General features: G+C 40.1%; 4 protein-coding genes across 4 annotated transcripts; 2 read left to right on the top strand and 2 right to left on the bottom strand.

Moving 5' to 3' along the window:
• The first annotated feature begins 48,220 nt into the window (after nt 1–48,220).
• Nucleotides 48,221–227,418, top strand: LOC137912760 (CUB and sushi domain-containing protein 3-like). Its single transcript, XM_068756901.1, has 70 exons — nt 48,221–48,398; nt 60,970–61,192; nt 72,320–72,432; nt 80,343–80,537; nt 86,703–86,931; nt 94,831–94,943; nt 96,146–96,223; nt 97,700–97,787; nt 98,669–98,793; nt 99,753–99,874; nt 101,814–101,917; nt 102,678–102,790; nt 103,073–103,255; nt 103,829–104,155; nt 104,721–104,915; nt 105,168–105,306; nt 106,116–106,303; nt 108,652–108,840; nt 111,079–111,195; nt 113,715–113,930; nt 115,245–115,433; nt 116,485–116,654; nt 117,835–117,991; nt 119,638–119,829; nt 120,942–121,068; nt 122,069–122,271; nt 123,424–123,615; nt 124,726–124,864; nt 126,183–126,370; nt 126,622–126,816; nt 128,614–128,730; nt 142,417–142,530; nt 142,810–142,905; nt 143,281–143,484; nt 148,158–148,282; nt 149,687–149,783; nt 151,656–151,760; nt 166,750–166,868; nt 168,251–168,320; nt 170,460–170,576; nt 170,808–171,017; nt 171,610–171,798; nt 172,612–172,789; nt 176,119–176,264; nt 176,805–176,885; nt 177,546–177,659; nt 181,650–181,838; nt 182,241–182,387; nt 183,589–183,777; nt 186,537–186,722; nt 187,530–187,724; nt 188,411–188,584; nt 189,788–189,961; nt 191,433–191,606; nt 193,614–193,799; nt 194,743–194,916; nt 198,984–199,166; nt 201,430–201,606; nt 204,432–204,614; nt 208,900–209,073; nt 214,283–214,456; nt 215,064–215,137; nt 216,536–216,647; nt 222,024–222,203; nt 222,524–222,589; nt 223,642–223,800; nt 224,186–224,298; nt 225,443–225,530; nt 226,454–226,595; nt 227,259–227,418. Exons 1-70 carry the CDS (start codon nt 48,221–48,223, stop codon nt 227,416–227,418), a joined length of 10,842 nt encoding a protein of 3,613 aa, XP_068613002.1.
• A 15,278-nt stretch (nt 227,419–242,696) lies between these two features.
• Nucleotides 242,697–249,480, top strand: zgc:110410 (uncharacterized protein LOC553618 homolog). The gene is made up of 10 exons (XM_068758733.1): nt 242,697–242,873; nt 243,080–243,224; nt 244,733–244,811; nt 245,225–245,278; nt 245,604–245,694; nt 245,812–245,849; nt 246,421–246,508; nt 248,135–248,224; nt 248,765–248,812; nt 249,328–249,480. The coding sequence occupies exons 1-10, from the start codon at nt 242,697–242,699 to the stop codon at nt 249,478–249,480; spliced, it is 963 nt and encodes a 320-aa protein (XP_068614834.1).
• A 351-nt stretch (nt 249,481–249,831) lies between these two features.
• Nucleotides 249,832–275,436, bottom strand: LOC137912189 (ankyrin repeat and IBR domain-containing protein 1-like). Its single transcript, XM_068756543.1, has 19 exons — nt 275,249–275,436; nt 273,907–274,207; nt 272,875–273,057; nt 271,272–271,389; nt 269,508–269,716; nt 268,117–268,205; nt 267,850–267,994; nt 267,365–267,531; nt 265,380–265,468; nt 264,523–264,653; nt 261,098–261,232; nt 260,312–260,398; nt 259,357–259,423; nt 258,623–258,768; nt 258,107–258,285; nt 257,895–257,946; nt 255,199–255,310; nt 253,615–253,658; nt 249,832–252,565 (listed from the first exon to the last, which is right to left on the bottom strand). Exons 1-19 carry the CDS (start codon nt 275,434–275,436, stop codon nt 251,660–251,662), a joined length of 3,348 nt encoding a protein of 1,115 aa, XP_068612644.1. The 3' UTR covers nt 249,832–251,659.
• Nucleotides 275,437–279,970: 4,534 nt separating this feature from the next.
• On the bottom strand, nt 279,971–282,937 carry eomesb (eomesodermin homolog b). The gene is made up of 6 exons (XM_068757982.1): nt 282,435–282,937; nt 282,195–282,349; nt 281,825–281,946; nt 281,229–281,393; nt 280,921–280,982; nt 279,971–280,754 (listed from the first exon to the last, which is right to left on the bottom strand). The coding sequence occupies exons 1-6, from the start codon at nt 282,935–282,937 to the stop codon at nt 279,971–279,973; spliced, it is 1,791 nt and encodes a 596-aa protein (XP_068614083.1).
• Nucleotides 282,938–288,358: the final 5,421 nt, after the last annotated feature.

Raw genomic sequence — 288,358 nt, 5'->3', positions numbered from 1 at the left:
TGGAACCACCTTCCATTCTTGGTCTGGGAGGCAGACACCTTCTCTACATTTAGAAGTTAAGGATTAAAACTTTCTTTTTGCTAAAGCTCAAGGCTGCTTTAGAATACCCTCTACCCATTCTGCTTTAACATACTGGAGTCATTTTACACTTCCTATTAAATAAACATTTACCAAAACCAGCTACAATTCAGGGAAGCTCACATCGTAGTTCTTAATAAATGGAAGTGAAAATAATGAGTGTTAAAACTATATAAAAACTTTTATAAGTATTTTGTTCTGTGCAAATATTGTATTGATTGTATTGAAAGAAAAGTTAAGTGCTTTTATATTTCTTACAGGGAATACTTTTTTTTGCCTACAGGCTGCTAGCATTCTGCTAATGTATGCTTATTGGTCATTTACATTACGTTACATTACATTTTTGGACCGCAGCTTCTTAGAGCTCTCTTCCTTGTGAACTATTTAATAATAATAATAATAATATGCTTACTTGCGGAGTAATGTGTCTCTGTAATGAGTACAATGTAGATGTGCTCTTTTAAAAAAGTGCCATCACAATGCAATAAAATTGACTTGAGCATTGCATCGCGATAAAAAAAGGACTTATTTTTTAGTTTAGTTTGTCAATGGCAGCTTCAGTGCTGTTGTTTTCCATTTCTGGAGTTTTGCCAGCTAGTGTGATTACTAACCTTCCACTGATAGTCTGATTCAACCTTGAGTTTAGTCTGTCAACCAATGAAAATCCCCCTTTTATGCAGAGCCACACAAAAGAACAAGAGAATGATGGTGTAACTCCCCTCTAGCGCTTGCTTTTAAATGGCATGCTGCCATTCCACAAGAAGAGATGCAAGCAAATAGCACGGCAATAACAATCATTTATCCTCCCGGTGACATACTGGTGGATTGGACCCTTTACATATGGGGTAAAGGGCTCCAGGACTTTTGCTGTCTCCCTGTCACGACCAGGCCCACACAAAGGTTAAAAAAAAAAAGGAGTATTTTGTCACACTGCATGTTTATTTCACTCCCAAACATTAAACAGTTTTTTCTTCACTTTTGACATATTTATTAATTTCTTTTAAACTTATGCTGTTTATATGGAACGCAGTTGCTGTTGTCTTTAGTATAGTTACACTTTGCAGAGCTATTTTGCAGGCCTGCCCTACACTACTGTGCATCTAATATTAGACAGAGACTTCTAACAAGCGTCCTCTTATAGCTGTCAATTCCTCATCAGAGCATGTCAACAGATTTTGTAACAGCATGAGCCATGATCAGTATTTTTCCATTCACTAACCACTCTTGTCTTCCCAGATGCTCCTCCTCCTGTAATCAGCTAATCCGCATCACCTTTGCTGCTCAACCACCTGCTGCTCATCACTCATCAGCTCCGACACTATCTACGCTCTCGAACGACTCGGTAGTTGAGCAACTTGGTTTTTCAAACTAAAAAAATGGAGTTTAAAGTGCCTCGGAGGTTCAACAGATTTTTGGAGTTCGAACACAGTCACTTCCACGGTCGCTTCTTGTTTGTGTTTTTCCCCGGATTAATTATTTTGAGCTTTTTGCAATGATCCAAATAAAGGTAGAAGTTAATACTAATTGAAAAGAAAAGAGGAAAGTAGTGAGAACAACTGTTGAATTAAAGAAGGGAATGATCACCAAATATGAAAATGGCATCCGTGTCTGGGATCTTGCTGTGCAGCACGGTATGGAGAAATCAACGATTTTGACTTTTCTTAGTGAAACTGAGCGAAAGAGAAGGAAAAACCCCAGAAGGACATGTACACAGTCGTTTTATGGAGGGGGACTCCCTTTCAAAGGAATGGCCCTCCCCCCTTCCTTCTGTCCCTCCACCTCCCTCCACCACAGCCAAAACGGTATGTAAATGATACAGAATTGTGTTAAATTAAATTTGATTCTGCTTTTGTTTTTTGTACTAGTTACACTTTCATGTTATCTTTGTTTAGATACACGTATTAATATAACTGTAGGCTTGGAAATGGGCATTAATCAGGCGCGTAGGAACGGATTCATCTAGTTTCATTATTTCTTTGGGAAATATAGTTTTGGTTTTCAAACGGTATTATTATGTTTGAGAACCGAGGTTCCACAGTACTCTGTTCAGCCATATCGTTCCTGCCAGGTTGTTAGCGACTTGCTCCAACCTGCCCTGCTTGTTTATGGACTTCGTCTGTTTGCCTGCCACTGTTTGGATTGATTGCCTAGTTTGTGAACTCTGCCTGTCTCCTGGAACTCGCCTATTGCCTGCCCCATTGTGATTTGTCTGCTGGTTCACTAAAGTAACTTTTCTGGTCTCCCTTCTTCTGTCGTGCTTCTGGGTTCCACCTGTCTGCCTGCGCCGTGACAGGATTTGTTCTATTTCTACCTCTCGATACCTGAGGAAACGGATTGAAATCGGGGCAAATCTTTGTTTTTGGACACTTTCAAACGAGGTTCTGTTTTTGCTGGCCTTTACCAAGACACTGTGGAATTATTATTGGACAAATGGATTTGTTGTATCTTCAAAAGCTATGGATCTATAGATCCAGAAGAATCTGCCATTACTGAAAGTGTGCTTTTTGTGAATAACTTCTAAACTAATAATATTAATGTAAATCAAATTGCTAAAGGTATGTGTTCATGGTTAAGGAATATAAAACTAATAAATGTAGGGACACTATTTTTGGTGTAAATCAGAATATAGGGGGACTGCTTCAAACGATGATTCCATGAGCTCGAGCTCACTATCATGGTCCGCCTTCAATCCATCCCTCTAAAGAACAGACTGCGCACACAGAAATAAAACATGATGTTTTTTTTCAGAATGGAATTGATGAGATTTCATTTATCAATATAATTTTCTTTCTATGTAATAATAAAATAAGGAATCATTCTGTCAAATTAATGCATAAATTCTTAACATGTCTTTTCCTTTAGCATGAACTCAACCATTTAAACAGGGACTGGATATAAACTCTTCACTAATGCAAGTTGTAGTTCACTGGCGATGCAATAAATAATCATTGTCAGTATAAATTTGAAAACTGTACCATTTAAAATTTGTTTATCGCTGTGCAATACTTTCATATAGCAGATTTCACATTTTGAACAGTTTCTTGCAAACCGTTTAGTATCATGGATTCTCGACATTTGGATGAGAGATCCAACTGCATCTGGCCCCATGTTGACCCCCCCCCCCCTTAAGTTACATGCCTGCCAACAGTCGACAAAGAAATACCATCTTCAGCGTGAAGGTCTCATTATTGTGCAGTAGAAAATGTGTAGGCTAAACGTAGGTGAAAACCTATAGACGAGTGTTTACTGACTGATATGAGTGATGCGCATCTGGGAGCGGTTATCTCTCCACCGGTCATTTAACTGGCTCAGTGAGTCCAACTTGGGCTCTAGCCTATTATTACTCTGCCAGAATGCTGGGTGATTAGAGCTGTGGTATTCTGCGCTCCACCGCTCAGTGCCATCACTATAGATAAAGGGGCAAGTCTCAGCTGCACGCCCACAGCCAACCTAACTGCCACTTAGGAGTCCACTTCTTATCGGCCTGGTCGCAGGTCATTGCCACAAAACCTCCTCCTCCGAAACCTGACGCTCTATGAAGCAGATAACTTTTGACCACTGCTGCACGGCATCTCTAAACCAGAGTAGGAGCATCCACTGATTAATCTCAGTCAACAAAATGGAATGAAAGCCAACAACGCAGGCCAGATCCGCTTCGTTTACTGCAGAAGGGTAGGAAAGCACAGAGGGCAATAGTTAGTTAACTGGATATTATATTGAACTGAGGTAGTTCAGAGCTGCAGGAGGAAGCAACTTTTGTTGACAATGGTGCAATTGCAGCAGCATGGGGAGATAAAATGGATGTGACTCTGCCATCAGAGAGTGGGTTTATTGTGTCTAGAATGCTCCTCTACAAAGGGTTGAGATTGGAAAAAGAGATGGGGATTTTCATCTTTTCACGAAGTGATTTATGGCACTGATGCAGTTTCTAATCAGATTTCACTGGTGTTTTAGAAAGTTTTAGCCTCACATCACTGATAAAAAAAAAAATTGAAATTGAAATTCTCAGGCTCTTTTTAAGCGCCAGATCCAACAGGATTGCTATCTTGAAAATTCTACGTTTCTTGTTCCCAGTAGTATTTTTTTGCATGGGGAATACATTTATGGAAATGCACAATAAAGGAATCAGCCTTAAAATGTTTACAACATTTCAGTACAAATCATTCACTCGGAGCTAGAAGTAGCAGAGATGAAGATGCTGAGGTTCTCCTTGGAGCCTCAGCATCTTCATCTCTGCTACTTCTAGCTCCGCCTCCTGTCTTTTCCTCAGTGTTTCATTAAAAATCCACTACATTCAAAGAGATTTATTAAAATAGATTGACAAAAATGAACACTTACATGTGCTATCTTTATGCATAACGTTTTGTATCACCTTATGTCCTCTCCATGCATATCAGAGTCCCTACACACTGTATGTGTGTGGATTATTAAAGGGACCCAATAGTAGTAGGGTGTAAATTACATTTTTTGTGTGTGTGCACTGATGTGTGATATACATAACAATAAAGATTACTTAAAGTCATCTTAAAAATCACCACATTTGAATTTTGGAGCTTCTGGTAAAGATTAAAATACATTTCCAGAGTCAATTTGTAACGGGTCACAGTACTGTAAGAGAGGGCTCAGATGAGTCACTGCTGCTGAGGTAATGCAGCCTTTCATATGGATTGCATGTAAATACAGTATCTGACGGGTTAGCAGTAATAATCTAGATTATCTAACATTATTGCAAATAAAATATTTGTTGAGAACTCAACTGCTACTGACAAATATTTGATTCCAGATCTAAGAGCCACCTCTAACCAAAATGTCATTAAAATCCATTGGCAGCTTTTCAAGAAATCTTGCGGACAAACCAAAGTAAACATAATGTACGTCATGACATAACTTCGTCCAACTGATGTTGGTGGATGCACGAAGGGCAAACCAGCTCATGATCTATTGATCGAGTCGTTTTTAAAAGTGAATAATGCTTACTGTGTGTGTATTTCATATCAGTTTTGACTGGAAAAAAACAGGATTCATAACTTAACCGCCAGGAATTCCTTCCTAAAGGCAACATCTTTAGTCTGACCTAACTCATTATTATGTGCAGGAGTACTTCTACACACTGTAGCATTTAGAAAATGAGCAGTTACTGCCTCCACAGAGAATATGCAGAAGTCATCGCATCTCACCTTCAGGGCTCCTGGAGGGTCAGGAGTAGGTTGCTTTTAATGTGTTAGTCTTTGCATCTTCCATGCTTGCAGACACACCATGAATTTCATTACATGCCTCCTTCCTCTGACGTGACATTGACAGTTGAACTGTTAGTACTCTTAAGAAGTTTTCTTGAGGCATTGCTTGAAGCCCTGAAATCCATCAAGTTACAGGCCCATTTTCCAGGATAGAAATAATACTTTCAGTTCTGCTTTGAGATTCAAGGCTCAGTCAGACGCATCTCTGTTCTATATTCATTTTATTGTTTCAGTTTCAATCACACGCACACAGATACACAAAAGCACCCCAGCTCAGTTCCATTAGTTTGGCACTTCTCAGACTGCACTGCTAAGCATTATCTGAGACTGCCTCATGGTTGTTGCTAATTGATGCTGCAGTCGGTTCATTATTTTAGCCTCCCATGGCTGCTCAGTTATCTGATTTATACATACACCCAGCATTTAATCAGTGTGATCACACAGCCATGGAACCAATCATAAGAGGCTTTCACGAGGGTCTAAAACCACCAAATCACACATGTGTAGTCTGTCGGTAGCATGTAAAATTAATATTTTTTATCCATTAAAATCAAATTCTATATTGTTTCCTGACTTGCTGTTTGCCAGTTAAAATTCATTACTTTATGATTAAGGTGAACTTCGGTATTAATAACTGAAAGTCACATTTTTATTTTGCAAACCTAACATGTTGCAATGTTTCATTTCTCAAGAGCCAAAGAAACTGTATTTTTCATAGATGCATGAATTATGAATAATCCATAATTTCCCCATCGTGATAAATTTACAGTTGGGCCTCATATCAATACTCATTTTGCTGCTGTAAGGGAGAAATTAAAATATCTGATGTGAAATACTGAGTGAGCCACATAACCTTAACTGAGACGGCAGAGCCAGATCAAGGAGCCATAATAATGCGTCCGGCCTGCTCAATAGCCAGATACTATTTTATTAGAGCTTTTACTAGCCGATGTAAAAATGGAGTACCAGGGTGATTACTCAGAATTATGATGGTACTAGTGATAAAAATTGGCCCTGTCCACTAAAGAGGAGCAGTGAGCACCAGAAATAGCAGCTATTACAGAACTATAAATGAGGGAAATCCCTGTTAGTGCAATGACGCCACGCCCAGCCAAAACAAGCATTTATTAATTCTTGTGCTGATAGATCACACAGAGCATCAGCTATATAATGTATATGCAAGCCTAGCTTTCAAGCACAAACACACTGGAACAATCTAATTTGAATACATTCCGTGCAAAAGTCCCACAAATGATGATCGGCTTGTAATGGACCTTACGCCATTGGCAAGAATTCTCTCAAGCAACTGAGACTGTATGGCCCTGATAAAAAGCGGACAAAAAGAAAGGAGAATTAGGATGGGTAAAAATAAATTACCAGCCTCATGGATGAACCTGAATACAGTCCCAGAAGAGGAGGAAGAAGGAATGTCTCACAAGAGTAGCATTAACATGGATCCCTTGATTTCTTTCCGTATAATGACCCTTCTCCTCCCTCCCCAAAATGAAATTCCTTCAGGCATATTACTAATACTGCCTTTTAGACAGACGGATACAAATGACAAAACTTAAATGGTGAAATATGTACTTCTGTGTTGGCATTTAAATAGTAGCAATCAGCTATTGATCATAAATCGACTGACCCGATATTGTAAACCTTATATTCCCGTCGCGTCCATGCATTTTCTTGTAGAAGCCGAGCATCCGTTTAACTCAGTGGGACTGCATGGAACTATTTTTTTTATTTTTTATTTTTTTATTTTTTATTGCCTCGATTCCCGAACACTCAAGCCTCTGGGCGTGAAGGGAGCAGTGGGCCGACCTTGGCTGCCGCGGACGCTGGTCTTCCATGTGATGATTGGAGGATAAATCGAAAGGCTGTATTTCTTTTTGATTGACAGTTAATTTGAGAAATACGCCGTCACTTGAGATTTGAGAGCTCAGTCCCGTCGAGTATTTTTCAAGTGAAGTAGAAAGACAAACTACAACATATTTCTTAGTGTTTGCTTTTCCATTGTTCATTTCTTACACTCTAAATAAAACACACTCATAGTATTTACTTATTTCAGTTTAACATGATTTCAACACTTCCTTGTTCGAGTTTAATATTGTTTTGTTAGTCAATTCAATCATTCATACTGCTAGGTGACAAGCCGAAAGTACAGTAGTAGTAGTAGTACTCAAGGGAACCTTTCGTACTAATGCAGCTGTGTACATTTGCATGAAATGGTTGAACAGGTTTAATGTCTGATTTTCTCATTTTAATTCCCACACCTTTATTTCATCCTTCCTGCGATGCTCTGTTTAAGTGGCTGGTGTTGGGGAGGAGGATGCGAAGGACAGCTTGAAGTGGAAAAGGTTGAGTTGCTGTGGCGACCCCTGCCGGGACAAGCCAAAAGAAGAAGAAGGCCGACGCTGAGCTTCATCTCTTTGAAAGACCAGCAGCTGCCACTGGTATGGAGACATTTCTCTTTCTAGCGGTGAACCTTACTGTGCGGGAGTATAAAAAGATCTAGCGCTAATAAATTGGTTTGACACTTACAGATGTGCTCATGGTAGCAATTTATTCCTGAATAGGCGGCAAAATCTATGATGTTAAAATTATTCTTAAAGCGTTACTTTCTCATGTTGCTAGAAGCTGCAGCTCAAGCCCTTCATTTTGCTTTTGGCTGCAATTGCCCTTCAGCGCTGGAGACGACATGGGAGTTGAGGCAACAATTAACACGCCATGAACCATATTGATCACCTTGAAGGCAAATATTAGGGAGACATGAGGCAAGGTTTCTCATTACAGTGCTCGGTTCATTGAGTGTAATTACCACTGACACGTGAAAAGTTATGCAGCAATTAAGACAAGTCACATAATATAGGCTCAATTATCACACCGCTCGCATAAGTAGTGATACAGTGAAAATGATTACGTTGCTGTATCTGCTCTTAAAGTTGGTCACGATCAGAGCTCAAGCCCTGCCAGTGAGTAATTAGTGAAAGCGTAAGCTTAGCGAGCAGAGGTGAACACTTCAAATGCAAATCATGCCTTCACATACTAATGATGTAGATGCTGATTGCAGTGAAAAAGAGATGGGTGTTCTCGAATCATGTTCCAGTTACAGAGGAGGAGAATAAAAATCTGAATAGCTGAAACAGGATGGCGTGAAAACCAATCAAATAATTAACTCATTCTATACCGAAACGTGTGTGTTTATATATATATATATACGTCAAACTAAATCCATACCTTGGGGACCATGACGTGTGTATACGTCCTGATATTGGTGAAAACTGCCTCTGTTCAAGAGCCAATAACCCCAGTAGGGATGTCTATACTTTCTGATGAAAGAAAAGACTTGACTCTCTTATTTGGTGGGTTCGGTGTGTTCATGGTGATGGAACACAATATCCTGTGTGGGGAAATGAGGGAAACGGCTGTCCCTTATACATAGAATAACCGGCCTTTTGATAAGTCTACCATTCTGAATTCTTTGTCCCTTTTTGGTTTAAGACAGCATATCTGGTTGCATTGCATCTGTCTCATAATGCTGTTGGACTAAGCTGAATGGTTTATGCATAATAGCTCATTGATGATACTTAGAATTTGTTTGACTACCGTAAAAGGATCTTTCTTTCCTGGAGGAGATTCTTGCTGTTGTCAATAACAACATTACATGTGTCACAATAAAATCAATCATATCGATTTAAGCTTTTACATGCTTGTCAGTTCTGAACAGAGCATGAGTTCAATGCTTCTTTACTGGGAATGTTAAAACTGAGTTTGCTCATCTTGTATCTCAGAGACTGTGCTCTCCTTATTTAAGACTAAACCCCAATGTTAGATCGAGTGTATGGAGAGAGAGAGAGAGAGAGAGAGAAATAAATGAACAGAGAGCGAGGTAGAGCAGTGGAGTACCTCCATAGTCCCAGACACAGATGGACAAGATGAGGGGGAAACACAAGCACAGCTGAGCCCCAGCAGCTTGGAGCATTCTCAGAGCAGGAATCCATGATCTCCGCTCTGCACTGATGGCACTGGCTTTGCTGCCCCTCGGTCAATCACTGCTCTCACCGGGGGGCGGCTCTGGGGACGCGACTCACTGAGCACATTTGCCTCAAGATTAAAGCTACATTTTCCCTTTTTAAAATCAAAAGTTTGATGGGCTGTGCCAAAAGTTTCTCGACTGAATTCAATCCTATAATGACGCAAAGGCCCGAAGCCATTAGCAATGGGGAGGTTAAGCTCAAAGCAAGTCAAAATGATGTATGTGTTGCGTATCAGATGATTTTATGAAGTCTTCCATCTGTTTTGGCTGCACTGAACACACGTTTGAATGCACAACTCTGATATTTTGTCTGCTCCAAATGACCCTAATCATTTCAAGCTTACCATCACGGCTCTCCTAGTTTATGACAGAGAGCTATGAGGTGTCTGCCATCCTTTGTGGAATTCCAAAGCCTTGTCTGAGCCTTAGAAATGTGCCAATGAATATATGGTAATCATTTAATGGGAAAAGGAAGAATAAAGTATCCATTCAGGCGTGACCACTTGTTTGTCCGACTTGCAGTACAGCTTATGTGCTTTGTTGGGCGTACGTATCCTCTACAAGTCTTGAAAATTGTTAAAAGTTATCGCCCAGACTTCACACTTCCTTTTATAGGAAGTACAAAGACTGCTGTACTTGAACTGTGGTGCACAGAAAGGGCAATGCTCCTTCACCAGCTGCTTCAGCATGGGAGACAAAGAGAGCACACAATTGCATCATTCACTTTTGATCCATTTTACGAGGGAAGTAGAATGTGAAAAAAGCACATCGCCTCAGCAAATGCAAGGAATGGAAATAAGAAGTGGAGAGACTCGACAATTGAGTTTATCACCCATTGCAGTCTACTTGCTGGAAAATATGAGATTATGTAATGATCGATGGGGTTTTATTCATTGTTATTGCAGTGAATTGACATAATTTGAACATGCAGCACTAATCCGTCTGGCCTTCACCTCACTGCCTTCCTCTCCTGTCATAGAGGGAGCCTGGGGGTTGGCAACACAAAACAAAGTACCTCCAGCGACAAGAGCCGGTTTCCAAGGCAACAGCGAATGGGCCATCTTTTGGCTCGAATGGCTAATTTGCACACCTGTACCCTCACCTTCACTGCAGAGTCACAAATTCACAATATGTATAAATCGGCATGCTTCAGGACTGCTAGCCTAAATTGATCAAGTAACAAATAGATGGACAGACATGAACAGAACTTTCAGGCTGAGATGTCTGAACAGCTCAACCATACTTCACTAATTGTATCGCATTGATATTGATGCTGGCTTTTCTTTTCCTGGCTCGGCCATCACTGCCACCTCCCTGTTAGTTGTACCACTGTGTTCTTGCTTTTCCTTTCTCTTTCTCACCATTATCCTCAGTGCAGCTGTTATTTTTTTTTAGTGTACCCCTCTCCTCCCCCTTGCCCCGATTCAATGGCTTCTTTCATTTTTGTCAGTTTATCAAGTCTGAGTGCCTTTCCAATCACTCTGCTTATACATTGTCTTGAGAATGAGAGGCGTTATCTGACACAAACTGTTTTTTTTTCTGTTTTAAAGTTTGCCAAATTTAAGATGGGGAGCCAATTGATTAAATTGGATGCTTGAACTTAATTGATCCAGAAAATGCAAATGATTAAAAACTCCTGTAAACTTTAGCACAGTTCACCATATTAAATATTCAATATAAGCAGTTTTTAAATTTTTACAAATGTTTCAGGTAAATTCAAAGGGCATGGTCATGCTTATGCCAAGATATTGCTTTTGTTATTCCCTAATATTTTTGGTATACTACTCCCTCCTGCATATCAGTTTTTTAAAAAGCTTTACCTCTTCTGCATTTTATGAATTTCCTTAAACTTTCTGTAAAAGCTGATCAAGGTGGAGTCTTATGAATATGCTGTTCTTTACACACAACTGAGGTACCTATCATCATAATATGGGTATAAAACCTTGTAAACAAATATAATTGTTTTCATCAACATGATGAAAGGTTGTCTTTGTTTATGTTATTTAAAAGAAAATATCTGACCTGGTTTAGTATGAGATATACAGAAAAATTCAGTAGAAGCAATCATGAAAGGATCAAACTGTTTTTTACAGAACCTATAAATTGATTTTAAATGACTTTCTTTTTTTTCTTTTTTACTTTCATCAGGGTAAATGTCCCTGTCCTTTTAGGGCCAGTAGATAAACAGTGTAATGGCATCACAGACATTGTAATTTGTGTGCATCCTAGTAGCCGTTGCTTCAAGCTATTTGCAGTTTCCCAGAGAGTCCTGTGAAGGTCAGGATGGCATCACAGCAGACGATAAAGACAGACTCAATTGCTCTATCAATTAACAGATGATACGCACGCACACACACAGCCAGCTAAATGTGTGTGCTACATGCATATTTAGAAATGCATGACGACACAGATTCTCATGGAAATTGCACAACTGTCTTTTTGTTGATATAATGTATCATCAGGCAAAAGGAAACGGCTGTTATGACCTGATGTGTTAGTAACAAGCTTTAATCAGTGTGAAGCATGTTTTTTATTTTGTTAGGTTTTAGCAGCATAGCTGAGACGCTGTGAATCAGCTTTTATCTCCACTAGTAAAGAGAGGCAATCAAAGTTATGCAAACATCTGATACATAACCCTACTACAGATTGTCATGTTTAAAACCGATGCATTTGTGGTTGGACATTCCAAGTGTCATGAACGTGCTCTTCAGAATGAGGCTGCTAACAGCTCTTCATTCTAGCTTACATATGTCTTTGTTCTTAACGAAACAAAGGTGATACAAAAAAATCAAATCTTAGATTAAAGAGGAATCTTTCCGGCTTCATAGACGTGTGATGTAATCTTGATGTTCTGCGTAAAATCTAGGTCATCTGAATAAAAAAGATTAAATATTAGGTTGGTCTTTTTTGATTTTTAACCCAAAATAAGCTTTAAGACACAAGCTCCCGTCAAACGTTTGCTCAAATACAATGTGCTTCTGTACTACATTCATTTGCTTTTGTGACAGAAACCCGAATTTTTACGTACATAATTTAAGACAAAATTATTTGCGAAATACAATGGAACCTCGTTTCTCAAAGTGTCAGTGTGCATTGGATCATGACGTCAGAAAAAAACAACAAACGCCAAAATAATAATCAATAAATAAATTAAGAAATAATACAGTTTAACATCAAATCTATAGTTAAAAAAAGTAAAATAAAGGATGAAGGGAAAGTTGGAATATAAAAGTGTGTTAAGGAAACACTTAATAAAAAAGATCATATAGCCATTCTAATTTAAGGTTGTTCTGAAGTCTCTGCAGTCTGCTGGCAAGTGCTCTGTCAACTTTGTATTTTAATCTTGATTCAGCAACCACCAGGAGAGCAGCGTTTTAGGACTTCTGGGCCCGTGACAGGGGAGTTAGCTTTAGACCAAGCTGCTCTTGGCTTTAAGAATGATATATAAAAATTTAAACCAGGCAGCCAGTACAAAGATGAAAGGATATCTGCAATTTGCCCTAATTTTCTTGTACCCTTGAGATTGCATATCGGATTAATTGTTAAGGAGAGAGACTTTATCCATCAGACAGAGAGAAGGGAGTAAACATTGTATAGCCACAATGAAACAAATGCATGAATAACTTCATGTGGGATTTTAGTGGACAGAAATAGTTTCCATTCAGTTTTTTAAGTGGAAATGATCTAACTAAATTTGGAGACCGTGTTTTCCATACTTTAGAGAAATAAGGTGGGAGTTTGTTTGCCTTTTTCATGGTGTCTTATTATTATAGATATTTTGTTCTAGAATGCTTCATGATTATGATCTACACTGAGAAAATACATTTTAAGGCCTTCTGGGTTTCATTTGACCTTTTGTAGGTGTTATTATATAAATTAATTGAAATGAATTACTCTAAAATGAAATTAAGAAACAAGAAAAGCACTCAGAGCGCAGACCTCCACCAAGCAGCTCATTCCCCTCATAATTAGATTTACACCATCCGCCTGAGCAGAACCCCGAGCTTTGGTTCAGTCCTGCTGACAGAATTATAAAAGTCTGTTGAATCCAGTATTCCAATAACTCATCTTCTTTCATGATTAAATTCTACTAATTAGAGACAGAATTCATCACTTCCAGTCCAACTGGTGTCGGGTACACCCAATGTGTATCTATGCTGCTTCCATTCAGCTGACCTCCACTCTTTGTTCACATAAACCAACAAACTGTCTCCTGAACACCATCCCAACTAAGCTGCACAAAGATGTTTTACCTTTAGTCAGCATTTCTATGTGTCTGTGGACCCTGCTGATGACTCGTCGATCTGTCTGCTGCTTCTGACATTATTGAGCATCCATCAAACACTATAAGAGAAACTTAAATATTAAATTGCAGGAAGTGAGTTAAGATTTGGGAGGTTTATTTCATATTTATCTGGTCACTCTCTTTTTGTACATGCTACCAAATATCCTCTCTGTGTGGTAAAGCATTTTTTTAAGTCATGGAGATGAATGTAGACTCATAGCAAGAAAGAGCCAATAATAAAGCAAATCTAGTATGCATTGCATATCAAGTGCCACAGTAGAAGTCAAATAAATGGACACACTCTTTCACTGCAGGCATGTACAAGAAGCTTGATGATTTTCTAAGCGTTGCTGTAAGTCAGCACATGAATTATAAATATTGTTGGGGATTCTCTTACTGTATGATTTCCTTAAAAGTTTGAAGGGAAGTTCTCATGTCGGCATGGGCTCAATCCTCACTTCTTCCACCCCAGCTTAAGTGCTTAAAGATTTTGAGCTTTTAATTAATAGCAAACGTGTCACAAATAAGCTAACAATTTTAGAGTTGTTTACTGCAAACTTTGCAAACTTTTGCCATGAAAGTGCTATATATATATATATATATATGTATCATTAATGCAGACAAGTATGACATTAGATGAACCTGACTTCTGTTTCAGGATTAATCATAAATTCCATATCCGTTGTGAATATTTGCATTCAGATTGCATTCAGAAAATGTGAGTATCTAACATTATTCAGCAATGGAAAACGTACCCCAGCCTCAGATCAATGGTGATCTAGCTTTCCAACCACTGGCAATGAGCCATCATTCATTGTTTCATCATTGTATAGAATTAGATTGTTTGGGAACTTAATCTTCTTTAGTCTATGAACTCACCTTGGAAATGCTCATATCCCATGCTGGCCATTCCCTCAAGTTAAAGACAGTATACTGGTCAGAGAGTCAGTTGTTAACTTCACATTAAAACCAAGATGCCAGCAATGCATGTATTTGTTGTTCAACTGTAGTATGGAATCTTTAACTATTTTTTGTTTACTTCCTGCAGTGTTTTTCTGAGATAAGGACTTATTAACTGAGGGTTTTGTAGTGAATACTGACTCCCTCCTTAGTGGACGTCTGAAAGCTATTTTCATTTTTAAATATCTTGCTTAGTTATCATTATGGATTTTGAATATTTTTAGCAGACTATTCATACTGATGGTGTTAGCAAATAAAAATATAATAAAACTTCTGACTCCCACACTGTCTGCTTAGACTAATTCTAACCCATAGACAAATTAAGTTGATGACCCCTGTATAGGGTAGTAAATCTGACAACTAAAATGTTGACTGTGAAGTCAAAGTAGCTTGCTTGCCTCTAATGTGCGATATTCTTTCACACAGAATTAAGTAACCAATAGTAGGTAATCACTGCTTTAACATACAAAAAACTAAATTTGTTGGGATGAGAACCATGTAGAAAAAGCATCTGGGAAAAGGGTGTATTTGATACAGGGTGCTTATTACGCATGGCTGTGTACCAGGTGCATTAACTTATGCAGTGATTGTAATTGCAATGGGTTTTGGAACTAAGGTAGGGAATCCGACAATCTAGGCAGGTAAATTGGCAGCACTGCCAGTTCTGTGCTGAGTAGACTGCTAAATAAGGTTTTCTGTTGTCCAGAGGAAAAGCTGTGGCCATTTAAAGGGGGGGGGGGAGAGATCATGAGAGACAAGGAAACAAGAGGGATGCTGAGAAGTAAAGGCAACAACAGAAAGGAAGGAGTGAGGGAGGTAGAGAGATGGAAGGAAGACGAGCACAGGGAAGTGAGGAAGGGAGAGAGTGCTCAACGAGAACCTTGGACAATCAGTCAGCCTAGTTCCCATGAGAGGCGGCCAGACTGGCTGTGGCTGACTGATCCAGTGCTGTACTGCACTGTTTGAAAGGCGGCAATAACGGTTTGAGAAATGGGATTGTGCTACTGCACATTGTGTGTCAACAGGTTGGGGACTTGGGAGTGCCCCCCATCAGGTTAGTGCTGAACTGATCTGACTGGACTTAATGAAAGGCAAGCTCATCATTTTAGCTGTGAAGAATAAGGGTTAAGGGTATTTGACGTAAGAAAATAAAATTCAACGAGGATCAACATTACCTTGATCATAACGTGGTAATGAGCAATGTGAAGCTAAAGCTTGGCATACCATGTTGCTCTTAGCCACACAGCACCGCTGTTATAAAGTACAATGGCACTCCGTAGAGCACCTCTACCTGAGTCCCATTTAATTTAGATAAGAATGATCCAAAATCAAACTCACAAACCTGCAGTCATGAGCCAAGGTTACCGTACTACATTTGTGACCACCAGTGTTAAATCGGGTTGATCTTATATTTTTATTTGGGTGTGTACCAAAATGCACATACACCCCTTATGCCCGACTTTTTTCAATCAAGCTCTCATCATAAAAGTGAAAGGAGAAAGCTTAGAACTGCCTTGTTCCCAGAGCCATAATAAAACTTTACATGGTCTATTTTAGCTTCCCATCAGGTTTCATGGAAATCTGTTCCATAGTTTTTGTGTAATTCTGCTGACAATCCAGTCAACCAGGCAAGAAAGAGAAAAGCACTGGCAAAAACATTACCCTCCGGAAAGGGTAACAATCAAGTTTGTGTAAAACAGAAGTTATTCTTGCAAATTAATTCAAATTCAACACAAGTAGCATGCAATCCAAATCGTAATAGATTAGCTCCATCTACATATGGCTGAGCCTTTCTGTAGTTCATCATTGTTGTTAATCTATCACACCAATTTTTTCCATGTCTGTTTGTTCTGTCACCACCCTGGTAAATACCTGAATGTGTTGTATGATAAATATGCCTTCGGTGACCGTGTTGGCGATGGGTTTGTTGTCGGTGCACAACTGCATTACGTTACTTCCACCTGTGATTTCGTGTCACGTTTGACTATTGTGTACGGTTTTTAGTTTCCTCGATTACCATGTGTGGATTTTCAATTTGAATAATTCGTTAGGCAGACCTTTTTTCTCCGAAATTATGCTACTCTGCATGAGATTAAATTAAATTATTAAAAACTTGGCTTACAGGTCTCATCTGTCACACATCAACCAGACTTCGTGGACAAGAGCATCTTCTAAATCAATTCAGAAGGGCTCTGACTGCTTTAGTTACTATAGTTCGCACAATGTCAGTCTGGATTAAAACCTCCAGGGTGTTCGACTCCCCAAACCTTGCTTTGAAGCTCTCTTGTTCCACATGCTGCTCGTACTTTAGCACACATTTAACACTTCCCCTTTCATCAGGCTCACTCGATCTCTCACCCTGCGTCTTGGCTCAAGCTGATGCTGTGAGCCATTTCTATTTCCTCATTCCTTTTCTACTTTTGTCCATCACATTATTCACCATTCATTCCTTTGTAAGCATTTCAGTTCACATGCGATCTTGCTAAACCTGCAGTAGCACATACAGCTACAGCTCTAGGTGCTAGACTACAAAATTATTATTAAATCCTCTCTGTAAGGATTTAGTTGGGCTGGAGTGTGTTTAAAAACACGTTTAGCTGTCTGCCCTTTCTACAAGAACACAACATGCATTTTCTGGTCCAGATGATGAGTTGGGAGGCTTATTTATGCTTATTCAAATAAAGTTTTCATCTCACTGCACATGTTTGCAAGACATACATAATACTTATTAATCAGGGCTTTGTTGATTTACCAATGAGTTAAAGCAACAAAGCCTTGATTAATAGGTATACCTCACTTTTATATCAGTGTGACCATCATTCTATAAATTCTCTAACGAGTTTTGCTAGAAATTAGAGGAATTTCTCTGTAAATCCTTCAAAACATCGCTACATTGCCGCATCTAACATCTAATTACTTGGATTAGCTAGTCGTAAGTGACACCTCTGACAGCACTGACGGAGCTCCAGATGATGGCTTCAGGGTTTATTCTTACCCTGTAGCAGTGTGGAATCGAAACTTACCAAGATGCCAAATATTTACCAAATGAAGAAGACCTGACGTGACAAGAACTACTGCAATCCTGATATCGACTAAACCTTTAACATCTCATTTGGAGAGAGTGTTTTTATTCCCTTAGATTTTTTTTTCAGTTTGCATTTAGCAGCATTGTCAGTTGAAGAGTCAGTAAAACAACATATTTAATTCTGCCAAAAAGTAGTTTGCCAATGAAGTAGTGTGAGCACAAATGGGAGTTAAGTGCAATTTTGTTGAGCACAGAACAAAGTGGAGACACAGATTAAGTCAAAGTTATTGAGCAGTATAATGATTGAATTAGTGTAAGAAACGCATGAATTGGCAACACCCAGACACAGACACACGCCCATAGGCAGGGAGCATAGATGATACAAAAGCACTGATATTTCTCTTTGAGACTTTCTAGAGTAAAAGGTATGTTTTTGGTCAGAATCATGATCAGAGACGAATTTGCCAGGGAAGCTCAGCTTCCCTAAAGTGCCACAAATTAAATGGCCATATATGTACCGTTGTGTAAACGTTTCATTTGCCTGCAAATGCATTAGAACATGTTCACCTCAAATACGCATTAGTTCAGTTTTTTCATTGCCTTAAAACTTGACAGTCATGAGATCCTTTTGCTGCAATGCCCATTATGACCCAGGCTGATCTGCTAAACTAAAAGTCATCACTTCCAGCCTTATTGGACCAGGTGATCCAGGAGCCCCAGGCTTTCTGACACCAACCCTGTCTCTAGTGACTGAAGTCACATTAGCACAGAGCTGAAGTTTCCTCCTCACAGGTTCAATACAGCTGGAGGGAGTGCCGCTTAGTTCCCCCTGCTTAAAGATAAGATAAGGCTAACGACTGTAATAGCTCCGCAGGGAAATGGATACTCAGGATAATAAAGATCCACTGTTCCTATCAGTCCAGGTAAAGTTTTCACCTGGAGAAAGAAAGTTTATATGATCACTGATTTACATATATATCAAGAGGTATTCAATACTCTATGGGAAAAAAAAACACTCAACATTTTTGTTTCACTCATGACTCTGTTCATTTAAGTCTTTTCATAAAACCCCCCCACACACATTTCAAGACAGGTGATACAAATCTGAGTAATTTTAAATTGTGTTAAAGTGCTTCAGGCTTCTTTTGTTATGTCCTCACCAGCAAACTTTTACCAACCCTTTTGCGTAGATATTTGAGGACGCCAGTGAATACAAAGGACTCTGAGTGCAGCATACCCCAGCTAGAGCTTGGTTCAGGTGACTTTTCCACTGACGATCACTGATTATCCACCCTCCGACATGCATCAAGAACACCACGAGAGCTCTTGAGTCAGCTGAGGATCTTGTGATTATGTTTTTGTTTTAGTGTTAAAAAGCAGACTGCTGAACAGCACTAAACAAGGGCTTTAGAAGTCATCAGTCACAGCCTGCTTGTGCTGCTATCCTAAAGGGCACCCACACCCAAAACAATATCCAGTCAGAGGAAATAAATTGAAAGAACGCAGAACAGTGTGGAAAGTGAGAGGGCTATCGCTATTCTTCTCAGTTGCTAACAAAATGCACGAATCGCTAGTAAATTCAAAATCATTACTAGCATTACTTCAGTCAATGACATTGCAGGACGTGATACGGTGTGTGTGTTTTAAAGAGTCTTGACCTGAGCCCGCACGTAAAAAATAATTTACAATCACGGCACCACCTAGTGGCAGCAGGAAATTGCTTATATTTTTTGTTTGACATTCTCCGATTAGCCCGTTGACCTTATTAACCTCGAACTGGGTCAGAAAAGCCTTTCGATGAAGCGTTCGGCGACCGATTCTATTCCAGCTTGTGATCCTTTGCCACATATCAACCTCTCTCTCCCATTTCCTGTCACACATTTTTGTCACAGATGCAGTTGTACAATGCTTTTATGTGTTATATGTATTTATTTTAATGGTGGATGCAAATATTGTAACTCAAATATTTTCCATCCATCCATCCACCAGTGCACCCAACGCAGAGCACAATCTGATTTTGGATTTAGTTTAAGGTGTGAGACATATTTGACCATAAATTTTGGGGTATTTCTCTCTGCCCTCTTTGCTCACTCTTGTTCTGCCTTCCTCTCTTAATCTCTGGATAATTGTTGCTGTTTTGCACATTTCGTTCTGATTTTGGGATGGAGCAGTATGTGCTATGACTTGATGCCTGGTGGCTCTGGGAAAGATATTAAACACTTGCTCCATCTTTTTCATAGCATCTTCAACTGTATTTCTGTGTAACGTGTTCTTCCTCCTCTTTTTTTCCATATTTATAAAGTGAGGTTTGATCTCTCGGAACAATTCTTGAAAAGAAGTGTCCTTTCAGAGAATTCCTCCTGCAGCAACAAGTAGCACCATGGGATGCACTCTGTGTCATTCTTTATGACTAGTTTTGTGCATCCAGCCATCCACTGTTCTCTCATGAGACTGCGCTGTGAGGATTAAGTGTTCTGCTTTGCTACCTCAGCATCTTTATAAATTAGGAGATCTCTCATAAGAGAAGCTGCGCCAAGTTACAAGCAGAGGTGCTGCTTCCCTGCCCTGCTGGATAAACAAAATACATGAACATCCACTTTCTGTTTCAGACATTGAATAAAAAAAAAGTTGCATAATATAAAAGGTTACGATTTGGGTGTGCTTGTTGATGACACTTAGATGAAAGTGCTGTGCAGCTTTACAACAACTCTGGTCACTGATCACTGCACTCCCAACCTAAAAATTCAGCCTCCTCACTTTGGAGTGAGTGACATGTGTTTTTACTGCACTCATAGAGGCATTCAATGTCATTGTGAAATGTCCCAAATAACGCCAGGGCAGTGAATTCAATATGAGTGAATCATAATATTGTGCATCCATAATATTAAAGTTCCTCAGACATGGCACTCGGCACCTTCTGAAGGAGCCTCTTAGCTTGTACTAAGAAAAAGGTTAACTCGGGTGAAGTGTACCGCTGTTTGGCTGCTCTCCTTTCTTCCCCACTCTAAATTGTTTTCGGCAGCGTGTAGCAGTGCGCCACCAGTGATGCTGCAATACAAGGTTGAATTGGAAATTAAGAGCAAAAAACCAGGACTGAGCCCAATTTCAAGTGGAGGAGGCAGCAGTATAAAGGCCAAGGTATGGCAGTATGGCAGTGTGGGCCATGACTTGAAATTCCGTGTTGCTGTCTCTCTTCTCCTTCAAATCAATCATTCGGTTCGCCATAGTCCTTTTATTTCAGACATTTCTGCATTCATGTCGCATTCTTTGTGATGAGCACCGGCATTGGAGGAGGAAATGTTTATTTAATTATTTCAATATATTGAATAAAAAACACAATGCAAACTACTCTATCGCTCAATCTCTCTCTTTCTCTCTCTCTTTCTATCTATCGATCATGCAAAATTTGTATGTTCTCTCCGTGTCTGCGTAGGTTGTCTCCGGGTTCCTCCCACCTCCACAAACAAGTGATTTAAGTGAACTGATCACACAAAATTGTTTGTCTTTCATGTGGCCCTGCGGTGACCTGGAGTCTTATCCGAGTTGTAGCCAGCTGGGATAGGCTCCAGCAACACCCATGACCTGCAAGGTGAACAAAGTGGCTGTAGACTTGAAGATTGAGGTCATCTCATCTACAGGGGGTTGTTGAATTACGACAACAATTGGTTCCGAGGGTTTTGTTATATGCTGACTTGGTTGTATGTTTCCCCGTGTTAAATTACTGCAAGTATAATATGCTGCGTCATACTATAAATGAGGAGTAAAAATAAGAGACTATTTCCTCTTGGTAGACATCGTGGGTGAGCTGCAGAGACTGTTGTACTCTCGTATCACTCTCTTTCGGATTTGTCGTAAACAGACAACAAACTAACCGACGAGTGTGATCGTAAAGTTGAACCGTCGTATAGCTCGTAAGTCGACAACCCCCTGTACAAGAAAATGGGTGGCTGGATGGTTGAAGTACCCATATAACAGAAAGAGCACTCAATAAATATTTATCTTTAGGAGATTACATTTATTCCAATTAAAAATTGTGTAAATACACATAAGGAAACCACACAAGCAACAAAATGGTCTGAGACATAAAAGTCACACGACTACAGAGAGATGACAGAGAAATTCCCAGCAGCAGCCAGTGCTTCTCTGTGATTGACCAAACTGGTCCATCCATAAAGCATTAAGGTTTTAACACACGCGTCTCAAACCTTCTGTTTAATGCTGACTGCTCCACTGAGACATTGATGGGCTTCTTGACACCTCTGTTAACCCGCCGATCACCTGTCTAGGATGCTTCTCATGAACCTGAAAACAGTTACCTGTTGTCAGTGTGAAGACTGCAGAGCCCCATCCCCAGGGTTTTGTTCATCTGTGCTGGAACGTGCATCGATTAAGCAGCTGTTTAGTCCCCCCAGGTATTCGCACTCTTCACTGCACTTGACAACATTTACAACATTGCTCTTGAGACACGGTGCTCTGGATGTGTCATATTCTGTCTTGTGTGTGACCAGATAAACCAAGTGTCAGGACGTCGTGCCCACCACTCATACTTCAGCAACAAAAACTGTATCTACATCAATGTCTGCACCCTCAGCTTTTGTTTTTACGTTCAATTGTTTTAATCTGCATGATTCGTGATTTTTGCATTGCTGATTGTTTTCACAGTTCCATCCATCCATTTTCTTGTATTGTCTCTCATCTAAAGCTGTTTTTCACTTTGCGCGTCACAGGGGGTTGCTGGAGCCTATCCCAGCTTTCTATGGGTGAGAGGCAGGGTACACCTCGTATGCGTCGCCAGCGCATCGTGGGTGTTTTCACACTTGTCCTTTCAAATTCAATACCATTTGGTATCCCCACTAAAAATGTGAATAAATAACAATATTGCTCGAACCTTGTCAATCTATAGCACTATAGCCTGCAATCAGCTTGAGTAAATTTCAAATGTAAAATGTATGAATGAAAACTTGCTTTTTGCTAATGTGGAGCCAATAGTCAATAGTCTTCCTATTGATTTGTCATTATAAGGGCCAGGACATCCGATTCTTGGCCTGGGTATGCAGATGATTCTTCCATCATTGCTTGATAAAAGGCCCCATCTCAAACTGGCTTGGACTGATTACATATGCACAACCAGTAATGGTGAATTTACTTGGCCCACAGGGAATTGCTGCTCCATCTCTGCAAAGCGCTTCGATCACTAGGAGACACCAAGCAGCACCGGTCTTGCTCGCTATCTTTCTCTCTCCTCATGACACAAGAATACATTTACAGTCTGCTTTACAAAACAGCCGCTGTCTGTAATTTTGTGCTATGGGGTTAACAACATCTGTAAACAAGTTTGTTTTCCTCTGGTTGTGTGGAAACATGGAGCACTGGGTGCGAGATCTGTCAGCTGATGTTTCTGCACTTATTACTGTAGCAACTTACTGTCACCAAAGCATTGTCAAGAAATAACACAGCACACAAGAGCTTAGTGGAAACACTGAGATTTTCTGTCATTTGGCAGATCTTTTGTTGCTTTTTATAAAACATCTCACAGCTACATACGCTGTGCTGTAATTTGCATGTGAAAGGTTGTGATGCGCATGGCGTTGATCTCATATCCTCAAACTTGTCATCCATGGAAAAATATCAATCCCCATGCTGTTAAATATGACTATTTTGTAGCATAAAAAATCTCCTCTGAATGCACCACCTAATGTTTGAAAGGCTTTTGTTTTGACTGTGGAGGTGTCAGGTCAGCATACACAGAATATACATTATCACAAAGCATTTTATTATTCCTCAGGCTTTGTTTGTTTGCACAAGTCTGGTCTTGTGTACTTGAGATGTTTGAGTTTGGAAAAATGTTAAGTTGTGCCCACATTGTGGGTGCATCAGGCAGCAGTTGAGATCTTCTTGAATCACATAAATAAGTAAAAGAAAATACAAATGTTAACGTCAGTTAAAAGACGCTGCCCTAAACTCCTCACGGATGTTGACTCTATGGCATTTTCATGTACTTTATGGAATATGCTGGCCGGTAATGAATTGATAGATTTCATCATATCTTCACAATTTATATATTTGTGGTCATTTGTTAGATATTTCACAATGTACCTCATCTTTACCAGTCAGCTGGTGTAATTTTATTCTCAGATGTGCCCTCTCTGTTAACATGGCAATAGTTCAAGAGCTTTAAGTTAGAGCAGGCAGTAATAAATTGGAATAATTCTGTTTAATCAAATGCTTCTGTGATGATGCCACCCCTGTTGTGAGCTCATCGTGCTCACACGGAGAAAACTACAAACAAATTTCATTACCACACAGATTTCTATATTTAGACTGGAGGACATTGTGCAATTATCATTTGGAGCTGAATGTCAATACCTGCTTCCTACTTGGCATGGTTAAGGTCAGACCTGTGATCATGTGTGTCAATGCACAGCAGTCCATTGACACAATGATGAGACTTCACAGACAGCCAGGAAGGAGTGAGATAGGTGCTGATTACTACTTATTGAAAGATAGACTGATGCTGTCATGAATGATGCTGTCACACAGATGGAGATATGCACCAGTGGTCGCATGTTGGCCCAGGTCAGCGTCACACACACCCTGTCAGCAGGGTTTGCTTTGGTGGGGTGGATGTGTGAGGCTCTACCGATGGCTAGGACAAATTAACCCTGCAGTGATTTAATGGTGGTTTAAGATTACCAGGGTAACTCTGAGTGATGACTATAATTTCCATAAACAAACAGTTATATTGAGATATTGGCAGTCTCTATTGATGGGCTGGAGCTTGAAATAGTCACACTCTGAATATTAAAGAAATCCTTTCAGTTTATTCTCTGATCCAACACTGAATTATCATTTGCATGCTGTGTGATGGAAATTTCCCCAGGAACAGTACCAGACTTTGAAGCCCGTCAGACTCGCACAGAGGAGACTAAAAGAATATTCATTGCCACGCAGCTTGCTGCATTTGCAATTGAGGACATTGCTGAATCATGCAATTATGGATTGGATGTGGAATGTGGATAACTGCCTCGTACTTGGCTGAAGATGGCTAAGGTCACACCTTTAATCATACAGGAGCAGCACAGTCCATTGACACAATGATGAGACTCCACAGTCAGTCTGGTGAGACTGAGATAGGGGCCGATTGTACCTTGTTGGAAGATGGAGTTGGGTTGTCATGAATGGTGCTGTGATACAGAGAGACATGCGTCAGTAGTCGTGCGCTTGTGCAGGTCACAAGCGATCAGCAGGACTGATCAGTTGTGACCTATCAGACCAGCAGGACAGGTCAGCGTGAATCAATAGTTTGAGGGACTGTTGGAGTAGCTTCATCCATAAATTATATATTAATTTTTTCCTCCTTTGAAAACATGTGGCTTATTTTGTAAAGTTTTGCAATGAGTTGCAAGTCATTAATAAGAAAAGCATTTAGATTGTGTTTGGAAAAAAAAAATCATTTTGAAAGGGTGAATGTTTTTCCTAGTTATCATTCAAAAAGTATGTTGAGTAATTTGTTTGCCTTCAGTTAATCTCCTCAATTAATTTGACCTGCAGCATATATATTCATTAAACTTTTAAACAACTAATAAAAAGCTGCAATGGGTGGCATCTGTATGCGTGACTTAAACATCAAAAACAGGAATGTCAAGTCCAGGACTACGGTGTGGACCCCCGGATGCCCTGATTTGAGAACGCCTGTCTGAGTTTATCGGTCTGAACATGTCACATTCAATGTATTTTTGTTGTAGCCTCTTGTGTAGGTTATTCATCTGCCGGAACCCTGTAGATTTTCACAAAGCGTCTCTGAATAAGTCATTGCAGTTATTCTATGAATGGTCACATAGCAGTCATGATGACCCCACCTCGCAGATCCACTGTATGAACAAACCATGTCCTTTCAAAGTCCTGAGAGGGAGGTGATGAGTGGAAACCATGTGACTGTTTTCCTGCATCTTTTTCTTTACATTGTAGTTTAAGCAAAAGTTATAAAAGGCTGAGTCTGATTTTATATTGTTAATGGTTCTTTTACTAATAACACAAAGGTAAATTAAAGTAAAGTCTCCAGTACATCTATTATATGTCTCCAATATTTCAAGGGTAAGTCAAATTGAAACCTCTAGTCAGGTAAGGGTAAGTCTCTAGTCTGTGAGGGGAAAGTCTACATTAAGTCTTTAGCATTTGAAGGGTAAATCAAAGTAAATCTCCAGTCTTTGAGCGGTAAGTCACATTACAGAAGCCCATGTGTCCCCTAGCTGTACAGCACAGTAGAACATATTATTTATGTGCACTAAACGCAAATAAACAAGCAAGAAAAAAAAGTAATATCGAATAAGGTAAAATTTTACAGGTGTCAAATCTGAAGGTAGAGTGACGTTGATGTATGTGTGGGACGAGTTTTAGATAGACTTGACTCTGGTGTCTGTTCATTCATGTGTTCCTCCATCCTACAATCACTGCTAATGAGTTGACAGAACTTTCAGATTGTGCTTTGTTATACAAGCTAGTTTATGGTGATTTCAATACAGACTTTATTAGTTTACGCCCATGTAAATTTAAGTGATCCACAGTAGACAATTTTTTTTACTGCCTTTGATATAAAATAAATACAAATGTAGAGAGAACAGGGCCACAGCTCGTTTTAACTAATAGTGCTCTGTCTTTTTTCAGGATGAGATAAATAGTTTCACTCCTAGGTATACCAACAGAAGCTTTTATGAAAAACAAAACAAAAACAGAATCTCCACATGGATTCCTCAACATGATTCTGTCTGTTCTACACAAAAACGAAATAAGAGTTTTGTCAATGATTTGCGTGCAAGAGACTTTTCAGCTTTGGTGTAAAAGACTACTGATCCAGAAAGGCTTAGCTTGATTGGTTATTTCTTTGCTTACAACCTTCTGCTCTTTGTCCTCTTTGAGAAATGAAGGTCATGTTGAATGAAATTGTTTGATTGTCAGACACAGGGCTCATTAGCAGTTATTGGATAATCAATCTGACCATTAAATGAATCTTTCCTGTTTAAATCAGGTTATGCCCCTGTCAAACAAGGAAAAGTAGCTTATGATGCTGGCCAGTCCGGTTAACATATTTGTCGGCCCATTATATAGTGCCAAACTATTTAAATGCTTTACATTTAAAATAGCATCAAGTGGTTGCCAATTTACCAGACAAACTTCAGCCATGTTCTATGTTTGTTCAACATCTGTACAAAGTCTTTATCTATTGTAAACTAAACAGCGCAAAATATATTCTCAACCGGCTGAGCGTATTTGAGGTGCCGTTGTTTCACGCAGAAGATGGTTGTCTTTTGATGAGAGCAATAATCTGTCTCTCAGACTCAGAGAGCTATTTACAGAGGAGATTTATTTCACTGATTCTCTCTGTACAATGAAGCATCGGATCCTGTCAGCTCAGGTAGGGAAGGGCCGTTTCAGACAGTGGTTCACTGAATAGATTTGAGTTATTTTCACAAAGAGGGAAAAACCTTATTAATAGTCTGGTGAATGTCCTCTGTGTGCTGCTAGATGTGTGTGATGCTGCTTTCAATAACTCAAAGTGGGAGTACAATGCCCTTTGTGCATATCCATCTAACATTATTGTCAACGCTGCAGTAAAAAATACAACAGGAAGTCTGTGCATTCTGTCCCGTCAACTACGGACACAACTACGTTCATCTGCTCCAGTGTGACTACAAATGAAATAAGGGTTTTCCTTTGGATTTGTCTTGCTTTCTACGTCTCAGCGCCAAAGTGAGTTACAGCAGCACTAAGCAGTGTCTGGCAGGCCTTCAGATATTCCCAGGCAGGAAGAGAACAGGTCAAGGTGTAAGAGCAATGCCATACGCATGACTTGAAATTCTACTGGCACTTCTTCTCCCAAAGGCTGGATCTCATCTCCTCACTTTCTGCAATGGTGCTTCTGTCCATTTCTCACTTGTTCTTCCATCTCCTCTTCTGTCTGCCTGTCTATCTATTTTTTGCTTTCATTTCTTTAAAAAAAAGAATTTCTGTGTGATTTGTTACAATTTAAATAAGTCACAAAAGCTCACTGTGTGAATTTTTATCCTGCAATTATATGTTTGAACCAAAATAAATTGCAGAATTCACAGAAACAGTGCCGAGGAAGCCGTGGTCCTGTTTAAAATCTGACACTCGCAGAAGAATTCCCTTAAGGTGCATCATCTATATTTCAGGGAGGAGCTAAGAGCTCTTGTGAGTTGCTGCTTGCTGAAAACGTTACAAATCTGACATTTTCCATAGCTTCTATAACATTACATTGTTTTCAGTACATTGATTTATATTTTGAATCAGTTTGGTTTGGCTTCTAAAGGCCAAAATGAATCCCCATTATTCCAGCAACTTCATATTAATAATGTCACAATCTAAATAAATCTTCAAATCCGGTGGCATTGTCATGTTTTGTATAATGGCAACTTGAAAATAATAAAGGATCACTCTGAAAAATACAATATTCTGTGAGAATAACACATTCTGTGGGTGTTTAGTTGCTTGTGTTCATATGTGTGTGTGTGTGAGTGTGTATTTGCTTGCAAACAGTCTTGCCGTTAATCTGTCATGAGACTTCCGCTGAGTAGCACAAGACAGGAAAAGTGCTACCGCTGGAAAATTCTTCCTGTATGCAGTGAGAATCCCTCTGTGCATGAGCGCCATGGACTGAGCAAATTGCTTCTTGGAGGTCTAAGTCGATATGAATTTTTAATGGCTGTGGAAAAAAGAGAGAGAAACAAACAGATTTATATGCCACAAAGATCTCTCTGATGCTACTACAGTCTGTACTACTCTTAATGTCTCAAAGTGGGCAGGTAATTTCTGAACTGTATGTTACACAGTATATTAGAGTAAAATGCCACCTTCCTGCATGGCTAGACTCAAAGGTTTGGATCAGAAGTAATTGGACTTCTGTTCACAGTCAGAAGACATTATGCCTCATCAGGAGGCTTATTCAATTCTAACTTACTAATGGGGAGTTAAAGATGTTTGCTTTGAGGTTATCAACACATTGAAAGCCTTTACGGTCTCACGGTTAAGGTTGATTCACATCACTATTTCCTGTCGTTGAAGAAACGCAGGGGTGAGACAGGCTTCCATAAGACTGGCATACAACGGCTATAGGGTGATCAGGGAGACGGGAAGGAAAGGAGATAAGGAGACCTGGCGGTGGAACCAGGAAGTGTATACAGGAAAAGGGGTTAACTAAGAAGTGGGTCACAGATCTAGCCTTCAGCCAGAACAGATAGTAATAATTTACTATGTTCAGACCTTGCCCTACATTCAGCATATCCTATATACTGCCTTTTAAATTCTAAACTTGTGTTGCATTAAATTACACCACAGTTTGCCCAACAACTGCCATGGATTCAAAATGAATGATCAGACCTTCACAAGCCAGACAGCATTGTGTATTGCATATACAGTATTTAATAATGGAGAATATAGCAACGCTGATACTTGGGTATTCAAATATTTATAATGGTTTCATTGTGTTGACCCTGTCAAAAATGTGAGCCAGCATGAAATAATATGAATGCCATTGTTCCAGTTTGAAAGATACTGCAAGGGTTAAAAAAGGCAAACAGTGGCAACAATAATTACTGCATTTCAATGTACACAGAACTGCCTGCGGTTGTTTTAAGGTGTGACGATCTTGTCATCTACAAGAAAATGGATGGTTTATCAAGGGCATAGATTTACATTTCTGGAAGATTCAAGTCTGTCTATTAAATATTTATGTTCCTGACATAGTCTTAAATTCCTTTATCAAACTTGGTTTTATAATTCATTTGTCAAAATAACTTTTATTCTTTGGGTGTTATTCTCAATGTCCCAGTACTGTTATTGCAAAATTAATGTATGAAGAACAAAGGAAAATGTAAGAATGTTGAAAGGAAATGTTTCAAGAAAGTAAACAATGATTTAATACTACTATTACTAATAATAATAATCAAAAGTATTGCATGAAGAAATCATCCAGCGTGACCTCAAGAAAGCTTCCACAAGAGCTCGATCACTACTGGCATAAACAAGTCGGCACAGGAATGGCTGGTGAGCACAAGAAAGCAAAATACCTCGATGGAAGTATTGGGCAGATACTGTCTCAATACATCCCAGAAAAACATCTCTAGATTAATCATACACAAGTATACGTGCAAATCTGATTTCAATCAGGAGATACTTGTTAATTGCAGCAGATGATGTGTGATAACTTGTATGTCCGGAAGTTTTTTTGCTCTTAGAGAATTATTAGGGAAATTGTGAAGGAAGGGCGTCTGTCCTGAGCTGAAGCAAGATGAATCCCCCTGTGGATTTCAGACACTGGTGGTGGTGGCCGAGATTGAAAAAGCTGGTGAATTTGCAAAGACAGGGCAGCGACAGGGAGGTGGAGGTAGTGCATAACAGCAGCATGAATAATCTGGAAGTATAGAGGGAGTAGTACGGTGAAGGGGTTTCACTGGTCGATGGCAGCTGTGACCAGCTCATGAAAAGCTTATATCTCACTTCACAGACAATGATGACAGAAAATTAACACAGAGCATGTGTGAGAGGAAATTACAGGATGGTAAGAAAAAACAAACAAACCTATAGTCCAAGTGCATAAATAGGTGTCCTGACTAGATCTTCATTTCAGGCGCACCAGGGGATTTCATGCAAGACTCAGAGCTGCAATGAAATATGAATCACACAATAAGATCCAAGCGTGGCAGGTCGGTGCTTAAGCATCTCAAATAAACAGTCTGTACCTGCTGGTTTTGTCAAGGTCACCCTGCATCTTCGAAGGTACATGCATATGGAATTCAATTTGTACTCTTGCATGAATATTAAAATATTAATGCATGTGCTAGCCTGATTGTACTGACGCAACAACTGATACGTTTTTTTCACCTCTGCGTCTTGTCAATAAGCATGTACCTGACTATCAGCTATCTAAACAACTTGAGGGTAAATTGCTTTTTGTTTTCCACTCTTTTTGTTGCTCCATAGCTTGACCTAATTAAATGCCATTCAAACGGACTCTGAGTTTGGGTTTGAACTGATTTAATTCTACAATATAGTAGTTAACTGGGAATGATCTGAGAGGGAATCTGTACAAATGTGTTGAGTAGTCTAAACTGTTTTAAATTTGTGAGAATTTGTTTGACAATCATGATGAGAGAGTGCAGAAACTGGCTTGCTGTTCCTAACAGGCCCAGAATGTGGGTGACTCAGTAGTGGGCATTGGATTTTCTCTGCAGAACCTGCGGATGAATAACATATTTAGCTACAGATTATCTCTCTCGTTTAGTCGCAGGAAAACTTTCCACAAAAATCTTTAGATAAATGTATCACGATACTCATATAATGAGATCTGAACTACACTTTTCTACATGTAAGGTTATAAATCATTACAAAGGGATCATGAGATGTTGTGTTTGCTCTTTAAATTGTCTCACCTTTCAGCAAAGAATACGGGAACAAATAATCCTCGCCTCAAGTAGGTTTGGAATCCCCCCCCCCCCCCCCCCCCCACAGTCAAAACAGACAAAGACATAAACATAGTGAGGTCACTGAGATTAGATGACTAATAAAATTCATCGCCCATTGATCCAAAGCAAGACGATTTAGTGACACCCACAGCCACAATACTAGAGGGAGCTCAAACAACAACCTGATCACACCCTCCTATAAGACTAACATGGCTAAATCATCTTTTCACAACACTGCCACCCAAGGGTTGGAACTGTTTGACTCCTGCCCTCAAAACATGCACCTCTTTGGCCTTCAAAACGGCCCTAAAAATACACCTTTCAGAATGGCAGAAACGGAGATAGTCATCACGACTCTCTCCGGATGTATCCCCCGCCCCACCCTCTTTTTGTCCACCTACGTTGTACATATTATGTGTCTTTTTAATTTGAATTTATTGTTATTTTGCATCTGTGGAGTGATTTATTTTTATTGGTATTCTTAAATGTCGATGATTTGTGTAATAAGGACGTTCAACGGAAATAAGACCGCAAGGGCTTTTTTGAAATGCTCCTCTTAGACAGGATGTTTGACTGTACTTGTACTCTAACATTCTATCAAATAAATATATTCATCATCTTCTTCACAATCATAAAATGTGGTATTTTGATCTGTAGAAAAGATGCATCGATGTTGTCAAGATAATCGGTCAATCCTATAGTCAACAACAAACGTTCAAGTAAACGTTGTATGATGCACATCCCCACAGCAAAATGCCATCTCTCATAGTCACTTTACCCATTTATGATTGTCGTGGACCCTTACAGGAAGGCAAGGACGATTTAAACTTTCCAATGCTTTCATTACTTCAAACTGCAGTGCTGTCAGCAGGTTCAAAGTAAAGCTAAACTTGAAACGTTGCTGAAGGCAGTGGGATTATACTACTGTATGTTATCTTTTTTCTTAAGCCTACCACAAATGGCATTGTGCACATTAACAGTCAAAACAACACTTTCAACAATGGTGTGTGCTTAAATCCTTCTTGCAGCACAAATATCAGTTCTATGCATGAATTACTCGGACTGCTCGTCTACACAATATTCAAACTCTGACACCCGGTACAGAAAGATATATACAGTTTACATCAAGTAAGAAATGCAACATCAAGCCCTCCAAAGGTTGCACCACAACACGTGCCTTTGCTGAAGTGACATTGCATTCAGCAAATGGTTCTGTAAATCCTTCCGTGTGTACTCAGAACGCCGTGCCGTGGTGGTCAACAAAGGAACCCGAAGGCCCACCCACCATTTCATTAATGTACCACCTCATCTATCTTTATTAGACACCAACAGCTCATGTTCCCAGTAATTCCAATGCCATCCCAGGCATATTTTGTTTCGTTTCTCATTTGGCTCTTCTGAATTTCTTGCTGAGGTTTCCTCAGCTGGTCTGATTTACTGCCTCAACGCTTCCCTTCAAGCCTCTCTGGCACGCCTGCATTTCAAACATGTCTTGTTTCTCTGAGGACACCATGGGGCTTTTCTTAAAGCAAATTTAAAGCTTATGCCCTCTTTTACATCATAGTCTGTCCACTGCTTGATCCTTTTGAGACCTTTGCAAATGACTTGTTACTCCAGACTCGTCAAGAGCATGGCATCGACAGATCCTGATTTATTTCTAAATCCAAGGTGCCTTATCAATTTCTTCTTTGCCTGGCCTTTCTGCTGTTCCTTACTGCACACATTCCCTTTGGATTGGATGAGCAACCTCAACACTCAATCTGAAAACACCTCCACTCATACTAGAATGCAATTGCTTCATTCAGATTCTTAAGATCTTACTTGAGGCAGTTAAGAACTAACTAAAATAAAGATGTAAGTGGAGGTTTTGCCTTTACAGAATATTCCTACTACACAGACAGCAAGCGAAAGACCCACTGTGTTTATGGAAAGGCAAGGTAGAATGACTGGCACTGGAGAGAAAGGGAATAACCACTTAGTTTAGTGTCCGACTGTGTGTATGTGTGTCTGCAATCTGTCACCAACAGGAAGTGTGTGAAAGAGATCAAATATATTTGATTATTAGCAGATCTTTCAGGACGGTTGAGCATTACCTTACGTCGAGGCTGGTGATGGATGATGAAAATGCTTGTACCGCTGACATTTAGAGCTAAAAAATCAATAATGTGAAGGTACAGCTAAAGTCAAACCAAAGTTAGTAGTTATCACTATGGAATTCTGTCAGATTGGGAACATGTTTTTAGTGTTAGTACTCCTTGAGATTTGGTACAGACATTACTCAGTATAATTTGATTATATCATAAAAATACTTAAATGGCAGACACTTTTTGCAATGTCTCTGAATTCTGTAAATTTACACCTTTATTTCACTTTCATCATACAAAAAAATGATAGGACATATTACTAGGTCATTTTTACAATTGAATATTAAAAATGTATTTCTCTTAAGTCAAAGTAAATGAACCATAGGAGTAATAGATTTTTATTTAAACTCTCCATACACAAGTAGTCTATCATAACCAAGCAAAGGTATTATTATCACATACAAAGATAGGTAAATTGTTCAAAGATAGATATGAACAGTAATTTAAGGCTGAATTGAATCCAGCTTTTCACTCTCTGGATATGTTAAAAAAAATGAAATTCCAATGTGTAAGTTTAGTGTTGCTGGTGTTCCTTGTCTAATTCAAAGTATCTAAGCATATAATAAACTTCTTAGTCCGGTTGTTAATTATTCCATCATGAGTGTCAAACAGCCCACCCGATTTTTGCTGACTCAACCTCAATCAACTCAGATTGAGTACAAAAACATATACCCCTGTGGGAAGAAAAGAAAAAATAAACCCAACAACTACTGTTATAAAGCCTAATTTGAAGAGATAAAAACAGACTTTTAATCTAACACTAGCATGCAGGGATTTGTTAATTCAGCTTTGGACAAGATGTAGCCCGTGTTTATGTTTTTGCATGCTTTGTGTTTCTTTCTCTCCACTACAAAGTTCCTCATCAAAAGTAGAGTAATGGATATCAGTGCTTTTATATAGGCACCATGCACAAAGCATCACAGCTGCTGTGTCCTCCAGACTGATCCAGAGCATCTGTGATCCGGGGATGAATCGTTGTATATATGTAATATAAAGCTATGTAGAGAGTCTCAGCACTCAGACACTTAGATAATAGCAGTTATAACAAACCTGTAGTCCTTAACTTGATGCTCTTTTGTATCTCCTTACTGAATAAGTTCATAAAGACAGTGGCTAACTCGTACAGAGAAAAAGTACTACTACTTTTTGCATAACATAATGCATTCTACAGAGATGTTTATGTGAAACAGTTGCCACAGTTCTGTGAAATTAATCACTGGAAATCATTCAACGCTCAAGATAACAGCTATTAAGTGTGCTCGTCACCTTAATGAGTGTGGACCGATACCTGGCCATTGTCCACGCTGTTGCCGCCATACAAGGCCGGACGCTTTGCTATGGGATCAAAGCCAGCATCACTATCTGATCTGTCATTGTGGCAATCCCCCACCGGATTGCCACAATGATGCGGATGATAACAGCTCCCAGTACCAGCCACTGTATCCAGAGGAGACGCAGCAGATTTGGAAGGTTCTCTCTGGGATCTCCTCCTTCCTCCCACCACCAAAAACATGCAAATTAGGTGAATTGGTTACACTAAATTGTCCATAGGTGTGAGCGTGTGTGTGTGAATGATTCTGTCTGTACGTGGCCCTGCGATGAACTGGCGGCTGTTCCAGGGTGTACCCCGCCTCTCGCCCGTTGACTGCTGGGACAGACTCCAGCATGACCAGGGCTGATATTTAGCAGATGATGAGTAGATTGAGGCCAGGTATGGATCACAGCCAGAAGTCCCTGAGGGAAACAGAAAAGACAGAAAAAACCCAGATAAACTCTCAGGGATCAGCGTAATGAACAAACCATGACAATTGGTGAAGAATGAATATTGAATTATTCTTTCTGCTATAATTAAAATGTGTATTTTTTTTAAGGATTAGGTGGAGTTGTGTCAAATACACATTTTACATGAGACGGTATACTTGGGTAGATTTCAGTCTTTTTTCGACAGCTTGTAATTATTTGAGGTGTTTTCAAAGCAGAATCCGTTTATCATAAACATCATCCAACCTGTCAATGTTCCTGCTGTTCAGCTACTTGCTGATTGAAAATCACACATTTTTTTGCTAAACAGGGAAAGTGACATGCTTCAATATGTGAGCTGTTTTTGAATTGGCAGTCAATATTCCTGCGCTAGTAGCAGCATCAAAGCTCAAGCCTGCATGCAGAGCTCAGCAAGCATCGAGCTGTGATGTCCCTCATAGTCTTCTTATTTTGACATTCTTAACCTGCGAGATAATTGTCACAGTTTATCCAGCCCGTCGTGGTCAGAACTGTTCGGCGTAACAACCATGATAGTAAGCAAGTAAATCTTAACAAAATGAAGAGGAGTGGAGTGGAGTGTAAACTCAGGCGTAACTCCTGCCTGACCCGTTTCCCATGTCCGTTATCCAATATAAAGAGAATGTGTCAAGTAAAATCTTTTACTTTAGTGAATCAATGGTTGAACATCAGCATAAGATTCATTATGGTTCTTCAAAATGGAAATGACTAAATAAAACTGTTACCGCTAGATTCTTAATAGGAGACTGCATAACGATGAGCTCCAGCAAGCTGATGTCTCCTTAAGAATTCTTTCCAGCTATGAATTGCATCATAACTCTGTTCAGTAACTCTGACTGGTGAGACGCCACACAGTTAGACATCTTGTCAGAGGAAATGCCACATATTTTATTTTAATTCCAGTTTGTTTTATAATATATTATATTGAAGTTTACATTCTTCCTGGACTGAACTGGTGCTCTACTCAGACATAATATTTAGAATATCTCGTCTGCCTTTGTGCTATTGATTTTGTGTCACATTCAAAAGGAACAATGGTGGTTAAGAAAAATCGTTTTTTCTCCTCCTTACTGTTACCTTCCTTTAGTACATTAGTCTATGTACAAAAGAGAGGTGATAGCCTGAAATCCCCCCATTTCAGGCTATCTATTTAACACCTACTTGACGGAATAGCTTTGGGAAACCAATGCCATTTTATTGTCTCAGGCTTCCAGGTTCATACCATATTCTGCTCTAAGATGTTATATCCAATTTCCACCCAGGTGGTTATTATGCAGTATACACTAATAGAATAATTGTGGAAGAGTATGATAGTGAAGAGGTAATTAGGAAGCAGTGGGTCATCCTGGTTGCCCAGAGGAGGATGCGGAGGGAATTACCTGGACCACAGTTGACAGAAAAAAGAAAGAAGAAAGAGAAAGCAAATAGAGAGAATATGATATAAATGTGGGGGAGATGAAAGATAGGAATAAATAGAGAGATGAATGGAGAGAGCGAGAGTTCCGAATTGAAGTAGAAGGGCGAGGGAATGACGGACAAAAGCGACAAGAGAGAGGGAAGAGAATAATGAGACTAGTTTCATTTAGAAATGATGGAATGTATTTCCGCCTCAGAGCTCTGTTCAATAGGCTGCATGCCTTCTGTTGGCGGGAGAGGAGGAGAGAGAAAGAAAAAGAAGGCAAAATGGAAAGACGCGTGTGTGTGTGTGTGTGTGTGTGCGCGTGCGCATTCTAGGCATAATTCCATAAAGAGCATTAGTCCGCCTACTCTGCTGCCTAAATGCTTTTCATTCTTTCCACTGCATGACTAATTATGATCAAAGAAAGATTACCACATACATGGAAAAAGACTTATATGCTGATGATGTGCTCTTTTTCAAGCCAATAGTTCCTGTTTTTGTTCAGTATAAATTAAAAACAATTTTGGTTTATTTTCTGAATTGAAAAATTTGAATGGACAGATATTCATGTTAACTTTATGAAATGATGAATAACATATTCTACAATAAGAATTGCAGATCAAACAGCATTATTCATATTATCTTCATGATCTTCATTTTTCTCACTTGCAAATGAAAACTTAAGTATGTGTACGTACGGTGAATGCAAGTCAATGCCATCAGTGGACAAGCAGAAAACAGAGTCCAGAGCAGCATTTCTATTATAAGATTAAGATCCATTTAGTGCTACAAAGCATGTAAAAGTAGAGTGTTGTTGTTCCATTCTGTCTAATCACCTAAAGCAGAGCTGTATGTCAATTATTCACAGGAGATATTTTGGTATGTCACATTAGGAAAAATACAAATGAAAATAATGAATGTTCCAATCACATTGAGCTGCTTCAGGGTCCTGTTATTGTATGAGCTGATCCACTGTAACGTTGTCGTGCCTTACTGGGACACATCAATAGAACAGAGGCATTAGCAACACCTGCGTTTTTCTTTGTGTCTGTTTAATGTGTCCATATTTTCTGCAGTCAATCTAATTGTAGACTGTAGAAGGATGTCGATGATGGAGGAAGCAGGGCTAGAGGTCGACCCAGGAGAAGATACATGGTGTCGGGGAGAACGAGGCAAAGGCCAGGGTGAAGTGGAGAAGGTTGATTTGCTGTGGCGACCCCTCACGGGACAAGCCGATAGTATAGTAGCAGTAATCTTATTGTGAAGACAGAATTAGTGCTAGCATTGTAACGTCATGAACGTGTAATGCAAGAGTTAGTGATACACATCCCTGGGAGTGATGTCCACTACTTCCTACATCTCAGAAGGAAACAGACCCTGATTGACCCTGGTGATTTAAGATTCCCAGCAAACAGTTTTGCATTATGCATTGTAACATTTAAGTAATCAGATGTTCCAGCTATAAATGGCAGCCCCAGCTGCTGGTTCAACCATTCACAGCTTGGCTCTACATGCCCTCATACCTAATTCTAACTTTGTCAATTCAGCCAAGTACCGCGCACCTCTCTTTAAACCCTGTTCCCACGTCTTGTCTCAGTTCATCACCGCATGCATCAACAAACCTTTTCACACCAAAGTGGTGCTCACTGCCTTAAAAATAGCAGCTAATTTCGGCCCTGGGGGGAATCTAACCTCAATCAAGGTACTTGCTCAAACTAAAGAGACCCATCTCCCACCCGCTGTTTCCCCACCAAAATGTCACAAAGCACAGCCAGTTATATATAGATATGTATACAGTGTATATATATTGGCGCAGTCAGAGGTAGACTGAGCCCTCTCCAGCCACCAGTCCACACTCCTTATTTTGTCTGGGTATGGGGACTTAACTGGCATTAGATATTATTTGTCCAAGTACAGTTTGTGCAAATGTGGTTGTCATGCAGTGCACATTGTGCTTTATTTGTATGAATTTCTCAGCTTGGTGGATGCAGCATATGAATTGAGATGCAGAGGTGAGGTATGTAAGGTGTAAATCATTCAGTTGGTTTTCAATGAGCCTCTCCTCTCAGATTAGATTTATTGTTTGTTTATTATTTTGAGTGCACATACAAGACTTTATTCTGCCCCATTGTAGATTTTTGTTTGTTTTGTGACAGAACAGCACTGATGATATAAATGCAAAGGGATTTTAAACATACAATGACAGCTGAGATGATTCAGAGGTTTAATTATTTCAGATGTATAAAAATGAAGAATGGCATATCAAAATTTATATAATCCACAGATGTGTTATAAGACAATCACACAGCCAAGACTGTCTAGCTATGCACAATAATGTATTGCATCTGCCTCAGTTCAAAGTCAATAAAAAAATATGGCACACCAACCGAATTTATATTGGAGAGATTATTTCTCAAAAACCTCTTATGTTCTGCTCTTCTTCTGAAAATATCCAACCTTGGAAGTTTTCACTTAGGAAAACAAATGTTCCTTCAAATGTTTGTTGACATTCAAATCACTGTGTCATTGACATCATGCGATCACAAGTTCGAGAATAAATTTAAAATGTTGGTTGGCCATCAGTGAGCTTGAGCGACACGCAAACAATACAGAAAGCCGTGTAGTTCACTGTGTTTTCACATTTCTCTGTCAAATATGCTATTATCCAACTCAGTGATGATTCCCTTTTTTTCATTTGCAGACATTTCATTGTTTGTGTGAATGAAGGGGGGGGGGGGGGGGGTGTTTCATTTTCTTTTACAAACAAGATTTTTTCACAGGAATGGCACAATGACGAGGAAAATCAAAAGGGAAAAAAAATCGGGCCATTGATATTCAGGCACTACAATAGAACTAGACAGAAACATGATGAAAAATAACAACACCAGTCAGCGAAAGCACAGAAAAAGACAGCGAGACAGGAGGGGGAAATAAATGAAAAGGTATAAAGAAGACTTCCTTCTTTCTGTGAGAGTTGATGGAATTTCAGAGGAAAGGCAATAGAAGCAAAAAGCACTGAAACAAGGCAGCCGCGAGCGAACATAAGCTCAGCAATGGAGGGCTGTGTGGATGGGAATGACACCCACAGTGATGGTGTGAGTGGGGATTTTCCCATTATTACTATAGGGATGCATTTTTCTAGTTAAGGAGAGTTCTCTCTCTCTCTCTCTCTCTCATTTCAGTCGGTGGGCACCGCAGGCTGCAACATAAGTCTGAAATTTCAAATTCAGCAAATTCTTCTGTTAAGCCGCCTCCATTTGCTGCGTCACGCCGTTCACTTAACCAGTCAAGCACAAACAATCTCACTTGCCCTCAAATTCACATCGGTGAATGCACTGCTCGGGTTCTTTTCAGACGCATTTCACAGGATGCGTTTGCAGGGAAGCTTGTTTCACTTTCTGTAATTATCTATACTTAACCATCAAAGCAGCCTCTGATATGTGCCCTCTCAAAGGTGAAATTTGACCGCCTTTGCTGCGCATAATGTTGATTTTCCATGTCTTCCCTGATTTGTTTTTGATTTGGAGTGGTGTGGGTGGAACAAAAGTATTGGACTCAAATAATTCCGACAGCTGCACACAGGAATTTATTTATCAAACAAAACAATATGTTATTTAAAGGGCTATCACAGTGGGGATATGGGAATCCAGTTTTGATTGGTACAATGTGATATCTGGACGAAAACCAGAGGAAAATGCACATGATGAAAAATGTTACTCCATCGAGATAGAATGTAATCACATTCATCCATCAATCGTCACTTTATTTCAACACAATCCCAGCTGCATTATGGTTGTTCATTTGATTAATTCTGATTGAGATGCTGTACAATATTAGATCCAGGAGGCCCATATTAATGTACTTAAACAAAGGATAACTCTACAACTTTCCCGTCTGGGTGGAAAAGAGATAAAGTACAGTATGTCTTCCATAACATCATCTTCCTTCGTGAACCATATCCTGTCTCCTCTCCTCACTGTAATTGCGCTCTTAAAATATCCCCTCTGTCTCTCTGTCCGGCACATTCTATTTCTTTTCCCACCATTTTGTGGCAACAGGATCATTCCATGCTCCCGCGGGAATTGCAATAACCAAAATGGCCCAACCTTTGCACTCTTCAAGTTTTGTTTACTTGTACTTGTAAATGTGGGAATTGAGTGAAAGGTTACGCCTGGTAAAAATTAGCATCAAAAATACTAACATGTAAAATGCAAATGTGATGCTCATGACTTTGAATCATAAAACAAATACAAATTGTTCTTTTTGTTCAACGACATTTGAAGAGGATGTGGTGCATAGCTCAGCATCACCCATTGTAAGCCAGTACAGCCAATAAATGCACATGCATCTGAGACTAATTGGTGTGTAATTAAGTTTGCTGGGCATTCATGAAGCTAAAACAAAAAGCATGAATTTAAAGCAGATTGAAAGGTATGACCCATTTTTGCTGCTTGCCCCAGGGTAGCAGTAAAATATGAGACAAAATATATCCTATGACTCTACTAAAGAGAAACTAGGTGTTTGAGGAGCATCAAAACTACAATTTCTTTTTGAGATATTGGCACAATTTGTTCTGCTGCTACCTGTGGGATTTTAGGTGCACATGATTTGTATTTTAACAACATGTCCTCATTGTAGCCTCATAATCTTAACCTACATCAACATAAGATGCTGGAAAACAAGACGAGCAACAGCTTTGTTCTTTGCACAATATGTAGCAATATAATGTAGATATAAGATGTGAGTCACCGAACCAAACATCTCATCCTACCCTTTTTCTGCTCTGTTCTTATTTTAGGATAGCTTTTGCAAGGGCATCATGCTCAATACAACAACTGAATTGTTGCTCTGGATAATTTTTTTAGTCTTGAATTTTGGCCATTTATAATTATTTACACATGTCTTCAACCATGAAAATGAAACATGACTTGCAAATTGCTCATGCAAAGATTCGATGTGTTTTGTTTTCATTACTTCTTTATCATAAAAGTCCCATATTGCCTGACTGGCATATTAACTTGCCTTTTGACCACAACTTCATTTCACGGTACATAAATTGGTAAACCACGGACAAGCACTCATTCAAATGGAAGTGTCTTGTTATTTTTATGGCATGGTCTAATTGTACTGTTGTTTCTGTTTCTTCCCGTTTAAAAATGCACACTGAATAAGTCACAATGAAGGTGACTAAGATACAGATGATAGGTGAGGAATTGAATGAGGTCAAGGGCAATATAGCGAGGATGGTAAGGAGCAGCGCCATCAGTATACCCTTAAACCATCATTTGAGACAGGAAGTGCCTGGAGCGTGAGCATCGGGTATGTCATTGACCTTCAGGGAATGTGGCAATCTGCTCTGAAAGACATGCATTTGAACTTAGGAGCAGCACTCTGTGTTACAGGAATTGCTAAGCTGCTTAGTAGGATACTCAATTTGCCTCTACCTTACAGCATACTCCGTAAGAAGTAATGCAAGCTCTCAGAAAATAAATCCAGTAATCTGCCTCTTTTTACACATGCAGCCAGTGAGCTTCAGCACAAAGCACATCATGGTCTACATTTTAGATTTTTCCGGTTAGGCTTTGAGACACCAGCCCCATTTCAAAACTGTGCTGCTCTTTCTCTTTCAGTCACGGTGAAAGAAGTAAAGGTAGAGAAGAAATACTAATTTACCAGAATTCAAATTCTTGATTTGGCGATCTCGTCAGAATTTGGTAATATGAATAGCAATGAATGAATGGGTTAATAAAAATTCTAGAACTACTTACAGTGAGTCATAAACTGTCCATCCTCAATTCCCCATGAGGCTGCATGCACGGAACTTCTTCAAAGGCGCTATTTAAACCTAGCTATGCTTCATTCGGTCTAGTTAAGTATTTTCACAGTGTGATTAGTCATAGCTGTTATGAATGACAGATTATGTTGTTGAGTGTCAGAAAACCTTGCTCTCAATAACCGCAGCACCTATTTAATGCCACCAGCTCATTCACAAGTCTCCCTTCCACATTTAGAATCAAACACAACATTTTACCTCTCAAAAAAAGGTGTTAACTATTTTTTCCCCTCTTGGCAGTGAATCAAAAAGCTAGCGTTCGCTTATTCTCTCCTCCTCTCTCTCAATCAGCAATTTTTCCTTTTGATCTCCTATTCATGCGATTAAGTCTGTGTCTCTAGTCTGCTCATTCTACATTTCAATATATGATGAGAGTGTCTTTGAAGTTCTGCATGCTGCAGCAGACTCACTGGGCCGGCCAGCAGTGTTTATTTTTATTTTTATTCAAGCCGCAGCTTTACCAATTATTGCTGTAATGGAAAACAATAAAATATTTCCATCTCCTTAATTACATTAAGACAGTTTAACCTTAACCCTTTAAAGCCCGCCCCATGAAGTAATTGTCAGAACACTCTAATTTTTGGAAAATAAGGTCTTAATGGAACCTTCTGACAAATTTGTAAAAAAAATAATTTTTGATATAAGTGCTCTAATTTATGTAATATTTTGCAAAATCTGGAATCTTTTTCATGGACGATGCAGATGCATTTTTGAAAAAAAAAAAAAAAGAGGAGAAAAATCACACTTCTGAAGTAGAAGTCTCAAAATCCAGGAAGGCCATGTGTATCAAATATGATACATTTGGCAATAAAGGTTTAAATGTGAACATACACAAATCATTGACTGCGTTTATTGTGGAGCAATTACTTTCCAGTCTATCTAGCTGTCTTTCTTTACGTTGCTCTTGTTGCTCTGGCTGCTCTGGCTTGTGTGCCACAAATCTATTTCTGCCATCTTATTATAATGCTTTATTCGTTTTCTTTTATCAGCACCAAGAACCTCAATTCTTCCTCACTCTGCTCTTTGCTTCCTTGTCCTTCCCTGTCTTTCCTCACTCATTCTAATTCAGATCTGTTTCTATCCCTCACCCAATCAATACCTTTAACCCATGTTATGTTTAGCCGCTTGTTATTTCTCCTCCTTTCCCCTCATCTGTGCTCGCTCTACATTTTCAGACATAAGATGTTTCCGAATATTTCGCTCCGCATGTGTGAACAAAGCACACGAACAGGCTCCTGCAGCAGAGACCAGTGTAGAACCTAATGAGAAAAAGGTTGCAGTGTGGTGATCTCACATATAGTAATAAGTTAGAGGTTGTGAGATTCAGCTGGGAATAAGTGAAACAGAATATATATATATGCCTATATTATTTCCACATACAGAACAGGTTACTGTATTTTTTGAAGCCTTTCTAAATCAAATGACTTTCACAATGTCGAGATTGCTGGATCAAAAGTGGTTTTGATGTTATTTTATATCCAGACAGCAGCATTTCCTGTGACTCACGGCTCACCGTGTTGCCCTAAGCTAAAGTGCTAGCATCAGGTTGACGATGATCTTGCTCGGCATGCTAGCAAAACTGCCAATGTGTATTTTTGTCAGTAGACCACAATGATACCAGCAAAAGAATGAAGTGTGACAATATGCTTTTTTGGTGTACATGTAAGATCCATGTTACATTACAGCACCGCATTGATTCTGGATGCGGGGAGAAGCATGGCACCAACTTGCTCTCTGTGTTTTCCTCTTCTTCACTCATTATTCCCAGTTGATCCATCATCCGCAAGCACTGGAAGGGTGCGAAGATGAGCCACATTATGGTGTCTGAATATATCAGAATATAAAGTAGTGCACTCTGCTGAAGAAAAATATAACATTGAGTTGACATTTGTTTAGACTGTATAGACTCAAATGTTTGTTTTTGTCATTGCATTTTATGTGCAAAATACCCTTCATCAGAATGCAGTCCATGTCTATGCCCCCACTACCGTTTTACTCACATGCTCATTTCCCTGTCTTGCCAGTAAACATCTTCCCCCTCGGGGTCTGTAGGTAGCAGGCCCGGAGCAATGGAGTAGCAGAACCCTGCAGTGGATCAGCAGCAGTGTGTGTGAGAGGAGCAGAAACAAATGTCTGTCTTCCTCTAGGGGAGTCAAACCAGCTAATCCAACCTCAGTACTTATTCTGTCAACCACCCCCACCAGTTGCACTTTGCCCCTGCTCACACAATCAAATCATAACCCAACCATGGAGAGTTCATCTTTGATGCACATAAAGTCACATTGCATCATGGCATGTGCACATGCACACAACAGGTATATACACATTGTAGTACACACACCTGAAGGGCACACATTGTTACAAACAGGCAGAGCAATAGTCTGACAGTTTTAATCGCACATGTACATGCCTGCATATCATATGACCGTAGCTTGCAGACACACATTCACAAACACCCATCTAAACACCCTGCGAGGCCCCTTCAGGGTAGGCTGGTAAACTTTGCTTTCATCCAACATGACCACTTTCCCAGGCATCAGTCCTCATACATGGCCATTGCTAATCGGAACATGCTTTTCAGCTTCACAAGTACAATAACCTGAGTCCCAGAGAGCAAAGCAGTTAGTGCAGTGAGTGCAAAGCTCTGTCTTACCACCGGCCAGTTGGATGGCTGACTATCTGGCTCATTAGCTGACTGATTGTGTTGCTCATCATGCATGGCCCACACATGAAAGCAAATTCAACACGCGTCCTTTTATTCTGGGCGAGAGCATACATATCTTTGCACAAAAAACATGTCTCCATAACAGCGACTGACTTTACCTCAATCAGATTTCCACATTTATGAACCCTACAGAACAGTTTATTCACTGTTTTGTTCGCAGCAGTTAATAGTTATTTTTTTAAAAGCATTCTTTACACATACGAACTGTAGCACACAAAAAAGCACATTTAATTAATGAAACGGTATTATGGTCTTTCCTCTACTTATAAATGAAGTCCATGTGCCACGCTTTTTGAAAAAAATCATCGATAACTTGTTTAAAGTCTTCTTTATCATCCTTCTGCTTTAACAGTCAGAGTAAGTTATTGCTCGCTGGAACGTACTCTGTTTTCGACGAGTCGCAAATAGAAGCCTTGCGATCACAGCAGCCCATGCCACGAGGCACAAAAACTGCGTGCCTCACCGAGTGCCTCTTTTCCAGCCGTTTGATGATCACTCAGCACATGAAACACGTTACAAATATACAATTGTTGAAAATAAATAAATACACCACATTATATACATTAGCTGAACTCTGGTCATTTAGATCACATAACTATAACGGAATACAGGGAGATAGCATTATGGTCTGACTCTAACTGCATAGAATGTTAGCACAGTGATTGATCAATCCACGGTGAGGCTCAGCTGGCTGCTGCCTTACTGCACGTCTCCTCTCAGTATTTGAACAATAAATATGAAAATTCAGCAATATTAAATGAAAAATAATCTAAAATTGTTGAAGTTAAATGGAAAAACTTTTTGGTACAAATGACTAGATGCCTACAAATATTTTTATATAATTTATTTTCTCTTGTACACTTTTTCTTGCCTTCCTTGACTACACGTCACACACAATATTAAGGCCTGCTTGCACATGTTACATGCATGTGCAGTATAGTATGAGATTATTCAATGTACCATGCATGGATTGTGAATACAAAGATGTTGATACAAAGAGAAAGGCACAAAAACAACAAGAGGATCAGGTAGCTTGGCAGTCTGATTGCTCATCAAAGCAGCAAGAGACAGCAGACGAGAGGCATCAATACAACTGGAGCCCACTCTCCTGGGCCCACCTGTCGATTACACTGGTAAAGACAAGGTACCTGGTGCCTCAATCCATTCTCAACAGCCTCCACCAGGATTGTAGTCACCTGAAGAATCCCGATGCAAGGAGGGAATCAGGGATCTCTTTCCTCACACCGGTGATATGCAACGGTTTACCTGCTTACAACATTAAAACAAAGAACTCTACAGAGATTCAGAGCAAAGATAAAAATCTATCACATATTTAGTTGTCCATAGAAAACATATAAAATGAGATTTTAACATTCTAACATTGTTTCAGTGAGCAGGCAGAGACACAATAAACAAAAATAACAGATAAGCGGAAGAATATGGATGGATGGATGCACGGACAAAAAAGCAAACAAAAAAAACATGAAATGTTATCCACAAAATACAAAGGTCTTAAGATGTTACGTCTAATTAATACAGCAAAATCCCAAATAAATCTCCCCGCATTACATTTAACAATGTGATATTTTGCACCATTTTGATTGGGTTGAATGTTTGTTGAATATTTGGACACAGGACAATTCCTTCTCCCTCTGCTGCCTTGTAATGAGATGAGATTAGAGCAGGATCAAGATGTTTTCTCCCGTTTATTCTCACAAAGCAGGGCAGAGAAGGGTGGGAGGTATACCCTGTCTAGCCAACTAACCTTGTACATGAAACAGACACATCTAAAAAAGCTGGTAATCTGGACAGCGCATTTGAGAGTTCGATTGTAACTTTTGTTTGTATTCTCATCCCGAAGCATGTATTGACTGAAATACGAGCACGTGTAACTTATTCTGACGCACATTCATTATTTTTGGTAGGGAACGATGGAACCATAAATCAGTTTCTCTTCTTTGAAGCAGAAACCACGTGGTTTGAACTTTTAGCACCATGGATAGCTCTCACACTGCCGATGACTGAAGAGAGCCCATTCTGCTTTTGCCCTCAAATTCAAAGAGCGGCTCAGGGCTTATTTATGAAGCTTCATTGTGAGCTTACTCAGTTAAATCGTGTCAGTACTGGCGTACAGGTTATGGGTCTGTATGGAGACAAGTACAATTATTAATGCACATAAATGATCTAACCCACACCCGATAGCTCGTAGTTAAACGCTTTTGTTCCTCTTAAAGCTTTACAGCATTGGCCAATCTGAAGCTGCAAAACTCCACAGAGGATGTCAGTGTAAAACAGAAGCGGAGCCACGCTCATCCTCAAGGAACCCACCTGAACGCGTTCCGAACCGGATCCTCTCCACCCCCATGCGCAAATCACCGCGCCTCGCTCCCCGAAGCCTTTTCCTCCCCGTCTCGAAGCACAGGTCGGTGACTCCACCAAAGCTAGATGGCAGAAGAGCCCCACCGCAGCGGAGCCGCGCTTTGCGCCGTCATCATCCCGCCTTTGCATTGCAAATTGCCCAGTCCCCATCACTCCCAATATCGGACGCGCTCGATCTCCGAAATGAAATTCAGAGTTATGACGGGATTGCCTACCAGGCGAATTTCTTTCATCAACTTGCGGGACGGGACACTGTCTTTGTGAGTCGTGCGCGACACCCGCATCTCCCCGTCCCTTCTCTGTCACGCACATAAATCACACGCACTGTCGTTAACAGAGTTCATTTCTTTTACAGGATTTGCATTCTTTCCCTAAAGATGGACCCTCCCCATCCCATAATCCCATATCCCCGCTGCCCACTTGATGATTTGTGGCCCGCACATCAGCCACAGCATACTTACACAGGTCTCTCTCTCTCTCTCTCTCTCTCCCTCTCTCTCTCTCTTTCTGCGTGGTTCAGTTGCCGATCGATGAAGGCAACACTCAGAGCTTAGACTCCTTCCTTTCGTTTCCCCCCGCCGGGTTACGTGGATTCAAGAGGAAATATGTTGAGCGGCGGCTGCGAGCGCGCAGAGACCCCCACACTTGGTGCCCCTCTCAGCAGAGATGGTTGAGCCCTCGTCCAGGTTGCTTCGGTCCTATCCTAAAATTCTGACTTGAGATCACTTCTTTCCTATCAGCTGACGGAGCTCGGCGGGTGGCTCTGCCTGTTCCTCCTCTGAGAAGGGAAGGGAAACCTACTTCAGCCACACACAGGGAGAAAAGAGGACGAGGCGGCAGGGCGCACGCATTAGTTGGGAACATGAAGGGGATTTATACAGACGGATTCTACGACGCATCTATAGAACTGCGGGACATTTTCAACAGGAGATGCGTTAAATGTGGCCGAAAGGACTTTGTTCAAGCCAAAACGATGAGGAGTAGGAGAGGCATTGTTTTTTGGAATCTAATCTTTTCACTGATGTTCACTTGTGTGAAAGGTGAGCCTCTGCACCAATTCTCTGTATTTTCTGACGCGCGTAGTGTGCCTGTGTGTGTGTGTGTGCGCGCACGTATGCGTGTGCACGGGAGAGAGAAACCAAAAGCTTTATTACAAACGTGCGGAAATTCGGCTGCCACATTTTACTGGATGGAGTTAAAAGTGACGCATTTCAGCTGTTTGGCGCTCAATGCAGGCTTTGACTGAGTCGCTCAATAGATATTCTTGGAGGAGCCTCTTCTTCTAATAGCCTACGTGAGCTGCTTTGCTTAGTAGGGTAACTCGAGAAGCGTTAAGGCGCAAGTGCATGCACTGCAGATTTCCTCTAGGATGTTTGGTGCGTCTAATCTGGAGCTGTTTTGTTTCTATCTGGGTCGAGTTTTCAAGTAGGGATTATGTTTCCTGCTAGAAATGTTACTCAAACCGTTCAAGGGGCAAAGTCAACCGGTCTGAAACCAGATTGTCCGCTGGTCTTGACCTGACTTTCCAGTGAAGTCAGGTGTAAGGTGGGCTTGTTAGTATATTATTTTCTCTTCAATATTCCCTCTGGCTGGTGAGGTAACCGCTGGATCCATGTTGGGTTTCAACATAATTCAGAATTTCAGCACAACCGAAATGTAAACTTTTCCGACATCTTTTTTTTCAAATCCATTCTTTTTCTTATTGAAAATCCTTCACCCTTCACTCTCTGATCACATCTATTTTTCATCTTCTTATTTAACCCCATGTGTTTCCATACTGCAGCTTCTATGAGAGTCAGCGCAATTGTTGCCCATTTGCCTCTCTGCCCTATTACCATACGCTCCTCTATTGCACACTAACATTTAAGCAATATTTACAGGAGACATAAAATTCACCTCTCTGGTTGCAGCTATACAACTAAGCATGTGTGTGTCTCAGTGTGTTGGTGTATTATATACCTATGTCAGTGTGATGTTCTCATTCCATCTGAAACTATATCCATAGGAATGAAGCAAATCCAATTGCAGCCCTCAGCATATTGATCTTCTCTCTGTGTGTATGTGGCTATTTATCTATTGAATGCATGCATCTCTGATTATTGGGTGATCAAATATATCATTTCACAGGAAAGTTGTTCAATAATCCCTCCTTCTCTCTCCTTGGGTGGATGAATGTGCAGCATGCAGAGTAGTAATGCCCACCAAGAATGAGTCAAGTCAAGTTGAGCTGATTCGGGCGCAGAACTGTTCCATCACCACCCACATTGTTGCAATGTCAGACCTCGAGGCCACTGCCAGTCCTTCTTGTTCTGTTACTTACGAGGGAGCCAGCCAACCAGGAAATGGTGAATGGGGAGGAAAAGAGGAGGAGGCCATGGCTTTGCCTTTGGAAATGTGTAAAGGACATAGTGACACGGAGAAAGGCACATGGAAGAACCATGGAACAGCTGTTGTTCCTCTGCTCTGACAACTGACAGGAGGTTTGAGGAAAAGCATACTTCTAGATGTGGCCTGTGATTCACTTCTCCCGCCAAGATAATGAGGTTGTGAAAAATCCTTCCTGTGTACTAAAGTTTGTATAACACATCTTTGCAACAGGAGCTTTTTTTTTTACATCATGTAATTTTTGGCAAGGAGTGCAGGGGCGGTACACTTTTCTCATTCTCAGTTTACAAATTGGTGTCATTTACCTGTCTAATTATTGGTGTGCTACACAATTAAGTCAAATTCAGCCACTTTATGTTGGAATGAGTAAAACCGAAGTGTCTACTAAAAAACCAGTGAGGACATCCACTGCATCTGTGTTATCTAATCATCTGGGAACCTCAAAGTGATGCACACAGACATAACTTTAGGAGGCAACATTTCCAGAGACTCAGGTTTCATTTCCAGAGTGAAAACCTGAATCAAATACGAACTGAATTCAGATAAAACTCAAATATTCAGGATTTGTCTTTTGGCAGTGCTTCATACTTGACAGTCCTAGTAGTGACATGATAAGGAAAAGCAGGTGGGCACATGATCCTCACTGGACGTTGAAGGGATGCAAAAAAAGAGGACACCCAGATACAAGACACTGGCCTCTGTCCCATCCTGACATTTGCACTATAATGTCAGCAGGATGATTGATGACGGTGAACAGATTGTTGAAACTGATTCTCCTGTTGCATCCAACTTATTTTTTTCTTGTGATTCTGTTGGTTCTGAAAAATGTGCTTTTAGTGTTCATATTTTTTTAATCCAATTTTCTTTAACCCCAGACAGTCACTAATTGGCAGTTATCAGGTGGGTTCAGCACAGACAGTAATGCGGCCGCTGAGCCCTTGATTAAGACTTTCTCTCAATGTGATTATGTAAACAGGCTGGAAAGGATGCAGGATTACAATTTGTCTGTAATTATAAATTATCTACAGGGACTTTGGCATTATCCCACTGCCCCTCATGCTCTTGATCTCCTCAACAGTAAAGGAAGTAGAGCAGAAGTATGAGAATAAAAAAGGTGTACAGAGGAAGCACCTGGGTCCATCCGGAAGTAAATCTATGACTCTTCTAGGATACAATTTTACTACATTCTTCATTCATCTCTTAGTCCGAGCATCTCACTGACTTGTTGCTGTCTCACACCGCTCCTCAGCTCACCAATTGGTCTATCGACTATAGTTTGAGGCCCAGCCAGGCTCCGTCGCTGACAGGTCCCTGAGAATATTTGACATAGTTTGCTGGTTCTGATTAAGTCAGTCAGGTATCAATTTTAATTCAAGCACTACTCTTGGGGGAGAGAGATTGGCAATATATTTTCTTCAGCAAGCAGAATAGCTCACAGTTTGTTGAGATTAAGTGTAATAGGTTGAGGGGAGGCTGCATCTGGGGTCAAGGCTACGGATTCAAGGTGGACTGAATTTCAACTGCCATTTTTAGAGGAGATTAGACTCTGTTAACTCCCTGGAGGCATAGTCTTTGATGTAAATGAATTCATATATATATATATATAGTGTGTGTGTGTGCATGTATGTGTATGTTTACGAACAGCTGTCAGGTGGGAGTGTAAATATACAAAATAAATCATTTTAATTTATTTGTGTCCAAAGAATAAAGCATAAAATGTGTTTCCGATACAGTCTTTGAAGAATAATAGTCTAAATTTCAGATACTTTTCATGAATCCCCTTCTCATTTACGACTGCTGCTCTTGTTTGTGTCTGCGGCTGTCAGCTGGGTTTTTGAAATGTGACAGCGGCGCAGACGAGAGAAGCACGGTCAGAGAAACAATGTGGGGTGAAACGAAGGTGAAGCGGTCGACTGCAAACTGGGATTGCTATCATTTCAACAGCAATTATATAGCTAGGGGAGGATAGCCGACCAACTAACTCTTTATGCTCTTTACTGTTTGATCAGTAGGTTAGACCATAAAGCAGGTTAGACCATAAAGCATAGTTGCCTATAAAATGGGCTTAGGTCAGTGTTTTAGTGTGGTGACTGTGGAATGCTCGAGTAGTGCAGTTAAATGCCATATTGCATGCAGGGGAGGTGAATGCATGACTCCTCCTTTAAACACTCCTTCAATCAGGGCCATCTTAAATTATGTACCTTTATTAAAGTTCCATATGTAAATTCAATACAAATTGAATTTTAGACTCAAAACACATTAAAACATGTTCTCCCTGTGTCTTTCTGGGTTGTACAGCTTCCTCCCACCACCAAAGAACATGCAATTGGTTATACTAAAATTGCCCATAGGTGTGTGAATGATTGTATGTCTGTGTGTGGCTTGTCCAGGGTGTACTCTCATCCCATTGACCGATTGAGGTCAGCCTGAGATATTGTGTTAAAATCCTTTGTGCACCTGGATTTAATTTTCCCCAAGGACCTAGTCTAAACGATTCTAAATCTGGAAAGGGTCTTTTTCAATTTAGACTGAGGAATGAAAAATGTGACTAGTATGAACAAAACTGTTAACCTTAAAATAAAATTTGTGTAATCTACGCAGAAAAACAATGCCAATAGATTGTTTCCAGAATGTTCGTGTGTAACGGCATCAAATAAAGACACGTTGTTTCTACATCGTCACAGAACACACTATTTAGTTTTTCAAATCTAAATGTATGTCATATAATAATTAAGGGTAGAAATTATTATTTTGAAATGAACTTCTTTTCTTTTGGGTATTTGCAAAACCTTGTTCTCATTTTGGCTTTGTTTGGTTAGCCAAACAAATCCCTAATATTATTATATTTATCCTGATTAGGGTCTAAATAAGATGTTAAAGCAGATTGGTTTTAACATATTTTATAAAAGAATAATAATAATATCACATTACTATAACGTGTGGAAAGATAATGTGTGGTTTTGGGTATCGGGTAAATGTTTGACTCCATCTTACATCCTGAGTGTGTGAATCTGTGTCTTGGTTGTTGAATTTTAAGTTTTTGGCAATATCCCTTTTTCTTAATGAACTTATTTGCTGTCGTTGTTTGTCCCTTTCATATTAGTCTGTTAAGCTCCCTCACAGTCCCACATTTAGAGACTACTGATTTTATTTACTTTATATAACAACATATTTTTAATGTCTTTAAGTTATTACCAATTCCTTAATTCATAAAGTAGCAGCAATTCAATCTTGTTCACACTCCACGTGTGATAAATCACGTTCGAGCTTCAGCTTGCCTAAATAAAAATAAAAAAATAAATAGATCTAGTCATCTGATTTCGGGTTCCATGCTGTGAATCGGCCTTTGGCCTTTGTCTGTGGAGCTGCATTCATTAAAGCAGTTACTCATCAGTCATTGAGCGTTCTAAGTTTAAAAGCGGGCTTCATTTTTGTCAGAGACAAGGACACACAGTGTCACTGATGCGCAGAAGGTGAACTGAGCCCCAGCCAATATCACTGAACTGCAGTGGCAGCAGTTTTAGAGCAGCATTTCCAGCCCAACCTGTGGATCTAAAAGCAACGACGGTAGCAACTTGTCAGAGGCGACAAGGGAAATGACAGGGAAAGTAATAGCTTCTGTTTTTGTGCTATTACAGGCCAGACCTGCCACAACTGTTATGTTGTTTTTTAAATTTAAGTTCTGTGTGTGCTCGCATTAATTTGACATTTGAAGATGTAAAGTGTAACATTTTAGCAGTAAAAATGACAGAGGTAAAAACTAATTTAATCATGGGTTCTTTTGTGCCTCCAGTTGTCCTAATGTGAAGATCCTGTGTGAAGCTTTTCTTTTCTTTACATCATAACAAATTTATCTTTGGCTTTTGAACTGATGTCGAATTAAAAAATGTCAAATGAGACATTTGGCATCATCTCGGCCTGTGGGATGTAATAATGAACAATTGGAATTAGTGGGAAGAAATATATCAGGAGATTAATATCCAACTAAAAGAATTTCTTGCAGCTATTATTTATAATATCTGTGCTGAAATGTAATTCTACAATTACATAATAAGATAAAAAAAAATCTATGTTGTCTAATATACCCAGCAGTTTAAATGATACAGTCCTTTTCCATTGTTAATCTTTACTCGTGTTACATGAGAAGTTGTACAAATGTTGAATGGGAAACCAACAAAACCTGTAAATGTAAAGAAAATAAAACGTGTCTGGACTGCTGGATCACATTGACATCCATGCCATTGATCTGAACACATGAACACGTGAATCTTCAGCTTCAGTACCTGATTTGTGACTGAATTTTCACATTGAGGAGCTGCGTGTCTCAAAAACATGTCTCTCCTATGCGGTCAGGCTGTTAGAGCAGCTGTTTGCTTGGAAAGTGAAAAAACAATTAAGCATTGATGCAGTCTGGCCGATGAGGGATTCTCGTTCTGGGCTTTTTTTTTCCTTCTTTAGGTGAGAGTTAAGTGTTGATTGGAAGCGAGCGAGAGAGAGAGACCTATTAGATGTGTTGCTGGCTGTCACGCTGGTGTTGTGTAGCCGCTCTCGCAGCAGTGGCCTGGCATCAGGTGCAGTGTGGTGCAGGAAGATGTTGAGGAGGTATTGGGGTCCAGCCATGAATTGCTGTATCTAGCACCAACAGCATACACACATTGGAAAAGAGCTACGTATTCCACTTGGCGACAAAAACACACAATGTCTGCTAGTTCCTTGTGCGATGGCCTGTGTTTGGTGTGTGTGTTTATGAAAGTGCCAGCTGTCTTCAGTGTGGCAGTGCATTTGATTTGAGTATTTTTTTTCACCTCAGTGGCTGGCAATTTAAAACCACAGAATGGAATATTTCAGAAGCCTTTTCCAAATTGTGGTGACACACTAGTCATCCTCTAGAAAGCCTCTTTTCTGTTTCTCTTGCATGGAGGCCATTTCCCTTTCATCAAGCATGCAGGCAAGCTTGGTGAGGGAGGGGCTGCGATTATGCACCTTCTATCAGCATGAATTGTGAAGGTGCAGCACAGTCATGCAGATATGATCCTTCGCTTTGGGAACATCAGTTTAAGATTTCTGTCAACGTCGGTTGTTGTTCAAGGCGCCAGCAGCCATCATTTGATTTCCTCTTTGCACTGATGATTTTGTTTTTCTCCTCCCTCCACGTTTAGTTTCTGTGACAACAGGTTGTCTCGGATCTAATGGAAAATGGCTTGGAGTTAAAAACAAAAACAACGCTTTACATCTGAAAATAAGTCCAACGTGATTTAACAGTTCTGATTCAATTTGATGCAGATCTTGAAGACTCATGATATTTAGATGTGACAGTTGATTTACTGAAGCGTTTTTTCCAACCTCGAATAAATCAGTAAATTCCAGCATTATCTACATAATACATTGCAATATCTGTTTTTTGGGGGTAAAATTCAATAAAGAGTAATTAATACGAGTGAGCATCTATATTTGAAACTATTGTTTGCCTTTATGGCATTATGTGATGTGTGTGTATAGTTTGCAGTGAACACAGCCTCCCAGGATGTTTGTTGACCTTTTTCTTGTTTGAGATGGGCTCTATTTTTCCTGTCAGTTCTCTGTAACCAAACTCCGTCTGACGGATATCTCTGTATTGGCTGACTTAACTTTAAGGTCAGGTGCAAATCAATGCAGGTTTTTGTACAATCTTTGATTGCCAGGCATGTGCATTTGCCATCCTGTCCGTTTACGATGGACCATCATCATTCATTCATCTTCTGAACCGCTTTGTCCGTTACGGGCCTTGCTGGAGTCTATCCCAGCAGTCAACGGGCGAGAGTCGGGGCCCATCCTGCACAAGCCGCCAGTTCATTGCAGGGCCACACACAGACAGACAATCATTCACACACACACTCACACTTATGGACAATTTAGTGTAACCAATGGAGCTAATTTGCATGTTTTTGGTGGTGGGAGGAAGCTGGAGAAAGAACATGGATGAGCCAGCCCAATGTCTTCCTAATAGTCTATTTTGTTTATTTATGAAACCACACTTTACAGTCAATTATAATTATAGAAACTTGATATTAATAAGGAGCTACATTCACATGTAAGTATGTCGAAGAGGAAAAGGGGTTGGGGGGTTGTCGACTTACGACCTATGCGACACGCGATTGTTAGACTTTGCGACGCGATTGTCTTTTTTTTTTTTTTGTCTAATGAGAAATTATCTCTTTCTACTCTAATATTTTCCGTATCATGACAGCACAATATAATAGGTTAATTTAACATGGGGCGACTTATGGACCCAGTCGGCATACGACAAAACGCTCTGAACCAATTGTCTTCGGAAGTCGATGACCCGCCTGTACAGCAATATGCTCTGTCGTCCAAGTCAAAATGAACTTTCAAGACATTTGTTGGATGCTGGGGCTCAGCTCATGCCTCTATTATTATACTACTCATTCATTCATCTTCTTAACCGCTTATCTGATCTCTACACCCTCGACAAGACCCTCGCTCATCGTGGGGCCACACGAAAGACATAGACACACACCATTATAATTTTCACCACTACCAGAGAAATGTTTGACTTTTGCTGCTAATTTTATTTTGGTACGTTTTATTGTGTTCCATTTCCTACCACGTCATAAAAGTGTATTGAACTTACATCTGATGCTAGTTTGAGCCTGTGCCTGAGTGCATCCAAATATACGGTTACTGGGCAGCGTAGAATGACAACACTTTATTAAAACTAGAAACAGCAAGAAAGCAGGATTCTGACCTCAGTCCTAACCCTAGATTTGAATTACTTGGCGTGAAGGAGGGCAGCAAGGTGGAGTAGTGGGTTGAACCTTTGCCTCACAGCAAGACAATTCCGGGTTCGATTCCTATCTGTACGGAGTTTGTTTGTGTCTGCGTGGTTCCCTCCGGGTTCTCCGGCTTCCTCTCACCTCCAAAAACACACAGCTTATGTGAATTTGTCACTATAAATTGTCCTTAGGGGTGTGTGTGTGTTTGAAGGTGAACTATGCCTTGAGCCTACAGCAACAATCTGGAGGAGTATCCTCAAATGATCATCTGTTCAAAATAGGCGACGGTCGATGGAAATCTCCCAAACACATCAACAATCGTCCATTATCGAATGATGTGTTTGTCATTCATAATCATTTGGGTGGCAGTAAATGACTACCCCTCCCCTCAGGCTGCCACAGATAATCATTTCTCTTTGTGGCCTGGCTAAATCTGCATTAATGGTGGAGGACAACACATTGGCTGTTTACTTGTTAGGGGAGCACCCATCCCATCACGCTCTTAGAATACCCACACTGAAACGTTGAGACTTTCTCTCGTTTTACTAAGCATTGCATATTAAATATCATATTCTGAGATAAGTTCTATAAAACAATACCTGCTATGATATATAATGTGTTTGGTCCACAAAATAGTATTTTCCATCCAGATATTGGAGAACGGTGGTTCATTAGCTGCTACTTCCTATTCCCAAACCTCTGTTTCTAGACAGAGTCATTAAGTCCCCAAGGACTAACAGATGCAAACGCGGGTGGGCCATCACCATGTTCAAAGATGAAAACAACTTCAGGAATCTTATTAGAGTTGGAGACAACTGGTATTTTCCTGAGTTTTACTGCAAGATAACTTGAATTTTCAGTTAGGAGGTATTTGTGTGACTTTTTATGCTGCTTCCTTGTCCTTGATGTCAAAGGGACTAACTTGGTTAAACATGGATTCAACATTATAAATGTAATATTTGAGGAGGAGCAGGATATGTTCTTATCGTGCCTGCTGAAGCCGATGTGACAGTCTTGTGGGTTAGGATATTAATTCATGTTTCAGAACCATATTTTCCCCACTGTGCAATCACAGCATGTTGTTAATTTGGATTCTCATCACAATATATGGTTGTGCTGCGAAGATGAGGTCAGAAAAAACCCAGTGGAGCGTGTTTTACGATTAAAGTGATGATGCAGGTCAAAACAGGCTGCTAAACATTGGCAGTGGAATTCAAAGGAAATATACCGTTAAGCATTTACATGGATTTGTAGGACAACAAAGAACATGTTGCTGTTCCTTTGAACAATCAACAAGAATGTTTATAATGTTCTTTTTATAGATTACATTGGTTATGCAGATGACAGGCTTGAACATATTACAAGCTCCTATGATTCAAAGCTTTGAAAGAAGGGAAGCTAATTAATAATGGATATCTCATTAGGAAATTTAAAAACAAGGAGGGCTGCAGACAGTGAGGGTGAGGTGGAAGTACAGAACAGGAAGGAAGAGGGGGATAAAAGGAAGGAAGGGGACAATTGGCTGAGGTGGCAAGCAATGAAAAATGTGAGTGAGTCAAAGATGGGGTGATAGAGGACGCAGAAAGGAGTTGTAGGGACAATGGAAGGATGAAAGGGATGCATAGAGTGAGAGAGAGAGAGTGGCAATAAGTATCTGTTCTGACATCGGAACAATCAGCCACACAAAGAGTTTTAAATGCTTCACAAACATGCTGCGTTACTCTGAGTACTTCCCAGCATCCACTGCTGAAATAGTTCAAGTACTAATAGAGCTTCTGTCCTTGCTGTATTTATAGACATATGATACAAGAGAGCCGTAAATGAAAGCAATAATTACAGAATTTTAAATGAGTCTTGTTGCTGAAAATTCGGAGGTGTCTCCATGTTCTCTGACCATGTGTCTGATATCTTAACAGTTTTTCAAATGTTTTAACAGTCTCAGTCATCAAATGAACATTTAATTGATTTAGTCTTGTCCCATATAATAAGACGATTCACAAATAATGAGAAGCAAAGCGATGTCCTGACTAATCATTGCTCATGTAAGTCCTACAATTCCCAAAATGCAGCCAAATAACATCTTTCTGAATCCCAGCTTCCTTCAAACCCCACACTCATCCCCAGTTACTGTAAGAATGAAATAGTACCATTAACAAGTCAGAAGTGTCATTAGAGGCAACATCAAACATCCGTAAATCTAGTGGAGTGTCCCTTTAAACAAAGAAGCTTATATGTTGAGAATATTAGTGACTCCATGATCAGAATATATTTCTGCCAGTGTCCTGCTATGGGAAATAACAGGCAAATCAATCAATCACTGTCACACGTTCCCGCATAAAATGCTTTCAACTACATTTTATAAAAAATACTACATAAATTGTGTTCATAAAAATAAAAGTGATGAATCCCAAAATAATCCCATAGAGAACTTTGGAGTTGAACGTTATTTCTCAAATAACATACTTTTCAATGTCATCTGGAATATTCAGCATGGCTGTGGATCATTAAGTGCCCTTCATTAACGCCTTTCTCCAAATCTGTCTCCCTCACACCCAGTCCAAAAAATGAATCGCTTTCAGTTTGAAACAAGGAGTAAAATCAAACTGCTTGGAAAAAATTGAAAAAGAAGGTGATGCAACTCAGCCGTCCGTTTCAGTTCACTGAATTCAATAATGGGTGAGAACTCTGAGCAAATATTCAGTTAAAATATATCAGTTTAACAGAGCTCTATGTCATCAAAATCCACACGTTACAATCCTAATCAGAAATGTGTTGGAACAGTGAAGATGGCTGTTCTGGTAATTGTGATATTCCCAAGGCTGCTCAAAAGCAATAATAACACCCTGTCACAGCGTGGTTCATGTTGACCCTGTAGGTGGCGCATCAGTGCTGCAAATTTGCACCTATTACCCTGTTTGCTCAGAGGAGGTGGGTGGAAATAATTGCTATTTAGACATGTGAGAAACCTTGTGGGAGTGTTTCCCGTCTGCCTTCAGAGCAGCAATTCATCCCCGTTCAAAACAACATCAACTTCATGGGCATAACCTATAAAGCATCGATAGGTATAAATAGGTCAGGCCACTTGAGCAGCAGAGCTGGAGGGAGTGAACTGGACTCTGGCAGGTCAGTTATCTTGACGATAGCTACAGATATACTGCAATATCAGGGACTCTGGGTCAGGACGTCTGAGCATAATATCCTGAAGACACTGCAAGATGTAAAGATTGTGAAGGAATTTTCTGGAGACATAGACACAGCTTTCCTTGCCTGAAAATAGGAAAATGAGTTGTTCAAAATTTAGACTCTGATGCTCTCACCCGTTTATGAACAGGTGTACCGGTACTTAAATAACATAGAAAACTACTACTGTTATAGTGATGGGCCATTTGAGCTTCTTGGCAGCCAAGTGTTTTGCTTTTATTCCATACTGCAGTGCATTTTTTTGCTAACGCTGCAAAGCATCCTTCACCTACCAAGTGTGAAAAGCTAATTACACTTGGAGTAAATTGTTGGGGGGCAAACCATACATCTTAATTAGGTTAGCACTTTATTAGACAACATGCAAGATAGCCTCAAATGAAATGGCCGTCTGTTTTTTCTTTGTGAGAATGTGCATATGGGAGTATGTTCATGCATTGTTTATGTGAGAGTGGGAATATTCTTGATGTGGAAGCATGGAAGTGTACTGCAAATGAGTCTGTGCAGGGATGATGCAGATTATGTTCGTATATGTTTGAGTTGAAGGACTTTCAACGGAAACAAGACCGCAAGGGCTTTTTTGAGATGCTCTTCTTAGACAGGATGTTTGACTTTATTTGTACTGTAATACATGCTACTGTGTGACTGTACTTGTACTCTAACATTCTATCTAATAAATATATTCATCATCAGTTACTTAGATGTGACATATTGGCTTATTTAGATGAATGCCACAAAGTTTAGCCAAGCAATCACATTAATGAAGTCTGACAATGGTAGTATAACGCTTAACCTAATATGTCAAGCTTATCGATTTTCAGCAAGTCAATGCAACAAGGTGCAAAGATGCATCTTGTGCGGGCTGTGAAACAGAGAGTTAAGGGCTTGTGCCACCAAATTGGAAGACATTGCTTGTTTCTTGTCTCAGGGGCTCTCTAGCCCCCCTGGAAAGGAGCAGGCAGTAATGATACATCACATGCTTTTTGTTCAATGCAACATAAAAAAGAATTTTTATTTCTCGATTGTTCATTTCTCTTCAATTTGTTTTACAGCAGGAGTCGTTGCAGCCAGTTACAATTTTTATTTCAGGGAAAACTGACAGCATAAATGAAAAAAAACAACAACCCATTTTTATTTATTGCTGTGTTTATCTGTGCACCACACAAAATTAAGCAAATTGTTTTGTAAGCACCTCTTGAATTTGACTCTGCTGATTCCAATTGTTTGATATTGATGGTGTTTCCCTTCCTTACAGGTTTTATCCATACATGCGGAGGAACTTTAAAAGGGAGGAACGGAACAATAGAAAGCCCCGGGTTTCCATACGGATATCCAAATGGAGCAAACTGTACCTGGGTGATAGTCGCTGAGGAGGGGAACAGGATTCATATAGTTTTTCAATCTTTTGCTGTGGAGGAAGAATACGACTTTCTATCTTTGTATGACGGACATCCACACCCTACCAACTTCAGGACAAGGTAAAGAAGCACCCTTGAAACTGCAATTGAAAACAGACAGGAGGGGATAGAAAGGAAAAGGGAGGGAAACCTTGAATGATCCCTTCAGACAAAGTGTTCATCTGTAATCTACACATGACATAGACTGATCTTTTTATTAGGGAGGTGGCAGTGTGAGATTGTCTGACAGTGTTTAGTCTAGTTTCTGACAGCAAAATGGAAAGCCCTTCTTTAAACTATAGGAGACGGAGATTTAAGAAGTGAAAAGTTCATTTAAGCTTTGGTTTCAACCCAGATATTAAATGCTGCTAATCAATTTGTATGTCACCTATTTGTGTCTGTCCAATATGGATTCTCACTAAAAGTAATAATAAAAAAAGCAGAATGTGATTCTGTTCAAGCACAAAGTACAGTACAAAAGACAGAGACAGTCTGTTTCATCAATAAACACGTTTGGATTTACAGCGAACAAGACCATAAAGAAAATGTATGTATTTATATTGTTTTTACATAGAATGCATGTTTTACTGTTTTTTTTTTTTTATTACGGTTTTACTATTAATGAATGACATCCTGTTTTAGAGGCAGCGATTGAACTAGATTGCTTAAAAAAACAACTACTATACATTCTTGAGAAGTGGATCGCTATCATCCTTAGAATTTTCACATACTGTATCACACTTTTGAAAACAATGGGGATTTTAGTATTCCCTTTTAATTGCACACACATTAGAGGTGAGAATGCGGTCTGGTGTTTCTCTGGGAAACACTCCATAAACAGTGCCAGAATGATTCCTTGGAGTCCATTTATGTGGCTCAACTTCAGTGTAAGTGGGCTGAGGTCAGACGTTAATACAATGGAGGACGCGTAGCAAAGCATGGCAATGAAGGGTAATAATTCAAGAGCTGAATCACTGTTGATACGCCAGCAGCTGAATTACTTCAGATACTTAGATACTATTATGAAGATTATTCTGCATAATAGTTTTGTCAAGGTCAGTCTTATGAGGGGTTTGTTACTGTGCCATTTAACCACATCGCTCGAGCTCACATATCTTGCTGAATTATTGCCATAATATGGTTCAAAAGTCTTGCTTTAGCAACAATCCTGATGTTGCTGTGATTTTGGAATTATATTATTATGCTCAGAGGGCTGTCAGGGTATTGGCAAGTTTTTCTCTTTTGCTATATTGTCATCATTCCTATTAACACACTTTAGATTGAGTATTGAATAGCTAAACCAGATGTGTTGACCTGTCAAAATATACATTTTTAAATAGATTCCTCATTTGCTCGATGATTCTGATGATTGAAATCTGTGTTGGCAAGGTGTGAAGGAAATAGTCAGTCCAACTGTTGTGAAAATTTAAGTGCTTGTAGATAATGGCGAATGATGGATGCACTGGCACCACATAAAGCAACTTACTGAAGAGATAATTAAATGTATCATCTAATCACCCCAAGCATTTATTTCTGCATCTGATTCACCATAAAGACCTGATGATTAGCAGGGATATTTCTATACATCAACCAAAGTAATAGTCGTTGGCCTTTTACGGTTGTGTGTGCAAATGTAGATGATGCCATATCTGCATTCACACATTCTGAAAGACATTGATTGAAAAAGGGCAAGCGCTTGAATCAGATCATATTTTATTGCGTACAATTCATGGCCTTAGGTTGCATGTGTGCTTTTAGTATCAGCTGCCAATCATGGCGGCTTTACACTCATGTAGGGTTACTGACATATGGCCGTGTAAAAACGTTAAAATGCAACCAAACAAAAATCAGCATAGTGAATATCCTTATGATTTGTGTGTCTGTGATGCTGACTAAATGACGGGTATCAACAGTGTATTTCAGAACAAAATTAAAGCACATACAATGATGCAGCGTCAAGCGTGTAGCAATTTTCATTCAGATTTTACAAACGTGCACAATAAATATTGACAGCATTTGGAGTCTGTAGGCTGGAGTATGAATCATATACATTATACTTTGCACATCTTTTCAGTATTTGGCTTTCCTAAGCCGAACAAACAGATTCTTGCTGCAAGCATACTCACAAAGTTGGCTAGCAACTCAATATGTCAACCCAGGTGTTCCTAGTCTTCCCACTTGTTCAAATTAGAAAGACAGTGTCTCCAGAAAAAGACAAATCACTCAACACAGTCATTAGAAAATCTAGGAAGCATCCCATTATAGTTTTCAAACAAATTACAAACTGTAATATTAGACAAATATGAAGATGTTAGGGACATCATCCAGGCCAAGAGCAACACAGTTGATGTGTAAGGGACAGGTGGAAGAAACAGATGAATGCACATGTTAACTCGAAAAGCACTCAGAGCGCAGACCTCCACCGAGCATCTCTGTCGCCCTATATTGTGATTTACACCAATAACAATGGCCCTATATTTATTTAATCTATATTTTTACATTCCTTAACAATGAGCAACCCTCACAAATGGGGTTTTCAATGTTAAAATTTAATATTTTTTCCTGACCTCATTCTGGGTCCAATCCAGATGACATTTGGTGGCGAGATAGAAGTCCCCACCCTACAAGAGCATCGGTCAATAATCAAACGAGATATTGAGGAACAAATTTTGAAGCTCCATTGACTTAGCATGAACGTTACACAACACACACACACCCACACGCACACAAACAGAAATGAAAGTGACCTTTCGTGATCATCAAGCCTGGGGTCCTTGTAAGATATAATTACTTTTTAATGATTCATGATATTATATTAGAGCATTTCACAAACAGCTGATTAGTTTATTCTACTAGTGCTTTGTATATTTTGATGGCAATATGACCTTCTTCAGATATGGCTGCTGCATTTACCTCAATTAAATTTGAGCGATCTTCTTATCTAAGTCAGATTGAGTGTGAGAAACACATTCATCTCCAGCAGATTTCACTACTGTTGTGCTATATTTGGAGGATTATCCAAACAATCAATATGACAGCGCCAGCCCTTTCAGAGTACAGCAGCCATAGTGCTTACACATACACAAAAATTTTGACATATTACTCCTCTGAAAGCCCTTCATTGGCTCCGGTACAATACAGAGTCACCTTCAAAATACTTTGTGGTCTATAAAGCACTTAATGGTTTGGCACCTCAGTGCATCTCTGACTTGCCCACTGATTAGAAGCCAATCAGGCCCCTCGGGTCATCAGGTGGAGGTCTTCCGCCTGTACCTGGAATGAAATCTAGGGCTGCTGAGGGTCCCTTTAGTTACTGTGGTGATCTTTATGGAACAATCTGCCTGCTGATCTGAGGTCCCTCACAAATGTGCTCACCTTCAAAAACAATCTCAAAAGTTGCCTGAGTGTGTGTAGGTGTGTGTGTGTGCCCTTGTATGATATTTCCTTGTATAGGTTGTTCAAGCTTTGTTTTTTAATTCCATTTATGTATATTGCAAGGTGTAGCAAATGTCCTAAAATACACCATGAGCAAAATCAAAGATGCGTGATACATTTTACATTTATTTCTGTTTCCTATAGGACTTTCTGCTGTCCTAATTTTATAAATATTGCTAGTTACCACATTCTGCTGCAGCCACATTTTACTGTGGACGGGAAACAGCTCTTAACTGCCTGTCAGCAGATTGATTCATCATCGGCACACCTTAATTGCAGGAGACAAAGAATTAGCTCTGGAAAGGCTGTAAAAAAATTAAGTCGTAAAGAAGAGAGATATCAGTTACAATAGATGGAAAAACAAACTTTGGAGGACCCCCCCCCCCCCCAATTTCAGGTTCTGCTTGAGTTCAATAAATTGAATGGGTTTGTTTCCTCTTTGAATCTCAAATGAGTCTGTTTGCGAGCTTGTGCAATTTAGCTGGTTCATGTTGGTTTACTACAGCAGACAATTAAGATCCAGATTACGCTACCACAACCACTCTGAGTAGTTTTGAAGTTACTTATTGGAAAATTATCTCCTGGAAGTTTTTGTTTGACATGCATCAGTATTATTTCATGTACTTAGTTAATGATGAATACATATTTTTTTAATGGGTTTTTCCTTATTTTCTTTTCAGAAGTCAGAATTTATTGAGTTTAAATGGTTGAGTTCTTGATAAAGGCGAATACATGCACGGTGGCACGATGGTTGGCACTGTTGCCTCACAGCAAGAAGGTTGCAGGTTCAAATCCTACTTGTGGCTTTTCTGTGTGGCGTTTGCATGTTCTCCCCATGTCTGTGTGGGTTCTCTCCGGGTTCTCCGGCTTCCTCCCACCACCAAAAACATGCAACTTAGGTCCAGGTCGTAATTGGAAAAAGAGAATTAATTCTCAATTGACTTACCAATAAAGGTTAAATAAAAAATACTAAGAATGAATTTATTAATTGGACAGAATAATTCCTTATTAAAACACCAAAAGAAAATTGCATCCGAACAGTTTTTGTCATTTCAATTTGCCTTCATGAGGATGACTGAAGATTAGAAACACATCCCAATGTAACGCAGAACAACACCGTCGTTTCCTATGACTTCAATGATAAATGAATGACACAATTCAATGAAAACCTCTATATATTACAGCCATTTAGGCATCTCATCAAGTCATTTGTTTTGAAGTGCCATTGCTGATTAGCCTCATTAAATTCAGTAGGGCTAACAAAGGGGAAACCAGAGATAATATTTAGCTGAGAGTTTTAAATCCACATTGAACTAATCCAACCATTCAGTCAGGAGGAAAAGCACGACTCATTATTGCTATGAGATGAAAACAAATGGTTCACATTTTCCTGATCCAAACCAAACCTCTAAATAGCAACCTTGTTCTTCGTGGCTTAGTCACACTTTTGCTTTATCCAAGTGGTGGATTTCCTCACAATAAGGGATGATTTTTATGTGGCTCCAGAAAATGATAATTCCATGACAGTGTTTGCTGTCGGGTTGGCAGAACGGCCGCTCTTACACGGTTAATTCTGTTCAAAGCAAAACCACTGAGGAAAACAAACCAAAAACAAAACACACAAGCATCTCTGGCTTGTGTTTTCTTACCTTTTCACAACTTTTTCATGAAAGATGTAACACAAACTTTCCCATCCTCTCCTCCAGTAACTTTTTTTTTTCTGAAAGATTCCCATTTCCATATGGTAACACTTGAAGTTGAATTTAAAGCCTCCTTTTTTCCCCCAATTTTCCTTCCCTTCTCTGAACAAGTCGATGTGATGTTTTAAATATAAACACGATGCCAGAAAGCCCTTTCTTCTGTCTCTCTTGTCCTCTTGCGATTATGAATGGAAACTTAAATAGACATTAAAGCCACATCTAATGTATAAATTATAATATATATTTACAGAGGAATTTCAGAGCATGAAAGCAACAATGAATCTTTAACATGACAAAGAATCATCCTCGCCATGATTCACCTGAGTAAGTAGTGTGCTTTCCATTGATCTCTGTATTCTCTTTGCTCTGTGAAGCACCACTCCCCATCATGCCTATTGCTTGGTGCTGCACTTAAATCACGTAAAATCCCACATGTCTGAGCAAGGCTGGTTGAATCACTAATTACTGTACAGAAAATATATGCTTTACTAGAGGAAAAGAGGTGAGTCATGGAAACAACGCCTTTAATTCCACTGTTGCCCTGCACAAATTGCAATCTCATTAAAGCAATCTTTTTGTGCTGGCATCATCCACATACTATGACAAGTGCAAAATGTAATACAGTGCTGATGAAGGCTTAATATGCACTTTGTTATTTAGCCATAGCTTTGTGTTTTCATGTCATGTGGAAAAACGAGCCTTCAGACATTTTCCTCATCTAAGCTCTGAACTCGACCCTGTGACTGCATAATTACAAAAGTTTTCAGCTGACACAAAAAGATAATGACAGAGCCAAGGATGGATTTATAAAAAGTTGTACAGCAGTGCCATCAATATTGATGTAATATAATTAAAATCTACATTAAATTGTCCCATTTTGTTTTTATTAAGTTTTGTTTGATTGTTTTGTCATAATGGGCGGCATGGTGGTGTAGTGGTTAGCGCAGTCACCTAACAGAAATAAGGTACTGTGTTGGGATCATATCTGTGCAGTTTCTAATGTTCTCCCCATGTCTCCAGGTTCTGCGGTTTCCACCCACCTCCAAAAAAACATGAAATTTAGGTGCATTGATCGCTCCAAATTGTTCGTAGTGTGTGAGTGTGTGCGTGAGTGGTTGCTCGTCTCTGTGTGGCCCTGCAATGTACTCACCAGGCATATTTCCCCCATATTATATCTCCCTTTGCAATTCAATACATCTCATTTCTTTATTCTCTATTCTTATTAGATAGAGAGGAGCCAATAATGAATTTATTGATACAATGATTTGACCTTTGTTACTGCAGTTATTAAAACAAAATGTCAGTGTGTGGGACTGTTATAATGAGTTTATACGTGTCAGAGCAAAATAAGTCTATTAATCTTCGCCTGTTCTCTTTTTTTACCTCCTTTGTTTCAATGAGACACACAGAGGGCATTAGTCACCTTCGTAACAGCCCTATTTTGCTCTGTTACTAACAATAAACAAAAAGTAAGCGGCTCACTGTAATTGTTGCTTACTCAGTTGGGTCAGTTTGAATACTTGAAGCCTCTTCCCACCTCTGTCTGCTTGTGGCCGCTTTCCTGTCTTAGGAGGCACGGCCTCTTTGTGTCACAGGAGCAGTGTAGCGCAAAAGTGAGGTCGGCAGAGGTAAACAAAGAGAAACAGGCAAAGCGACACAAATGACCAACCAACAAGACCGGAGAAGGAAAGGAACCGTAATTAGTGAGTCGGGCAAACAGAAGTACATCATTCCCGTCTCTCTGACTTTCTATGTAATGTCAACGTGGTGACACACTAATCAGTTGGCGGATATGCCTGTCAGCTCCCTTCAGGGCTGATGGAGTATGGTCAGGTGGAAGTAAAGGCGTCATTTGTAAAGGCAATCACTGACGCACTTTTCCCAGGCACACAGTCAGTCTGCAGCCGCTGGTGTTGTTCTGATCTGCAAATGGCCCGTCCCGGGTTTCTCCCGTCTAGACGCACAGAGACATTCATGGCTGACCTGCTGGAGCCCAGCACAAATCCAGAGACACTGGCTTATTTAGCTGCAAAAACTTAAATTTAATATGATTGCATTCCAATTCAAAGCTTTGATCACATTTATTAAGACTTTAATGTTGTTGGAGTCTGACGGAAGTCATAATTACTGCATGTTCTGCAGATGTCAGGAGTTCAGCACTAAATCATTTCTGTCTTTGATGTAGGATTCTGTTCAAGGCTGGGATACATTTATTAATTTATGCTCCAATAGCCAAGAAACAATAAGGGATTAAATGTAGAATGTCTTCAATTAAGGGTGGTGGCACAGTGGGTGGAGCCTCACAGTAAAAAGGTTCTGGGTTCCATTCCTTTTGCGTGTTATATCCGTGTCTACATCACAATCGTCTCGTCTACAAGAAAATGGATGGCTGGATATCTTCAATTTAACTTGTAATGAGAGATCTAATAAAGATGACAAACATTGTGAGGGGCCATCCTTTTATCAAACATCTGGGGTCTAATTGTTTCCTGCTCATCTTGGCAGTGAAGTATTAAACTAATGATCTCTGAGTGTCTCGTTAAAGTTCCCCTGTGATCATCACCTGAAGTTAGATTAGGGCATAACGTGGCATTTAAAATGTCTGATTTGATGAAATTTGAGAAGCAGGTGAGATTTAGTTTGCAGACCCTCAGCTTGATTGTCTGAAAGAGGCGATGACATTTTCCAACAAATAATCTGTTGCTTCCAGTAACAGATGCCAGAAAGGGTCTCTCTCTCTCTCTCTCTCCCTCTCTCGCTCTTGTGTTTTGTTCAAATTATTACACTTCTAAAATGGCAAAGCTGATTGCCTTCCAAAACATTTCAAACAAGCCATTTCAACTGTTCAGATTGTTCCTTCTGTAGTCCCACATCTGCTTGAGTGTCTTCAGTTTTAATTGACTCCTGCATGATCTTGGATTGAAACATGGCAGGATTCAATGTACGAATCCGAACATACAGAAGTAGATGACACCATAATGTTGGTAAATTCTGTTTTTGACTTTCACCATCTAATCTCAGCAAAAACATAAAAAAAGATGCCTTCCCCTCATGCACACCAGCCTCTTGGCATCCTCAGTCCTTCGTGCAAAAATGATGATGACAGCAGGTGGGTCTAATGATCATTACAGGGAGATGCCTTTTCTTCGTGTATCCTGATTAAACCAGCAGCAAACCCACGGATGTGGCGGTTATTAAGCCTATTCCCTCTCATTACCCAAATGCTATACACACCACCTTGGCTCTGTCGTCTCACTGTATGCCGTTCCATAGCAGCAAATCTTTTACTTGCCCTTTGTACACACACACACACACACACAGTGCTTCTTCAGATAGTAAAATTTGCTCAACCTTTTCAGTGCATGAACAAGCTAATGGAGTGTTCACGGTCCCACTTCCTCAACGGCCATCACAGGTTCAGGCTTTTTACTGCCGTCATAATTCTGCTTTGCGCTGATCTTGGTGGGAGCCATCAACCTCTGTGTGGACATGCACACCGTACCCTGCAGCCGCTGACTGTTTTCTTCTTAAGCAACAGTTACTAGTTTATCTGTGACTCCAAGGTTTTTTGTCCCAGAATGTGCAGCTTGACACCAAAGTGTGATTCATTGAAACCATACGTGATAACTCCCATATGGAGATGTCGTTGGGGCCCCCCTTCTGCCACTGCGCTGCTGTAGGAATGAGGGCCTTTTTTTGTTATATACCGGAGAAGCTAACAAAAGAGAAAGGGCAGGCTTGCACACTTATCTTTTAAATGTGGCTTCTGTGCAGAGAAACATCGTAACCAAGTCAGCACGAACAAATCTGTGTCTCCACCTAACATTAGTGTTATGTCTGATGGGAAGTGTGCAGTGTTTACTTTTTGGCAATGACTTATTGTCTTTGAACTCTCTCTCTCCCATCCCTACAGCATGTGTTCAGATAAAAAAGAAATGAATAATGCAGTTTCCTTTCATATTTGGGATGTGGCCATATTTGGATGTTGGCCTGCCAAGTGTCACATCAAATGACAAGAAATACTGATGTAACAAAAAGGGCCATAAATAGTGAGCTTTCTCTCTTATGCTTGTTGATTTTGTTTCAACATTCAAAACACCGTTAATGTAGAAGCTTTTCCCACATCCTCTGTAGGACTTGTTCATACAACAGCTTCAGCATTTTTGTGTCCACATCCCTAACAAGAGTATAGAAGTTGGATCAATTCAATGACACCCCCCCCCCCCCCCCCCACCACCACCATCCTATCAATTCAGATCAAACTATAAAAATGCATCCAATTTCAGAAATATTTGTGTCCTTCTGCAGCACCAAAGCTCATTTTAATGACAACACTTTCTTCTCAGCAGTGAAATACTCCTTTAAGCTTCGATGGTCACATATTCAGTTCGATTTCCTCATAATTGCATTCAAAATTGCATCATGTGGCAACTGACTTTCAGTAACGTCTTGGCATGCTGTGCAGTACCTACGAAAAGGGTAATTATTTATTGCAAGGACCAGCACAGTTCATAGTGCTGTAATTGGAAACTCTATTGAAGCTGTAAATACAGAGCACTCTTCCTTGCTGTCACATGATTCTGTTTCTCCACATTTGGCCTGCTTACTCACCTGGCTTATTGTCAAGTAGGGGTTCAGTCTCACACACAGCCCCAAAACTAGATGAAACAACATGATGATAGAGAAGAATACATCTTGTTTCATGTACAAGTTCTGTTGCGCAACGGAGCTTATAGCAGTGGAAGGTCGATAGAACATCAGCAAATGCCACCGAGAACGGTCAGCAACACAACTTGTTTACGGCGTCGTGAAACTAAATGGATTTGTTTAGATGTGCACCTCATTTGAAATGCAGTAATGAAGCAGTCTGTTACAATGCAGCTGCCAGCCCTCAGGAGCCTGCAGTAGGCCCAGTCCTCGCCGGGGCATTGATTGTATAGTACCCAGTAATACTGTTGGTGAACAAATTACGTCACAATTCTTTTACGAGACACAAAATACTGCAACGCACAAATGTGAAGTTCCATGTTTCTTTTGTGCCAGTTACTGTTGTGCAGTTGTGTGAGTCATTGTATTTGAGTACATAGATAATTTAACAGAAATAGTTAAGAGATTGTCAAATATGTCACCTGGTGGCCTGTTTAATTTCAAGAAAAAAAAAGACTAGAAAAGCACTCAGAGCGCAGACCTCCACCAAGCAGCTCATTCCCCTCATAATTAGATTTACACCGTCCACATGGTGATCTGGATCTTCATCAAAAGGTTCTAAATTGTTCTTGGTATCTTTATACATCAACCATGAAAAGTAAAAGAGAATCGGAGTTGATGTGTATTTTTAATTGATGTTTGAATCCGTACTTGGGGTTTTCAATGTTAAAATGTAATATTTTTACTGCCTACATTCTGGATCTGATCCGTATGCAATTTGGTTGTGGGATAGAGATCCCCCCCAACCTACATGAATGTTAAATTCCATAAACATCGGTCAATACTAAACCTAGATTTTGAGGAACACATTTTAAAGCACAATTGACTGCAATGTTACAGAAAATTTCAAACTGATCTAGAATCCAGGATCTCTTCTGGATCATCACCAAAATGTTATAATTTCTTCCTGGTAACATTCCTAACATGTCCTGGAAATGTCTTCAAGATCCATCCAGAATGTTTTGAGTTATCTTGTTAACGGACGGACGGACAAACAAACAAACGCTGGCGATTACATAAGCTCTGTCTCGGCGGAGGTAATAACAGATGTTGTGTGTTAGTTTCTGCCCCACAATATTTAGATCTATTCAAAGAAAAAAGTTCAAGTTAGAAAATGCCACTCAAAGGCAATAGTAGCAGCCACTGGTGGAGGCTGATTGCTCTCGAAACTTTAGTGTCATGTGAAAATATTTCTAAAAAATAACATTCTTCTAGCATTAATGTAGGTCATATATATATAATAAGGCTTACATTAAATTCGACTTAACAGTTGAACGAGTTAATTGTCACCTGCCTATACTGTTACTGTGATCGATTTAAAGTGAATCAGGCACTCACTACTGGGGTCTCTTTCTCTCATCTGCAGGTTAACAGGATTTAACATCCCTCCTCCCGTTACCAGTTCTGGCTCCATTTTTTCGCTGAGGCTTACCAGCGACTTTGCAGTAAGCGCTCATGGATTTAAGGCCGCTTATGAAGGTAAGGAAAGCATATCTTGTCTTTAACCATCATTAGAAATGGCCATTTGCTGGAAAAATGAAATAGACTTTGACTGTGATCCCGACTAGTTGATAAACTGGATCTTACAGGAAAAAATCCATCATCTTGGCAACGCAAAATCCCATTTATTTTCAAGAGAGGGATGTGAGATCACATTTACTCACCTTATTTTCCTGCAGGATTCCCTGTATTGAGTTATGGGAGTGTTGGATAGCTCAATTAACCGCATTCATCTCACCTTTTCCAACTCAGCATCCCTTAACCTAAAGTCCCGATCCTTTTCAGTGACTCCAGAGGTGCATCTGAAATTGCATGCCAGATGGCGATGGGAATTAGTCGAACTAATGGATGTTGTGAATTATCAGTGTTAAGCACAGCAGGGAGCTGTCGAAATATGAACTATCACGTGACCATCACCCTGATTTCCTCGCATCTCCTTGTTGTTTGTTGCTCAGCCATTTCTACTTTCTCTTTGTTCTTCCTGCATTATGGTATTTCATATTTTATCTCTTGCATTGCGTTCCTCCTTCTCCACCTTTCATCATCTGATCACGCTTTTCATAGCTTTCTCTCCATCTTCTTGTTCCCTTCAGCCCATATACTCCCTTGGCTTTCTTTCTGGACCAGATATGCTTGGTTATATCTTTTCATGGGTTCTGTTCTCTTACCCTCTTCCGCTCAAACACTGTGACCCATGCCTCTGTTTTCAACCCCTTCTTCCATGATGCCATTTCCCACCCCACTTTAGCCCCCCCTTAATCAACCAACCTGCCCCAGACCTGGCCATTCTATGACGTTTCACCTCTCCACCTGCACATCTTACTCTTTCCTTTCCCTTTTCACCCTCTCTGCCTCCTTTGGGTTGCAAGTTTGGATTAGATCTCATCCGCCACCTTTTGTTCGTGTAATCTTTAGCAGAATTTCATGCTGATTTGGATGTTAATCATGTTTTGTTACATATGAGGCACAGATATTTCACACATTTTATCCTATTATCCAAAAAGGATAATATAGAATATGATATGATTTAGAAGTGTGTCACATTTAAAATGGGGAAGTTGTGTAGATGGGGTGTTGCAGCAAAAGGTGTGTAAAACATAGACTGTAACATTCATTCAGTCATTCATTAATTTTCCAACCACTTTGTCCGTTATCGGGTCGTGGGTCGTGCAGGAGCCTCCGCCAGCAGTCAATGGGCGAGAGGCGGGCTACACCCTGGACGAGCTGCCAGTTCATCGCAGGGCCACACGCCACAGACAATTATTCACACAATTGCATAAGTGTAAAGGTAACACCTTCTTGGGATTTAGATGATGGAATTATATAGATTAGATTATGATAGTGCAACTCAGTATTAAATATCTAATGATCATTATTATCGTTATGAGTCGATTATTGTGACCCAAAATGTTCCATATTTGAGAGGCTGAGAGGTGTAACACAGATAGTCACTGTGATCATCCCTAATGTATTCACAGACACTCCTCCCTCCTGTTAGTTTGGTGTGGTTGACCACGTCTGAGCCATGAATATGTATATGCTGCTTATTCTTCCAACTGAAAATGTATGGTCCTTGTAGGCACTCAGAAATGATTGAATCATGACTGCAATTAAGTGGATCTGTATGCATAAGAAGGACACAGCAGAGGACACCACACGATTCAATCTAATTTCTTTGTGACCTGTCAGTCTTTCGTTAGTTAGTTTGAATAAATATCAGCTCTGACTTCATGTGAAATTTGTTAAAGATTAATGCATACTATACAATCATGTCACCCCTATGTGACTGTGATCCTGTAACCTTAACGCCTGGAGATAGCCCTGAAAAGTCAATTCTGAATTCATTATGGAATCAGCATTTCACAGCACAGCAAACACCGGTCAGTAGTGCTTGTTGCTTTCCAATGGGTCAGCTGCTGCTGTAGTCCTATAAGTACCTATCCATGGTTAATTCCGTCTGCTTGTCCTTTGTTGAATGTTGTGTATTTGCAAAAAAACCTTTATCACGCAAAACTTTCCCAATGACATTTCAACGTGCTCTTCTTTTTAGATTAAAAAGACAGCTGAACCCTGAAACTCTTGCATGTATGATTTCATTTGTATATCTGTGACCATACAGATCTTGCACCGAGCAGGAAAACATGTGGTGTGTGCGGACATGTGAGGATGTATGAGCTTGTGTTGTTTACCAGCTACTTCAGCCCCGTCATCCAATTTTGATTCAGTCAACTCTTTCTCCCCATCTGCATGAAAATCCAGCTCAGGAGTCACTCGAGCAGCCAGCTAGGAAGCCAGACAGGGAGGCTTCAGGCAGCTCCTGTGGGGAAAGCGTGCTGCCTGTGTACTCACAAACACTGCCACTCCATCAAACTTCCATCTTCTTCAAAGGGCTACAGAGTCATTAGATATACAGGCGAAATAAATAGCTCAGTCTCAGAGAAACCTCGCACCCAACTACCTCATTTACCCTTTCACATAATTCACTCATTGCAGCTGTGATGAGGGATAAAGCAAGTCTGTCTGTGGAGGTAAAAAATGTATAGGAGTCTTTGTTATGATGAGAAATTCCATTGCTAGGGTGATGTGCAGTGTTGTTCTGTTTTTTTTTATATAACTTATTCTTGGCTTTGCCTGGTGAACGTTTAAAACACAGCTCTGTTTTAGAAAGTATTATCTGTTTTAAAAATGACTCTGCAGAGGCATTTTAATGTTTTTTGTGTTTTTTTGGCATTACCAATAATATATGCACCGTAAAAACCGCGTACGGCATTTTCAACCTGGCTTTATTTTGTCAGTCTGTTGCTGTTTTGTGAGGTTCAAAGTGCTCCATCTGCACATTAGCATTTCATTTCATTCCCACACCTTGAAATTAAGTTTGTCCTGGTTGAATCTAAAATGGATTTATGGTTACAAACAACCCTCATCTTTGTGCTATGATTCAGCGCTATGCTTACTTAAATGTTAAGTCCAGTTTGTCACAATTGCTTCCAATTATTTTTTTTGTAGTTTTACATTCAGATTGCAAAAGATTCTTCCACCATGAGAAGCCTTATACAAACCAGCCGCACAAAATGCTTGAAACATATTCTTTGAATTAATTCAAGTGCCATGTCTGCCTTAGTTATGGCTCTCCATACAGCAAAAACCAATGAGTCAGTGCTGGTATAATTACAGCTGGAATGCATCTATTACTTTTTAATTAGTGACCCCGGGTGACTTTCTCCAAACACTTAATTGCTTGAGTTTGCTTTTGTTTCTCTATACTCTCCTTTCCTCTGCCAGAAAGTAATGATTATAGCAATGTTTAGTCTGATAGTTGCCAATATCTGCTTAAATGTGTTTCTAATATAAACAGCAAATCAATAGACTGTATTGCATGCTATCAGCATTAACTAAAAATATGTTTCTGAACAATTTCTGAATACTGGCTAGAATTTAATTTAAGTCATGAGTCTAAAATGCAACCTAGCCTTGCTGATAACATCCATGGGATTTCTTGGAAAATGTGCTCTCCTCATCCTGTAAAATAATTTATATGCATTCATATTTTTATTTGACTGAGTGCAATCTGCCCATGTTCCAGGAACATCTGGCAGCTGAAATTAGAGTTCTGTTCAGGGTTCACAGGTTACAGGCTGTCTCTGAATGGGATTGAAATCATTCAGCAGTCTCCAAACATTAGAGATTATGATTTCACTCTTAGTCGCATCAGTTTTCGGCAAGAAACTCATTTAATAAAATGCAGCTATATTGCAAGCAAAGTGTGGGGAGACAGCTAATACGTTAGCTTCTTGAAAATGTAAATGTGAAATCTTGACAAATGTAGTTTTGAGGTAATAGATATGAACTGAAGAAAGAAGTGATCTACCAGAACTGGCCCAAGTCCACACAATGTTACTTCCATGTTTGCTAATTGTTTGAAACAGCCTTATTTCCAATAGTGTTCATGGTAAATAAGGAATCACTTGCGTACAATGTTGTACTGATGTGTTTTCAATTGCAATTTAATTTAATTTATTTTCCTGCAGTGTTTTTTTCTTTCTTTTTTTAGTAACAAATTATTAACAGTTGGACAGTGTGTTTGAACAGACTTCGGCCCAGTGCTCTGACCAACAATATATTCTGCTTCAAGATGTAATATGTTATGGATCTCTGTGTGATGCCTTAATCACTTTATTTTCTCTAAACTACAAACAAGCCATTTAATCCCGAGTATCTGCTGATTTTACTACCTACAGAACTCTGCTGTTGCAGATTGCTAGCACTAGGAGGACAAACAATACCGCCAGGGAAGAGTGATGCAGATTATTTTTCCAAACAAAAAGAAAAATGAGAATACAAATGGAGAAAATAATTGAGAGAGTGGTAAATTAGTTGCATTTAGCCCACATGCCATGACGAGCTCATAGTTGACTTGCACATGTGACGCAAACACCCTCATCTGACCTTATTTTCCTTCCATCATTCTTGGCACGGTTCCGTAAAAAAAACATCCAAGAAATGGTTGGCCAAGTTCATGTTGATCTTTTTTTTTATTTTTTATTGGTTGAGTTTGGAAACTGCCAGGTCGTCATTGTAAATGAGAAGTTGTTCTCAATTGTTCTTACCTGGTAAAATAAAGTTTCAATAAACAACAATAAACTGTTTGACCATCACTATCCTTGAATGGTTTTGCCCAGTTAAATTCTAATGGTGTGATGGATGGCTTTGGAGGGAAACTCTTTAAAATAGTGTCTGAAGTTTGCAGCACCAGTGCCTGACTGGTTGACTTTCTGTCTTGTGTAGATTGAATTTTAACTTACATATTTGCCAATGAAAAATATTCATACATGAATGAAGATGTGACCTCCTCACTGGTCACACTGTATACAGTAATACACATCTTGAAGCACCTCTCAGATAGGCTGTCAGTCACAATGTGTTTGGAGCCATGGTATTTCAATGTAATAAAGCCGCAGTGCCCAGAGTTCTTTTTTTTTTTTTTTTTAATCTTTCTCGGTAAAAATGTGATCAACCACAAAAATCATTGTACCTTTAGGATGGGATTCCATGTAACCAATATTGTTTTTGTGGTTATAATTTGCCTTTTGTAATCATTCACTTGGGTATTAGATCTGCTGCCTTCGTGGGTCATTATTTTTGGTGGGGCTTTTCAACATTTATTTTAGATTTAAAAAACAAATTGCTCAAGCTCTAAGGCCCTCCTGCTTTATTCTCATCACAGTCTGTTGATATTTAATTTTGCTCATAAACATAAACAGCCGGCAGTTGATGCTGAGGATTTATAATGCATTCATTAGTGATCATAAATATGAGGGACGTGTTTATGAGCATCTGCAGTGTGAAGTTTATTTATAATTAGATGTTGAAAAATTCCTGGAAATTTAATTTAGAAACCTTTCTTGATGCGTCTGTTGGTGAAATCAACTTCAGGATTGAGTAAGAGATATTCTCCTCCTTATCTCTTCGGCGTGTTTATTGATATACATATCCATTCATCTCTGTCACAGTTTATATGTGCGGAAAAATTGCTTTCCATTTCCTGACTTGCCAGTTGGAATAATTAGCCACAGACAGATGGTGCATCATCAGAAATATTAATTTAATTTGACCGCATGATCAGATTCACGCTGCGGTATGGAAGTTTTAAATTCCCATCAACAGTACACCCCTGGATCGGATCAGACTCATTTGATTGTAATTAAGTCTTGCAGTATTCCTTGTCAGAAAGCAAATGTGTTAAAAGACATATTTATTTTAATAAAAAAGAGAACATATATTATGCTGATTAATATTACCTATCGGGATGATGTTTGTTTTTTTGAAAATGTCTGTCTTGATAGATTGATTGCTTGTTTTATTAGCATGGAAATTGATATTACAGAGGTCACTGAGCATGAATCTGTGCATCGTAGAATGATAATGGCAGAGGAAAACCTATATGTAATCTAACATCTGTGATGACACGAAGAATTTAAACTGTACCACAATTAGAAATATGATTGTAGTATAACAATTAAAGCTGACCAATAAAAAAGAAAAACAACAGTGTTGATTCTGCACCCCATGTGTTTGAAGTCTAGTGAAACAACCGTCTACTGTCACTTGAAAGAAAAGCTACTTTTTCTGTGGGGGAGTTGTCTGAACTGAACTGAACTGAACTAATGCTAAAGAGTAATGTGCAGGACTAATATATCTTTTTTTTTTTTTTTTAATCAAAGCCTACAGTTAATATTTAGCAGGTTTGTATTTCAATAGTACGCAGAAGTCATACAGTGAACATAACCACTTGGGTTCTGTCAGCACATGAGAATGGTGCAAGTAATTCCTGAGGAAATGCTTTATTGTGTAATAGATATAACTTCAATCTTCCAAACAAACGAAAAATTACAGTCAAACAAAACAACGATATCAAAGGGCGAACAGAAAATACTCACTGCACATTTGAACCGAACGAGATATCAAACTAGGGAATATGGGATGACACATAGAACGGGAGAACCTAAAAACAATGACGAAACAGAGAGGATATTCTGGCAGAGAACGGCCCAGAGAGTCGGCTCCAAAGAGGCAGAGGTTGATCAGGTGAGATGTGTAACAGCTGTGTCTCGTTCAGTTCAGCAAGCCTCCGCAGCTGTGCAGGGCAGAAATCAACCTGCAGCAAAAGTCACCACAGCGACCCTCACAAATGGGGGAAATGTGTTATTTTTTCCTGACCTCATTCTAAATCAGATCCAGAAGATATTTTGCATGATGGTACAAGTCGGACATTTTTATGACTGTGATTTTCGGTGAGTGAATTTAATGCATATTTTACAAGATAATATTTATTGAAAAAACCTAAAAAGAAAACTAAAAAAAAATCATGTTACTTGCTCAAGAAATTCATGTCAACGGTCCAGCTATTTGCATTTGATTACTGCAAGTTTGAACAATTCCTTTAACCGTTAGAGTTCATTCGAAAATCGGTAACATTTTCCTTTTCTACAATTGCCTCCTGTAATAAATTGGAACAAAGACGACACTTTTGTATGGTGCTCATATCACTGAAATAGCGACCCTGTTCCTTGTGATAATACACAGACTTTGTTTTCAGTTGGATAATAATGGGACAACTCGGGTTCGAATCCTATCATTTGTACGTTCTCCCCGTTTTCCATGTGGGTTTCAAAGAGAACATTAATTTGTAAATCATATCATGAGCCCCTTATTCACATAAAGATGCAGTTGTAGCTGCAGAGAACATTTGTCATCTTTTTTGTAGTTACCTTTTTGTGGTCTATTCATGCATTGGTAAATTTTCACAATGTTTTCGTCAATATATCTATAATGAAACAGTTTAGAAATAACATTCGGTTGTTGCTGCAGTCTCGCTATCCTTAAACTTATCCACCTCCTCATGGGCAACATCTGTTGGAATAAATTGAGTGTCCGTTTGACAGGTTTAATCCATTTAAAGTTGTTTTTCATGTGCATCCATACCCCCCCCCTTTCTCTCTGTATGTGTTAATATAAATGCATGGGGAAGACTTAGTGCGGTAACTGAGCACTCCCTTGGCAGTGCATTTTATCATCTCCATCTATTAATGTCAGCTCTTCGGGCATAACTAAGCATCAGAGTGCAAGTGTCATAAAACTCAGACTCAGCACTGACATTTTTACGCCAATAACACTGTATGAAGACTTTTTACTGGAATCAAGTTTACTAGACCACAACGTTCAATTTAATAAGAAAATATTTGAGATTGTTGAAATTTTGAAAATGGATTTTCGATGGATTTTTATATATCACTGGAGTCAAAATAATTGACAAAAATGTGGTACATTTTAACATGTTAAGCAATGCATTGCCGTACTTTACAAAACTGTTTTCTCATTGAATTTTCCAGAGCTGAGAAGCAGCTCATGTGGAAACCCTGGTATTCCACCAAAAGGCATCCTGAATGGAACTCAGTTCAACGTGGGTGACAAGATCCGCTACCGGTGCATCACCGGCTACGTCCTGGACGGACATTCACTGCTCGCTTGTGTGACCAACGCAGCCAGTGTATCAGTGTGGGACTTCCCAGTACCATTCTGCAGAGGTGAGTGTGTTTCATCACCCAAAATGAATTGTTAATATGTTTACCTGCATAAGGACTGGCTGCTGATGTTGTGGGGATTTCGCAAATAAAGATTATTAGATAACATTTACATTACAACTTGTATATAAAATCATATATATAAATATTCTATATACTTGTTCTATATTAGCTCATTCTTGTTCATATCATAAGGTATTGATTATTATCTAGTAATGACATAAATTAAATCAACTCGTTTAATTCATTCATCTTCCAAACTGCTTTGTCCGTTACCGGGTTGCGGGTCATGCTTACATTTCTTGTCCATTTCAGGACAAGTGACCTAAAAATAAAATGTATTTTTTGGACGGTTAATCTTGTTACATATAAATGCAAGGACGAATATTCAATATCAATCATTTCGCTCCAGTGGATAAAATTCTCGTTAGAAGAAGAAACATTTGCAGGCCATCCGTGCTAATCCTGATGCAATCAGTTAGTAAAACAAACACCTTCCCTCTGTAAAGAGTAATGCTAAATTGGTATGCCTGGTTGACGCCAGAGTTCATGGGAAAATTGTAACAGACTTGGAGCCTTCTACTTCTTAATTTGACCCCATTTCAACCTCCCTTTTTTAAAAAGAGACTTTATGATCATAATAAATCACTCACAACTGCTTGGTGTGTTCTTAATGGAAATTGTTAGGAAAATAGTTTTTTTTAAGATTAAGATTAGTTATTGTCATTGAATGTTACACACAAAAATCAAGAGCCCCTTGAAACAACATGCACGGTTGTTTTTAACCCTATTGTAAAAAAAAAAAAAAAAAAGATTTCTAGTCCAAATAAAGGTGCTGAGTCTTTGTTATATAATCTTCCACTTATATTATGAATTTTCATGTGTGGTGACACAAGGTTGAAACCTCAACTTTTAAAGTAATATTCTACCACTGGTCAGGGTAATGGGGGGGGGGGGGGTTAGACTCTATTGCCAGTAGCCAGAAACATCTCTCCTTTCAGGCCTGGGCATGGCTTGAGCGAGTGTCTGTCTGTCTGTCCGTCTGTCTCTCTCGTCTAAATCCGGTCCAGCTCCTGTATTTGGGCAGATGGTCCTTTGATCACATTTCCTCTGAGATCTTGCCCTTTCTGCTCATCACCAATTGTTTCACACTGAACACACAGCAACACATAATTGCTCCTCAGTCCACTGCTCACCCCCAATGTCTCCCAACACCGCAATCCTTCAACCAGTCACCTCCTTTTGATATTCTCTCTCTCTCTCGTTCATATTTCTACCATTTCTCCTTTACAGCCAATGTAAACTTCCAAAGTCCATAATTTTTGTCAAATGTGTTTTTCCCTCCACTGACTGAAGCATGGAGGGGATACAGGGAAAAAAGAGATGTAAACCATGACAATGAAGCTGCAGAACCCAAAATTGACCACATTTTTACATCATTACTAAACCATGGAATGATCAGATACTAGTATATTTGCTGGACAGAGTTGTCAGCTTCTATTTAACTAAGAGGCTTCACTGCAGTGTTTCCCCTGGAGGCCCAGCGTGGAAGTCAGTTGGGATAATTTGAATTAATTTCTTTCCTGTTTTTCCTCAGTTTGTCAATTTATGAAATATCCCACCACCATTATGCTTATTGCTGAGAGAGGTTGAATTTTAGAACTGCTATTGTCACATAATGCCTCTAATAAATATAGTCACCATGTAATATAGTTAGTTTAAAATCAAGATGTCATTCCATTTTAAATTATTCCATCTGCCATCTGCCAGAAAAGAGCCCATTTAAATGTACAGTTTCTCATTGTATAGGAACTACTGAACCAATTTTCACAAGACTGTGTGTAAGAGTTGGGCAAGTTAAGCAGACATGAAGGATTGCTTGTCATCAGGGGCAGATATGGTCTACTGAGTACCATTCTAGTCTATACAAATGCAGTTATCCTGCTTTGCCGTCTTTTCAGAGATGGCACTTGCACCTGAAAAGATAACATAAAAAGAGAAATGGGGAAAGTCGAGATAAGCATAGAGATGAATATAAAGAAGTATATGAATATCAAAAAAGACTGACATAAAAGAAAGCCAGTGAGTATCAACTCCAAGCTGAAAGGCAGTAAATTGGAGAATTAATGGATTTCTTATTGTGACTTCTCCTCCTAGGGGCCCATTTTCATTCTTTCTGTCTAAATTGTCTCAGTAAACAGGGAGATCTTGATAACATGAGAACATGGTTTCTTGATGCGCTGTCATTTGCGCTGCCAACAGAGAAGAGAACAACCTCACAGGAAAATCGAATATTTCCATATCTGGCATTGTGACTGGACTAAGTACATAGATCTCCCGGCAAGGCCTTTTCACCTCGCACAAGCGCACAAATTCAGAATACAAACATACAAATTTGACTTGCCTATGGCAATATTATGCAGTTCAAGTGGGTGGTAAGTTGTTTTTCATAGAAAGACCAGTATCAAAGAAACTCAATAGCTACCAGAAATCCTTATATGAAATCTTTAAGCTTGATTATAGAAATACATTTCGGTTAGATTAGCCGTTGAGCCGTCATGTTCAATATTCATTGATTTCACTTCACTCTGGAGCATTGTTATCAGTGCTACGACACCATATTGCTTACCGAATCTACCATTTCCCTGATAATTCATTTAGATTCTGAAATTAGAGAGAGATGGTCAGTATAAATAGAAAAAACCCTAGCAGTGATGCATGGTGCTTTATGACTTGCATCACTGCAAGTCATAAAGCACTATTACCGTTCAGCAAGCAGATCAAACTTTAACATGTAAACGTAGTCAGTGCCTTTGCATTGACACAAAGATTATTACAAAGGAAAAACCAGGTGTAGCATTGAAAACTAAACATACATCACTTCACTTTTTTCTTTGGGAGTGAATATTTCTAAGTAGAAAGACAAGTGGTGTGTATCTGATCGAAGTCAAGGGAGGAGAGGATTAATCCCTCCGAGTAGCATTAGATCCCTGATGCTGGCATGTAAATGAGCTCAGCTCAAGCAGTCCTAATCCTCACCACCATCTTTTTTTTAACACACTGCCACCATTTTTAAAGAAGACAAATCCTCCATCATCTTTAAAGCTGGCGCATGCTCTAATGATTTGCTAAGAAATATATTGCCCAGCATTCAGTGCTTCTTTTATGTCACTAAACCACTTGGCAAACCGCCTTTAAATACTGCCATGCGTACCATTCAAACATCACATGGGAATATATGGAACATGTAAGGTATACCGTAATCACGCAATTCAAAATTCTTAAGCTTCAGTGCATTTTGTTGGGCCTCAGACAGCAGCTTTCCTGTTTTACAGAATAGCACCATGCATAGATGCAAGAATGAAATAGCTAAAATCCTGTCATAGTATTTCTCCAGAATAATAAATTGCTCTCAAGCGTCTAATCAATTTTCTTATGCAGTTTAATTGGCTACATCTGTACACACATTAACAAGTTTTAGGTGAGGTTATCATCATTAACTATGCTTTGTATTCCATGTGCACATCTGTATGAATCAAAGGACCTGCTGTACATGCTGCTAAATAGCTTCCAGCACCTAAGACTAAGTTGAAGAAAAAAAAAACTGTTTTTATAGTTTTTCCTTTTCTTCTTCTTCCCTGTTTGATAATTTTGGTGGAATCATTGTCATAGCAGCAGCGCCGTGTCTTCTTTGCCTTCCAGTCAAACCCCAGTACATAAACATTGCTGGATGACAGCCCGCTGTTTCTTCTCGTTGTGTTCTTTCACCTCAAGGCCCAACTCGATACTCCCTCATCCACAGCACTTACTGCTGTGTGGATATTTGATTGATTTATATATCAAGTTTTCTATGCCCTCAGGCCTTACCTGCACGTGGATAATATGCCAGATATACTCCTTTAATTTTTACAATATGAAAATGGTGGTTAATATACAATTCAGTTGCAGCTCCCAAAACATCAAGCACACCGTGAGTTTTATTTCAAGGCATGTTTCGGGAAAAGACCTTGGGATTTTTTTTTTTCATACTTTACTTTCTTCCTTGCCGATTTGTAAATGAACTTGTATAATATTGTCGCTCAGTTGAAAAATACAGTGCTTGAGCGCCATGATATTTTATATGTCTTCAGTTCTTTTATGCTTGAAATGAGATTAGATGATAAAGGAATGTAGATTAGTCTACAATTTAGAATGCCATTAAATTACATTGTCAGACTATCATGTGTGAGATTGATTTGAGGTTTTTGTATTTGTTCCTACATTTTAGTTTTTATTATATAATAAATTGTTTTGATAGAAAAAAAACACACTCAAAAACCTTTTGAATTTATTGTGTATTCAGAAATAATTTGGTGCTTTTTTTTGGCTACTGATTCAAACTGTTATTCAGTTTATTAATTTCACACTATTTAAAAAACAGGAACCAAGTCACTCTGGCAGGAAAAATATTAGTTTATTACTTTTCTGCCATAGCAAACAAAGAATATTTTCTGTCCAGGCCATAAATATGCATTAATGGATACATTGCTTGTAAGAATGCAAAGTCAATGCATTTAAACAATCAGCATAAGACAATAGATATAAATATCTGCATATGCAAATATTTATATTTTATTTGAAAATTATTTTAAGAATAATAGAATAGAATAGAATAAATTTAAGTAGAATTAATTATTATAATGTTTGATGGGCTTACCTAGGGATAAGTATTGGAAGATATCTTTCTCTACATATTTCATGATTTGAAAACATATGACTGGCTGCCAACATAGACCTGCTAACTGAATTCTATTGTAAGACATTTTTCTATAGCATTTTATATAGTTCTCATCGTCGATTCTTTATTATCTCTCCTCTCACACTTTGTCTCTTCTAAAACCACAGACTTCCTCTTATTCATTTCTATCTGTCTTTGTTCTCTCGCTCTTGACTCATTTTCTACTTCTTTCCTCTCCTTTCTACCGGTACTTATTGGTCGTTTTCAGTCTCCTCTCTTCCTCTCTTTTGCTGGGATGACCATGCAGACACTTTACGCTGCTCTTCTGTCTGTCATCGAGCTTAAAAAGTGTCATGGCTGCTTTGGTTAGACTCACGCTTTAATGTTGCTTTAATGCCAGCCTCAATCCAATTACATTGCAAATATACTGAGTACTTGTCGGAATTCCTTCTTAAACACTTTGAGGCGATATAAAACTCACCACTCAGGATAAGTGTTCGAATAAATTATTATTACGACTCCATGTGCTTTTGTTGTTGCAAAGCTGCAGGCGTTAATATATATATATATAGCAGCTCCTGCTATCCCCTTTATTCTTTATCTTCTTTTGAATTTCATACATCCTCTTGCTTGTTCCTTGACCAATCGTGTAATGCAGCTTGCGGGGGGGTTCTATGGCCGGCAGCTTTGACAGCCCTTAGTGGAGCAGTGAGCCATCAAAGGTTTCAGTGTCACATATTAGTCTTAAATGATGTGAAAACTGTGAAAACCCTGCCATCATTAGAATTCCTTAGGGAGAAAAAATGGATAGAGGGGTGAATGGTGAGTAATAGTATAGAGATCTGAGAGGGCTCGAAGGACAGGACTAAAGAGTGACAGAGACAAAGGAGGGGGGGGGGGGGGGGGGGTGAGGGAAAGGGGACATGGATTGAAAGAGAGTAAGCTACTGTTATGGTAGAGTTCATTGCCAATCAACTGGCATTTTCATGCCTGGAAAAGAAAAAGAAGAATTTTCACATTAGAAGCTCTGTTTATCAACATTTGCTTGTTTTCTGAAACATGTGGGGGCACAGGGAACGGAATGAGGAATTACTCACAGTTGGATGGAGAGATGAGACACCAGGGGTGCAGCAACAGAGAGTGCACACAAAGACAGAATATTTCTTCCCAGAGAAGGGAACTGTGACAAAATTAGTGTACATTTTAATCTCTGGTTTCATTTGGTTAACAGTCTCGTAATGGTGCCGTAATCAGCTGTAGCTTCTTAAAATGACAACTTGCCAATTTGTAAAAAGTACAGCGGAAGCATCGGCTTCCACATTGGCCTTCTTCTGGTTTGTGCTCATTTCGATGGACAAATAAAGATGTTTCTTAATGCTCTGAAATAACCCAAAAACCATATCTGCTCTTGCCTCTCCCCCCTCTTGACTTTTCTCTTCACTGATTGACAGCGGAAGACACGTGTGGCGGCACCCTGAGGGGCTCCAGCGGGATCATTTCCAGCTTTGATTTCCCCAGCAGTGACTCCCCTGGTGCTGGAGGTCTGGGCAGCAGCGGCGAGTGCAAGTGGACTATCCTGGCAGATCCAGGGGATACCATCTCCCTGGTCTTTACTGAATTCCAGATGGAAGAGAAGTCAGATTATCTGGATGTTGAGGGATCCGAACCTCCAACCATCTGGTGAGCTGAGCCTCCACGACGTGCTTGTATTTTATTCTTGTAACATGAGGAGTGTTTGCATTTTTGGGTACATATTGTGAGTTGTATTGTGTTGACAAGGTGTTGACAGAAGGTTGTTTGTTTTGTTTTCTTGGTGGAAAAATAGCCCTCATTCAGACAGTCAGAAAACGCTAGTGCTCCAATCTGAGTGCTGGCAGTGCATTTAGACTGCAGTGGTGTGGGCTACAGGAGGACACAGGGGTCACAATTAGTAGGTTTGCAGGATTCGTTTACAGGCTCACAGTGCTTTTCCAGACCTAAACCTATCGCAACTGGATTATGCACAAATATTCTTTTGAGAAAGAACTATTTATTTTCTTCCAGATTTGCAGGAGTGTTTTCAAGCACATACCTGTAAATCCTAAGTGCATATGTGACCTGACAGTCTCCTTAAAATCTGATATGTGTTTGAATTTGTTTCAGTTTTGAGTCTTTCAGCTCTTGCAGCAGTAACGGGTAGAGAAAGGTCATTATCCCTGGGTGCACCAGGAACACATTGTAATTCAGAATGGTGCTTTAAAAAGAGAATGCAGCAAATCTTAATCATGCATAATTATGTTTAATCAGAATCCAAATACTTTATTGATCCCAGTCGGAAATTCCTTCTATACGGTGGAGACTGACATACAATTAAATTGGTGGTTAAATTCCATACAATTTGTACATAAGTCATCTTTGAATTGATCAGCTAGAGCCTTTACTATTTTGCACATTTGATCATTTCATTTGACAATCTGCCCATTTGAAGTCAATATTGTTTGACACACAATGCATATATATATAAAAAAAGAAAACAAAACATTTTTTATTGCCCTCCATCTTGCAGACATTGTGGTCAAAATATAATAAAGTACTAAAAAGAGACATCCCTTTCCCTTTGACAAGTGTTTCAGTAAAAACATATAGGTTGGAAAAAACAATTACATTTTATTAGTAATAATGATGAGACTCTAATCCATATTTTTGTCCAGTAATAAAATTGATTCCCAATCTTTGATTTCTTTTATTACTCTCTGTAGAGACTGAATCTGTATTTAATCAGAGCAAAAAGGACACCCACCAATAGACTAATACATTTCTACTCTAGATGTATAGATCACTACTGTATGGCCTGCCATAAGTTTATCCCAAAGAAGCGCAGGGACAAGACTAGACTGTACTGCCTCAGGATTTTGTCTTGGATTCTCAGGATAACAAGAAGTCTGCCTGGTGAGATCTGAAAATGTTCAAAAATGACTTAAGGCATGATATGTGTACCATCAAGCATGACTGTGTAATGTTTTATTTAAGTGGCACATTAAATTCAGCAGCATATATTGCATAGTTAAGGGAGAAAGAATAGAATAATCTGGCATCCAGATGTACCTTCCAATTAGTTTTTGTTGATAGTTATGTGCAGAATCTAAATATCTGTGTGGCTCTGCCTGAATTCAATCAATTTACAGATTGGCATGGAGCTCCCTGTTACATAACTCGCATTGCACACATGGGAGAAAAGAAAAAAAAAACAGCCTTCAGACATTTGCTACGTGGTTTTCTGTATGGGCTTGATTTAGGATTTAAGCTTTGCCAAAACAAGGAAATATGAAAAAGGTTTGGACCCCCAAACTTGAAGATCATGTTATGTATGCCCTACATGAATGGGAGTGCACCCCAGGTTTAGGCGATCCCGTTGACTATTGATTATAATTGCCTGAAAGACACTCCAATCAATCACTGAGCCACAAGCTTTGTTGTCCCAGACAGTTGTCATCTGTAGTCCGAGGTAGAGCGAGAGAGGCTGACATTGTGTCAGTGTCAGTCAAAAGCAGAGGTGCTCTGTGTTTGGTGATGACTGCTAAGTATTGAATGTATCTAAAGAGAGTGTGACAGAGTGCTGATAGAGGAGGGCACTGATTTATTTTGACAGACCACCAGGTAGTCGTCTTCTCCTAGCTACAAAAGCACCAAAATAACTCTTTCAATGACAGAAACGTCTCCCTGTCTTATATCCTCTGAGCCCCGCTGGCAAATACTTTCTTTTTTCTTGTGTGTCCTGCTTTTCAGACTTTAAGAAGAGTGGTTGAAAGTGGTCAATTATTTATATAGAATGAAATACTATGTAATCTTTATTTATTGAGTCCAGTAAGAGATTTACAAAAAAAAGCAGACTTCTCCTCTGGCTCACTTAATAATAATACACATACAGTCGTGATGAAGAACTGTGCAGATTACATGTTTGTGAAACTGAATTAAATTCACATGTTTTTAAATATTGCTCTTTTTTGTTTATGTAATAGTGTTTTGTCACATTAATTTTTTTTTTAAACAATCCATTAACTGATCACATTAACTGTAAAATAAAAAAGTCAAGAGTTTTCAGAATGAGGGACATCTAACATTCAATATTTTATACATCAGGAGACAATTTTATTACCTTTAAATCTGAGGCAGGGTTTTCTATAATTTTCTCTCCATTAGCTAAATTAAAATTTTTAATATTTAGCTAAAGGGTATTAGACAATCTCAGCGACCCTGTTTTCTATCAGGTGACATTTCCACGGAGTCTCAAGCCTCATATTGAAATGGCATCTCCAGTTCTCAAAGAGAGGCAAGACACACTTTGTTTTTATATATCAGGTAAATCAGTTCAACAAGCCCCACCTGGGCTTTTTACTCGTTTGTTTCTACCTGGTTGCCATGCACTTGAATTCACTTGGATGATTTGAAACGCCGAGATTATATTATTGTATGCTACCAAATTTCATCGGCTGTCAGACAGAGTTCTCGTTTTAAGCCCTACAATCCAAGTGGGATCTGGCACGCTTGAGTGCAATGGGGGCCAGTATGGCTTCAACTCAGTAAGGTAAATAAACACACACGAAAACAAACACGATTCAGAGCAAGCGACTCTCTCATGTCCATAAAATTCATCTCTCAGGCTCCCTCTGGTTTTATGAGTGTCTCTGCCTGTGTACAAGGCCATTGGACAGCTCAATTCTGAGGCATCCTAACATATATCATCAGCTGCAGACGGAGACAAGCAAACTGTCAATCTAGCCTTGAGGGTTAGAGCTGCTTAGCAATGATTGACAGCCTGAACTCTCACAGTTATCCTGATTTAACATCTCCTCTTTGCCTTCTTCAAGCAAACAAACTTAAAACATGACCCAACTTGACTTATTATCCTTCTGAACCTGTGGCATTACACGTCAGTATCAAGTGACATGCCCCGGAAAAAATAAATCCTTAAAATTAGTTACAGAAAAAAGAACACTTGTTCACTGAATGAATCATTAACTTCATATTTGGATAATAAGAAGCTCGGTGCAATTTATGTTTAACAAGATGTGATCATAATCAATATTTGATGATAAAAAAATTGTTTTGAGTAACATGTAATAGTTTCAATAGAAAATATATGGGACATGTAGTAATATTTTATATATAATAATGGTTGATATTTGGTGACTGATGCTGTGAGTATAAAGAACATCTAACAGGACTGAGCAGCTGTTATCTGTTCATCAGTGGAGGATTTCTAGCAGATCTCTCCAAACTAGATTATTGATTCCATCATCTTGAAATGCTTCATGTGAATGTAGACATCAATCATCCTTAGAATAGACAAAAAAAAAAACTTTTTCCATTGGCAAAAGCCAAGATTGTATTCTAGACCGACCAAGTCAAACAGTTCTTTGTTATTCTACTGACCTTTATGTGATTGCTCAGCCCTGCTGAAAAAGGGCAACAACAACCAGCTGGAGATTATACGTCACTCATTATTTCAGATACGAACATAAAACCTGACAGGCTTTGCGGATATTAGATACTCTTTTTGTACTTTCATACCGTGAAATTTGGTCAGTAAATACTCTTTTTCTCATTCTCAACCTTCATTTATCTTCATTTCAGAGACCGATACAGCAGCTTTTCAATGCAAGTCATTGTGTTTATTGTGAATGTTAATTTACAACGCTCTTCCCTCGATGGGCTTATGCTTTATATAACCAAGGGATTGAATCAATGAGATAAAAAGTAGAGGGTAAAGTGAGGGTGAGGTGCTGCAAAGAAGTAAAGAAAGAAGTAAATACTTAAATAAGGAGAGAAAATATGCATGAGTGAAAGTGTGTTGCTGGATTAACTATTGTAAGTCAACAGGAAGAGTTCGAGGACTTGACCATTCTCAAAATAAAATGCTGTCTCAAAAGGAAGCTTTATAAAACCAAATGTCAGCGCTACTACTTAAACTCTACTTAAAGTTTTGTTGCAACTTCATTTAAGCTTTTAAGTATTGAAAGTCAATGAAGTTTAAAAATCTTAAAATCTAAAGTTAACTTAAAATATGCCAGTAATGACACCTTATTTGCTCTTCATCCAAGATTCACTAGGCTTCGTAGGACAAATGTGAAGGTATCATTGAAATGAGAAACAGTAAAACACAGTCAAATGTCATGGAAATGTCAAACCCTCCCATCGTGCAGATTTTACCTATTGCTTACACTGACTGCGGGAATTGTATTTTATTTTTGTTCACTAACTAGGACCAATCATCTAAATGATGGCAGGAAAAGACTGCAAGAGATGGAGAGCAAAAGGTATCCTACAGTAGAATTACAAACATTAAAATCGAATTATATATATAATTAAATTATATTAGTTATTTCTGGGATTTTACGTTGACCTACCCAGGAAAAATATATATCAAAATTTCTCCAAAGCCTTCCTTTCCTGCAGTAAGAGTGAGAAGAACACTGTTTAATTGATGGAATGGGAATTGACCCAGGTATTCCACCAGGGCAAATAATTCCACGGAGCTACAGTGACTGATTTATTTCTCTCAGAAGTCAATCTACTGGCGGACAGGCACCAAGCTGTGTAAGTACATATCCTGCACAGTCGGACGATTAACTTAAGGATGGATGAGAGCGATGGCTCCATCCTTGACACATATTCTTAAAATGATTCCCTGATGTCAGATTTTACAGAATATGTGTGGGTGGAATCCTTGTTTGACAAATTTGAATTGATCTCTCCTAATCTGGGGTGTTCCTACGTATAGCTCTGTGAAACTACGTAAGTGGAGACACCATAGACTGATACCTCCTGCTCCGTCCTTAAGGCCAATTTCACTCTGCATTTCCACAATGGGACTCATTACATTAGTATTTGGATGAGATTTCCATGCTCTCTTCAACCACTCATCCTATCTAGTCTGACACATTTCACTCACGAGAACTTCCTGAGAATGCACTAACGTGCATCACAGGCCTGTTCGGATCCACCTTGAGAAGCTACAAATCAATGTCATGAAGTATGATAAAACTTGGATGAAACCAGTCCTACTCGTGCCAAGACCTAATCTCCGAAAAGCTGCATTGCATATCTATGAGAGAACAGATAACGCAGCCTGAGCGAAACTGCAGAGATAGAAGGGCATTGTGTTATGTGGAAAAATCCATTTCACAAAACGGGAGGTATGACTCATCTGTTGTCCTTTTTGTTCGTTCTTTTTTTTTTGTTTGTTTAACAGTGGCATTGACACATGCCAGAGACAAGCAGAGAAGCTTCGTAAATCAGCTCAGAATTATTCTGCGTAAACATTTGGCTACAGTTACCACAGTCAGGATGTCAACGTCCTAACAATGTGTGTTCTTTCAGGCATCTGCACTTGCTGGGAGCACAGCGTCTACAGGGAAGGATGAGAGGGTGTACTTCCTCTCTGGAAAACAGGAGGGAACGATACTACATTACACTGCATTTTGTTTGTTTTGCCTTATATTGCATATATATGGTTTCTGCATATAGACATCTTTGTCTAAATTAACATCGCGATTGAAAGACCACGGAGTCCGATGTACCCACTGGAGGTAGTCCTCTGTAAGCTGTCATTAAGACTTGCAGTAACTTATTATAGGGATGTTTCACTTCCTCTGCAGGACTTTGCTAATCTGACCAGTGACCATTGTACATTCACCTCCGCTGATAATACATGTATAGCATCACTCGTTTGCTGCCTGAAGCATCTGAGCAACTTCTTGATGGGCTCTGCTTTATTGTCACAAACCATTTTGCTTCAGACCTCCTGTGATAATTTGCTGTTACCAGGAGACATGGAGGCAGTTTCTTCCAAATAGCTCACCCACCAAAATGCCGCTCTTTCTCATTATGCCCCTCTATCGGTGTCATTAGCATTTTATCAATTATATAATGTGAGAGAAGGTCATCTTTTTGTGCAAAAATCATTTACCTTTTTGTCATTCTCTCTAAGCTGATTGATCATGTTTGATTATTCTGATTGATGATCTCAGTACTTAAAAATCTCAGTTAAAAAATATAATAGCCTATAATCCATATGACAAATGTATTTAAGTCTGGTGTAAGGTTTAAACAAAAACAATTTATCTTTATGTGATGGCGATCAGCGGAACAAAATAATTTTCCATTGTCTGGTTTTCTCATCACTCTCTGTCTATTTCTCTTTCCCTTGCTGCCACCTTCGTTTCTGTCTTCTATCATCTGTTTGCCCCTTAGGTGGCTCTTCAGTAAATAACAAACAAATAACATAGAAAACCAACCTTGAACACGGACTTAATGCACCCTTACACACACAATAACACACATGGATGGTTGCACGCACACAAACACACAGACAAATAACAAAATAAGACATTTTTTTTTTATCTACTGAGCAAATTTGGAGCACAGGGCTCAACTGTGCCATGCTCATTTTCGACCTGTTCCAAGCCACCATGTAATAGCTAGAACAGGATTGTGTGCTATTGAGTGTGGTGTGAATGTGACAGGACACGGAGCAGGGATTGCAGGGAAATGGAAAAAGAAGCCAGAGCTGATCAGTTCGACAAATAAGCAGGAGGCTTTAAATCTGTGCGATTATGGATTGTTCTTAATGCTTCAGTCATGTGCTGTAAAAAAAAAACATGGATCTGTGAGACAAACAGTTAAATAGAGATAGTTATAACACACAAAGTCTTCATCCACACACACACACACACGGTGTAATTAATATGTACATATGATGACTCACTTCAACACATTTGTTAAACACACACAATCTCTCTCAGCACGGTGCATTTTAGGCCTGACCTTCGTTGAAAGAAGCATTTTCTACCATAGTCATGATGATGATGAATATATTTATTAGATAGAATGTTGGAGTACGAGTACAGTCACGCAGTAGCATGTATTACAGTACAAGTACAGTCAAACGTCCTGTCTAAGTGGAGCATTTCAAAAAAGCCCTTGCGGTCTTGTTTCCGTTGAAAGTCCTTGGTACATAAATCATCCACAATTAACAATACAAATAAAATAAAACCAATATTAAATTACTCAATTGATGCAAAATAACAAAATAAAATAAATTACTCCACAGATGCAAAATAACAATAAATTACAAAGACACATAATATGTACAACGTAGGTGGACAAAAAAGGGGGTGGGGGGGGGGGGTTGATCCGGAGAGAGTCGTGATGACTATCTCCGTTTCTGCCCCCCTGAAAGGTGAATTTTTAGGGTCGTTTTGAAGAAGGCCAAAGAGGTGCATGTTTTGAGGGCAGGAGTCAAACAGTTCCACCCTTGGGTGGCAGTATTGTAAAAAAATGATTTAGCCATGTTTGTCTTATAGGAGGGTGTGATCAGGTTGTTGTTTGAGCTCCCTCTAGTGTTGTGGCTGTGGGTGTCCCTAAATCTTTGAAGGTGTTTAGTCAGGTATGCAGGGACATCCTACATATTCAGAATTATTTCATCCAAGGTCTCCCGGTTCCTTTACTCGAGCAGCTACTTTAACTTTTTTGTTGTGTGATTATGGTGATATAAGTGATCAGCCATGCGCTTTGTACTCTGTGACACTTTGCACTCAGGCTAACTGGAATGAATATTCCAGCTCCCATCATCAGCAACAAAAACTGGTTGCGGCTGCATTTCGTGACAGAGAGCAACCACCGCCACAAAGGCTTCAGGGCTCAGTATCAAGGTAAGACATGATTGCTTCATTTGCACATCGTAATAGACTGCCTCCCTCAACTTGAAGAGAAAGGGATAATCGCAGGAAAAGCACACTGCAATTACAAAACATGTTTTTGATCTTTGTTAACTGAATATTTAATAGTTTGATTAATACCCTCTCCATGGAGGGCATGGGGGCCTTTTTGGCTCCAAACCATTGACTTCAAAGGCTTTTGTTAATGAAATATTTGAGAGATAAATGCTGTATATGCTTCACCGTCACCCCCCACCCCCTTATAAAATTCAGCTCAGGCATTTCAATAATCCATTATCCTGACATTGGTCTTTGGGATGACTTTTAAGTCGGAGTATGTTCTGCATATACTATACCGTGGTATAGAAGCTTAAAGCCTGGCTTCATGCCACAAATGACATTTCCATAAACAGCTCTTCAACAACTTGCAGCAACATGTATGTGTGACAACTCACTGGACATAAATACACAAATCCATCGTGTTGCCTATCTAACTATTGCAGTGCATTGCTGTGCAGCCTTAAAGTGATTTTATGGACATGTATTATCTTCAGAGTGACGATATTAAGACCGGCACTACATGGTTTTAATATAATGCATGATTTTGAGCATATAACTAGCCTTTTCTAGTTGTTGAACAGATTCACATCATACAACATGACAACCTGTTGAATTGAACAGTTGACCTACATCATCCCAGCATTTGTGCTTGATGCCGCAGTCGTTGCGTTTGATTATTATGTTCGTACTTCAGATTTATGACAGCTGCTTGCATCACATGGATGTTGTGTACAATCTGGCCACTGCCGAGTTTAGTCTCGAGTTGTATCATTGCACTCCTCTGGCTGCTCTTTGATTCTGCACGGTGCATCCCCCCAGTACAAACCATAAAACCATTAAATCGTCTCTGACCAATCATTTTCATTCATTGCTTAATATTGTTGATTTGTGTAAACAAATTAGAATGAGAAGCTTATTTCTGTCTTGTAAAATTGCCGGGGCATCCGTTAGGGATACTTCAGAGCCGCTGGATTCATTTCTTTTGAAGAAGGATGCACACTCGTAGCAATTACATTTTTGATGTTCTTCATAGGAACAAGTATTATCCAGAGAAAGAAACACTTGTACTGTATCTTCTCACATCTAATACTGTAACTTCTTTTATCTAATGAACTCTTTCTATTGCTCTCGACCAGTGAAAAGCTCTGGAGAGCTTAAATCCAGAGGGGTAAAATTATTACCTGGAAAGGACAACACTAACAAACTGTCTTTGAGTAAGTCTTTTATTTTTCCTATGCAACTGTTTCCATGTTTAGTTTTTGGTTTACGTAGGACTTGAGTTCTGGGTCTTTCTTTCTTTCTAGTCTCTTTATTTTTGCTGCGTCAATTGGTGAAGGAATTAAGCTACAGTACTAGATTTTGCAGAAGTGCAGTCTCTTTTTCTTTCTGATGACCTATTTCCCATGCTGTCCCGGACTTCACGTCCCGACACAAATGAACTGCGCTACATAGGGCCTACTTACTGTATGTCTATTGCTGCAAAATGCTAAATGTGCTAATTTTCAACCAGCCAATGCCCACCCCCATACGCGTATTAAAGCAGCACATCAGATTGATTTGTGTTCATGCACTGTGTGATCTACAGACAGCAGTAGTCAAGGCTGAGTGACCACTCACTTGTCAGATGATTTGTGTACTCTTCAGACGGAAGTGAATGTATTCTAATTGCTTGCAGAGCTCTGTCATTAACATAAATCTGGAACACAATGCCCTCTAACTCCAGTGTGTGCTAAACACTTCGGTGATACCAGGTAGTAATCTTTATCACCTTACCTGTCATATAGTCAGCATTGAATGGCGACATGAATAATGCAGAGGGCTGTAAATCTCTTTGAGCACAAAGCGATTTGACGGGACAATACTGTATATCATTCTGAAGACTGCAAAGAGACGCCTCATATGCCTTGTCGATTCACTGCATATAACCGAAACCATAACCGTATTGAAAGCCACAACAATTAACTTTAGAGCTAGTCAACACTAAAAGAAGCCAGGAAGAAAACAAATGCCAGCAGAAGCTTCAGTTGGCACAACAGAAAGGTGTTTTTGTTTGTCTTGATGCAAATAGTACAACAGACCTTAACGATAATTATGACTCTACGTAATTTATGGACCCCGTTTGCAGTGAATACAGGATTTCATTTACCGATAATCAATGAGCAGCTTGATTAAAGTCAGAGCACAGAAAAAACTGAACTATTCTCTACCTTTAAGACCCTCTTTAAATGCAAACCGCAGTGGAGGCTACAGCCGATACGGAAGCATATCTACGAGGCTTTATCTGGTGTACTTAAACTATTATGTATAGAGAGCCTTACTGAGTGATTATTACAGCTTTCCAATTGATAGTTGAAGGTTATTTAATCCTCTTAGTCCCTGCCTAGCCCAGATATATTATTCGTGTTTTGTCTAGCCCAGGCAAGGGACTTGCATTTATCTTTGGTAGTTACCTCGATATCACCAAACATGATTATGCATTCAAAACAGTGCTGCCAAGTAAGTGGCAGTTGAAGGTGTCTGACATTGAAAGATAGGGTCAATTTATACAACTATGTGATTTCCTGGACCCAAATGCTGCTTCTATACACAATCAAACTGAGAGATTTATCTGATCAAGAGCCTCATACTGCGGCAGGTGCAGTAATAGTATCTCTCTCTCAGGGTTCTTGCTGCTTGTCTTTCTCTCTTAGTGAATGAAGGAGGAATCAAACAGGTGTCTAATTACTGCCCTGACCCAGGGGAGCCAGAGAATGGCAAACGGATAGGTGTCGACTTCAGGTGAGTCGGTGCCTCAGCAGCTGAAATGGTGACCTGTATAGAGGGGAGTTGAAGAGTGGGTTAGAATGCTTGCCAAAAAAAAAGCCTAACCCTAACCCTTTTAGCAGTAAATATCAACATTAACCTTCTCATTTTCTAAGAAATGACATTTTGCATTTGTTTTTAAACTTTTTTTCATAAGCATTGCATATACAATGTCACAGAAAATCTTTAGTATATTGATAGAGTGGGGTCGTGGACTTGGAAGCACAATTGGTTCCGAGGGTTACTGTAAGCATATTATGCTGTGTCATGATACGGAAAATATCAGTATAGAAAGAGACAATTTTACTCAGTTCGCTCGCTTGCTTTCCAGTATGTCGAAAAAAATAGAGTATATATATATGTTGCCTCACAAAAAAAGTGAATGAAACAAAATAAAAAGTGCATAATAATTTACAAAAATACAAAAAATATGACATTTTTAAAAGTACAGAAATATTACATGACTGAAGCATCCATGACAGCATATATAGAATGCAACAAAGTGTATTACACTGCAACCATGGAATGCTTATATTCTAATATACAGGCTATAAAGGCGTTTCTTTCTTCATGTACACGAGTACCTTTTGTGTCTCTGGTTATTCCCCTGTTAGCTGTCATTTGTGTTGTTTTAGAAATCTACCGTTCAGTTGTAAACATTTTCATGGTACTTATGACTCAATGTATAACAATTACTCCCAAATGCATTAATTAACCTACTGGATATATTTATGTAAGATGTAATGCAAATGTGTTGAATCGCACGAAATAAATAATGAATTTGATATTTCTTCAGGAGTCATTTTGGAGGAATTGATTGCTTTTTCAGGTGTTAATAGTGTTTGCTATCTTCTCAGCATCGGAGCAACTGCTCAATTTACCTGTGATGAAGACCATGTGCTGCAGGGTTCCAAAACGATTACCTGCCAGCGCGTAGCCGAAGTCTTTGCCGCTTGGAGCGACCACAGACCCGTCTGCAAGGGTGAGTGAGGCTTCTGAGGAGCTAATAAAACAGTTTGATTAAGGAAAGGCCTCTGGTTATAGGCTCTATGCAGATAGGGAAAGTTCATTTTTATTAATTATGCATGAAAGCCTCCACTGCGGCAGCCATACTGCTTTTCCGTTCCAAAAGGCTCTTCCTGTTTTTCTGTTTCATAATCCCTATAATACCTGGAGCGCCTTTTCGAATTTGATTAATGGAAATGCTGCTAATAGACCTTCCCTCTACTTGTGCAAACAATACATCACCGCTTTGTCATATTACAATGCAGTAGTTATTACTCTTCCTTCTGAGTGTTAAGGGATGGTTTGAGTCCTGGACCAACTGAGGCAGAGAAAAATACAGGGTTGACATTTAAGAGTATTTAATGACAAAAGGTAGACAAAAGGCACAGGTGATGGAGGCGATAGGCGAGCTGGCTAGGGAGCTGGGTAGCAGTCCGATCACGTGATATATCCAGACACACGTACGACAAAAACGCTGAGTCAATGGTGGCTGACACATACAGTGAGGCAAGCACAAACAGGATGGAATTATCTGGCACATGAGTGGAGTCAAGACCGAGCTATGTAGAGGGTTGGTTAGTGGAAACTGTAGCCAGGTGTGCTTCATCTGATGAATCTCAGGAGGAGAGAGGAGAACCAGCCACACGCGCGCACACACACACACACACACACACACACACACACACACACTGCAGGAGAGTAGAACAGAATGAAGAGAGGAAAAAGAGAGACAAAATACAAGACAAACCAAGGCCACAACAATGAGCGTATTTATTGTGACTTTTCCATTGCTGGACTGATTTAGCCTTTAGTTTAGCCTTTTCACTGAGCCTTAACACATACGACGATACATATTAATACAAAGCATATTTATTGATCCAAGTAAGAATTTTTTAGACTTCCCGATAACTTACCTATAATATTCTTTTTTTGCAGTCAAAACTTGTGGCTCAAATCTACTGGGACCCTCGGGGACTTTCACATCTCCTAACTTCCCTATCCAGTATGAGAGCAACTCCCAATGTGTTTGGATCATCACAGCCAGCGATCCAAACAAGGTAGTAGAACAGTCTTGTTTGTTGTATTTTCAAACTTATATCAAGTTGAATGGAAACCCACTGTTACTCCAAAATTAGCTTTGCTGTCTTCATATAGAGTAGAATGCAGTGCATCTATTTTTGTTGCATATTCTTTGAAGAGTAAATACAGTAGTTTGATCTAAGATAATTATTCCACATGGCAACTGCGTGTGGTATCTTTGAAAGGTACTTTGTAATAATAATTTATATTTACTTACCAACAGATAAAGTAAAAAACCTTGCAGCAATCTCTCGTTACTGTAGACATGAAACGTTTAGACGTGAACAAAAGGTCTGGATTATCTTGATTAATTTGTTAATTGCCTCCCATAAAGGCTTTACAGAGCTGTTTTACTAATATGATGTAATATGCTTATGTTTTCTTTTCATAAACTAGTGCACCAGCCTCACATTATTTATATAATGAACACAAATTTGCATTTCAACCCTCACCTTTTTACACCTTGAAGTGTGAACATTCTTTTCCTGACTGCATATTAATTTCTGCATATATTTTCCAAAGCCTTCCCAAGGGTGTGAAAGGATACGTAGCTTACATTTATTAGGAATAAATAGCATGTATGTTGACATGAGTGCATTATTACTTTCCCTCATTAACATGTGCTGTGTGTATGGCTGCAGTGGGCTGCCTTCCACTTCCACTGTTGTTTATTCATTCAGCCGGTTAAACAGAGACAATTATTAATTAAATGAGAGCAGCTTACCCTACCTAAGAGGTCAAAGCTAATGGTCATTGCTCTTATAAATAAAATTGCCTTTTTATTCTTATTCAAGTAAGTCCCATACACAAGGGTCAGCTCAGCACTGCAGCCCTAATAAAAAAATAACCAACCAACTACCACTCATTCAAAAGTCACTCAGACTGGCAAGTGTCAGTGATGTGCAGCCATGACCTCTCCTCGGCAAACAGGCTATTTGCTTGGCACAGAAACCTGGCCCATTAGTGTCATTATAATTATCCTGTGTCTACATTGTATCGAAGCTGTTATACATGAATATTTGGGCAGGCATTGCCCACTCTTGCTCAGAGGAAGAATTTGAGTGTTGAATATGCAGCCATCCTATGTCTGTCATTAAAAGATGTGCCACTTGCCAACATTGGATCCTTTCTCCATCAATAATTCTTACAGGCGGACTGTTGATTGGCATGATGAGGCTTTTTTTGTACTGCAGCATTGGACTTGAACAACATGCAGCTCTTTCCAGTTCCTACCTAAAATGTAAACTTTGTGTGGTTATGCATGTTTTTTTAATATAAGAAAAGAAAAAAGGACGGACTAGTGAAGAGTGAATGCAAACAGACATTTAGAAATATCCTGCGCTTTAATTCGCCATGCTATGATTGTTTCTTAACATTTTATTTGTGCTCTAAAGTAATGTAAAGGGATGGGGCTGTCAGGTTCTGAATCGTTTTGAAGGATATTTGTTTTGTCCTCTGTTTGCGGGGATGTGCACCATTTGTCAAAGTCTTATTCTTAAATTTTATGTGAGTTGAGCTTTGTTTGCCTTCTATTTTCTTTTGATGTCATTGTTGATTTGAGTTTTTGTGTTAGCTTCTGTATAATCATAAAAGTTCCAACATATAAGCTGCATTTTCCTCTCTTCTCTCTCTTATAATATGTTAAGCTTCTTGCAGTTTAGCTTTCTCACAAATGGCACTGGCAGGTGAACTGCAGAAATCACCATAGTAATTTGACATAATTGAAACAATTGGTTATTTGGTAATAAATCTATAAAGAATCTTCATAGTAACTCACAAAAAGAAAGAAAAACTAGACCACGATTTGGTAGCTCTCTTGAAAATTGTGAACTTTGCAACTGTGAAGTACCAATGTTCTAACATGCTGTTAATACACATAAGAAACGGATTATCAGAGGGACTTATTTTATATTACAGGTTATTCAGATCAACTTCGAAGAGTTCGACCTAGAAATCGGGTATGATTCTCTAACAATCGGAGACGGAGGGGAAGTAGGTGATTCTAAAACAATAATACAAGTGTAAGTACTACATAAAATACTATGTTGTATTATAGTGCTTATGTTGGATTATATCATACAGTCATATCACGAGTTAAGCATTCCATCACTTAAACATGCCCTGTTATTGTAGAACCAGTCTTCATAGTGAATACCAGTGAATGAATGAATATTATATTTTGGATTTACAGCAGAGAAGATTGTCTCGCTGCAAAAAACACATTTCAGTACACACAGAAATGCCTATTCATTTAAACAAAAACCAAGAATTTACCTATATCAGTAATCAATAGTCAAGCTTTGATCATTACCTAACTTATGACTCATTAGCTAATGTTAGTGCTAAATCAGACCAATTGACCAAGCATTCACAACTCAGACACATTTAACCAAGTAACCACTTACCAGTGGTTACTTGGTTACTTACAATCATGTGATTGGCTGTAAAGGATTGTATACGTGTGTCTTTTTTGAAAGATGGATAGGTATTTTTCATTTAAAAGCAAGAAATATTTAAAAAGAGTTGTGAACCTGTGGATTTGAATTTATATATATATATTTGCATTATTACACATTATTATGCAAATCACAAAATACATTTTGTACTCTCGTGTGTAATATATTTAGTATCAATAATGAAACCATCTCTCTTCTCTAGTTGTTCCTCTGTATAAATGTTTTCTGAGTAAGCTGATCATTTTTCAAAATAACATTGTGATAAGATGCTATTTGACAAGTGCCGTTAGATACCACACTGCCTTTTTTGTTGCCCAATCTGCAGGCTGACAGGGAGCTTTGTCCCAGACCTGATTGTCAGCATGTCCCATCAGATGTGGCTCCATCTCCAGTCTGATGAGAGTGTGGGCTCGATTGGCTTCAAGATCAACTATAAAGGTAAACAAGCAGATATAATCGCTTACTGCATCCGTTTCATTCAGTCAGGCATTGAGTCAATTTACCTGTCTGCCTTTCTGTCCATTTATCTGTCTTTCTGCCTGTCTGCCGCTCTCTTTCCTATCTCCTTAATTTTTTTTTATCTTAACGAGGTCCACAGACTCCTCACCTGGACCTTTATAGATAATCTTAAAGAAAAAAAAAGTATCCCAAAGCACAGGGCTCGACTTAATTGTCTACGTTTTCCTCTTTGGCTCTCTATTCCCCCCCCCCGCCCTGCAGAAATTGACAAAGAGAGTTGTGGTGATCCTGGCACGCCCCTGTACGGCTATCAGCAGGGAAACGGCTTTCTAAATGGAGATGTTCTACGCTTTGAATGCCAGTTTGGATTTGAACTCATCGGGGAGAGAATGATAACCTGCCAAAACAACAATCAGTGGTCAGCTAATATCCCCATCTGCATATGTGAGTCCAGTGAATTTTGGAAGAAAAAAAAACATGATGTAAAATTGGAAAACCGGTTGCATGCTGTTCCCTTTTTGATTTGAAAGGGAAGAAACTGCAGTACTCACTCACACATCCCGAATGTTCTCGAAGGGAAACCTGCATTATACTCAACATAATATCATCTTTTTTTCAGATCTCCGATGCCCCTCCTTTGGGTTTCCCTGTACCTTCCCCATATCCATAACAACAATCTAGTCCTCTGCTTCTTCACGTTAACTGTGTCCATTGGGACAGTGTGAAGTATTCCTGTGTGCCCAGATTGCCATATGTCTGTATTTTTATACACTCACTCCTCAATTCCATCCTCCAACTACTCAGCACCCACGGGAGGAGCGCTGTCTCCCGATTGCTGAGCTAGTTACACAGTACAATTTGTTCTCTTCCTAACTTTGTCCCTGATATTGTCATGGCGGGATCCACAGTGCGTATTGTTACCTGACCAATCATTTGCTGGCAATAAATTGCATAATCTGGGAAATTATGTTTTTTTTTTATAATCATTGTTAATATTTATTTTCCCCTGTCACACAGTTCCATGTTTCTCCAACTTCACTGCTCCCATGGGAACGGTATTGTCTCCCGACTACCCAGAGGGCTATGGAAACAATCTTAACTGTGTATGGCTGATCATCTCTGAGCCTGGCACCAGAATACACCTTGCCTTCAATGACTTTGACCTGGAGCCTCCTTATGACTTCCTCACTATCAAAGATGGGGACCAGTCAGGAGCCACAGTACTCGGGCGCTTCTCAGGGGCGGAAGTTCCTTCCCACCTGACATCTAACACCAACGTGCTGCAGCTGGAGTTCCAGGCTGATCACTCCATGTCTGGACGTGGGTTCAACATCACCTATAGCAGTAAGGGAGTGTTTGATCAACTTCATTCAAATAATGGGATCATAGCAAAACATTTACATAGAAATATATTATATATGGAGATCAGGACTTTGTGTTTGAGCTCTATAAATTCGAACACTACTTCCATGAATATAAACTACATAGGAACTATCCTAGAGTGCAAATCACACTTTTTATTTTAATAAAGGAAATAAATGATTGGAGGTCAGTTCAACCTGTAACTTCTCATTTGTCACTCACGATGCATAGTCTCTTTGTTTGTTCTGATTAATAAAGAATTATATTAAGACATTCTACTTTGTTGAACAACAAGTGATGCTGAAATACCTTATCAAAGGGAAAAAAAAGCATAATTTAGGGTAGTCTCTAATTATTTCATCTTGTTGCTTGAAACAACAAAGACTCATTTATTTTTCTCCTGGAGAAGCTAGCTGGAAACACAGAGTCTACTGTCACATATAGAAAGCTGCATCCATTTCCCTTATCTCCAGACTTCTTAAATACCCCATTTTTCATTCACTAAGCATTTGTCACGAGATCTTGCATTGTGTCTTCTCATTACAAGCTTTTGGGCGTAATGAGTGCCCTGACCCTGGCATACCGCTGAATGCCAGGCGCTTTGGTGACAGTTTCCAACTGGGAAACTCCATTTCTGTGGTCTGTGAAGAGGGCTTCATCAAGACGCAGGGTGCCGACACCATTACCTGCCATCTGGAGGAAGGGAAGGTGATGTGGAGTGGGCTCATTCCAAAATGTGAAGGTACTGACATAGAATAACTAGTAATTGTATGGTAGGTGGACAGAAATGTCGAGCGAGTTTGGAAGAGATGGGAAGAACAGGGGAAGTTTAAATAAAAAAAAAAAGAGTGTGTGTGCAATCCATCCAAAGACGACTACATTTATTGTGTAATATAATTTCATGCATTTCTGTAACTCCAGCACTTTGCTGACTCGGATAGATTTTCCTTCATTGTTTGTGATGCATCATCTTAAAAACAAGTCTCCTCTCCAGCTCCTTGTGGGGGCCACTACTCAGGGCCATCTGGTGTCATCCTCTCCCCGGGATGGCCAGGCTACTACAAAGACTCCCTAAGTTGTGAGTGGGTCATTGAGGCTGAGTCTGGAAGCTCCATCAAGATCAGCTTTGACAGGTTCGTAAGGCGGCGCTGCCGTAACTCGGCCGTGGAAACAAAGACACACACTCTGAACACACTCACACAAAGGCACACACAATCCCTGCTGTATGCATATATACGAATGTCAGTGCTAATATACTATATATTGATCACAGAGCTGCACAACACACGCAGAATGCATACAAATATTACACATGTGAGCAAAATATGTCAAAGCCTGAGTTAGAAATAGAAGGTAAGAGAAGATTAAATCTTGTCCTGAACTTGGTGTATAAAATGTTTGAAAACCTTCAGTAATTCTTTATTTTCCTTACACGCTTGCTCTCCCTTTCTCAGAGAAATGCAGTCTCACTTTTTAAATGTTTATTTCCAACCATTAAGAGACTGAACCATTAAATATTTTTATTTTATAATGACACTTTCTCAGTGCTGAAATGCTTTTGTAAGTCAACACAGGTCTACTTTCCCTGGAGGTAATCGCCAGCATCCATTTTTCTCACAATATTGATAGTGATATTGTGATGTATAGTGATATTCCTGCTAATACCGTTTGTTTGATGATGTAGAGACTGGAGGGAGGCCACGGATCCATACCATGTCACATTCCCAAAACACTCATTGATCTTATTCTACTGCAATAATTGGAGCATTTTCTGATAGAGCAGCTTGTTCTCATTTATCTCCTCAAAATCATGCAGTTTTCTCTGCAGAAACGAGGAGCTAAATGGCTTCAAACTGTCTAATCTGTCAAAGCACAAGCATTGTCCTGAATACAAATATTAATCTTCACTGCATTTGCCTTCTTCTGGTCTCTTTCCTTAAAGGTTTCAGACTGAGCTCAGCTATGACTTCCTTGAGGTACATGACGGCGCCAACCTGCTCTCTCCCCTGATTGGCTCATTTAACGGAACTCAAGTCCCTCAGTTCCTGTTTAGCAGCAGTAGCTATTTGTACCTGCTGTTTACCACCGATAACAGTCGATCAAACAGTGGCTTCAAGATTTTCTACGAAGGTAAGAGCTATGCCTACAGGAAGGCAAAAAATACCAAGTATTTTTGGGAGAGTGAATGAATAGTCTTAGTAGTTATATGTTGTATTTTCAATTTGGTCCAGTGGATCCTATTTTTCATGCAACACTTGTATAAATTTCTTCTAACTTTGCTTCAAGACAAAACAGCACTGCTAAGAGTTTAAATCAAAAGCAACTGGACTTGTTTGTTAAAGTTTCACCTCTCATCCAAGAGGCTATGCACATTTTATTCAACAAAACCTCTTAGGATCACCAGGAGCCAGATGTGTGAGACTCTGCACAAACATAAGATCACCAGTAGAACCATGAACCCATTCACTTTCTTCCGCTTTTCCGCTTTGGGGGTCACGGGAGTTGCTGGAGCCCATCCCAGCTTGCTATGGGCGAGAGGCGGGGTACACACTGAATGCGTTGCCAGCACATCTCTGAGCCCGAGACAGAGACAGACAACCATAGACACACACACACACCTGCACACACACAGCACATTGCAAAAAATAACATTTTGAAACTAGAATTGTATCCGTAGTTTCAAAATGTTATGCAATGCAATGCAAATTCACTACTGGTTCTCAGTTTGACATAACTGAGTACTCTAACTAATACTAGATGTACTCTCAAAGGTGTTTTTGTTGGATACATTTTACTCTTTCTACTTCAAAACACAACGGGACATTCTGTGATATATTTTCACAATTGTATCTTTGTCACTCAGATGTGATTCAGAAGACAGTTTGTTATTATATCTGTATTATTGACTGAAAGTGAACCACAAGTGCCTCTGCCTTATTATGTTTCACTCTCAAGTGCATTTTTCTTTAGTTGATGAGGCTTTTGAAAAGCAATAACAGTAAGATCATATTAGCTTCTTCTATTGCAATTTACCACATAATGTGTCTTATTGCTGAAATGCTTTAGGGAAGCCCAGCCCGGTTCATTTGTAAAATTGGTCTTATGCAGTACCAGTGTGAATTATACTGTGAATAAACTGAGGCACGAAAACACTGTGCTGCATCCTTGCGATAAGTAACAGATGAAATGTAGCACTAATATGTCATGTATGTTCACTTATTATAACACATTAACTTTAACTGTAATCTCTATAATCTCACTGTATTCAGTGATTGCTCAATAAGACTTAGCCACATGGTCAAATGTTACTTCTCATTCCCAGTAGAAGTATCCTTCTCCAGGATTAGAATATAGGTTTCTTTCAGATTGACAATATCTATCATTTTGCCTGCCGAGAACTTGTGCATTTATGCTATTTCGGCTCTGCAGAATGCGTAGTTTCTTATAAATGTCGGCTCACATGCTGTACCAGAAACCATTTCTATTATCTGTTACTTATCAGCTGCACTTTTGTCTGAACCAATGTCTCTATCAATGATGATGGACTCTGGAAATCGGATACATTCCTAATGCTAATTTTGTGGGCAATATTCCCCTCGTTTTGAGAAAAAACTGAAGGACATTAAAATATCATCATTTTACTCACTGATGTACAATCATTACTATATTTGCACAAACTAAAATAAAATTGGGCTTTTTTTTGTCTAGAAGCAGGTGAAAGTAATTACATTCGCCTTTCGGCCTAATTAAATGCAATTAATTATGGACTTCTTGAGCGCCCTTTGCATGGATTTCAGCCTATATTAGGCCAATAGATTAATTAGAAGCATTTTTGACCATCTTTATATTGAGCAAGAGTTAAGTTCAAGACAAATATTGAATTATTCCCAATTGTTGTGTTGTACAATAGTTTATCTGTCATTCGGTATATGTTTCTGTCTTTTCATTAAGCATGAGTAAGTCAAAATAAAATAAATATCTTCCTTTAAAAAAACTTTATTAACTTTACGACCTGAGCTCTACCTTTGTTGTGATAATTGAAATGACATCAAAGGTTTTCCCTCTTTTGTGAGAATGTGGCCTAGAAATATTACTGATTGCAAAAATAGAATTTCCATTTCATGTATCACAAATCCTGCATGACTTCAATATTACTCTGTAGCACAACAATCATATTTTATTTGCATAAGAAAGACCAGAGCTGCTTTACTGTATAAATAGTTGAACTGAATCTGACATCCTGCATGACAGGATGGAGAACACGCAGACATTTGCACGGTATTTATGTACTTGATTCACAGTCCACATGATACATCGCGGTGACGATGTGTGAGTTGCCAATTATCATCATCACTCACAGTAACAGACAATAAATCCAAGTAAAATCAGACATCGTGTGACTAAAATAAAACTACAGTTCAATATAATTAGCTCTCTAACAAATTCCAGAAATGACTGTTTGACTTTAATTTCTCCAGTGGTCACGTTGGACACATACTCATGTATGGATCCTGGCATCCCAGTGAATGGTGCACGATTGAGCCATGACCTGTCCATTGGCTCCACGGTGTCCTTTCAGTGTGACCTGGGATACCGACTGAGCCATGAGGAGTCACTGGCTTGTGAGAAGAACCACTTCTGGAGTCACCCACTGCCCACTTGTGACGGTGCGTATAAGAAATACAGAATACTTTCCATTGCTTTTCAGCACAGGCTCACCTTTTGAATAAATGACCACACATTTCCACTGCTTTAAATGCTACTCTTGACATGCTATTCCATCATATTTTGGTATTTGTGTTCTCTCTGTATGACATTTAATGACATGATATGATTGATTTTGTAGCCTTCAAGCTGAATGGCCATGAAATACAAGCACCATGCATCTCTGTCCTCAAGCGTTCGTAACATGAATGGTAATAGTAATGAAGCGGACATGTCATTATCCTAGTAATGACTTTAAGTATAATGGTTAGATATTATACAAAATATCAGCTTATTAGCATTTCAGGATTATTTTGAGAAGATACACATTAACAGTGTATTTGTACATAAAAGTATATAGAGTCTGGCATTCTTAGCCATAAATACTTAAAGGATGCTGCTGCTACTAAGTGGCAAGATGTCTCTAAATTAAATTTGCAAAATGCAACTAGCTCCCAGCTTTCATTGCTTTACTGACGAACCTTTAAAGATATAGACACTTGGTCTTCCTTGAGAGAAGATATGACAAAATCGTAAGACATAAGCCTTGCCTACAGACATTTTGTCAAACTGCCTTTTATTTAAAAAAAGACCCTGTCCCTGTAACAGAAATCTGTCGGGTGGTATGAATCAAGTTATGGTCAATTGGCAATGTTCCACTTTAAAGAAGGAAGTTAATCATTTTTCGGATCGTTTTGATACCACACAGCTTTCCTTTTACTGTCCAAGTGCAGTTTTGCTCATTGAGCTGTTCAAAACTGCACCAAAGGATGATTGCGGTGATTATTGTTGCAACGCACAAACCGTAAATAATGACTCTTTGTCACGGACGACTCAATATGCAGAATATAACAAACTAAATGAAATAACAAACTAAATGAATGCAAGGGTCATCAGGATGCACTATAGCATGCATATGATCCATTGCCTTGATATATGGCAACAGCCGCAATAGCTGTATTGGAAAATGTATTTTATTGTAAAATATGTTCTTGCCTAGGTATGTCAGACTTGGTGCCAAATGCCTTGGCTCTCTGCCGTTGGAGCCCCTAAAGTAGATCGTTTGCCAACCGTGCTCATTTACTTTTAATGATTTTATGTAATTTTGTCTCATTAATAAAATATTAGATATAATTTTGTTGGTGGGTAAGGATTCAGGCATCGATGTGCTGTGCTCACCGGAGGGCCCAATGGTGGAAGGAAAAATGGGGTTGTGGGTGTGCAGCTGTGGAGCCTCAGGCATCTCAATGATCCTCAAAAAACATCATCTGACATTCATTACTCTGAATATATGTGCATACACAAGGGTTGTACTTCTAATATTTGTCAAACATTGGGGTATTTGAATATTAACACCACTCCTGGGCCATGCAGGCAGATGGACTGAAATGTAGCACCAAGGAAATACATTTAAACAAAGAAATCCTCAAACTTATTAGGGGTTGTGTTTAAAATGTAGCAGTCTTAGGTAAACCCGTTATTTTTAGCACGAGGACGGCAGGAGGAAACAGTTGCAGGTTTGAGCAACACCCAATTAAACCTGTTCAGATGGATCTTACATTACCCACCTGTTCCCCAACAGCCAATGAGGGTAAATATGTATTTCATTAGCTTCATTTGATTATGGTGCTGTTTGGCAGCAAAATATTTATCATTAACATTAACAAATATGAGAATACTTAGGTGGCAATGAAAGTTGATCCTCTAGAAAACACCCCTCATCACCTAAACTGGAAAGAAACACTGGATGATGTGGTCTCTAAAGCAGCTCCAGATAGATTATTTCTGAAATGGGGGAAATTCCAAATCACACTAAAAGCCAAATAAAGCTTAAACATTTTGTAATCCGCAAATACCAGTTGTTGTGTTGTGTAAGTCTATTTAATGGCTTATTATGTTTCCCAACAGTGCCTTTGAATTTAAGATACCATATCAGAGGGGAAATGTGTGCGGATACCTGAATTATTAAGGATACGTTCAGTAGGATTGGTTCAGAGAGCGAGAAGGAAAAAAAAAACATTATGTTGGCAGAATTACAGGTACTCATAAAAATAGCAGGACAGGATGTGATATGACTCAGCTGCATTATTCATTTAAATTGCTCCTGTCTGCGGGTGAGGGATTTATTGGCTCATCTGCAGTTTCATTCCCCCCCCCCCCCCAGCAACAGTAGTCAGTCATTATCTCCCCTTTGTATTCAGCATCGTGTGGCGGGGATATCGGGGGACCTGGAGGGATCATCTTATCGCCTGGCTATCCAGAACTGTACTCCAACTCTCTAAACTGCACATGGACTATAGAAGTCAGTCACGGAAAAGGTAGGAAGATCCCATAGTTAGCATAATGTGTTCTTCAGCATATAACATACACATAAGTAGGGCTTAAATATGCTTTAGTTTCGGATAGGCTTGAAGTACACATGCATATGTTGACAAAAATCGATTCATCTTGCAGCCGTTCGCATTCAGCTGCTCAGGAACAGTTCCTTTAATATCCTTCACCACAGTGAAAAAGTCCTACCAATGGTCAAATAATGAAACTATAAATTAGAATGACACTCCCTCTGCAGATTCCAGGAACCTGATGATCCAGGATTTATTTCTATGCAGTGAGAAGTGCATGGAGCATACATTTTACGTGAGCAAAGATCATTTAAATGCGTTACTATTTAATCTCTGGCATCTTGCCAGGCTAATATTGCACACTGATTTATTTTTACAGTTTTGCTCTATCTGAGAATTGAGCTTAATTTAATTTTAATTCAGCCTTTTTTTATATCAGTAGATTCTCCACTGCCTGTAGTTATGCAGTATTGCGCAGTGGGCTGTTTTAGATGCTCATCAGCAGTATTTCGCAATGTTCCTGGAACATTGCATTCAGCACATCGTTCACCCAGATCATGTAACGGCTTTAACATTTCAGTCGCTCACCCAGTTCTTTTGTCTCTGTGTTATTCACTGATCATAGTCATCTTTATTTAATTTAGTTCTATTATCACAGTAATCACTCTCAGTTTTATGATCTGTGACAAATTCTCCCGTGTTATTCTTACTTATTTGAGAAGTAAACTTGGGTTATGTTGGTGTCTCCAACTCTGAGATTATATTTTACCATTGTGTTTTGTGTCCTCTTTCTAAGGAACCATTAAAATGTCCTATTGCACATTAAATATTGTAATTTATCTTTTGGTCCATTTGGCAAACATCGGTCCCCTTATTGCCCCTAAAGAGTCACCACAGGCGGTCTAAGCCCGATGCATCTGTAGGATCCGTACGTTTAGTGTCTGACACCATTAAAACTATTTTAGGCTATTTTCGGATTCAAATTCTACCTCAATTTCTTTTTAACAAGCTTTTGTTTCTTGAGATTTGAAGAGGGAAGATTTGTTTACAGCTTTCTTCTATGCCTAAAATGGGAAAGTACTTGAGCTTAAAACTACATTACGTATACAGTAGTACATTACTTGCTATTTACTTTACTATTCAAGTCTCTAGACATTCATTTGCAGTATCTGAACCTCAGGTGATGCTTTTGATGTTCTTCCCTGCATATGAAGCACCTTTTAACGTCAAAATACATGATGCATTATTTTTTTTCATCATCACGCCAATTTACATTGTGTATTTTTGTCCTGTGGCTACTGACCGTGATGGACATTTATCTTCAGGGACAGGAACGATGCAACTCTTCCAGTCTGTAATTACCATCATCCTGTATCTACTACATTAGAATATTTGGATGTCCCCTAATGGGTATGGCTTTTGATTAATTGATCATTCGCCTTTCGTCTCTGTAACATAATTATTGTTTTACAGAGCACAATCAATCATTTCATTTTGTTATCTATTTTATGGCCATTTTGGACTTTCTTTATCAAGCGAACGAGACATTTTGGAGTTCATTACAGCGTCATATTTGAACAGATTCAACAGATGTCATGGAGATGGCAGCTCTTATTGAACTGAAATGTAGCCAACTGGCCGTCACGATTGGGATGTTGTTATTGGGTCTGGGTTGCAGTGTGGAAACAGAAATGGGGTGTACCGAGCTGGATTATGTTTTCAGACGTAAACCAACCTGAGGTACATTTTTGTTGCTTCTGGAGCAGATTTTCTTCCAGTTATGTCTCTGCTCTTGATACTGACTAATCATCATTGACCGAGGGAACATCAATGAACATTCAATTACCTACACAGTCTTAAAAAAAGACAGCAGTGAAAAAAAACAAAAAACTTATTCACTTTTCACATTTAAACACTGCTTTTAGAAATTGTGTCTGATCATTTTAATAGGCTTAAATTACTGGTGCTGCTGTGAGGTATAAAAGAAAAGTAATAGTATTTCATGCTTTTGAAAAAAAATCGTTGTTCACATGGATTTCTCAGCAACTATTAAAAATCGTGATAGTGTTTTGATTATAGTTTAATCTAAGTTATTGTCAAACTCAGTTTGAGGTCAGAACATTAAATCTAAGTTTGTAAGCTGTCTTGGAAAATGCCTTGTATTGTGAAATATTTTCTTGTCTAGGTATGTCAGACTTGGTGCCAAATGCCTTGGCTCTCTGCCGTTGGAGCCCCTAAAATAGATAGTTTGCCAAGCATGCTCATTTACTTTTAATGACTTTATGTAATTTTGGCTCATTAATAAAATATTAGATATAATTTTTGGTGGGTAAGGATTCAGAACAAATCAATGTCTTAGCCTTCAGAGTTAGTGCTGATGTCAAATTAATGAATCATACAAAGGTTTGTTTTGTTTGTTTGTTTGTTTTTGTTTCTCAGCCACTAATTCTTTGTGTTTTCCTCAACCACTGGGCTTCCTTATTTTCTCCTTCAAGGTGTCCAATTTACTTTCCATTCTTTCCACCTGGAGGATCACCATGACTACCTTCTGATAACAGAAAATGGAAGCTTTGCCCAACCATTGGCTCGACTCACTGGCTCAGAAAGGCCTGCACCAGTCAACGCCGGCCTGTATGGAAACTTCAAGGCCCAGCTACGCTTCATTTCTGACTTCTCAATATCGCTGCAGGGATTCAACATCTCCTTTTCTGGTATGGAGTCATGAGGGTTGTGTCTGTAGGAGGCAGATGGGGGGGGGGGGGGGGTATTGTTAGATGTGTAGACAGGATGGGATGGGAGCGTATTCAAAGAGGGAGGGAGATGATTTGTGTGGGGGAGAGGCAGGGAGGATCAGTGAGGACGCTGGAAAGGTTGTGGGTGGGTTGGGAAATCTGAAGGGAAGAAAGCCGAAGTGACGGACAGATGAAAATTCAAAGACGGCTTGTTTAATGATGAGATCAAAAGCTGAAGGCCTCGCTAAAGTGTGCATGAAGTAACATGTGAAGAATGATTTGTCGGTCAGAACGGCAGCAGGATTAAGGCAGACTGCGCCTCGGGCCGCGCACGCCAATCAGAGGAGGATAATTAAGAGACAACGAGGTCACTCAGGTAGAGGGTGTCCGACTGTGATGAGAATGATCATCAAAGCACGCCATGTGGGTCAGTATCCTCGGGTCCAAAGAGAAGGTGAGGTGGAAAGGGATGGGGTGAAGGTAATACAGAATTAATGGAACGATAGAGAGATGGCGATGAAGAGGTGAGGGAAGGAGAAAGAGAGAAAGAAAAGAGATGAGTCCGATGGTGATGCTGAGTATGCAGGGTTGGTGAAGAGGTCGAAGGGAGAGACAAGGAAAGGGAGAGAGAATATGGGAGTGTGAAAGCAGGGACGTGTGAAGTGGTCCTTATGGGCTTTCTGACTAAATGTTTTTCCTTCCGTTCACTGAGGAACAACCATAATTTATGCACTCATGAATATTCATGCAATTTAGTTTTCATTCTTGTGGTGGCGTGCTCTGGATTTGGCATCTATAGAGTTCAGTTTGAAACCTTTTGTGACCTTTTGAATATTTGCCAGCACTGTTAGGCCACGAGCTCCATTCGCCGTGTTGAAATCAACAAGCCTACATACCGTATCTCTGCATCCTGCCAAATCAGACGGCTGCGGGGAGCAGGACCTTTACTCTCCTCTGGCAGAACGAGCTGCATTTACATTTGAAATGATAAGGCCACCAGCCCTTCTTGCACACAGGGTGGCCTAGTTCTTTTTCTACAGGCCATTCTTTATCCAGAAACGCAGGGTTCAAGCTTTTTGGCACTTTTTGCCACTCAGATGAAGTGTCCTTGAGCAAGTCGGTTAATGAGCACAAGCAGTAATGTGTCTGTTTTCTGACTGAACTTGAATGTAGAGAGAACAGAACAAATGAGAATTTTCATTAGCTCACTAATTTAACAAACCATACTATTTTATTGATTTGCTTTATTGCCCTTTATTAGTATTAAATCTTTTTTGGCTGTCGTGCTTGTAGAGTATGATCTGGAACCATGTCAGGACCCTGGGACACCTCGGTTTGGCTGGCACGCAGGGTCCATGTTTGGCATCGGCGATTCAGTTGCGTTCCACTGCGACAAAGGATATCGTCTCCAAGGGGCGAGGGAGATCGTGTGCTTGGGAGGTGGCCGCCGTATGTGGAGTGCCACTCTGCCAAGGTGTGTGGGTACGTGGTCAGCTGCTTTTATTACGCTTCCTTTCCAGTTGTGCATACATTTTGTGTGTTTGGAATGTATAAAATATTTAAGACAATAAAGAATTAAAACAATAATTTTGTCAAGTGGATGTACTTAAGTAGATTACGATTAAAAGCCAGGGCCTGTGTTGTATCCTGATCCAAGCTGCTGGGTTAGAACTATCCCAGGAGAGCTATTTTCCATTGAAGGGTTCTCAATGGTGGAGAGTAGAGATAATTACTGTGCTGGTTTTTTTTTCCCCCTCAGAGAAACTCAATTGCTTGCATTATTTCCACTTCCTAAGAGGTGACTCCAGAGATGTTGTATCACGACTAAGGCATTGTGTCATTTAAACTGGTCCCATCTCACCCAGTGATGAAGAGCTTTCCTTCGTCTCTGGAACACTCCTTTAGAACTCTTTGAGAAGGACTGCTCAGATGACATGAGTTTTGCATGATAATAAAGTTATGAAAGGTACAGTAAAAACGTATATGTAGAATATGTAGTGGGTCATTTTAACTGGCAATTCATGTTTGACCCAGGTATAGTCCTTTTCAAATGAAGCTTGGGGGATTTTGTCTTGAATAAAAATGATTGAAAGCTGTGTCATGTGTTTCCTCATATGCATAATCTATGCAGAGAAGTGCATCGAGAGTTCCTTCTATTCAAAGTCTATAATTTGTGCTTTGCTTGTTGATTTTGTCTTGGCGTGGAGAATGCCAGTAGTATTGAAATGAAGCCTGTAATGTTCGCATACTGGGCGTTTAATATTCCACTCAGCGTTTCACAATATGTCAGTAGCAGTTCATAATGGGTATTATGATACTAAAGTAATAAAAGGGATGGACACATGGCTGAATCAGTAATTATGACCGTCCCAATAAGACATTTGAATTATACCTTTATCTCTTTAGTAGAATGCTAATGAAGCATTTATAGAGTATCTAGTAATTTTAGTGTATTTATTCCACATCTAGTTGAGTCTGTTTTTCCAGTGCCTGTTTTTATGCAACTCATCGCATCTATTGTGTGTGTGTGCAGCGGAGTGTGGATCGACCGTCGCCAACAACGAAGGAGTTCTTTTGTCACCAAACTATCCAATGAACTATGACAACAGTCATGAATGCGTGTACAGCATTCAGGTCCAAACAGGCAAAGGCATCAACATCACCGGCAGCTCATTTCAGCTCACACAGGGTGACGTCCTCAAGGTAAAGACACAAAGCATTCCTGTTTGTCTGCTGAGAGAAAATATATTTCCGGCCTTATATTAAGCATAAGGCTTTTGGCTAAGGGCAACATCAAATCAAGTGGGGTCGTTTATGTTTAAGTATATGAGGTGGGTCCCATGCGCTGCTTCTTATTACGTGCAGGGAGGATTCCATGGCGGGCACCGGGCAGAATGTGCAATTGTTTAACCTTAGGAGCCAGAGCTCAAGTCAAAAAGCAGAAGCACATCACTCCTATGGAATGGAAGGGGATTCATGTCTTTGCTCAAGGGCATTTTAGCAGTTTTGGTGAGCACCCCAGATGTGTTGCAAATAGCTGTGTAGTCCCAACTTCACAGCTGGAAGGTATCCTTTTTGGGATGCAGATGTCTTGTCTAATGTCCCAATAACAGAGCATTGTAGCATGCTCTGTGTTTCCAGTAATGGAGTTGTGCAGACAGTAATCTCTCGCATTTAGTCATTTTGGGAACATCAGATATTTGGAAAGATATACTTGGAGAGTTGAATTGGCTCAGAGAGAACCCCATTAGTTGATTTCTTTTTTTAAAGACACAGAGTTTTTTTATTTGTATTTGCTTCACATATGTCAATCAGGAACGATTGTGCATACTGCTGGAATGCTGCACATTTAACAATTTGAAAGGGTTCCTCTTCAGTACAATAATTAGAGATAAAAACAGAAGGAATAAATATACAATTAATTTTTTTGAAAGTTCACATGTGTAAAAAGAGTGATGTACTCCTTTGTTGAGAAAGACACTGCTTTCAAACTCTGGCTGGATTTTATTTCTCCAGAACTGAAGCACATTTAATTCTTGGTCCGTCAGTTCTGTTAAATAGTTCTTTTTTTTTTTTTTTTTTACAGTAGTTTGACTTCATGAATCCTCCACCTAGTTAATTCAGCTCTACAGATGCACAATAGCTAATCAATGGGAAGAATTATGGTCACTGCAACCTTATTTCCCCATCCTGTTCAGGACATTGGTTTTACAATAGAGATGCCAGATGAACCAGATGATATGTAGCAACAATAGCTTCTTCTTAATTATGGCTGTTTCTTTGGTATTAATATTTAATTCTTAATATTATCTTTCTACTTTATTGTATTTAATTCTCCAACAAAACAAAACTCTCCATCGTGTTTGTGTCTGCCTGTACTCAGGTGTATGATGGTAAAGATGGTGCGGCAGCGCTACTCGGTTCGTACACAGGGACGCTCATGCAAGGTCTGTCCCTCACCAGCACCTCCAACTGTCTGTGGCTTGAATTCTACTCTGATCATGAGGTGACGGCGGCAGGGTTCCGGCTCATGTACTACAGTAAGTCACGTTTCGTTTTCGTGGGGGGAGGAGGTCCCCAAAGCTTTTCCAAATGAGTGAAATGGGACTGACTTCAGGAGTCAGGAATTTCAAGCAGCAGAATATAAAATAAATGTTAATTGACCCTCACTCTGCTTCAGTGTGTTTTTCACTGTCGAGGAATCCATTAAACACAGCATGGCGTTCCTGTGCCATTCATGTGTGAAAATTGTTTTCTCTCCTCTCTCTCCGTTTGTCTGTTCCTCTGCATTTGGATGACTGTTCCCAGTTTTTCTTTGCGCTCTCTCTCCTCATGCAATTAGGATCCGTGCCTGCATAAGTGTTCCTCGCTAAAAATGAGATTTATTGTTGGGATTGTTTAAAATTTGTGTGTGTATGTGTGGGTGCATTGATCGTTTGATCCACTCCAAAGTGTGCCAGGAATAGACGTTTTTTACTCCTCTAATTGGCTCGCTCATGGGGATTGGTGCTAGCTGTTTCTAATTTATTACTGTGACGTGAGCATGTTTTGGTGACACTGCATTTTGTAGTCCATTGTTTGTGTGTCTCATCTGCAGTGGAGCTTTCTGAACTGTTTTGCATGCAAGTGGGTTTTTTTTAACGTAAATTGCAAAACAAATCGCTTATATTTGAAGATTTTGAAAGCAAAATATTAAGTTGTCCGCTAACTTGCAGCCACTTAGCCTTCACTTAGTTTTCAGTTCTTAAGTCTTTGATAATTGAAGCAAATGTGTCAGTTATGTTGTAGCTCAAATAAAATAAAGATTTTACAACAATCAATCAAGAATGTGTACATTTAGATCAATAAATATCCATCGATATGTAAATGCAAAGGGATGGAAAGAAATTATGATGTAATTTCAAGTTCTCTTTCCACACTCAGGGTTTTTACACAAGGTAAATTTGTGCTAGTACCCTTTAGCCATTTGAAGAGGTGGCCTTCAACCAGTCTTTTCAACCTGGAGAGGACTGACATATGTCTGAAGACCAAAAGGGCAAGGAGAGGGTGGGATGTGGTCACCTTACATCTAGTCTGCACATGAAAGCTGATCATGTTCTCGTGACTCTTCCACCAAAGGTGCTCGTGCAATTTTCTAAATATGAGCAATAACTGCTGGAGATTTATTTGGGCATGACATTTGTAATACTACCATAACATCTGGCATGGGACTGGACCTGGCTGTGAGAAGTTGTGATAAATCGGCATCACTGGGTTTATGTGAGGCCACTGTTGATGCATAGCAGAACACTTTCATTTAGTACCTGAAGACAGAAACGAGTACCGGTATCGAGGGTGGCCGAGTCGGTTTGAGTTACTGTACATGTTCATGCTTCAGTGCTATGAAAGGGCAGACTGTTTCTCTCAGTTGTGGTAAATGTTCACTCTTTTGGACATTTTGTTAACATCGAATTGTTCCCTTTCTCCAGCTCACATCTCTGCTCAATTGGAAAGTAATTCCCAAAGCTAAATCAATGCCTCTTTACAATACAGTTAAATGGGAAATATGGTGCTAGTTTACAGAATGGCCACTCTCCTGTGAACTTGCAGTCCTGTGCTCATGGTCAACTCTGATGTCACTCTTCATCGTAGATTCTTATCTGTGCTATTCTCCTTCTTCCTTGTCTTTCTAATCTAACTCACCCAGGCTTTGAGCTGTCCCACTGTGATGATCCAGGTGTGCCGCAGTTTGGCTTTAAAGTCAGTGACCAGGGTCACTTTGCCGGAAGTGTCATCACCTTCGGCTGCGACCAAGGTTACACCCTACACGGCAGCGGCATGCTCAAATGCATGACTGGGGAGAGAAGGGCATGGGACAACCACTTGCCATCATGTATAGGTCAGTCTTTCAATTTAAACTGAATTGAAGAACTCAACTATCAATATCTCTGACAATTTGTTGTGAATCCTTGATCTGTCTTGTGTGTCCTTTATGTATACAGTCGATATGGACTATACAGTGAATCAGTCTTATCACAATATTGCTATTAAAAAAATATTGTAGTCACTCTGAATTTCTTCTATTTAAACTATTCATATTTAAGCCATGGACATAAATTAAAGACAGTGCATCAACATCCGGAACATGCTGAGACGGAGGACAGAGACGTGTTGAAGCTATTACCTGTGTGCTGCTGGAGTCTGCGCGGTGATTTCAGGGCATAATGTCTAGCAGGGATGGATTCGGGGTAAAAAATGATTTACAAATTTGCGGACGTGTGCAGAATTGTGCTTTAAATGCTGCCGTCCTCCTGCCTCTTTACAATAAAACATGTATTTGTTCCTTTCCACCGTGCAAAGTTCAATACAATCAGAAAAAAGCTAAATCAGCCTATTGATCAACTGTTTAACAGTGCAAGATTGCTGGATGGTCAATATTGATAGCGAGCTTTGTATCTGACTAGAATGCAAACCGGATTTCCAGCTATTTCTCCAGGGCCACATCCTGTTAAGGACTTTTACATTTATCCAGTGTTATGACACTTATATTAACCACTGTGATAATCTAAGGCAATTTTCCTATTAATTAATTGCCAGTTGTCCTGTAATATGAATTATAAGATGGCAGCCTGGGCAAAGACAACATAGATTGTACGATAAGATATTTCTTGAGTCACTAACATTTGTAGCAGTGTCCTCCCTGCAGTGCATGGCCCAGCCTACATATTCTCCAGACACAATCTTTTTAATGTTAATTAATGGAATCGTTATGAGGCTTACTTAGAGACAAAACAGTATATCTCTGAGTATCTGTCCAGGCAGGAAGACCCGGTTGCAGTCCTCCTCCCTGATATCAGCTGTATTTTCTTTTTCCATCTATTCCTGCTGTAGATGGAGTTGCAGAATGTTTTCTGTGTTTGGTTTTAGCATTCTCAATGAGCGTTTGCTTTGTTTATCCTCTTGTGTAAGCGTTTTTTGCAGGTCTGCAAACATTTGCTTTTGTGCATGCAGCGGCGTGTGGTGGCAGCTTCAAGGGCGAATCTACTGGGCGTATCCTCTCTCCTGGGTATCCATTCCCCTACGACAACAACCTGAGGTGCACCTGGACGATTGAGGTCAACTCCGGCAACATTGTCAGGTAAATCAATTTGCTAATAACACTGCGATAGGCAACATGCTTATTCATCCATGTATTGTGTTCCCTGAAGGGATTTAAAAGAAAAGTTTTCCGCTTGTTGTTGTCTGACTTTCAGCATTTCATAGTTTATGATATTAAAATGAGGATGCATGATAATGCATCAAAATATGCTAATTGCACTAAGAATCATTACTCATAAAGTAAGTAGGTGAGGAAAAAAATTATGTATTTGGGTCTTAAAATTCTAACATAACAAATATTCTACTAATAATAATTTTAAATCAACAAGGTGCAAAGCCTCATTTATCATGAGACTTCAGCGTATACAAAGGGAACTGCACGGATGGGAGCAGCTTTTCAAATTAGGTCATGACGCAACTATAAAAGACTTGCATGACAAAACATTCTAAAAATATTTTCGTGAAATGTTGTGAAGTTTGCTTAATATACGATAAGAAGTCTAACTCTAGAGTTGAATGTCATAGAGAGAAACTGCCTGCAGCAGCTCCATTAACAATCACTGTGAGGGGGACTTTGTAGATACTGTGACAGCACCCAAGGGAACACTCCATGGACGTCTATGGGATTGTTTCTTTTTTTTTGAGAGTTCTTAGTATTACTGTCAAATAAAAAAACATTTTGGCTTTCAGATTGAAGTAAACATGTTATGGTTGCAGAAAATCAGCCACACAGTCTTTGTTGGAAGAGCTGCTTGAGGGCATCTCTTGGTAAGACAGATTTCAGATAAAGTCTTTGCGCTTCTCTTGTAACTTTGGCAGAAAATGATTGATGATAGCAAATCTCAACTGAAAGGACCCAAAAGAATAGGGGACACTGACTCAATAAATATCAGCTTTGAACACAATTTAATCCTGCTAAGCTTGGTATGCGAATGTTTATTTTTGTTTGTTTGAAGTACAAATCTTCACTTGGGCACAGCCATCGTTAATTCTGACTGAAGTCTGAAGCGGCCTCTCTTTTGTTTGTCTCTCTTCCTCAGTCTTCAGTTTCTTGCCTTCGACACGGAGGCCTCCCATGACATCCTGAAGGTGTGGGACGGGCCTCCAGAGAATGAGATGTCTCTGAAGGAGGTTAGCGGTTCACTGCTGCCTGAAGGGATCCACTCCACTCTCAACGTTGTCACCATTCAGTTTGAGACCGACTTTTATATCACCAAGTCTGGCTTTGCCATTGACTTCTCCAGTGAGTAGCTGCTTCTGAGTGCTTCATATGTTGTAGACATCTGACATGCTCTCTATGATAGTCCCTCTAAAGAGATGGGATATATCACCAACCAATCAAGCAGCATACAGGTGTGTGTGTGTGAGGTAAACTTTAATGTTGTTTATTTGTTCTTAAATGTTATCAAACCGAAGAATGGCACATCTTTCTATAATCTTTAACCCTTTATTGGTAAAATGGTGAACTTTCATTATTTTTATTGGCCGCTGACAGTTCTGAAACACATTTGCAGCTAATAATGATAATAATGTATTCTACATCCTGATGCTGCTGCTAATGATGCGTCTCAAAACCAAGCACGCAAGATCTCGAGTGTTTATTATGTGTGGTGAGTTTGTGATGTGTTCATTTTCTGTAGTATACAGGTACATAGCACTGATGTAAAAATGTATAATGGGGCGCGCTACTAAATATCCAGTTTACCGCTAATGGTTGTTGTACTAAATAGCTGGTTGTGTTAAGTGAAGACTTTCATTTTCCAGGACAGTTTTGAGGTTATCCGTATATTTTCAGGTTTGGAGCTGTTTGCAGTATGACTGAAAACTGAACTGTGCTGTTGCACTTTTATTAAGTTTGAAAGTGTGTTCATTGCAGTCTGGATTATTGTGATCCCTTGTTTCACTGTTATTAAAACCAAGTCATCAGCCTACACTTACATTTTGATGATAACATGCATTGTGTATTACTCACATGGGTTACTCTCACTGTGACGCCTTCGGGTTCTGTTGTATTTCATCAGCATTTTTCACCTGATCTAAGTTTGCCAGTTTTTCTTTTTTAAAGATGAAAGCAGCAGCATCAGACTGCAATATACTTAAATGTGTTAAGTCTCCCATAGTCTGTTAAGATGGGAACATTTGAAGAATCACTCTGGTAGTTCCAGGCTGCTCCACAGCTGTGTTAAGAAAACCGATTGAGAAAACACGGCAGGATTTTCTCTGGTATCAGTCTGTAATTTTTCTGTGCTCGGTTAGAGCTGCAGTTTCAACTTAACATCTGTCTGCCATCCGATATGAAACTCATTGCGTGTGTGCTCATTGCTTGCCTGTGTTTTCCACACACTTTTGTGTTTTATGCATGTGCGTCTCTCGTGTGTGTCTGTTTGTCCCTCAGGTTCGCTTGCCACAGCTTGCAGAGATCCAGGTATTCCTATGAATGGCAGTCGCAACGGGGAAGGGCGGGAGCCTGATGACTCGGTGACCTTCTCATGTGATCCAGGATACGAATTGCAGGGCGAGAGCAGAATCACCTGCATCCAAGTGGAAAATAGATACTACTGGCAGCCCAGCCCTCCGAGCTGCATTGGTGAGAGGGAGGGAGATAGTGAATGGTTACAGGGAGGAGAGGGATATGTGGAAGAGACAGAGGCGTACATGTAATGGATCAGTGAGGAGATGAGAGGAGGAAGAGGAATAGGCTGAAGGAGCTGTAGCAGAAAATACATTCTTGATCACTGTAGTTGTAAAAATCTGTTAAAGATAAACAAGAGTCCTCATATATTATTTTCATTGCCAGCTCTGATGTGGACAAGCACAGAGCCAGTCAAGAACTGAGTACTCTTAGGTCCCTCAAAACATTGTCTCATTAGCGCTTAACAGCTAATTACTTAACAGTGCAATTAGAAATAATCACGCTAAGTAGGTCCAAACAAAAAAGTTCTTGACTCGCTGCCAAAGTTTGTAGAAAAAAAAAATTGTGTAAGGAATGAGCTCGGCTTCCATGGGTCTTGCAATATGACCATTAGATCAAACAACTCATGATATGACTTTAGAAGCAAGACAAAATAAATCACATTACTTTAGGTGTTCTCATACAAATGACACCAAATGCTGCGTGTCTATTAGACACGGACGAGACATCAATCGATGACAGGTAAAGCTTCTTATCAGGCGTTAAGATTCTTGCACAGAGATTACCTTCAAACATGCTGTGGTGCTGTGTAAACATTATTTATCCACTTTAATCCAATATCAGAATATAAGCAGTATCATTGAGAACGTCTATGAAAAGTGGAAGAATTGGAGACAATTGCAAAATTAGAAGAAGCATTCAGTTCATTAGCAGTTGGAGTGTTTAAAGAGCTACAGGAAAATGGAATATGTGGAATAACAGATGTATATTTTACTGCTTTGTTTATTCATTGCTGGAAAGTATCTCTATATTTGTATTTTATTTTCTATTTACACTCCCTCCTTTTCATTTTATGACCTTTTAAATATTTGCGCACAGACTGAAATACTGAGCACTTGAATACACCAAGAATCAATTGGAAAATAAAGATGCATGTGTTATTTCCCTGCCTTTCTCAAACTGAATATGGTTCGGAGAACGATGTTCATAAGAGGGTAAAAACGTTTTTGCCGAGTTTCTTTCTGTGCATCTTTCTCATTTATGCCTCTTTTTTAATATCTTAAGCTCCTTGTGGTGGGAACGTGACTGGATCTTCAGGATTCATCTTGTCTCCCAACTACCCGCACCCCTATCCACACAGCAAAGACTGTGACTGGCTCATTACCGTTCACTCAGACTATGTCATTTCCCTGGCTTTCATCAGGTAATGTGAGCTACTAAATTGTTTTCAATTATCAGAAAAGCAACACTATTTGTTAAAATTTTCAGAAAGCATAATCTTTCATCATATATATCATGAATGTTATTTGAAGTATGTGTTAAAAAGAGAGTCCAGAAATACAAGGCGTCTGCAGGGACAGAAAGACAGTGACTAAACCTCTTCTGTCCTTTTAAGTACATGCTCCAGTAGCTTACACGATGAAGTTTTCCCTAAACCAATGGTATGTTTGTGACCTGCGTTTAACAGAATAGAGCCAGGGCTTAGTGGCTGCACTGCGGCACAGCTTGTGCCGTGGAATTGCTTGTTTTCTGCAGTGGAACGAGGTATAACATCATGGTATTGAACAAAGTTGGCCATGTGTGTTAAGCAGAGGAACAGTTTGAGTCCAGGTGCGTTGGGAGATAGGGTGAAGGAAGCCGATCCTCTACGAACACCTAGAATGCAGGTGTGCCTGCGGCTCGGTTTCACTGTGGTGAAACAAGGTTTTAGGATGGAGGATGTATAACCACAGAAGCGTGGTTCAAGCACGGCTAATTTTCTAGGATGAATGATGAGACTGTAAATATTACATTATTAATTTGCACTCTATTCCTTAAGCAGCAGATGGGCCGGAGGGCGCTCTATGTGGCAATTCTATTTTTCTAGTCTTGCCAAGAACAGTTTGAGAACTATATGTACGTTGGCTATTTCTACACCCTCATCAACTTCCACTTCTTTCAGTGTGAAGGAGAGACACCCACCATGATTCTTCAGCACTTTGTCCTTCAACACAAACATCTAGTAGAGTTAGTACCACGTGGCTCTCTCTTGAGGGAAAGCCAAATGAAAGGATAGAGTTCTGAATTTAAATTGGAGTTGCCTTGATCTAACTGAAATGCAATTATCTCCAAGCTATTTACATTTTTGTCATAAACCACGCTCATTATTTTGAAAACAAATGTGCCCCTCTCCCTCAATGCGGCATGTGATTTGATATGCAGCGCTACAATATGAAACTATCTTTTCACACTGCATTGCCGTCGCCGTCTGGGAATATTTTGTGCCAGTGCAATGTCACAACAATTTAATCTTTTCTCACCTCTTGAGAGAGATCTCTTTTTTTTTTTTTTTATCATTTTGTCTTGAGATGCAACGCAAATCTCTTGGCATGACTCACTCCTGACGCTGCGGTGCACACTCTCATTGTTAAACCATTAATGTATTCTAAATCTCACATATTATCTGCACACCTTGTGGTTAAATCTTGGCTAAATAATAACTGTTTTATCTCTCACTTGTCTCTTTCTTTCACTTGCTGCAGCTTCAGTATTGAGCCCAACTATGATTTCTTGTATATCTATGACGGACCCGACAGCAGCTCTCATCTGATTGGCAGTTTCCAAGACAGTAAACTTCCTGAGAAGATTGAGAGCACCTCCAACTTTATGTATTTGGCGTTTCGCAGTGACGGCTCTGTGAGCTACACCGGCTTTCATTTGAAATATAAAGGTACTCTGAAAGCTTGTGTTTGTGGGATTCTACATTCATGTACGCAGAATGGATGCACTCATTAGGAATTTAAATAACCTCTTGTGTAACTGTGTAAAGTTATTTTCCTATCTCTCTGCCAGCTGTGAGAATAGCCTTTGTTTCACCCTCATCCATGTGTAGCTATTTATATCGATCTTTGATCACGTAGAAACTTCTCCCATTTTATATTTTTGTCACTCTTCTTAATATTTTGCTCTTTCGGTTTGCAGCAAAACTGCGGGAAGCATGTTTTGACCCTGGGAATATGATGAACGGCACTAGAATGGGTACCGACTACAAGCTGGGGTCTATGGTGACATTTCATTGTGAAGCCGGCTACCTGCTTCAGGGCTACTCCACTCTGACATGCGTCATGGGCAACAGCCAGAGACCAGAGTGGGACAGAGCCAAGCCGAGCTGTCAAGGTGAGATGTAACACTTCTACATTAACAGACAGGCAGAGCCCTTGCACTGCAGTGCTTTGGTCAATATTTGATCATATGTATGTAGTGCCCGGGCTGTGTGTCCTGAAGAATGCAAGAAAAGCAAACTCAAGAGGACAGAATTCTGTTACTGATGTTGTATGCACTGCAGATCATTTATTTATTGTTATAGATGCAAATAAAATCATAAAAAGGCATGGTATTATTATTATTATTATTACTTAGTTATTATTACAAGTTTGACTTATACTCATGTTTCGTTACTTGAGCAGATCTAAAATGTTATTCAATATTTTGCTTGTAGAACGGACATATTAAAGTAATGGCTTTTGCTATATTTGGATTTTTATCATGTTTATTTTTAGGATTTCCATTGGTACATGTTGAATATATCTGGTACTGGAGAATTGCAATTTGATATTTGTGAGTATAAAGCATTTTATGTATTTATTTATTTTTCCCTTTCAGTAATAAAAAATAATTAGAATTTAATTAGAATTTTAATGAACGGTGTCATTTCAAATAGCTTCTTTCTAACTGTCTCATTTCAGATAAATGCACCCACAGTGGGGGATCCTCAGTATCGTATTCATGTTTATCTATGAATTTCGTTTATTTCCAACATAAATTGCTGTGTTATTTTGCGGTAGCACAGCACCCACCTGTTAGAATGGGAGCATTATAGCATATCTTGAGAATCCCTTCATTTAATGCTTCTTCTCTTCTTGACATTAACATCCTCTAATTCCTCACCCACCATGTCACCGTGACTCACAGCTGGAATTAGAGTCCCACTTATTTTTGATTACATGCCTCTTGCCACTGCAATAACTAAATGTGGGTGAATTGCTGATCCGTGTTTCTCTTCACTTTTGTTAATCCTCTCCAGTGCTGCGCTCGATGAAACGGCAGCAGCATGTGCATTGTCTGGACCACAAGGGGTGCAGAGCAGCTGGCAACAGCCTCCCTTAAATGAGTGTGTGTGTGTGTGTTTGTTTAGAGTCGAGGCATTTCCACTGGTCCTTGAGGTCTCAGGCAATTCCATTAGAAACCCCATTTTCAAATTGGTAGATCATTAACAACTTCAAATCGCAGTGCTATACCTGGCTCAGGTGCTGAACGGATCACAGCTTGTATTGACTATTATTGACACTAGGATGAGAGTGGAAGAAAAGGTTTATGAGAAGTAAGCACCTACTGCATTAATGCTTAGTAAGAGGAATGGATACTGTAGTGTTCTGTAGAGTTCTAATTCATCAAGGGTGCATGTTATGCTCCCAATGTGCTGACTGAAAGCCCATTTCAGTGCCGAAGAGTTGCATTCCATAAAACATACCGCCAGGCACAATGGGTTGATTAAAGTCAGGAGCGTGTGGAACTTTTGAGATTGTGTGGTTTGCTGATTGATGGCCTTTTCATGTTTTTCTGAAGGAAAAAAGTACTTTTACTTGCCGATTGTTTTCCTTTTAGGTAGTAACCCTAGAAACAACATTCATTATGTCTGCCTGTGGCACACTTACCTTTAGAAAATGTCCCCAAACTATTTTCAAGTGTCATAGTATTTTGGCATACTGACAACAATTAGATTTGTCAGTGGCTAAATGTTTACATAATTGTTTTTGCCTCATTTATGGTATGAACTTCCTACCTGTAAGCTAGTGCAATTTCATCTCGATTTTCTGATCCTATTTTCCTGCCTCATTTCCCCAGGTACAGAATGCTAGTTTTATCACATTTGTTAACTGTGCATCTCTTTTGCTTCCGTTCCTTTTCCAACAGCTCCCTGTGGAGGTCACTTCACAGGTTCAGAGGGAACTGTGCTATCCCCAAACTACCCACATAATTACACCAGAGGCCAGAGCTGTGTCTATGACATCTTCGTCCTGGGGGACTTCGGTAAACATTTCACGCATCATTTTCACACAAATGCGGAGCTCATGCCGATTGTCTTTACAGCTTTTGCATGTTGCCAGTATGGGTTGTGAGGTTCCATGGATGATTTTACTTCAAATACAGACTGAGCGGAGGAGTCTCAACATGATTGTAATTGAAAATGTAACTATTTTCTGTGGTGTTAATGATGAAGCTAAAGGATAGTCTGTGAAGGAAGAGTCTAACAGCCTTATTCTCAGAACTGGTTATAGGTGATGGAACGCTGATCTGCTGTAAGCAAAAATACTCAGACTTGCATTATTTATTTCCCTGTAGTCGTATTTTGGTGCATTTCAGAGTTTTGAAGGTTTAGATTATTGGTTACAGCCATTGACACTCAGGTTAAATGCTTTGGTTCTGAAATGGAATTCAAAAGTATACTGTACCTCCTTCATATTTGAAATCAGAACTAACTGGAGATCAAGCCAATCGTTAAGCTATGAATAGAATACAGTCAGTGAAGGCAGCTGCTTTTCCTGAGATGTCTGTCCCATATGAGATCACATTTAATCAATGAAGACTTGACTGGACTCCATAGCAACATGCCGCTCCCTCCCTCCTCATCCATGACCTGAAATACAAACTGAAGAATGGCAGTGCTTGAACACCATGAATGCATCATATGATTGCATTTATATAAAGGAACACTCCGTGTCTTAGGTAGCAGAGCAGAAGTTCAAGCGTTGGCAATAGATTGAGCTAAAATAATGCATTAATGCTCCGTTTATTGAAGGGCTTCTGTATATGCATAATTCAGCATAGTCCTGCAGAAGACCCTGATACACTCCTGTTCAATATTCCATGTTAGTCATAAAGAGCTGCTGAAATCGTAGGCAGAGGTTTTTATTCTTTAAAGCTGTGCGCTTATGAAACACAGATTAATCCCCTGTGTGATGATCCAGCCTGACAGTTTACATCCTCTATTGCCATCTCCGACTGCTCGTTGGAGTCCAGGAGCCCACAGGTCTTTTTTAATTTTATAAATATTGCATACAAATTCAGCCTGTGCTTAAACCGCCTGCAACGGCTTAATGGAGTGTGGAAATTACCAAGCAACATTCCCATCTGTCCTTGCAAATATATTCCAGGGAGAGCAGATTCATAAGATATGCCGGAGTCCCACTGATGGTCAACATGACTGCTATGCTGTGGACGGAAGGAAACGTGGTAGCAACTGGTGTTCTGGCAGAGGGCATTATGCATGCTGGGAATCCATCCCAGACTGCTATTCCACTAAACTATCCACGTTCATGCCTCTCATTTCTCTGACAATGTATGGATCTTAAACATAGCTGTCAGAAGCCAAAGCCAGAAAGAATAACGCATTCCGTTATTCCTTGGAAGTGACAAACACGCACTTAACAGTTTTTCTGCTGGTTTAATAATTGACCACACTGAGCTTACTTCCATATAGAAGGTCTGTGGTCCTGGTAAACAAGACATTTACTCGCGATACAGATCGGCATGTTGCAACCAAAGTAACCACCCTAGCATTATCATGATAGTGGGGGATGATACAGGAATCGGTTGCATCCATCTGTGTATTTGTGTGTGTGTTTAAGGGGAATGTAAGTGTGTGCATCTGGGTTTTGTCATTGTACTGTAGCAAATTAAGTTTGGAGTTTTATAACGCTTGTTACCTTGTATTTTTTTTAAAAAGTAATGTTCAGGGTTTTATTGTTTTTAACTTCCACTTGAAAGAATATGCAGCTTTGTATCTAAGCTTACCCTGAAGGCAGGTTGGTAGAAGAAATCAAATTTCCAGTCCAGCATACATATAATTGAAATTTGTGGGCACCAAGGGTGAAATATCAGACATATGCATCCAAGTTTGTCATGTGGCCCATGGCGAACCTTTGTGAGAACATGTCAACCTGGTTGAACTGAAAGGAAAGCCAGCGAAAGAGGAAAAGAATGTGGATAGGTCTTTTCCTGTCATGGTGTGGCTAGGGCTGCTCGAGTGTCATGAAATCTTTCCTAATATTTGAATCACTGGCACCCTGGCTTCTCAGAAACCGATACATGTTCTGAAAGTAGTACATTTACAATGAATTAACCATGTACTCATAATTATTGGAATATTAAACCAGCATTTCATGAAAAGACAAGTGACTTATTGTCAACAGTAATGTAAAATGAAATGAACAGTGATAAGCAGATGTTCCTTTTAACTACATATTTTAATGTTAGCCTCAGGTTTAATTTGTTAAATTGCAACAGGGAGAATAATTGGATCCTGTATGCCAAATCAAATCTGTTCTTCATTAGTCATGGGACAATTATATCTGATCAATACGCAAGACAAGGAAGGAAAATGAGTATGACCATTTTAAATGAGGAAATCCTACAGGTTTCATTTCTCTCTCTGCTCATCTTATAAAATATGCATTGGTTATTTTTCAAAATGTGCAGTTTTGACATTTATACACCGATGTTCAGGCAATGTATTATTATTATTCATTGTAGTAGTAGTAGTAGTGGTGGCAGGGGTAATAGTAGTATATTTGGCTCACTGGTTGCATGAGCCCCTGGCTATCAAGTGCAATGAGGGTACACTTTTTCTACATAAGTAAATCAATTGTACAATAGCTCCAGTAATTAGCTCTGATTTTTTGTGTGTGTGTGTGTGTGTTTTTTTTCTTTTTTTTTTTGCTGTACACATAATATAACTGGGACTTAGTAATCAGCCAAACTTTCGTCAGCTGCATTAAGGGAACGGTTTATACTGTGCAGTTCTCTTACTAATGTTTGCAAGTGTAATGTTTTCAGGATTGTTTACGCATGTTGGATGCTGGGTTGATGTGCCTGTATGTATCATAGTACAGTATTGATAGTATTGATTTTCAGTGTTCTATACCGGCAGGGTCTCTGTCCATCTAAAGAAACACTGCAGACGTTTTTACACCTTCCTGCACTTGCCTTTTACAACCCTCTTTTTGCCATGTGTAGGGAATTTCCATTCCAGATGGAATTCCACAACGTGATTACATGCCGACATGACACCAGGAACGCACAACATTTATTTTGGTATTGCTATGACTGATTTCCATTGAACGTCGCATTAGTGATGTCACACAACAAAGATAAACGGGGGCATAAGATTGGTTGGGGCAAAACCCCACCTTCAGGGGAATGACTGACGTGATGACAAAGCAGGAAGAGTCTTCATTCCAGCATGGAGCGGGCACAAGAAACATGCTAGAATCTCAGCGCCGATATCTGAACCAACATGTACTGATTAGTTAATTATATAAATGTCTGAATCTTAACCCACATTCTCATCATTGACTACGCACCCACGATGGAGAACAAGAATGTATCTGATCCCCAAACATAATGTATTCACATAATATCCATATATTTGCTCCATAATTAGGCATCACTATATAATCTACAGTAATTCAATTGTGCATAAAGTATCCGCTCGTTCATTTTAATGCACTTCTGCTCTGTTCTTTATCTGTGCATAATATATGTACTCAAGTAGGCATTTATTGACTTCATTCAAGTAGATCATAAATGTTACAAATATAATAAAAAATAATCAGTTGTATTTTAATATTGTACTGTAAATAAGGCAGACTGTGAATAGTAGCTCAACATTTATATGCATGATCTTTATATATTTTACTTTACTTTGCCGTATTTGGGCGTCATTAAGGTACAATGTGCATCTGTCTTGCCTTTTAAAGTTTAATAATTCTCAACAATATAGGCCATATTTCAAATAATAATTATGTTTGCCTTTTAAAGAGATGAATTATTCATTAGCTTGCCTTTGGCGATGCTTGTGAACATAGAAACATACATTCCCTACATGATTTCACTGTTTATTTTAGAGGACAGTCGGTATGCATCTATTTATGTTCTATTCCAGAAGTGAATCGTATTTTCTTACAAAGAGACCGACACTCAAGATATTTTTGACAGGATAAACCACTATTGTGTGTTTTTTTCTCTGTTCCACTCTAAAAAAAATCTATTAAAAATCAAGTGGACACACAATTCTTGGACAAAAATGTCAAACCGGGCTTCAAGGTAAATTGATTTTTTTCTAGTTTATATTTCACCTCCAAGGATTTTCTTTTTCTTTTGCTCAGTGCAGCATCCTTTGTAAATATTTTATGGCTCGAGTAGTGTACCAAATTCTGTCACGGGCTAGGATGATTGGACTGGTGGACCCCACAATGCAGAGACAGAGGCAAGAATAAAAGTTTAAACAAAACGAAAACACTTAACTTGTATATACACAAAGGTAAATGAAGAAGCACAGAAATCAGGAAACAAAAACTCACTATCCTAAAAGAACTAAGGCTTGGACTGATTGAGGTCTCAGAAAAACACAATACAGCCAAAACAAAATACTAAATACTACACACTACACAGCGGGCAGGCAGGCACTGGAAATCCAAAACACTGTCAAAATAGAATATACAATGTACAACAAATCTTTTGCAGAAACGTAGGCAAAACATGCTGGAGAAAAACACATGGGCTAGAGAAAGACGAGTTGGCAATGGGACAATCAATCATATTCTGGTGCCGGAGCATCAGCGGGGCAGGATCTAGATAGCAAACAGTTCTGAGTGGAAAATGAATGACAGTTTCTCCAGGTGTCCCATGACCACGGCCATGCTGCAAAACAAGGAAAAACGGGGTCGGAGAAGCAAATCACACGGGAGACCATGATAACATGTATTCCAATCAATTGGACCTTTAGTGTTGTACTTAGGTCTTGCCTGAAAGAATCTTAATAGGATGTAGCAAACTGCATTAATATACTACAGAGAGATATCCTGAACATCAGCTGTAGATCTAAAACAAATAAAATTAGATTATAATTCAGAAGCAACTTAAATTACTGAAGCTGAATCAGTTTCATAATGTGGACCTGATGCTAACAAGGCTGTGGAGAAGACCAAATAGGCGAGATAACATATTTTAGACAGATATTAACTTGTTAACATTATGTTTCACCCAAAGGTAGTGCCTCTGGAATGATGCTCATAATGAGTCATTGGTGAATTTGATTTCATAGACCTGTCTCTGCTTCAGGCTTTTTATAGCTCCGGTGGATGTGTTTATATAATACTCACAACAACATATGCATTTTGGTTGCCACAGAATGTCAGGAGGTAAGGCAGGCGCACTGACAGATTGCAGTAATAAATCTGGGCTGTAACACGATGGACAGAGAATGAGTGAGAGACTGTGGAGACCGAAATTTAAATGCGGACATTGATCTTGGTTGAATGAGAACATCTCAGAGAGAACAAGTAAGATGGCAGGAGCGATAATGAGTGAGAGAGTTATAATGAGTGAGACAAGGAATGAGAAAAGAGAGAGAGAGAGAGAGAGTGCTGCTTGGAGCGATCATAAAAACATTGACCCCGGGGGGCTGATTGTTGACTCATCAGTGATGTTGGCTTTGAGTAAGATTGTGCCTCGGGCCAACTGAGTACATCGCTTGCTACTTCTCGCAAAAAAAATAGCCTTGCCTGTCTGCTTGAGCTAACAGTGTATACACTCCCCCCATGGCTCCTAATAGGAACTGTGAACTCTGCTCACCCCACAGCTAGATGTAAACATGTGGTTTTGTTCTTTTCCTGTGGGGTTCACAGGTAATTAGAGAGAGTGTGCCTCTGTCAACTCAAACAGTGCTGACCGATCACTTGAATGACTGCATTGAAAGGATCTTACAGCTTGTGGTTTTCCAAGTTGATTACATTTTTGGTACTTCTTGAGGGCAATGGGTTGAGCTGGCTGTCAGACACATCCCAGAAAAGTACAATATTTCATCAACAACATTAACAAGAACATTGCTGAGAGGGTGATGCCAAAGAAGTCTATTGAAACCAGGAGGTAAACGGTTGATGCACAAGACGCTGATTACGTCTCCTTGTCCCTTGCACATCGCTTCTCCTTTGAGTGAGCAATACTCACAGCTTTAAATCCACAGAATGGTTTTTACCAAAGATAGAAGCCTAATGGTGTTGCTGCTGCTTCTGCTAAGGTGCAGCCACATACCCTCTGCCGAATGGGCCCATGCAATTTCACTGTGATAAGAGGACATTAAAAATATATGTCTGTGCTGTCATACAATCCCCCTGGTTTCCTTAAATGAGGCCTGTGTATGCTGTCAGAGTCCAGAATCTCAGAAGACCTCTGCTGCCACAAAGCGAGGGCGACAGGTAGCGTGTCCATAATTTATAGCCAGAAGGACAAACATATGCTTCTATTGTACTTCCCCTTTCTGCTGCCTGCGCCGTTACTGTCTCCAACACCTTATCTGGGCTTTTTGCATATTTTGCCAGAAGTCAAATGTAGCTATAATGCAGTGACTGTGGGCAAAAATTGGTTTGTATTACATTCAGGTTCATTAGTGGTGTCCTGAACAATTGTAAACCATAGCGTGGCCCAGTGATACATCAGTTTAGTACCAGGATGAACTGTTTCTCTCTGATGTAACTTTGGGCTTTCATTGATTTGCTTCCCGTTAAAGGTAACGATTCAGCTGACGGCATATTTTCTCAAGTTTCACAGACAACTAGTTTATAACTTTTAGTTTATCACAAAGTAGATACAATGAAAAAAGGACAAATACATCTAAATCTAAATTATTCTAGACCCTTGGGCAGCGTTTCTCCACCTTGTCAGCAACACAGCACACTTTATATATAAACTCTGAAGTCACTCTATGATGAATCTAATAATGTACATTGTGACGGCCAAAGTATGGACACTGCATGGACACAATCAATGGCTATGGGTGTAGGCGGGGTAGTTGTGACTTTCCGACTTGAAACAAACCCTCTTCCATCAATATCTATAATCTGTTCAAAGCAATGTCTCCAGTTTTTAGTTTTAATGTGTGATCTACACATATCCTGCATTAGCAAATCATTTCCTAACACGTTTGCACACTTTTTCACCTCCACCTTCTCAATTCCTTTTTGTTGTCAGAACATTTAACTCTGAGATGTCATCTTGTAGATATTTTCCTTTAATCTTGTCACAAGATGTTATTCTTTGTTTTCCTAACTTCTTGGAAAAACTGAACAATCATAAATCTTTTTTTGGGAGTGGGGGGCTATGGAGGCTTACACAAATAAATTCAATACAGGTAATGTCTGTGCAGACTCAGTCATCCAGGTCATGAGAGATATTTGTGTTGAATAAAGTCTATCCTGAACTGACAACTGAAGAAGCCTCTTGGATGAGGGGTGAGACATCTTCAAGCTTTTCCCACTAGTCCAGCTGAATCCATTCAACACATAAGTATGTTATATATTCCATGTATATCACGCATAAAGTATATACTTCATGCCAGCATGCCATGATGAGTCATATTAAAGCGCTGGCACTCATTTAGTCTGGATGTGTTGATGATCAGTCTGTTGTGTGGGCGATTATGTTTAATATTTACATTTGATCCAAACATATAGCATATTTTATCAACATGGATACCATGAGCGACACAAACAGGTTTCACCATATAGTCTAAAGTCATTTTGAATTTTTCATCCGATGACTGCATAATGAACACGAGTCTCACGGTGAAGCAGCAGTGGGACTATCTGTGCTGCCATACCTGTAATTCTGATGAAAAATATAACCTGAAGGAAATCCAGTGGCAGTGATTTATTCAGGTAACGATTACTACCATAGACACAAGCAGACTTCTGTAGATCATGTAGCCCACTACTTTTATATATATATATATATGTGTATTATTTCATATATGCTGCGCAGCATTTTTGATTTGAAGCATTTGTGTGCTAACCACTCGTTAAGGAAATATTTTTAAAGCGTTCAAACTAAGCATCTTCATTACAATCGTTGTGCCTAACAGCAAGGTGGAATCTCAAAAATGTATTTATTTTTTTATCCAGTCTGGCATAAATTAATTGCATAATCCATCAACACACAATTTGCAAGTGATCTAGTGGATTGTCTTCCTTCAGTGGTGACGAAAGATCAAATGGAAGCGGGAGGAGGCGTGGAGACTGAAACGGCCTTTCTAAAATGACATTTTTCTTTCCAGCTGTATTGCAATGATCCCATCTGCAGCGCACATCCTTGTTTTTTGAGGGGAATTCCATCTTAAAAGCTGAGCAAATAAAGCAGCCAGATGATAGCTTATGTCCAGAGAAAGTTCATAATGGCAATACGTTATCACCAAGTCAATCAGATACAGTACGCTGCCACCTGCCCTTGTTTTCACTTTGTCGGGACCCCTTGCATTTTGGTTTTCTCTTTTAATTCTTAAGGCCAAAATGAATCATCTGGCTATGGTGATATTAGATTACTGGTGATATCAAATCCACACACCAACGAGATGGCTCAATTTCAAATTTGTGCTGTCAGAAATCACAAAGTGAACTTTACAATCCAAGTCTTCTATGAAGAATGTTGGGAGAAAAATTAGACATTAGAACCGCAAAAAAAACTTGATCGACCAAGCAAACAGCCTGTTTTTAGGTTTTATAGCGCTTCTTTAACAGTTATAGTAAGATGACAGAAATGCAGCAAACAGGAACATAGAAGACACCTTTATTTTAACAGGAAATGAAATATTTTCCAGTGTGTTAATGACTCTTACAAGTGGTGTTTGAAATTAACATATCTCACGAATAAGAATGAGAGGAAAGCAGTTGGTTAGTACATTCAGAATAACATATCAGACGAGGTCATTTGTGGAATGTTACTGACCAGCTGCATCCGTACATCGTTACGGTCTACTTTTTTCCTTCTTCCAAATGCATACTTGAGCAAAGCATCATAAAGCATTCATCATGTAAAAATGGCTGCCAGAAATCTTAAATTACTTCACTCTCCTGCACATACTTCACACCCTGGTCCGATGGAGCAGGCTTGACATGCAGTGGCAAGGGAAGTTAAATGTGAATGCACTTGCCAAGACCTGCCTTGACCTGCCTTGACCTGTGTATTGTTTTAGAATGAACAAAGACTTAGTTGAATCCAATCCTCATGGAAATTTTGCATGTTTTGAAGCTGGGTTCTCTGATGCAACTTCTCAAATGAAAGGCGTGCCTTGTGGAATTCATTTTAGTGTAATTAATTTTAGTGTTTTTCACTATGTGACTGAGTTCTTAAAATTTCAATGTTTCCAGAAATTTACTTGAATGCAAGATTGTATGGCTTTACGTATATGACTATTTGTGAGGAGAACCACATACTTATGATATTTATCATATATTAACTGTGTGAAGTAATGATCTAATACCCAAAAAGTACATGATTAAAGCTGCTTCACTGCAATGGGATGATTCAAGGTGAGAGGCAGGCATGAAGTACTGTCCAAGTGCGTTGTGTAACACCAGCATGAAAAGGCCCAGAGGACAAAGGATTCCTCATACTCCTGCATAAATTAGTCAACACATTTACAATGATATACTGACTTAATCACTGGACTTGATTACGGCACGGAATCAGATTGAAGTCATACATGGCTGCCTTTGCATTAGAAGGAGAAATGAGTGATAGTTTATTTGGAAGAATGTGTATGCATGTGCTCGTGTTTCAAGGTGTGATTGTGTGCTCAGATAGCCCAGCAGTCCAGCTAATTTGGTGTTTGCTATTACCACAGCATTGAGCTGTCCCTCAGGGCAAAATCACCTCTTACTTACTTTTCTCTTAGATCCAGGTTCATTCATAGGCACTGTTACCACTCTGTGCTGCTACACCATGCATTTTCTTTTTTGTTTGACTTCTTTGGCTGTCATTTGTCTCTAGTTGATGTGTGTTTTCGATCTGTTTCCTGTCAAAATGAATTATAGTAAGGAACATTTCTTGGAAAAAATATGGGTTGGCCAGTGCACATCATTTGTCAGTCTTTCATTTTTCATTTATTTTTCTCTGCCTCTCATTCTTTACCTTGCTTTTGAAAATACATATAGGTACGTGTGTGTGTGTTTTGTTTAAATCTCTTTTTATATTGTAGGATTAATCTGTAAATTTTATTTTAGAAAATAAACACAATTTTAATATAAATCAAAAAACATTATTTCTAGTTGATAAATTGATAAAAGGGAGGGATTTAATTTCTAAGATCAGACATTGCCCATTTAGAATGTTGTTTGCCACAGAATAGACCCAGTTTTTCATTTTATTGCACGAGACGGTTGGGAATTCATTGTCAAGGAAAGCTGAAATGTCAATACTTTCATATATTTTTTTATGGAAACGCCCTGCTCGTCTTCGTAAATCAAGGCTGTGAAATTTCTCTTAGCTGAGCATAGACAATGTGTTGCCCATTTTGCGTGAAGTAAAAGCAATTCAAGTTCTTTTCCATGACAGAAATATGTCATGTCAGCAGCAATGACCCAGTTGGCCATTTCTATTTAATGCTTGGGGAAAGGTGATTCATTATTTTCAAAGGCTTGTACCCATTGATATGTTATTGCAGGACAACCTTTAAATTACACTCTAAAGGAGGAACTTTAAATTATTGCTTTCCATAAACATATATAGCCTGTCTAAACAGATGCATATAAAAACAACACATCTCAATCATCATCATAGCACACTGCCTTCTACTGAGACCCTGACATTTGTGCATTTTCTTTTGTTAAATATGGGCCAATCATAAGGATGACTTGGGCTGATATTTGTCCCTATTAAGTATCAGCATGAAGAGGGTAAGTGTTGTGTGTTATGCAGATGACTTACAGTTGTATATGCCTGCAGTTTTCTAAAAAATAACCTTTTGATTAAAATTGTCATTTGATTTACGTAAAAATGAGGTGACCAGATTGGCTATTTTTCACCTCCAGAATATCACAAAGATTCCTTTAAGGATGCTGTGATCCTTATTCGTGCTTTTGTTAAATGACAAATAGATTACTGCAATGTACTTCCGTCAGTTTTTCCAAAGAAGAGTATGAAGTCTTTAAATGGTGCAGAATGCACCAGCTCGTGTTCTGACCAGAGTGGGTAAATATGAACATATTGCCCCTGTGCTGACCTCTCTCTATTGGCTCCCTGTAGAGGTTATGCAGACTTTAAGATGATGCTGCTCACCTATAAAATAATGAACAGCATTGCACACAGCATTGCTGTCAGAACTGGTTAAAACACACATGCCTGCAAGTGAGTTGTGCACCCATGGGCATAATTTTTGAGTGTACCCAAGGTCCACAGAAACGGTGTGCTTTTTCATTTCAAGTACCAACCCTGTAGAACAAGTTACCCTTTGACATTAAGCAGGCATGCTCAATTGATAAATGTAAAACAAAGTTACAGCTGCTGTTCGCTGCTGTATATAACTGTAATAACTGTGTATTATTTTATTGTTATTAATATTAATAATAAATTTATCTTCTTGAAGATGAGATGATCAGTAATCATCAGCTGCTAATCCAAATTACAGTGAGGCAGCAGCCCGCTGGCCCATTGGGCCCATTACCCACCTCGTTACAGTTCCACCTCAGTCCAGCTGTGGAGCATACAGATCACTTATTTATGAGTACCTTGGACACCTAAAAAGTAGCCTAAAATAAATCAAAATGCTACGCACTATGCTCCCTCTTTGTGATTGGGGGGGGGGGGGGTATTCTTAGGGTGCCAAATCATGTGACTAGGGAGGTTGTTGGACAAGCTTAAATATGTAGTCTTGGATGCCGGCCACCGATACTGTGGACTTACAGCTGCTAGGGCTTTGTCCTGGAGGAAGAGCACCTCTCTTGCTGGCTTACAATGCCAATACTTCTCTCGATTTTCTCCTGTCGCTGTCTCGATTGATCTGTAAAAGTGTGACCCTGTCCCTGGCCATTATCTTGCCTGCAGATCTCACTGACGTGTCTTTATTGTTGTTTGGAGGCTTTGGGTGTCTCCAGTGTTCCATGTGCCAAGATGATACCCAGCTCTGTGGCCATGTTTCGCTGTATTACTAGTCAGTCGATGGTCTCCGGTGTGGTGACAGCAGGTCACCTTCCAATGTTTCTGTCACGTTTGAGTTGAACAGCTCTTGTCTTCGCCGAGGTGCGATCAGGGGCACCGGCCTTGCACATGTCCTGGTGGACGCATTGTCCAATTTGTCAGACAGTGATGACTTAACATTTTTTTGTTGAAACAGAAGAGGGAAGCGTTCCATCTAGGAGGCAGCAAGCATTACAAGGCTGTCCAGGTTGCAGTCTCGCTTATGAATTTGATTCAGGAGAATTTACACCACCATACAGTTTCCCTTGTGTACATTTAGATGCTGCTGTGGTCTTTACTTTTAAATGCCACTGATGAAACCCCTTTCTGCCCAAGACACACAGGCTCCAGTCCAAGTCTGTTTACAATGTGTTGCTGCTGGGGTGATCCCAACAGAGATGATTTCTAATGTTCACAGAAATATCAAACTTTCCCCTGGTAATAATAAAAAGATAAACTTGCAAACAGCATTACTGACGTTGTTTTTGTTTTTGAAAGTGAACAGGGATGACTAAATGTGATTTTTAAATCTACAGGGAACAGTATTCTCTAATGCTACCATGGCTAAACAATAGCATTAAATGGACTAATTCATTATGGCTTATTTAGAAAAAGTCACATACAAACAGATGATAATAGCAACTTGTGCAATTAAAATATATAGTAAGGACGTTGGCCCAAAAGTAATTTTTTTATTACTGCACATTTGTAAATGTTTTTTCACTATAGTGAAATTAATTGGTATACAGCTTGGTACATGATGCATATTAAGTACATGGCTCATTTTCAGGTCAATATGCAAAATAGCAGAGCTGAGTGAAAAACATGCACAACATCTTGTTCAAAAGCTTTACATAAACAACTATTTATGGTTTAAATACATGGAGAATTAATGGCATCCTGAGGAGATGATTTAACACTACTCTTGTATATGCTAATCTAATCTATACATCTTGTTTCTTTGTTCTTTTGACTAAACCTGAAGTGATCTGTACAAAACTGTTTAGTCTTTAAATGTTTGGATATTTAGTAATTCATCTGTCCCTATGGTTTTTCAGATAGATTATGTATTATTTGAATATTAAGTAGCTGAATAACGAGTGTGTGAAAGATTTACTGAGTTCTAAATAAAAGTAAAATATTAATGGGGGAAAAAATGTCCCTTTATCTTGACATTTGCCCTGAGCTGCCTCGTCGCAACCACCCAGCGCTCCTGAGCCAACAAGCGGGGCTCTGCTTTTCAGAGGATCAGCCATGTCAGTCCTTTTAAAGCCCAATTTACACCAGAGAGGGGACACTGTGCTTAAATTCTGCTCATTACATGTTATTAAAAGTGTGCTTTAAAGGGAGTTATGACTAATTGGTTGGGTAGAAATGTGCCCATAGTATCCATCTGCAGAGACATGTGCAAATTAGATGTGATACATGATCCTTCAAGCAAGTTTTCCAGTCAAAATAATATTAACCTTCCTGATTCTGATTTAAGAAGTATGCATTGTTGCAGCTTTATATAGATATAAAATTTAAATTAAATGTATTATAATACATTTAATTTAAATTAATATTCTTCTCTATCCGATAATTGCCTTACCATGAGAATAAAAACTCCAGTGAATGGACATGAATACCCACATGTAATGTTTCATTTCCAAAGAATTCACCTTGATATTTTGACATGTCCTCTGTTCTTTGTCTGTTCTTTTCTTCCAGTGCTCTTTGGTCAGTTCGTGGTGTTCCAGACTTTGGCTAGTGATGTGGTTGACATCTTTGATGGGTCCCCCACAGATTCAACCCTTCTCTCCTCCATATATGGCTCACACTCAGGTAAAATAGCATTAACAAGCATTCTGTCACTGAAAACAACATAGATACTTTATGTTATGAAGTTTTATTGTTCCTGATTAGACCAGAGTAATTTACAGTTCATAAGTTCACGCAGTTTTTATCCCCCACACTAATAATGTTGTTAACTTTATATCCATGTCATATGACCTGCCACTTTCTGGCAGCTTGTGGTTCTATTATATGTATGCTATCTGCAGGCATGCGGAGATCTCATCATTAAAAAGCACTTATAACATCCCTGAATGTTTTGTTATTTAGGAGAGACACTCCCTTTGAGCTCGGGGAACAGGATAACACTCAAGTTCACTGCAAATGGAACCGAGACAGCAAAAGGATTTCATTTTGTTTACCAAGGTGAGACCGTTTCTAAAATGCTTTGAGAATTTTTTTGTGAAGACTGTCCATTGAGTGCATTTGTTTGCTTTTGTAAAATAAATACTTTAGCCTCCACTGATCACATAAATAACGGTTGAGCAGAGTCCCATTGCCTGTGGCTGGGCATGACTGAACAGAGCAGGATGATGGAGTCAAATAGCCTATCCTGGCACAGTAAACAAGGGTGACTAATGACGTGCAAGGAGATTAACGAGGGCTTCGCCATTTCTCTCTGCTTTATTTGACTTGCCATCTCTCATTCTCCCTGTTGTCTCTCTAACTACCTCACCCACAAGCACTCTTTGTATTTGTTTTTCTTTCTCACATGCTTGCTTCCTCCCCTTTTATTCCTAGCTGTCCCCCGGACAAGTGCCATTCAATGTAACTCAGTCCCTGAGCCCCGGTTTGGGAAGAGGATTGGGAACGACTTTGGCATCGGCATGGTGGTGCTGTTTGAATGCAATCCAGGCTACACGCTTCACGGTTCCAACGCCATCAGGTGTGAGGCCGTGCCCAATGCCCTGGCCCAGTGGAACGGCACTGTGCCCGCATGTGTTGGTAAGCATCCCCATCCTGCAACATGCCTCTCACCCACTTCATGTATTCACAAACACACACACACCTGCGTGCGTGCGCATAAAGATAGACCAGGTACAAAATATCCATTGATGTCGCTTCTTTCTAGTCATTAGTTATCCTAATGTCTGCCAACCGTTGCAGAGCATCCCCCTATCTCTGGTCACGACAAGAGGAAAAGAAGCAAGGACAAATAGAAAAACACAGTGGCACATACATTTTCTACACGGACAAGGAATTTCCTGAGCTCTGCCAGACAGATGGCAGAAATAAATGGCATTATAGAGTCAATATGTCCAGTAGGAAACACTCTGAGTGAGTTGATATAGCCCACATTGCTGATCCGTAACAAGCGCTCAGCTAAAGGTTTGTTCTGTCATGCAATTCATTAGAACAGGCTTCCAGTGAAAGGCGTGTTTAATGCACTCATCCCACATGTAAATGATGATTAATAAAGATTCACTTTCATGATGTATTATGTAAATATCGTAATGCAATATTATGCGAATATACTCTGAGTTCATCAGGGACTCTGTATTAAATATTAGCTAGAAGTTCATGAGTATATATTATACAATTATCTGCAATAAATCTAAACATTTTGAACTTAAGCATCATATTTAACACTTTATTCTATACACTTTTTTGTTCAAGCGACTTGGATCAATGTCTTTATAATAACAATGCATCAAGTGACAATGTGAAAACGCCCTGACAACGTCAAATCTCTGTCTGCTTGTGATTAACCTTTTCAAAAATGATACTCCAATTCTACAACTCCTCTCGGCTTTATAGACCAAACGATTTTTCAGTTCATTATTTCCCTGCAGGATTAAAATACTGGTTCACTCTCACAGTTTCTCATTTTGATTGCAACAGGTGGTTCTCAATGGAAAAAAGATTTATAACCTGCTGAGCAGTACTTGCTCTGCACCAACCGTGATAGCATGCTGCAGCTAAGTCACTTCTATCAGGGATTGGTAGAGCTTGGAAAGAGTGAATATTGAGCTTTGATGGTTGGCTGTGTTTTGAGCCATTCACTGAAATGACCAGGATCTCATGCAAAAAACAATATCTTAAAAATACAGGAGAAAATTAGATAAGTGGTCCGTGCAGAAATATGATTTTCCTTATCATGAAATTATAAAATGTATTAATTCAGACAGGAGAATGCATATCGTGTTTCCACATCTAAGATCACATGGAATTAATCATGGAAAGCTGCATATCGAAAATTATGCACATATAACAATACCTTTTTGAACAGTACACAGGGAAACACACCCCACATTCATACACTTGAACAAAGTTGCATGCCTTGCAGTGCACACATTGTTACACAAGCATATAGATTAAAAAAAAAAGACACCCACATGTGTACCTTGTGAAGATAAAGAGCTGCAGATGAAGTTGTGTGAAACCAATTGAAGTCAAACCTTGTGCCAGATATGAAATAGTCCCAGCCTTTGACTGTGGGAGATTTGAAGTCAGGGTTCATTCGAGTTTACCGCCATGCGGGGAGGGAACGTGCAGTGCAGTGGCATGCGCAGTTCCATTTTAAACAAAGTGATTTTTATCTGGAGATTGGATCTGGCTGCAGCATCTACCCCAGCAGCAGTGTGCTCATCCAGAAGGATAGATATCGTTTCTTGGAAGCTTCAACAAAAACACCATTCTCAATTACTCAAGCGCTCTTTATGGGACACTTCCTGTAAGGTTGCTGTGTCTCTGAATATACATTTCCAGCCCCTGGATCATCACGCAACCTTTGTTTTCCTTCTGATACCAAAGCAAATGAATTGCTGTCACTTTGCAGCAGCAGAGCAGCCTGTTGTGATTTAATTAACCTCGCTTGACTGGGCGCATCATTTTTTTTATGATCCTTTTATGGAATATTATCTACTTAAATGAATAGATGCACTTTTATTCAGTCTTTCACTGGTTGTTTTTTTTAATTTCCATGTCAAATTTTTGGAATCGCTTCACTTTTGTCACCAACAAACTGCAGTAATGAACACGTTTTTTTTAAACAGTACAATAGAAATTTAAATATTGGGAGATGAGCACCTCAGCTGAACGCCACACACAAAACAGACTGACTGGCGAACGGCATTTACTGCCTGCTATCATAGAAGATCACAGATTGTAAAGACTCAGTTTGCTCATACCAAATAATTTGTTGGCTTAAACACTTAAACAAGTAAACAGTGTTGCTCCAGGTTTGTTTATTTAGTTATTTTGTATTTGAGAAATAGCCTCCCAAGACCAATTATAGGTCTTGGGAGGAATTCTAGACTAGAACCACATTTAATAAAAGAAAAAAAATATTAACAAAACACCCAACACATCTCCAAATCAAAACAAATCAAAATGACACATATAAAAAACATTTGGATTTTGTAGAATTTATTTATCATTATACTTTAATGTTTATTTTTCTCACAATTTATTTGGGCCTTCAAAGAAGACAATTGTGCCCTGAAAATGGGAGCAGCATCATTTCCTCCACATTTCCTTCTAATTAAAATGTCCCACATCAGCCTAGCAGAGCTGAGTTTTGTCACAGTTACCCTGAAAAATTAGGGAAGGTTTCCACCTCCTGCATAATTATAGTATCAAAGCATTACATTTGCCCTGAGAGTCCAACTAAAGAGAGAGGTCAGGCAACATTGAGAAAATAATCGCCGTACATGGTTTTATCAAATATCAAATGGTAAGTGTGACAATAGTCGGGATAATTCATTGTCTAACAATATCTTGACTAAAACATTTTAATATAAAAGTGTTTGATTGTGAGGCATTAAAAGCCACAAAATGCAACGGGTCCATCAGACCCACGAACACTGGCTGAGTAACAACAATATGAACACCACACAAGGGTTAAATAAAAATTGAAGTTGCAGTGAATTCCCTGCATATCCCACGGCACCTAATGGTGTCTCATAATGTGCTTGGTCCCAGTGCTCGCCTTTCTGCTCTAACTCTGATATATGAGGCTGCTGCTGATTGAGATCAGTGTGGAGCATTCATGAGTACCATGATTTCTAATCGTGCTCAGGCATTTGCATTAACTGACATCTCAGGGGACTCTAAGGAGCTGTTAAATTATACTGAAATCCTAGTTCTGACTCTTGAGTGGGTCTGTGACTGTCACCACCCTGCACCAGAAGAACTGAAGATGAACTGATGAAATGCTACGATCCAGAATGAATGTTCTTATATTCTCTTATTCTTGAACTGAATTATTCCGTAAATCATTGTTGACACATTGAAGGTTGAAATTGACAAAGATCTGATGATGAAAAATAATTTACTTTAATATGTCCAGCAGTCATGATTTTGCATGTCATTTAAAAAGTATTTTTTAGAGCCAGAAAGCTCCTCTCAATAATGATAATTCAGTATTGTTTTGTGTATTTAATACAAGCCTTTAATTAGTGTCTACATGTTTAAAATTCTGAATCAATGTTTTATTCACTTTTTATTTCAGCCACTTTCCCTTGTTTTGCTCTGTCCTCTTTTTTGTATTCTATTCATATTCTTTATTACGTGAAAATTATGTATTACTCAACAATAATCTGGAGTAGCTCCTGAAACTGGGGTGACAGATTTGTTTTTGGTCCTACAGGAAATCTGTAACCTTGACCAGCGGAATAAAATATAAAATAAAATAAAATAAAAACTTGGATTCAAAAAAAGTTAGAAAGTCGTATATATTGCATTTAGAGTGGCAACATGTTTCTGTATCTGTAGTGAATGATGGAGTATCTGTCATTAAAGAAATGCTTGTTTAACAGATTGCTGACAGCGGAGCGATACAGGCCAATAGAACAAAGCAACAATGAAAAACACACATTTGAATTAGCTCTCTTCTCGAGAGGGTGCACAGATTTTCCTGAGCAAAATCCAATAAACCTCATAAGACTTTTCATGTTGCTGCTCTATAGCCTAGAACCACATTTTAAAAGGGAGTAAAAGGCTTTTGTTCTGTGTTTTGTTGTGTGTGATAAACCAACGGCTTCTGGTCTGTAGGGTTGGGTTAGCACAATCCCTAATGGACAAAATGTGGAGCCAAGCACTGTCTAGAACACGGCTAACTGGAAACAAGGCCAAATGGCACCCGTTGTGAAATCATTGCTCTTATTGCCCTTCTTTCATTTTGATTTCCACCGATGGTCAAACGTGTCAAAGACATTGTTGCAACAACCTGGCCAGTGGCTCCAGTTCAGCATTCATCTGTGAGCTTAGCGTTACTAAATGCATTACTCGTGGCGGACGGAGAAACAAAGTGATCTTACAGGAGAGTCACATTTAAAATTGGAAGACGTAAATTGTGCACCATGGAACAGATTTCATTGAACTGCCGAGTTGAACTGTTTAGGAGAGGGGAGTGAGTGCAGCCATTCGTATTAAACGATATGTCCTGTCAACAAGGATGCATGATCTGGTTCGGTCCTCAATACTATTTGTGTTGTATCCCGTTTTGCATCACATGAAGGGATTTTACAGATACTTAAAATTGATGTATTAGAAGGTATTTGTAGGTCTGATGATGCTTTAAAATGAATGTATTCTGCTTTTCGTCTTTGATCCCTGTTGAACTTTGTCCTTACAGCTTATTTTTCTCTATTCTTAATCTCTCCTCCTTCATCTAGTTCCCTGTGGAGGCGTGCTAATTGAGCGCAGAGGCACTATTCTCTCTCCTGGATACCCTGAGCCATATGCTAACTATTTGAACTGTGCCTGGAAAATTTCTGTACCGGAAGGAGCTGGCATCCAAGTGAGAATATCACCAGTAACAGTGCAGTGACTGTTAAATATGTGTCTTACTTGAAATGGCTGATTGCGTGGACTTTGTTTTTGCTGCTTTTTGTTTTCTCAAGGCTCTTTCATCCAAAATTATCCAGATTTAATACTGACACCATATCAAACCTGAAATTGGATTGCCCATCAAATACAATCAGCATTAAGATAAAGGGTTTGTTCAAACCTCTCTACATAGCTCCATATGGTTAGGGTTAAGTTTAATAATAATAATAATACATAAAATTCAAATGTACTGACTTCGAGATTAGTTTGAATGCTCATCTATGGCATTTTCCTTCCTAGAAATGGAATACCAGTTTTTAATGAAATTCTTGAAACCATGTTTTTAGGATCTTGTGGTTTTTTATAATTACAATGCAGCTTCAGAGGTAGTGCAGATAGTGTCTCCCTTGAGCCTGTCCCAAGCCCGGTTAAATGCAGAAGGTTGCGGCAGGAATTGCATCCGGCATAAAACTTTACCCGAATTAACCACGAAATCGATGAGATGGTTGATTTGCTGTGGCGACCCCTGACGGGACAAGCCGAAAGAGGAAGAAGTTGGTTTGTATAATTCATGAAATATTATACATAATAAAAATAATCTGTCTGTAAGGGAAGTTAAATCAATTTTCTCTCTCACACATGGCCAGTGAAGTAAGCAGAAAATGCAAATTGCCAAAATAACCTATGCACTTTTAACGTGGGCCTGATACTTTGATGAAGAAGCAATATATCATACACTTAAATTCATAGTGATTTAAACAAAAAATGTATATTTACTTTTTGCTTTACTTTGAGGTGGGCCTGCATTTTAAATATGTTTTGCTGCTGCTTTGGTCCCCACCAGTACATTCAGTGCCCTTGCTGTCTGAACTAAACTCGGTTTTCTCTCTGCTCTTTCTGTATGAAATTATAATAGTCATTTCTGATCGTTTGCCTCTCATCTCATCTCATCTCATCCATCTGTGTTTTTCACTCAGAGTTGAGTCAGGCCCTCGAGCCTCACTCACCCTGTTCAAAGCACTGCTTGCGTGGTTATCCAAGGTTTAATATTAATTGTGACGAATGTACAAATTGCACCAAATCCAGCACTCCATGTCCTTCAGTCTTCAGTAATACACACGCGGTGCAAACATAATAGGAAGGAAATAATTGAAATGTGTAGAGGACACACATGTACACAAACTGGGAGTCATTTCTTTGTGATTAACCTTATTAAGATTACATTTTTGGAGGTGGAATGTGTGTGTTTTTTATGTGGCCTTATAGTGAACAACTAGTTGCCTCCTCAATCCATGTGCCACCTATTTTCTGTATTTGTGTATTTTATCTACTGTCTATTCAAGTGCTTCTATTGATGCATCTCTCGCTCTTTCAGATTCAAGTTGTGACCTTCGCCACAGAACACAACTGGGACTCACTGGATTTTTTTGATGGGGTTGATGGCAATGCTCCGAGGCTTGGAAGCTACTCAGGTAAAACTGGTACAACTGAATTTCAGTTGTCAGCTCCCTCTTGAATTCCGCAGCGCTCCGGCGTTAGACAGATGCGGTGATGGAACTTTTGGCATTTGGCATGTTGTTTTTAGAACGCTGTTGAAGAACCAGTTAAAGAAGTCAAAAAAGAAAAGAAAATCCTCCTTTGCATATTATTCCTATCAGCCCATTGGAGGTCTGCATCACGTCGCTTCTGTTTCAGTGTGAAATTTTACAAATGTGGTGTTGCCTTGAGGCTTACGCTAATGGTAATGGTGCTCCTGCCACATCGTAACCCATCACATCATTTTAGCTGCTCTCTCATTGTATTAAAGGAACCAATGTAACAGAATAACACCTACCGCTCTATCAGCTGTGAGTTTTATGAGTCCAGTTGTCAAATCTCTCAAGTGTTGGATATTTCATGTCAGAGCAAACTCTTAGCTATTGTAATGGCTCCACAGCACAGCTCTGTGAAAGGGCTAACACATTTCAAACTGATAACAATCAATTTAATCAAGGGCTAAACTGATGAAGTTGATTATGGATATATTCAAATGTATTCATGCAAATTGCAGACGACTTGCAGCAGGAATAGACAGAGGGTTCCCAGATCGTGCCGTGCTTTCACATAAAATGGAAATTCAGTTTTCCAGACTAACCATTGCAGGACATGCTCGGGTCTGACATAAGTGTGGGATAAGTAACATAAGCAAGCAACACATTATCATAATTATATATTATTAGCCTATCTTCATCCGCTTATCTGGGGCCGGGTCGCGGGGGCAGAAGCCTAAGCAGGGAAGCCCAGACTTGCCTCTCCCCGGCCACTTCTTCCAGCTCTTCCGGGGGGATCCCGAGGCGTTCCCAGGCCAGCTGAGAGACATAGTCTCTCCAGCCTGTCCTGGGTCTTCCACGTGGTCTCCTACCGGTGGGACGTGCCCTGAACACCTCACCAGGGAGGCGTCCAGGAGGCATCCTGAATAGATGCCCGAGCCACCTCATCTGGCTCCTCTCAACGCGGAGGAGCAGCGGCTCTACTCCGAGCTCCTCCCGGATGGCTGAGCTTCTCACCCTATCTCTAAGGGAGAGCCCAGCCACCCTACGGAGGAAGCTCATTTCAGCCGCTTGTACCCACGATCTTGTTCTTTCGGTCACTACCCAAAGCTCGTGGCCATAGGTGAGGGTAGGAACGAAGATCGACCGGTAAATCGAGAGCTTCGCCTTTCGACTCAGCTCTCTCTTCACCATGACCGATCTGTGCAGAGTCCGCATTACTGCAGACGCTGCACCGATCCGTCTGTCGATCTCTCGCTCCATCCTTCCCTCACTCGTGAACAAGACCCCGAGGTACTTGAACTCCTCCACTTGGGGCAGGTTCTCCTCCCCGACCTGGAGGGTGCACTCCACCCTTTTCCGGCTGAGAACCATGGCCTCGGATTTAGAGGTGCTGATTCTCATCCCGGCCGCTTCACATGCGGCTGCGAACCGATCCAGTGAGAGCTGGAGGGCACGGCCTGATGAAGCCAACGGGATCACGTCATCCACAAAAAGCAGTGACCCAATCCTGAGGTTACCAAACCCAACCCCCCCTGAGATGAGATGAGATGAGATCATTAGCCTAATAGCATAATTGCCTAAGTCTTCGGCAATGCCCACTGATGACGGGCAATTATGCTATGAGGCTAATGATATGTAGATTTTTTTTTATCAAGGATATCACAAAATATATGTGCTGCCTTTTTAAAATTTTCAAAATAGACTCTGTTCTTGATTTTATGATTGTTCTAGTCTATAATTCGGTGTCTTATGTGAGTCACTGCCTGCGTTCATCTTGAATAGACGTGATCTTAACTGTGGCGTATATTGCAGGTACAACAATTCCCCAACTGCTGAACAGCACCTCCAACAACATGTACTTGACCTTCCAGTCCGACATCAGCGTGTCTGCGGCCGGCTTTCACTTGGAGTACACAGGTATGAGAAGAGATGACCTTTCGCCCTGTCTGTTCCTTGGTTGCCGTTAGATTGAGTCCAACTGCCACTTGCTGAACAAAGATGCAAATAGGAATTACTTTTCTTTCAAATCACTGGACCCACAAACTGTTTCCTATTGGTAGTAAATATGTTCATTTCTCAGTGGGCAATATGCTTATATGCTGCTTACTGCTATGCAGTGTGAATATAATTGATCTTGCCTTAATTTTAAGCAGTGTATCCATCCCCATTGGAGCAACTAATTTAATGAGTCCTGCCTTTCCAAGACACAGTAATCAAATACACTGTAGATGCAGATCAGGTGATTCTTGAAGCTTTTCTGTATGTGTTTAATAATATCGACCTTTTGTGACTAATATCTCAGCCGTTATTTACACCTCAAGCACTTTTCTCTCTTTCCATTTCATAAAATGTTTGCCTACTTTGTCAACTGCCACACCTTCTCAAATGTTCCCTTTTGTTAGTTTGTTACTCATAACGGAAAGACGCAACTGTGGCAGACTCCATGTCACTTGTTTTAAATAGAGAATCTACGACAGTGGAAAAAGCACGGCGCTGGGTGGTAAGAGGGGAGAAGAGGACGTGAAGTCAACAATGTTAAGATACAGTGATAGGGATGGGTGTGAATGTAAGTAAGACAGAAAGTAAAACCTGCAATAAGAGCCCTGCTAACAGATCCAGCTTTGAGAGCTCATAAACACAGCGACGACACAATAACACGTTGGGAGTAAAATAGGTTTCTGCACAATTTTCCATAAATGTATTGCAAAACAAAAGAGCATGGAATACTTTGCTGTCACTGAATCTGTCCTCGCTGTCATCCGTGTCACTCCATGAGCATCAGGCTACGGCCGAGGATGACATCAGAGTCATGTTTCTCAGTCAGCGCTTCATTTCCACAATGCCCTCTTCTCTTTCTGGGAAATCACTCGAGCTGTGTTTCTCTGCGGGCTCCGCTCTGCACCAACACCCTCCAGTACCACGGCCAGCGCTACCTACCGCTGAGAACCACTCCAGTGCCATGTCTCACAGGCTGTCTGTCTCACACAGTGCTCTGTTGCATTGATAAAGTAATACCCTGGCACTGTATGCAAACAAGACTCAGGCCAAAAAGGAGCTGACCATTTTCTGTCTCTTTTTCTAACTTTAGTGTAGCGCTTGCAGCAAAATTCAGTTCCCGATAGAAATTACAGTAATCCTTTCTTTTCTCCTCCAGTTGGGTGAATCCTATTTGTAGCCTGTGGTTGATTTAAACCGACCATTTATGCTTTGCACTCCCCAGATTCTAGCTGCTCATTAATGCCCTAAATGCTAAGTACAGTAGGAAGAAAAGGGATAGAGTGGTTGTCAGCCCGTCAACCATCTGTTTCTTAAATGTTTCCTGGCAATGATTGTTGTAGTCCTTTGAGACCTTTTATAGAAATCCTACCCTTGTCGCTACAACTTCATAAGAATGAAATGTTTAAGCAGCTCTTCGAAGGCAGATGGATGATATAATAGAAAACACATATGGTATGTTCTCACAGGGAATGTCATGTCTTGCATCCCTAATAATGCCTCACACTGGACTTCAAGGATGAATGCATAGGGCAATTGTGAGTAGAAAATTAATAACTTACAGTTTGGAAAGATACCAAACATTCAAAACAAAACAGAAATGGACACACTTACTAATATGATGATCAAAATGCATATGCTAAATATCACATTTGTGGTGGTAGGTTTGATATCTGTATAGAATGGACCAATTAACTGAGTATCTGCTGTGGAACAGTTGCCGTGGCCACATTTCTGTTTTGTCAGGGTTTGTTTGTGGTTAAAATTAAGAAATATCCATACATTGTTAGAAGCCAACCATCGGCAATGATGGAGGGAGGCCAGATGGCTGAGGTTATTAAATGTGGGCATCGATTTATTTATCACCCGCAAAACAATAGTAGTAATGGCTCAATATAAGCTGAACAAATAACCTCGAACATGAACAACAAGAAGATTGATCCAAGGACTGACTTCTGAATGACTCCACACAGCATCAGGGAGCTGAAGACTTGGTTGTTGACACAAGCATTAACATAACTATTAGATAAAACTAGTGTAATGCTGCACCAGAAATGTATTTCATTCATGTTTTGCATGTTATTATTATGTTATTATGACCCTCAACCAATTTCAAGCAAAGGAGAGTAGCTTTTAGGTTTGTCTAATATTGTCTAAATGGGGTTTATTGAGAGGACTTTCTTAAGAAGTTACTGTAACCTGGTCATTAAAAACTAAATTCACTAATGGACCTGGGTGCAAGAGAGTGGCTAACAGAAAGTAGGCAGGGCATAGGAAGGGCAAATCTTTTAGGAACTGTACCACGGGGATGGAGAATGGATGTATGATATGTATTGCTCCTGAATGTATGCCATTATTAGATAGCTGAAGATAGACAGGAAATGGGAGAAAAAGGGGGGGATGACATTCAGCAAAGGGCAGGGGCTAGAACGGCACCTTAGCTACTGCTGTAAGCACTCAGCCCTAGGACATCGGGCACACTTCACTGGGTGAATTAGAGATTTGTTCTGTGAGCTTCAATGTTGAAAAGGATCCGGTGGGAGATAAGAACAAATTCTGATAGTTAAATTGGATAGTCGAATCCAATGGAGGGTTAAACAGTCCAGGGAAAATTGGACCCCAGCCCATCTGTCTTGCCAACAAGAGAAGAGACATTTTCACAGTTATTGGATTAGGTACAAATATAATGAATAGAAGGATTTGCAATCTGGATTTTACTGCTAAAAAAGAAACATTGTATCATATTTATTTATTTATTCAATCCATAAAAAGAGGCAGCTCACAAATCCACCACAGTCTGTTAAAGTTTAAACAATGAAGGTGTGATGGGGTTTTTTTCCCCTTCTAAATTGGGCCTTCTTATATTCTCATCTATGTTGTCTAATGTAATCATTGATCCAAGGGGTTTATTTAATTGCTGGGACAATTCTGCAAGTGCAAGGAGCAGAAATGTCAAGTCACGATGAAAATAACGTCAATGGGTTAAGTTAGGAAAAAATAAGATGGAAAACGTGGTCGTGGACATGCTCATCAAAGATGCAGGAAGGGATTACACATTCCTATCGTATTGTGGAAGGTAGTTAATGCATTAATATTTAGAACAAGTCAACCTCCATCCATGCATTCATCTCTCTATCCATCTAGCGAGACTTTTTCTTAAAACTTTCTGGGTTTGAGTCCGTCACCTGGTTAAGCAAGGGGGGGTTGAAACCGCCCAACACTGAAAAGCTTTTTAGCTTCTCTTGGGGTATCCTGAAACATTCTCCGAATGAAGGAGCTATGTGATCTCTCCAGTGTCCAGTATCCCAGGGTTTCCGATGTGCCCCGAACCTCCAAAGGGAAGCACCCAGGAGGAGCCTTCCGAGCCGGATGTCTGAAATATGTCAACAACTCCTATCAACTTGAAGTAGCTGTACTGCATGTAGTGAAGCACGCTTTATGCTACTGCAGTATTGCATTGTCAATGTAAAATGGTTTTGTTGTGGTCTTTAGAGTATCAGTCTGTTACTACTTAGGCTTCTAATATCATTGTAGTGCAAACCGAAACAAAGTGCCACTTACATCCAAATGTATGTCTATATGTGCGCTGTGTTTTTAGGCTCAGCTTAAACGACAACAACAAAAATGACAAATATAACATGGGGTAGTATAAAATTGTAAGTAAATTATTCATTTATTCAGTTATTTTGAGTTTTTGATCATATACATGAAATATAGTTTCAAAGGCTCTCTCATATCAGGTTGCAAAATATTAGTCTTTGTTAAATGCAGCTATACTTTATGCTTTTCTCAACTTGATCCCTTGACTCTCTAGCTTGCTGCTCTTTCGTCCTTCCACAAAACAAATTTAGAACAGTCAATTGATATTAAACTGAGGTTTAGAAATTATGAAAAGAAGAGAAAAAAAAAAACTAATCCTGGAATAATATTCATTTTTGGCTCTTCACAGTTAGCACGAAGGCAGGCTCAACCACCTCCTAAGCCAAGGTCTTATAGGACTCAATGTTAATGGCTTAAAACTTTTTCCAATTGTTTTCATATCCTAACAGATTTGTATGAGTATGATGGGCTGGACAAATTCAGCTTCACACATCATCATAATAAGCATTTGAAACACTTGTGACATCTTTGTCCCTTAAAGGTTCCCATGTGCAATAGTAATAGAGAAAACTGTGATGGAAAAATTCATTAAACAACTCATCATCTTCATCATCAGCGATCAATCTTGTCATTCAGTGCTGCTCCCATGTCTGGGAATGTGAGATTGACATCACTCATCCTTTTGTTGTTGTTGTTGTTGTACTGAGTCTGAGGGAGTGATTAGCGTGCAGCCATAGCTTGTCCATTTAGTGGTGTGTTATATGCCAAATACCTGTTAAGGGGTCCTGCCTGCAGAACCAGTACCGCAATACTAGGACAATATATTCTAGAAATGACTGAGCATGAATAACCTGTAGGCATTGAGGTCTACTTGAGATTAATTTGAATATATATCACAGATTGACTTTGTTTTGAGATGCCTGATGCACTTTTATAATGTTGACATGCCGTTTTCTTACTCCAGTGCTTCATTATCAAATCCTTTCTACTTGCTTATGGAATGCCAGATCATTGACCTTCTACTCCACATTTTCACTGCTACTGTGCTGCTTCTCATGTAGCCCACACACATAGATAAAAGTACACCACTAATGTCAGCCATTCATTGATTCCTGGTTGCCAGGTAGCTCAGTCACACACTGCCACAGCAGGTTCTTTCACTTCACAAATACATTTTGCAAGGTGAGAAAAAAGATCATGACAGGAAATGAAAAAGTAAAATGCAAAATCACTCAAAAAGTAGATGAAAGGGATGAAATAAAGATTAATAAAAGGGGCAAGTGAAATAAATGAATAAAAACAGATAAAAGGGAATGAGGAAGGATATGATGAAGGCAGAATAATGTACGGGAATCTGCTGCTGAAAGTGTTTATATTTTATTCTTGTACTGTTAATGCAGTACCACTATTGCATAACTGATACAACTGAGCATCTTATACCATTTTAAAGTTATGGCATTTCTTTTATATGACATTTATACTCCTCTCCACATTAATTTGATCATATTAAAGAAATGAATTTGACATTTGGTAAAAGTGCCAAGCACTCTTTAAATTGAAAAAAAAGTATTTAAATGCACAATAATACAGGAACTCTTGAGCAATACTTATAACAATTCTGGTGAAGGACCCTCATTTAGAATGCTTGCAAACATAGTTTCATTACCACAATGACATGACATTTTGTGGTATACATTACCTCAGCATGATGTTATTTGAGGACAAATGAATAAAGTAAATATAATTATTCATTACACCAGAAAATGTGTAGTTATTAGCCCGAAAGAAAATTAGTAATTTAAGGACATTGTCCTTGAGCAGCAGCGAGCTACCCACCCCCCCCCCCCCCCCAGCCCAGTTCGGACACTGGTGGGATGCTGAGATTTGACAAGACTCGCAAAATTAACCCTGTGAATCCGCTAGGATTGGGAAGTGACGGGGAGGTGAAGGACATCCGTGACGGTAGCATGAATGACCTATGGTACAAAGGGAATCTTATTTACGAAGACATGAAGCTATGATTGCCTTGACAAAACGAGTATCAGTGTTGACACTTTATACTAGTAGGAGTGCGAGTTTGAGAAAAGAAAGCAATGAATTCTGCAGTAGGAATTATGTGTCTTCAAATTAGGTGTAGTGTATGTTAATGGGCAACCACACATCAACTAATGACTGGATCTCTAGTAATTCTACGAAGCCCTGAGAGAGACATTTATCATCAAGTAATGGTGATCAAAGTGGCCTACCAACACATTGCTCACTAAATTAAAATTATCACCCACAAGCACATTGCCTGCTTGTTTTTTTTGTGCTAGCAAAATATTTAATGAGGACAGAAGGCTGGCCTGTGCCAAATTTGTTACATACAGAACTAGGATTGTTTTATTATCATGCAGCTCTCTTGAAACTATGACCCACTATCCCTCCAATGATCCTGTGATCCCATTGAACGCTGGTCTTTGGAGCATTTGTGCCTGAAGAGAAGGATATTGTTCCAGCAATGTGTTGCTCGAAATCAAAAGATTCCTTTTTTTTTTTTTGGGAAATATCTATTTCTTGTAAGATTGTGCTGTCTCATCGCGATTACACTTTGCAGGTCACGGGTCAGCTGGAACCTATCCCAGCTTGCCATGGGCGAGAGGCGGGGAACATCTCGGACGCGTCGACAGCACACAGAGACAGTCGACCACTCACGCACACACTGATACACTTTTGGAGTAATCAATTCACCTAAGCTGCGTGTTTTTGGATGAGGAAAACCCACGCAGACACTGATAGTACATACAAACTCCTCACAGATAGGAATCAAATCATATACCTGCTTGCTGTGAGGCGACAGCGCCACCCACTACTCCACCATGCTGCCCCACAATTAATATTAGTAAGATGGAATTTTTAATGAAAATAGATTAAATTGTCTTTGCTATTGTGCCTCTTGTTTTAAGATTTTCTGTTGTTAAGGTTTTTGGCTAAATGGGTTTCAATACTTGTGTTATTGTGTCATATTTTGATTGGTGCATAAATGTGACATTGGTGAAATTGATCATTTTGTGCAAATTAGCATGATGCTGATGTGATGCTATCAGTTATAAATGTCGATCATCCAGCGATCAAACTATTTGGATGTGTGATGATTAATTTTTATTAGCGAAGGTAGCAATATTAATATTAACAGAATAATGTGAAAGAAAATTATTGTTTGCCAATTAATACAGAGATTAGCTGATCTTGGCATAAATTCTAACTTGGATGAGGCAGAAATGTTGATTGGCATGCCTATAATTCTTTATTCTGTTTAAATAATTATCACAAGATGAGTAAAAAGGAGATATGATTTGATAATAAATGGTAACATAGATTATTGAAATACCACGGTCAGATGGAATTCTGAGTGCAGTCTGTTAGAGGTTGCCCACTTTTAAAGCAATTGTGGACAAAAATGGTTGACTTGATTTGATTTCACAAACATATACTGCAGACTTGAATGCAGGGTTGACAATCAACCCACCATGGTCTTATTGGTTTATCTGTTAAACTTTAGTTGAGTTGGTGCATACCCATATATGTTATTAGCGCTAGTCTAATGTCAGTATAGCGACAAAGACATTAGTGTCCCGTTATAAAAAAAAAAACATTTAGATTTCAACTAATGTGATGCTGATTGTTGGATATTGTCCACATTTTCAAACGCTTACTTAAAATAAGTTATGTTCCCAGCTGATGACAGACTTCCTACCTTATTAATGTGAATAATGTATTTAGTCTTCTGGGCTGATTAATATAATTAGGCAAATGAGAATTAATCACTCACATTCTCCAGTTTTAAATCACATTTTTGTGAGTTTAAGCTTCCAATCTTGAGTCACTCTGCAGACCCTCAGGTACTTCTGATGTACAATTTTGAATAATTGATTGGTGATTGGTTTGAGTTAGTGCCATGACATTGCTATTTGATGATGAAATAATGACACTTGCTCCTTCTTCAGAATCATATATGTGATCAGCGAGCAAGGGTTTTCTGCAAAGCCAAGATCTGAAGCAGGTCTATCTGTGGAAACTGGAGCCTGACTGTTTATTCCTTATCCCCCATTAAAGTGTTTTTTGTAATGAGACTTCATCCAAAGAAATTCTAATTCTAATTTCCTTAATTCGTTTTTACTGTTTGTATACCGAATGCTTGCATTTCATTTACATGTATTTTTTATTTTTCTTTGCTCTATGTCAACAGTATTGGGTTTACGGACCACGGGAAGGCAGATTGCTCTCTGCCTTTTTAACACACAATATATTTTTTTATGATTATTTATGGCTGCATCGAGTTGAGGTCAAACCCATGCAGCAAAAGGTATAATGAAAACCGAATACACTCAAAATCAATTCAAAGCATCTCAATTTTTAAGCCCACATACAGCTTGAAGCTATATCCTCATGTAATATCTGCTCTTTATGGCTCTGTTGCTTATCTCATTGTTTCTTGCGCTGCAGAGGTTACTGTGTCACTCCTCTCAGATATATTTAACTGGCTGCTGAGAGGAGTACAGTAACCATCCCTACCACTCAGTTCTCTAAAGAGTTACCTGCATGCTGTTTTGAATCCTTTCATTTCTGCTGCTATGTTTACATTCATCCACCCACTTCCCTTTTTGAAACTCCAATGCACTTCTCTGGGAGTCTTTGTGCTTTTGTTTATATAGTTCTTTCTAAGTGGTGTGTGTGTTATCTTTGACAATATATATATATTGTATATGACAAATTAAAGCAAGACTTGATGGTATTTCTTAGCTTACTTTCACCTCATATTCTGTGTATCCATTTTGCCCAAATATGCAATCTAACAGGAAATTAAACTAGTGAACTAAAGTGACTATATTGTAGCGAGCGAAGAACCACACCGGAATCGAGCTTGCGTCAACAAGTGCCTTTATTGACACAGGACAACTTAACTGCAAAATGGATGCCACGCTGGGGTCTTTCAACGCAACACCCCTCTCACTCCTGGTGCCAACAGCACAACCCAGTCACTCCCATGATGCATTGCGCCTCACGTGATCTCGCGCGATCGCTACATAGCCCCCACCTGAGGGGTCAGACGCCCTCGGCGACCCCATCACCCAACACAAAGTCTCTTAAATACCCCGGCTGGCAACGGCGGCGAACAGGCCGTCTAGGATTGGCAGGAGCCGTGCCAGGCGGAGAGTCACAGGGGCCGGCGCACGGACTACCGCCACCACTCGCCTCACCAGCATCCGGGGCGAGGGGTCGGTACGGTGAGAGTCTGTCCTGGTGCAGCACCACCATGCGTCTCTTGCCGGACATCCGCACCCGATACACCACCTCAGACAAGCGGTCTATGATGTCACAGGGGCCTTGCCAGTGGCTGCGAAGCTTCGGAGAAATCCCCTTTTTGCGGACAGGGCAGTAGACCCACACCTTGTCCCCTGGCATGAAGGCCCGTCCTCTGCAACGGACGTCGTAGCCCCTCTTCTGCCGAACGCCAGAGTTCGCCTGGGCCTGGCGGGTGTAGTCGTGTACTACCAGCAGGCGCTCTCTCAGCCTGCGAAAATAGTCCATCTCCTGCCCCCCAGGGATTTCCGGCTCTGGCGGGGCACCAAACACCAAGTCCACCGGTGTCCGGAGCTCTCTCCCAAACATAAGAGCGGCAGGCGTGCACTGGCTGGACTCCTGAACAGCGGACCGATAGGACCACAGGACCAGCGGCAAGTGACGGTCCCAGTCTTTCTGGTGTTGACTGGTGAGGATGGCAAGCTGGGTGGCCAAGGTACGGTTAAACCGCTCCACCAGCCCATCACTTTGCGGGTGAAGCGGAGTTGTTCTGGTCTTACTCACCCCCAGCCGTCGGCAGACCTCCCCAAAGACCTGGGACTCGAAGTTCCGTCCCTGGTCACTGTGGAGCTCGTTAGGGACTCCGAAACGGGCGAACATCTCCTCCACCAGTCTTTCTGCGGTCGTAGCCGCGGTCTGGTCTGGGACCGCATACGCCTCTGGCCACTTTGTGAAGTAGTCCATGGCCACCAGAACATAGCGGTTGCCAGAGTTGGTGACTGGAAAGGGCCCCAGGATGTCGACTCCAACCCTCTCCATCGGGGCCCCCACCAGATACTGCTGTAGCGGGGCATGGGAGCGCTGGGTCGGTCCCTTCTGGGCCGTGCAGGCATCACAGCAGTGGACATGCAACTCCACCTCCCGCCGACAGTCCGGCCAGTAGAATCGCCTCCTGAGGCGGTTGAGGGTCTTGGCATTCCCGTAGTGCCCCGCCCCCACCGAGCCGTGGACTGCCTGGAGAACTTGGGGCCGTAGGGCCCTTGGCACCAGCAGCTGCAGGAGGTCGTACCCTCGTCCTGGCGTTTGCCACCTCCGGTACATCACTCCGTCACGGACCACGAAGTTGCCCCACTGGGAGTGGTAAGCCTTCACTTCGGGCCCCAGGGCAGACACCTCGGCCCACTCAGGACGGCGTCCCGCCTCCAGCCAGCCCCCCACCAATGCAAGGGTCACATCAGCCTCCTGCTGCTGTTTCAGCTGCTCAGTGGTCAGCGGGAGCCATCCTTCTCCATCGTTGGAGGGGCTGGCGCTGGCCACGCTGAGTGTCATCTGGCTCCGTTCCTCCTGCCGCCGGCAGTAGCGACACTCTACCGCTGCACATGGACGCCGGGAGAGCGCATCAGCGTTGCCGTGAAGTCGCCCCCCCCGATGCTGGATGTTGAAGTCATATCCCTGGAGGACCTCCAGCCAGCGGGCCACCTGGTCTTCAGGGTTCTTAAAGTTTAGAAGCCAGGTGAGCGATGCGTGGTCAGTACGGAGCAGGAAGTGGCTCCCAAGCAGATACGGCCGGAACTGCCGCAGGGCCAGGACCACTGCCAGTAGTTCCCGACGGGTGACGCAGTAGTTCTTCTCTGCTCTGCTCAGCGCTCGACTGAAGTAGGCCACCACACGCTCTCCTTCTTCCCCCTGCTGGGAGAGGACAGCCCCGACGCCGACGTTGCTAGCGTCTGTGTCCACAATAAAGGGCAGCTGAGCATTGGGGTACGCCAACACTGGGGTTTCAGTGAGAGTTCTCTTGAGTTGGGCAAAGGCGGCTGCGCATTTGTCGTCCCAGTTGAACGGCTGGCCCTTGTTGGTGAGGCGGTGCAGTGGGTCGGCAATGGTGGCAAAGCCCTGGACGAACCGCCGGTAATATGAAGCCAGTCCCAGGAAGCTCCGCAGCTCATTGACATTGGCTGGGGTTGGCCATTCTTGAACTGCAGCCACCTTCGCTGGGTTAGTAGCCACACCACGAGCGCTAACCACATGGCCCAAGAACTCCGTCTCCCTGGACAGCAGATGGCATTTGGCAGGGTTCAGTCGCAACCCGGCCTGGCGAATGGCAGCAAAAACCTCACCTAGGTTGGCCAGGGCTCCGTCGAAGTCAGTGGCATGCACCAGCAGGTCATCAAGGTACACCACACAACGACTCCGCGGCACATCGGCCAGCACCCTCTCCATCAGCCGCTCAAACGTAGCTGGTGCGTTGCAGAGTCCAAACGGCATGACACGGAACTGCCATAGCCCCTGGCCGATGGTAAAGGCAGTCTTTGGTCTTGCTTCGGGGGCCAGCTCCACCTGCCAATAGCCACTGCGGAGATCAAGGGAACTGAACCAGCTGGACCCAGCGATGTAGTCGAGGGCGTCATCGATGCGAGGGAGTGGGTAGGAGTCTTTCTTGGTGACTGCATTGAGGCGCCGGTAGTCTACGCAGAACCGCCAGGAGCCGTTCTTCTTCCTCACCAAGACAACCGGGGCAGCCCATGGACTATCTGATGGCTCGATCACACCAGCGGCAAGCATCTCACGGACCATTTCCTCCGCCGTCTGCCGTCTAGAAAAGGCCAGCCGATGAGGTCGTAGGCGAATGGGTTGAACATCACCCGTCTCAATGGTGTGCTGGACCAGGCCAGTCTGCTTACAGTCCTTATCTTTGGCAGCAAAAATGTCTTTGTAGCCATCAAGGAGGTGTTTCAACTGCTGGCGCTGCTGGGGATTTAGGCCATCGCTGCTGCGTAGCCATAGCTGGTATATGGCCTCGGTTGTCTCTGTAGATGGGGCGACAGTTGACTCTGTGGGCAGTTCTGGGGCAGGTTGGGGTTGTGCCAGGCTGCTGGGCCGCCGTTGAACTGCAGCTGATTGGTGGCGCCTCCTCGGTCGGTTCCCACTCTCTCGGCCAGCCTGGAGCTTCATGGGCTCTCCGCCAAGGTTGACAGCCTTCCCTACCACGTCGACCTGGGCTCCCCAGCGGTTCAGCAGGTCCAGGCCGATGATACACTGGTCCTGGATGTTGGCGAGCCAGAACTCATGGATCACCTCCTGGTCTCCGACCCTCACTGTCAGCCGCCTGCTCCCCCCCATGACAGCCGTTTCCCCTGTCACTGTCATCAGCTTGGTGTCGGTTGGCGTCCACGCAGAGGAAGGTAAGGCGAGAGTGTCGGTGCCTACCAGGGAGATGGTGGACCCCGTGTCCATCAAGGCTTGGCAGGGCTGTCCATCAAGCCAGCAGTTCAGATACAGTCCTTTGGTATGGCCACAGCGGCCCACCAGCGTGCATCTACCTTGGAGGGGGTATGGAGGTCGGAGTGGCAGCCCCCTCATTGAGTCACTCCGCTGTCGTTTCCCGCCTGTCTGGCCTTTGGAGCAGGAGCAGGACAATCCCGTGCGATGTGACCGACCTCATCACACCGGTAGCAGCGGTCAGTTGAGCGGGGGGCCCGCTGGAAGCGCGGAGGTCTTCTTTGGAGCTGCAGTGGCGATGGTGTGGCTTGGCGGGTCTCTTCGGGCGCCCCCCCTTCCTCATAGTCAGACATTCTGACATTTGGCTGTCGAGCAGGACCCCTCTGTGGTGCAGGCTGACTGGAGAGCACCGCCTCCGCCCGTTCAGCTTCATACAGTGCCTCGTTGAGGGACTTGGGCGCGGCGAGGCGAACATGCTGGCGCAGTCTTTCAGGTGTGAGCCCCCGCAGGAAGGCATTGAGGGCCAGTTCACCTTGAACAGCTGCATCAAAATGTGGATAGCCCTGCTGGGCATACAGCTGCACGTCTGCGGCAAAGGTGCCCGGGTTCTCCCCTTCCTGGCGGTGTCGGCTGGCCAGCTGCTCTCTGCCCTGGTCAGTGAAAAGCCGCTGTCCAAACCGCCTGTGTAGTGCAGTTTTCAAGGTGTGGAGGTCCTGCTGCTCCGCCGGGGCGAGATCAAGGAGCACTTGCACCGCCTTCCCCTCCAACGTTAGGGCCAGGTGAACAGCGGCTTCTTTATCACTCCAGCCACTGTACGATGCTGCTAGTTGGACTTGGGCGAGGAAGGGCATTAGCGGCGTCATCCCATTGTATTTGGGCAGCTTGACTGACGCCTTGGAGTCTCCCCCGAGGCGGGGCGCTGGACGCCTTGGTGCGTCTGTTGTAGCGGCCTGCTCGGCCAGCAGGGGGCGATGCCACCCTGGCGCGTCTGTTGCAGCGGAGCTCCATGGATGTTGGAGCTCCATGGATGTTGCAGCGGCCTGCTCGGCCAGCAGGGGGCGCTGACGCCTCGGTGCGTCTGCTGCGGCGGCCCACTCGGCCAGCAGGGGCGGTGGACGCCTTGGTGCGTCGGTTGCAGCGGCCTGCTCAGCCAGCAGGGAGCGCTGACGCCTCGGTGCGTCTGCTGCGGCGGCCCGCTCGGCCAGCAGGGGGCGCTGACGCCTCGTTGCGTCCGCTGCGGCTGCCCACTCGGCCAGCAGGGGCGGTGGACGCCTTGGTGCTTCTGTTGCAGCGGCCTGCTCAGCCAGCAGGGGGCGCTGACGCCTCGGTGCGTCTGCTGCGGCGTCCCGCCCGGCCAGCAGGGGCAGCGGACGCCTCGGCGCGCTGGAGCCGTCGGGAAGCCGGTCCGCCTTCAGCATGGCTCTGACTGCTCGCTCGAGTTCGTTGATTTCCATCTCCATCCTTCTGGAAGTCGGAAGTCCCACTTCTGACACCAATGTAGCGAGCGAAGAACCACACCGGAATCGAGCTTGCGTCAACAAGTGCCTTTATTGACACAGGACAACTTAACTGCAAAATGGATGCCACGCTGGGGTCTTTCAACGCAACACCCCTCTCACTCCTGGTGCCAACAGCACAACCCAGTCACTCCCATGATGCATTGCGCCTCACGTGATCTCGCGCGATCGCTACAATATATTTACTTATCAGATTATATTATTGTTCCTGCTTGGGTCCAGTCATGTTCCTAAATTTGGAAGCCTATTATATTCACCTGAGCTAAATAGTGTTTCTGTTGTGCCAGTGTTGCCTGTAGTTGCTGAGGAGCTGAATCCCATCTCATGGGCTCATTCTGGATGAGTGACTTCTCTTCTTGACTATGAGAGGCTTACTGAAGTTCCAGCTCTGCTGTGTTTGCAGGACTGTGTTTGAAATAAAGGCTAAAGCACTTGGAAAGTCACAGAGTGACTGTGATTACTGTCTGTATGTATGATGTGTGCTGCACAGGGCGCATTAGGCTCGAATGGTCGTCTCTTTGCTGCAAATGCTTTCCTAGATGATTCTTCAGACTTCTGCTTTGGTGGAAATGACAGCTCATCATGTGCACGCAAATTAGGTTTTAAACCTAAACCCCCATCCAGAAGCTTTTCAAAGTAAAATTTCCCATTCACCACAAAGGCATGTCTCCTCAGTACGCCCCAGTGAAAATTAGTGCGACAATTATGGAAAGAAATTGGGGTCAGACTTGGTGATTTAATTGATTTGTGTTTAACCAAAATTAACATTAAGGTTTCCAGATTAATTGTAAATGTTAGTACATTAACGTTGACAGCCCTATTTTTAGAATAAAAATACCAGACAAGTGGTATTATAATCATTTTGTTCCAGTGAAGCTCCATACCGCTAGCCTGCAATACCTTAGGGATTGCCTTTAATTTCACAGTAATTGTCTGAAATCATGAAATGCGATTACACCTGCCAGTAAAAAAAGCTTTGTTTAAATGTCCTAGTTTGTTAATGTTAAAGAAAGAAATGATCGGTTATTATACTGCAACTGCTGGCATTGAAATGGAAAACTGTGTAATTAGATGTTAAAATGCATGCAATTAATTTGATTATTCTCTTTTCTCCATTGGTATTTCATGATGAAATGTAATTGTTCCTTTAAATGCACAACGGATTAATGGATTAGGGATAAAGAATGTAATCAATTTAAAATGCATTGAACAGTTCCAGGCTTTGATTCCTGCACATATTGTGCAGAAGAATGATTGCTGTCCACACTTGTGTGTTGTGACTCTGTCCTAAGCAATAGGTTTGGATTCGTGCCCAGAACCTCTGCCTCCCAGTAACGGACAAAAGGTGGGCAGCCGTTACACTGTAGGTGATATGGTGTCCTTCCAGTGTGATGAGGGCTTCTCTTTACAGGTATGTAAAAGTGTGCAGCAGTGGTAAACAGCTGTCCAACTTTCTTATGGTTATCACACATATCTTATCATTCGCTGTCTGTATTAAAGTATTTAAGGGAATATCCTGGAAGTTCAGTTCCCAAACTTTTTTTTGTAGGTATTTAGTGTATGTGCAAGCAGAGAAGAAGCCATATTAAAGAAAAATGGGAATACAAACGCTTGGGGAGCTATCCAAGTGTTTATGCGTTTATATTTCACAGAAGCCTATTTTAAAGGCTGTGTACTTTGCTTTTTTTATTGTCTTACTGTATACTGTAGTCATGAGCCTTTCAACGCCACGGGCGATGAATTGTGTTAGCAGACGCCTCTCTCATCCCACACTGTGGTTTCTTCTCATCTCGTCCACTCACTTTGTTTGTGCACTCTCTCTGGACTGACCAGCAACCTCTTACACACATCTTAAGGCTGTCAGAACTTCAGAAACAGTCCGGAAACCACCATAGAAGCAAGATGACATAGCTGAGACTTCTGGGTGTTTGTAGTGCAGCTAGGCTTTTTTTTAGGGCTCTATTTGGAGGTATGCTACTGTATCAGTGTACATTATGTGCTGCTTGGAGAATGCATATATATTAGTGGTATAATGGGGCACTGAAACTCACGCTTTGACATGCATGTGATACAGTACATGGATAACTACAAGATAATATGATACAATACAACCACTTTTATTTTTTAAACCAATTACCTACATTTCAAAACATGACTACATTGAAAGGATAAGGAGACTCATTATAAGCTGTGTTTTACTCAATGCTTTTCCAGCCTCTACTTTCACCTCCAATAAGAGAAATCCTTTCAGTTGTGACTGCGTATTTTCAGTGGTGCAACTAGAATCATTATCTTATTTTCATGGTAGGAGTAGACCATGAGATTGCTTACCTTCAATCATTTAATCGCATTAATTGTGAAATATAATAATTGAGATAGTGGTAGAGGCAATGAGAGTGCAGAATTAATAATAATAAGATGTAGTGCTTTGAATGTATCTATGATGTGGTGTTATGTGGAAGCTTTGAAGTTGTCTGCAAATTGAACTTGGAAGGGGGGAATTTTGTCTTCTCGTTCTCTCACACTTTCAAGGATCAGAGCCCACAGGGGACGAGCAGCTAGACTTCCCCCTCTTCTTTTGATATCATCAAATACTTACAAGGCTTTGAGAAGAAGATTTGTAGAAATAAAAATAAATCTGACTATATAATTCCAACCATCCACAGGGCAGAGATGAAAACATCCAGAGTACTGCAAACACCTGTCAGTTTGTTTTGTGGGTGTTGGTTTTTGTTTTATTACACAATATTTTGCAAGTGATAACAATTTTATATTGTGTGTTTTCCTGAACAGGGTAATGCATATATTACCTGCATGCCTGGTCCCGTCAGGAGGTGGAATTACCCCGTACCTCTGTGTTTAGGTAATGTATTATTCCATCGTCTGTCACTGGCAGCATAAAGGATTTCAATGAAGTAAAATCATTTTCCAGAAATACAAGCCATATGTGTGACATCCAGTGCAGAGAAACAGCCACACTGTACACTTAATCCTAGAATCTGTTGCTTCACTTAATTCAGTTAAATCTAGATGAGATCAATTAGTTTCCCCAAATTGTTGTGTTAGCCATTCAATATTTTAAAATCTCCATATCCACCAACAAGTCAGTAACAGAACTTTGGCATCTCAAACATGGATGCTTCTTCATTACTGTTTCAGCCGCTGCATCAAATTCAGCACTTTATTAATAAGGATCTGTGATGCTCATCTCTCAAGAATGTCAGACTTAATTCTTGGACTAGGACTGAAGAGAGTAACATCACTTACCCATTGTTTCACATTCATGGTGTGAGATTCTGAGCGTGTTCTGTTCTATGGGAACTCAAGGACATTTTAAAAATATCTTCTGTTTTGCGATTCACTCAATACAGTTCCATTGTGTCAAATCAAGTGAATTTTGTGTCTTCAAATAGTCATTTCAAATTTACACCTGCTAAAGTCCACTGGGTTTTAAAAGTTAACACCAACATATTAATGAAACCAAGGTATTTATTCAAGTCAACACTTCACAAAGTCCACTTTTTGAGTACAGGTATATATAGATTTTTTTCTCTCGCAGAAAATTTTCTATTGTGTTAGGGAAAGAAATAATTTCTGTGGGATGATGGGTGAACGTGGAGAGCTTGGAGGATGAGGAGAATGAATTTTCTGTTTTCCCCCTCAGTTAAAAATCAATAAGACTTCCCTCCATCTATCTCAGTACATCTTTAGATTTCTGATACCTCTGAGGAGAGCCTCCAGTCTTCCCTGACACTTCCCCTTAAATGGATTGCCTGTGATAGGTTCTAGTGATTACTAAAGAGCTGCTACAAAACTTTTCCTCTGTCCCCAATTACACATTTACACGCTCTCACACCGTTTCGGCACACATAAACACACGGACATCCGCCGCAGTCTTCATATAAATGGTTCTTACGGATTCCACAGTACACTGCAGACATTGATCCCAGCTACTGATGGGTCTGTTCTTGGATGTGTGCGTTCACTCATTAGTTCAAATCCTTGCTCATTTAGAGTGCACATGCTTCCTTCAACACTTCAGGATCTTTATTTATTTTGCTGCTAATAAACTCACATCAAAGTGATCGCATGACCTTAGACAAAGAGCATGCATCTTTGTAACTGCCTTTATTCCTCTCTTCAGGTTCATTTCATGCATAAACAGGTCAAGCCCATTTCCCCCACCACCACCACCAACAGCACAATTAAACATGGGAGGTTTTGTTTTCCTTCTAGCCTTGGTCCCCAAAGAAATTGTGATTCCTTCTATTTGCCACACAAATAGCCATATTGGGAAAGAAATCGGAAAAGAAGAAGGATTTAAGTGCAGGTTTACATTGATGCCGCTCGTGGCTTTGCTTGCATTACACGCGGGTGATAATGTAAGAATAGGATATGTGCCACAGGAGAGGGGGGATGAGTGTAACCTTCACAGCAAGCTGAAATATTCTTTAACACGCAGTCACAAAGGAGACATGTGGAGCATTGCAGGGGAAAAGTAATCACTGCCAAAGCAGGGGTGCTGCATTGAATATTGACTCCTTCATTTATTTTAATTTAAAGCACCAGTGAACAAGGAATATGTGCGGATGTGTCATAATTTCAGCGATGCCCTTATACAGCATTATAATTTACATGCAGACATGCTCAAACACATAAGTATGGCACCCCACCCCCACCCCGCAGTCCTAAGCTCGTGAAGCCCACTCGCATCACTTCAATTTCTCTCTCGCCCACAAACCTGCTCTTGTATTTCACAGTCTGCCAGCACACAAGCATATAACACAAATACCTAAGAGCACAAACGTGGCTAACACATATCAAGCGCTCTGCTAGTCTTCCTCTTTTCAACATCCAATCATTCCCGTCCTGAACCACACGCAGTTCTCTTTGCTCAATCTCCAATTTCACTCTGTAGTTGGTAATTTCTTTGTTCTCCCAATGATTTGTTCGGTGAAGAAGTGTGATGTTATTTCTTTCCTCCTTGCTTCATCCCCATCAGCTCAGTGCGGTGGCTCTATGACAGCCTTCAACGGCGTCATCCTCAGCCCAGGTTTCCCAGGGAATTACCAGAGTAGCCTGGACTGCAGCTGGAGGGTTCAACTCCCAATTGGCTTTGGTATGCCATTCCTTCTCTCTTTCTCACCCTTCAACCCCCTCCATCATTTTCTTCTTTGTCCTGCTAGCTGTAATGTCGGCTGTGCTGCCCTCTCCATCTAACTACCCGGTATATACTATTATTATGTACCCTACTCCCATCCATCCATCTCCAATTATGATGATCCAATGATTTAAATGGCTCCATTCATTGTTTTTTCCTTACGTTCACTCTTGTTTCTCTACTTTTTAGGGATCCATCTACAGTTTCTGAACTTCTCCACTGAGCCGGTACATGACTACCTGGAGGTGCGCTGTGGGAGTTTGGAGACGGGAACAGTGATTGATCGGTTCAGTGGACCCGTGGTGCCGAACTCTCTGTTCAGCACCACCCATGAGACCACGCTCTTCTTCCACAGTGACTACTCCCAGAACAAGCCTGGCTTCTACGTTGTCTATCAGGGTGAGGAGCAAAGACAAATCCTCAAAGTGAAGTTAAGATGCAGTGTCATTGTTGCCGTGGCGGAAAAAGTTGAAGATTCTAATACAAACGCACAAATGAGCATCTGTCACACACAGGAGACAGACACAAGCAGAGATGCAAAACAGAATCTTTCACTTGACAGCTATAAAAGACTAATAAACAATAAAGATGCAACAATTAATGCTGACCTCCATCAATGTATTCAATAGAGCATATTCTTGAAAAAATATCTGATGTCAGAAGCTGACGCCCAAAAAAAATATGATATAACTAACAATGTGACAACCTTGTATTTTCAAAATGTTTGGTGGTAGTGGAGAGAGAAATGATCAGACTGTTCAGGTGACCAAGGCTTAAAAGGAAATGCTGTAGGAAGATTGTTTTCTGTCAGTGACAGAATAGATGGGCAGTCTGAAGCATCGATTTCTATGTGATGCAAGATTAGCAGATCACAGACCAAGCATCGGTTCATTGATGTCATCATAGATTATCTCATATTAGAGTAGCAATGTTTTAGTATTTTCTTCCTCTCATGAAATTAATCTGGAGTGACTGGGTTTCGTTTCCCTAGCATATGAGCTACAGAGGTGTCCTGACCCAAGGCCGTTTCGTAATGGCATCGTAATCGGCCTGGACTACAGCGTGGGAATGACCATTTCCTTTGAGTGCCTTCTGGGTTACACCTTGCTTGGAGAGCCATCCCTTACATGTCTGCACGGAGTCAGCAGAAACTGGAATCACCCCATACCTCGCTGTGAAGGTGACTGTCCTTTAAGAACACAGCAGGATTTGTATTGGCAGTGTTGTTCATGTGCTGAGAGACTGTGGGGAAAAAAAGTATAAATGACTCACTCAATATCAACAAACTGTTACCAATCATAAGAAAGCGTTTTCACTCTTGCTTCTTTTCCCAAACAGAAAAGAACTAAATAAATGTGTCCTACGTTATACTTACTTATAAGCCGACTAGTAAGTAAAGATATAGATGCTTTTCCAGCTCCAAAAACATAGGTTCTTCAGTCTGTTTTTAGTCCTGTCCTTTGTTCAAGCACATTTAAGCATTTGACTCGGTTTTACTGCCGATGCAGCGCCACGTTACCAAACTATAAACTGATGTAGCCCGTTAAAATGATATACGGAGCATTTGCAAGCCTTTATTACGAAGCTGATTACGCCTGGCTCTATTGTAAATTTCAAGGAGACTCATCAGATTTTTTTTCAGGTACGATAAATTCTGGCATTCCTGTCATCAGTTAAGTGAGGCAGTAACATATTCAAATTCACATTCACAGCCGTGTCTGAGGCAGTGGTGCCTAGTTTTACTCTAAAGATATCTTTCTGTCTTTTTTATGTTACGTTTGTTGTAAGTAGCATCCCCTGCAGTTTTATCTAACTGGTGAACCTCCACCTCCCCTCGTGTCACAGTGGTAACCCAATAACAAGCTGTTACGGCTTGTTTTCTCAACAATTAGTGGCACCTTACAAACAAATGTTATGAGTTGAGGTAAAAAAAAAAAAAAAAAGCTGGCTTTTTCTTTTATTCTACCTCTCTGACTTTCTTTCTTTCCTCCAGCTCTCTGTGGTGGAAATACAACATCTATGAATGGCACGATTTATTCTCCTGGACACCCAGCCGAGTATCCACATTTCCAGGACTGCATGTGGACTGTCAGAGTCTCTCCTGGTTATGGCATCTACATCAATTTCTCTGTCATCAATACGGAGCCAATCTACGACTACATCACTGTGTGGTAAGCTCTTATTATAGAGCTGCATGCAGAAATGCATTAGCGATTATGGGGAAACAATAATTTTTACCTCCGTGAAGTTGAGGCGGAGGTTATTTAATCGGTGACGGCTGTCTTGTCTGTCCGTCCGTCCTTCTGTTAGCAATATAACACAAGATGCTCTGGATGAATCTGGATGACATGTTAGGAATGCTAGCGGGAACGAATGATTTTGGTGACAATCCAGAAGAGATCCTGGATTCTGGATCAGTTTGACATTGTTTTTAAAATTGCAGTCAATGGAGCTTCAAAATTTGTTCCTCAATATCTTGGTTGATTATTGACCAATGTTTATGGAATTTGACAGTCATGTAGGATGGGGGTGTCTATCTCACCACCAAGTTTCATCCAAAAAATATTATTTTTTAACATTGATGACTCAATTTATGGATTTAAAAATCAGTTAAAAATTCAAAAGTGAATCAACTCTGATTCACTTTTACGTTTCATGGTTGGTGTATAAAGATTCCAAGAACAATTTAGAACCTTTTGGTGATGATCCAGATCACTATGTGGATGGTGTAAATCCACATGGTGATGTAAACTAAATGTAAAATTTAATCGAGTTAGATGCTACTGATGCATTCTTTTCAAAACAGATCAAACTAGAAAAGCACTCAGAATGTGTCCAGCAGCAACTCCCCCTCCTAATAAGATTTATATGTGTATATTGTGTAGTGTACATTGTGTACATTTTGTTTTTTTCATCTACTGTTCTTCCTCAGCTTTACAAATTGCTCAGATATTTTGATAATAATACAAAGCAGTGAGCCACAAAATATAATCTTGTTAAAGTCGCTACCAAGTGCGTACCGTATTCTATTCGTTGCTGAAAGTGCTGCTTCCAAAGATCTGAAGACTGAAGTTTTATTGTTTCACTACAGAAGAAACGGGGGATTATTAGAAAACTTTATGTATCAAGGTGAATATTTTTTCTTTTCATTGCAATAACAAGAGAAAACTGGTTGTATCGAGGTGAATTTTTTCTCTTTTCATTTCAATAACAAGAGAAAACTGGGACACGGTAAATTTAGAAACTAAAAGGTGTTTGTGTCACATTTCTGTTGGACGTATTCTGCTCACAGCTTTTCAGACACATTAGATGAGCTGACAACCATCGACTTATGCTTACACAATGTACTGTGTTGCTTTAAAGTGAAGTACACTGAACCCCAACACTTCAGGGAGGACATATGTAAAAGCATTAAAAACATCAGCTTTATGCATTTGCTGACAGAAACTTCGCTTCTAGAAAAACAATTTAACAGCAGTAAACAATTTTATATGACCTGCTGGTTACCACATCAGCATCTGTCCATCTCACCCTCTCCATTGTGCATCTTCTTTATGGTGCAGTGTGCCTCAGGCAGTCAAGGAGCTGACAGCATCTGGGGCCACCATTCATTGAATCTTTGCAAGTGAAATAGAACATAAACAATTCGTCCCCTGATAGCAACATTTCATTTGCCTGCCTGACTGTGTCTTCCATTTTGCTGGTCACTTTTGAATGAAACAGCAATAACACTTTTTTTAAATATATAATATATTACACACACATAAAAAAAAGTACGCAGTGTACATCATTCATGGTAATATGCCCGGAGCGACCTAAAAGTGCCCAAAATATATATATATATATTTGATTGTGCAGTCTTCTACCATTAACCCTCAGAACAAAGTAGCACACTGTACCCAAATGTATTTAGGCTACTTGATTTAAATGCAGGTATTGACAATATTCTTACAAATAAAATTTCTCCTCTGCTCTCACTGGTAGAGATACCGCTGTGTTCTCTGCATTCCCCAGCTAATGCATGCCTCATAAATGGCTTCACTGTAGATGACAAGTTCTATTATCGCTCTGCAGCCATTCATCCATCCTTGCATCAACCTTGGGGTATTGGATATGGAGAAATTGACAAGGTAATGTCAATGTTGGAATAGGGTGCATGTGGTGACATCATAAATCTCCTGAAAATTATTTTAGAAACTATTTTCATGTGTAGTTAATTAATATGACAGGAATCACATTTAATTTTATTTTGTATATTGAGTGAATTATATACTTGATAAAACTGAGATGCAATATTGCATAAATACAAAAATCAAATTAATCTAATTCAATCTGTTGAGGCTTGGGTGTGTTACAGCAAATTACGTAAGTATTTTGACAGCAAGCCTTTGGCAGCAGAGTGCCTTTGACTCTTCACGGAGTCAAAGGCACTCTGCTTTACTTTACCTTTCTTATGATTGGCAACTTTAATGACAATGAAGCCGTGTTGTCGTGCTGTTGGAAAGACGTGATCAGCTGATAAGAGCAGCTGATACCCCAATCGACTGCCCCAGACTACCATATCAGGAAAATAAGATTGAACATGAATTTGAGGTGTAAATATAATACTGAATAAAAAAGGAAAGGTTTTGTCTTTATGAACGAACTTCTCTTAAAATGTCATTCTATCAAAATTGCTTTCAATTACCTCATTGAGTTGAAGGTAATCATGGCTTGAGCTATGTCCTGAAAAACAGCAGAAAATCAAGTATTGTCCAAGACATGTGTCACATACTACAGGCTTACAACACATGGGCATGTCATTGAACCCGTTACAGATAACAGCTGACTCTGCCTCCCTCGCATCAAGAGAGAAGCTCTGAAGGTCATTGCGATTCAATAACATTTCTGTTCCCAGGGCTACAGCTTCTTATACGTCATCTTATTCCATTAAAGAGCTTTAGGATCTTGTGATAAGCATCCATACACTTTCTAACCCCCCCCCCCCCCCCCCCCCGGGGTTGTGAGGGCTGAAGCAGAGTGATAAACAAACACCCTCATTTTGCACAAACACCTTAAGAATATTAATGGTCTTGAGCAGGATTTAAAGTAAAGGAGACGGGGGGAGGGGGGAGTTTGTGCAAATTTTTGGAGAATTCTTTGATTTTTGTTTCACTTCATTGATTTGTTTATCCCCACCCATGCCTTTTCATACCCTATCAATATTAAAGATGGCTTGAAGGGAGCAAATGTTTCAGCGCTATACTACATCAGTTAACATACGCTCAAGAACTCGTTTGACACCAGATTAATGCAGAACGTTTTCTTGGATGTTCGTAATGGCGGCTGGGTCGACAAGACTGATTGAAGATAACTACATGTTATTTTTCCTCCCAGATTATTACTGATGTTTATTTTCAAATCGTGTGGGATATCTCTGAAATCTTTCCTTCAGTGTTTTTGCTATATTTTTCACTCCTATCCCTCACAAGCTTTTGATTTCTCCATGTATCTGTATCAGGGATGGACCTGACCAGGCCTCGCCTCAAATCGGTCAGTTCAGCGGTAACTCCGTACAGGAAGGCGTGTCCACCACCGCCAATCAGATCCTCATCAAGTTCCACAGCGACTTCAGCACCAGTGGCTTCTTTGTGCTGCGTTATTACGGTAACCTCCCTTTTGATAATGACTAAGTAAAGACCTTATTGTGCAATGCTGTAACGACCCTTAATCACTGAGATCTTCAGTTCTTCACATTGCTGAGACCTTGCTGTACCAATAAAGTCTGTAAAGTAACAGAAGCATATTGTGCCGGTGTCTGTATATAATTTAATATATAATGCCTTTCATCGTCCTTTTTTTACGAGTCATTATTTAGCCCTTGCCGTTTTGTCATGTGGCGCTGCATCCCATTCTGTGCAGTGATAAATGATTAATCCCATCTCATGCCTATTTTTCTTCTGAGCTATTAAAACACCCCTTTTGAAAAGAGGCTGATTAATAATAAAATGTCCCATATTTTAGCTAAATTAGTGATTGGTTTTTGATGATCATGAACAGTGTAAGGTGGCAATTTATTATCTAATCAAGTTTCGGTGAGATGAGGGTGTAAAGAATGCCCTGAGTGAATATAAAATACTCTCCCTCCTATACTTGAGTGCACACGCGGCACTATCGCTGATTTCACTCTTTGTTCTGTCCCGACAGCATACCAGCTGAGAGCATGTCAGCCGCCTCAACCTGTCGCCAACGCCACGATCCTAACTGATGATGACGAGTTTGAAATAGGTTTGTCTTGTTTTATTTTGCTTGTTTACTGCCAATGAACAACGCTAAATCAAATTAATTTGCACCAGACGTAAGGTAATTTGCTTTGACAGCCCTGGACAGAGCAGAAAAATGTGAATGGACGTATCAGATGGATTTGTCCATTAATTAATTAATTAATTATCCTGTCAATGAATAATTTATTTCTCTAGCGAAACCATTTTTGTATTTCCTGTTTGTCTTTAGTTTCTCACAGTAAACATTTTGTTTGTATATTAAATCTCCCATATTTTCTCACATTCCTTGACGGCGGGGATAATTAGCTCTCCATCGAAGTGCTTTGTATTTTTGCTGTCAGACGAGAATCAGAAGTTAAAATCATGTTGCCAGTGTCTGCCGTATTTTATATCCTTGTGAGTCTGTGCTTGTAACGCAATGACGTGGCTTCAGCTCCGACCGGCAACCAGGATGTCAGTCCTCATTGCAAAGTGTGTAGTTGACTACTGTGTAGTAGTGTAGTGGGTTTTTATTAACACAGCTCTGTGGGGATGTGTGTGTTTGTGGTTGGGTGGATGAATGGATGGATATGTTTGTGTTGTGTGTGTGTGTGTGTGTGTGTGTGTGTGCGTGTGTGTGTGTGTGTGTGTGTGTGTGCGTGTGTGTGTGTAAATGACCCCGCAGGGGACATTATCCGATACTCATGCCTGCCAGGCTTCACCTTGGTGGGCAGTGAGATTCTGACCTGTCGACTTGGAGAGAGGCTCCAGATGGACGGACCCCCGCCAGTGTGTCAAGGTTGGTTTCATTCAGTGTGTGAGTTTTTGGATATGTTTTCATGCTCTTGTATGACTTCATAAATATTTGTGTCTTTAAGTTTGTGAGTATATTCCAGTTTTTTCTGTCTTTGTTTGCAGCTGCATATATGTCTATGTGAGTGTGCATCCATCTTCTGTGTGTGTGCTTGACACATCTCAGCCAAGGTTGGGTACGATGAACAGCCCCCACTGTTGATGCATCATTTAACAGCCTGGCAGCGGGGCTCCTTCTAGCAGGCTCTTGGCAAACAAAATCTCGATTGTAATTCATCAAAACTCACAGACTCGGAATTATACTGACCAAAGATCATAGACCTACACTCCCCAGGAACAAGCGCTTGACTGTGAAGGATCAGTATGAAACAGATTAGAGCTCAGCAAGTGTATATGGCAAGTGTGTTACTACGGTATGCAGCAAGGTAGACAGAGGCCAAAGATGGCTGTGCTTTTTCTAGTCGGGGAGAAATCAGAGCTTCAGTCTAACCTCTAAATTCCAGAGCAAATGGCCACATGGGTTTGATTGATGTAAACATCTTCCTATTTCAAGAAGAGAGATTTTCAATCAGGACACAAAGGAAAAAGGAGCATCTATGTTATTTGCATCGCAAATGTGTTTGGCTGCCGTGCCGATATATCAGAGCACTCTGAAACCTTCTATTCCCAGTGGATAGGCATCTTTTGAAGGACCCTGAAGTCCTTTGTCTACAAGTCTTGAATTGATGAGTACTTCTTTTTATTTCTAGGAGCTGTGAGTAATTGCATTGGATGTGTGATCAATGCATAATAGATACAAGACAAACGCAGAGCCTGCTTTCATAAAGTATCACTGAATAGGACTCGAGATTTGATGATTACCGGCTCTTACCACAGAATTTGACATCGGAATCGATATCCCGGTTGTTCCCCCTGTAGGATTTTTGCACCAGACCTCGTTTTGCTGCATGTAGCAAGAGGAATTTTGCTGATTTTACTCACAGGAAAAGCCTGGAAGTAAAGCAACAAGCAGATGGCTAAGCTTAACCAGGTCCAGTTACTGCTGATCCAGAAAACAAACAAACAGATATATATTAATTTATATATTATGAGATGAAATGTTCTCTGAAATCTTGCAGCTTTTGTCTGTTGCTTGTTACATAAGGCAGAGAAAAGAAAGGGATCCAGGCATCATTGCGTACAGCATACCTGTGTGGAGTCACATTAAACGTGATGATGGAATAAGGTGCTTTGTAATGTTTTATTTTATCATTTGTTCAGAAGCGAACAACTAAGCAGATCAGCCGCACTATATCTGGAAGACTATTATTGTCTTTCACTCGAGAGAACCCGCTGTATGAAATTTCCTTTTGTGTTGATCCTACCAGCTCACCTTACCGACTGCTTAGCGCTCTGCCAGCTCCTCAACTAAAAGCTTGCATTCCGTACATGGAATTATTTAATGGTGTTTAATAAATTAACCAGCCAAATCCAGGTGGAAAAAGCATGTTGAGAATACTCTGGCAGCACGGAATCCTGTTTCTCAGTTGATTTCTTGCTTCAGGCAATTATTTGTATATCAGAAAGTGAAAAGTTAATCAAAGTGCAGACGCTGGTACCTCAGCGTACTTTCTGGTGCATTCCAGTGGCGTGTGTGTGTGTGTGGGGGGGGGGTATATAAAGTAGTTTTTTGAAGCCTGCCTTGAGCATTACATTCGCATGCTATTTTGGAACATGTGGGTTAGTCATTTTGAGTTTTTCCTTTTCATGGATCACCTCTCATTATTGTATTCAAGAATTCATTAATTTTTTTGTGTTGGATGGGTTATGTCCTTGTGCCAATGGTGGTCGGAGAGTAATTGCTCTCCTTGGGACATGTAAAGTTCAGCATGTATTCTGAGCAGACCTGCTATTCTTCCAGTCGAGTGCTACAGCTGGCTTGAAAAGGGACGTTTCCTGTCGGCAGCATGCCAATGAGGCCGGACGAAGCTCTCTCCTGTGTCCCCCCTCATTCTGCTTTTTTTTGCCTATAACCCCTCTGCTAATTGTCATTTTGTGCTTATGCGATAACACTGAAGTGTCCTTGCATGGCGAGGGACATCCACTCCCAAATGCCTGCATTTGAAGACATTCACAGAGACGCTGTCTAAATGAAAGTCTACGAGGAAGGTTACGCAGTATAGCTTTGATCAAGGATAATTGACTTGAGTTGCTGCAGTGTTTGGTTGGTAAGCCATCTGCCACGTTGAGTTCGAGGCTAACCCATTAAATGTTGCCATTTTCATCTTGACTTCACCATTGATTTTCATGTGTCTGTGAGATGAAAATGGGATGAAGATCAATTTTAGACCTAACTCCTTATTTTGTGAGCATTTATTTATGTGACTGACAACATGTCGCCATCCTTGCACCACAGCTGCCGTATATGTCTAGTTTATAACAGTTTAATAACACACATAATTAGGTTTTATGATCTTCGCACCTAAAGTTTGAAGTAACACACTTCAATAAAGAATAAAATATTGCTTGATAAACTGTTGTTGCCCTAGTTTATGAAGCAAATAAGAGGGTGGGGTATTTTTCAGAAAGAAATACTTGACAGATAGATGCATCCGCATTTAATTTACGCAGTATTTCAGCAGTTCTTCTTATAAGAAAATGACAATTGAAATTATAGCGTTGAGATTTTCATGGGTGAAAAAACATGCTCTTCGGAGGTCATTGCATGTGTGTTGGTAATGGCCTGTAAAACATATAATTGTGCATTTTTATCATTTTCATTAACTAAAAGGAAATTCTGGCTGCACATTGCTGGGCAACAATTCACAGTTACTGGCTTATGCACAGAGCGATACATGCCAGCACTCATCCGTACCTTTTCGACAGTATATGCCCTATACAGAGCATTTCAGAAGAAGAAGAGAGCTGAGTGATTGGAAATAAATAAAAAACGTGACACTGCTTTGAGAAATGCAACAAACAAAAGCAGCTGACAAGGAATTTCTTCACTGGCAAATATTGATCATGTTTCACAGTCAAGCAATGCTACTGAATAAGTATTGCTGTGTCATATTAATGTGTGAATAGAGTCAGTCATTACTTGGTGCCTTCTTAATGGATAATCCTCACTTTATCTATAAATATTGACTCTACCATGCTATAGTATAGTATTTACTTTCTTGTCTTGAATTGTTTTGACCCTTGTTACAACAAAGGGCTCATGGTGTATTGTCTGATGTAAGAAACGTATTGTTAATTAGCAAATATTTTACACATACTGTACTAGTTTAAAATTCTGCATTGAATAATCAGTGGGTATAGTGATACTGCATTGTGTTGCGGCTCCGTCCCTCTTCACTTCTTTTTTCTTTTATGTACCGGTATGTCTGATTGCTACCAGTGACCTTTTAATCTCTAACGGTTGTTTGCATTAACCTTTCATATGCGTCATGTTTCCTCTCTAGTGGTGCAGAAAAGAAAATTCCGTTACCAGCTGTAAAGAAACAAAAAAAAGGAAATGAGTGCTGTCATAATTTTAGACATGCCAGCTTTCGGGAAATGAAGGGCATTCTATGAACCGATACAATTGAAGACACACATAAGAATAATTCACAGCCTCACATGCAGCACCATTTTTCCATACAAAGTAAGCTGTCTCACCCACTGAGTTTTATTATTTGATAGATGGATATCAGGGGAGCCTGGTGACAACGGCGGATTCACCAGCTCAGCCTTGGGTGCAATATCTGTCTGGTTGAGATGTAATTGTTTTTAGGAATTGTTATTTTTCCAATGCAATTTTTCTGTCACTGTGTAAAAGCAAGGAATGGGAAACCAGTTCTCACCCCATCTTGCCTTTTTTCTAATTCTGCTTTAATGTCCCATCCTATACCTTCTGGTTTTTTGTTTTTTTGGTCTCCTCGTCTGTCTGCTGTTCGGCCCCTTCATCCTTCCTCTAATGCTGCCTTATTCTTAACTTATACCTTATTACTCTCAGTCCAGTGTCCAGCCCATGAGGTGCGTTTTGACTCAACGGGGGTGATCTTGAGCCCAGGATACCCTGACAACTACCCCAATCTCCAGATGTGCTCCTGGTTGATCAACGTGGAGAAGGGCTACAACGTCACTCTTCACTTTGAGCTCTTCCAGACAGAAAAGGAGTTTGATATCTTAGAAATATTTGATGGTGAGTTTTACTGGAAGTTTCACATCTGTGTTTTTTGGTAGAATTTTTGCAAGCAAAAAACAAGAGAAAATCCAATACATTTTATATAAAAGTCTGATTACTTGTAAGAAAGGCCAATATTAAAAAAGACCTTTCCGTATGTTGGCATGATGGTATATGATGATATATATATAACAACAAAAGGGAAGAGTGTCCACATTTCTAATAATGCATTGGTTTTATATAGGGCTTTTCTCGACACCCAAAGATGCTTTACATAGTGCATTATTTATTCGCTCCATACTTGGTAGTGGTGAAGCTACTATTGTAGCCACAGCTGCCCTGGGCAGACTGGCTTATTTTGACCAACTGTAGGTCTTTCTTTCTGATAAATTATATATGTGTGTGTGTACGTGTGCTCAGGTCCCAACATCTACAGCCAGAGCATGGCGTCGCTCAGCGGTGACATTGAAACGCCGTTTAACCTGACCACCTCAGGCCACCAGCTCCTGCTGCGCTGGTCTTCTGACCACGGCACCAACCGACGGGGTTTCCACATCACTTACGTGGGTGAGTATCAAAGTATGTATCCAGCTTATAATCATATTCTCCTTTTTATTAGTGGATATTTATTTATAAGCCGCATAAAAGTGATAAAAGTCATGGGTTAACAATGCAAGGCACTGGTATTTATAGAAGCATTCTAATTGAACACCACAAAAGGGCAAATATTAATTGCCATTCTTTGCTGTGGGAACAATGTGACCCCATGATTTTTGTCAGCATGCTGTGATATTTTTGCTGATAATATTTATTGAACTTTATTCCAAATTACTTTGATTTTCCCCAGAAATGTTAATGCCTACAATAGCAGGTGCTGTCACACACAAAATCCATGAGATGGGATTAAAGACACTCGAAGGTTTTTGCGTTCTTTAATTTAAAAAGGCTTTAAATTCTTAATTGGCTCTTTCATAAAGAAAGTAGTGCAAAGCAGGGGGGGCGTAGGGGATCTTTTTTTTCCATTTGAAATGCATCAATAATAATGAAAAAGCACAAAAGACATTAATTTTTCATGATGTGTCTCCATTATATTTAATAGAGGAGAGTGTCAAATTAAAGCAAGTCAGTGTGATGAATTTTGTAGGGAAACTTCCTTGACTTGACTGACTTGAACAGGATCTGACGTAAACTCCAGTGTCTTTTCATCTTGGATCCTTTGCTAACGCTCATCTCCATACTGAATTGAGGGAATGTTTGAGAGCGTTTGTGAAGCTCGCAGCCCTCTCTTGGATTTCCTATTCGGTCGGCTACTCTGTGCTCGTGTTCTGGAAATCACATTTTGCTTTTCTTCTGTAAGCTGTAAGATGAGACAAAGAAAGACTAAGGAACAAATAACTGGCAGAAGCACCACCACTGCATGTGTTGAAGCAAATTGAATATCTGCATTCCCAAAGGCCAGAGAGGAATAGCAGTAGTGAGGACTTGCACACAGCCCGAGTGCTAAAAAGATGTGACACTCCTCAGGCATTTTCCCTCATTATCTCTCTGCATTTAAAATGAAGCCTTACTGTGACTAAAACTATTCACCTGCGTCTTTCTTTATAGGAGCTCTGTTAATACCTTTTCTCTGCTTCATTTTTTCCTCATCTTTTAATATCTGCTCTCTTCTATCCACTTGTCATTCTCATCTTCTCTCTCTCTCCCATCACTTGCCTCACCTCTCATCTTCATCTTCGCTCATGTTCTTTTATTTCTCAATCTATTGTAGCAATGTACTGCAGTACACCAGACTCCCCTCAACACGGCTTTGTGGTGAGCCAGACCGGGGGTCATCTGAACAGCATGGTGCGCTGGGCTTGCGACAGAGGGTACAAGCTGATTGGAAAGGCCACAGCTGTGTGCAAAAGGACCACCTATGGCTACTACGCTTGGGACACGCTGGTTCCTGCATGTCAAGGTGAGCATATTGGCCCTGGCAGCCTTTTATTTCTAACTTTCAGACTGGCTTTTTGTGTTCCTCTGGTAACTGCACCTGCCTCATGCTCAGCAGGTAGACAGGCGTTTAGGGCACCTGAGTTTCCGAGCTCAAGCTCCATTCCAGTGTTATTAACAACTGAACTGAATCCGGCCTGATTGAGAACTGGTACCCTGTCAGGTGGAAGCGAAACAGAAATCCCCCCCTCCCCTTCTGTCAATTTCCACTACTTCAAATTACTTTGGCTAACTTCCCATTAGCATGCAGTGTCTGCCGCTGTTATCTGTCTCTCAGCTAATTGTGTTCTTTGTGGCACACATGTGAAATGTGTGTATTTGATATGCGCTTGATTGCATGCCCTAACTCAGACACACTCACCCACATACACACTGCAGAGAACTGCAACAGATGGCATGCTCAAATGCATTTCCTGATGATGCTGTGAAATCAAAATATGTATGCCGTGCACTTAAAAATGATTTAATAACACATTCACACCTGTAATTAATCCCGTCAGTTTGGTAATTGCACACAGCTTTTAAAAGTGAAAATAAATAATGCATTCATGCAGATGCTTTCCATCTGCTATCTGCTAGATGGTGGCGAATGCATAACAGTGTGTCAGATTCTTAATTTCTTTCAATCCATATTCTGTGATATAACATATGCCTATAGCCTACTAATCTGTTGCTTTTGGCTCACTCATCTCATACTGACCTAAAGTAATGCTTCAGGCCCACTGACCTTCCAAGCTTTGATGAACAATTCCATTTTCCATCACTGAAACTTTCCATCTCTAGCTTAGAAAAGTGTTTAGTGCCTGTCAAGGATCAAGGGAAATTATCTGCAGCATTGTGTTGTGCAACAGAATCAGAGTTTGCAGAGAACACAAACAGAGTTAATTCAGCACAGAGGAAACGTGAATAAAGTTAAGTGGATCAATATACAAAGTTATATAACGCACACACTGGGCTTGGAACACAGCAGATCAGCCCTGTGGGCGCAGCAGCTTGATCTGGGACTTCATGGTGGAGCTGGGTCTATGTTAAACGTGGATGCACAGCACTCTGATGCTGCTTAGAGAGTTTGGAATAACCATTAATGCTCTCTGCATCTGGGCAGTAGTCCTCAGATTATATATTGGTGTCAAACAAGCCTTTTCTTTTTGCTACAGGACGAATTGTCAGATTTTACCTTTGATATTTCACGGGATGCCGCTATCCTTGCTGCTCCAGTTTATGACGCATGCTTGTTTCCATCCTTTTTCCCATTTTATACTGACCTACATATGTTGGTTTCCCCATTTGATTCACATATTGTAACTTGACCCTGATGACACACATCTTGGAACCGGCGGGCTTGGGCTTTCTGTCTCATCTAAACTCTGAGGCCCTAATAACCTAGATTCTGTGTTGGAGCAAAGTCTGTAGTTGAGTCATGTTTTTATATGTTGGAAAGCGTTGCTGGTGTACTCTTTTCACACTTTACTGGGCATTTCTTCATTTACTCATTCAGTGCCAATTGACATTGACATTCAATTGGCATTAAATGAGTTAATTAAGAAATCGACAGACAGGCATCATTTGGGTTTAAAATTGAATTCTGTCTCTCTTCGACGGCCAATAACTCCGGAATGAAAAATGGTAGGAACGCACTTTTTTTTTTTTCCTGGTGAAAGAAGAGACTTCAATCTTTCATTTGGTAGATCTCGGTGTTTGCATAGTCATATTACATAATATTCTGTGGGTCTTCAAAAATAGGTCAAAATTAGCGATAACTGCCGGCACTCAGCATATGGCTGAGCTGAAAATGGCTGGCATTGAATGAGTTAAAAGTGACTCACTGGCATGTTTTTAGAGTCCCTGTTAACAAATAAAAAAAAGAATAAACTATAATCCAAACTATCTGTACAAGTTTTATTGATGTGCTTGAATAGCTACTTTTTCTTCTTACATGAAAACATCCCATAACCTTGTAAGATTTATGGAGGATTGTAGTTTGATGAAATATCTCTCTGCTGGGAGTTAAGCTGCTTACACACTAAGGTGGCTGAATGTGTTTCTCCCCCAAGGGGCCAGTTCTATATTTAATACTCCCATGGATTTGTGTCGCTAACTGAGATTTCAAAAGTAGCTCTATGGATTCAGTTGTGATGCCTCAAAGTGTATTCAGGATAAGCAAACTACTTTGTAAAGTGTTTATATGACACAATTATAAAAGCATTAGTTTGGTCTTATGCATAATATCTAATAGCTAAACTGTTTATGCCAGTGGTGGGAGGGCTACTTGCATTTTAAGGAGTATCAGACCTTTTGATGTGACCCTGTAACAAACATCGGATGATAAAGGAGCTCATTCTTGTTTGTATTACGTTCACATATTGAATGTTCCAGTTATTTCAGCTAACATGCATGACGACAGGACTGATCGTGGCTCAGCTTCAATGAATGCACCATTATCTTGAGGTGCATTTTCTCTGTTGTGACACGTCAGAAAGTATCTCTGTGAACCTGGACATTAACACAGGAAGCAATAGCAGTTAATATAAAGTGAGAAACAAACATGTGCCATCGTGCCAAAAAGGTGTCCTGGAAGTCCATGTAAATGTTTTTGCTCTCTAAAAGGACTTCTCTGACTTGTTTCCAATTCCTGTGTTGATCAAGAGCCCTTCTTAATCTCTGTATGTGTCTTATATTGCACGTGAACATTTGTGTGGACAATGATCCTTTCGCTGCCTGCAGCTGTGTCATGCGGTGTGCCTAGCGCGCCAGCGAATGGAGGTGTGCTCGCTGCTGATTACTCCGTCGGCACAAGAGTGACCTACTTCTGCCATAGCGGCTACCGGCTCTCCTCCAAAGAGCTGACGACCACCGTCTGCCTGCCAGACGGCACCTGGAGCAACCTCAACAAGATACCTCGATGCATCGGTGAGTAGAGGAAGCGCAGGGGAGGATGCAGGATGTAGAGGAGGTGGGAGAGTGATGTTGAGATCAGGGTAACTGCAGGGAATTAAAGCTTAGGCTGGTCAGTGAGGGAAAGGTGAAGCTGAGCGATTAGTACTCGTGGAAACGCTATTTAAATTCATGACAGCTGTGTGAGACACACAAAAAAGTGTTTTAATAACCCTCGGGAGAAGTTTTGGAATATCACTTAGAACAATTTAAGCATATGCTGTACTGTAATGTTGTGTGGCTCGCAGTCCCGGATGATCTGCAAGTTGTTCTTGTTTCATTACAAAAACAATGTTTTTGGGTAGCGATGAGTGGAAAAGGGGGGAATGACAATGAAGTGGGAACCTGTGGTTGCTCCTGAGGTGACTGCTTTACATTCCAGTGAAACTCCAGTCTGAAAGTCAGTGTAACTCATGATTGACAAGATTGTTTACTATCGAGACCAGTGTTTATCCCCTGCTGTATATCGAACCCACAACAGAAAGGAAAACTGTTTGTTTTGAACCAAGTTTGTTTTTGAGAGTGATGATTCATAAATAATTTCATTGTTGGAGAAAATCTGTATACCATAAGTGCAAAAAAGTCATTTACATTTTACATGGATGGGATTACTGAAGTGATTAAAATGTTTCCTTCCAGCTATTTGTTTTTCCTCCACAGTGGGTCGCTACATTTGTTTCTGTTTGTATTACCAGTGTGTGCACAAAAAATAAGAGGGGGAATTTAAATTATTTGAATAATCCAATAACAACAATGCCCCGCCCATCTTTTCTCTTGACAAAGTCATCACGTGCCCTAGTCTCATCTCCTTCTCCCTGGATCACGGGAAATGGAAGATCGTTAATGGTTCACACTACGAATATGGAATGAAAATAATCTTCACCTGCAATCCTGGATACTACCGTGTTGGCCCCGCCCACATCAAGTGCCTGGCTAATGGAGTGTGGAGCTGGAGGAGCGAGAGACCTCGGTGTAGAAGTGAGTACAATTATGTATCACATAAATTACACTCAGCCAAGAAGATGTGTTCCATTATTTTATCATTGAAAAACATCTGTAGCTGCACACATATAGCTTGCAGGCCCACCCCACACACTCACACACACACACACACACACACCCACACACACACACACACTCGCAACATGTTTCATTAGTTTAATTTAAAAAAAAGACTGAATGTTGAAGGAAAAAATACTGCAATGTTGTAAAGGATAAATAACTTATTCACAGCTCACTTAGTCAGCATCTCACTACTGTTATTACTGTTTCCCGCTCCCTTTCGTGGTTAGATATTGTTTATTGTAGGAATGGGAAATAAAAGCTCTTCTATGGTGCCGTGGGAACTACTTTTTGAGAAGCAACAGAACTGAATAGCTTATGTAATGGCTAAATAAACTGCAAGCCTGCATGAAGAAAGATTGTTCAAAGGCAAACACCATCATTATCTTCCATAAGAAATAGTGCGGGTCACTCTTTTATTGAATTAAGGTCGGTATTATGGGTGTAAATGACTCCGCTCTCCCATTGACTCTGAAGTGACGATGCAAGCCCACTTTTTTCTTCTCTTTCATTCTGTCTTTCCACTTTTTTTCTCTCTCCTGGTGAGCTGTTTTTCCCTTCCCTGTCTTATTCTTCTTCCTACTGTCCCCACCTTATTACAGTCATTTCCTGCAGTGATCCTCCCATTCCTCCTAATGGGAAGAAAATTGGGACCCAAACTACCTTTGGCGCTTCAGCCATTTTCAGCTGTAACCTCGGCTACGTTTTAAGTGGTTCAATGGTTAGAGAGTGCCTCCTGTCCGGCCTTTGGAGTGGGATGGAGACTCACTGCCTGGGTAAGCGTGCTCTATATTTTCCCTTTTTAGTTTATAACAGACAGCCTTGACCTGCGTCACACACAAAATGTGATTCCTCGAAGGCTCTTTGACATGACCCTCGCGCCTGGGAGAGAACTGAACGGGGATGTAGAGGATGCCTATAATTGGTTCACTTTTGCAACCAATGACTGTGAACATTGAGACACACGATTTTCTCGTTTGTCACATGACAATATGTTTTCCTTGCTGGCACACTTAACGTTTCTCCAGCATTGCATTGATTGAGTTATAAGAATGTGAATGCACAATAATTTCCAGCAACAAGTGCAGCATGGCGGTGAAAAGCAGAGCCTCAGAGTTGCTGTGATTCAGTGTTTCCGTAATATGAGAGGGAGTGTCTACGCAGCTGGCCGTAAACTGCGAGATAGTTGCCAATTTGTGCCGCCGCACTTTGAGCTGCTGTTAAGATACATAAACAGGAAAATAAGCCACAGCCCAGAACTGTGGAATAATTTGACACTTGTAATTACTTCAGCAGCATTCATACACACTCACAGAGGAATGTGGCAGATTCCTGACTTCGTTTATCAACCCTGTGGCAGCAGCACTCCTAGCTTCTCTCCAGGGGGATCCAGTTAAAAGGAGGGCCTCTTTTGTACAGTAGGATGAGTGGACCTCTCGGCACTGTTACCTACTTCACAATGAATCTGGCTCCTCTCAACTTGATCGTGATAATAGAATGCTTGATGCAGGAGTGTATTGCACAGAATTTCTTCACATAAGTCACTCTTTTTTTCTTCTTCTGCAGACAAGGAAATCTGTGTAGCTGTAGCTAATTTGAATTTAGAAAAAAAAAAATCAGATATAATGAACTGAAAAATGCTTTCTAAAATCCAATATGTCACACGAACACGCTTTCTAATTTTGTTTGCCACTGTTGTGATTTAAAGACATTTTAAATTACCAGTTTCCTTGTTTCATTTTATGAAACAGTTGTCAAAAGGAGAAGTTACTCAAACATGATGACAGTCAATTTGTATCTTTCATCAGTTCGATGGGGAGCGCTGCAGGCTATTACTTTCAAACACACGTAACTTGAACCGCATGAATCATATTTGAGATCATTTTCATACAGATCTAATATTTTCAGATGTGCTATAAGTTTCTATGCTGCAATATGCCACATTATACAAGTGTTGCATGCTGGTGTCCATCCTACAGCCGGTCACTGTGGCGTTCCGGAGCTGATTGTAAATGGGCAGGTGATTGGAGAGAACTTTGGCTACAGAGATACGGTGGTCTATCAGTGCAATCCTGGATTCAGGCTCATTGGTTCCTCCGTGCGGATCTGCCAGCAGGACCACAGCTGGTCTGGACAACTCCCAGTTTGTATCTGTAAGTATGTTAACAGCAACTCTCACCTCCTGATTGGCTGGAAGGATGTTATGGGTGTGCTTCTGTGTTTATGTCAGAGGATGCACTTGTGCCACTTCAGGTGAGCATGCATACCCTTATTTAATTTGGGCGCCACCCATCTAATTCTGGCAAAGATTCATTAACTATCAATTTGATTTTCAGTTAATCAGCTTAATCGATGTTATACCGAACATCCACACTGACCTTAATTTTCTCCTTCAACCAGACATGAAATATTTTTTTTAACTAAATTACTTTTGCAAGATAAACAGGAGTGATTTTTGATGATTATACTTAGATCAACACATAAATGAAATACTTATTTAACTTGTAAGACGAGAGAAACATTATTATCGTAATTATTTTGAAACGTAAGGAAAAACTATCCATCCATCCATTCTCTTGTAGTCGAGACGGGCTACACCTCGGATGCATTGTGGGGCGACACAGAGACAGACAACCATTCACGCACGCACACATGCACTACGGACAATTTGTAATAATCAATTCTAAGAAAAAAATCAGTTAATAAAATTTGGAATAGCTATATTGTTTCTATCTGTAATGGTTTTGATTTCCAAAAAAGAAACCATCTATAAGAGCATACGAAGAGGGAGCTTGCCTTTCAGTCAGTGAAAAAATGAGTGAACAGTTTAGTGTCCCTCTGCTTTATGTTCCTGTCAAAAGCATTCTGGAACGGTGGGGGTTCTGACCTTAAAGGAGTGAGAGATGAGCCCATAGGTAGATTAAGATGGGTTCATTGGAAGGTCTGAGCCTCACAAGGTTATTGATCACCATTGTAAATATAAATCTCTCTCCACTGCCTGTTGATATACAGTATATGCTCATTCTTTGGGGGGGATGAAGTCATTTGTCCCACTGTCAAGTGGTGGACAGCCTCTGTCGAGTTGTTTTGTTTCATTAAAGAAAAGCCTCTGAAAATGAGACCTTGCTGTTTGCATGTAAAAGGCAGGATTTCAGTTGTAGACCTTTTGACAGAATCCTTAAATTTATCAACTTGAACCCAAATGAAAAAAAATTCCAATTGGCTGCATTTTAAAATAAATATATTGAAAGTATTTTGAGCATTGTTAGAAAAGTATGTTGTTCCTCAAAAGCTTGTTGCTGTGCCCAATGAATCCTGCCCCTTCAGTTTGAGAAGCACTGCAGTCAATAATAGATACATATCATCATAATGTGATTCTCAATCTCCTGCTCACCTATTGATGCACCAAGATGTGCTGTGTATTCTTTCCCAATCAATCATGCAGAGTCCTAATTCCCTATTTGTCCTCAATGGTTAATTACCGTATATGATAACGATATTCCTATGATGGGGGTGACTCTGTCATCACTATTGAATTCTCTTTCTTGCTCTCTCCTAACCTGTTTTGTGTCATTCTTTTGCTATCCATCACTCCTTATCTCCTTTTCTTCCCGTTAATTTCAGCTGTCACATGTGGCCACCCTGGTAGCCCTATTTATGGCCGCACCACAGGTGATGGCTTCAACTACAATGATGTGGTGCGCTTCTCGTGCAACAAAGGCTACACTCTGGAAGGACCCTCCACAGCACAATGTCAGGCCAACCGACAGTGGAGCCAGCAGCCACCAACATGCAGAGGTATAGGGTCCGGCTACAGTGATGGCAGAATGGATGAATGATTGACGGCTGGGCTGGCTCAAAGCATCAGGAAGATGCAGATGTGTCTTGACAGTTGGACATAAATGCAGCTTGGCACTGCCAGCATGTTTAGCAAAGGCTCAGACTGAAGCCTTACCTTCAGGAGGCAGACAGAAGCGAATTAAAGGCACAAATGAATCTCATTCACGTCTCATTTAGCTGATCTGTGATGATGATTTCTGAATGGAGCTCTATTTGATCCTACCTCTGTCAGGTTAGTCATCGGTGAAGCTATAGACACCAGGTTGAAAGGATCCATTGGATAAAGCTTCTTTTTTCACTTTTGTATTTAAGGTAGTCTTGAATTTTTACATTTGTTTTCACAAGAAATCAAACAGATCAATGTTGGTTGTATTTATTAAATATACCAGTTAATCAAAACTATTCTTAAAAATGGAAATCACTGTTCCTTTTGTGTTGGAAGTACGTCAGGAGTGTACTGTATCTGCATTCAGCAGGAATGGTTTAAATGCGGAGGCAGAATGGATGGAGGTAACGTTCACATATCTATTGATTGCAATGAGAAAAAGTGCTATCTGTTCTCCTTCTCAGGGTAGAGCATTGGGCAACAGCAGCTGGAGCCCCGGCTTTAGAGCAAACGCTGGGGAAAATAATGAGCTTGCAGCGGAATGTATGTGATGGGAAAAGTAAATCTGAATGTGTTTCTGCAAGTTTACAGCCAGTTTTATTACCAAGACGCTGCGAAGAGATGTTACATTTGAAGGAAAGTACATTTACTGGAAGGCTTCTTACTCTGAGTGTTAAACAGTGGCTGCATTTTAGTCATGTCCAATTTTTGCTTCTGGTTCGGCTCATTAGCGGTGAGCTCAAAATTGCCAGCAATCCTGATGTGTCTGTGTAGTGTTTGCTAATTTGCAGTCTCATTTGCACTCTCATTTGCACTCATTTGTGCTCATTCAAATCCTTCGCACAAATTTGTATTCAAAAATGTATTTAATTGTGTGGTATACCCTTAAATACTAATAATTATAAAATCTTAATTCGTGGATTGTGTCCATGTATTAAGATTTCACTGGATACGTCGGACACATCCTGAAAGCATGTTAGCCATTCAAGAAGCCATTAAATTCAAGAAATTATTTTTGAGTGATACTTTGCTTTTAATTAATAAGATACTACTAGATTGATCTAGCTATTACTAGACTTTCCAGACAGTCCATATGAAAGTATCACTCATTTGTGGCATGAATGTGATGTTTTATTTTATAATCTTACCCTCATCTGCTTTGTTAAACCACCTTGTCAGCAGTGTTGTTCTGGAGATTTCATTTTAATTTTGTTTGTGCTCTTGAGACAATAGCCTTTGGTTCCAATGTTCTAAAGGAGGATACATGAAATCCTGTTATTATTGATGTTGTTTAAATATAGCTTGGAGTCACCATGTTCATAGAATGAACACTCCATTCCACTGATAAGGTCATGTCAACAATTCTATTATTAACTCGTAAGCGAATATGTTGACAGAAAGCATTCAGGCAAATGAGACTCCAAACGAAGAAATACAGCTGCTCGTGTTCCAGTAAGAAACGTCCGATCCCCAGCGATCTGCCAGGTGGAGTCAGTCACGCAAAATGTTTGTGTTGGCCATTTAATTATTCCATGCTATATGTTGAGGTCAAATTATTGATGCAGGAAAGGAACTAAACTGTTAACTTGACACAGAAAGTATCTGAGACTCCAGTACTCCAAGACATTTCTGTTTATGCAAAGGCGATTATAGAATTAGCTATCAGATGAGCAACTGCATTGACATTCCTATCCATATAACACTAAATTATTATTTAGATATTACGACATATTGAAAGACGTATTTTGTTCAACAGTCATGTGACCATGAAGTTCAACTAACAGTTGACTTGGACTGCTGCCTGCATGTCAACATCTGACTAATTAAATGCTTCATTTTTTCTTTTCCCTCCTGTCCAGTGGTAAACTGCACAGATCCGGGCATCCCTGCTAATTCTATTCGGGAGAGTAAGATTGAGCACGGTAACTTTACTTTTGGCAGCGTGGTCTTCTATGACTGCAACCCTGGATATTACCTGTTCGGCTCGTCTGTGCTCACCTGCCAGCCGGTGGGCCACTGGGACAAACCCCTACCAGAATGCATCGGTACAGTTTATCATTGTCACTGACCTGGCAAGATTATGCATATTATTACTGCTTTTTAAGTGTTTCTGCTGTCAAACTGTCAGACTCTTCGTCATTGAAGTCAAAGTTAATTAACACACTGAAGAAGAGGCGCAAGAACATAAAGGTTTTGCTTGTATCTGTCCTCATTTGCTTCTGGAGTTTGTGACTCAGAGCATCTGTGTAATATTCATCGACCCGGCGGCTCATGGTTATGTTGCACTGTGGCTAATTGAGAAAACTGTCACAGGACCAGTTGTTCAGAATGGAGCCAATGTTCCCTCAAAACAAGTGCTCAAATTATTAAAAACAAGCATCTATGAGCTGCAGGGATTATCTGAGGTTGTAATGCTGCTCTCAAACACCTGGCCTATTGTGCACACTTCTTTATGCAGTGCCACCAATGGCAATGACTGATTTCTATTGAAATTATCTAGATCAAACCTCTATATATTCCATGCAGCCTTCTGAAGCACATGACAGAGATAATTAACTGCATTTATTGTGTAAAAAAACCCAGAATATTATAAAATAGATATGCAGTAGCATCTCAAATGTTTATTTATGGCTCCAGGCATCACTTATTTTGTGAACAAATTAGTTTCATGGATTTATGGAGACTTTTCTTGCATCGTAACATTACGTTAATTAAATGACAGCCAACATGCGTACATTAATGTCAAAGGAATAGCGGGAGCATGAAGCTGATTGGAGCTTAGTAATGTAACTCTTATAGTCAACATAGTGCGTGAGCGCAATACTTCAGGCTTTTTCTTTTGAAACTTCAGATTGAAAATTACAGTACGGTAGTTCTCACAATAGAAAACTGCATTAGCAACTTTATGAATTAATCACGTGTGTTGAAGCATCTGTCTCTAATCCATTCATATTTTTACTCATTGCCTGTCTTGCCTCCATCTCATAGAGGTGGACTGTAGCCACCCAGGTGCACCTCCCTATGGAGTGATGAGTGGAGAGAAGTTTACCTTTGGCTCTACTGTGCGCTATTCCTGTTCTGGAGACCGCCAGCTCATAGGAGACTCATCACTTACCTGTCAGCTCAATGGACACTGGAGCAGCACACTGCCCCACTGCTCAGGTACAAGAGCGAACACAAACACAGTCATGCTCTACATTCACACTAATAAGCTTAAATCTGTTGTCATTTGTGGTGATATCAAAGGCATCATATTAAGGGCTCTAAGTGGTTTGATTTGTTAAGCGCTGTTGCTTTACAGCAAAAAGGTCCCCTGTTCCGTATGGAGCTTGCATGCTGGGCCTATTAGTTAGTAAGCCCAAAACCATACAGTCCACTCTGATAGTATGAGTGAACTGGCAACTCTTATTTACCAGTGGGTGTGAATTTGAGCATTCATTCTTGTTTATCTCTGTGATGAATGTATAATATGCCCCAACTCTTGCTCCAGACGCTTGTGACCCCACGCAGGATAAGTGGTTATAAAAAAAAGAAAAAGAAAAAAATGAAAGGAGGGTGTTCACACTGTTAAACAAGCAACACGAGCAGTGCCTTTTATACTCTGCAATTTTCACAGTGGCAGCTGGTGATAAAATTTTTAAATTGCACTAGATTAGATTGGAGTAGCCTATATTGCCTCCCTTGGGGGAAATTTGTCTTCAGTATTTGAGGGAAGACCGTCAACATACTCATCACACATGAACAATCGATGTAGGATAACTCATTGTGTCCCACACAGATCAATAATATACACCAAGAATATTGCATGAATCCCTAGAGCATAATGTTGCACCAATACCAGATATTTCACACATGCCACACATAAAAACATTGCAGAGGTACCCTATATCCAACTATTACTAAATTCCCCTAGACAAAGATGTGCAAATCACTGCAATATTACATAATGTAGCACTGAGAAACTTTCAACGCCTCTCTTTTTCAGCTTACAGTTTACTTACTAGTACTTTCTGCCTGGGGGCATCAACTCATTCTTTTCAGAGATGTTTGTTGAGTCGCAGGTGGTTTTTTAGGAGGCTTTACCTGCTTTATCAAATCATGTTGTGATTCCATAATTAATGCATTATGACTGCTGTGTAAATCCATGACATAGTGGTTTTAGCACTCCATGAATCATGACCTGAGAAGATGCCTGGTCTTCACACAAACAAACTCCACATGATGAGAGCCGAGGATCTACATGAATGCCTGAGTACTTATGAAGGGATGCCTTCCTCCCCACTGAGTAAAGCTGGACTGTGATCATCAACAGAGGAGGGATCACAAATACGTTTTTAGCTTTTTGAGCAGAACATTAGGTGCTGCTCACACCATACAGGACCCTCAAGCCAGTAGGATCTGGAATGACTGCATGTTGTATTGTATAATCAACATTTTTACTCTTATTAATTAATTTGTTTGTTTGTTTGTTTTACACATTTCACATTTCCTTTTGAGACTCAGAGGAGGATTGCCTGTTCCACAGCGATGGGTTGTAGTTATCGGGACATATATTTTAACAAGCTCCTTGTGATTTGATTACATTTCTTAGATCAACTGAATTAAAGGAGGTTGCAGAATGGAGTGAAATAGTTTTCTGTATCTGCTTCTGCATAAGTATCCACTGTGTCAAGCTTAATAACAGTTTTTAGGCCTAACATTAATGCCATAAAATCTAATAAAGAATGTTACTTCCTTATGACAAGAAAAACAAATTCCAAGGTTTTTTGCATCTTTATTACCTAGAATTTAAAACAATGTTTGTATCCTTGTCAAAATGATTTGAGTATATTGCAAAGAGTGCCTCTTAATAATTGTAGTTTAGTAGATCAAGTTTAAAATAGAATGAAAGTTAAGCTGCCCAAACCTAATCAGCATAAACTCATCACTTGAAAAATGAGATAAGAAAAGCAAACATAACTGTTTCCAAGTATTTAAATTGTTAAAGAGCAAGTGCTGTTTAGAGAGCAAATCCCTATGCAGGCATTTGTATAGCAGAATAAGAGTTCTGGGTCAGTGAGCAGATTATTTAATCATTACTAATGACACTGTGACTTACCAGGCTAAAGAGAATAGATGCTCTGAGGTGAGCTACTGCAGAAAATACTAATTTGTATATGAAATCAGCTGCATATAGTGGAGTGAAGATTTATTTGAAGGTCATCTCTGCATCACTAAGATGAAGTAAGAATCTCAGCAGTGAATATATGTTAGGACGATAGATGAAATACTAATGGCAACGCAGCTGTGGCTCAGTTGTTGCTTATAGAACTAAAATGAATGCAGCCCATATAGTTTTAAATTGGTGACAGTCTACATTTTAGCACCTAGTTTTCACAGGCGCATTAGTGTGATAGAAGTGATTGGTACTGCAGTATTAGCAGAATAAATGAGCCATCTGGAAAGTGATAATTTATCTTTAAATGTTTATGTCTCTTTAAATAAAATAATCCTTCTTCCATCATGTTCCATAACTTTTGTCTAAGCTTCTTCTTTAAAGATGCTTCTGCAAAAATATGGCTGCATGGTCCATAACCAGCCTTATCTGAAAACTGCACATTTTAATTCATCACCAATAGCAATAACATCATTTGGGCTACAAATTATTCAGAAGTCAAGCTCATTGTCAGCAACAGTGTTCATGCATGCATCTATCCTTCCTCTCATCGGCCCTTCTTTTTTTTAATTAGTATAAGAAGGCTTAAAACTGCTTCCCATGCTATTCCTCTCATGTCCTCTTCTTTTGCATGACGGAGATGAAGGCCTTGTTACTTCCTCACAAAGCGAGCCTGGTGAATGGACATTACCTCAAATTCCAACCAAATTCACCACCGTCCCAATTAGCGAGGTTATAGCTGTCACAGTGCGTAGCCAACCGAGCCACTTCACCTAACCGAGGGAGACTAATGAAGCGCCGATAGCTGCTGCGAAACATGCAAGCACACGTGCTCACACACAGCCAATAAACACTTCTGCATGCTAAATATGCACTTGCAAAGACAAGTGTGCTCAACTACATGTGCGCTTGCATGCAAGTGCGTGAGTGTAGATACATACACTCATGCACAAATGTACTTTGCCAATCACAGTTGCACACCCCCCCCTCAGCTGTGAGCCCTTGACCTGACAAATCATATGTGAGCAGTGGGATGTGTATAGAAATTATGAGCTGTGTATTTGTATAGGAAGGCTTTGTAAGCAAGTAGAGTATTGCTGCAGCTGTTTGCTGCTTTATAGAGAGAGAGCGGCAGCCAACACGGAGCATGTCCCACAGTGTGTGTGCACAGCTCACAGAACAGGATTTCAAAGCCAATAAATCTATCCATCTCGCAAAAGTCATCTTATTCAAGACATTTGTATCTTTTCTGTCCACCTTTGGTTGAACTTCTGTAAGAGAATAGGAGCTATTTAGCTTTTTGTTTTGCATTTTTTAAAGCATAATTCAAGTTTTCTGTTCAGTTGTTCCCAGTTAACTCAAATCATCCCACCCTCGAGACTTTGTCTTGCTGTGTTGTTCAACATAAAAAGTTCTGCACTCGTGGCACAGCTCTGACTCTGAATGGAGCCGTCATCTCCTTTGTTTCCTATGGCATCAATAGCAAACATGTCATATTTATTTCTCACCTACTAGAGACATCCCTAATGGCAACATAAGAAAATAATTAAGAAGACATGCAGCATCTTGTTATGAGTTATTTCATAGATGTGCAAGACAGGTGGCATTAGATAGTGAAAAGGCTCAATGATCCTTAAGAGGAAAAAAGACAAGGGAAATAATTCAGCATCATGAAAATACATTTGGCTTTAGAGGTCAAACTGTATTCATCATTTCCCCTAACCACAGCTGGTTGCCTTTTAATGCTGTCCTTGCTGTTTTATAGAAGAAAAGCTCCCGGTGTCAAAGCAGTGAAAGCCATCGGCCCTCCAGTTTACTGGCGTGGTGACAACTGCTCATTGGTGCATTGCCTGTTTTATAGCTTCTTCCTAGAGGACTTAAATGATGTACAGTTTGAGTCCAAGTCCTTTCTGTAGTGTCTCTCTGCTTGACAGACAGGAACACTGTGTTGTAGTTCATTGCCATACCAAATTAAAAGGACCCGTCTGTGAACACGCACCGGGTGACGGTTGATGCGGATGGCATTTCTACTTTCTTGTTTCACTGCCCCTCGTCCCCTTATCTTCCGTTGCAGGTGACTCAGCGGACGCCTGTGGGGATCCTGGTACACCTGCTCATGCCAGCAGGGAGGCAGGGAATTTCAAAGTGCGAAGCAAAGTGCGCTTCACCTGCGCAGTGGGACATACGCTGTACGGATCGGCGGAGAGGATCTGCTTCCCCAATGGGACCTGGTCGGGCAGACAGCCCTTCTGCAAATGTGAGAATAAGTTTTTTAATGCATTTGCAATGACTGAAGAGGAATATTGTATCGCAGGAGTTAGCCTTGTCAGCTTGAGATTTGTGTGCTGATTCATTGGGGAAAAATGTAAACAGAAAACAAAAAAAATGGATGGATGGATGGACACAAAACTGGATTAGTTCAGTAGTAAATCAGAGAGCACTGATCAAATAAAGAAAGGTTATCATGACACGTTTGCAGCTATACAGTACACACACACACATACATACACACACATATTGCTATTCAGAATAAGAATAATTGTATTAATCTATCTCTGTAAATTTTACAGATATGTGACATTTGCATCTAAATGTTTCCACACAGTTTACAACACAATTGTGATACAATCTGATCTTAGCTGTAAGAATGTTATTATTTATTAAATAACTTTTCCATGAGCCTTATAATCCAGATCGGGAATATTACAACAGATCAGTCTTTGGTGTGTGATAGACCTCTCTAAGTACTTAAAGGGAAAATAAATCAAATTTGTTCCCATTCCCCATTGGTAAAGAATCGTTTTCATGTATTTCATATCCAGATTATGTTCTACCAAATTCTAACAGATTTTTCCCTGCATTCCGGAATCTTCCTAAAATATAGATTTTTTTAAACATTAGTTTTTGAACAATTTTTGTGAACGTGAGGGGGAATCGAGTTCAGGGCCACCGCCCTGTAGCCACGCTACCTCTGTAAAATGTTGAATCAAAATCCTTCCTAAATTTATGATAATATCCTGCTAACAGATCTCTGTGATTATAAAACGAGCTTTCGTTCAACATTTGATAAAATAACACACACACACACATGCACACGCACACAAACCCAGATGGTTAAATATCTTTTTGCTGCAGTCTTGTGTTTTCTGCCAACACACGATGCTGTGACTTGCTTCCGGATCTCAACCAAAATTAATTCCAGCCACCTCAAGCCAAGTTCTTTTAGGAGTGTGATAAATTAATCATTGTGGATTTTGAAGATATTAGTTTGCAGAACATCAGCAACACATATTGCATAAATAAGCCCTGGGGGGTGGTCAAACATATCAAGGCGAATGTTTGACAGGTCTTGCTGTCCTCAGTTTGAACATTTCTTGGTATATCTGCCTTTCTTTCATTCATATTCTCCTTTCTCATTTCACTCTCGTTTTAGCCCTCCATCTCCCTGCACTCTTGATTTAACGATTGTTATATCCATACACTTTTTTGTGCATGTAGTGTAGTAATGTGGCCGTGTTTGAACCTGCTGCATTTTGGTATAAGCCTGAGTGAAGCGTTTGCACCTTGATGAGCTTGCGTTCGTATGCGCAGGTGGTAATTGAGAAATCCCTACCGCGCCCACGTCTATCTTCCGCAAGAATCACTGTTTCAAATTTTCCAGGCGATTAGGTGATTGAGAGAGGAAATCAATTTCATAATTAGACATGATTTGGAGCAGAAGAAAAACACGTGAAACAAACTGTCCTTTTTCTTGACAGACAGTGGTTTATTTTACACCCTGGGTATAGCTGATTAGTGGCATTTTCTTTACTTTAAATATTTCCTCTCATTTAAAAAAAATAATTACTTATCACTTCCAAAAGTGAAGATTTTTACAACAGAAATATATAATTTCTTTCGAATTGAGATGTACAGTCTATTGTTTTGAAAGAACATGCGGTGTTCATTTGTGTTTGTAATCATGGCACTTCCTCCAGTCACTTGGAAAACTATTTAAAAGCATGCATTTATTTCTTATTTTGTTTTTAAAACCTAGTTGCTAAACATTCTGTTGTTAGACCGAACCTTGAGTTCTTGAGCTTCCTCGTGTTGCTCTGTGCACTGTGGGACCTGACATTACACAAACAACACTTTATTTACTGATGACTCATCAATAGTGAGTTGGGGATTTGTGTACCACTCCACCAGCTCTCCTCATTAGATCCTCATAATAATGCAGTGACCCTTGGGTGTTGGCCCAACACACAAGATGAGGATCTCTGAGACAAGCCAATGATTTCTATCTGCCCTTTCCAGACTGTTCCACCTGAGTGCTAATTAATCATAGTCAAGAAGCTACAATTAATCATCTGGTCAACTGGAAAGCAGTGGTTATTTCTTAAATAAATATTCACATATTGGGCGGGGGGGGGGGGGGGGCTCTCAGCCCTCATGCTGTGAATCACTGACATGGAAAATAGGAAATCCATTCCTACGTTTCACCTCTGGTCTTCACTCCTCTTTTCTTCACTGTTTTCCAGCTGTGCAGTGTAGTAATCCAGCTACACCTGTTCATGGCCGTATTTCCCGCACGGATGGCACAACGTTCTCCCACTCCATCGTGTATTCCTGTATGGAGGGCTATTTCCTCACCGGCTCGCCAACACGCCAGTGTTTGGCAAATGGCACGTGGTCTGGCATGGCTCCAAACTGCACAAGTAAGTTTCCTATACGAACAGAACATAAGGGAGTCATTTGAACATGTTTCTTTCAGAATAATCTTGTAGAGCCATGTATGTCAGGCATGATCCAAAGACCTGCACAGCACAAAGGTAGACAAGAGTGCAATCCCGTGTTTCTTGGTTGTTTGTGTCTGGCTGTGTTATATTTAAACTAGCTTCAACATTTGTTATGGTCACTTTCAGAAATAGAACAGAAAAACAAATAAAAGTAAAACATAGAAGACACAGCACTCCCATGGATATGCTGTGGGTTGTGGGTTAGGGTTATGCTGCTAGTAGAGTTTCTGAACAGATGAACGCAGCTGGGTTTGTCAATCACAATATATGTTTCATTGATAGCACAGCAGAAAGAATCAGCCCCTGACTGAAATCATTTTTGCTCCCTTTCTTCTCCAAAAAAGCATGCTCTGAGTGATCCAAAGTGTTGCTAAAAGTTACTGAAGTTCAACATTTCAAATAGCACATTAATCTCTCTGAGCCCCTCTGCATGCAAAGCATTTAAACATATTATTTTATTGTCTGGGTCTGGATGGAGGAAATGAGCCTACCATTAATTAAAAAGCATGCCAATCTATATTCAATTTGCAACAGGAAGACTATGAAACAAAAGATCATTCTCCTCCCTGAGAACCCCGCAACCCCCCACATCTTTCTTTTTTGTTACTAAATCACAAGAAAAAAAGATAAATGGTATGAGCAGAATTTTCCATTTTGGAGTGAAATGAGTCTCTGGAGGGATATACAAAGGCAGGAAGAAGAAATATTAGAAATTAGATGGAATAATGATCGAACATGCAGAAGGCGGGATATCTCTGTCGCCTTTTCTCCTGACTTAAACCTCATCACCAAAGTTATTGTCATTATCCTCCTATATGTCATCACTTCACGTTAGATTTTAGTGGCCAGTTCAGGGACATCAACACTTTAAATGCCAAGATGGGCTCAGTGTGCCTTCATTAAGAAGACAGTCATTTTCACGGTTCATGGGTAATCGATCATGTGGGTTACCAGATCAAAGTCACACAATGTTCTCAAGGGAAAAGCGGCAATAAAAGAAATGATTTACTTAAAAAAAAAAAACATAATATGCTGATGAATCAGATGTTGGTTGTTTGTTTCAACATCATATTATGTTCCATATTTACTTGTATTAGGTAAATGACAGATGCTTTTTAGGTGGAAAGGCAGAATCTAAATTTCTAAGCATTAATCAACATGCACACTATTCGGGGTGCCTGTCGGTGGGTTCCACAAATCACAAGGTTGGTGAATTGATCCTTGCCTCTATTCATTTTCATGTTAGCCTGGAGGATTACAACGTGCTCCCAGGCTACCTGAAATATGCTATTTGCCATGTCAAGTTCTGGGTCTACACAGGTTTCTCCTATTTTTAGACAAAGAACACTTGTTAATATTGTCTCAAATAGATCCTGGTCAAAACATGTTTGACTGTGTTGCTACTGTGGAGGGCATTTGATGGCAGTCTCTACTGTATATCCTGATACCACAGATGCTGCTCCCAGTGCTGCCCAGGCCATTAAGATAACCAAAGGTCATATATATAGTATCTCTGAGCATGTGCTTCCAGAAATATCTATCTCGTGTGGCTTTTGATAGCGACCAGGAGACAACAAAACAGGCTTTTGTACATCTGGCAGAAGCAAGAATTACATTTCAGATCAGGGGCTTTTACAAAACTATTAGTCAAAGGACAATAGCCTGCATTGTTTTATAAACAGAATATCAAATATCAAGTAAGATGCGTTTTGTATTCTGAGAACTTCAGAATACTTTCCGCTGTGGTGGCATCCTAACCAGATTCTGCCACCAAAACTTTCTCCCTGCAATGCAGAACAGCAGTGGCTCCGAGGTCCCTTGGATACCTGAGCTTTTCACTCAAATTCCAAGGCTGAGCCTCATTACCTGACAGAGGAAGCTCATTTCTGTTGCTTGAAAATGCAGTCTTATTCTGTCAGTGTGTCGTGAATGAGACACAAAGATGAATGCTTCTTTCTTGCGTGTCTGAATGACTGTAGCAAATGACTTTGTTAGATAAGACCATAGAAATGCATTGTTCTGTAAGCACATACAGTACTGTGCATATCTGTATCACCCATCAAACATCAGGTTTTCTCAGTTCATTTAATCTCTTATAGAATACTGTCTGGCTTATCATCATTGTAGTTTTGAGCTGAATTTTAAAATAGATATATCGAATATCTATATAGCCATCATTTGATCCAATACAAAACCTTGTGTGATTGGGAAGGGATTCAAAGTTAGTCAATGATGAATATGTGTTTGAGCCCTTGGCATCAACTGGTAATAAATAGATAAGAACCAATATACGGGACTGGGCATCAAACCTGACTTCTTACATTAAGGTGAACAAGTCAGGAAAGTCTTCCATAATAAGTAAGCACAGATTAGGCCTATAAGATAAACAAAGTTTATCAAAAGGCAATCAGATAGATGCTTGCAACGTAGCTATTCACCAGAGACAGCACTAGGTTAAGACCTGACAATGTATTGGGCCAACACAGAGCCATCTGTTCAGAAGCTGTTCTTTGAGAAGAAGCCAAGGATGGGCATACGTTCAAAAGACAGATTAAAATGATTTGGGAAAGAAAGCTTCTCACTCTTAATGGTACTTTTATTGGATTCACGCTTTCATTTGAAAAAGACTGTATATAAATATAAATAAATATAAATATGAAGGGAATGCATCTCACTAAAGTACGTAGTCACTTATAGTCAATGATGTCTGATACAAGTTGCTTCTGTTTGACCACCAATCACAGTGATCACCTGTCGTGACCCTGGCATTCCAGCGAATGGACTTAGAATTGGTGATGACATCACAGTGGGCCAGAATGTGACGTTCATGTGCCAGCCAGGATATGATATGACGGGAGGGGACAACACTGTCACAAGGACCTGTACCAACAATGGCACCTGGAGTGGCACCATGCCAGCATGCCAAGGTAAGTACCATCCATTATTGCTGACACCGCATCGCACACGTGCCACAGAAGACCGTCAACCTTGATAACCATCAGACTGTGCTATAACAACCTTGGCATGCAAGAGCATTGTCACACAATATAAAGCACATGCTTACATGCTGAGATCAAACAGGATTAGCAAGGCAAGGTGACACAGAGCTTTCTATGTGGTCTGGTAGTGTCATATTCAATGTGATAGATCATACCCGAAGTGCTAATGAGTGCACACACACCCACACACACACACATATTTGTGTCCAAGTCTGAGTATAAACACCCAATCCTGTTTTTTATGTGCTTTACTTAATCATGTTCAGGGCTTAGGAATATCCAGATAATAGATGATTACTTAACTGGGTTTAAAAATATATATATATATAAATAAAACATTTTAGAGGCCTTGATCTAGGACACAGTCATTTGTTCCACAACTTCATCTGCAGTTGCACCTGTGGTGGCATAAAGCCAAGGCTAAAATTTGCTTTGACACTCGTGATGGATGGCAAACAAGTCTTCTTCATCACAGTAATGTTCCCTCTAATTGTACTTCAAGTTAACTCGGTTAATCACTGCTGCTTCTCTCTGGGGGATTCTGCTCACTCAGTGCTCTTGGTTAACATCAAAGTTAGAAAATCCACCAAGAGGACCAGTTGTTGCGCACCCAGCAGCGCTTCATCAGTCTATGATTTATGACGCTCCGGTGAAGGCACAGATTAGCATGTCTGCCACTGGCACCCAGAAGTACGCACTGCAGGGAGATTAGCCTGTGCAGCAAACAGTTCAGAAGTGCACTAGGAGAGTGAGGAGTCTCACAAAGTGAACGTAGTGAATCTCCGTCACAGCAAGTAAGCTGGCCTTGTGTGTTCCCCTTGAGGAACGAGAGACGAGAGACATTTACTATAAATGCAAACAACAGTCTGAAACGAGCACTGCTAAATGACAGGGAGACAAAGACTCACACACAGATGCATATTCCTCAAATGGAATAAGAACAAGGGAATGTAAAACCATGAAGCCTGTTGGAGGTTTTATTTATATATAATTGGCCACTTCTGTGGCTGCATATCCTCATCACGCTCCTTTGGACCTTGATTTGAAATTTGCAACATCCAAACTGACAATGATTTGTAATATTTCATGGGTTTCTTTCATTATTAATGGGCCCTGTTGTGCGGTATGTTGAAGCTGCTGGACATACCAATGGCTCTACAATAGTTAGCCTTAGGCAGTGGAGAGAGACGGGAATCTCTTAACCTCCAAGCTCTAATCCTTGACAGATACTGCAGCATCTCAAGAATGGCCTGAATGCGTCTGTGCTTGGTGGAGGACGTGTGGAGAGCAGCGAAATCAGAGATCTTAGCCGTAATAATGTCCCGCACACACGTGCACATAAAATCATATTGGGGCGTTGTGTGTCTCTCAAGCATCGCTGCACACACAGACCCAGATGTTTGCATACCCTCAGCTCATAATGACCTGCATGCATTCGTTAGTGAGCCATAGGGGACTGGTAAAAAGAGCTAAGCAAAGGGAGATCTAATTTTATGTGGCGACAAAGAGGTTTCACTCACTTTGCTGAATCTGTGCAGATTTTTGCGTTTAATCTGTGTGCATCAGTAGTTGCCGTGTTACATGTGATGACACATCCTAAGCCTCACCCAACAAGAATTCAGTGTGAATCTCAGGTTTGGCGTGTTCAGCTAAGAGTCACTAATGCTGCATAGAACTACTTAGGAAAATGGGGACACTCTCCACTTCTTATTCAGTTCTGCCTCCTCTCCGGGGCTTTATTTTCATTTATTTACAGTAGATTCTGATGCAGTGCTTCTGGGATTAGTCGACAGACTACAATAATCAGCGTAATTTGCCTCCATGCACACTTGCACTTGCATGTTCTCCCTCCATCTGTCTTTTACTCTTCCTCCCTTTCTTTGTTTCACACAGGTACACTATAGAGAGACACATACACACTCAAACATACTTACATTTTAGCAAGGTATGTCGGAATGCAGTGTTTTTCTTTTTCAAGGGCTCCCAAGCAGCAGCATTGAAATCCCAAACTAAAGGCAATCTTTACTAATGCATTAACACCAAAGAGCAACTATCTCAATTGAACTTGTTCCTGCTTGAGAGCTGGAGAAACAAAATTAAATTATCAAACAAAACATTTAAAAAACAGATTGCAGCAACATCCGTATGGTTTTGCCTTTGACTTCTATTCAGCATGGCCCAAATATCATTCTAAATATAGCATACATCTAAAACGTATACTGTTTTCCACGGCAAAATGTCCAGATGGAAATCCTTTTGGATATGCTGCCAACAAGAACAAAAGATGGTTCCACCTTGAAAAGAAACCCCCACTGTGGGTTGCTCCACATTTACTGTAGCCTCATTTTTAAAAAGGGAATTGAACTAAACTTCACAGGGCATGAAATGTGTCCATCAAGTGCTAATAATGTAGTTATGCTTTCAGAATTAGAGAACTATTCAACTATGCATCACATATAAACCTAATCCTAGTCATAACCCTGGCTTTTAAATTCCAGAAGAATGCTTTCTCCTATAGTTTATGTAAATAATATAATGGGTCACATGTCGACCAATATTCTGAATAACAATCAACATCAGGATGAGAAAAGTCCTAAATTTGAGTGAAGCTGCTTTAAAAGTGCTAAAACAAGGACATATACCACAGGAGTTCAAGTGGGTCCGTAAATCTAAAGGAAAGGAAACGATCATAGTATTTCCTATATTTATTACTTCACAGACATCGATACCGGCCATTCCGCACGAGGAGACATTGCAAAACAGGCAAGCAAAATGAGAGTCAACTCAATGGGATGATGCAAATACATTTTGCCAAACACACGGATGCTGCAAAGGATAAGCAGGAGCAGGAAGTTAAGACGGCAGAAACGTAATTTGCACTCTTGATCACAAAATTAAATCTGCCTCTGGAATGTGCCGACACATTCTCAGCAGTGTTCAATGATATTTTTGCAGACTCTAGAATTGCTCCAAGTTCAGAGTGGCAGGAATAAGACAGGAATTATCAAGAATATTGGTTCCAATACATTTATCTTAATTTATTCCATCATTGTGAAGCGGCGATGATATTGAATAAGCTTTTCTATCTTGAAATACTCTAAATGGCTGAAAGAATCAGCTTTTCCTTGATTAGTGGTAAACAGGTCTGCACACACCCTCATTGTGGAAAACATACAAAGAAATGCATATGATGCAGCTTTCAAGTTAATGACGATCGATCTGGTTATCAACGACGGAAACAGAGCTGTTGTACGTAAGCATCAATGAATCGATGGTGAGACGCTAGCGTGAAGAACTGAAAGTGGTATTAAGAGCGACAAAAGAGAGACTGAGTTCTTGTGACAAACTCATTTTTAGGGTGTTCAATTTTGACACTGAAGAAGACGACTTTATTGGTTTCACAGGAGGAAGATGAAGATAGTGACCATTGACTCTTCTGGTAGGCTATTCGTTTTGCCGTGTTAGAGGCACCGTTCAGAAAAAAAAATATTTATTTAATTAAAAGTTGTTGTTTTTTATCTGTTTGCATAAATATCTCATGTTACAACATGAACACCTGCGGCTTATAAATAGGTGCATCTTATATATGTACAAAATCTTTTTTCTTTTTACATTTAGTGGGTGCGTCTTATAATCAGGTGCGCTTAATAGTCTGGAAAAAAACTGTAAATTCAAACCTGATCAGTACTCTTGTGCTTCAGGAATTGCCTCTTTGTTTTATTACCGTGGCTCTCAATGCAAAACTAAAAGGCTTAAGAATTACAATTTATTGACGCTAACATGTCATGTGTTTGAACACTACTAGTCCCTGCTACTTCCATCAACACCTCATTTTACTACAGTAATTTGAAATCCAAAAACCCAGGAAATATTCTTATCCCTGCAAATCCATATAAATCTTAGTAATGGCCTATTTTTTCTCTTTGAGTTCTTGCCAATAGCTTTGAGTTCAGTTGTCTCAGAAGGAAGAAAGCTTAATTCTTTTGCAGAAGAATGTTCTGATCCTTCATTCTTGTATCAAAATATTCTCCTTGCCATGAGGTTTTCTGGCTTTAATAAATTTTAAGTTTTGTCTTTGACACGTCTCATTTCTCAAACAATCACATATTGCTCTCACGGCTAAGGAATCTCTGATTTTCTCTCATCTCATTTTTAATCAATTGTAGTCTGAAAAAATGTCCCTCTAAATGTGTCTTTTATGATTTCTCCACAGTGGTGATGTGTCCTACTCCCCCACCCGTACCTAATGGTCTCCTGGAGGGCTCTGTCTTGGAGTGGGGAACAAGTATAAGTTACAGCTGCCTACATGGTTATGAACTGACATTCCCTGCTGTGCTCACCTGCACAGGGACTGGCTCATGGAGCGGAGACCTGCCTCAGTGCTTACGTGAGTCATGGTTTATTTATTTCAGCATAATTACAGTGATAATTATAGAGGTCTCTAGAGGACATTTCTTTATGCTGAGACTCCAATTGTGCCGGTGACATTTCTGTCACCACCTTAAAATGGTTGTTTCCCAATTGGGTTGAATTTGGTATTTTCTCTTAACATTATTAAGCACGTAAAATATTTGACTCAATAAAATATGCATCTTGTTATTGCACAAAACTAATGTTAAATCGTTTTGAAGTTAAAAAATGACAAATTACCGTTGCCTTATGCATTTGACTGTGAAATTACCGTGGTTCCATTACACATGGAATTTGTGGAAAATATCACTCCTTAATTAAAGGTCAGACCAAGTCATAAATGTGTTTTAGGAAGATGTGAATTAGCACATTATCAAATGGGCCATCATCATGGAGTGTTCCTTTGTGTCTCATATTTATATTTTCTTATTCTCAGAAGAAACTCCTCCTGCCACTCCGCTGATTACATCTTTGGAGGTTAACTCAAATTAATGAAATTAATGAAAATAATTAATAAGCCATGGAACTTAATATCAGGGTCTAAAAGGGAAAAGAAAATGGAACAAGACAATCTTTCAGATATGTGAAACAACAATTTTTAACATTGCTCTAACTGAAAACATCAAGGTTTTCTTAATTGTTTAACCCACCCTCAGAATTTACTGAAAATGTTACTGCGCAAAGCTGGGCATTAGAAAGATATTGCATCCTGCCAGCTATTTAATGATCATCCGTACATTAAATGTATCCCCAATATACATTTTGATTGAATGAAAAGTGAATCAATGTCTAGCCAAGAGGCAAAGCTACAATATTGATGATGAAGATGACAGTCTGAGTGGTCCCTCAAGTGGCTTGGTGATGCTGTCTCACTAAATGAAGTCACTCTCAGAATAATCATTGCAAGCATGATAATACCTCCTCAGATGAAAGACTGCTCGTTGCATCATTAATAAATCAGAATCGTTCGCAGCTTTTATTTTGGGTTAGTCCAAACCTAGCAGAACAAAATCAAATGCAAAAAAAAGAAATAAAAATCATGCACCCCACTAAAAGGTTGGGAAAGACAGACCCCCTGAGCCTCTTTAAGAAGAACTTCATTCACTGTTTTTGTAATTGATGCTAATCGCAGAATGTGGTGCTTGTGGCCATATTCATTCAGTCAGGCAGCCTGGTCGCACATGGGTGCGTAGCATTTTAGACACAGCTGACAGACTGCTAGTGGTTGTGACTGTGTGTCTGGAGGCACAGCCATGCAACCATTCTCTTTTCTAAATGGCCACGTGGCAGGCGGTTATTGCTGCTCGTGTGAGTCAGTGTGCACACTGTTGTCTGATTTATATCCTGCTTAACTTTAAAGGATTGTGTTTGTCTGTTGTGACCAGATATGTGCTTTAGTGCTACTCGGTGACCAACTGTGTGTTATCGAGGTGCACTGCTGTATCTCTGGTCCCGTCCCGTTCTATTATAATGGGCAGAAAATGTCACCTGCAAACCAAATGGATAAGGTTCCACTTGGTAAATGTACCATGTCTTCTGACTGTCTGCTGCAATTATGATGAGCAGTATCATTCCTCAACACACAACAATCATTTTTCCACATCAGCACCCCGCAAAAGAACCTGCAGCGGCTATGTGAGGGGGGAACCCTCTGTGTACCGTGACGTGAGACGATTATGTGTCCTGGCAGTTCTTACTGATCTACTAATTACAGTTATTAGCTAAGCTGCCGGTACATGAAGGTTCCAATGTGCAAAGTAGTCACAAATAGGCCCGTAGACAGAAGAACATGGGGTTTAATTAACAACTAGGTTCTGTGATAAACTTCCCTCTGCTAAACATATTGTTAACACTAGCCTGTGATGAATCACTGAGTTTTACCAAGGCACATTAATTAGCCTGGAACATAGAACAATGGAGAAGAAAGTGCTGATCACATGTTCTGTCGAAAAGGCTATTATCTAAGCATTAAACTGTGAGCACACACTCTATTGCAGTTTTAGTTGCAAGTTCTGGTAAACTATTGAGCCATTATTAAGAGATTTGGATGAATCGTCATAATGTGGTCACGGGACCATTGCTGTGTGCTCTTCATTACTTATAAACACATACATTTATTGTGGAGCAGCATCTGTTCCTTTAACGCAATAATGAAGAGATACAATATACTCTGAGATATACTCCTGCCTTCTTTGCTTTTTTTCAGGCATATGTTCCACATTCTGCACAATTCCATATGCAGTCTGCATTCTTTATTATATTCACAATTTACACAGAATGCTAACATATTTTTTTTACTGAATCAGAGTCAAATTAGACATTTTCCAGAGTTTAAAATTATTATTGGAACTCAGTGACTGTGTTTTTGGGATGGAATTCAGCTCAGATCATATTTGCTGCAAAACAAACATATCTGTGTATTCCTTAAAATCTGAGCTTTTACAAGTATTTGTCGGCAAACAAGATTAAGATTCACACTCGTGTTCCTCATCACAGCACAGGCCACCATAAGCAGTAAAATTCATTGTGTGTGAATTCAGGTTCGTGTGTCTGCAGGGATGAAACTGTGATCCCAACTTTGAATCTGGTCTCTGCATACTGATTACTTCAAAGCATTGATAATTCATCAAGGAAACCGAGACGCTGTGTGAGAGAGAGCGAGAGAGAGAGAGAGCAATTTCAACTAGTTTCTTCCACTCTCTCTCTCTCGCCCACTCCCACACATACACACAGCACAAAGATTCACGTTCAATATGCTGAGCTTGGTTTAGCCCAAGGGTGCTTTCTCTTATATGTCCATAAAGCAGTACATTATTTCTCTGCAGCTTGAAACTTTGACTGATGTTCATGACACCTGTTGTTTGGCCTATGTTGTCAGCTCTGACAAAATACCATCCTCGTGAATATTAAATGTTGTAACCTCCACCAACGAGGTTACGATTTCCTGCGTCTCATGTTGTCGGTTCGTTCATCCTATTGGAGAAAGAATCAAGTTATTTCTACAAAACTTGGGCAATGAGCCAAATTGTACAGATCTAGATCCAATAACTTTTTGTAACTATTAACTTTTCTAGATGCATCATTTTCCAATGTGTTCCCTAAATTAATTGGCAGGAACAGCTGAAATGATTCCCATAAAATTTTGTAGATGGGTGGAAAATAGATCAGGTAATAATTCATAAAAATGCTGATGTTGATTGAGTCGGAGGATTGGATTGTAAAATATTTTATGTATTTCCTTTTTTCAGGTTTCTTAGAATTAACTGCTGCTTGGAACAAATTGTGTAGACTACATCTTTTGTAACCATAACGGGTCGATTTAATTGGGAGGATCTGGAAAGAGAAATGTTTCCTTGGCATTGCCAAATAATTTCCCATATTTTTCAGGAAACGATCCAATAATCCAATACCAATTTCCACATTTATCGTGTTCAGATCTATGCGGGTTTATAGCATGGCGCAAATTTTATTTTCTTTGTTTAGCAAGTTCCACTAATGTATAGCTCTACATTTTTACAAATATAGAATGAGCAATTCCATGATTTTTGATGTGGATCCAGATTTGTAAGTTGTCTAAAAACTGTGCAGGACTGCTTGGTATTTGGATGAGGTATGTGCTCTGCTTCCAGTTAGAAAAGTAACGAGATTCCCATTTCAGATCCAGTTAGACAGTCACGTATTTAAGTGCTGCCGTATCAAGTCTGGTCAAGCAGAGGGTGCTGGGAGGTTGGTCCTCACAATGCATCATATTCAGCCTGAACCAACTGCAGAGCTAAACATCTTCTGAGTGAAAAATAAAAAGATATGTCTCTGAATACAAGGATTTGCTCCTGAGATAACACTATTTGCACTAATGTCTTTATTCAGCCATTGCTGTACGGTCTGGATTATAATCTCTCATCTTTCTCATTGGCTGTCTTTTATGTCGGGGACTGGCTATGCGAAGCCCCCGTTGGCTGCTGATTTCTAGGACGGTAGCAGTCGAGAATTTATCTCTGTCTCCAGACGTCCACACAGCAGCGTTTCTGTGTGTCAGGTTGGGAGAAGCAGCCTGGCTTTATTATTGCTGGATTCCACAGCGCTCCGCTGCGTGACTGAATGCTATGACTCTCATCCTCGCCTCTGCTCTCTCTCACACTGAGCATTTCTGAGCCTCCTCCAGCAAACAAGTCGCATTTAGTGATTATAATATATTGATGTAGACATCTAATAAATATAGATAGAAATTGGAAGTCCAGATTGTGATTTATTAAGTAAAATTTTGATTGATTTCTATAGGCAGTAAATTTAAGCAGCAGCAGTGATAAGCCGATGGGCTACATTTATGGAATGTCTTGGTTGGAGTACCGTTAAAAAGGCAATATTACGCAAGTGGCTTGGAGAGCAGCAGAGCAGCAGATGGCTTCGGTTTTGTAAACCTCAAGGCTCTGTCAGGGAAATTAATATTTCACTTACTAATTATTTTGATCAAAAATTGAGTGGCATGACTTCCCTTCGCTCCAATTTATATTCACTCTCCACTGTAACCACTCACCAGAAAGTTTTATTGTTGAAAAAAAAAAAAAAGGTTTTTAAAGAGCAATTCATGCAGAGACATGTATGTCAATACCTCTGCCCACACGTGATTTAAAAAAAATGCCTGGCTGAAAGCCTTTGAATAACAAGTAAAATATCAATGCAACTTCAAAAATTCAAACCATGGAAAATATCCAAAAGTCTTAGAAAGACATTTCTATCAAGATGTTTTTTGCGGTCAGATACTCAAATAATTGGTTTATAATAAAAAACCTAATTGAACAGCCGAGCTCAAAGCACATAGTCTGATCGTGCATGAGTACAGCAGCAGCAGCCTACACTCCTTATTATTACTGAATTAAATGCTCAATTGTCTCCCCAATGCTTCTCAATGGACTAGCTGTGTTTTTGTTATGTTTAATGATGTCAAAATGAGATTATTCTTTGAGTTGGGAAAATAGGGAAGCACAACAGGGCATCCATTCCCGGAGGAGGTCTGTAACAGAGCGATGTGGTATCCTGTTGCGTGAATGTTTGCAGGAGAATGCATAACATCTGTGTTTGGATTTGTTTGCTACTAGTTTAGCACGTTGCTACTATCTCTTATCTTCCCTTTGTTTTCAGACAGATCTCTTTTGCTAGATATCTGTTATGCATTTTTTTCTTTCCAGCCAAATTCTGTGGAGACCCTGGTACGCCTGCCAAAGGAAGGACAGAAGGGCACAGTTTCATTTTCAAATCCGAGGTGATGTTTGGCTGCAGTGCCCCCTATGTGCTGGTGGGGTCAACAGCACGTATGTGTCAGGAGGATGGCACCTGGAGCGGATCTCAGCCTCGATGTATCGGTACGACACATTAGCCCATGTCTTAATTTAGCTAATCTACACAATAATTTTGTGCGGGCTTGTTTGTCATTTTTAAAGCATTCAGTTATATTTTGTTATATGATTATTGTCATTAATTGTATTACTGATCCAAGAGGCTATTACTTGAATTAGTGGCATGAAAAATACTGTCAGGTACTATCACAAGGGAAAGAAGAGACATGATGAAACACAAGTGAATTTGAAGCACTGCTACTACTGGCAAAAACCTAAATCATGAGAATGAAAGTTGATTCTGATATTTGATAAATATTGTTTGTTTCATTTAATTGTAATGGAAGCATTCGTGCAAAAAAAATATTTTCTCAAGTGAGCGTACCAAAATGTAGTCTGCAATATTTTTTTTAAATATCACAAGTCCTTATTTCTAAGACTTTCAGAGTTGAAGGAATTTGTTGTCAAAGATGGTAAAGATGGTACATCTTAGTTTTGCAAGGGTTACAATCTCACCTCAGGAATAGATTCTGGTGTATGATACCCCAAGGAAATTGCTTTGTCATTATCTAGGATTACATGTCATATTCTTTTTTTTGGTTTTCCTGCTCATTGTGACAATTTATTGTTCCAGAACCAACAAGAACCACTTGTGAAAATCCAGGGACACCAGAGCATGGCTTCATGAATTACACAACAGGCTTTAAGGTAGAATGAGCGAAGTCTGCAGTGGATTTTTTTCTTTTAAATGAATGGTGTTATGCTCTTTAATTCTGATGTGACTTTATCCCAGGAAATTTATTTCAGACGGGACCAAAACAAATTATAGTGTTTGCTCGAGACAGGTTTATTTTAGTAAGCAGTGTTGGCATCTAATGTGGTCGGAGACTAATGTAAAGTTAACAGCTATTCTATTATTTCACCATTCTTTATGGTGCATGCAGAAAAAGGTCCTCTCTAGAGCCAGTGGATCTGCAGCATTACAGGCTCTGTTGAAAGAGAAGGACTTGAAAACATGCTAATTCTTAGTTTCAGATACACTAATTAAGCACAAGTACTGCGTTCCATTTCTGACAATATTGTAGGCCATTTTTTTCCTCTGGGTCATCATGACTCCTCCATTCTGGACCTTTAAGGTACAAAACATGAAAACTACCACATCATATTTTATTTTCTGTTCACTATCCTATATGCTGATTTTGCTCCATAACACGTAAATAACACTTGAAGATGTTTGAGAGGGAGTGAGCATGAACCAATGCCATTGAACATCCATAACTCTTACCTGTTTTTGTCTTCTTTGAAACTAGGTAGTATTTTTCCACTGAATTTCCCAGGTGGGATCACCATGTCTTCCTTTAGAATGGTGTGATGGTGGTGCAGCATTGAAACAGCGATGCATGCATTCATTCACTGTCAGAAAAAAAAAGCAGTTTTTCCACGACCATAAATGTACAAAGACCTAGCAGGCTCTGTAATAATGTATGTTGTTTATAATTTGAGCATGTGCGCAAAATAAGAAAAAACGCATCATAGTCAAAAATGTTGATATCAAGATTACTGGTTTGTGCACAGTGGCTCTTTTTAGATGGTAACAGCCACCATATTTCATTTTACGTCCTCTCTGTTGGTTTTAGAGTGTTGCTTTCAAGTTAAATGCAAATTTCTCAACATTCAGCAGAGTATCTGATACAGAATCCATCCTAAACGAAAGCAGACACAGCTTAGTATTTGGATCACTGCTTGTAGCATTTTTTGGCATTACCGTGCAACTCCTGCAATGTGGTGACACCCACTAATGTGAATGTTCCATTTCAATGCTTTCTTTGAACAGTAAACTGGCATGATATCTGAAAATAATCATCAATTAACTTTAGAGGGGCTTTATGTCTTTACCAGGAAGTCATCTTTCTCTCTTTGATGTCAGTTGCAAACACAAACATGCGCCTCTAGGAATCTGCCTCTACACACTACAGATAATCATTAAAAAAAAGAAACTTTGGTGTGCAGTATTTTATTTTATACCTCTTCAGACTTGATGCTGGGAGCCTATTGGCATTTACATTGTTTTATCGACTCTCTGCTTTGTGTGCTTGCTGTGGACAGGTGGGCAGCAGAGTAGACTTTCAGTGCCAACAGGGGCATCTACTGCAGGGCTCGACCACCCGACTCTGTTTGCCTGACCTCACTTGGACCGGCGTCCAGCCTATCTGTATCCGTGAGTGCTTCTCTATTGCTGTATCTTCACATCACTATGTCTGAGTTCCTTCTTCACCTCCCCCTGAAATCTGTTTCTCCATTGAGACCTAAAACTCCCTAATAGAATCATAAAGTCAATCAATAAATGCATAGATAAGTAAATAGATGACAGTTATATGGACACTTTATCTCGCAATTGTACCTTGCGCGTTATTTATTTGGAAGGATTTTAGTTTTTTTCAGATCAGTCATCCTGATCAATAATTTCATGATTACCATTATCTCCATCGGCATCATACGTCTTTTATTCTCACTGCCATCCTTACTGCTCACTTTCACTTATAAGGAATAGTCACAGATACATCCAGAAAAAAGACGACTGGAGCCTTTCAGCAGTAGAGACTGGAGAAAACAACAACAACCCTGTCTAGACTTCTGTCTCACCTGAAAGCTCCTCAGCCTTTTCTGCTTCACCCGTATTTCTATGCTGCTGTCCCATCATCCTGCTCAATGACAAATGATCCAGCACATCCTCTCGCTCCTAATTGGCATTTAGTGCCAGCGCTTAGATGGCTACTTTAAAGCAATAGAGCAGTCGGAGTAAGTTTAAGTCAGGAGAATTATAGGTTAAAACTCCAGCAATCTCCTCACACTGATACAAAATTTTGTTACAACCAGAAAATGTTTTATTTCCTCTCTGGGTAGAAATAATGAAGCAGATCATACGGTCTCCTCCTCTCCAGGCTGCTGTCAAAATGTTTGAAACGTTCAGCTAGCATAGCCCTATGAGAGCAACACTGCTTATTGGACCTTCTATTAACATAGATCACATAGAACAACATTTAATATGAACTACCTATATGAATTTCTAATTTTAAATCATTTTCATTTTCAATCAGTTTCTCCTCCAAGGAAATCTGGAAATGTGATGTACGATAATGTAACTTTCAGTTTTCTGCAAACATATTTTTGCGCTGATATTTCAAGACTTAAATATAAGCCACTTATACAATAGACGACGCACGTAAGGTCGGGAGTCAATGACTGGAGTTGGCGTCTAGCAGACATTTTGTACAACAGTATTGATTTTATGTTGCTTTAATCTACTGTCTCAACAAACCTGTGCATGTATTACAATTTATTTCAGTGTTACGTAAATGTGTACCAAGTAAACCCACAACCTCTTCTTGGTGTTTATAAAAAATTTTACTGGTATGGTATACTTTTACAGCAAAAAAATACTGACATCAAACGTTCTGTCATCGAAGTACATTTGGACCCACTGAAATTCAAGGATCTGCTTCTCGTCAGCCTTTTTTAATTTATGAGCGAACTATCTCTGTAGCCATATTTATCTTCACAGCAATAAGCATTTTCAAACTGTTTTTTGTAACTGTAAAGTAAATCAACCCATCAAAAAGGGCAGCCTGATAACTGCTCTGGATTCCTTTCAGAGGCGTCGTGTTTTGAGCCTTTAACGTTCCTGACTCGCTCGGTTCCACAGGTGCAGTTTCATAGCCAGGATAGTCTGTCTCTGCTGAGGTTGCTGCCTTTTAGGAGATGTTCTCTGGCTCTGGTCCAATGGCTGTGGTGGCTTGAAAAATGCATTAATTTTCTCCTACCCTTGTCCCGTCATTGCTACTGCTAGAAATGATATAGGGATTGCATCTCTGCCGGTCAAAAGATTTGTATCACCCCAAACTTTCATGAATACATTCCAAAGTTTGTGACTTGGAAAACGTTCCGCATTAATTTTACAAAAACATGTTAATGGTGGTCTGTGTGCAACTGGCCATAGTTCTGAATACAGATATCCTTTAAATGAAAGTAACTTGTACTGTCCGCTGCAGATGCTCGACATTAACATTGCACAGCACACTGTTTTCCCTGACAGGTGGCTTAACTCTAAATTATTAATTAACAAAATATGTCAATAATTAACACAGTGTTACTTTTTTATCTAAGGTACAGGGCAACACAACCAATGTTGACATCTGTGATTGACGAGTAGCTGGGAGACAAATTAAATGATTGGTCCTTCACAGTGTTTTCCTATTTACTGTTGCATTTTTTATATTTAATTGCCACCAACTGGCAATCAAACTTGAACTCTTTATTGAATTCCATCAATAGAGACAAATTAATGAATGAAAGGTTTATTACAACAGACAATATGCAATAATTAGTATGTCTTTGGAGTTTACACTCTTCAGGGAGATTGAGATTGAAGGACATCTGCCCAGAGCAGCGGTAACATAAATCCCCCCATGGAGTCCAGACAATGGTGGGTGGTGGTGGCGGCAGATGCGTCTGCTGAGACTGATTTGGCAAATTAAATTAAGCTGGTGAAGACTGTCCAGGGATGGGCAAGTTGAAGGGTACACAAAATGACAGCATGAGGGAACTAAGGTAACTGAGTGAATCTTATGTGATGACTCTGCAGCAAAATGTTGGGCTGACAATAAAGGTTCTATTGGACGGTAGTGGGAAATAAAGAATGTGCATGAGGTGTAAACAAGTGGATTGTAAACACACAAAGTATAACAGACCACAGGGAATTAGTGTCCTTGAATATTTATAGGATATACGTAGTTGTGGTTCTTGGGGGGGGGGGGGGGGGGGGGGGGTCCAATCAATAGATTGGTTAAATTGAATTTAGTCATGCAGCTGATTAAATAACTTTACACACATAACATGAAACAATGTGTGTGCTCTTATATCCTTATGTTTATAAATGCTAACTTCATTTGACTTCATTTGAAAATAATAATAATCACCTCCCACACAGTTTTGTTCACTGACAAAACATAGGTTTAGTCTTATTATTTTTATAAAGGCTTGATTTATAGTGGGTATTTTTAAAATCCTACACTTGAAGGCACAATGTTTTCTGTTTTACAATAAACCTCAGTCTTCGTTATCATTCTGTGCTTATAATAATCCATTTGAATTCATTTTTTGCCTGGGGGTGGACATACAGAGCTGGAAGGCTGTCTGGCCCATAATGCCTCGGGGTGGTAGGATGACTATTTGTATGTATTTGAGTATTTGGTGCTTTGTATGGGTCTGATGCTCTGTTTTTAACCTCGGTCAAAGCAGTCCTATATCCTCTGAAACACCTTTCTCTGTGATGAAATGGTTCTCTGCTGCTGTCAAGACTCTTAAATGGATTTGAAAGTGAAGCAATATATTCTCACAGGGATTGGACCCACGATCTATGTAATAGATTCAATGGGTGCTTCGCAGATGTTTACTGTTATTGTATTTTAATCACATTTTCTCTGTATCCCAGTACCACATTTGTCTATATGAAATCCACGCCGTTCTTGATAGTATTGAGCCCGACAGCCCCAACTTCGAGTGTAACTTTAGTACAAATCAACAATGCTCAGTGACTGACCAACAACAGCCCCATTTTAGAAGCTGTAGGAATAAAAAGTTAACTCTGGCCCTTTCAAACGTACTCCGTCTGGGATACCAGTGTTCCACTCAGGACATTACATTCTGTTGCGTGACTGAAAATGTTGCAATGTTTTGTGGGGCCTTGTCTAATCTCAGCAGTAAAGCCCCCTGTGCTGTTTGAAGTGTAACTGAACATGGGACTGTCAGTAATGAGGAATGGTGGCGTGACTTTGATTTGACAATTTGTTGGCCTTGTAAGTGTCTTTCAGCATTTGTGGTCCACAATTTCTACAGCCACGCTGGACATGTGCTGACAGTTTGTGCTGAGGAAGCGAGAAGGGGGTTTAGTTAATTATTTATCCTATTTCCTTTGGGCTCTAGACGGTATGTGTACGACTTATAGCCTGAGGTAGTTTACTCCTTTCCTTGTAGTGTAGAAAATATACAACATCAGGTTCCCACAGGAGAGGACAGGTTTTTCTTTTTCAGCTTATTTTTAAAGGTGGTAAACCTGGTGACATGTTTGCTATAATTTCCTTCATTGGGCATCCCTCATGTCTCCACAATTGTTACAGCGCCTGTGTTGCAGCTGTCTTGTATTTCTTATTTGGCGATATATTTTTTCACTGACGAGCTGTAAAACTATTTGGCTATTTTAACTTTACTGCCTCAGGGTCTTTTTTTTTTTGGTGGTATGGGTTGATTCTCATGAATTTTTGGTTTGTCGAAAGTGTGTTGAAAAATTAAAACAGGCTTTCTCAGGTCACTCATGAGAAAAAGAAAACATTAGATTTGAGGCTGGTGTTGGCAACACAGCTAAACTAGCTTTGGCTCAGACTTTCTGAATTTGCAAAATAAATAGTTAATATCCTATATCAATGATGTGAGCACCACCATGTTTGCAACCATAATTTACCAAGAAGGAAGGTGAAAAGAATACCAAGCCAAAATCTGTTTAAAAATTTATTGTGACATTCTACATCAATGTACCCTTGCGCAAAATGCTGAACCACAATTTGCTCTTCTGCGTTTTGTCAAAGGTAGATAAAGAAGCCCCCTTGTGGGATTCTTAAAGTATCTAAAATAAAAATAAATATATGGACATCCTGATCATGAAAAGTGCACTAGCACTAGTTTGCAATCCACTAGACCAGGCATGGGCAAACCCAGGCCCGGGGGCCATATGCGGCCCGTTGGTCTTTTTAATCCGGCCCGCCAAACCTGTCCAAATTATATCATTAAATAAAATTGTATAATTAAACCTCATTCATTTGACCTTTTCCCTGTAATGCTACCTGTAAAAGGCCAAATCCTTTAATGCAATAGCTTTCATGTGTCATTTATATTCGCTCACACAAATACTCCATCCATCTGTTCTTGGTCCGGCCCCTCTGTCAAATTTTAGAACCTATTGTGGCCCGCGAGTCAAAAAGTTTGCCCACCTCTGCACTAGACTAACATTCATGTCAGCTCTTTTTTTTGTGAGGATAGCGGTCCAGTTTGCGCCCAGACTTGATTTCCATGAGCCAACCTTAAATATGGATTAATTCAAGAGATTTGAAAGTATTTTTTCAGCAATTGCTGAAGTGGAATCCAAGAGCATCTGTGAATGGTTAACATTTTTCACAGTTATTGCTTTGACTTAATAAAGCACTACTCATTTTGTAAGCTAATTTAATCTAAAATGAATCAGTCTGTGTCCCAACCATATCCATATTCATATTACAAAACAAATGAAACATATTGAAGTATCAATATGCTACTCCGTGCTCCCTTGATGAGGTTAGATTGTAAAAAATATGTGCCTCATGTTTTATCATTTTTTTTCCTGACCTCCCATTTCTCCCTGTCTTTGCCCCCAGTGAGTCCTTAATTATATTCCTGTCTATCTGTATGTGTGTGTGTTTGCTTTAGTTTGTGTTTCTTGCCCTATTTGTACGTGGGGGGTTAGATGTGTGTTTGCTGAAGTGTCTGCCTTCTGATTGATCTCCAGCTCACTCCTGCAAGCAGCCACGGAGCCCCGCCAACACTGACGTCCTGGGTCTAGACCTGCCCTCCTACGGGTACACCCTGGTGTACACCTGTCAGCCAGGTTATTTCCTATCTGGGGGATCAGAGCACCGTGTCTGCCGCTCTGACAGCAGCTGGACTGGCAAGGTGCCTGTCTGCAGAGGTAAGTGTTAATTGCAGGCTCCCTGCAGGGGGCAAATCACGGAGGAGCTGATGGGAGGGAAGGGAATTTAGTAAAAGATAAATGTTGAGGACCGTGCAATAGTGAAAATGGTTTATGTATTGTTAAGTCAATTATGCTTTCGGAGTTGATAGGCAACTGTTTGTTACGACTGAGCCGCCGTGGAGCTTGTAAAGTGAGCTCCAGCTCAGTAGAGGTATGAAGTTATAGTTTAGCAGTGTTTTCCGACATCATCCAGCTGTTCAGCCTCACTCTCGATCCCTCTTTTGGTGACAAACATATTCTATTTTATTCTCTTGCAGCTGGTTCCAAATCACACGAGAAAACTGTCAAACCCGTACCGGGGACACCGAGCCCCAAAATAATTGGTGAGCACAAGCTGTTTATCTGGTAGCCGCATATGTCAGTGGTCTTGCACCTGTCTTTAGGTGACATTACCGTCAGCTGTTGGAAAGTTTCTGCCACAAACTCTATTTCACACAAAATCTGTGTCATCGAACTGTTTTCTGTAGTCTTCGTTCTGTTCCCTACATTCACCAAAGAAAGATCAATCACTTTGTCAAGAGGGGGACTATACTTGTTATTTTTATTGTAAATACATGTATGTTGGGGTTTTAAGTAAATAACAACACAAAGATAATGAATTGCTCTATCAGGAAATATATAAATGCATACATAATCATTATTTAATTCAAAGTTATTAGCGGAACAAATTACTTCCAGAATATACGTGCATGTAACATAAAAAAAATGACCCAGTGTTTATGATAGAAATGTTCACTTAATCTGGGTCAATGAGTAAATGAAAAATGTGTTGTGATAAATAAATACATGATAAACTAAAACCGTTACCATGGTAAACACTGCGTGCTAAATATCACCACGTGAGGACTGATATGTTAGCACGCTTACAAGCGTTAGCTCTCAACTCAGTGCTGCTGTATTATCTCTAAAAAACAGACTGTAATGCATCTCAAATCCTCAGCATCACTTTAACATTCGCCTGGTGTTGTGATAGTAATTACTGAAAATGAACATTAGATCATTGTTCTGATTGTTATCATTAAACATAATCGACTCATAATTTCCTTGTAAATAATTGCTATTGAATAATGAATCTGCCATATAAGAGGAATAAAGTGTTTCATGAGTCTCACACTATTAAAATATCTCTTTCATAAAATATTCGATTATCATTCATCATATCATCATAAGAAATATGATATCAAATTAAATGAAAATGTCAAATTGTTTCTGCTGCAAACAAACTCTAATTTTGATTTATCTTAAAAATAGAATCCCTTTTCAGGTTAATTGATATGATAATGTCCACATTTTTATTCTTATGCAGACTCGCTCAGTTCCTTGATGGTGTTATTTTAACAACATTATTTAATTTGTCTATTCCTCTGTCTTGAAGTTCCTGTTGACATATTTGCACCGGATTTCATCTGGAAGGGTTCGTACGATTACAAAGGCCAGAAGCAACCGATGACTCTGACAGTCACCAGCTTTAATGCCACAACAGGAAAAGTTAATGTGACTTTAGCCGACAGTAGCATTGAGTTTCTGCTCTCTGGTGAGTCATCTATAAATCATTCATCTCTATTTCCTCCCCTTCACCTCCCCTTTCCTCCTCTCGCTGCCACTGTGTCATTTCCATTTATTTTAAGGCTGTCTCATGCCAATCACCAAATGATCTCATGCATGAGAGTGGAAATTAACTACTGACTCCAAAGACGGATGTGTTAGTCTGTGCTGAAGAACTAACTGCCCACTCAAGAGTCACTCCCCTCCTCTCCTCCTTCAGCAGTTATCTCATCTTGTCTTACAACGCTTCATCTCATTTGCTTTTCTTTATTTTATCTCCGCTCCTTTTTGATCATTCCCCCCCCCCCACTCGTACCGCGTCATCTCTTTATTCACATCATTTCTCACATTGCCTCTCGTCCTCCACCTTGTAGGAGTGTACAAGCGACAGGAGGCTCGGTTAATGCTCCTGCTCTACCAGATGAGAGCTCTGTCCCACAGCTCCATGAACAGGATTACTGATGAGTCCTGGGCAATGGACGGATTTGTGAGTATACACAGGAATTTGAAGCAGCTATCCGGGGCTCTTTTGAAAATACCCAAGAGCTGTGACTGTCTTTTATTTCATTATATATATATATTTTTTTCATGGAGTCTGACAGACAAATAGAATATGATGGCTAAAGGGCTGTATATGTGTGGAATTCCAGGTTGCTCCGTTTTTTCTTACCCTACTTGCCACGATAGAGGATACATAAATGAAGAAAAAGGATAGATGAATTAGAGAAACTGAGAAAAATCTTGTTAAAATCCAGATTTAGATTTAGATACAATCAACCCATTACATTTATTTTATTCTTGTCTCTTCTCTAAATATGATATATAGACAAAAGGAATAATAAAGCTTAATAAAAGGCAATAAATACATATCAATCTATTTCACCATTCACCTATACTGAAAACAAAGAGTTGACATTGCATGTTTTCTCTCCAAAGCTCTGCTCAACACTGCACTCTGTCTCGTTCCTTCTGCACGCTAAGAAATGTAGCGTTACACTTTGATATTCTGAAAAGCGTAGAATAAGAATGTACGGAGGACATAAAAGTCATTCTCACTCACGGAATTATAGTTGGTGCTCTTGTCAGACAGATTAAATCATTAATCTTGTCGGTTTCTGGCTGACACAGCAAATTGGTGTATTTTCCACAGTAATAGTCCTAATAGATAGAGAGAATCATCACATAATCAAATTGCATCACAGTTTCCACTCCGAGCTTTGTCAGATGCAACAGGAGCTCTGCATAAACTCTTTCAGGATTCCCAGTTTAACAATTTGCTGCATAATGTCAGAAACGCACCTGTCATCTAAGGGAACTGGAGTTCATCTTCCAGAATAATCTCCGAGTTCCACTTAATATCAAAGAATGACGGGTGACTGCACACAGCTGAGCTTTTGATAGCACGCTGCACAGCTTCAGCAGCAGGGTGTCACTGAACAAAGGTGTTATTTTTGAGTGTCGCCTGCAAGACTGTGTTTGTTGTCATACCTACTACAGTTTATGTATGCATTGATGTAATGGAATAGATATAACATCCTATTAGTAGCCAGAAGAATCTGAAATTTAGTCATGCAGTTGAAAAAAGAAAAAGTATTCTGTTCCTCTAGATGTGTGTTTTGATTGTTTGCCAGGTTTCTGCTGAGCCTGAGGGTGGCAGCTATGTGTTCCAAGGCTTCATACAGGGTAAAGACTATGGAAGGTTTGGACTACAGAGATTGGGTATGTGCCTTTCTCAAATATAATACATCCCCTTACCATTGGTCACCCCTCCTCACTTCCTGTTGTCATTGAAAAAAAGAAAGCCATTTATTAAACCTCCATACGCCAGTATGCGTTCTGCTTCATGTGAGTAAACAGATCAGCAAAGTCTGACACATTCTTAAATCTGAGTTGGAGATGCGTACATCCACGACTTGTGAGCCAAGCTTGATCCAATGTTTTAACTTAACACGATTAAAAAATACATCAATGAGCTAGGAAAAATAGTTGCAATTGTAAGCTAATATTTTTTTTATTATTATTAGAATTATTGATATTAATATGAAGCATCATCCAACATTTTCTTTTATCATTAGCTCATTATTTGCATAACTTTGTCCTTGGGTTCAAATACATCGTCCACTGCCGCTGTGTAGTAAGAGGTCCAGGTTGAATGCCATCCGTACATAACATGTTTTAAATGTGCATAATATCTGCCCTGTGTCGACAGGGTTCACACATTTGCTTCATATTGAATTAATACCTGCTGTAAAACTCCTTATTTCCAAGTCACATGGCACAAACTGGATTATTCCCTCTCATATCATTTTCCTTCATTTGCTTTATACTAAACATTACTGTTGCCATCATCTCTTCAGCGAGATTACCTCAGTCGCTGTGATCATTCCGGGTATGATCGTTGTGAACCGGCAGCTGCATCTCTGACTCGTCATCATTGCGTTCATCCTCCTCTTCATTACCATTACCATCATGGCTTTCATCATTACCACCATCACCATCATCACCAGCAGATGATATGTATCTTTCTATTATATTTCATTTTGTTTCTCTAGTGTTTGTATCATTTAGTTTATTTGATCATCCTAAATGTGTATTCCTTGTTTTATTCATGTTTGCTAAATGTGATGCCTCTTTATCTTCAGGTTTGAGTGTGAGAGAAAACACTACACTCACTGACCCTGAAACCAGCGGCTCCACCAACAGCAGCTCTGTTGCTGTTGCTATCCTTGTGCCTTTCTTTGCCCTCATCTTTGCAGGCCTTGGTTTTTATGTCTATAAATTAAGGTGAGTAGTTTTTATTTGATGTTTTCTGTAGTAACACCGATTCAAAATTTAGCAGTGACTGTTTATTTTTGTAAGATTCCCAAACTGGGATAGAAAGGCACAGGATTCCATGATTGTGCCCCCCCCCCCCCCCCCCCTGTTGTGTCTCTATCTACCACAGACCAGTTTTACAAACTCAGATGTCTGTAGATTTTTGTACAGTTGCAGCAAAGGGAATGCACATAGACGTGAGGTAGATGGTGCACTGTGTCCCACTCCGACAGACTGCTTTGCTGCAGGGTACAGACGCTTGTTTGTGAAAGGCTTTAAAACGTGATGCAAAAATTGTCAATGTTTAAACATCCAAACTATATGCATGTCAGCATTTTTAATGAGGATGACTATGATATAATTCCATGTAGTATGTATAGTTAATCTATGAGCGTATACGTGTGGTGGATAAACAGATTCTGTGACATGCAAATCCAACGCTCATGTTAGTTTCTAGTGAGCTGGCATTGGGTTCCTCTCACTTATCATTTCAACAGTAATTGTCATGCAGCTCATTTACCGACTGCAGCTGTCCACACCGCGATGGAAACACTGAAAGCAGGGTGGATGATTAGAATACTACATTTCAACTCACATGCAACCTCATTTCTCCCTCCCTCCCCCTCCCCCCAGGAAAACAGATAAAGCGCAGTACACAGGATGCGCCGTCCACGAGAACAACAATGGACAGGCCACTTTTGAGAATCCCATGTACAACACAAACACAAAGGCTGCTGAGGGGAAAGTTGTCCGGTTCGACCCCAATCTCAACACCATCTGCACCATGGTTTGATGTCTACTGGGTCAGACAGCGAGACAGAAGGAAAGAGAAACACAGAGGCAACTTCACATTGTTTGCTTTAATGAGCATATATAATATATATAGACATTCATATTTTCCTTGTGTCTGATGACATTGCAACACAGATTTTGTCAGAAACATAAAGCACACTTTGAGCAACACTTAACTGCAGTTGCACATGATTGTATAGAGAATCTTAGTGAGTAATGCAAGAGGAAGGAGAGGTCCCACATCTTTACAGTTCTTCCCCTAGTTTGGTAAAGATAAGCATTTCTTACACTCTGTGAGTGTTGGCTTTATGAATAAAAGACCCTCTGGCATATCAACATAAAGGAGTATTTTATGCTCTGTAGAAGTGTATTGGCAATAGAATAATTACTAAGCATAATGACAATTGTCATTATGCTTAGTAATTATTCTATTGCCAATACAGTATAAATATAGAGGTATCACAATGCCAAATGAAAACTTTTAACTTTTTCCTCTCATGAATTCAGACCCTTGGATCCCTTTTTTTGGGTTTAGTCTCACCTTCATCCTGATGAGTTGTTTTCTCTTTTGGTTGTGAGGAGCCTCTCAACGCTGAGCTGATCAGTGTAATCTTTAAAGTCTATTTTCTAAGAAATGGATGGTTTGAGAAGACATGAGAAGCTGAAGAAGGAACAGCCTCTCTTTTGAAAGTGTTGATGCTGTAGTCTGTTCAAAGATTTATGCTAAATTTTACCTTTTTAATTGGATGGTTACCTCCTACTGATAAAATATACAGCCAGGGATATAATTACTGGAGTGCAGTACAATGTTTCGAATGCCACTGAGAATGGGAGGGCTTTTAATTTTACAGTGCAGGTTCTCTGACAACAGAGTACTTATTCTTCACAGGGGATGTAGTTAAAAGTGACTCTTGACAGGGCATCTTTTACTTTTCAATGTATTTGTCATGCAGGACTGTACTCAATCCATCCATGTATTTATTCTGTTCATCAGTCCATTGGCTTGTTTTGCTCATTAGGGTTCACAGCTATGAGTTTTTTCCAAAGTGAGTTCAAAATAAACCAAAATTATAATGAATTAACCCGATCTGTGAGCCTGTATGTATCAAGAATCTCACAGTAGGAGTTGCTTGATTGATTCTTTTTATTTAAAATAGAAAATTTCTAAATTGCACAGTACTTACTGATATATGGCCGGGTTTCCCAGAAATTTATTTAACCCTAGGTTTTGGTAAATCAAAGATTAAAGGCATCTGAAGTTGGATAAATCTTGTCTTGATCTTTATTTTATGTTTTACAGATTTTGACACGTCGCCATATTTAAGGTAGTTCCAACACAAAACAACTGCCGCTTCCTCATCATCTCTAGTTTGTCATATAATAAACACTGTTTTTTGATTATTATTTTGGGAAACTGTGCCTTAGTGAATAACTGATAAATAACCGGATCACTACTCCTACTCTGAGACAACTGATACATGACCCTGCTCTATCTCCTTGACACCAGTTGATATAAATGGATTTTTCATTGTCTTAATTAACCATCAGCTTTTGCCAACAAATGTACAGAATACACAAGAGAATTTGCACACTGAAACATGAGCTGCCATTGAAATTATCATCATAGTCCTCCATGTCCCAACATCAACAACATTTGCCACCATTTTCCCATCTCTACATCATTGCAGTGCCTTGAATATTAAATGGGCATTTCTTAAATTTCTTTGCATTATTAAAACTAAAAATCATTCTAAACAATTAGCACATTTAGCAATTAAGAGATGTGTTTTAAAAGCATTGTTTCATACCTGTGCATGTTGGCAAAAAGTGATCCAGGCTAGCAATTGCTGCTCCAGGACCTTCTACCACTACTATGTGAATTCCAGTTGTTGCTGTTATGTTTTGTACATGTATACAGTTTTGATACTTGATGGCATTCTATGGCAAGATGTCTTGTCCTATTGATATGTATTATATTATTATAGTTCATATATTTCTTATGGATGAGAAAAGAAATGCACCTGACTTAAAATAGCATACAACACGAAAGTCTCACATCGGAGTAGAATGAATGCTTTTAAATGTACCACACAATTGTTAACCAGATCAAAAACCTGTGAATATGACAATGTACATATTGCAAATCTTTTGTAAAGAGATATATTTTTTATGCAAGAAAAACATTTGTAAGTTATTGAATATGTCGTGTAAAATTCCACATGTAAATGTCATGTAAGATCAAAAAAAGTTTCGTATTTTTTTCTTGATCAGCAATGTATAAATCCTTAATTTATATATAAAATATAAAATAATAAACCTCCGTGTTGCTGTTCTCTTTTATTAAAGGAACTTTTTTTTCATTGTGCTCGAAACAGCTTCTTATCAAGATTTTAATTCGCTTTCCACCTGCTGGCCAGTGCTGCGTTTTAGCCAAATTAGCACGGATATAATCTGCTTCCAACGGATTCTGATCTTTAAAGATTACCTGGAGCAACGCATTGTGACCAATAATCCTTGTAAACACATGCAAGAGGAACTTCTGCCTTACACACATTTTATCACAAGTCCCATCATTCTCATCCCCGCACATTCAACAGCAGTCAAACTATCACGTAAAGAGCTTTCCTTGTGTCTACTGGGATCCGCTGGAGACTCATTTACGCTGGCTGGCATCGTCATGTCAGCCTTTAAAAACAGTTTTTAGATTCACTCTGAGAAAGCAAGAGTTGGTGCACGCAATAAAATGGATTTGAATGCGCCTACATTTGCACATAAGACAAATTACACTGTGGGTTTTTTCTGTTTTCAGACCAGGCTACATTCATGATTAACCATTTATCAACTGTAATGAAGGTACAGCGTGTGTTGGGAATATAAAATTATTATTTACAAGCATTGCATGAGTGATGAACTAAGGGCCCCGTGCTGATGGGTTGTCCCTCCATCATTCAGTCCGTGTAGTTCTCATGGGGGTGATATTTTAAGAAGGCCTTCAGGGACTTGCTTCTAACACATTAAGAATGAAAGTAACTGATGAGATTCTGATATTCAAAGGTCATTGTTACCTCATAAAATCTATTATTTTGATGGAGGCATTTTTTGTGAAATTCCAACATGCATTAAAATTTCACACAAATGTCTAAATGTATAAAATGATGACATTTTTGATATGAAAGGTCACCATCAATGTGACATCACAATTCTGCATTAACAGTTTTATGGCTATTATTCGACGTATCTTAGAAAATTTTATTTAACCTTGTTTCACATTTGCTCAGATGCAGAATTAGTGACACTTGCCTTGACGCTGTGGTGATTGTGTTTGTGCTGCTAGGTATTTGTGAAATGTGCACACTTGAGAATTTGCGGCATGTGTCAATATAGGTATATTGTGACGTCCTCATTCTAAACCGAACACACTTATTCTTGCCGTATATAAGATAAAGTATTATGTGTCTCCTGACAGACATGGGTGTTAATTACAGCTTTACTGGTTGTCAAAGACACACAGGGGTATAATTCCAGTGACAAAATTAATCACGGCACAGGAGGAGGCTGTTTGTCAGGACATGATGCAAGTGACTAGGATGAATCTAAAATGCAAATCAAAGGGGAGAAAATGCAAGGGAGCATGACGGAGAACACAGTATCAACATAGAATATATAAAGAGTGCGCATTAAAATCAAAGGACATGCACTTGACTGGCAGGATCCTATTTGATTTCTGACTTAGGTTAAGCTTGCACTTTCAACTCTACGTCAGGGATTTATGTATGGATTAGAAATATTTGCCAGAAGGATTTTTCATAGAAGTTACTCTGTAGCTTCATCAAGCAGATTTTACCCAAACGTTGATGATGCAATATAAGCTGTTGCATGACCAAAATGTCAGAGGCTCGGGATGGCGGAGTTAAACACTTGGTGTAATACATTATTAGTGAGGCCTAATCACCGATTGGACCCTCAGTGAGTCTCAGAGCAGCAAACAGCTTCATTAGAGCTCTTTTTCCCTTTGAGGGGCATCACTGGTGCTCAACAATGGGCTCTTACTGCAGTTTGTACCGTGTCATCCTCCAACCTACAAATGCTCTATTGAGAACTGGTGACATAGCAGGTTAGCACAGTAAGCCGATTTCGCTGTCCACCTCTCAGAGGCATTTGTGGTCTTGCGGTTTACACATGTGCCTGGTGTAATAAATCCATTTGCAGAGGTGCATGTGTGGGTACAATGAACGGATGTTCTTGGCTGCCTCTGATGCTCAGGTAGCCCGTGGCATTCCTCCACCTTCATCAAGGGACTGAATGTGTACTGTGAAATCACACCTCACAACATTGACAGACAGTATTGACATATTGCATGAAAGATGGAATCAACACTGGGGTTTTTTTCAACACAACAATTCTCCCCATTTTGAAACAGTGGCTGTTGATTTGAATAAGTATTTTTGATCAAATAAAATTCCCTAAAAGGTTCTTCACTCTTTATCTGGCATTGAACAATGTGATGTTTTTTACATAGAGAAACAGAATTAGACACATGTCATAGCATAATGAGTTGTGCTCCTGTGGATCTGTTGGCTCAAAAGTGCTGGATTGTTAATTTACTAACCAGTCTCACTCTCTTGCTGCAGTTTTTCCCTAAGGATCCATTTTCAAGCACTGTTCTCATTCGCCAGACATCTTCAGGATAGTTGACTGTTCCAGATGGAAAGCTGTTGAGAAATAAATAATGAAATATCAGGATCAGTTTTAGACTTTTTATACATATTATGGATGAAAGGAATCTAATGTCACAGATCTGTGCAATAAGTAGTAGCATTTTCACTATTCATATTGCTGGCATTTGTGCAAAATGGACGTGGATTTCATATTTAGTGGAATGGACTCCAAGAGCAGGAATTAGAAGAGTTATATACTGGGATATATCCTTAGTATATATCTGCGGTTAAAAACATTGGATAATGAGAACTACTCAATACTGGTAGATCAAAGAGTTATCTGATGTGGAATAAGTGCTGTTAAACTGAGGTCAATGAGTCATGAGCAAGATCCATGATGTGGCACAATCTTGTTCCTACTCAGAAGCCCTACATTTAATAAAAATGATTAAAATAATAATACAATTAAAAATATTTTTTCAGATTTAGCTCATTCCACAGGGATTTGACTAGAGACCCGGAGGTTGGCCTGGGCACTGCCGAGGTGTCTATCCATGATACTTTACACATTGCGTGTGTGATAATATACTAGACTAAAAAATGAATTTCTCTACTGAGGGATTCATAAGTGTAATAAAACTTTAAAGCTGCTGGTGCAGTCAGCTGTATGGAGGATGAGCCTTAAAAAGAGCGTGAGCTCAGTTTTAAAAACACACACAACATTTTTGTGTCATTTCATCAGCTCTCAAAAGCCTAAATCACAGAAGTCCTAAAACCTCATATGCTTCCTGACATATGCCCGTTAGGAAAATCCAAAGAAATGAAATGCAGCAACAGAACAGCAGAGGCTACCTTTGATCACTGTGGCTTGTGAGCGCATAATTTGGCTACATAATTTCAAAAGGCACATGTGATATTTTATTCAGGAGGCCAGAACCAGCTTTGCTGCTCGTCCTTTGTTTGCTTGAGTTTATATCCTCTTAATGCAGGGATGAACACAACGCAAAACATATAGCCTTTAATATTGGACACCACTTCTAAAGGTTCTCTAAGAAGTCCTCTTAAATAAAATAGAAATGTATACTCTATATGTATTGTTAGGAATGCTAAATACTACATTTATATAGCTTGTACAATCCTGCAGGTTCTTGAATGGAAACCAACAATGCCAAAACCAATAAAATCCCTCAGATTTATTGTATGCAAGCACTCCCACCTGCACCAGTGACTCACTCTCCTGTCCTTTGCTCTATTATGAATGAAAACGCAACAAATTGTTTTCTGTCATGAATAGCTGGGCAGTCTTTTTTGTTTCCATCTATAAAGGCCATTTCTTTTTTGAAAAGAGATGGTGTCCCTGTGCCCTGAAGAGACAGTTAGTATTTTGACAGACCTGGAGGAGGAAAATATGGCTGAGAGAGCCATGAATTTGTCTGTCAAACAATAATTTTTGGTCATGCTACATATAACCTCATATTTAAAGTCCTTGTTATAAAACATAGGACAATGACATTAGATTGGCCATCATGCATGCTCTGCAGAAAATGCACAGTGTTTCAGCATCAAATGGGTGTGAATGGTACATATGATGCTATGCAGTCATATGTTTGAGCATATTTGCCCTGCATGGGAAAATGACATGTTGTTCTCCTTCTGTTACTGTGCTAGCACCTTCTTAAAGAGGATGGCTTAACTTGTCTGCTAACATCCCGAGAACCCGCTGTGCATGCTGGGGATTTATGTCAGCAAACTGTCACATTTTGGCACCTTACATTTTTGGTTCAGCTTTTTCTGACTAACCATGAGTTTAATTATTCCTCAGTAGTGGGAAAGAGATAGTTTGTTGAGTTCCCCAGGGGGTTAAGGGGGGCAGCGCAGCATCCAATTTTTGGGTCAAGTGTTTCTGGGATTCCTGGGTCAAAGTATAAAAGCATAGAGCTGCATTCTGATTTAAGAGCTTCCATTCTCTGTGTGGATAATTTAGTAGATGAATCTAAATCACTCATGACACAGCTACAATCTCCTCACATGTCAGATTGTTTGATGGATGACCCAAACTGTCCCAACAGCCTGCTTCCACTGCTGTTGGGCTCGTTGCTGACATTCAGTCGAGCTGTCTCTTTGGACCAGAACAATGCTGAGAGAACATGCCATCTCAGCCCAGCCTAATGTCAAAAATATTGTTCCTCCCATTCTACACGACGCCGTTGTCTTCTTCTTTCCTCATACTTTTGTGTCCTTCTGCTTCAGTCGTACTCATGATGAAATAGAAATACTGTTTTGAAGGCAAAGGGTCGTCACAGCTAATATTGATTTTTATTGTTTTTGCTCACTTTGCCTTATGTATATTAATAAAAATAAACAATTTATATTTTGGAAAGCATTCTTACTTTGTAGCATTTCTTCGAAGACACCGCAGCCTTTTTGTACAGTATAGCCAACTTCTCTAAGTTCAGCTGTTTCAAACTGAACATTTTTTTTGGTTGGCAATAACTTAAATCTAACTAGAAAAACACTCAGAGAGCGCAGACCTCCGCCATGCAGCTCAATCCCCTTGTAGTTGGATTCACACCATCCCAAACGTGTTTGATCTGGTTTATCGTCAAAAGGTTCTAAATTGTTCTTGGTATCTTTATACACCAGGATCTCTCCTGGTAACATTCCAAATATTTCCTGAAAATATCAAGATCTGTCCAGAACCTTTTGAATTGTCTTGCTGATAGACAGGCGGACAGACAAACACCAGCGATCACATAACCCTCAGCCTCAGCCTCAGCGGAGGTAATAATTAATCTAATCTGCTCTAAACTTTAGAGGAAATTTAGTACACCTCAGAAACTTTTTTTGATGTACAGTCAAGTCTGTCCTCATAAATTCCACTTCAGTCTGGAAACTGCACTGCCCTGGAGAGGAAGCCCGCCATCGTGAGAATAAAGCTGCACTATTCATCTCCAGAGCAGCCTCCACATCACTTGAAGACATTTACAACACTAGGGTCATCAAGAGGGCACACATCATCATCGGGGACAGTATACACCCCCCACACAGACCATCCATCATCAGACAGACTTACAGTTTCAACACACAGACCATTATGCTGCTGTATAACTGTCCCCCCTGCCCACCACTGAACAGTCTAAACAAAGCCTAATAAATAGGCCTGGTATATTACCTGTCTGCAATATTTATTGTGCGGAATGTGGGGCATGTGAAATTTTAACATTTAAGTCTAACTACAAAATACTTTCCTCCACAGAATGAATACCAGTAAAATAATATGAAAAGGATAAATGAATTGGGCGGCCACTACCATGGTAGCATAGAAATAATAAATAGGACCTGATTTCTGTTGAGGAGAGATATCCAGTTGAAATCCGGGTAAACTTTCTCAACAAAACGATTTTGTTTTTTAACACTTTCAATAATATCTCTCTCATTACCTCCACAAAGGAGGTTCTGTTTTTGCTGGCCTTTTCCAAGACACTGTGGAATGAGTAGTGGGCAAACGGATTTGTTGTATCTTCAAAAGCTATGGATCTCTCGATCCGGAAAAATCCACCATTACTGAATGTTTTTTGGGAATAACGTAAGTGACATGCGCTATCCCACACACACTGTATTGAGCGCATGCTGTTGGCACTTGCCAGTCGCTGTCTCTCTATATGTGTCAAATATGATGAGACTTTTATTATATGTTCTTATTTTTAATAGTCTTAGTAATGTATTTAACGTATTTAGTCTTAATGGTTTCAAGTAAAACCGCAGTGAAATATCACAAGCTGAAGCAGACAGTAACTCTGACTCAAGACAGAGGCGCGTGCGTGAGCCGTCTTTATTTGTTCTATCCACAAAATGCGCGAGTTACAAAGAAGAAGAAGAAGAAAAAATATGTGCACACACTGCTGTACAGTGCATTATATATTTGTACAATATACAGTTCACAACAAAAGTCAAAGTATATGCAGTACTTCAATTTGTATTACACGTGCATGAATTGTGGCATTGCAGTGGGAAACTAAGAGCAGAGTTCAGAGCAAATAGGCTCTCTCTCGGCTGCTATGAATTTAACATTCTTGCTTGGCTAAACATGAACATCAAGTATTATGTGTGTGTAAAGAAAGCTGGTATCAGAAACATAACCTTTGTAAATCTGTCTGTGCCTCTCCAGCCACAAACCTCACCGCACATCACTGGAATAACTTCTAAACTAAAAATTATATCAATGGGAATCCAATTTCGAAAGGTTTGTTTTCATGGTTAAGGAATCTAAAAATATAGATGAAACAAATGTAGGGCCATTATTGTTGGTGTAAATCTTAATATAGGGACACTGAGGTGCTTGGTGGAGGTGCTTTTCTAGTTTACATTCAATTGTTCTTAAATGATGCAACAATACAACACAATAATGTAAGTGTTGGACAAAGAATATTTAAACAGAAAACTGAGTGTCCAAGCTGGACATTTTGAATTTGCAAGTAATTGCTTAAGTTAATTAAAATATATTATCCTTAAAAAAAAAATTACTTTTTGGTCTCTGCAGGAAGAACACAGAAGGATTTAATACAAGTATTAACGGTTCTGTTCGATTGAGAGTCCGGCAACAACAGAGGCAGTGAACCACTTCTCGTGATGGCAGAACCTGCTCTTGGATAAACACACCGATTTTTGATACGCATGTGAGAACGACATGTCAAAATGATTGCTGTGCAACGAGTCTGCGAACCAGGCGGACTGTGTCATAAAACTGAGAGGAACACGCTGACATTTGACCACAGGATGGTGGCAGTAGTGCTTCCTCTTGTCAGAGCTATACCAGCAGTGAAATGTCACTGTCAGTTATTATTCTGTGGTTGCCATGACTTATGTGAAGTCCATTTTCTCTCTTTGAATGCATTCTGTCAGGGAAAGAAAGTTCCAGTCTCAAATCCTTTCTGCCCAGTTTCTGACTGGAAGCATCTGACAGCAAATGGCTACATGGCCTCTCCACAGATGAGGCATCCATCTGTCCTTGGACGGCCTGCCGACTTTCACAATGGCGTCATTTTCTTTGCAATGGCTTACAATTGGTTTACTGCTATTGTCTTTATCGCCTGCAACATTGGACTGGAGAATATCACAGTATAATCCCAGGTGATTGTGGTATTTATTCTCACATTCTGTAATTTACTCACGTAAACTTTGTGGTTAGCTCTGTTGCCTCGCATCAAGAAAGGATGTGTCTGAAAGGATTTTCTCTGGGTACTCAGGACCAACTCTCCACACTAAGCATGTAAGTTCATTTTACGGTTGTATAATGACAAATATCTGTGGTAGAAAGTGCACAGTGTCTTCTCACCTGATAGTTACCCTGCAATGCTGCATTGGTGTCAGTGTTGCCCTAAATCATTGTCTTTGTCTTTTTTTTTAATCAAGAATAGAGTTTGACCTATGTCTGCCCACCTGAGAGGTTCTGGCAGTGGCTGAAGATGACATTTGCTGAGAACATTACAGCAGCTCTGGTTAAATATCATCGTGCGCTCGCCACAGAAGGCTGCAGATGTTTTCATTCTGAGTGAGCCCTGCCTAATCTGAGGTTGAACAATTGAGATATTCATCAACTAATTGGTAGAATTGGGTCACATCTGCACGGCTCAACGACGCAGCGGGTTTTACCTGAATGGTGGCGGTATCTCCGTGACACTCGGGGGTTGACAGCTGCTCCGGAGCCCCTCGTTCCATTGAGCTGCTCCCTTGACCCGTTTGCAACCACCATTCTCAAGCAATTGCTGAATGCAGCAATAGCTGTTCCTTGCTGCTGTAACCACCGCCCATTCCAGGATAGATGGCGGAAAGATTGACATTATATTGGCACTGGTATTAGGGAGAAATACTGGGCTTAATTCTAACTGAACACAAGAGCCAGCAAGTTGGATAACAGAGCAAGTGCAATCCAGTTGGCTGTGGCTCTAGAGCTTGCGGGAAGAAGTAGTTTCCAAATGATTTTATATATTTAAATAATTTTCGAGATTAGTAATTGGCACAATCCTTCCCATGTAAAAGTTGAGTGTTATATGATTCTCTTCTGCAGGGATGCATGAAAATGAGGAAACTTTTCCGTGATGGCACTTGCTTTTAACTCTCCAGCCGATATCTGACCCTGTCAGACACTACCGGGGCTTTGAAGAGACTTCCTCTCATTCCTTTCATGGCCTTATGACATTCCACTTTAAATCAACTCCAGCATCAAAAAAAAAACCCATCATCCTAAAATGATCAGAAAAGAGTCGGAATGTGTTCACACCCATCTGGGATGTAAGATCAGAAGGCTGTAGATTCTAATTAACCAGCGTAGCTTTTGCCTTGGCAGAATGCTTAATAAACTTTTCTATGACTAAGCAGATGATGGCCATGTTTGCCATAATTTTAATGACATAATGAGTCACTTATTCTATCAAGAAAAGTAACATGTCGGCAGTTCATTTACCTTTTCCCCAGTGCCAGTGCAGGTTTTTGTTGTGACCTTCATGTAGTTCTGTGCAAGCCCAGCCCAAAGACTAGCATGCGTGTTACTGTATGTCATGGTCCACTGTAAGGAATCTTAGGAAATGAGATATTGATAGCTTGTGAAATTAGCCCTTTGTTTAAATAATGGGATAAATTAATCCATAATCGAGGAAAAATCGACCTCTGTTAATGATGAGATAATTTAACTTGTCATCTCCTGATCATAATATTAAAAAGGTAATTGCAAGTACCGGGTAAGTCAATGTTCATATTTTGTTAATTTGGACAGCGATAAGAAATGGGGCAATATAATTACTTGCTTGTTCACTTAAATCAGCACAGTGAAAATTATGGCTAAACCATGATGTCTTACCTAGATGAGTCAAATTAATTAATCTGTTCTGAAGAAGCCTTTAGCAAAAACAATTGTACCTAATTTATAATGTATAATCAAGTGAAATGTTACTGAAGCGTTCTTTTAAAGAGATGAAAACTAGAAAAGCACTCAGAGCGCACAGCTCTGCCGAGCAGCTCATTCTCCCTCATTAGATTTGCACCGTCCACATGGTGATCTGGATCATCATGTGTGTTGTGCATTTAGCCATGTTGATGTGTATTTGTAACATATTTTTAATCTGTAAATGGGGTTTTCAATGTTAAAATGTAATATTTTACGAATATTACGAATGTGGTTCAGGTATTTCTGCAACAGTCTATTTCAGTTATTTAGCTCATCATTAAAGAACTAGACACAAGTTTCGTGATTACTTGTAATGTAATTTAACATTGCCACTTATGGATCCTGCTAATGTAAGCTGTAAATGTGCATGCAGATTTGTGCTACAGATCAGCCATAAATTAAATAAACTATTGATAACAGTCATTCATTCACTTAATTATGTCTCAGACTCAGTCAGTCTGAGTGAACTGTGGCTTTTGCAATGCATTCATTTGGTAAACAAGTCATTCTGAAAACTAGCGCAACATTTATTTGGCCCCCACAAAATAAAAATGTTATATGTGGAGGAGATGGTTTGCTCTAAGACTTTATTTTAGTTTACAGTACAGGTGCATATTTATGCGTCTCCCTGAGTCAGCTTTTAAAATGCAAAAGAAAAAAATAACAAATAAAACAAGCAATGACGGCACGGCACACATAATGAATTATTAGAAATACAAAGCGAAGAAAATAAGAAGCCTGAATTTCAATTAGTGCACTTAAAGATCTAGTTTTATACAAATATAGTGTCCTGTAAATACACCAATGAATACAATTGTGATGTTAAATTACTGAAACAATATGTTTAATATATTTTAAGGAAAATGTGAAATTATTGAATCAATATGTTAAACAAAAGATGTTAAAATATGTTAAATACAATGTAAATTGACTGAAGGAATATTCCATCTTCACACAGCTGGACTGGCTGATCATTTTTAATAGAACGTGTTTCTCCTCATTTTTAATAAGTCCTGCAGTCCTACTGTGTGGTGAAAGCGATCAGCCACACATCCTGCTGAAATTCAGCATTAGCAGTTTCTGGAGGGCCGTAAATTAGAAATGAAGAGGCAGCAATTGACACGGACCTCCAGCCCTAAACCGGGGCTCTCTGAGGCCCCAAACAAGCCACTATGTCAAATTCTCCAAATTACTCCTGCCACAGCAGCCGGGGAGGAGAGATTCACAACGACATGAGCGGAGAGACAGACTCACATTCCGGTTACATCTCAAGCACTGCAGAACGATTTGTCTTTTCTACACCTTTCCTTTCATCAGTCCGTCCTTTCTTATGTCTATCCCCACTTCTTTCTTTCTCTCTCTCACTCTCCCTCATCCTCTGAGTCGTGGACACAGCTCCGTGGCGTCATGCGATGCTGCTGTTTGGACAGAATCGGACGTGTGTTAACTGCAGCCTGGTCTCCACACTGACTGGTGAGTCAACACAGGCTGGGTTTCAACTTGCCTGCTCAAATGTGACTTTATTTGTTGCGTCGCACGTTTAAATCCCACTGATATCCTGTGTAGAGGGGAAAGGGAGCTCATCGGGTTTGAGCAGGCAATGTAAACCCAGCTTGTGTTGACTGACACACCAATCAGCAGCAAACAGATTGAGAATTATTTTTTGCAGATTATCTTTCTGCCCCTGCAAATATGTGACTTTTCTTGATCTGTTTTAGATAAGGCTTTCCACACTGCCATCTCAACTGGGTAACCAGTCTTTCCCCATGTTTTACAGCATTGGTACAGAAATAAAAGCAAACGAATCACATGGTACATACAGGTGAGATGGATTAAGGGGAAGAGGCAATCACAGAGGAACCTGGATAATTTGGTCCTGCTGGTTTGGTAAAGAAGAAGCAGGAAAATCAGGGGACGAGTAGCAATTAGCAGAAGCACAAGTGACTAGTGCCCCCTAGTGTTTGCGTGCTGTACAGTATGATTAGTTTCCACTGTTGCTATATGATTGCACTGCAAACTCACCTTGCAGATTTTTTTTTTTTAAACCGTGTGCACTGATGCTGTGATTTTTGAAATTACTTCCTGACATGAAACCTCACCGTTAACTGCTGATGCAACAAATTCTGAATATTTTATGTGTATCTTTTGCAGATTCATCGTCTTCTGAGTAAAAGCCCAGACAGAACTGCAAAGTGTTTGCACATGTTGAACAGGAGGCATGAGGTTTGCTGGTTGTTCATCTCTGGTATGAAAAAGGTTAGCATGTCATGAAGACATTACTTTAATCACAGAGAGTGCAGTATGTCGTTCTCTATTCTTCCCAACTGTGACTCGGAACTATAATCCCTTTACGTGGGCTGTCGATGCTACTTTTACTTCCTCTCTGAAAGGTTTGCACACGTAGATTGCGGTCAATGTGTAACAAAGGTGAGACAGACAGGCCATCCATTGTATGGAGTTTCCCTTTTGGTAAAGGATGAATCTGACAGATTTACTATACACTGCATACACTAATGATAATAATTAGGCTGCAAGGATTTTGTTTTAGTCTATGAAGGCACATGGATTGTTCCCAATCTGAATAAACACTGGCAACAGGAAAATCCAAAGATGTGATTTACTCTGACAAAATATCATTAATTGTGGTTTAATGATGGCAATAATTTATTTCATTTCTATTTTATTTTTAATCCTTTTGAACCTGCCAAAGATGGAAGCATCCTGTTTCCACTACGTCAAAGTCCTTCCTCTGTGGGGACCAACTGATAGCAGGTAATCTTTGCCCTGAGCAGGAACTAACAGAAGAAGAGCAGCAGAGCAGCCGATTCCTGGCAGTGACGAAGAGGTAAGACAGTATAATGAAGTAAGACATTGAATGTATTCATTTGCATGAACACTAGTCAAACAGTGATCAATCACATGTTGAAGACTCGACAAACAAGATACTTTTCGCAATGCTTCGTTTGTAACTTCATCGTGGTGTAAGTGCCATTCTTGCTATGTATGTAAACAGAAACATTTAAGTAGTATTTGAATACCTCGTAAAATATATTTCACTTCTTTGAAGGGGGGACTCAGTTGAGGAAGTTGAGTAGGAAACGTAAGTCATAATGTATTAGTGGTAGCTGGTTATTTATTATTGCCTTGAGTTCATAGTGATGACTCACATGAGTCCACTGTTATTTATTAATCTCTATGAGGGACGGACGTTGCTTTAATTGCGTATACTGTGAGACCTATCTGTAGGCAGACACGTTCATTTACTGCAGTTTTACATCATAAATAATTACTCTTTGTTACTCTCGTGTCTTGTATATGGAGATAGAATCTCTGGATGCTTGTCTGTCTTGATTTCTACTGAATTCCCTTTGAGATCAACTAACCACAACCTATTTAGCCATTAAATATACATGCAATTCTAGTTGATGGGGGGCTTAAAGGCCATAAATGTGGATGCTAGTCATGACTGCCTCTTGTTGATTGTTTAATGCATCATTCTCTAATTACCCATCATTTTGTTCTGCGGTGACTTCGCCCCATTTACCATATCATCGTCACTGATTAAACTGTTGAAAAAGAAAATGCTGACCTTAATTTAACCTTCGGCTTTGACTTGTCTTCTCTGGACCGCTTGGTTCCTCAGTGGATTGAAAGACCTGACACCTTTTTTGTGTGATGATGGACCAGCGTCACGGCGGCAGCAAGGATAATTTTGGATTTAACCCCCCTCCGTACAACCCTCAGCACGATGGACACAACTTTAACGCAGGCAGCAAGGATAATTTTGGATTAAACCCCCCTCCGTACAACTCTCAGCACGATGGACACAACTTTAACGCAGGAATGAGCCATCAGGTTTGGAGGAGTGACAGTATTTTATCATGTTGTTTTGTCATGTCGAAGAAGGGAATATGGACATTGTTTTTTGTATGTAATTATAGATGCTTGACTTTCTTTTATGACATCATTTCAACAGGAAATTAATTTTCAGAAATCTTGATTTCTATTCAGAATTTGAATTTTTGTGCTTGAATGACCTGTGGTGTCCTTGGATGAATCAGGTAGGGGAAGGGAACATCGCAGTGGTGTGTCCTCCTGGCACCTATAACCCATTCCTCCCTGGCCACAACCAGTATGGCCAAGATCCACCTAACTACTCACCCGGCTTACAGGAAAGCAACTTCAGCAACGCTGCCATACGAAAAGGTGAGGCCCAGAAGGATGAGGAACTGACGGGGTAGAAATAGATAGAGCAGGCTTGAATTTAACCACTTTACTCTCCACAAAACAGAAATCATTTAAAACTAGAAAAGCAAAACTAGAGAGCACAGACCTCCGCCGAGCAGCTCATTCCCCTCATAATTAGATTTACACCATCCACACGGTGATCTGGATCAGCACCAAAATGTTCTAAATTGTTCTTGGTATCTTTAAACACCAACCATAAAAAGTAAGAGTGAATCGGAGTTATAGTAACAGATTTTTGAATCCGTAAAATGGCGTTTTCAACGTGTAAAATTCCATAAACATTGATATAATCATCGGAATCATCTGCTCCTGGTAACAGTCTCAACATTTCAATGGAACGGACGGCCAGACGGAGAGACGGACAGACAAACGTCCGCAATTACATAACCTCTGCCTCACCTCGGCAGGGGTCATTAGAGAACGACATGTGGAAAGAGACATTTCATTATATTTATCTGGAAATAATGACCCTGCTGGTGCATGGCTACTTCATTTTAATGGTTTGCTTAATGTTCCGTCTATATTTTACCTCCACTGAGGTAATCAATGGTTTGTCTGTCTGTCTGTCTGTTAGCAAGATAAGTAAAAACATTTCAGGGAATGTTAGCAGGAACAGATGATTAAATTTTGGTGATGATCCAGAAAAGATCCTGGATTCTGGATCACTTTGAAATTTTAGTTAACATTGCAGTCAATGGAGCTTCAAAATTTGTTTCTCAATTCTCGGTTGGCTATTGACCAATGTTTATGGAATTTGATAGAGTCATGTAGGGTGAAGCCCTCTATCTCACCATCGAATTTCATCCGGATCGGATACTGTCGAGACTCAGATTTTCCTACTTATAATGGAGGCTTTTTCCAAAAAACATATGTTGTATGTAAATGTGAACATGAAACCACATTCATCCTTGCATGCATTCAATTCACTCACCAAAAATAAAAGGGTCCGATATTTGCTATCAGGCAAAATGTCTTCAGGATTTGATCCAGAATGAGTTCAAGAAAAAATAGTGAATTTTAACATTGAAAACCCATTTATGGATTCAAGTATAAAAAATACACATCAACTCAGATTCACTTTTACTTTTCATGGTTGGTGTATAAAGATACCAAGAACAATTTATAACCCGTTGGTGATGATCCAGATCACCATGTGGATGGTGTAAATCTAATAATGATGATGATGATGATTAGTTTTATTTTGGTTGTCAGATTAAGACAAAAAAATACAATTTAAACAAAACAAAATATATATTACGACTAAAAATCACAAAACACGTGGGGCACAGAATGCATGCGCTCTGTTCTTAATGTGCTGCTTGAATTGCTGCTTCTGGTCTCTGGAAAAGTTCATCATCAGAAATGCTTACATCATGATTGCAATAATTATGAGGGGAATGAGCTGCTTGGCGGAGGTCTGCGCTCTCTGAGTGCTTTTCTCGTCTTGTGTTATGCTTTCTCAACAGCTTTCATAAGGAAGGTGTACTTAATATTGATGATTCAGTTGCTGGTGACCGTTGGGATCATCTGCGCTTTTCTTTACTGGTGAGGCTCCATCACACGGAGGGATCGCTTCCAGAGCGAGCTGAATCAGGAACTGATCCAGCCGTGCATTATAGAGTAGCCTGTCAGTGAGTAAAATCACACTGGTGCACAAGGACCATAGCTGGCCCCACAAAGATTGTGAGCGAGCCAACCAGTGCTGAATTTTCAGTGTAGAAAACCAAATGGCGCTTATGATGTGTAACATTTTTTTTGTCCTGTATTTTGACAGCCTTATGTTTTGCATAATGAATGTGCTAGAACACTCCCACAGTATTTTCTGTTCATAAATTGTGTGCCCTTCCCACATGCACGATGCCCTGCCATCTGTTAATATTTAATAGTTATTCTGCTGCTCTTGGCCTCTCTATTAGACACTCTCCTCATACGTTCTGCCTTTTGTCACCAAATAACAGGGACACTCTCAACGAATGGACAAGGGACAACTACTGGTTCTCTTATGCCATGATGTAAGCTTTCAAGGACATTTACTTTAAATACATTAGATTGTCTACTCTTCTAGACTTAGTGTCTCGATGCTGGACACCTTTCATCTTTCAACCAGTGTGACCACGTTCAGAGCTTCTGGCGGTGAGTTCAACAAATCTTTAGAAAATGCAAATCACAAGTCCCCCCCCCCCCCCCCCAGCCTGAATCTCAATCCAACGACCTGGCAGCGATAGTGGATCAATATTGCATTCAGTGAATTTAAATATTGAACTGAATGGTGTATTTCACCATTCCTTGCCTGTTTATTGGCTGTTTATGAAGCTTGCTCCATTCTTTATCAAATAGAGGGGGAGCAGTGGTGCTCATCTTGGTCTTGTCTTGCTGTGACAACCTCCGCCGTCAAGTCCCCCTCAACTTCATCGCCCTGGGCCTGTTTGTGAGTAGACGCAGTGCCAGCCAGGCATCAAATTGAGCCTCTACCTCGCCTGCTGTATTTCACAGGTCTTTGGCCATGTTTTTTTTTACTTTTCATTCGTCTCTCCCTCTATCTCAGACTGTCGTCGAGGGCCTGATGCTGGGGTCTGTGACAGTGTGAGTGCTTGCTCTCTAGGATGAATCCCCCACCTGATGCAGAGGCATTTACACAATAATAGCTCCATTCGATCCGCATCTGATTGGAGCGTTGGAGACCTGCAATGGGAGCCATCAATCCTGATAAGATGCTATCAGTGCCGGTTTAGTGAATTAAAAAGAGAGTTCTGGGCTGAAAATAAATCAGATAAATCTGAAATGGTTCAAAACCATTTCTTTTTCTACACCAGAGCCTGTACAACAGGATGATAATGATCTTTTGTAAGCTGTTATGTGCCATGAGAAGGCTAACTATCAATAATGTGTTTAGATTATCACATCTATAAGACCTTACTGTAGTTTAATCTATATTCTATATTGTAGTGTGTATGAAATTCATACAGGCAACATCCAACATGGGCCCCTGCCATCTCTCAAAATGCAATTAATTAAAAAAAATAGAGGCATTTCTTATAATAAAGTAATATTTTACCTCAGCAAAGAACACAACGGTGCCCGCTGACTGGCTAGACGTGATGCTGCGTGATGCCTCTTCCTCTGCTGCTCATATGTTTGATAATTCTGTCTGCAGGTACTTTGATGCTGAGGCAGTTTTATGGGCTGTTGGGGCAACTGCACTGGTTTCCTTCACTTTGACTCTTTTTTGTGTGCAGTCAAAGGTAAGATCTGTCACACACACTGAACTCAGTTTGCTGTGCATCCAAAAGTGAAATTTCATAAGCTGCTGCGACTTTGCTATTCAGTCGGTGCTAAATGTCCATGCAGTGAGTTGTGTTTCCTGTGCAGTCAAAGGAAAAGTGCTAAGCTGACCTGATGGCTCGGTTTTCTGCAGTGTTTGCTGAAAAACCTTAAAACTGCTGTTTGCTATCGCGACGGTGAAGATCAGCACATGTATCAATCACTTGATTCCGTTTGCCCTATGGTGAGATAGGAGTAAACCTCAGGTCTTCCTTCATGCTGTGTGATGCACATATCACACATGTGGAGTTCATGAGTGACCTGGAGCCTTTTATCCTCTTTCTTTTGTCCTTTTCCTTTCATCAGGAGCCCTCTAATAAAGTGAGATTAATATTTGAAACATTGTTCTGGTGCCATTGCATCCCTTAACAGACTTGAGACAGTATTTATCAGTAATGTCTTTTGACTTACTCATATTTAGAATTTAGAAGGAGTTAATATGCACTATCGAGGAGACATTTTGAGAATCACTACATTGGGAGTCCAGCGTTCTGATAAAATGCTCCTAATCATAGTAAAAGTACCCATAATCATACAGTCAGTGGGGCAGAAAATTAGTAAGTAAAATTGATGTAGGTGAAAAGAAATTGCAGTCGGACTCCCTCGTAATCGCCTCTAAGTGTGGCTTGACATTTTGCATGTTTCGTCACTTGTTGAGCTGCTGCATCAGCTAAAACTAGCAAGCAGGTGTCTAATGGTTACCCTGAGAATATAAATGCTCTTTGCTCATTAATCTGTGGGAAGAAGGCAGATGCTTTATGTTGAGAGAGCCTGTGTATTGAGAGACGAGCACCGAGGCTGCAATCACCGCAGGCAAAAAAACCAAACATCCGGGTTTAAAAAAAAAAGTTTTTTGTCCTCATGTGTTTTTCTTCTGCACCACTATTTCATTAATTCTGGTAATGACGTGGCCTACCAACTCATTCTCTGTTGCCCAGTCATGGTCCCGATCTGTGCACAGTGATGTCAAATTCATGTTGCATAGAAAGATGTGAACAGTCGAGACAAAAGGATAAGAATTGAGAAAAAAACAAGCAGAACTATGTCACGTTCAGCCACGGCATGAAGGTAGGGTTCTATTTTAATTTTTTTATGACTCCTCGTTCGTCTCTCAGACCTCAGCACCTCTCTTGCTCTGCAGTTTTATGTTGTATGCGCAGCTTTTTTGTCTTTGTCGCTGTGATATAAATCTCATACAGACTGCCTTGCCGATGTAGCTCATCGCTCTTGAGGCGATCAGCGTTAGTAATTCTCCCACAGCAACTGACATCTTTTTTGTCTCTACCTAAAAGGGCATGCAGGCTAAAAATCTCCTTCCCTCCGCTGTGCCTGTTTTGCAGCTTGTTGATTAATTATCCAGTATAATTAGATCCAGAACTCTGTGTGTGTGTGTTGAACTGCAACGACTCTATCATTTAATGATCTGCAGCACCTCACAATGCAGATGACCTTGAATGCCCTGGCTATATGGCAATGATGAATGTAAATGTCTTTAAACGCTCATCACCTTCAGTCCCTCTCCCTCTCTCTTCTATCCCCTCATCTAGTGGGACTTCACTTTATTGAGGGGGAGCCTGTGGGTGTTTCTCTGGACCCTCTTCTCCTTTGGATTGTTTGCTGTGATTCTCCGATCACAGGTAGATAAAGGAGTCGCCGTGCTCACACCTGTGTACGACCATGTTGGAAGTGAATTGCACTGATTAGAAACAACCAGTGCATGCACACCGTTCTAGCTTTTATCTGCTGGACGTAGTGGGAATGACCCAAGCACTAAGCATGCTCACTCAGACCTTACAGGAGTTGCACAGATTTCAGACAGATGTGCTTGAATATGGAACGCTGCTTACTCAGACAGCTGTTGGTGTTTTAGCCTTAAGCAGGGAAAAAACAACTGCTGTCTTTGAGCGTACTGTCTGCCCCTGCTATCGTACCATTCACGGAACTAGAACTGAAAATGGGATGAGCGTGTGCTCGATTTGTCAGCTACCACATTAAAGCCTGAGGCTGAGTTATTGTAGCCGCAGGTAGCGCAATGCATAATTCCGAGATCTGAAACAATCTTCTTTTAGATGATATTTGGAAGAAATCCTATACCCACTTGTGGAAGGAATGATCACAAAAAAAGCATAAAGTCAGTTCTGCTTCTGGTAACTTTCTGCTTCCGATTCTTTCAACAGTATCTTTACATCCTCTATGCCTGCCTGGGAACCCTCCTGTTTTCTTTAGTAAGTACACTGTAACTTTAATGACATAATATGGTATTCTGAAATACATTTTGAATTGATAACACACTAAAAATGACAGAAACAATCATTAAGGAAAGTTTAATGTCAAGACCCAGGGCCGGGCAGCCTCTCTCCTGTGTTTATCACAGTAGTTAGTGTTAAATAGAGAGACTCTGATGTTCTTGTGCCCTTTAATTTCAATTATACACCTCTTAACAGCAGTAGGCTCCACTTTCACAGTCACCTCTCTGCTTGACTTTGGCTTAACAGCAAATACTGTGACCCATTACATCACCTGGTGGAACAACTTGTGACTGCACGCAGTCACGACTGTCAGCAGCAAGTCACTTGTTTTCAGCTGCATGCTCTGTTTATCTACATTTCCCTCTCTCGTAGATAAGAAACGCTGCTTTCTTTCAGACCAGCTCTTGTAACTGTCTTGCTGTCTCTTTCATCACACAAACACACTTCTTGAATTCACTCACATCACGGTTTACCATCCCGTCTCTCTGCAGTATTTGGTGTTTGATACTCATCTGATCATTGGTGGCAAGCACAAGAAGCATGAACTTTCTCCCGAGGAGTATGCGTTTGCTGCTCTCAACCTCTACTTGGACATCGTCACCCTTTTCCTCCTCCTGCTGCAGCTAATTGGGCTGTGTCGCTAACGCTACCACCATGACAGGCCTCCCAAAGGAAACACTGAAACTCTTCCAACACAGACCAAATGCACAAAAATATGCTGTGTCCGAAAATGTTACTTTGAATGGAGTCATTCACTGTAAACTGAATATACTACCTACAAATAATTCATGTGATAGTGTTGCAAATTAACTTTTTCTTAGAAGATTGAATTGTTTCACCTGTCTTGTACTTTATTTTTTGAAAGCTAGATTCGAATTAAGGATGTGTGTCAGCTTCAGCACTCCCATAAAACCCGATGGCTGATTTGAAGTGTATTTTTCGAATAAACATGTTTGATCAGAACACAAAACTCATACATTAAAACTCAACACGTGGTTTATTGGCATCACACATCAAACATTTTCATATAAAGAGGGAATGTATCAAGTATTGAGTATGAAAGTGCAAATAGCATTTCAAGGATTAGTTGCAATACAATAACAAAATGAGTTACAAAATGTTATTTTAAAATAAATCCCCTGGACATTAGAGGTGAAATTCAAAGGAAGTAGAAATTTCATTCAGTCTCCTACCCTTTTTGCTGTTCAGCATATTGTTACACAACAAGGGCAGCATGCTGTCGCCTCTGTTCAGCCCACATACGCTACATCAGTTCCATCAACCATATGGCACTCAGTATTCTTCAGGTTTAATGTGGCTCTATAGGTGAGAAACAAAAGCTGACCTATGTCAGACTTTAGTCTGTAGAGAAACACGATTGAGTCTGAAAAGTAAAAACACTGCTCGTGTGTGATTTAACGGTTAGTAAAAATCAATTTTCTATAATGGATCATATTTCATATAAATACCTACTTTATATTTTAACTTTCCTCCATATAGTGTCTTCCGTTAAGATACGCAATACACATACAGTAGGTCAATTCATTCCTAAGTCAATACAGTGATTTTAGTTTCTACGAAACTGCTTCAACATTTAGAGCAAGAAACCCCTCTGCACACGAAAGCCAGAGGGAAATATTTAGGGAAAGATCTGAGAGTATGACCAACTACCGGTACATCTGTCTAAGCCAAATCATAAAATCAGTCTTATCCTTTTAGACACTGTTGCTAGATCCAACAAAAATTCATGCTACAAAGAATCTGATTCTATAAGGTTGATGACAGCAATTAACAGGTAATAAGTGGTTTGTTTACACTGTAAATACTGTGAACAAATAATTCAATAACGGTGATTGACATCAAGGCACTGAATCTCTAACCGTGTAGAGAACTGTTCCAGAGACATGGACACCTCTCCTCGTGTGTTTGAGATGCAACACACATTCATGGATTCTCCATGCAGCCTGGGACATTGTTGGGCGCTCTAAGAAGGCTTTGCTTACTGAGCTAATACAGAAAATGGGGCTTGATTATTTAATTCACCAAAGTCTGACTGTGATTACGTGTTTGTCTCTTTCACTGGCCTTTCCCGCAGTGTATAAACAGGACTGCTGCAGTTCTCAGACATTAATTTAAGCAGGTCACAATGAAATTCAGAGTACCGTATCGTGATCCGAACGACACGACGCAACTCCTCAAAATCAGATCGCGTGCCCCATTAAAAGGGAGGGTTGAGGCTTTGAAATGAATAATTGTGATCGACTCAGCTGGGGACCAACTTAACATCTGAATGTTTCACGTAAACTACAGAGCTACACATCACACTACAGATTTTAGATTTGAAAATATCACTCAGCCAGTATCTCAAATACTAAACATATGGCTCAAGACATTCACATTTAAGTTCAGCTGAGTCTGAGGCACAATTTGCTTTGAAAAATCCACTTGGCGACTGCAAATTGTGCTTTTGCTAGTCGGTGTTTTGGCACCTATAAAGTAGGCAGTTTTGGACAGAAGTGAACCTTCCCCACACCTGATTCAGACACATAGCAGATATTTACTTCCGCTGGGGGGAGAGACTGAACGACATTAAAGTATTTCATATTTCTATGAGTACAGAACCATTTTCTACTGTTACACGTGGCTCCCCTTCAGGTACCCCGTTCTCTGGAGGAGGGCTGGTTGTTTGGGGTGCTAGACAAAGCTAAGACTTCAATTCAATAATTCCTCTAATCCTTCATTCTGTGTTCTAGTAGCTAGTACACACATGCACAATTTGCAATCTATAGTGTTTTAAGCTCCTTCCCATCTTATCCTATCACTTCAAACCAAGTGCACTTGGTCTTCCCACTCAGACGAGCTGGTGCTGGGCAGCTGGTCGGATATGGAGTCACACTGCGGTGTGTCGACATGACAGACCTTGGAGCCTCTACGCTGGTTTCCACTTGCATCAAGGGAGGCCATGTAAGGTAGCGGCATTGGGTCAAGCCCAACTAGATTTAGCTGTGTCGGCCTATCAGGGATGGCACACTCTTTATCCTCCATGTGACTCAGTCTCTGAGAGCAGAAACTCACATCTGCCATCACAGGTTTCCATTCATCAGGCACGACCACGCCACCCTTTTCATTCTCCTGTGGGCAACTAACCCCACATGCATGAAGTGTGCCGTCTCTTGACTCGGTGTCAGATGAGCTTGAGGGGACCAGGGTGACACCTTGAGGATTCATGTCATGGAACCAAGCCATTATGTTACCCAGAAGGTTAGCATTTGCTGCTAATGCAGAGGACGAGGACGGGTCGTGGCCGCATGTGGGCGAATCTATCATGTCACTAGAAGAGGAGAAGAGGCTGGTCGATAAGCTGCCCCTGCCTTGAGCTACTGGTATTGGAACGGAAGCCCTGTAGGCCTGGCGGTGACTGTCACAATGCTGTGTTGAAGTGGGGACACCAGTGGCAGCAGAGTACTGGCTGCTGATGTTGCCAAGCCGAGACAAGTTCTCTCCCAGTTCCACCAGTTCTGAGCTACTTAGGGAAGCTCTGGGGAGAACCTCAACACCTGGAGTGCTCTGTTCAAGCCTGGAAGGCAGGGAGGTGCCAATAGCCCCAAGCGAGGTTTCACTGGAATGGACAACATGGCCTGACCCATTGACTGCCATCCCAGAGTCCTGGAGTGAAAGCTGAATGGCGAGTAGAATGTTAGGATCATCATCATCCAAAGACCCTAGATCCTAGAAGGAAATACAGAACACATCAGAATCTAATCCTGTATAACATCATACTATCATCACAGTACAGTGCACCAGCAGTTTCACACTTGCATTTCAAATATGCAACAAAAGATAGTTAAAGTGTGTAGTATTGTGCTTTTTATCGTGATCAAACACAGAAAATAACAGCCTATGCATCCTCAGTCAGTCCCACGTACATTTAGATGCACTTATTTTTGAGAAAAGGGAGTCTGTATTTTCTGTATACTGGCGCTTGAGGACCCCTGGAAAAACCAGAATGTGTCAAGGGAGTTATCCTCCAAATAAATAAAGGTCAGAGATTAATTAATCTGCTTCATTAGGGAGGTACAACATAAAATCAAGATCCAAAAGATGGGGAACTATGCCCGAGCAGAGTGAAGCCAAATGACAATCCGCTCTGTTGCCATTCTGATATGCAAATCGGTGACCCAACCTGGGTATAGGGATAGAAGACTCCCACAGGATAGTTTCCTGTGGGAGTCATTTTGAACTTTAATGCGGTAAAAACAATTATTAGTGGCTTTGGGGCTGAAATTATCTTAGTATATGTTCAAACTTAAAGTCTGTTATCAAACTTGAAGTGGGTGGCGAGCCCAGCTGACTCGCCTGGAGGCAGGTGTGGTTCAAAATCAATATGCAAATCAGAACATGGTCCATGTCTGGATGTTGACTAAAAACATGAAACATGAACAGACATTCGGTAAGTCTAAGAATAAGTAAAATAAAAATGCTTACAAAAATAACACAGATGTGGCTCAATGACTTGTTTTATTTATTTATCAATGAATTAATGCAATATGTAAAATTTAACAGATTGAATTCACGACATTTAGACATATTCATATCTTTATTTTTATAATTCTGAGCTAATGTATCAATCCATCAATTAGAAAAATACTAAAAACTGGTTATTCAAAAGTGCCTACGTTTAGGAAAATATAAACCTTCAGAAATCAGTTCTGCCACATAAAGCACACATGATGTATTTTTGGAGAATGAAAACTCTTAGGCTGAGATCGTGCACTCACCATGAGATGTTCTCGTCTATGTCCACCTCCAACATCCTGAGTGTCTTTGAGGAGAGGGGGAAAAAGCACACACAGTAAAAATCCTTCATTAGACTGAATCGCATGGATAGCACAGTACCCTGCAAAATGCTGCCGTAATAGCAACCTAAGAGTATGTTCCTTCAGCATTTTCCCCAGACTTTATTTTTACTATTGTTTATTTACTATGTGAATTCAATAAATCCTTCACGGCACAACAGAACCTGGCTTCAAGACTGCAAAATGTATCAATCCTTCACTTCCCAACATGCCAAAACTACAGCAGAACTCTGATAGATCGGAAATATTGGCTTTCTGAGCAGGGATTGGGGCACACCCCAAATTTACTTTCAGTGTAATAACAATGACAGAATTACTGGATCAATCTAGTTTCATATGATGGATATGATATTTCATCATAGATTAGAATGGTAGGTAATTGCAGTAATATTTCATTTATTATGCTGCGCTCTTTATGGAAACTTCTCATTCACTGGATCAGTCTAGGAATTGTTTATACCAGGTTATATCATTTATAAACTGCACAAATAAAATATGCCGACAAACAACACCAACGATGACGACATCAAACCACCACCAGTGACAGATCGTATCAGCCCTGTGAACTTTGTATCCATTTGCATTAACTTAAACAGCAATAACCTGAATCAAACGGTCTATGGTGGAAGAGCAACCAACCGTTGCTGCAGAACTGGCCCTTTATAGGGGAAGGGTCTCCATCCTCCCTGACACTGACACGCTTTGATCCAGGTATTCCTGGCTGGCAGAATGCAATCGGAGCTTCTGATGAGGTTATGATGAGACACGAAACAAATGCCATGAAATAGAACTTCAAATGTGTTCCACTTGAGCCAATCAGGCGTGGACCTTCTCTTATGCTTGGGATCATTGTCTTATTGCATGAAGCAGCTGTACCTGAGATTCAGCTCACGGACCGCTGACCCGACAACCTCCTTCATGTTCTAGTAAAGAGCAGAATTCATGTTTCCCTCAATTAGGGAAGCCTTCCTGGCCATGAAGCAGGGAAGTATCCCCACACTGCTACCTTAATGCTGGACTATTGGTGTGATGTTGGTTTTGTGAATGGTAGAGCCATGAACACCGACCTTTATTAAGAAGAGAGGGGCCTGTACTTGTATGTATTTTGGCCCTTTGTCTTCCTGAATGAAGCTTCACTTTGATGGCGGAGCAATTCTTGAAGCACGACAACTTCTAGCAGGGTTCACTATTATCATTATTTGTAGATATTGGTGATCTGTGGAGTCCCAGAGCCTAACAAACAGCTTACGTATCCCTTCTCAGACTGATGTATTTCTATTACCTTCTTCCTCATCTCTTCTCAGACCTACTGGCAAACATCATGTTTCAGTAAATTGTTTGTGATTGTGATTGAGGCCTGGCAGAGCCAAGTCCAGCTGCAACATTTATTAATGCAGTTTGGCATATTCAGCATTGTTTTTGTTGCACTTGGTTCTTTACTCAGGGATGTTTTGTGTTACATGTCTGTCAGAAGATCTGTCATAGCTGACAGGTTCAATGCAGTACCTGAAGTGGTGTCGCTGGGGTCATCGGGGTCAGGTGTGTTGCTACAGAGACTGGACATGTCGCCTCGCCGCCGCTGCCTATGTCTCCGTCTGTACTGGAACTCTGCATATTCCTAAAAACAACCACAAAAACACAATTGACAAAAAAATTAACCAGATTAATAATGTAACAGATCTATGAATATTGTTCGGTCCATTCATTTTAAGAATATCAATGACATGATGGAATTAGAAAATTATATTTTTCTATTTGAAACGATACATGATCCTCTCGTCTTAGTTTAACTTTAAACTGAATATAAATGTCTACTTTGTAAGACAGCATGAACAAAATCGTTATTTTGTACATTGGCTGCAGAATTACATGAACATTGTTGCAAACAATGAATAATATTATACAAAATTCATATACCAGTCAATCATCTCGTACATTTGCACAAATCATGAATACATTCGGGGCGTACCCCACCTAGCACCCGTAGTCAGCTGGGATAGGTCCAGCAATGCCCGTGTTTGGTGAATAATTTAACAGCTTAAGGATGGATCGATGGCATTGATACACATTCATGTGATTAAGAGCTAAACGGCCACAGTCTGTTTCATGTTTCCACCATTCTAAAAACATCCTGCTATGAAGCGACCGGTAGACATCGATAGAACGATGGAACAGATCACCTGTAGGTGAGAGAGTGAGGCTTCTCATTATGGAACCAATATGTAAACCTAGAGAATGAGCAGACGTTATCATCTGGTGACAACATTTCTCTGTGAACATCATTCATACGAATACACACACCCAAAATAATTTGTCAACAACAGAACTACAGGTTTGAGATTTAAATCCAGATGAGAACAGCTTTTCATCTGATTCTGACAATAATTTATTATTTTGAAGAGATGCCACATCTTTTCAGCTCTCACATAATGAAATATATTCTTGTGGCTTGTGTGCTTTATTTGTTATGTTCTTAAGCAGGCTTGTGTATGAAAATGGAACTAATACCAGTATTGGGTGCTGGTCAGATGTCTGTCAGGCTTGTGTACTCTTATAAATACTCGAATCCCACCCACCTAAATCAACACCACTTTATGGCAACATTAAAGTTAACTTCTGTTCGTTGAGCAGCAATGCCAGTAGAGTGGAAATATATCAATGTCAGTGATGATGACACGTCAAGCATGGTGGAAACGATGCACTGGTAGAATTGGGGAGGCAAAAAATACTCACAAGATTTAGGATTGATCCAAGATTTGCATATGACTGTCCACTGAAATGTCAAGTCAAGAGCGTTGGAGCTATCAGACTGTTTTACATGAAAAACCAAATCACAAAGTAAACTTAGAGTTTTGAATCTACTACTAAGTGCATGCATCAAGATGCACAAAAAAGAGGATGGCGATCAATAACCCGACGATCATGTTGTCAACAGTTTAATGACCGTCAAAGTTAACTACAAACACCTGGTGCTAATATGCAATAATCAGGCACAATCTGGTAAGGTACTTTCCAGAGAACTGTGCTTTAAATCATTGCAACTGGGTGCACTGGGGGAACACTGAACCATCTGGCTTCCTCCAGTGTGCTGAATAATATGGTGATCTTTGGGTCATCATGTTTTGTCACTGCTGTTACACAGCCAAAGTAAACCAGACATCAAAAAAGAGTCAAACCAACATCCTGGCTTTGTTTGTAATAAGGGGATTGGGAGTGCAATCATATAATGATCAGGGTTTAAGTTACTGCAATCCTGACTAAATATCACAGGGAGGTACCAGCATTAATCAAAATCAAGCAATTTTCAGTTTGATCAGTCACAGGTTCCTGATTCAAATGCAGTGATTATGACCACTTACCGCCTCAAACACTGGTGTAACTATCAGCGAGAGCGACAACTAAAATGCTGTTTCTCTAAGGCAGGGGTGTCAAACTCATTTTCTCCAAGGGCCACATTAGCATTATGTTTGCCCTCCAAAGGCCAAATGTAAACCATAACACAGTAAATAATTTAACTAAATGTAATGTCATTTACTGTCAAATAAATGTAACTGCCCCTTAACATGCTGTTAAATAACTATTATTTTTTTTATTTAATTATTTAAACGCCACAGTAATTACAATAAAATATTCAGTTTTGATATCACTTTTTTAAAAGGTTGTAACTTAAAAATTGTTAGCGATAAAGCCATACTGTAAATGAGAAAAATCATAAGTACGAACCAAAGTTTGTGATGGGAATAAATTGGCTGTTAAGAACATGTGTGACAGATGCAGCATTTTACAAAAACAAATGTCTGCACACAGCTCTCGGGCGCCACAAAAATGACTTGGAGGGCCACATTTCGCCCCAGGGCCTTGTGTGACACATGTGCTCAAATCACATATTCAATTGTATAGTTGTAAAAATATATGGATAGATTATTGCTGTTATTATAACATAAATCCTTTCAATTGATCAGGTTAAGAACCACACTACTCCATCGACCAATAATCAAACTTATTCAAGTAAATAATATTAAATAATAAAAGAAAAATATCATCCAACTCAAGTTATGGCATTAACTTTGTTCAAAACTCTTTTGTCACAGTTGAGACAAAATTATCTGGCACATTTTCTTTAAGCACAAGGCTGAAATAGCACAGCTGACATTTTAATTTTGAAGCCTTCTTTGAAAATGAATGAAAGCTCACTCTGTTACCTCTGGTGATGCAAAGCCCAAGTATTCCCAGTCCCATGTTCCACCAGCAAAACTGCAAGTAAGGAAGAGACAGAGAGACTTCGTCATTCTCAGAGTGTGATTAACTCTTGATATTTCATAGCTAATTAGTCACGTTTTAGCATTTTAAACTACACTTCTGTTATATTGAATTCTTAGTTCAAAGATTACACTAATCCAAGTCAGTATGTTACCTGCGCCTGGGGGCCTCAGGAGAGTCATTGGGGGCCACTCCCCTGGCTACTGAGGCCAGAAACTCCTGCCTCTTCTGCTGTACCAGACAAGCCGCACGGACGATCTTGTGACGTGGCGTCCGAAGATAAGGCCGATTGACTTTTTGTGCCAGATCTTCAGTCACCATCTCTAAGTCAGTCTAGGGACACAAAAAGGGCTGACTGGGCGATTCTTTCCTTTTAGGTAGTCAGGGAGTGATGTACTTTCAAGTATGAATACAACATTCAAATGTGGGTACATACAGTAAAATTTAATAAGTAGTATCTTAACAATACAGGTGAGGGAAGTTTAAGGTCTACAATGTATGTATGTGCTCTACAATATTTTTAAGACCTCGTGTAAGAACCAGGAGAGCATCATTATTCATTTTAGAGTATTTCAACACAAAAAGGGCATCAGAGCAATGAAACTCTCGTCTATAGTGGTGATCATTAACTGTATAAAACCAGAACTTCTTACTTAAGTAGGACTGATACCTGCATGAGCTCATAAATCTCTTTCTTTGTGCTCTTGGGCTCCAAAAAGAATCCATAAGGATAAGAACACTTGAGGATGCGGCGAGTCTTTAATAGCTCCAGAACTGCATCTTCAATGAAGGTAGTGTCAGGTGGGCCTCCTTGTCCTGCAAGAGAGAAAGAGTTCGGCAGATGGGGTTTTTCCAGCAACAGTTGTTTCCACATAAATTACTGGGAAAATCCCTGAGAACTTGTGAAGTCGAAACCGTTTTTGCCTCAAAGGTTACTTCTATGATCAAATGATGAAGGACAGACGGACGATGAGAATATCTAATGGTGAGTGTCCATCACAGCCAACTTTTAACGTTGGAGAGTTAGACCCATTTTATGCAGGATGAATTGTGATAACTTTCAACAGAGCTCAAACACTAAGTTCTGGACATTTGCATTTCTCAGTCAGCTGGTACAATAATGTGAGTACTGCCTCTATAAGAAACTACTAAAATGTAAACAGTGTTGTGTATCAGAACGAGGTTTTGCTAAACTAAGAAGCTTGTAATTGTCTATTCAGAAGGAGACAGAGCTTATTCAGAAAGCTTTCTCCTATCTTACATGATTGCTGAATATGAACTATATCAGACCTTTGTGTTTCTCTCCCTCCTGCCCAATTCCAAAAGCCTAATATTGGGGGAATAGATTAAGATGTGTCTGAATGTGTAATAAAGACCGACAGTTATTGCAGACTGTACACTCACTTTGACTCAGGGCTCGACTGAGCTGTTCCATCTTCTCTTTGGCTGTTTTTAACAGACGCTGCTCCAGCTATCGTCAGGAAGACAAAAGCTGTTAGGATTTATTGTATAGTAAAAATGCCTGCCCAAACAATGAAGCAAAGGCCAGAAAATGAAGCAACATTAATTAACAACAGTAAGAGACAGAATAATAACCCTGATTAAAATGATCTGAGGGCACCGTGTAAAACGTACAAAAACAGGAGCAAACTAGAAGGCACACAGATACCTCTGCTAAGGCTCAAATTAAAAATGTGCAAAAGACAAAACTCATGCAGCCATTTCTTCTAAATAAGCTTTAAAGTTTACAAACTCTCACTTGTCCCCCTCCCCAAGAATGAAAAGTAAACCTTACTGAATATCTTTTAGAAAAAAAAAAGAGGTTGCATAATATGCCTCTCAACTTTTTTGAAATATGGGTTGCATCACAGATAAGACTATAACTATTATAAAAATATTCTAACATTATTATTAACATGTTACAGTATTTCGCATCGGTGCATCTTACCACCCCACCAGTCGCGTGCAATGAGGTTCGTGGCTCGTGAGGCACTGACTTCACCAGAATTAGATTTACAAACTCTACAGAGTGTCTTATTCACCATTTGATTGGCAGCAGTTAACGGGTTATTTAAAAATGATCATATCAGCGATCTTTACACAAACAAACTGTAGCACAAAAACAGCACATTTAATTAGTGTACATCATCTGAAATACGGTCATTAAAAATAATCAAAAACTGTTTAAGTTAAATCTCAAATAACTTTTTATTACAAATCACTGGATAAATCGAACCTTTTTTTTAGCATGATAGCACATGCCTCCCCTGACTGCACGTCACTGCACCCCACCATGCGGCAGTTTTACACTAAGCCATGAGTTTCCGCTTGTTTCACCCATGAAGTCAGGCGTGTTTACCTGATAGCTGTGCTCATGGTTCTTGAAGCGTGTGTAGTAGTGCATAAACCGGTCGAGCTCCTGAAAGCTCCTGTGCTTCTTCTCTGCCTGAAGAATCATGATGAGACACCAGTCACAAACAATAAACTAAATAATATAATAAAATAAACTCCTAAGCAGATTGTTCCTCCTCACAGAGCAAAGTGTACGAGCTCTGGCCGACAGCAGTCAAATTGAGTGAGGAGTGTCACAGGTGAAGTCAGTACTAGTGATTGGGAGGAACACCGGCAAAGGCCGAGGGCGAATTTGTTTAACCTTTGGTGAAGGAAGGTAGAATTGATTGTGGATAGCTCCAAAAAAGACAAGCTTGAGAACTTGTGTGTATTTCTATGATTTCCATTTTACTGATGTAAACGGCATACTCAGGAGCTTTCCGGTTAGTCTACAGGCACAGGAAGTACGGCACTTTGATGTCTGCATATATGCTTGAATGGAAGGCAACACTACACACTTACTGTCACAAGGAATTGGAGTGTTCACTGTGACTGTATTGCACCTTTGAATGCCAGGCCATGTGTGTATACCGGATAGACTGACTGGCACAAGGATACTTGGTCTTAAGAGACTCTAATCCATACTGATGTCACATTTTAATGATGCGACGTGTTGACAGGTAGCTGGAATGGATTTTTTTTTTTTTTTGTCTCATTAGATAAAAAGGTGAGGATGGGTTTTTATTAGTTAACGGCATCCAAACATACCAACACTGCTGCCGCCTGACTCCAGTCTGCACATTTGTGTGTGTACCTCTTCAGTCATCTCCTTTGACTGCTCCTCCACCTGCTGGATGACCTCGTAGCGAGTGCAGCGATAATAGCCTCCAGTTGATGAGCTGTGCTTTTTCCACTCCTCCAGACAGATCCAGCAGAAGTCGTACTTACACTTGAGGGGGGGAAACAATGAAACATTAGAATAAAATCTGGTTTGGGTAGCTGTCAGATCGGATATATTACCTCTAGTCCAGCTGTAATATTACTACATGCCATTTGGGAATGAAAACTAAAATCAGTCTCCAACAAAGGCTTCATTTATATTTATTTCCACCTTGAAAACTTTGCAAAGATTTGTTCTCCCAGCAAGTGGACGTGGTCAGAGACATATCCAAGGCAATGAAATTAATTTTGTGAGGCATGCCTGCCTTGCTTCACAGAAGGATGGTTACACTCTACAATTGTATTGTTGAGCTCTTTGAATTTAATCTTTTGAAAGAAAACAAGGGTGCAGACGTGGGGAAAACTGGACCAGGAGGTATTTTTGTGAAAATAAATCATTTGGGGCTTTTACTGCATTCAAGTAAAATGCAAGAATTGTGAATGCAATGTGGAAATTCTCGGATTTACATTTATTAGTTTGCTTTCTTTTTGCTCAATACACACATCTGAATTGTAAAACATGCTAAGGTTTTGCCACAAAGCTGCTTGTGTTTGCAAGACAACAGTTTCATGACCACCCTGTACTAATGTTACCTGGGTTCAAACATTATGTTGAGGACAAGGAAATAAACTATATTTCACTGTTAAATGGGTTTTAAACAAAAAAGAAAACTGGTAAAGAAAGTCACACTGAATGAACGTAAAAAAAACTGCTGAAAGTCCATTTTGATTGGGCAAATTGGTCTAAATTCACTTGACAAGATGACTCCAGTTATATTATTACAAATCATTTTATATACAAGTGGTTGTCCCAACAATGGAAATTAATATTGTGCCTTATACACACAAAATACATTCAAAGAAAAAATGATTATGGTGCACTTGACCAGAAAAAGAGATGAAAATCAGAGTGACAGGAGTAAAATTGGCTCACAAATAAAAAAGGTGGTACACTTCTTAAGATAAACCTATTCTGACAAACATTTGATGTTAGTTTTGCCAATGATCTCAACACCTTTGTCGTCACAAAATTTTACCTCACACAAAAAGACACGATTTGTTTAATATTTAATATTTTAATTTACCAATACCAACAAGATACCGAGACTGCTGCAGGGCCTGCGCCAACACTCACAACGATTTCATTCTGAAAAACTAAGCTGGCTGCTTTGTCATAAACAATTTCTCATGCCTCCACTGACACACGGAGGTATGCTGTGGGAAACTGCAGACAAAACCATTACCCATTATAATGCACTGATAGACCATCTGTTATCCAGGAAATATCATAATGAGTTTGTCTGCTAAACAGAGAATGTATTTCTTCTCCTGCCTCACGGCCAAGATGCACAGATGCATGAGCAGCGTGTGACAACTGCACTGCTGAACTGGGACATATTTTTACACTATCAGGACCTGAAGCTGATGTGAAATGCTATGATATTTAAATTACTATCCACCAATCATTTTTTCGGTGAAAACTGTGTATGACACATAGAACCAGGCAAGACAACAACTCTTTAGAAGAACCTCCACTGCAACCTCAAAGATAAAATGTAATGATAAACTCTGCATTAGCTTCCAATAATATAATCATCCCCTGAACATGGAATATAAATAGTTGCCATGGAAACGGAGCTACATATTTCCAATATATTTAAATGAATGATTCTTTGGTACTGCTATAATTAAATATGAACTTCACACACAATGTGTTGTTATGTAACTGTGATGATGTCTAATGCATATATATCCTTTCCTTTTGTCTTGGCTGTTGTATTTTTTGTGATGTATTATAATGAGCAGCTGTAAAGCATTTAAAGTTTAAAGACTCGATCTATCATCATCCACTAATAATATGGTTAGAAATTAGAATGAACCTATAAAGATATGAAAACAGACAATATCAAGCAGTGTTACTAAATACCTATATTTTTACTGCTCAAACTTTGGAATCGAGTTGGACTGATGAAAAAGCACTTTTAATCATTGCAGGTTCAAACCATGCCATGTTGGTTTGCCTTTCCACCGTCATTATTGCATGCTGAATTGTGCCGACCAACAGTAGCGATGGACTATTTCTAGAGGCCCCACCCTGCCTGCCTCAAGTGGGATGCAGTGATGTCTTGACTACTATGGCCAGCATGTGACAACTCTTTCTTGACAAGCAAGTCTGGAGACTCAACTGTAAGTAATTTTCTCTTCCTGTGCCACAAACTCTTCTTGATTTCATCCAGGGTAACAAAAAGGGTAAAGGTAAGACATTAGGTGTCCTGAAAACGCTGTGTTCATGTGTCACGCAATTGAAAATCCAACACAAAATGACACTGAATTTGTGGCTGTATGTATTGATGTCTCTCCAAACAAACGTAATATACTTAATTGTAAGTGAGCTTCATTGCATCACGCATCCACGATCATGTGATGCTCAAGAGCTTGCGGGGTATTGCAATACTTCATATGTGGATGTTGCTGTGATGAAAATACACATTCTATGAAATTGTAGATGATTTACACACATTAACCGAGAAGCCTGATCTAATCTTACACCCTTCACGTCTGTTCCTGAGTAATGGTCACACTTTTCTTAAGTTCCGATTCAGTTTTGTTAAGGGCACTGTGACTTTGACCAGCCAAACCTAAAGAAATCATCTTTTGAGTCCCAGTGGATGTTTGAAAGAAATTCCCTCAAAGGCTTGATGGTTCAGACAGACAATGGAAATACAGTAATACCTTGACAAACAATAACGTAGTCAAATCACTCGTATTTCAAATCAATTAGTCCCATATAAAGTCAATTAAAACAATTTAATCCTTTCCGGCCTTCTAAAAACACCCAAATTAACGCTAGTAACAATGGGAAAAACATTTTAATTGAAATATAAATACACACTCACAAGACAAGATCTTGGAATTTTATGAAAGAAAGAAATTTAAATGTGAAGGACAGAAGCAATTACTGAGACCACAACTTCAACAAATATACGTGGTTGTCTGTCTATGTGTGTACCTCGCCTTTCACCCGGAGCAAGCTGGGATAGACTCCAGCAACTCCCGTGAAAATGGGTGGATGGACAGTTGTTAAAAGCGCATAATAAAATTAAATTCAAAATTTGGTTGGTGGTACCAAGAACAATTTAGAACCTTTTGGTGATGACCCAGATCACCATGTGGACGGTGTAAATCTAATTAGGATGGGAATGAGCTGCTCGGTGGAGGTCTGCGCACTTTGAGTGCTTTTCTAGTTAGGCATTAGTAGACATGGCAGATATAAATGCAAAGCCTCCTAGCATAACTTACCTTGGCACACTGCATGTGATTGCATCCCTCATTTTTCTGTATTGGGGACTTGCAATTTGCACAGGGCTTAGAGTTTGAGAGCAGCCATAAGCAGTTGGCGGCATCCTCATAAGCGTCAGTCACACCGGCCACTGCATGCAGGAGGGGGGGGCAGGAAGAACAAATAGAAGCATAATGACACAGAATGAGGATGTTATTACCACATCATATAAACAGACCACTGAACTGAGGAGGACATTGTCCTGCCTGACTAATGTGTATTGCTTGTGTATTTTGTTAACATCTCATGTTCCCACCCACCCCCCACACATACGCACACCACAAAAAAATTGGCTATTATAAAAATACCCCAGATGTTTGAAATGCTAAGATAAAAATTATTCTGGGGAAATGGAAGACAGAGGTAGTTGTATAACCAAAATAATTACCGGTATATGTTGACTGTCTTATCGGTGAAGTAGTACATTAAAGCAACTTGTATCATCTTTAATCATCAATTTGTTTGCCAGTAGTCAAATCAATGCTTCTAAATCCTGAATATTATTGGTGAGAGTAAATAATGCAAACATGGTGGATTTTTACTGACTCACTGTAGTTGAGTTGCAAGCTATTTAGATCCAATTCATTTCCTTAACCTGTCATCCACATTTAAGAGAATAACAGGTGTGAAATTAATTTATTTATTTAATGGTTTCCCAGCAGATAGCTTAACACATTTCCATTGTTGTAGAAATAATCATTAGAAAATGTGAAATAAAAATGCATAAAACTCCTGCAGAGATCTGCAGTAACTGTCTGTAATCAAACAAGCAAACAACAAAAATAACAAGAATAAGATAATTACTGCCATTACTCACATTCTTCAGGTCTCATCTCATTGACTTTTTGCAGCCACAACTTCCAGGTCTGACAGTCACAGGGCTCGTGGGCCTCACCGTTACACTCCCTGACATAAACACAGACAGATAAAGGTGATACAGAAAGTAGAAATTACCAATTCAAAGCTGCTATTCTGTCCCTGGACTATTCATAGAATTAATACAAATTATGAGAGAACCAATCACAGTGCCGTCAGAGATGCTGCCAAATGTCGTGAAGCAGCCATATCTGCCTTTCAACCCAATGTCAATGGAACCATAAGAGTCAATCCCATGTTACATCCAGTTCCATTACGTGTCAGTTCCAATGTCATGTAAACTGAGCACCTGAGTGAACCTGACAAGTGGGCCCAACGGCCACTTTGAGGAGCCGCATAGTGAGGCGCAGTGAGGTGTGTACCATTGGATGTGTGGTGGCATCCATGATATGAAAGTATGGAGCTACCAGGCCATTCTTCAGGGCTCTGGGAATAAAAACAGAGGCCCTGTCTGCCTTTGAGCATGCTGCCAAGGTAACACACTCAGAAATACAGAAAACATGAGTCATTTGTAAGTATGCGGACATAGAAAATCAATAAATATCCAGCATAGGACTGGAATTTGGTCCGTAAGTTTAAAGAAAATTAACATAGTATTTCATGCATCTATTGCTTCGTGGAGATCGATATCCGTCATTTCGGATGAGGAGACATTGCAAAACATTTAGTCCGTCACCTCAAATTGGCAGTAATATGGAATACCGGTAGCCATTTCTATCTCAAAGTACGTTAATGGCCAAAATAATCTGATTTTCCTTTAATAGGAGTAAACAGGTATGTTAACATTTTCCACATACATTTATGTTTCACATTTTGTTGATGAGGTTAATTCTTTGACACCAAACATACTCCAAATGAAAAACAAATGTCTGAATATTCTGACAAAATACTTTTAAATCAGGTGTAATTTAAAAGAAATAAAGGCACTAAATTACCGGTATGTCAATGTAGATAAATTACGAACCAGTGGGGCATTTTTAGCCTACCTTACCGTAAAGTATTGAAATCTTAGTTTTCGTGTTTTTCCTTAAACAAGTGTTTAGTGAACTCCAGACAAGCTATCACACACACACACACCCCATTTAGTTCAGGACCGATCTCCATCAAGCCTCTCTATCATAACAAAAGAATCAATGGAATGCTATTCAGAGCCGTCATTGGAGGAGGCCATTAGCCTGTCGGTGGCATCACGGAAAATGGTCCCTCTTTCCTAGTTACTGGGTTTGACTAGATGGATGATCCTCAGATGAGCTTTGGTGATTTCACACTTTTTTATATTTCACAATAATAGAGCACTTGGGAACTTGAGATATCAACACACATTTCTAATTTTCTCTGTAAGACAAAATAAAATTATATTATAATGAACAGCTTTTTTGACCAAAGATAAAAACACATTCTAAGATTTATATTACATCAGAATATTTTACATTTTGAGAAGAAAGGATGCTGCTATAGACATAATTAAAGAAATGTCCAAAGACTCGCTGAAATGTGCGGGGAACAAAGGCTAGTCTGTGTCATCGGATTCCACAAAAAAAGCTACTGTGGCATAAACTGCTGAAAAGGTTAATGCTGGTTCTGAATGAAATGGGTCAGAATACACAAAGCAACGTCATTTGCTGCATCTGGAGCTGAGCAGCAGCAGACCAGTCAGAAGGCCTACCCGGACCCCTGTCCATCACCAAAAAGACCTACAAAGCTGGACCACAGAGAAATGGTTGGAAGAACACAACAGAGAAGCCATGGTGTTTCCTCTGCCTCCAAATTCATCAGATCTAAAGCCAAACATTGTAACTCAGAGGAATTCAAATATGCTGCTAATGTCTTGGTGCCAGATACCACATCTACACAAGTCAGAGCTTCTGCAATATTAGACATGTGGCTTGGCTGATCGGTACATTTAATGTGAGACTGATGACTAACCAACAGAAGAGATGGCCTTTGCCGCAATCTACAGCAGGAGCCCGAAGGAGAGGAAAGCTAAGAGGGTCTGAAGTGGAGCTTCCAGGGCCCTGGGTGCTCAGTCTCACCGCCCTTTCACATCCTGCCTCAGGGCACCAGCGGATTGCTGGATTATTCTCAACAAATGCCTGTTGGCAGAAGAAACAAAGCTTTAAATCAGTCAGCAATTCAACAATCATTTGATGACCTGTAAGGGGTTCAGTGAGGATGACCCCTGAATTAATAGTTCTGTGGTGCATATACAAATCACTTCAAGATTCAAAAATCAAATATCTGAACGTTAAATCAGTTTATTTGGATAACCCCAAATCAAGAGTAATCTCAAAGTGCTTTCTAAAAGGCAGCAAGTCAAGACTGTAATCAGTAAAGTGAAATTGAGCTGCTACAGTCGTGTCTTAAAAGAAAAAATATTACGTACTGCTTTATTTTTTCCCCCATGTGCTTACCTTGATGTCAAACTGGAGGTAGCGCTTGTCCATCTCTCTCGACACCACACTCTCAATGACTTCCACAGGCACTTGCTGGTAGCAGTCAAAGGCTGGGCAGAAGATGTTGTGGGCATCACCCTCTTGGATCTTCAGATTTAGAAACCTGGGAAGACATTTCAAATGGCTATGTGTTACACAGAGATTCAGAATATTTGTGTCAGAAAATGAGCTGCACCCTATGAAACAATCTGCAGAGTTTGCAGACCAAACAAAAGCACAACTTACCCTTCCCAACATCCTCTGCAGAACTCGTGGCCACAGGACATGTCAACGGGCTCCTCAAAGATGGAGATGGATGACATGCAGATACCACACTGACACAAACGGAATACATGTGTTATGACAAGAGAAATAGTTTTGAACTCTTTGTCACTTTTAATTAAAAAAATAATAATCTTTCTTGAAATTAATCACCCATTGATTCAACACATACAACAAATCTCTAAAATATGCAGGCTTAAAATCTGGTGATGGGTAGTAATGGTCCCGTAATCATGTGTCAGCATGCGTAAACGACACATAATGGAGTCCCTGATTAATTGGACAAAAAAACAAAAAAACTAAAGCAAAGCTAATGACCACTCATTAGCTCACTGTTCTCTCAGGAGGTTTTCTCTCCATTTTTTCCTCATTTGTCTCAGGTTTCTGTGGAAACTTGAGCTACAAATAGACGTAAGAAGGGACAAAAACACACAGGCCTCGTTACAGTGAAAAACTGACCCTTACAAAAGATATAAAGGAGGCCGTGTACTTCAACAATGTAAGTATTGATTTGTGAAAGAGCAGAATGTGACATAATCGACTGTGACCTTTAAAAGGGCCCTCGAGTACAGCAGGTCGATTGGCACAGCATAGTTAAAGACCAGCCTTTCTGGTAGGCAGTAGGCCTACATCTACTAATCTATAAGCCTCACCGCGATTGTTGTTCGTCTTTGTGCCCGACAATAGTGAATAAACTATCAATGTGTTTGAGAAACGAGCAACACTGATTATAAACTGCTGCTCAAAAAAACACCGTCTACAAATATGACAACAGGTAAATGGACAGTACCTCCAGTACCAGTGAAACGTTTGGACAACTGTATTATGGCTATATGCTTCGGTAGCTCAAGAATTTAAATCACCTGATAGTTAGCTACATTTTTGATACTTCACAGAAGTAAAACAAAAACCCTTGACCTTTTTTTCTGACCACTTCTGGGGCGCCCTATCTCTCATCAAACACTTGATGTTTCAAATCGGCACTCTATTGTGAGTGGCCCAACTGCCATCAGCAAAATGGACTTCCCACATTACCTGCCTGCTGCTTCCAAAGGAAGACTGCAGAAAAATAATGTCGAGCATTTTTGATAATAATCCAGAAATTGATAGGCAAGGTCAGGATAATGGGAGGGAAATTAAGTGGGTGGCAGGGATTGCTCTTGCTGAAAGAGGTCAATAAGGCTCTATAATGACCTCATAAATGTTCGGCCGTGGGAAAAACCCACCGGCAAATCCTTGTGTTTTTAGGCCGATTTGTCAAAACAGTTAGGGATCACTTTAACACAAAGTAGCTGTGATCTTATTTTTTATTTTGGATCATTAAATTTAGACATAGACAACCGTCAAGCTCTCACCAGAGAAGAATGCTCGTCGGTAGGCATGAGGCTGATTTGGTCAGGGGAGGTGATAGAGGAGCGGTTGTTGCGTGGTGTCCGGGGTGAGGGCAAGGTGTCCCAGGCATTGCAGCCGCTTGGAAGTGGGTTCGGCATTTGTACCCCTGAGCGTTGGCAGCATTCCTCTGCATTGGCCATCCAGGCTTCTAAGAGCTTCTCTCTGTCCCAATCTGTTGCCATGAAGTAAAAACACATTTAAAGAAAAATAAATCCTATCACATAAAAGCAAACAGAGAAGAAAGTTGAACATAAATGGAAAACATCTAATAGTTTTATGATGAGCATTTTACATTTTAAGTGCATTGCTGAACCTGCTAAGGTCTACACAAATCCCACTCCTCTGATACCAAGCTTTTCAAACTGTCAACAACATGCAACGACTTGCTGCCATCTGCTTTTCTGTTTTAGAATAGCTATTCAATCTCACAAAGCAAATGGGCTTTTTCAGTATAAAAATCAAAATTGGCAGAATGTTTTAGTACAAAATTTATCTGGTGAAAAAAATCTTGTCATAAAATAAGGATCATGACCAGGTCAACTGTGCAATTAGGCCACTGTCAGCCTCCAGACACATTTCACCACCAATCAAATGCCTCAGACTCTAAATGGCCTCATTTAGGTAATGAATACTGCAACAACTTCCCCCCCCCCTCCCCCCATCTCCATTCAATTAAAACTCATAAATGAATATGACCCTATCTTCATGCTTTTGGCCATCAAAAAAGAAGTCCACAAATTAAAAGTCTTCACATTTAGTCGCAAGTATCAAAATGAACACAAATTGTCAGAGGCACAGACCGGGTTACAGTTCAATGGGAAGACATGGAGAATTGTGTAAAAAAAAAAGGACTAATAATGGAAAACGAAATGGCGGTATACCACTGATTATTTAGCTATAAAAGAGACTTAAATGTTAGATAAAATTAACAATGAATACAATTTTCTCTTAATGGTCGCGGCTGTATTAAAGTCCAGAGTGTGTGCCATCGCACTGGAATTGTCAAGGGGATGCATTGTAAATTTGCGAATGTAGAAGTGCTTTCTCACATATTTTGGGAAGAAGAGAAACAAAAAATAGGATCTTAAAGCATTGAGAATGACACCCTCCCTTGAGAGAAATGCAAGTGGAATTCTTTCAGATCACAAAGGCTGTTCACAATCTGCCTCTTTAACTGCAAGGAAATCACTGGAGTGTGGCATGAATTCTCCATGAGAAATGACCTCTCGAATCCCAACACAAATAAAAGACCAATTTAACAATGAATGTTTTCTTTATGAGTAAACATTGAAATAGTGTTTGTAAAACAAGGGAAATCTCTGAGAAAACAAAATGAAATGCATTTCAAGATTTTGGCAGGCATGTTGCTAGTTTAACATTTAACAGCAGTGAATTTTAAGACTCACTGCCTTCACCTTGGCATTTTTATCTATAGTATTATTATAGTGACTGTGTAAACACAAAGGAAACATGGGGGGGGGGGGGGGAAGGAAATGAATGCGGGGAGTTATAATGCTTTCTGGCTAGAATCAAATTTGGGAAGTTGTTCATGCCGCATTTGGCAAATTATTTAACCGCAAGGCCACCAGGACACTGCCAGTGTCAACTATTTTAAGGACCAGTAGATACTCTTGCGTGTTTGTGTGACTCTTTGTGTGTGAGTATTAGTGTGTGCATGACTGTGTGTGACAGAGACTGACAGACAAAGATAGGTGGTTTAATCGTACCATGGGCACGTAGCAGCGCCTCTGCTGTGAAGAGCGGAGCCTGCAGCATGTCGGCTGTCTCCACTATCAGCATGTCCTTCAACCTCCTCAGATCCTGAGGCCGCAGGCCCTCATACAGCTAGAGAGGAGGCATGGGAGAGGAAAGAACGCGAGGACAGCGACAAGAGGAGAATAAATAGGAGCGGAGAGGAGAGGGTATGAATCCAAAGGGGACATGGTGGCAGAGTAATTAAGTAATGAAGCCATAGCAAACACAGGATGAGTTGAGTAGAAGAAGGAAATAGTGGGAGAAGAAAGAAAGGCGACACATAAGAGAGTAAAAACCAATCAAACATAAAAGAGCGCTAACACGCGAGTCCCATTAAGGTAACACTGGTGATGATTGTCACTTGGCTTTGGATGACTATTCATTGTGACCACTTTGTTTGTCTGTCTACGCACCAAAGCATCTGTAATGTGATGCGTGGTCCTGATCAGGAGGCTCCCACCGGCATTTAGAACAGTAGGCTGTGGAAAACTGTCGTTCCACAAAAGAGGAATATAACACCCAAGTGGGTTTGACTGGGTTAAACTATTGAGGGCAGTTACGCATAAGACTTTATGTGAAAGGCTAGTTCAGTAGTCACTACGGTGGAAGCTCGGCACTCGAACGACTCGGTTTTCAATAAATAATAATAAAATTGAGTTTAAAATGCTTCGGAAGTCGAACAGATTTTCACAGTTCAAACACGCGAGTGGAGCCGAGGCGATCCGAAGAAACAACAAAGGCGGAGTCTACCCGAGTAGTTTCGGTTTGAGTCGACCTGCCATAGGAGAAAGAATGTGCTAATTTTTCACTTTGTGTGCGTTCTTCTTCACTTTATTCTATTTAACTCTTAGTTATGGATCCAAAGAAAGGCAGCAGTTATACTACTGGAAAAGCGAAGAGGAAAGTAGTGAAGACCACTGTTTTGAAAAGGAAATAATCGGCAAATATAAAAATGGCATCCATGTCTCAGATCTTTCTGCGCAGTACGGAATGGCAAAATCAACAACATTGATTTTTCTTAATAAAACTGAGCGAAAGAGAAGGAAATAAAACCCAGGATAGTTACCCAGTCAATTTATGGAGGGGGACTCCCTTTCAAAGGAATAACACTTCCTCCTTCAATCCTTCCACCGCCCTCCACACACACAGCCAAAACGTATGTAAAGATGTAAATGATACAGAATTGGATTCAATTTACTATGCTTTTGTTTTTCACTTTTATGTGTTATCTAATGTTTAGATACACGTAGTTACATATTAATATAACTGTAGGCATGTAAATGGGCATTAATCTGGTGCGTAGGAATGGATTAATCTAGTTTCATTATTTCTTATGGGAAATATAGTTTTGGATTTCGAACAAATCGGTTTTCAAACAGTATTATAGAACGAATTATGTTCAACAACCGAGGTTCCACTGTATATAGTATGGGTGGACCATATCGCATCGTTCATAATAACACTAGTACAAATGTTTTAAATATATACAAATGTCATATCGCCCACCCTTGTGATATTGATAATGACAGCAGTGGAAGTTGTGCAGCCTGTATTTTTTGGCACGTCATTCTCTACCTCTCTTCGGTCGAGGGCTGCGTACTCTGCCTCTATACCCTCTGCCTCGGGGGCAAGAGAGAAGACCATCTGTGACTCCAGGCACATGGCCAATTCCTTGTGGCGCTGCTTCTCTGCAGAGTCACATGGAGTCTCGCGGTTTTCATTCTCTGCAAACAGGTCTGCTTGTCTCTGTACCAGGAACTGAACAAGTGAAAAGAAGAGGAACATTTGGATGTGGAAACCACTTCAAATATAAAGAGAGTGAAAAACCATTAACTCGACGTTAGTAGACTTTAGAATTATGGCAGACACGCCAATTTCATGTACCGGTACTTATCAAGTATGAAAGTGCTATTCATGATTCTAGATTATTTTGTTTGGCTCGTTCTTTTTTTCTCGACTTTGTGCTATATTTTAAAAAGATATAAACATTTCTCTCTTCATTACCAGCATGCCCGCCTGCATCGCAGGTTTACCATTTGGTTAAGCATGTGGTTCAAATTACATTTCAACAAGGAAGCCAAAATTAAAGAGAAACATTTGTACAGTAGAAAATTACAAAATCAAGAATTGTAGACATACGTGAGTCAATGCGTCACAATTACTTACCTGTGAAACCACAGAAGCCATCCGATTCCTGCAGCTGTTTATGGTTCACTCTAAATCCTTCATCATTTGGATTACACAAATAGATTATACTCATAATAGGTTTCTTTAAAATTAGATGGCTTTCGTATGTGATGCATCCTGCACCATGGATTAGTCAAAGTGGTTTGTGCGGCATGACCCTTTGTGAAACCAACAAGGGAAGGGTTCGATCAAACTTAAGCAACGGATGTGTGCCCCTAAACTTGCATCGCAATTTGAGCCGACGCACCAGCCATTCAAATATTCAGTGAGAAAGGACATATAACAAATAACTTCCATTAGCATCGGGGTTACTATGAACCCTTTCAGCTTCCTTCCACTCTGCTCGCTCCTTGTCCCAATAAGGCTCTTCAGATTCAGGAGCCCTTCATCAATGACAAAATATAATTTCTGGAAGCTCACCTCCACACAAGTCTTCATGCCTGAGGCAGCAGCATAATGAAGGCAGGTGTTTTTCTTATTGTCAGTGGCATTAATATCGGCACTCTCATACTCTCCACGGTCCAGCTTTGCTCCGGTCCATGCCAAGACGATTTGGAGGCTTTCCGTCCGCCGCTGCTGGTCTTCATAGGGCCTTGAGATCCGGGGTTGCAGCGCCCCCTCTGAGGTGAGGATCTGGGGCCCCATGCAGAGAAGATGCAGACAAGTCTCATTGTGCACATTACGCTTGTTAGGATTTCCATCTTTGCTGAGGAGAAAAGACCTAAAAAAAAACAAACAGACAGGAACAGAAATGACTGGAATGATGGTTGTTAGGGGAAACAAACACGTCATAACAATTTGTTCAATTTTTAATTCAACAAAGTAGACTTTTTCTGGATAGAATAACTAGCCAATACAAATACCATGAAGGACATTTCATAGACTGGCCAAAAAGAAATGGGAAAAAAAAGCAAAGTTACCTCATTATTTTCATGACTGATTTGAGCTGCAGTGTAACTGGGGCTTCTTCAATAGTTTAGGGCTCCTCACATTAAATTAAATGATTGGGATCTACAGAATTATACAGTAAAGACATATGTGGATATTCATGTGCTTCGTGTGGACACTAAAATCATCAGGATCAGCTCTAACCAAATATACTACTATACTACTTCACTTTTCTGTTTTTCCTGTCAACATATCAAAACCCCAAGTCCCAGCTGCAAGACTTTCCATGCCAAGTTGGAAATTAAAACGTAATGTTAGCATAGGAATGAAGGGTCTTATAGCAAGGAAGAACACACGCAAGGTTATTAGCACATGGAATGGAAAGCTTCCGGAGCCCCATCCATCTCCAACCCAGCATGGTGCATTCCTGAACACTGCTAACAGATGGCTACGTGGAGAGACAGATTGGACAGAGACAAATAGAGATAGAGCACAATAAAATATTATCTTAAATATAGCAAAAAAGGGACCGGTTGCCATGGACGGCTAAAAATAATTTCCAACACGAAGGCATCCCTTCAAAATCACTGCAGCAGCAATAATAATAATAATAACATATTATTATTTTGGGATTTTCTGACAAAATCTCATATAATTGCAATCCTAATCTGAACAGACAGGTGCAAGATAAAAAATATTAAAACTGAATTTAATTAACAGTGGAGAGCAAACAGCAAATTGGTCTCCTATCTAACAACCCAGCGATAAGCCATTCACCTTCACTAAAAGCCACAAAACATGAAACTCTGAACATGCACATTCTCCCTCTGCATGTATTAATGTTTGCTTATTCTTATCTGAGCCATATCCTGACCTGAGTAGCCGTGTCATGGCGTGCCGGGCAGCATAGTGCAGAGGAGTGTTGTGCTGGTAGGACTCTCCGTATGTGGAGTTGGGATCCAGAGCCTCTCTGAACTGCTGGTTGCTCTCGTACAGTTGGCAGGCCAGCACTTCATCCCCATTGATGAGAGCCTTACGAAACTTGGTCGCTGTGTTCCCCATGGCTCCTACTAACCTTGGTCCAAGCTTGGACTGACACAGCAGCCTCTACGGTTGTCTTCAGTCTGCTCAAGCCCAATACGCCAGCATATTTAGCCTCCTAAAGGAAAAAAGAAAAACAGTAGTAAAAGCCATAATAACGGTATATAATGGTGAATCAGACTGTTTTCCAATAATAGATTGAGCCCAGTTCTCCCAATATGCTAAACACATTGTCCACACTTTCAAGAGGACTAATCACCTCCACTGCATCGGAGTCACAAAAACCAGAATGGCATCTCCAAGGCTGCTCTGACGACTCTGTCATGAGCCTCACTACTGCACTGAAAACCACCTCCTCGTGTTTCTCTTTTTTTATTTTGAACTACTCAACATTGTACCAAAAAAAAAGCTCAAACAGAGGGAAGGAAAAAATGTGTTCTTGCATCACCAGGAGCTTCCGCCTGCCCGTGCCAGTGCTGCCAATCCCACTGAGTCCAGGAGTCATTGCGAAACAAAATATCCTCGACTCAAGAGCAACATGCAGCGAGTCAGCATTTTGCTTCCATATGGCCACCGCTATTTGGGCAGTGTGATAATTTCATGTATTTTTGGCCAGCTACACAGAAAAGCAGTATAGATAAATATCCTATTTCATTAAAATAAAATGTATACTTAATTCTCGTTACTTGGAAAATCCATTCTTACAATCATGCCTTGATATATATATATATATATATATATATATATATGTGCAATTTGCTGAAAGCCACTTACCCACTGCTAACTAAAAACGAATAATTGTGAGTGTACCAAAGATAGAAACAGCTGGCAGTTCCTTTACTTTTGTATTTTTCCAGTTAAATCTAAGTTGGGACTTTGTTCATTTGAACCTGCCAAAACAGGTACTGCACATTCTTTTATAATTTCAGTTTATTAGGTAAACATGGCTAAATCTAATGCAGTCAAGCAGTCGTCCAACGAGGCTCACACTCAATAAGATTTATAATCTTCAGGCTCTGTTTAAATTGCTCTAGAATGATGCTGATTCAACTTTCAGGGCTGCTTTTACACCGACCGAATTTGGGCCTGACTTAAAAAAGAAAAAGCATCCTTAAGAGGAAAACTCTATAAGGTAGCCTAAGTAAATGACACAGCCACGCGTAACAAACAAGTACAGAAAGTATTACCATATTATATCACCATCATCTTTCAACTTCATTGTAAGATTGGTGAGGAAGCCCAACGGGAATAAGAGGAATAGAATCTGTGGAGTGGGATGCGACCTTGAGTTCTTCTCATTCACTGTAAAAGACTTGCATGAGGTCAGTTTACATGTAGAATTTATTGCGGGTGTTTTGCTGGGACAACTCAAATAACACTGTTGTTATCAAGTCTCACGTGCTCCGCTGCGAGGAAATGCAATACAGACAGAAAACACACACATGACTTCATGGATGAGAGGTGAAACGGTTTCCACCTGACCTGACGTGTCCAATGGGAGGATGGACACCAACCTAAGATGTTCCACCTGAGTAACCCTTGCACACACTTTATCTTGGATTGCGTAATCTCACAGTAACACATAGCTGGAGACTGGTGCTCTCCGATTGTATAATTAACCCGAGTGGCAATAGTTAGCTACACTCCTCCGTGACAGCTACGATATAAACATGTAGCTGTCCAGCTGTCACTTGGCCCTTGCTGCAGGCCTTTCTCCTGCTGACTGGTTCACCGTTCGGGGCTAGCAGCTCGAACCCATGGCAGAGAGGACGCTTTGTTCCAGTTCTGACCACTGGAAACATTCACCAGTCGGCTTAACTCCGACGACATGAGCTGCAAATAGCTCCGTTTGTTCATAAGGCTTCTGTTAGCCTAAAACACACTATACTGCTTTGCTAGCTTTGTGTTATTCAAAAGCATAACAACATCATGACGCTGCCCATCTGCGTTGGGGCAACGTCAGCGCACAAGCTAGCGGGTCAGCTAACAAGCTAACTAGCCAATGTAGCTAGTGCAGTAGAGGAACTTACAGTAAACAATGGATCAGAAGTATTCCCACTTACACAGACGACGCATTTTGGCCACTGCAGCTCCAATCTCGTAGATTGCGTCACCGCACTGGTGATGTTATGATACTTTTCTTGTTAAATTAACCAAGCCATGAATAACGTGCGTTCACAGCCGGGATGTCGCTCCTGTCAACACGCCGTCGGCTCGGCTCTGCGCGGTGAAGCGCTGCTGGAAGAGTTGCCAGGTTTGGACGCAATCCCCCAAACAAGCCGAGAGGTTTTGTGTACGTACGTGCACACTGCTCGAAGAGACATGCGCGCCTGTTGTCAACCTATGGATCACAGATGCAATAGTTCTGACTGATCATTTTCAAAGACCAAGTTAATATTGCATATTTGCGGGTTTATACTTCCAGCCTTCTTTAGTTGCAAAATGTCATAATAGTTGTGGTGTTCCTGAATTACGAGGCGAAACACGCGTTTAAGCACTTTAATATCAAATCACTGCGAGCAAAAGGCTATATTTAAGTCGTAACATGACGATATGAAGAGACCGCGATCGACTGCTCCGGTGAACTAATTACCCTGTTAGTGCCTTTTAATGTATTTATACTAAAGAAATGGTCTAATATGAGAGGGGGGAGCCGGACCCGAGTAAAAAAAAGAAAACATGCCACATCTCCCCTTCAAGCTGCAGCGCCATGATTTTGAGAAACTTCCAAAAACCCTCGGCCCAGCCCAGAGCTGGAGACGCAGCAGAAGGCTTGTGCGCAACAGCCGTGCGTGCGCGGCGCGCTCCACGCAGCAGATTGAGATCAGTTCGACACAGACGCTTTCAAGACTCTGGTTTATTCGAGCCAGTTGCTCGATTTACGTGCAAATGCGTTTCAGGAAGATGATGAAGTTGATGAAAAAATGCATCTCTGTTTGATCTGAACTCCTCTGGAGTGGCGGAGGATACTTTGATAAGATAGAGGGAAAGTACCCAATTAAGCATGAGGCAATGTGAAACCTTCCTGACTGCGTTATTCGCCTCATCTTATTTCTGTGAGTCTGCCTTTTCCCACATGAAAATTAGTAAATCCAAATACCGTTCAACTATATGACTGACGATCATTTGGAAACCTGTTTGAGACTGGTTACCTGTCCACACTGTGCAACCCGGCCTGTCTGATTCCATTCAGTTCAATACAGTACAGAATATCCTATGGGTTGACACTGGGAAAATAAATGGGATTATCTATATAATACGTCAAACAATACATTTCAGACTGTAATTTGTGTCAATCGTTCAAAGGAGTGAAGTTTTAATTAAGTTACACCTGATTTCAATTTAGGCTACTCCAGCTGTGAGTACAGTGAAGGGCCACTTGGGGGCGACAGAGTCAAGGACATTTATCAGGCAAGAAGCAGCGCTCTTCATCCTTCTCACCAGTATCCATTCATTCCATTTTCTTGAAGACGAGACAATCAATCATCGTCTCGTCTAATCCGAATCCGGGTCACGGCTTTAGGCTGGACCCTCACCCAGCTGGCATCGGACGGGAGGCTGGCTCGACCAGTCTCCAGTTTATTGCGGGCCCACATAGAGACAGACACCCATACATTCTATATGGTGACACCTAAGATGCAGGTTTCAGTGATGGGAGGAAGCCAGAAAACCTGGAGAACATGCAAACGTAGCACAGAAAGGCTTCAGGTGAGATTGAACCAGGGACCTTCTTGCTGTGAGCCAACAGCACTAACCACTGTGCCTCCGTGCTGCTCGGCCAGTATTGTCCTGACTTAATTTTTAGTTTTGACTTTGCTTTTTTTTTTTTTTCAATTTTTTTTTTCCAAAAACTAAATCAAAATGCATCTACACTTTCTTCATAACATAGTGAGAAATTACAGGGACAACGTCGATGAGGCTTCCAATAACACCTGCAGACATGATGAAAACATGATGCCTTTTAATTACCAAACATCTGAACATTGCCATGAAGGTACAGCATTTTATCCTCACAATTATGAGTGCACAAATTCCATATCAGTAGTCCTTCAATAAATAATCTGCAGACACATAACCTCAGTGACGCAGTAATATATGCACATTGAAACATACATGACATTGTTATAAAATAAGGAAACTTAAACAAATATTTTGGCACTTGCGAAATGAGCAATTCACAATTAAATAAATGTGATCTTCAAAACAATGTGTTTTCCAAGATTTTGAATTAACATCTTAGATGATCGATGGTGTAACTCCATAAGATAGTGATGCTTATTGTGAGACACATGCCACTCAATGTCATCATCACAAATGGGTAGGAATGCAATTATTACCAAGGCAAACTCCGGGCATGGATGCGGCAAATAAATTGCATTTATTTGAAAACGCGATGACAAAGACATTGCATTTCTTTGACATTACAAAGAATGTACTTTTTTTCGTTTCTTTTAGACAAAGATTGCATTTTTTTTCATGGTGAAAATGAAGAACAATCAACATTTTCAAAAAATTATATAAAAAAAAAAAACATGTCAAAAGCAGCAAATTCAATTCAAGGGTTTGTGTAAAAGGGATAGTAAGCGGCCATGCCTTTGGATGAAGGAGCCTCTTTGCTGTAGGAGCTACTGTTGCTGGCAGCAGAGGCCAAGTCCTCACACTTGATGTCAGTGGGTGAGTCATCTGTGCTGGAGCCATTCAGAGCCAAGCGCCTTCGTTTGCAGGGTGTGGCATAAGAATCAGTTTTATCTAGCGGAAGAGACGGCTGTGACTCGGTCCAAGAAGAGATGAGGCTTCCGCTGCTGCCGACGTCCTCTTCTCCTTGTGGTTTAACTTTGTTTGAGTTTTCTGAGAAACCTGCACTGGGACTAGGTCTGGGAGACCAAGGCAGACTGGGTGCAACCTTTCTCTGGTATCCTGCTCTGGGTCCCCACCCTGTAGGCATGGTGGTGAAAGGAGAGTCTGGGTAGTAGCTGAGCGCGTGAGATGTTTGCATGGACAGGGATTTGATTCCATAAGGAAGCAGGGAGCTCGAGTATTCCCCTTCATAAGGGGTAAGCTCTCGTTTGTTGCTGCTGTTTGTGGCACTTCCCCCTTGCTGCATGGAGGTGACAAACCACCTCTGTGATGCTCCATCCTCTGTCTGTGGTGGGAGAAGACTGTTGGTCTGTGGTACTGTCCTCTCACTGTTGTAAAAGCGATTCTGGGGGAGGTTGTTGACAAATGGCTCTTGGAAAAGGGGCTGCATGGCGTAGCGAGTGCTGGGGACAATCTGGTGGGCACGGGGCGAGTCGGTTGGAGATGGAGTGAGGCGATCGTGCTCCTGAGCTGTGTACATCCTAAAAAGAAAATGTGCTCAAACTGAATTAGGGGTCAAGGAAGAGCAGTAGAACAAACAGTGTGAAGGTGGTAAGTTTAAAATGAATCCTACAACACATGCGTGATCTTCTGTGATCTCAATTTATGACTGGCAAGCAATGCGTGGCAATGAGGCAGAATACTTACGAATCATAATTATCTCTGAATCCTTTGGCAAAAGGGTTGTGATCGATTTTCAACTGAGTGATCTGACAAAAAAAAACAACAACAGAAATATAAGGTTTACATCGAAGGGAAGAAGAAGTGAGAACAAATGTAATAAAAAAATACATAGAAAATAATTAAAGGAAATAACCTATAGCTGATTAACATGAATAATCTGAAAGAATTACAATAAATAGATCATTCAAACAATACTGCTATTATTATTTTTATTTGGTTTGAATACATAACAGCAGATGATGTGAGAATCCAGATGAATGTTTTATGCTTACGTCAGTGTTCTGGTAGGCAGTTACAGCTATAAACTGGGTCTCTGGAAAGGTGAAACTCTGAGTCTTCAGGTCACTACTGAGGCCGATGTCCTCCGCCCCATCCTCCGTCACCTCCACAATGAGCAGCCTCGGTTGGTACTTGTGCAACGATTGCAGGACAATCATCTACGTACATAAATAAATGATGCATTATTAGTTCTTTTTTTAAAGTGTTTAATTAATAAACACATTTATTTTTTTCTCTCCAATTTGGGCTGAAGGAGCAAAACTTAATCTACCTTGATGATGATGAATATATTTATTAGATAGAATGTTAGAGCAGTACAAGTACAGTCAAACATCCTGTCTAAGAGGAGAATTTCCAAAAAGCCCTTGTGGTCTTGTTTCATTTGAAAGTCCTTATCATCGACATGTACCAATAAAAATAAATTACTCCATTGATGCAAAATAACAATAAATTCAAAAACCATGCCAATGTCTGCTCAACAAGATAAATCATTAGATATCAGGTATGTTTAGTGTACATGTTTTTACTTATTAAAGCAACAATTGGTTGCATTTTACTTGTTAATTGTCTCTATTTTTTGGTTGCATACCTGTGATGTATTGTGACTGGTTCCTTTGTTGTTGGTGAGTTTCAGTTTGCTGAAGGAGATTTCTTGTCTCATCCAGTGGGCCCCAGTGTTTGGAGACTCTGGGTGGACGTAAACTTTGTTCCCTAAAAATATAGAAATACTTGCCTTTCAAACATCACCCTTCACAAATTTCCAAAGTGTTTTACATTTAATTCAAGCGTTTTACATTTAATTCTTACAGCTCAAATAATTAGCGCATATATGGATACAAATATTTTTCCTTTTAAATATTTAAAGAATTTCAAATATTGAGTGATTTAACTTCCTTCCTTTAATTACAACAAGGATAAACAGATGTAAAAAATAAAATAAAATCGGCCCGTTTCAGCACCTTGACTGCTGTTATCCGCCTTCCCACAGGTGACCCACTTCCCACCCTGGAATCTCCAGTGGTTTGGATCCGCCAGCACCACCTCCACAAACACGTTGTAGTGCGCCGTCAGGTTCAGCCCCGCTAAGTTGACGCTGAGGAAAGGGAACATCCGCCTGCAGACAGAAAACACGCTCGTAAGTGTTTTCTGTAAGGAGTCTCAGTCACTATTCCACCCTCTTTCTCTCCGGGTCACCTCACCTGCCCTGCTTGGTGATGATCATCTCCGTCTGGTGCCGGTGGAACTTGAGCCACAGCGGCCGGTTGCAGAGGAACACCTGGGCCCCGGGCCCGGAGCCGGCGGCGGGCAGAGACATGCTGCCGAGAGCGGCCCCTGCGCCCGCGTAGGGCGGGTAGACGCAGCCGGGGCTCTGCCCGAGCTGATAAGACGAGCCGAAGTGACCGCGGCCGGCGGCGGAGGGTGGGAACCCAGCCGGAGGCAAAACGGAGCCCAAATGGAGAGATGGGGGGTATCTGCTGACGCCGGGCGGGGAGTAAACCGCCCCACTGGGGTTATAAGGGACAAACGAGCAGGGGCTCCCTGTTTCTGGGCTTTGTTTCGGCATCATGGTAGAGATATAGTACCGCTCGGCACCCATTCCCTGCTGCGCGTACCTGCTGCCAGAGGTCAGATCCTCCGCGTCCCCCCCCGGGGACTTACGCCGCTCCTCGGCGGCTTCCTTCTCGCCCTCACCGCCGAGCATGGCCGTCGACCTGGCTTTAGTCGCTCTTGTCAGCTTGTCCTAGCGTTTGTTCCTTTTGATTATTTTTGTTTTATTCCAGAGTGAAGCTGTTCCTCCTCCCTTTCTTCAGCAGACACCAAAACGTCTGTTAATGAACTCTGCAAGAGACAAACACGCTCATTTTCCTGAGCGATGGAGCGCAAAGTTCGCAGGTCAAAGTGGAACATCTTTACCCAAAGGTCAATTGCTCTAAATTCCATCAACTGTACATTTTTTTTTTTTTAATCAGAAACCATATTTAGGAAAACGATTAAAATTCAGCCTAATAAAAATAACAAATAGATTGCATCGTGGCTTACTTCAAAATGGATCAGGGGTTCATGTATGAACGCACTGGTTCGGTTCGGCAGAATTTGATCGGTCAAATTAGACCTGATGATGAATGTGTAAATGGAATAATTTATCCTCGAGGTCACACTCAGTTTATTTTAAATTATATGACTAACGCATTGACTTCTGGTGTAGTTTCGCGCTATAGATCTAAAGTGAAAGCTCGCCCAAATTCCACCTCATCTAACTTTATCTTCATAAATATTGACTAAACAAATAAAAAAAAACTTTAGCCTCGCACTTACTGAGAGCGTAGATAATCCTATATTGCTATTCAGAGTGAATTAATTTGCATTCATTCATTTCTGATGCCGTCGCTGTCCCGACGGGGAACCCGACGCGGAAAAAAAAAAGCAAATAGACAATTATTTTTCCGTTTGAAGAAACCTCTGATTTTTCTTGGATCAGACAGAAAAACGACAGTAAACTAATTAAAAAAATAGATTATATAAAAAATAGAATAAAGATATTAAAACATGTCCATGTGTAGCTAATCCTAAATAAAATTATTTATCGTTCCGTAATTCCGGATAAATAATAAATAAAATGTGATTTATTCGCAGCTGTTTGTTGGGTAGTGAGAGGGATGACCTCCTTGTCACAGAGGACAATATTCTAAGTATTAAACCTGAGTAATAAAAACGTAGGCATTTATTAGACTGCATCCATTCGATGGTAAAAAACAAAACAAAACAAAAACAAACTAGAAACTTACCGATTCTGCCTTCTGTTCCGCAAGCAAAACAAGTTCAAGTCCGCCCTTTAAAAAAACTAAATAAAAACTATGTTAAAAATGATCACTGTGCGAAATAAAGTGCACTATTTAGTCCGTACTAGAAGAGCCATGTGGCGCCGGACCGCTCAGCCTGTCGAGGTGCCCGATGCGCTCTCCTTGTGGCCGTGACGCACAGACTAATAGATAACAGCCTGTTATCGGCTTCACATCTGATCTCCAGGGGAGGGGCAGGAGATCCTCGGTAGCATGGCCATTTATAAGAGCGAGGCTTCTCCCCAGTCCATCCGCCACTGTTGCGTTGTCGTGGGGGTCACGCTGTGTCTGGTTTATTGTTATGGATCTCTGTCATTGCTGTGTAAACTTTGCAGAAGTTCCATTGGCATTCAAGTTCAGATTTTTGAAGGTTAAGCACACCTGGAAAAACTTTTAGAAATCCATAAAATCCATGATCCAAACATTTCTGGAGATATTGTGATGATTTATCTGCAGGAAGATGTACACAATGTGGAGAACTACTAGGGGTAAGATACACACGATAAGACATACATATATTTTTATTGTGGTTTTATTGTGCAATAGCTGCAAATAATGAGATCTGCCATGAAACTCATCTCTAGCATGCTGCCTGTGCATTAAAGGTAAAGAAAAAACTATAGCTTTAGAATAAATTATTTTTCCCACATGCAGTGCTGCCATTGAAATGAGTGAACACATATCGTTCCTGTCAGTCACCAGCGAGAAAAAAGAAACGAGGGAATGACAAAACTAAAAACTGAAGCTCACGGGAAAAGACTGTGTCTTTACTGTCCTTGTTCCACCAAAAAAAGGACCTCTTTGTCTCTTGAAAGGACTCATATGAGGCTGTTTCCTCCTTTATTCTCCCCACTTTTTGAGTTCAAAGAAAACCAAATCTGTGCTGCAGTGTTGTTCCGATCATCTGATGGGTCACCGTTTAGCAGCTTGAAGACTCTTCTGTTAAGGCCAGACGATGCTCATCCACCGCTGCTGCATACTGGAGGGAAACTTAACATGACAAAGACGGTGAGGAGATTAATGATACAGGTCGGCACCTCAAATAAACACACTGCACATCAAACGAGACAAATCAACTTTTGAGTAAACTATTTGACCCGCAAACAGTCACGTGTTAACGGCCCTCTGATTGCACTGATAAACTGATTGACTAGTCGTGACTACAGAGAAAAGAGTTTACAGATCACGCATGTGGCTCTGATTTGCCCTTTCCCCACTAGTTGACCAATGTTGTAAATTCATTTTCATTTAATTATCACTGTATTACACATGTGCAATGTACAGATTACCGTTATGCTATGCCCACCCTCAGTAAGATGAAAAGGTCCCCTAAAAGAAGCATTTTGCTTCTTCTTCATTTTGAAATCCGTCTTTGATTCAAGTTTGAGGTGAGAAATTTTTTTCACGTCAGAATGCTTCACACCTGCTGCTGCACGTACATTGAGGATTCAATTTTTGACAAGCATATACCTGCTGCTTGAATACTAAACATACAAACCTGCCTCCACCATTAAAAGGGAGCGCAGCCACTCCTCCCTCACATGCAGTGCCGTTTCAATTCCCTTTGACAACTGAGCAGACTGTCTGTTCCAACTTCGCTGTCCTGTCATGCTTGATGAGCAGCTTCCCCGTGCTGTGCCTGCTTTTTGACACATCTAAAAGGCTGTTTCTGATAACATGCCATCCTGCCTGCCTCCCTGCCTGCAGTTGTCATGCCAGGCAGGAGGAAAAGGCTGGTGACCTGGCCATCGCCACCCTGCCCTCGGCCACTGCCCCCCTGCTGCATGGCAGCAGAAGGTCTGTTGGTCTGAAGCCATGCCAGGGACTCTCCTTGTCACAGCTTGTGATGTCACGATGGACATGCTTTCAGATGATGGCTCTGGGGGTTTTCCTCTCTGACTTCTTTGGAGATGCCCTCTCATCAGTTTACAGTCTTAAAATCCACATGAATTAACAAGGAATGACATTGAATTGAATATGATCTCAGATTTGTTCCCTTTTGGCTGATAATGTAATTTCAGCATTTGAAGTACAAACTTTTACAGCTCCTTTTCTAATTTAAAATGTATTTAATGTGCATAAATATTGGACTTCATTTAGACAAATGCTTTCAAATCTGATGTCATTTCATCATTTTCAGTGATGAGCATGAAACTATATCACCTGTCATTGGGTACCAGTGAGAGTTTTCCAGCAGCGCTTCAAATGGCAGAAGGTGAAACCCTCTGTTGACCCACTTCCTTGACTCTCCCCTGCGCTTACTTTTTTGGTTTGCTCCTACATCCTGTTAAGAGTAGCAGCAGGAGTGGACCATCACATTTGGTGCTCAGCAAGGGGGCGCTTGCTGAGCTGTCATGTTCCAGCTATCCCATGGAGATACACTTCTGCCTCTCTGGGAAGATTTGGTGTTTTCTCATTTGCATTTGCTAATGAGGTCCTGTTTGCATGGCTTTATACTAAAGACTATCTGTAACTTTCTCTTTAGAAATAGGAGAATGAAGCCCTATTTATTTCGCTTTTTTTTAAATCACTTAGTTCCATTGAGATATAACAGATGACATTTTCAAGAGAAGCAGACGGTACAATGACATATTCATAAAAGATTCTGTTGGCTACAGTCGATTTATCTGTGGCACACATTCACGTTCTTTTTCAGACTGGATTGTAATTTTTTTTTCCTAACACAGGAACCACAGTGGGATTGTGAGGAATCATCCACATCAAGAGCCTCGAGCAGGAAAACTGTATGAATGTTAAAAGTTGTGATGTTATCAGCAAAGGCAAATGAAAAGCTTCTCCTTCTTACTTCCTTTCTTTTTGTTTGACTACCAGCGTCATGCATGTCACTGATGAGATAAGAGTGGGAGTCTGCCTTTTCCAATTCACCCCAATAACAAAAGTGTTTAATCCTCCTTGATCGATCATTCTCAAAAACATTTACTGCAGGACATTTTTTTGAACTCTTAGGTCAGTCAGGGCCCCCGTAGAGCATTTATTCATTATTACCCAATCGGTACCATTAAAATTTAGTCCAAAAATCTGCTTATAAACACATCCCTGAAACACAAAGCCACCCCAGGTCATGGTAATGAAGTAGTTGTTTCCCAAAGGAGCCAAACAACAAGTGAGAAGTGATTTGAACACACTCTTTAAAAACAATCAGCCAGCAAACAAGAGAACATTTAGAACTTTAAATTTGCTCTCTCTGAGAGTTTAACGTGCGGCTATCTTTGTTAGTCGAGTTAAAATCTGTTTGAAGAGGCATGATGACCTCATGAAGAACTATAGTGCATGGTTTTTATTTATCCAGTGAAAGTTCTCATGAAAAAAGGAGGTTTCTTCTCTTTGACCTCTGACCTCCACAAGAAAGGGAAGACTCTTTCCTAAAGGCTAAAACTGAACATCATATTAAGAAGGCATTTAGTTGATAGATTAACTGCTCCTTTCCTCCAGTTCTTGTCATTAAGTGTTATAAACAAACAAACAAACAAACAATGCTTCCTGAACATTGGATCCACTAAATCTCTCATTACAGATGATTCTGAATAAACCTTTGCACTACACAAACATCCAGCAAAAGCAAAAGAACAAATTCATTTTTCTATATTGTTCAGAAGGTTGTCCCTCTCTCCAGCGAGGTGGAAGGAATACGTTGTGCATGTTTCTCCTCATATAGGAAATCTGCTGACTGTGGTATCACATTGTGATTAACAATTTAACTATGATCCCTTTCCTTTTCATTGTTATTCCATAGATGACTGAGAGTAAGAGTGAAATGCCCGCAATGGTACACAAGCTTCATTAGATTCCTTGATTGATTTATAGTTTTTCATCGCTGTAATCACTTTCCCCAAGGTAATTTGTAAAGCTGTTTATAGATCAGAGGTATCAGCCTCAGAGTTAATTAACCAGCTTTGTTTAAAACTCAGTCTGAATTGGTAACGACAGAGAATTTTAACAGTATCTATAATAAACAGGGATAACTGTCCACGTTATTTATGGCATTTTTTAAAATAATTTATTTTATGTAATACTTTTTGCTACAGGCAGTTGTTAGTTTTATTTCGATTTAAACAACCCCAGTAGTCACTAAAAACACTTAAGAGTGATATTGTGAGAGTGAGCAATTTGATGGTTTCTGTAGCATTTTCTGTATTTGTGAACAAAAACAATTTTTAGATTTTGTTTTCACTCCTTGGCTAACGTGATATTATTCCTGTGCACGTGAAAAAAAAAAAAAGGTTTTTATTTTCTCCTCTCAGCAGAAGTTAAATATCATCGTC

The sequence above is a fragment of the Brachionichthys hirsutus genome, chromosome 3 (assembly GCF_040956055.1).
Source record: "Brachionichthys hirsutus isolate HB-005 chromosome 3, CSIRO-AGI_Bhir_v1, whole genome shotgun sequence".
NCBI lineage: Eukaryota > Metazoa > Chordata > Actinopteri > Lophiiformes > Brachionichthyidae > Brachionichthys > Brachionichthys hirsutus.
This window is presented reverse-complemented; position numbering and strand designations above follow the sequence as displayed.

What these genes read in the sequence shown, in the direction of transcription:
- eomesb (XM_068757982.1), bottom strand. Translation starts at nt 282,937, where the DNA reads ATGCTCGGCGGTGAGGGCGAGAAGGAAGCCGCCGAGGAGCGGCGTAAG. An exon ending in ATCATCACCAAGCAGGGCAG is followed by an intron (nt 282,350 to 282,434) that starts GTGAGGTGACCC and finishes TTCTGTCTGCAG; the next exon opens with GCGGATGTTCCCTTTCCTCA. An exon ending in TTCAGAGATAATTATGATTC is followed by an intron (nt 280,755 to 280,920) that starts GTAAGTATTCTG and finishes TTTTCTTTTTAG; the next exon opens with GATGTACACAGCTCAGGAGC.
- zgc:110410 (XM_068758733.1), top strand. Translation starts at nt 242,697, where the DNA reads ATGGACCAGCGTCACGGCGGCAGCAAGGATAATTTTGGATTTAACCCC. An exon ending in ATGCTGGGGTCTGTGACAGT is followed by an intron (nt 245,850 to 246,420) that starts GTGAGTGCTTGC and finishes TTCTGTCTGCAG; the next exon opens with GTACTTTGATGCTGAGGCAG. An exon ending in CTGTGATTCTCCGATCACAG is followed by an intron (nt 248,225 to 248,764) that starts GTAGATAAAGGA and finishes TTCTTTCAACAG; the next exon opens with TATCTTTACATCCTCTATGC.
- LOC137912189 (XM_068756543.1), bottom strand. Translation starts at nt 275,436, where the DNA reads ATGGGGAACACAGCGACCAAGTTTCGTAAGGCTCTCATCAATGGGGAT. An exon ending in ATCACATGCAGTGTGCCAAG is followed by an intron (nt 261,233 to 264,522) that starts GTAAGTTATGCT and finishes CCCCCCCTCAAG; the next exon opens with TGTAAGTACGACTTCTGCTG. An exon ending in ATAGACGAGAACATCTCATG is followed by an intron (nt 252,566 to 253,614) that starts GTGAGTGCACGA and finishes ATTTCCTTCTAG; the next exon opens with GATCTAGGGTCTTTGGATGA.
- LOC137912760 (XM_068756901.1), top strand. Translation starts at nt 48,221, where the DNA reads ATGAAGGGGATTTATACAGACGGATTCTACGACGCATCTATAGAACTG. An exon ending in CCCAGTACCATTCTGCAGAG is followed by an intron (nt 80,538 to 86,702) that starts GTGAGTGTGTTT and finishes ACTGATTGACAG; the next exon opens with CGGAAGACACGTGTGGCGGC. An exon ending in ATTACACAACAGGCTTTAAG is followed by an intron (nt 215,138 to 216,535) that starts GTAGAATGAGCG and finishes TGCTGTGGACAG; the next exon opens with GTGGGCAGCAGAGTAGACTT.